This window comes from Aristolochia californica, unplaced genomic scaffold, assembly GCF_029961685.1.
Source record: "Aristolochia californica isolate CCGP_79_NKW_82.1479 unplaced genomic scaffold, dmAriCali1.0.hap1 SCAF_5, whole genome shotgun sequence".
Taxonomy (NCBI): Eukaryota; Viridiplantae; Streptophyta; class Magnoliopsida; order Piperales; family Aristolochiaceae; genus Aristolochia; species Aristolochia californica.
This window is the reverse complement of record NW_027182214.1, coordinates 1,493,460-1,734,106: the sequence shown is the minus strand read 5'-3', so window position 1 is coordinate 1,734,106 and position 240,647 is coordinate 1,493,460. Positions and strand designations below refer to the sequence as shown.

The window sequence follows — 240,647 nt, the reverse complement described above, 5'->3', positions numbered from 1 at the left end:
CAGACCAATCATTCCTTCCTTCAACAGCCTTGCCTTACATCATGAAAGTTTATGCCCTTCACTTTGCTTGAAATGTTAGTATCATTTTATTTATTTATTTATTTAAATATATAAATATATTTATATATCTATATCCCAGCGATTAGGTGAAATGAGAAGAGAGGGAAAAAACAGGGAACGAGAGGCAAGCGGAGATGTATCGCCTCCGCCATTGATCAAGATCGAATGGCCATAAACGTTGTTTCATATTTTCTACACGAATTTGAGTTTTGTACCCGATCATTCCTTTCTCTCTATATATACATAAAATAATACTATATAAACCGATATGGGATATATCTATATATCGTTCTTCTCAAAACCGGAAAAATACCTATAGTTCAAAAATCACGACCACCAATCGAATATCTTTCGAAGATAAAAATGCTTGAAAATTATAATATGGTTAGCAACTCCCATCTTCCACCAACTTTGTGAGGGTTTGGCCATTCCTCCTGTCGCAACCATTCTTCTTTAACTTCGTGATAAGAGAATAAGAACAGACGGGTCACTTTCTTGGCATTTTTTTAAATATTCGCCTATTTCCCATCCACTTCAACCTGATCTTGTTCCTTGACTCACTCCGCAATTGGTGGAATTTGTCAATAAATTATTAAGTCTTTTAAGCATTACAAAGTAAGTAATTCTCACTAAACAAAGCTATTACCTTAGTTATTCTTGAATATTCACCTTTTATTCATCAGCTAAGGGAAACTCGAAAACCCCCGAAAAACTCAATGATGGGTTAGGTACTTGGCTTTTCGCACTTAACAGACCGTTCTTTTGGGTTATATTGGCTAAGCGTTTGACACCATCGATTCCTTTAACCGAGTCTTTTTGTCTCTAAAAGTATGGATTAACTAAAGAGTGTTGCTCCATTTGTATCTACTAAATTTTATCGTCGCTTACTTTAATCATGAACTAGACAAGAACATCATTTTGTAGCGTAACAACCAGCGTTACCCGACAAATCAGGATTAAGGAATGTTATCATCCCTAGCTGCAGATTAATAAAATAAAAGCTGATTTACTACATATAAGAGCTTCTTTATTAAAAAAAAACAAGCAAGCAAACAGTGTTGGGACCATTGATATCTGTTCATGTCTCACTATTTATTAGTTTTATTGATCCAACACAACCTGAAGTTATCAAACCAGCTGCATGCTCTTCCCCCAAGCTTACGACAACACAGACAATTAAACAACTGATTGTGATATCTATCCACAGAAGCTCTATATTTTCACTCTGAAAATGCTTCTTCTTTTTCTTTTTTGATAAAACAAGGCATTTTCTCAAACACCCAGATGTCCATGGCAGGTTTCTGAAGATTTGAAGTACAGAAACTTCATGGGAAACCAGGTGTTTGATGGAGAAGCTCAGTGAGAGAATCACCGTCCAGCCATGGTGTGTAGAGCTCTTTCAGAACAAGTTGCCTATTTCTCTTTTCTTCTCTCTCTTTCTGGGTTAGAAAAAAGCCAAAAGCAGCTAAAAAATATGGAGACTGTCGCTTAGTAGTGGGAATCGCATCTCTTTCATTGCAATAGAGACTTGAGAGACATTTTCTCCCTCTTCTTTTTCTCTTTCTTTCTCTCCACGAATGTTTCAGAGCTGCTAACATTTTATGTGATTGACCCATGAAAAGCTCCCACCTCGGCCAGCAAGTAAGGCAAGAGCCAATTGGGTGATGCCATGTGGAAGCATCTTCCCATGTCTACTCCTCCTTTTGGGTATCTGACTTATCTAAAGAGATGATTGATGGGTTTTTTTAATATATTTCAATGGCAGACATTGAAGACATGAAGCATATAAATAAAGAAGAAACACTGGAAGACCATTGGACAGGTAAGTTATGGTTTTCTTAGTGTTTTAACAGTAGTTTCCACTTAGGGAGATAACAAAGGTGAGTTTTCATGGAGATGATTAAACCCTATGAATATTTTCTTGTTGTTGCTGTTGTTGTTGTTATAGTTGTTTTTTGATTTTCTAAGGATAAACTTTGATATGTTCTTAGACCTAGATTTTTTTTATTTTAATTTCAATACAGTCGGTGTATATCACATATCTAGAGTGAATGGGTTGAGGTCGATTTGAACTCTTGATTTCTTAGAAGTTCTTATGGGAGAGCTTCTCCAATTACAGGAAAAAAAATGTTAAGTTTATTACCTAATGTTTACGTAATATTTTGTTTTTTTCTAAGTAGCGGAAAAAATAAATTCATTAATTTTAAAATTTAATTGAAGTGGCTTGCATGTCTTAGTGGAAGACTTTAACTTCCAATAAGACTTCAGGCAGTAAAGACCAAGACCGAGTCTCTAATTGTGACATTGTTTAATTTGTGGTTCGCCCTTGCGCTCCTCTGAGCCTCAAGTTAATGAAAATTTAGTGCTCGAACACAACTTCATAGACCTTAATCGGGTCAACTTCTAAGGTTCAACATATTTTTTTTGTTTTTATTTGTTATTCTTCATGACTGATGATAACATTGATGAGATATTTTTATAGGAGATTGATTTTCTTATTCATTCCATTTGATGGTATTTGTAGTTGGCTCATCCTTATCGGATAGATTCTATTCATCGAATAAAATAATTTTCCAGTAGTTGGTGTATTACAAAGGGGTTTGATATTATTTACTCGTTTACTAATGTGATTGGGTGTTGTTTCCATTTTAGAGTGTTGTTATTGGATGATTTGCACTAATTAAAAAATCTTAACTAATGATGTATTCATTGTTGAGGAGCCAAGGAGCATCGAGATTTAGATATTTTCAGCTATATAAAATAATAATAATAACAACAACAATAACTATAAGGAATGAAAAGGTCCCTCCTCTTTATGTGCCCCTTCAAATTTCTTTAGAGTTGGGCATCTTCTCCTTGCTATTCACTTCCTTTCAAAATAAATAAATAAATAAAAACTTTACATTCGGAAGGAATACTTAAGGATTCAACATATCTCGTTAAATTTTTGTTTTCGTATCTTCTACTAGACTTAACTGAATAAATGGTTATCATAATATTATTGGTTAAACAACATTCATTTATCTAACTAATTCTAACGTAGGTGTTAGTACCAATCATGCAACTAATAACGAAAAGAATTTGACGACTTCCCATCGCTCAAATCACGACAAACTCAAATTACTCAAATCACATTATCAACAAATTCAAACTACCAGAATCACATGTTATAACAATGAAACAAATAAGAGCTTAACTCGCACATTCGAACTCACTCAAACACCAAAATATCAATAATAACTGTCAGAGTTAGGTGGTTCAGGTCCACCTGAGTTAGGTATTTGGCTTTTCGCACTTAACAGACCGGTTTGTTGAGGTCTATTGGTTAGGCATTTGACATGGTATTAGAACTGGGTACCACGTTCCGCGTTCGAATCCCGGTGGAAGCGGTAGGGAACAGGAACGGTGGGTGTCAGAGCTAGGTGGTTTCGGTTCACCTGGGTTAGGTTTTGTCCACCCCTGGTCCACCTGGGTTAGGTATTTGGCTTTCCGCACTTAACAGACTGGTCTGTTGAGTTATATTGGCTAAGCGTTTGACATGGTATTAGAGCTGGGCACCATGTTTTGCGTTCGAATCCCGGTGGAAGCTGTAGGGAACGAGAACGGTGGGTGTCAGAGCTAGGTGGTTCCGGTCCACCTGGGTTAGGTTCTGTCCACCCCTGGTCCACATGGGTTAGGTACTTGGTTTTCTGCACTTAACAGACCAGTTTGTTGAGTTCTATTAGCTAGGCGTTTGACATGGTATCAGAGTTGGGCACCACGTTCTGCGTTCGAATCCCGGTAGAAGCGGTAGAGAACGGGAACGGTGGGTGTCAGAGCTAGGTGGTTCCGATCCACCCAGGTTAGGTTCCGTCCACCCATGGTCACCTAGGTTAGGTACTTGGCTTTCCGCACTTAACAAACCGGTCTGTTGAGTTTTATTGGCTAAGCGCTAGGTCAAATACATCGAAAACAATTATTCTAGTAAAAAACTGTCACTCCTCCTAATGAAACATTTACTACTAATACTTATTCAAGAGCCTAATGACATGAAAATCAAAATAAGTGGAAATAACTCTAGCACAGAGAATCTTAACTCTAGACTCAAAATTGAACTTAGCCTCCATGAAACTCGAATCAAACTCTTTATCTCAAATTCAAGGACTAAACTGGGGGTGGGTAAAAGGAGACTAGGATGTGGCTCCACTCATCTGTTTTTTTATAAAACTAAGTGGTTCATTGAGGGCCAGGACCAGGTCGACCTGGTTAACTCACTTGTCGACAAAATGTGAACCATAAGTCTTCCCTTGCACCCATCTTTCATTTCATGTGAGAAAGAGTCAAAAAGGAGCTTTTTGGGTATTTCCTTTTTCACGGCTCTTTTGGCCGTCTTCTGGAAACGGCTCAGCACTAACCCGCTCGGGTTCCCTCCGCCACGAGTTTTTTCCTCTTCGGGTTATCAGGGAGGTTAGTTAGCGTCAGACGCATGTTAGATCCTCTAAATTTTCTTGCTACTAAGTTTGATGTATCACTTCATTTATTTTGTATTTCTCTTATACTTATCGATTTTAAAGGAAACTAAAGCTTGATGAATCGAGTAGTAATTGGACTTGTACAAATAGGATTAATCGATCTGTACTTGTCGAAATTCCAGGTGTTTCACTTCGGTACGACTATTGTTCATGTTTTTTAATTTTTTTAGCTTCGAGAACAATATCATTTTGGTTCGAGGTTTAAATTTATAATAAGAATTTTAAAGTCACTTTAGTCCTAAGTTTTGTATATAATAAGTCATAAATGTATAGGTTAAGCATTATGCTTAATTAATTCGATCTGTCGATCGGTGGCAAATATCTATCTTGTATTTATGGGCAAATATTTGAAAATAAGTAAATGTTTAAAAAATAAATATAATTTTATGAAAATTTATAAAAAATAATTCAAACCCCAACATAATTATAATAAATTCTCAAATATTTATGACAATAATGACCCAGGAAAAGATACTTTCTCCGACAAAATTATTGCCTTAAAATTGTCCACAATAATTCTAATTTTAAATTAATTATTATCGACAACAACAAATAATAATAATTTAATATCATAATTTCACCATCAAAATCCATCAATTGTGTTTTGGGTCCACATGGAATTAGTTCAACCAAACTGGGGGTGGCTCCTGATTTAGGAATCTCATACGTCTCTCACGGTAGCAACTCCCCCCCGTCTCCCTACAAAATTTCCCATAAAAGAAACCTTCTGCCCTTTCCGTCCATGACGTCATCCCACTCACTCTACACGTGCGATTTCCCCGTGTTTATCTTTCCAGCGAGCCTCGTCCACGATCCATATAAATATCCTGCCCGAGGCTCAGACCTGAGAAGCCAACCCAGTGAGCAGAGAGAGAGAGAGAGAGAGAGAGAGAGAGAGAGAAAAAAGCTCTCGTTCTCGGAATAAGAAGAAGAAGCGGTGGAAAGGCTTGAGAGGGGTTTTCAGGCGACTGTGATTATGACGAAGGTGTACCCGAACACCAGCGGATCGGCGGGTCCGAGGGTGGGGTGCGACGGGGAGAAGGAGGAGGTGCTGACGGTGTGGAGGAAGTCGCTTCTCTTCAACTGCAGCGGGTTCACGGTGTTTGACCAGAAGGGTAACCTGGTTTTCCGGGTGGATAACTACGCCGCCGGCAATAAGGGCGAGGTTTTCCTCATGGACGCCGCCGGCAAGTCGCTCCTCACCATCCGGCGAAAGGTAAATTTTCCCGGCGCTTGTCTGGCGATTACAGCGTTGAGGGTAATTTTGTCTTTTCGCCTGTTCGGCCGGAAATGCTTTTCCGACGTATCAGTACAGGAAAATCTATCGTTCGTTTTGTTTTTTAAAGACATATATACCCCTATTTATGTTATGAGGTAAATAGTTTCCAAGGCTATAAAGGTCTTTTTCTCTGTTTGGCCGGAAAGGCTATAATTCCTTCCTTTGTTTTTTAAAGACATAAATATCCCCCTTTATGTTAATTAGGTTAGTATTTTGCTAGGCTATTACCGTCTTTTTATCTTTTGTCCGGCAACCGGCAATCTGTTCCGATATTTTACTTTACAGTTCAGCTACTTTTTTAGCCGTTGATTTGGTGGGCCAACTTTGACGATCCAGATCTTGTTTACCTAACAAAGGAGATCGTTGATTAAGAAGAAATTAGCCATAATTTTAGTAATTATTAGTTAACTTTTTTAGTGACAATAGTGGGCCCGGGGTTGGTGGATAGTCGGCATAGTGGCATGTCTGTTATTTTTATCTATTTTGTGGTTTAATTGTACTGTACCTAGACAATAAATAAAGGCTTTCCACGACGCTCTCTGTTGCAGAAACTGAGCCTTGGGGATCACTGGCTGGTCTTCGCCGGCGAGGAATCCGTCAACCCGCTCTTCTCCGTCAAGAAGCCGGTGAACTTCCTCAACTCGAATACGCTGGCCCAGGTGACGCTTGGCGGCGGAAGCGGGAGAAGACGGTCCGGCAGCCGGAAGCTGGCATATGCAATTGAGGGATCGTACTCGCAGCGGTCGTGCATGGTGTACGACGACAAGCGGCAGCCCATGGCGGAGATTCGGAGGAAGGAAGCGATTGGAGGGATGACCTTCGGGCTCGACGTGTTCCGCCTGGTGGTGCAGCCGGGGCTCGACGCCGTCGTCGCCATGGCGCTTGTGATCCTCCTCGAGCAGATGTTTGGCTCCAAAAGGGCTTCCCCGTGAGGAAGATCAGCAGCAACCAGAAGAAAATTATCCTTTTTCCCCCTGGAAAAACGGCCTTTGCTGATCGGAAGAATTTAGAGGGAATTTCGACAAAAAGAAAAACTGAAAAAAAGTAAATCACTTCAATTTGTCTTTTTTTTTTTTAAGTTTTTTTTCCACTCTTTTTGCTGGTTTGAGCTTCCTGTGGCAATGGAGTTTTAGTGAATTGTCACAAAGGAAGAGAGGTCTCTCCATGAAGGGTTTCTCTGTTGGGATCTTTGTGTGGAGGGAACTTTTTGCTTTTTGTTTCTCTTCTATTTTCTCTTTTTGTCACAGACCGGAGTCTCTAGACAGATGTTAAGAGTGTATATATCCTCTTTTCAATGAGAAAGTATTTTTAGTACATCTCTCTCTCTCTCTCTCTCTCTCTCTCTGTCTATGAAGAATGAAATAAAAGAAAAAACTTCAGCAAGAAAAGACAGCCATGCTATTTTTGTGGTTTAGGAGATTTTTTCTTGTCTATGGTAGATTTGTAGTGATATCCATGGAAAATCCACTATTTCATGGTTGATATTTGGCACAAGAGAGTGGGAATTGATTGCTGGTTTGGTTTAACGAACTCAATATCAGTAGTGGGTTTGATGAACTTTGGACAAAAAGAAGTGTCCCTTTTAATAATATAATCCATGGCTAATAGTTATTTGATTAGTTTTTCATCCTCCTCCCTGCAGCCTTTAGCTTAATATTGTCATGTACAGTAAATTATCAATCATAGTTAGATAGTGAGATCTTGAATTTGATTAATAGGAAGCATGAGCTTCTATTTTAAGGTATCAAACTGACAATTTGGTGGAAGAAACAAAATATCATCTACTTGCAGCTACAATGTTCAGACTTATTGTAAAAGCTAGGAAGATTGAAAGAAAATGATTCATGAACTTGTGTGTAATGAAAGTTTTTAGGTATTCATTTCAAATTCAAATGGAAGCAAACAAAGAACTAATAGACTCTTAACCTACTCTATAAGACCCTTTTCTTGTTTTTTTCTTGGGTGCTGTAGTGGATTGAGAAGTACTCAATGTTATTGAATTGATAAAGAAATCTAGGAATATTATAGAAGAGTTCTTGTGGGTACAGAAGAAAGAGAGAGATGATGCTGGCGATGTGAAGAGGGCGAGTTGTTTTTGCAGAGGAAGTTCAATGGATTGAATCCATGAATGAGATAGCTAAGCTGAAGTGGAAACTGGAAATTTTTTAGTACTTTTCAAGTGAAGTTTGGTTCAAGTATTTTTCCGTTTCACGGCAATAAATGAATCTAGGTTCTGAATATGAAGCAGTTGAGATGCTTTAATGGTGGCAATCGATTTTTTTCATGTAAAAAGATGGATGTCTGAGGATGATAAGATACTCCTTCACTTCCCTGTGATTGCTTCTTATTTCGTATTCATCTGGGCATCTTGGGTTGGAACAATATTTGGGTTCTGAGATCAGGACTGCCCAGTTGAAGTGAGATTAACTAGTCTATTATTTATAAGAGTTCTATATGAATGAAAAACTCCGATTCAGTTTCTTTTAAAATATGACTTGGAAAATCTGAAAAAGTAAGGTTTCTTTGAGCTTTGATGAATGATTCGTTATGCCGCTGCTACTGTTGGCTCACTAAGGATGCATTCCACTCTGTAGAGAAGGAAAGCGTTTTCGGAATCTGATGGCGTGTTATGCAGTTCTTGTTTAAAGAAATGAGCTCGTCTAGAGTGGATCTGGCCTGTTCGCATGGTCTAGAATAAGTTTAAAAGAGATTCAGAATTTCTGAACCCCATCCGAGTATTGAAACGAACTCAGGGTCATCCATTCATGTTTGATATTTGATGAGGTATTTCTTCATTTCTGGAAAGGCATCTGGCTTGAGAATTTGATCTGGGCATCTTATGTTTGGATCAAAGTTTGGCTTCTGAGGTCAAGAAGCTATCCAGTGGCAGTGTTTCACTTCTGTAAAGGCTTCTAGCTTAAGAATTTGATCTGGGCATCTTATGTTTGGATCAAAGTTTGGCTGCTGAGGTGAAGAAGCTGCCCAGTGGCAGTGTTTCACTTCTGTAAAGGCTTCACGCTTAAGAATTTGATCTGGGCATCTTCTGTTTGGATCAAAGTTTGGCTTCTGAGGTGAAGAAGCTGCCCAGTGGCAGTGTTTCACTTCTGTAAAGGCTTCTCGCTTAAGAATTTGATCTGGGCATCTTCTGTTTGGATCAAAGTTTGGCTTCTGAGGTCAAGAAGCTGCCACTGCCCAGTGGCAGTATTTCACTTCTGTAAAGGCTTCTTGCTTAAGAATTTGATCTGGGATCTTCTGTTTGGATCAAAGTTTGGCTTCTGAGGTGAAGAAGCTGCCCAGTGGCAGTGTTTCACTTCTGTAAAGGATTCTCGCTTAAGAATTTGATCTGGGCATCTTCTGTTTGGATCAGAGTTTGGCTTCTGAGGTCAAGAAGCTACCCAGTTGCAGTGTCGAATGGCCCTTTTCTCTAGTGAAATGCGGTATTGGACGGAGGAGGCCAAGAACAAGCTCAAGAAAGATCTGAAAACTCGAGGAATGCCCAGTTTTTTCAAGCTCTAGGCCCATCTACTATAGAATCTCTTACATACATAGGCGTTCCATCTTTTATTGACCTCATGAAATTGGAATATCCCTTGCATGATTCGACTATGTTTTTGGTATCTGAGAGGGAATCTCATGAGGTATATTTGAAAGTAGAACATTTTTTTTTTAAATGTTCAATTATTTAAAAGTCAAATATTTTATTTTTATGAGTCATTTTTAGGTAATAAAAAATTATAAGCCTCATAAAATATTTTTAGGGCTTTAAGAGGAGGGTCTTTTATTAAAATTTATATGCATTTATGTGGAAATCGACTTTGTAAAACCATAAAAAATAGGGGTAATTTTACTCATAATACAATTTAATATTTTTCTAAATTTTATAAAATTCCAATTTTTTTAAAATAAACGACGGTAGATGTTATTCGATTTAAGCTCGATATATTCAAAATAAATAAATTTATTTATTTATTTTAAATAATTTGTTATTTTATACGTATATGAGACTTCTCTCTGTAAGACTCAATTGTAATATTTTTGGTTATAAAATCTTTTTTATTGTGACATATTGGGTTCAAATTGTGTTTGTAATTAATATTTTTTAAAAATCATCTGAGTTGCACTTAATAGTAATTTTAATATAAAACTTATTTATAAATTAAATTTATTGGAGATTAAATATATTTTTAATATAAAAATAATAATTTTATTTGTTTCTTGAATAGTAAGGGATGTCTCATATGGGTAAAATTCACTCTTTCTATAATTTATTTAGGCTTTTTCATCCTGAATGAGCCGACTTTAATTATTTATATTTATGCTAGTTCACTGAGTCATCCAATTTAAAATTGGACTCGGGCAAAAAAAAAAAATTATCCTAAATCTCCAGGTAAAAAAAAAAAAGTTTTTTAAACTCGATCGAGTTGACCTCGATACAACTTGGTCGATTCCGAGTCATGAGATTGAGTGGTGACACTTGTAGAAATAAAAATCAGTTTATTTATTTACTTTTTAATTTTTAATTTTTAATTTTTAATATGTTAAAATATTACTGCATTTTTATTTATTTAAAAGAGAATAATTTGTTCTTTGTAGTCCAATTTTAAGGGCATTCAAATTTGGATGTAGAAGATCCAAAAAAAAATAGGGCAGGATGCTAGCATGCGCGGGTAGGTGGTGATTAGGTACGGCTGATGGGCTCTGTGATGCGTGAACCTAGCGTGCTTTCTCTGATTTTATATATTAAAGCATGAACTCCGCCTTCTTCTGGTCTCTTCTCTTAGCTTTTTAAGTCCGGCCTCGGCCTTCGTTTTTGTGTGTAAGCTGTTGCACAGAGACAGGTTCTTCGGATTCGCGGAAACCCTTTTTGAAATCACATCGAGGTAGAAATTTAAAAAAAAAAACGATTGAACTGTATGAATATCATTTCCATTTCCTGTAACTTCAGTTTTAGGAATAGATCTGATCGTCGTTTTGTTTGATGGGGATGGGAGCTTTAGTGGTGCTCGTAGATCTGATAGGATTATTTTCATCATTTTTCTATTTATTTTTTATATTGGTATGATTAATTTGCTCGAGTTTTACTCTATATCTCAGTTGGACTTAGAAGTTGGTGTTTTTTTAGGCGTTTGGAGACTTTTATGCTTGTTTGTTATTTTTAAAGCCTGAGCAATGGGCTGCGGATTCGATCCGTTTCTAGACGTCTGATTTAGTTTATGGTTTTGGAAAGAGTTTGCTACTTAAGCGCTTCGTTTGTATCTCACTAATCTTTTCATAGTTTGAGCTTTTTCTTGATCTAGGAGATGGGTACCTCTGAGTTCTCGTGGAAACTTGCCGATCACCCGAAGCTTCCGAAGGGTAAAACTATTGCTGTTGTGGTTTTGGATGGATGGGGTGAGGCCAATCCTGACAAATACAACTGCATACATATTGCTGAAACGCCGGTTATGGATTCTCTTAAGAAGGTAAACACAGTACTTCATAAAAATTTGTGTAAGCTTATGTAACATAAAAAGAATATAAAGATCTTATATACCTGTGGGGAAGGTCTCTTTTTTCTCCAAAACAAGGCAACATATTGCATCCACCTGTCTGAGTACACCTAGCTGAATTACATTTTGAATTGAGTTGAGCACAATTATAATGCATATTTGGCTGTTCTCATATACCCGGACGACATTAGTCCCCTTCTTGCTGCTAATTGTGTTTGATACACTTTTTTACTTTTTATGAATGAAGGGTGCACCGGACAGATGGAGGTTGGTGAGGGCCCATGGTACTGCAGTTGGTCTTCCAACTGAAGATGATATGGGCAACAGTGAAGTTGGTCACAACGCGTTGGGGGCTGGCCGAATTTATGCTCAAGGGTAAAATACTGTCAAGTATTTCAAACACTTCCTTTTGGACATTCCAATAGACAAATTAACTAAGGGTATTGGTTTAGGATGTAGTATATGTGGTTTTCCTAAGATTATTGAGTAATCTGTCTCTAGACCAGGCACATGCATGGATTTGCATATGAAGGATCCAAATTTTAGATTAGGCTACACTAGGAATTCCACCCCTCTTGTTCCTGGTTTTTCAATTATCAGCTTTTCTAGAGATATATTTAAAGAATGGACATATGTCTATGTCTGAAAATTGTCTGTGATTTCGCGAAAAATTGTAAACAGAGAAGAGGCCCATGAAATTGCTCCATGGTTTACAAACTTATTCGGAAGTTGAATTTGTTCTCACTTTCACAATTTTTTCTTGTTTGTTCTTGATGTGTCAATCTGGTTTGCCCTTTAGAGAAACAGGAAAAACTCCAATTACCCTGTTTTCTTCTTGAGTTACTGGTTGTTATTGCTATCAATGCAGGGCTAAACTAGTGGATTATGCACTTGCATCGGGAAAAATCTACGAAGGAGAAGGGTTCAGTTACATCAAGGAATCTTTTGATACTAACACTTTGCATCTCATTGGGCTATTGAGTGATGGTGGAGTCCACTCACGACTTGATCAATTGCAGGTAATTCTCTCTGAGTTAAGAATTTTCTGTTGATTTAATGTTCATTATTTTTTCATATGACTTATGCAGTTACTATTTTCTTCTCTTACATTCAGTTGCTATTGAAAGGAGCGAGTGAGCATGGGGCCAAAAGGATCCGTCTACATATTCTAACTGATGGTCGTGATGTTTTGGATGGCTCCAGCGTGGGCTTTGTGGAGACAATTGAGAAGGACCTCGCAGATTTGAGAGCAAAAGGAATTGATGCTCAAATTGCATCTGGTGGGGGCCGCATGTATGTTACAATGGACCGTTATGAGGTAATGCATATATCTGTGGGCTTCAAGTTATTAGTGACTCTTGTTTAAATCTCCAAGGATTATATGTCTGGTGAAACTTCATTGTTTGACTCGGAAGCTTGAAGATGAATCTCGTTGGCCAAGTCAGATGAGAGATTTTCCTATCTTCGTACAGTTCTATTCAGAACCTTGCTGAAAATGTTCAGATGTGTCACTTGTTGATATATTTTTAATAAATGAGAAAGGGAATAATTTATAAAATTTTCTTCTTGAGACAGTCAAACATTTTATAGTATATTCCAAGGAGTGGCAACCCATTGTGGAGAAGGGAAAACGTGACTCAGGCTTTATCTGATATGAGACTGGCAGAGAGTTACCTAAAGCCCTGTTGACATTCTTTAACCTTTTTTAATTGTTTCAATCCCTAAATTCATTTCAAAGCTTTCATTGTTTTTACAATTAGTTTGAAATAATTATGGAAGATGAATTAAACCTTGCTCTTTTTAACAGAATGACTGGGAAGTTGTTAAACGTGGATGGGATGCCCAAGTCCTTGGTGAAGCTCCATACAAGTTCCGAAGTGCCGTGGAGGCTGTCAAAAAACTGAGGGAAGACCCTAAAAATAATGATCAGTACCTACCCCCATTTGTCATAGTTGATGAGGAAGGAAAGCCAGTAGGGCCTATTGTAGATGGAGATGCCGTAGTGACCTTGAACTTCCGGGCAGATCGTATGGTTATGATAGCAAAAGCTCTTGAATATGCAAATTTTGATAAATTTGATCGTGTCCGGGTACCGAAAATCCGTTATGCAGGCATGTTGCAGTATGATGGCGAGTTGATGCTTCCAAGCCACTATCTTGTTTCTCCACCTGAGATAGAGAGGACATCTGGTGAATATTTAGTTCATAATGGGGTCCGCACATTTGCATGCAGGTAAAGATATAGTAGATTACATATTACTTTATTCTACTAGCTTGATTTCTTTATGAAATCACCATTCAAATAAAAATTCTTAGTGAAATTGAAAGAGAAAACAAATCTTGATTGAATTGGTCAATGTTAATATCAGGCTTCTGTTGTTATTTAAGGATCCTTTTAAGCATGCGCTCAAGTGGGCTCCTCTGTTAATTCAATGTGAAACATTTTCTGTTCTATAGTGATAAGTGATAGGGGCAATGTTGTCTTACCATTTCTTGGTGTCTCTTTTGATTATTAGCCCAAGTAGCTTTTTAGACTTCCTGTAGTAACATCTTAAGTGATCTGATAAAAGTAAGGAGATTGACCAACCCCATATTGTGAACAGCAAGGTTGTCTTCTCTTGAAGCTTTATATTCTTGCTTCTCCCCTCTTCTTTGGTGCTCACACTTTACATTTGAAGAAATTTGGAGGATTTTTCTAATGAAATAGCTGATCAGACCATGTTGTTAATAGCATTAAAAGAGTGAAAGTCCCAAGTATTTTGAAGGTAACATGCTAGATAAGGCTTGAATGGATGTATGAAAGATAGTTTAACAGAGAACATCATTCTTTGAGACACCTTCTTTTGCACTGACTATCTCGAATACTATTGGCAGATCTAAGCGTGTGCTGTTGTTTGACTTCCAGGGAAGAATTATTGCTTATAATTTCATTAAAAAATGGTGAAGCCTTGTGCAATATGATTTTGTGTTTGCTGTTCATTTTCAGAAAAAAAAAAAATTGCTGTTCTCAGCTTTGTGCAGCTAATGATATATGAAATGTAATCTCAGTGTGGGAGTAAGAAACATGTTGCCACTAATTCATTCTGAGTTACATGTCTTAAATTTTAATTACAACCAAATTTTTTGTAGCTTAAGAATATCCCATTAAGATTCCAATTTGAAAGATATCTATTATTGTTTTCAAAATCATTCTTGTGTCTCGTAAGAGGCATTTATGTAATGTTGGGATGCTCAGTTACTGTCCTCAATGTTTCTCTTTTTGTTTTTTATATTTGGAGTTGAGGAGGAAAAAAGGATGACATCCAGCTTAATGGTTTCATTGATGACTAATGAAACTCAGATGTTATTTGGAGACTACCTCATTCCCTTTTGATTTTCAAGGATGACTGAAATGCCTGCTCCTAGTGGTTGATCATATATGTATTTTTAGTCAACATTTCAAAATATGGCAATTGACAAATAGTAGTAATTGTATGTCCAGAAAAAAAGCATTTATGTGGTTCTTGATCCCTATAAAATTATAAATTTCAGCTCCATGTGTTGGGATCTGACTAAACTCAGGTTAAATAGGTCAATGATTGAGACATCGGCATTCGTTAAACTTAGGGTAAATTGATGGTGTTTGCCTAATCTGTGAGCATGGCTATAGTCTGGTAACATAGTTGTGTGATGTTGTTAGTGAATTTGGTAGATTCTGTATCCAAGTCTGAGTGATATACTGTCATGGAGTTTCAACCTCTGAAATATTTGGGTCAAAGTCAATGGGATTTGGGAAATTGGATAAGAAGGATGTTGATCTAAAAAGTCTATTTTATGAAATTTTTATGTATGCTCTCACTTATATTACCTTTATTTATTTTTTAAACACTGACCTTTTTTCTTTTACCAGCGAGACTGTGAAATTTGGTCATGTCACCTTCTTTTGGAACGGAAACCGTTCTGGTTATTTTAACCCAGAGATGGAGGAATATGTTGAAATTCCAAGTGATTCTGGAATTACGTTTAATGTCCAACCAAAAATGAAAGCCTTGGAAATTGCTGAAAAGGCAAGGAATGCTATCCTTAGTGGCAAATTTCATCAGGTATGATGTCTCTCCTTGTTTTCATGATGACATTTTTTTTATTGTATTATAATATTGGTTTCATGATAAAAGCACACATTTGAGATTGGAACCCAAGGCTTCCGCTATAAAATCCTTCATTTGGCTATTGAGTTAGAGGCTGTTCAATTTGAATCAGTTGTTTCTAAAATGACTAGTGAATGTTATGAGTTTTTTTCTGACTAATAAGCATAGTATCATGGTCAGGCCCAGCGATGTGGGACTAGTCTCCCATACACAACTCACTCTCAGACAATTAGCCTGAGACATTGACACAAGTATAACTAGAGACAGGTGGATTTTACTTATCCACCAACAGAGATTAATAAGAGAAAATATTTAGATTTTAGAATTTAACTGTGGCCCTATGATTTCCTTCAGATTTTAGATTTTATGGGTGCAGTTGACTTCCTGCGTGTTTCTTCAGAACTGTCATTATGATTTTTTGGTCTTAATTTAATTATATTGCTACTTATTATGCACATGCATATGAATGATATTGAGTTGTTGTCTGTTCTTATACCTGTAGGTCCGTGTCAACTTGCCCAATAGTGACATGGTTGGACATACAGGTGATATAGAGGCAACAATTGTTGCTTGCAAGGCTGCTGATGAAGCTGTTAAGGTAGTATATTGTCATTTTTACACATCAAACCTAGTTTGTGAGTTCAAATACGATTGTAGGCTCCATTTATGATATGTTGTTAAAGTTCAAAAGAATATATGATGTGTTGCTTGGTAAAGCATGACCTGAGATAATATTTAGGCTAGAGTTGACAACTCTTTCCACCTTTTACACCCTGGATAACATGTATAGGTCCACCTCCCATTGATGTCCATGTCAAATTGCTACAAAGTGCATATAGCATCTCCTACATTTAATCTTGGACCTGTATTTGTCAGTCAGAAACTTGATTGCACGTGGATGACCTCAGGAAACTGCAAATACTTGGAGAAGTATCTTAACACTTTAGTGAAGAAAGGAAGTGTCTGTAATGTAGTTACAATCACATAGTGAGACTGACATGTTTTCTCCATGAAGTTCTTGGCTTTAGGAACAAGATGTTTTCTCTTTGTTCTCTTATCTGCCTCTAGAGATTAACAAGACTTGGTGTGATTTTTGTTGCAGATGATCCTTGATGCAATTGAGCAAGTTGGTGGGATCCATTTAGTGACTGCAGATCATGGAAATGCTGAAGACATGGTAAAAAGGAATAAGAAGGGTGATCCCTTGCTTGATAAGGAAGGGAAAATTCAAATTCTGACGTCCCACACTCTTCAGCCTGTAAGTGAACTAATCTGCTTTTATCAATGTTCTCCTTTCCTGGATCATTTTTACAAACTCCAAAAAAGAGCTTGGCTACTACGTTTTAAATCAAGTGCAACTACAATATGTAGTAAATGATGTCTTCTTCCATTTTGATCAGAGAATGTCTTCCAAATTAGATGTCTTGTCCCATATGTTGCAGAATGTCTTGCAAACTAAATGCCTAGTGCTTTATAAAAGAAAAGAAAATTAAAAGTGTTAAAACTTAGGATTCTATGATATACAATCAAAGTAGAAAAGGACGGAAGTTGTGAGGAGAAGAAGGATAGTGGTGAATTTGGAGAAGGAGAAAGAGGCTCGAGAATTAGGGTTATAGACTTGTCCTAATCCTTCCCTTTAAGCTTTATTTATAGATGTTAAAAGTACCGATATTACAAGTATACCCTTCACCCTATTAAGAGTGAAGAAGAGACAAAAATCATAAATTAAGTACATCAATGACACTCCAACTTATTCATATCTTCCAAAAAAAAGTAATGTTATTTTTTATTTTATTTGTTTATTTTGTTTAACAAAGACCTGAAAATCCTATTTTCCTGTGACAGGTTCCTATTGCCATTGGTGGACCTGGCTTGGCCCCTGGTGTAAAATTCCGCAAAGATATTCCCAGTGGTGGACTTGCAAATGTTGCTGCAACTGTGATTAACCTTCATGGTTTAGAGGCCCCAGCTGATTACGAACCGACCCTAATCGAAGTTGTGGATAACTGAATCTGATGTGAGTTGCAGGAGCAAGGTATAAGTCCTAATGTAATTCATACAAGGCTAGATTGAGTAGAACTTGACAAAGCTTTGTGAGCACAAGGCATAAATAATTTTTATGAGATCTGCCTGATGGCAGGCCATAGAAAAGATTTTGATGGAAAACTAGCAAACAAACACCATAATATCTGAGTGTATAACTTGAGCCCTGTGTTTTTTGTTTGGGCTAGACAACTGCGATTATTGGGATCTATTTTTATCATGTTCTAAGTTAAGTCTTGCTTCTCCTATCTCTCTTTTCCTTGATGGGGTAATTGCAAGGGATTCCATCAAAGATTTCTAACTTTTTATATTGAAGATTATGTGTGAGAAAATAAACCTTGAACCAGTGTTGTTAGAAACCCAATGAATCCAACAAAAAACTGGCAGACTTGTTTAGTGTTTCAACTACTGAAGTGATTAGGGTTTTTTTTAGAATTATCAGTTTTTTTTAGAACAAAAGTTTTAAAAAATTCACAATTGTATCTAGCAGAAATTTTAGAAGAAACTGTTCAAGTTCGGCTTATTTACTTAAATAAACCCGATCCCAATCTCGAATTTAATACGAGATTAGAATAAGTTGAACCAATCTAAGCCGGCACCAAATTGAGTGCAAAGCTATTTGCGAACTGGCTTGGTTTGATGCCACCCTTGGGACTATAGATGTGTGATGCCATGATGGTTTGCTAATCGATGACATGATCTGGTTAATTCATTATGTTTTTTAATATCTTTTTGTAGAGAGTTAGACCACCAATTTTTTAAAATTCTCCACAATTCTAAAATAAATCTAATTGATTAGAATGGCCAAGTCAATTAGATAAACCATGTAATGTAAGGTTTTTTTTTATAAATTTATTTAATAAAAAATTATTTTGATAAAATAAAAAAATGCAAGTAATTTTTTATTTCTTAAAATTTAATTTTTGTAAATAATTTCACCTGCTTATTTTTTTCCCCTTCTAAACCTATGTGCCTTATTTCATAAATAATAATATTATATTTTATATTATTATAATTATAATTATATTTTTACTTATATTATTAATAAAAAGGAAAAAGGAAGACCACTACCAATGGTTCCTTCTTGAAAATGTTAGGACATCTTGGTGACCTATAATTTTTTAATTTTTACTTAATAAATATAATTAATATAAATATTTTTTGTTAAGATTTATTAATAAATTAGTCATAGTTGTGAGTAAAACTTATTTATTATATAACATTTAAATAATAATTTTTTAAAAATTTAACTCCTAAAATTAGGTTAATTGCTTAAATATTCATGAAATATAATACAATTATTTATTATATAGCAAAAAAAACCCTTATAATATAATTAAAAATACATAAAAATAAAATAAAAAATCCGCTCATATAAATTATTATTTTTTAGTTCATATTATTTGTAATATGATGTTAAATTTTTATAGAGGGACCCAAGAAGAAGCTTGTGGAGATCTTTTTCTTCCATACAAAGGCATTCTCCATGAAATAACAAAGTGAAATGACAATAGTACCCTCCTTAGCCTATCTAAATAAAATAATTTTTTTTACTGTCCTATTTTTAAAAAAAATTATAATTATTTTTTTCTAATTTCTTCTATTATATTTGGGTGTCTTGAAGGTTGATAGTTTAAAATAATAAACAAAAATATATTTTTTTCTAATTTCTTCGATAATATCCATATTATTTGAAAAGGGCAGTTTCGTCACTGTGTTCTCGAAAGAGCCAGACTCTTCTGACTTACAGGTGCCTTTCCCCTGGAAGAGGATTTCGAGAGGAAGACAAGCACAGTCGCAGGGCGAAGAGAGAAGGGGTAGTGATGGAGAGTAGGAGGATTTCGAGAGGGATGATTCCTCTGTTGGGTCTTCACGTTGCTAACGAGTATTACCGCCGGGAGAGAAAGCCCCCTGTAACAGCAGGTCTGCTGCTTGCGAATACCCTCATCTATTTGAGGCCGGGTGTTCTTCATGATATACTACCGGCCCTCGACGAAGTGTGGTTTAACCCTCATCTCATTATCAAGGTTAGTAGCTTCTGTATCCTTTTGTGTTTTATGATATCTGTTAGCTCTCCTTTAATTGGTAATTCATTGGTGGAAGGGGTTCGGTTAAAAATAATTTCTTGTTGTGGTGTTAGGGTAATGGGTTCAGAAACGAGAGCTAGATTTTACATTTTTTGTAATTAATTTACATGCAAAGACTAATTTGAATAAGATAAAACTCTACATAGCTTCTGATAGAAGTGCGAAGTGAAGCTAGAAATGGAAAAATAGTTCTACGAAAGACGGAAAGCTCGTTTGGTAATTAGACAGATCGTCTTTGGGGAATTTAATGTAGAAACAAATGAAAAGGACCATGGGTTATAAAGAGTATCACTCTTTCCCGGGGCTGCAGTTTTCCTGCTTGGGAAATTGTTAGTTGCTTCATGAGTTTAACTTTGATTGGAATCAGTCTGGTGGTTGAGCGACTTTGCTGGAAGTAATGCTGTCAACGAGTGGAACTCCTGTGGCACAACAATTTGAAGGAAAACAATGAAATTTTAATTGGGCAGTAGTGGCAGAAACTTTATCAACGATGTGTTTGTCTTGATATGTTGTTAGATCATCTAAACAGGGGAGTTTGGGGTTTACAATTGAAAAAGGGGAAAAAAATTGTGGCTTACCAGCAAATGATCAAATAGTTATGAAAGCTTGAAAAGAAGATGGACAACATGGTTTTCTTGTTGGACAACAGGAGTTTGTATATTGTTACTGGATTTGAACTTTTAATGTTATGAGGAAGAAAAAAGGATAGGGTGAGGGCCATGACATCTTTTGGGAGTACCTTCGAAAAAAATGATATTATTTGGGCAACTAGAAAGAAGGGGATGCGAATTGATGGAAACTCATGTACTTGTCTACTTCTCCTGAAGGAGAACTTGTTGACTATTTTTTATGTGAAATGGCATTTCTGAAATGCACCTTAATTGAACGTGTTTTTTTCCCCACTTGACAGCTGGTCTCACCAAATTACTGTTGTCGATTATTTTGTTTAAAGATTTTTTGTCATTTGGTGATATGACCTTTTGTTTCTTCATTGTACTGTTTGATGCTGAATGGCTAGGATCAATTATGTGTAAGTGTCACTTATAAGGTTTTAATATAAATTTGAATATTGATGCTTGGGAATTTTTGTCATTTTCGCTTTAACAGTTGGTCTCTTGTGATGGAGAGGTTGTAGCATGACACTGAAATCAATTTTTTTGCAGTACATGCAGTTAATACAAAATTGTTTTGTACGCTTGTATAGAAATTCATTCTCAGTATCTTTGCTGATTTGACACAACAATTTCCACTCTGAACAGAATGGGGATCTTCGACGCTTCTTCTTGTCAGCTTTCTATCACATGGGTGAATCTCATCTAGTCTACAACATGATGTCTCTTTTGTGGAAAGGGATCCAACTGGAAATATCAATGGGGAGTCTTGAGTTTGCTACAATGGTCATAGAATTACTTGCCATGTCCCAAGGAATTACCCTCCTCCTTGCGAGAAGTCTATACATATTTTTTGATTATGGAAGGGCCTACTACAATGAATACTCGGTTGGATTCTCAGGTGTCCTTTTTGCTATGAAGGTGGTACTAAACTCTCATTCAAGCGATGATTATGCCTATGTCCATGGACTGATTGTACCAGCCCGTCATGCTGCTTGGGCTGAGCTAATCCTCATTCAGCTATTTGTGCCGGGTGTGTCGTTTCTTGGCCACCTCAGCGGGATACTTGCAGGAATTCTATATCTCCAGCTGAAGCGGTCCTACTTGGGTCAGGACCCGCTGACAACAATACTAAGACGCTTGGCTCGTGTTGTAAGATGGCCTTTTAGGTTTCTGGGAGACCTATTTTGGTCACGTAGGAGGAGAATTTCTGGCAGGGGAACTGTAGGTGGAAACCATTCTAGGAGAGATATGTCTGCCACATGGAGGTGCACTGCATGCACTTACGATAACACTTGGTGGTCGAATGATTGTGAAATGTGCAGGACAAGAAGGGAAGGAGAAGGCTTTCGATCGAACCGTCCATCGAGCTGGCAAGTCCCTTCCATGGAGGAAATGAGGAGGAGGAGGATTGAAAGGTTTGGTTGATAGCTTTGTGGGAAGTGGGTATGTAGGATTAGGTACCTTTGAGTGACACCATTAGAATTCAAGTTTGGTTTGTTTTTCATTCTGGAAATGATCGAAATTGTTTCTGAATTTCAAGTGGCATGCTGGAAGCCAGAAAGTGGCTTGTTGTAGAAGAGGAACTCAGTGGCTGTAGGTGTCATGTACAGTTGTTCAATACAATTCAAGCTCCTTGTCAGTGCAGTGCAAGTGCAAATATTTCTCTTTTGTTTACTTACAGGATTGATAAATAAATGAGCACCTTAACAATGGAGAGTTTGTTATTTTGAAGTCACTTTGGATTGAAATCCATTCTTATCTCTGTCATATTTCTCAATGCAATTGTTCTCTCTACTTGAAAAGCTTATAGTCTTCTACATTTCTGAGTCTTAGCCCCAGTTTGTAATGTTTTTACGTTTTCTTGTGAGAAGAAAATGCCCCAATGTTGCCTAGAACTAAAATTTTATCAAGAACCCCATATTTCTCCTAGAAAATCTCCTAATTGTTCCACAAGGCATTCAATCTGTTGCTTGATTGTGGTATAAAAAGTAAAAAATAGATTTCTTTTATTTTTTTATATATATTATTATAGATAGATTAACCTTAAGTTTGCACAAATGAAAGAGATAAAGAATAAATTCTTAAATCCCCTTGGCTGCAAGTTAATTCTATCTCACCCTTATAAATATCACTTAGACTACAGTTTATTAGAATTAAAAATTTTAATCATTTTAATATTGATATGAAAAATAAATTATACAGATAAAATTGTGTATATATATAATGAAAAATAAATTATCTCGTACCGATAAAATTGTATCTATATATTTAGCTGATCCAATACAAAAAACTATTTGGTGCGAAACATACAAAACGTTATTTCGACTGTTTGATTAGGGGCTATATCAGTCATCTGATTAGCAATTATCTCAACCATCTGATCATGCCTAGACAGCTAAGATAGCCGTTTTGTATATTTCGTACTAAATAGTTTTTCGTATTAGATGACTCGTATGTGTAATATATATATATATATATATATATTACGATAGTAAATAATAAAATATTTAAATATTTAGATATTATACATAAATTTTCATAGAAATAAGAATATTAAAATAGTAAATAATAACAAAAAATTATTATTAAATAACATTTAAATATTTAAATATTACCCATTTCCTTTTAAATAAATATTTTTTTAACTTAATTCATCCTCTCTATATACAGAGAATTTTTTTTATTACACTTACAAGTATTAAAATTTCGAAATTAAATAAATTAAATAATTGAATAGAAAATTTTAACGGTAAATATTTAAATTGGTACAGTAATGGCCGCCTCCTGCGAATCTGGACTCGACGAGAGAGATCGAAGATTCGTAGACAGAAACAAAGTCGGTAACTTGGTAGGCAAGTGCCGTGCCTCGTTCGATTGGGATTTAGGAGGGGAAGTCAGAAAACCATCTATAATCCCTCCCATAAAGCCTGTTCGCCGCGCTGTTCCTCCTCTCCTCTCCGTCGACAACAAGCCTTTTCCTCTTTCTGGGTGGGGATGTTTTTGGTGTTTAAGCTTGATTACGGGGAAGGCGAGAGGACGAGGTGAGCGTTCGGTTTGCAGGCTTGGAACCGGTCTGCAAAATTCTGCCCCTCTTTTTTGTTCATGCTAGCAGTGATTTCTGTTCGAAACAATCTCAAGCTAGGGCAGCTCAGCTGCGCGTGATTGGTACACCATCTTCACAATTTTAGACACCCAATTGACCTCCATGCTGGATCCTTTTGCATCCATGCTTGGATTCATGATGCCTTTTTTCTTTTTCTCTTTTCTGGGTGTGTTTTTGCTTTGCTAATTACCTCATCTCTGAATATAATTTTCTTTCCTTTTTTTGTGCTTTCTTGTGTAGATATCTCGATCTTCAAGAGTTCTAGACGAGGTCTATCTTTTGGGCGATTATATGGCTTCAGTCCTTGCTGCAGCAGCAAAGAGTGTCGGCCAACAGGCACGGCGTCAGGCTCTTACGTTAACGGATGAGGCGGCTGCTAGAATACGCCACCTCCTTCAGCTGCGGCAACGTCCGTATCTGAAGCTTGGAGTAAAAGCTCGTGGTTGCAACGGATTGTCCTACACCCTTAATTATGCGGGTACCTCTCTTTCTCTTCAATTATGCTGGTACTTCTCTTTCCCCTCAATTATGCTGGTACCTCTCTTTCCCCTCAATTATGCTGGTTCTTCTCTCTCTTTTCATGTCATAGTTGAGTTTTTGCCTCTCTTTACTGGTACTGGATTGCTTGTGGGATGAATATTGATTGAGAAACATTGGAATTGGGTTTCCCGTGCATTGGTTATTTTGGTCCGGGAATCTGGTTATGGTTTTCTGTGGGAGATGTATTGAAGTTTCTAACCCTCCTGTCTCGTGCTTTATTTTAAAAATTAGAATGACTATTTAGGATTGTAGTTTCTGAGGTTGGGGAGCGGGGATAGTGGCTATATTATGGCACTGGGGCTACATATAGTTCTAACTGGAAGATCGACAGATACAGAACAATGATTATATCTGCAGCAAAATATAGAGAAAATGGTGAAAGGCAAAAGCTCATAGAATCATCTTTGGCCGAGCCTTGTGCCAACTAATGTTGGAGTTGGCTACAGGGGCTATCCCCATCTATTGTACTTTATCATTTGCTAGTTCCATTGCTAGTGTGTTCTTTCAGTCCAGTTGTGCAAAATTATCAAGGACGATGGATACACATCAAGATCTGTTTATATTTTTATTGACATGTAGATATTGATAAAGCCATCAGTTCATACTTTTGTCTGCTGGTTTAGGACTCGGTCCAAGTCTCATAGATTTTAAGAATATCCCCTCTTTGTGTATCAGTGAGATTGCTGACTCCTTTGAGAACTTCAGAAGAAGCATTTGCAGGCCATATGTGGCAACTCATGACTCTTTATTGTAGACACTTACAGAGATACGAAGGGTCAGTTTCAGTATTTATTCTGCAGAGCCTCTAGAAAGGAGAGAAATGTAAGTTTTGGCATAGGATTCATGAAGACTCTTTTAGGCATGCATATCTTATAACGCCATAGGATTCAGGAAGAGTCTTTTTGAGGCCTGGCTCTGTAGGAATGTGCAAATGATATCACCAAGAGAAAACCTTACCCATTATATACTGCTTCAGGGTCACCAGATGCTTGTTATTTGATCAGTTAAGAATTTGAGAAAGTGACAGTCTGGGCTGGCTTTAGTGTTTCAGGCATCTGTTTTGGACTGTCCAAAATCCAAAAGGTTGCAGATGTTGCACGTTATGTAACGTCCATTACATGTTACACTCATCCCTGATGACAGCCAGTAGGTGCTGATGTAGTGAAGGGGATTGTGCATTCTGAAGTTTCGTAAGATGCGGGTCTGTAGAAAAGCAAACGATGTAAATGACAGGATGACAATCAGTTAAAGGATAGCAAGGACTAATCAATGTCAATATGAAGCCTATTGTTGCTATTCACTTTCAAATCATATTTCTTTAGTTATTGTGCATTAAGTATTTTGGTGGTAGCCTGCCTATAGATACGGTCTGGTAGCTAGATACTACTTCCTTATGGTTATTTTGAGGAAGGTGTATGTGTCTGTTATCAGTGTAACTCCCCAATCCTGACAACCCGTATGCTGTAGCTATTAATACTTAGCTGGGGAGGTTTTTTTATTTAGTATCTTTAATCTTAGTGGTATTAATTTCTATCTATAATTACTTTTCCCTACCCAAAGAAAACCGAACTTTTTTTTTCCTATGGGAGATGAAAGGACAATTTCTTCTGATGCTCTTGTTCAAAAGAAATCTTCTGATGCTAATAACTCTGCAGATGAAAAAGGGAAATTTGACGAGTTGGTTGAGGAGAAAGGTGTCAAGATACTGATTGATCCAAGGGCACTCATGCATGTTATAGGAACCAAGATGGACTTTGTGAATGACACACTCAGGTAGGCATCTCTTGTTCACAGATTTTTACCTTCTGCTCCCTTTCCTTGCTTGATTAACGCCAGTGATCTGTTAAAATCTTGTTTCCAAATTTTTTTAATACTCGTGTACTGCATTTCCTTTACAGGTCTGAGTTCATATTTATAAATCCAAACTCCAAAGGAGAATGTGGCTGTGGAGAATCCTTCATGACAACCGGTAGTGCAGCTTCTAAGTCCAGTGATCAGACTCCAGGAACTGGCACTAGTTAATCCAACTGCAGGACACAAAACGGGACTAGCGAGGTTTCCTGTCGGAGATTTATCCGATTCGTCCCAAATAGATCCGGACCTGAAGTATTCTGAAAATTGGACTAACTCACATAGGTCTCTGCTCCTGGGAAAAAAACTCTTGGCATTTTGACAATTTTGAAGTGTAGTTTCCAGGGTGCTCCCTGACTAACACTTCCTAATTCGATCAACCTACTGTCAGCTGTTGCGGTTGAATAAAATGCTACTGAGAAAAATGTGTACCAGACCTTGTATCTGGTGGGTCAGTGAGGGATTTTGTCAATCTTTTTTGTATGAAAATGTAGCTATTAATATTCTTTTATTGAGCTCATACACTTCTGGTCTTTCCTTCACAACTTATAACCAATCTGATAGTCCAATTAATGAGAATGTTCCACCACAGTTTTTGATTTTTTGTTTTTGAGAATGTTTAATTAGGTCTATGAGTCCATTTTGAATCTATGAACTCCCTTTTGTGGGGTGTGTATGATTGAATGGAAGTTTTCAAGTAAGACCTTGTTATGTGTTGTGTTTTTAGATATGGCTGGTGGGGTGTGTATTAGACCAGCAACAGAGAAGATACAACCAAAGCATTATGGACATGACACAATTGATCCAATACAAAAAGCCATTTGGTACAAAATGGTTATTTCAGCGGTTTGATCATGATTAGACAACTGATATACCATTTTGCACCAAATGGTTTTCTGCCCTAATGGATATGATGATATTATATTGTAACATATGACAAAATTCATTTTCTACATCAAATAACTTTATATTGTCATTAAGTATTAGGATCAATAAAAAAAAACTTTGGAAATCTTTTATTAAGAACAATTAGCCCCAATTGGGAAGAGTTTTAGTTAGGAAAGTGTATGGTTAGTAGTTAATTTTATTAGTAGTCAATTTATAAGAAGGTCATGAAGTGTCCATTTTTTATTAGTTTATATCTATGTTAATTATTTAGTTTAGTGTGTCACAATTCAATTGTAATTTGGAAGTACAGAGAAGTTGAATTGAGAAAAAATTGGCATGATTTCTATTACAAAATTGAGAAAAAAATTTCATGTTCTATTCTTGCTCGTAAGTGAAGAATTTGACCAGTTATCACTTGTCTCTCTCTTCATTTCAATTGCCTTTACCAATAACTTAGTCCTTGGCTCTGGTATCATGCCTTTAGATATCATCTCTGTGAAATAAAATATAGCCTTGTCCATCGACCCTTTGTTGTACAATCCATGAACCATAAGAGTATAAGACCGCTGATCAGTACCCAATCCAGTTTTCTCCATCTCATTCCAGATGGATTGAACACCTTCAAAATAACCCCACTGTATAAATAATTTCAGGATCAGATTGTAAGTGTCACTTGTGATCCTACAATTGGATTTTTCCATTCTCTTCAATAATAGAGGGACTTCATCTGGCTCCTCCAACGACTTCAAAAAATAATTATAAGTTCTAGCATTTGGATCACAGCCCTTCTGCTCCATTTCATCCAAAAGCTTGTAGGCTTCATCCATCCTCCTAATTTTGCATATGTGTTTAATAAGAGAATTATACGTAGCAGTATCCGGTTCACAACCCTTTTCATTCATCTCTCTGAAAATAACAAGAGCATCCGGTATCTTCTTCTTAAAGCACAAAGCATCGATAATACAGTTGCAGATAGCTACATCTGGAGGATGACCTTTCTCCCACATGGAATTAAACAGCTTCACTGCAGTTCCCAGTTTTCCTGCCTTAGTCAGAGAATTAATAAAAATTCCATAAGTGAATAAATCAGGCTTGCATCCAGAAGTTATTATATCATTCCAAAACCTTTTAGCTTCAAATATGCGTCCTGCTACGCACCAACCATTGAGGATTATATTTCTGCTTTTTACATCCGGAGGAAACTCATTTTTCTTTAGGTAAAAGAGAGACTCGGCCACTTCTACATGTTTGTATCTGCAAAGAGACCTCAGAAGTGTTTGAAAAGCCACATTATCAAGTTTCAGGCCAAAATCTTTCCTCTTGTAAAACATATCTATTGCTTCTTCTACCTTATGCCCACCTGCAAGTCTGTTCAGCAAAACCTCGAATGTTCTTTCAGTGACAAGCGTAGCTCGTTTTTCATAAGGAATGCTTTCAACAAGTTGCCTCATCAACTTGAACTGTTTCATCTTGCCTAGAATATCAAGCATTTGATTATAAGCATGGGAATCATGTGAGTAGCCTTGTTTGCTTTGAGCCCAGTTAAAAAAGAACAGAGACAATTTCCATTGAGAATGATGCCTTCGAAGAACCTCACAAACTAATTCTTTGCTCACCAAAATCTCTTGTTGAGCAAGAGCTGATTCTAGAACAGAATGGGATTCATGGGCCTTCATCAGGTTTTGAATCATGGTGGCATCTTTAATAGTCGAATTATTGGTTGAGACCAAATGACAAACACTTGAACTACTGTCGTCCAGTTCAGTATAAAGATTTCTTTCTGCGTGCAAATTTTGGTGGAATATAACATAAGACAGATAGCTTTTCTGTAATTTATCGTATCCTCTACCGATACCAGTGTTGTCATGTACATGTGTGATGTTGTTGCAGCATGAAAAGAAATTTGATGACAATACAGAAGGGAATAACTGCTTAAGCAAGTGATATCTGTTATGTATGCAGCAATATTGACCTGAAGAAATTATAACAAAGATTGAAGGTTACTGACTGGTCTGAGAAATATTAATCCGCATAAACATCTAAAATCTACCCGTGCTTTACCAATCAACCTGTGCACTTGACACATGAACTTCCAAAACAATGGATTTCCTCTCTATTGGAAAACATTCACTTAGTTCTTCATAATGAAAGAAACTTTTATAGTGGCAATCAAACAAAAAATAAACAAATTCAAAAACAGAAGCTAACAAGGCAGCTAGTAAGTGAAACAAAATCATCTACAAGTTGAAGACAACTGAGAAGGTTAACATAGGCAACTCACAGACTTACAGTAGAGAACAGCAGAGATTGATGAAAGAGGCTTTGGTCCACCAGAGAACATAATGCTCCGTCAATTTTCCTCTTCGAGGATTTAAAGACCACTTTTCCAGAAAATTTGCAATCTAAATTCATGACAAGAAAAAAAAAAAATACACGATTAGATATATAATCAACGCAAGCAAAACCCATCATTCCACTAAGAGTAAGCCGATAGACCAGGAACAGAGAAGATACCTATGTCAGCAACAAAGAAGATACAAGTGCTTCTATGGTGAAGACATGGTCAGAAATGAAGACTGAAATGATACATCATGGATATGGTGGTATTGTGGTGTTGTGTTTTAGCATACTAGCAGACAAGCCCGTCCAATGAAGGGGCGGTACAAATAATGAAATTGATGACTAAAAGTAGTGACCAAAAGAGCTTAGAGAAAGACAATAATTAGAAGTAATTTGGTATGGTCTTGTTAATGCTGGCTGCTCAGCTTAATTTAACAGTATGTCTGTAAATTTAAGTATGCCTATCAATGCTTGTTGCTTCATTTAAAATTCATCCATTGGAGGCTGACAAGCTTATTTGGTGGCCAGACAAAAAGGGCTCTTTCACGGTCTCATCAGCATATGGCTTTTTAAACAGCGGTAACTCGGCTTGGAGGGTGAATGAAATCAAATTTGTATGGCATTTATGTGCCCCTCCAAAGGTAAAGTTCTTCATGTGGAGTGCCTGTCAAGGTAAAATTCTCTCGGCAGCCGTATTGAGAAGAAGATGTCATCCCTCAGTGGATCCCATATGTCCACTCTGCAACTCTGAAAATGAAACTACTAGCCATATTCTTCTCCATTGTAGCTTTTCTTGGAAGGTGTGGATCAACATTCTTGGAAAGTTTGGTTTTCAGTTCTGCATGGCGGCTGATCTGCTTTCGTTCAGTAAATCTTTCATGGGTACCCCTATGCTGAGTCTTGAAAAGATGATGCTCTCTGCATGTGCTAGTTTTATCCTGTGGGGTCTTTGGAATGAGCGAAATAGAAAACGTTTTGATGCTAAAAGTGAATCTTTAGACCGAGTTGCGGACATAGTGGTTGGGCAAATATCAACTTGGCTATTAACCAAGAAAGCTTTCTCTCCTTATTTGGGTTCCTCCATTCATGAAAATTGGAGAAACTTGGCATTGATGCATATTGGGAAAAAGCCTCCGGTTATAAAAGAATGGTCTCCTCCTGATCCTGGTTTCCTAAAGTTAAATTTTGACGGTTTGTCTCTTGGCAAGCCTGGTATTTTTGGTTTCGGAGGAGTTATTTCAAATCATTCCGGTAATCAGCTTTTCACTTATGCCGGACTTCTTGGTATATCAGACTCTACGTCTGCTGAATTGCATGGTCTCCTCTCCGGTCTTCGTATCTTCAGAGATAAATGTAGGGGACCTCTCCACATTGAAGGTGACTCCAAAGTGGTGATAGGTTGGTGTGAGAACACATCTTCTCCTCCATGGAAGCATTGGGATACATTTAAAGAAATTTTAGATATTACCTCAATTATTCCTTGTATTTGGTCTCATATTCCGAGATCCGGAAATTCGGCGGCTGATGTGCTTGCCAGACAGGGAGCTACCCTACAATCACTGGTTGTAAGGGACGTGCTCCCTCAAATTTTGTAATTCTTTTTCGTTTTATTAATACATCTTCTTCTTCTTCTTCTTCTTAAAAAAAAAGTATGACTATCAATGACTAAATAATATGACTAAAATGATAAATTGCTCATCAGACGATTTGCACAGTACATCTGCTAAAAATTCTGATTAAAACTTAGTTATTTTCTTCCACTTTTTGTCCGCAACTGATTAGTCAAAAACTGATGCAGCACAAATTAAGTATGAAAGCCAAAAAATGTTGCCTGACAAACCCTTTAGAAAAGTTAAAAAAAATCATATAGGTACCAATATGCAGAATTTACTTGTAACTAATGTTACAAAAAGAAATAAAAAGATTGCATGTCATCTTTACTGACCAAAAAAGGATTGTATGTAATCTGTATTGCAAAAAATAGGAGTATGGAGAACCAAGCTGTGGTGAAAAATCAGTTCTTTTAAGGAAAATCAATGCAGATTATAGATGGGCAAAGTAGCGTATAATCTGAGCCACAAATCAAGCAAAAGCACTAATGACTACAAACTGTGCAAAATCAGAATCTTCTTCAACCTAACAAAAAAAAAAAGTGGACAAAAAAATCAGGAAATAACACTGAACCAAACTGAATGAAACTGAGTTGATCTATGTCTTTTTTGAAACAATAGGTATATATTATATGCATAAGAAATCTGAATGTCCCAGCAAAGATCAGCCCATGAAAATGATCTTGTAATTAATGAAGCAATCAACAGGTAAGAAAATCTTCTCCACTATCTTATGTAACGATACTACCCCTAAAGTGATATAAACAATTTTTTCAGTTAACACAAATGAAAACCAGTACTGAGGAAGTTGGGCAATATGAGAAGCATTAAGTTGAAAAATTCTACAGCCAAAGCAGGTGCAGAGCAAAAAATCCGCAGAGCATTCCAACTGTCTGAGAAGCAATAAGCTAAAATTGCATACCAAAAACCAACTGATGGGATGAAATTTTCTGTAAAACAACCCAGAGACATGGTTTTAATAGCATATTAGATGCCATGATTCATGACTGTATTGGATGAAAAATTAGAAGAATCTCTTAGTACTCCTGTTTTACAAATGGACAAACCTGTAGTAGAAAGAGCAATAGATGTCCATCCAATATAGTTATGATCAGTTGAGGATTTCTCTCCCTTGGTTTCTTCTCTCCTCTCTCCCAAGAGCTGAAATTCCTCTCTTCTCTCCTTCCCTTGAGATCTCTTGTGTTTATGTCTTGGCCCTAGAAATCAACACTAATTCAGTAAAAGATGCCTACAGGCATCTTTGTAAGCATAGTCAAAGATGCCTAGTCACTAATTCAGCAGGACCCACCTCACATTGAATAATGCTTATTATGGTTTTTTTTGCTATAACACACTATATTATGTTATACAATATGCCTCCCAAATGGCCTTAAAAACTTTTCAGACAACAGAAACAAAAATGGCAATATCGAGCAATATCGTCAAACAGCAGATAAGCAAGTGAGGAGAGTAATCACAAATACGCTCTTGTTCCTTGATTGATATTTAAATGTGGTAATTTTCTCCTTTGTCTCTTGGGATTCAATTCTTTACAGTACATTTACTGTCCTCTATAACAGGGAATTAAATTAGTACAGGAAAAAAATTCTATAACCAGTTGTATATTATGTGAAGGGTTGGAGGGGGTATCAAACACTTGTTTATCTTGTCAATTCCCACCATTCGTATGTATGTGATAGAGGAGTACTTACAAAATAAGCTTTTTCCAACACAGGAAAAAGAAATAAAAATTAGAAAGCTATAAACATCCCTCGAGATATTAGAAAAATAACAGAAAACACTTTTCTTGTTTTAACTTACTAATAAAAAGACATTATAAAAGCACGTAAGTGGAGCCAAAGTTATGAAATCACTCAAGGAGAAAAGCTTTCATTACTACAAGATATTACGTTTTCTGTTTCTTATACTCGAATCATAAGATATCCTTTCATCCCAATTTTTTTCTAAATTCCCCTTTTTTTTCCCGATACAGCTGCTTTCCTCTACCATTTCTACTGTCACTACTACTCGTTCATGAGAACTATTTCTTCCAAAGTATACACCAATAATTGATTCTACTTTGACTTAACATGAAATCCTATTTTAGAAAATACTCAACGGGACTCAGCCAGAGAAGCCCTTTACCAGAGACAGAAGAAGAAAACAAATGGAATAAAATTGAGCAATACCAGAAATATCTTCAAGCTAACTTTCACTCACCCACAGCCAATTTCACGCATTTCAGACAAAAAAAGAGAAACCCAGAGACAGAGAAAAAAAGAAAGTATGCCAGCATGAAATTGAATATTCATTTCAATGTCGAAAGAAGAGGAGAAAAAAAATAAATAGAAGAACCTGATAACTTTCAACTTGTCTCCACTATGCCTCTTCCATAACCTATTCAAGACGAGGACATCAGATCGCAGAAAAATAAGAAGAGGAAAACCAACAACAAAAGGTCGAAACAAGGAGCAGGCCCGAACGATTCTCAGAAGGTGGTGTTAAGATAGACATAAGCAAGGTGATGTTGCCGGAAGAATGAATAAGGTAAGACGCGCGCGAGAGGCTCCCTATGAGATCTCGTCCATGTTTAATCGTCCCAGAACCCTCAAAGTAATTTTAATAATTAATTTTATTTGCACCATTTATTTATTTTTAATTATTTGTAAATTTTAACTAATTTCTTAGATAATATAAATATTTTTAAAATTAGTAAATTTAATCTTTATTCATTTACTCAATTTATTAATGAATTTATTTAATTATTTAATTATTTTAATTAAATTACTTCTAGAGTTCATAATTATTTATCATTATTAATTTAATTAATATTTGTTTTTTTATTTTTATTTTTTTCACTTTATTGCTAATGTGCCTTCTTGATGACAATTCGGACCCTTATCTCCCGGTCTTAGAACCAAGTTGTCAAGGTTATTTTTGTAATTGTCGTAACGTCCACAAATTTAAATTTCCGGAGAGAGGCAAAGGCGGGCGTTCAAAATTTGAAATCAAGAAATCGTAACGGACATTGCCCTTCCTCCACCGTTTCCTTTCATCCTTCCCTTTAAAACAAAAAAATCAAAACAAAAGTCGGAAATTGGAGCCATTTTCCTCTCAGATTTAATTCTCTCCGTCTTCCCCATTTCCCCATTGGCCCCAACAATGGCATCCCTTACGCCGGGAATTCTCCTCAAGCTCCTCCAGTCTATGAACTCCGACACCAAGGTCGCAGGCGAGCACCGCTCCGTGCTCTTGCAGGTCATCAATATCGTGCCGGCCCTCGCCGGACCGAATCTTTGGCCCAACCATGGTTTCTTCATCCAGCTCTCCGACTCTTCCCACTCTACCTACGTTTCTCTCTCCGATGTTGACAATGACCTCATTCTAGCTAATCGCCTCCAACTCGGCCAGTTCGCCTACGTCGATCGCCTCTATTTTGACTCGCCGCCGGTCCCTAGAGTCTCTGGTCTCCGGCCCATTGCAGGTCGCCATCCTTTCGTCGGGACCCCCGAGCCTCTCGTTGCCAAGATATCTCCCTCTAAGCGCGGTTTCGTGATACAGCCTGTTCCTGACGGTGCTCATTTATTAGACGCCATTTCGGCTTACGTGCAGAAGAATAAACCAGAGGACGGGAAATCGGTGGCTAATGGTGGCCCGAGACCGGTTTTTGCTGCAAAAGAGAATGTGCAAGTCGAGGAAGAAAAGAAATTGCAGGGATCCACTGCGGAGAAGCAGAGGTTTACATCACCGGCAATGAAGGAAAGAAGGGCGTCGTCCACCGGGAAGAGAGGCGGGCCTGAAAATTCGCCGGCGAGGAAGGCGGTGGTGTCCAGGCCTTCGTCCCCAGTGCCTTCTAAATGTGAGGTTCCGAGCTTGGTGCAAGCAAGAGAAGAGAGTAACGGTGGCTGGAGGGCTTCAAGGGAGCCGGCCATTATTGTGCCTTCGAGGTATCGGAACCCGTCGCCGAGTGGGAGGAGACAGGCTTCACCAAATGGGAGAAGGATGTCCCTTTCGCCGGGTAGGAGGCTTTCGGGAGGTTTGAAGGTCTCGCCCGCTGTTACAGATTCAACAAATAAAAAGAAGATGGCAACGGTTGTTGCTGGGATTTCAAAAGTTTCTGACGCTTTGATAGGTTCTGCAAAATCTATGAGGAAGAGCTGGGATGAGCCCGCCATGACTGCAGCTTCTGTTGAGCCGAAACAGAAAGCCGCATTGAAGAACAAACCGGCGTTGCCAGCTATTTTGCGGACTCAGGTATCTGCAATTTGACTATAATTTTCAGGCACAACCTAGTTGATTCGTTTAACAATAGCTTCTATTGGTGAAAATGGTATCTGAAGAATCAAATGATATATATTGTCCGGTTATAATTCAAAATTCAAAACTTCTTATCCCAAGTTTCCGATTTTCTGTTTACCTCTTCCCTAAATTTCAACATTCGAGTTAAATGATCTATTTCTTTCTCAAATTTCAATTCTTTGAGCTATGCGATCCACCTTTAATTTCAGTAAATCTTTCTCTCTCGCTGGAAATTCCACCTTAAATCTTCACGACCTATTTTCAGTTCTTTCCTTTTGTCGATGTCATCTTATTCTGCGTTCTGATATTAATTCACAAAACATCTGATTCCTCTCATGGATTATAGGTTGCAATCTTTAGACGATTGAGTGACAAGAATGGCGGACAGCCAAATCAAGAAGAAGTCTCTGCAATAGAGACGCCAGAGACCAGTCCCAACGTTGAGAGTCTCCCTCGCCGAGAGAAGCCAAGCTCTGCAACACAGCCCAAAATCACCATTCATGATCGAAAATGGACAGATGGGAGTGTTTCTCTGGATGCTGTCTCCCCAAAACTTGCTAATCTAGGAAAGGTTAGAACCCAAATCATGCTTTTCCCCAAAGAAAAATACTCCAACAAATGCTTCTTTAAAATTTATCAAAATTGTCACCTGCCTCTAATTTTTCTGTTCCGCAGGATGCTATACAGAGGCGTATACTTGCATGTACAGCTGCATCTGAAGCCCTTGAAGAAGCCTTCGCAGCAGAATCAGTTGTGAGGGTCCTGAGGTGAATGCCGTAAATCTCTACCGTCAATAACCGAAACAAGCAGTTTGGGATTCTCATTTTTAATTTTCTGTTTACTTCAGCAAGTTCTCGGATCTCTGTTCCTCATCCAAGTCTGGAAATCCTCTCCCTACCATCGACCGCTTCCTTATCCTATATCAAGAAGCCGTGAAGTCTACTTCAGTAGCTGAATCCCTCATGGAGCGTCGCTGCTCTGATTATAATGTCCGGGAGCCCTCTGATCCGCTCTCAACTCAACGTGCAAAGTCCATCTCTCTCTGGGTTGAAGCTGCTCTAGCCACTGATCTCGAAGTCGTCTCGCTCCTCAGCAATCACCCAGATAACCCACCAAAAATCCAGAGTCCTGACAAGTCCAATGGTTCACCTCCAAAAACAAGCGTCTCGAAGAGGCACTCCCATGGCACACCTGCCCCCAAGAAGAACTCTGCAAGGCCTGCGTCCCCCCCACGATCATCATCATCTTCGGCTTCGGATTCTCTTATATGGGCTCGGGGGCTTGGAGTCAGAGAAACGGCAGAACTAGGCAGGAATCTGTGTCTAGAAATGCAGGTCTGGTTTCCGAAGTTTGTGGAGGAAGCTTTAGACGCTGGGTTCCAGGTGATTGGGGAGTATTCGATGGACAGCTGGGAATTATTCGATCAGGATAATAATACGCAGGTAGCAGTGGTTTTGTCACAGTTGAAAAGGGTAAATGAGTGGCTTGACAGGGTTGGATCCAAACCACAGGAGAAGACGGTGATCCAGATGATTGAAAGGCTGAAACGAAAGATTTATGGGTTTGTCATCCAGCACGTTGGAACTGCAATTGAGAGCTCTGCCTCCAGAGCATGACCACGGTTTTCTTCTTCTTTTCTTTTTTCCTGTTTTGTTCAAAATTTTGGTCATTTTCTTGATTCCATGCCTAAATGTATTTATGTAATTTTCTTTCAACAACTAAAAATCAAGTTTGTGATCTTGTTCAATATTGCCAAAGAGTTTGTTTTTGTTTTAAAAACCTACTAACAAGATCCCATATTTGATTTTTAGCTATTGAAGTCCTCTCATTGCTTGTAAAAACAAAATAGGATAATTTTCAGCATTAATGTTCATATCAAATTCTTGAAGGTACACTTTATACTTTGAAGAAATTGTAGGTTTCCTAAGATCTTCTTATTGGTACTTCTATATTTTCATGTTGAGAATGTTGAGTAACGTGATTTATAGGAATATCTTTATAATGAGATTGTTCTTCAACTATTGGTTGTTCTTGGGAAATCGAATTTTGATGATAATCTTGAATGACAACTAATTTATGTGAAGAGATTGTAGTTTATTATTTTAAATAGGTTGAGAACTCGTATACTCCTCAAAAACTAAGTTTCAAGGTTAGTTACTCCCACTTGTTGAACGAGATGGATAATAAACTCTGTATCCTTTAGACTTTTTTGCATAGCTAATGAAATGTCCATTAACTGTTCTAGAGTTTAACTTTGTCTCATGTGGGTTGTAAATCCAAATTTCTACAAGGTATTCCCAAATATGTATATGCCTCAAATTAGGTTTCCAATATTTCTAAAACTCAAACGGTGTTTAATGAACTGCCTTGGTTGGAACCCAATTGAGTACATTAACTGCAATTTTGGGAGTTTCACTCCACAATGTTTATTATTGCTCGGTTTTTTTTTTTTTCAGCAACACCATTTTGAGACGATGAGCCACAACACTTTATTCCTTAAGAAACCTTGGGAAATGACCAAACAATTATCCCCTTTCAATGTACCATAATATTCATAGTATCTATTCAACTTTACGATTTTGATTTGTTTGCTTAATTATTTCTCTATTTCTGGTTTATAAATTTTAAAAGTATCTATTGCTTCACTTTTAACATAAAATAGATAGAGATATATATATTGTGTATAGTCATTAATAAAAGTAATGTAATATTTTTTTATCATTGAACCATGTATTAGAAGGACATGAAATATCAGTGTGCATTATTTTTTAAACATAAAAAATCCTCTTGGTACATTTTTTGTATGTTAACTTTGTTTTCCTTTAAAGTAATCCACACACGTACTAAAATAAAAATAAAAAGTTATGAGCCTCAGGGACTTCATCATTAACCAATATTTTAATTCTATCAATGAAGATATGACATAATCTCCTATGGTACAATGTGAATGATTTTTTGTTTATTGCTTAATGCTAACAGTAATACAACACATAGTAGTAAGGTTGCAATCAAATGTATGGTTTTAAAAAATAAACAATCCTTCATATAAAATTTCATTCCTAACAAGAATATAGTATTTATACAATTGAAAGGAATTAAAAAAAAACTGAAATTGAATCCAAAAGGTGAAAGTTTAGAAATTGAGATAAGTTATTTTAGAAAAGGAACATAAAAGGTTATTTCAAGTTGTTAAACAAAACCAGTGTTGAGGATAAGTCTGTAGGTTCCAACCTTCTCCACATGTGAACCCATCTTGTTCAAGAAGCTCTGCAATGTGTTGGCAACATGAATTGTCATACTAGAATTAAACTACTAGATGTTATACGAAGCATGAGTTTTATTAGATTCAAAACACATGAAGAATATGAGATTACTTTTCTTTTAAAGTCAATGTTTGAATTTGGGACAAGTCTTCTTTATATGTTATTCTTTCTTACTAAAGTAGCATTTGACATTGCCCTTATAAACTTTATTAAGAGAGGTTTTTCACTTTCCTTTCTTAAAAGGTTTTTTGCCTCAAGTCGTCAAATGCGCATTTTCGATCCTCTCCTGATTCAGCTTCCATTCCTCTTGTACACACATGGAGAAAAATCCATTAATTGATTATGTCTTTTGTTGTGTGTTATAAGAGATCTTGAAGGTGTATTCAAAAGGAAGCAAGTTAATGATGAAGTGGACCAAAAATAACTTGGACATCTCAATTTCCTTCGATTTCAAATTTATGGCCATATCATGCATTTGTATGATGTACTCATGCACACCCTTGGTGCCAATAAATTTCACGGAACACATTTTGGTCATCAGGGTGTTCGCTAATGCCTTGTCGAAAATCTCAAACTAATCCTGAATAGCCTATAAATAAATAAATAAATATATATATATATATATATATATATATATATATATATATATATATATATATTGGCACAATCAGGAATGGATCCACGAATACTCTTCCTAATATGATAATAAACATCAAACTTAGACAATTGAATCGCTTCCAAAGATTAAATGATGTTTTCTCTATTTGGGTATTGGTTGTCGTGGGATTTGGAGGTTTATCTACTTGAAATGCTAAGTAAAAGTCCCTGGACCCCAATAACAGGAGAATTTTCTCTATTCAGAGGAATAATAGGTGAATCAAAATTAGGGATAGATAAAGCTTGAAGAACTGGAAAATAAACAATAAACCTATTAAATATTTTCAAAATTTGGGTATTGGATTCCATGGGATTTGGAGGTTTATCTGCTCGAAGTGCAAGTAAAGGTCCTTGGATCCCAATAACAAGAGAATTTTCTTCTCTACTCAACATAATTTTTTCCATACAGAGGAATAATAGAGGAATCAAAATTAGGGATAGACAAAGTTTAAAAAACTGCAAAATAAACAACAAACTTATTAAACATGTAATGAAACAAATTTTTGAATATTTACTTTTGTAAATAAATTCAAACAAATAAATCAGCGTGTCATTATAATTTTTCATGTGGGCTTAGATTATAATACACAAATGATTTATGTCACTTTATGATGAGACCCAAAAATTTGTTTGCAAAGGAATATTCTACGCATGTGGTCCACTAGAATTTTTTTAATATTTGTTTCCAATCTTGATTAATCACTTAATTATAACATTTACCCTATGCGGTTAAATTATTATATCTCAATGATTAATCACAATTTTTGAAGTTATTAATTTTATGTAACTAAACTTTTTTATAATTAAGAATTTTATGGCAATTACTCAATTATTCAACCCGTCCGTTCTGACTCAAAAATTAATTCTGGTTACCATTTGCTTTCAATTTTTTTTTCTGCGAGCTAGAGGTTGTCTTCAACCTCCGGTCACGCGCAGAGAGGGAGTACCTCGATGGAGGCCACCGTCGGTCCCTATCACATCTCAACGTCCGCCACTATCGTCGACATCGCTGGCGAAACCCGTGCCGGCTTACGTCGCTATATTTGCCTCAGAGTTATAGAACATGACGGACGAAGGGAGTCGTCCGTTGAGTGTTCATCGTCGGCCTCCGTCGAGTGCTCGTCGCTAGCCTCCGTCACAACCTCGACGTAGTCGGCGCATCCCACGCCACCCAGTGTGTACCCACTGCCGGTCGATGTGTGCAAACGCCGGTCCAACTTCCTACGTTGAATGAACAACTTCAGTGGGAGAACCAGATGTCGGGTGATGCCATTGCATCTTCTTTTTTGACACACGGTGCTGGGTGGCGAACCAACGGCCGACGCGTACAGAGAGCACAGTCAATGGTCTGGCGTGCAGACGAAGCGGTCAGGATTGCAGGAGAATGCAAAAATCGGCGCTCCCGACCTGGCTTTCTCTTCCGAGAGCCTTCCAAATGCTGACATTTGCATCGCCAACGAGCGCCATTGCGCCATTTATTTTTCTCTGGCGCAACTGCGTGATGGGTACGCATCTTAAGTGCAACCAGCAACGCCTCCTTCTGGAGAGGTCGTTTGGTGCGACAAGCCAGCCATACAGTGCCCAAGTTTTGTTTATTTTAATGGAAATGAAACCGTTAAAGGTATTAGTTCCGATACCAAATGATAAATCAAATGAATTTCTAAAAAGAAATTCATAATATGTAAACGAAATATTTTACCTCGAGTCATGGCGATCAATTTTCAAAAGAATAATGATGGTCACGTCTATTCAAAGACTCCTTAATGGAGATCAAATCCATAACCCTTAAACTCCTATTTTCCATCTAAAGAGGAGAGATTGTAACTGTCCGCTACAGTCTACATCCAAGGAAAACTACTTACTCAATAATGGGTCATATTTGAACGAGTCTATCAAGATTATGTTGAATTAATGGCTGACTCTGCTCATAAGATGGGAGAGAAACAAGAGAAACTAAGTACATAAGAAAAAAAAATAAAACATATTTTATTGGTAAACAGTTACACCATGAGAAGCATCTTTGTAAAAAAGAATTACTGGGTTCCCCTCATCTTCTTGCAAGTTGAGATTTCACATGTTAGAGAACAGAATATGAACTCTTGAAGGAGAAGAAGCTTTGGGGTTCTATAAATCTCAATAATTGTCAACAAAAATTCTAATCCTAAGGGTACTTGGTTTTATAACAATTCCAAACACACTTAGGGTCTATTTGGAACCCAATGGAAAAGAAAATAAAATAAAATAAAATAAAAATTTGACCATTATTATTCCCAAAAATAGTTAGTAAAACGGAGAATTTGATCATTATCTTATTTTCACTAACTATTTTTGAAAAAAATAATGGTCAAATTTTTATTTTTTTCTTTTCTTGTCTAGGGTTTCTAAACAAACCCTTACACGTGCCCCATTTTATTTTCCCAGATTAACATTTTCTTGTCACCATTGATTATCTTTCCCTATTGATAGATCACCCAACAATTCAAAGTTTTGCCTCTTCATGTTAATGAAATGCCTGGACTTTGATCATTCTTAAGCACTACAAAGAGCATTTGGAGCATCTTGAAACCAAATACTCAATTGTGCATAGCCTTCAATGTCAATTCAAACATTTGCACAATGCATGCACTTGTGTTTACATAAGCATTTGTATTATGATTTTTTAATTATGTTTCAAAGGTATGTAAAATTGTAAAGTGTGAGTTAGGTTTAGCCAAAGAAATAAAATAACTACCAAAATTTGACAAAACAAGATGTTGTTGACATTCACCTTGAGTTAGTCGTTACTCAAGAACCCTTGTTTGAGAAAATCCATTAAGACCCATAAAATTTAAAATATTTTTTCCAAGAAGGTTCACCCCATTGATTATAAAAGGTTCACCAAGAAGGTTAACCCCCCAAGTATTCTTTCTCCAAAAGAATCCACTTATATACAATAGAATTAATACATAAAAACACAATTCGAGCAACGGGGCATGTACAAAACACACTGTTGGAGTTCTATTGAATGATTTGCAAGTGCTAAGAGTTCACTCTGGTCAAACTTCGTAATGACTAAGAGTCATTTTTGGGTAACTAAATTCGACTCTACTCATTTTAGAGAGCAAAAAATTAAAGGAATAAGGAAGTCAACTCTATCCTTGTTCTATGGGTCTTGAGTTAATCTAATTCACTTAAATGGTTTTAACGTAGGTGCTTCGAGAATTTCCTCATTCACCTTAAGATTACATGTTTATTTAGTCTTGAAAATAAAACAAAAATACTTAGACAGAAATACATTTAACAATCCAAGTCTTGGAGGCTTTATTCAAGACATTTTTTTTGTTCTTGAAGTTGTTGTTTTGTTATCATCAAAATCATGAACTTCCCAAAGATATCGAAACCTTGAACCAACACTCAGAGACAAGTTGGACCCAAAAACTGTCTTGTCCTCGTAGTCAGGGATTGAGCCAATTAGTCGCAAGACCATGTCATAATTATTGTTTATCGACTCAAGTCAATGAGTTGGCTTCCAAAAAACTGAGTTGAGGCTGGAATTGTGGGTGAGGGCCAGAATGAGTCTACCTCCAACCTCCAAATCCAACTCATCCCCTCTCAAGTCCGGGTCGACCCGGCGAGTTACAAAACCGGTCTTTTAACTCTTAACGTGTTTGAAATTTCAAATAAGAAGACGGCACAGCTGTCGTCACATGACTCTCATTCTCCCTGCGGGTCCCTGTCGCCGCTCCTGCTCTTCCCTCGCTCCCGACATTTCGAAACTCTCAAATTCCGAACCAGAAGGAAACGCATCCCTCCAAAGTCCCCCCATTTCACATCTCTCAGTTTCTCTTCCTCGATCTTGTTAAGGTTTTACTGACAAAAATCTGGTCCTTTGTTCTTTCTTCTCTTACTTCTTTTTCTGCTTTTTGATCGGACGGTTGATCAATTCGATCATGGAGAAGTATGAGAAACTGGAGAAGGTGGGGGAAGGGACGTACGGGAAGGTGTACAAGGCCCAGGACAAGATCACCGGACAACTCGTGGCCCTTAAGAAAACTCGCCTTGAAATGGACGAGGAAGGTGTTCCCCCGACTGCTCTGAGGGAGGTTTCCCTCTTGCAGATGCTTTCACAGAGCGTCAATGTAGTCCGGTATGACATTTATCCTACCTACGAATTTCTTGACTCTACCTTTTTTCTTAGTCTTTTTCTTTTCTCGTTTCGTTTTGATCTTTTCTTTTTTCGTGGTTGCTGAGTTTGCAGATTGCTCTGCGTTGAACATATCGAAAAGAATGGGAAGCCCCTTCTGTACTTGGTTTTTGAGTATCTCGACACCGATCTGAAGAAATACATTGATTCACATCGCAAGGGTCCGAATCCGAGACCGCTTCCACCTGCTCTCATTCAGGTTAGGTTTGTTTTACTATCTCCCTTTCTAGAAAAGTTACAAATATATTGTGGTTTTGTTCGTATAATAGTTAAAGAGTTTTAGCCCACCTAACCATATTATTTATTTAAAATGTATCATACTCGAGGAAATGCGCTGGATTATTTGAATCATACTAGACGAAATGCGCTTGACTATTTGAGTCATACTCAGTTACGAATAGTTTTGGGTTCATAGAAAATTTTCTGCACGTCGTCCTAAAATCAATTCAATTAATTTCGTTCATTATTTATTTATTTATATTTTTAGGACTATATAAGTTTTTCCTGTTGAACCGTTTGATAAGTTTAAGAATGCCACCGATTTTGAATGCATTAGCCGAATTTACTGAAAAATTAATAGTGTTTGACCCTTTCACATGATCTTAGAAAGACTAAATTGTTGTGTGTTGCTCTTTGCAGAGCTTCTTGTATCAATTGTTAAAAGGAGTTGCCCATTGTCATAGTCATGGAGTATTGCACAGGTTACTCTTTTTCGTGGTTCATTCTTTCTTCCTGCAGGCCATATTGGTTTCACATTTTTGGGAAAAATTATGCAATTAATTGTGTAACACCTTATCACATCGACCTTAGTTCTAAATGCATTTAACAGAGATTTGAAGCCCCAAAATCTCTTGGTAGACAAAGAGAGAGGTATATTGAAGATTGCAGATCTTGGTCTTGGAAGAGCCTTCACCATCCCTCTGAAAAGTTATACCCATGAGGTCTGTAAGGCTAGCACCACTAAAGAAGCAAATTATTTCAATCAGCATGATGACACATTATGTTGACATTGTTCTCTTGGATGGTTACTGTTAACCTTTTTGTTATTGCAGATTGTTACTCTCTGGTACAGAGCTCCAGAGGTCTTACTTGGATCAACCCACTACTCAACTGGGGTGGACATGTGGTCAGTTGGATGCATATATGGTATCTTGAGCAGAACTGCAACCTCTTCTAATATTTTTTTAATTTGTGAGATCAATTTTGCAAGCATATGACATCTACTTTGCAACAGGAATTTAACTTAGTAGAGTATTCTACAGAAACCAGTTAGGTTGCACTCATCTTTAGAATTTGCTTCATCTTTTGCATGCATGGAATTTCATAGATGTGCAACACCAGTTTCCCTGTTTGATTCATTACTTTTACACAGCAGACGGATGGGATAGTTGAGGGAATCTTGTGCTACATGTATCTATGGATTGTGCTGATTAAAAAATGATAATAATAAACCACAGTAACATTTATCCATTAAAGAGTGAATTGACAATTCTGTGGTATTTCAAAACAATATCACAGAAGTGTAACTTGACAAGTCATTCTCGCATTCCTAGATATAGTTCTCAATAAACTAAATACATTGGTTTTGGATGTGTATAGTCTCTTGTATGCTCAGATCTCTAATAGTTAATGGATTTCTTGATCTTAGCTGAAATGGTACGAAGACAAGCCCTATTTCCTGGTGATTCAGAGCTGCAGCAACTGCTTCATATTTTCAGGTAATTGTTACACCACTTGAAGTTTTCCTTAAATCAATCTGTTTTTAGTTTTTCCATGTGTCTGTTCTGATGTATTTGGTCATAAAATAAGAAAAAAGCTTAGACAATTAAGACTTTATACTTCAATAGAGATCTTACTGAATGGAGTTGATTTACAATCTTGATGTATTGAATAGTTCTAATAATGGTTCTTGCCAGTCAAAATCCAAAGACTGGTCAAGTTGCAAGGAAATCAGTTCAATTGGGACTAGAAATCTATTAAATGGGGTTTACCAGTGTTTGTTTTCTGAGAACTGCACATGAAAACTACGCTCAGTCATTTCTGTTATAGCGAGCCAATGTTTTATATTATTGAAATGTTGGTGGGTCATGTGTAACTTACTATTTCTAGTTTCAATATTTTCTTCTTCTGATGGTTGCTAATTTAGCCTTTTTTCTTTGTTGTTTGGTAAATGCTGCTACTAAAGATTGTTAGGCACTCCAACTGAAGAGCAATGGCCTGGAGTGACTTCCTTGAGGGATTGGCATGAGTATCCACTGTGGAAGCCACAGAACTTATCACGTATTGTACTCTCATTAGAGCCTGAGGGGGTTGACCTCCTTTCGGTAACTGACTCTATTCTCTTCTCTTTCTGATGACAAACTTCATTGTTCTTGATCCAGTATGGCTCCAAATATGCTGATAGCTTCTTCTCTGTAGTAATTCAACTGTGTTTATGCTTGCATGCCCACAACTTGTGACTGGACCTTTTACTATGTTTAGTCTTTTCCTGTCAGTTTAACTGATCATTATTGACTAGAGTCTCTTCTGGTCCGCCTCTGTGTGTTGAGCAGAAGATGCTGCAGTATGACCCTGCAAACAGGATTTCAGCAAAGGAGGCACTAGAGCATCCTTACTTTGACAGCCTTGACAAGACTCAATTTTGAAGTACTTTAGATGTTCAGATGAAATTGCATGTTGGTATGTGGCCTTATTTCCTTGGGTAACTTCAGGTTGCCATTATTGCTTAACTACACCAAGAGTGACCTGGTGCTTGTTGTATGTGTTTGATATATATATTTTTTCTGTCTTGCCGTCTGATGGCCGATACTTTTCTAATGCTTGTTTGTACTTCACATTCTATTGTGAAGATTATGGATTGTTTGTAATTAATGCTTTAAACTCCAAACGGCTGCACCAGCATCCTATCGTATGGAAAGTTTAGTTTGATTCACTGAAATGCATTTCTTTTACCTGCAGGAAAGAAACTAAATTCCAACTTCTGAAATAAGGCATATGAAATGCATTTTTCTTACCTTTAACTGATAGTAACATTTTTAAGCAAGGGCTTTATTGATTAATGATAACTGTTCCAAATTTACTTTTACCAATAGTTACAAGAAGAAAAAAAAAAAAAAAAAACGATTTGTCTCTTCTCTTCAGGATGGATTGGCTCAACTGGTTCAAGTTACACCGTGGCTATTGGGTGTGTTATGTGTATGTAATCATCATCATTCGAGAAAAGCTTTTCTTTCCAGGATAATGTTCTTGTATATAAATGTTTAATTTTAATTCACATCTTTGTCACTCCTTCGTGAATGGTTCTTATGGTTGCCCTTTTGTTATTACTTGATAAGAATCTTTATTTGTAGGTTAACATTCAAGGTTAATACTTTGCTTCTTCTTTGAAGAATCCAGATGCCACAAACTTATAATCAATCACAAATATCCAATTGCAAGCAACTTCTCAGCAAACAACATGTTTGATCAACAAATTAACACATATGAAGAGTTAACAAAATATTAATAGATACAAATTTATTGGACACAAGAAGGCAGCTGAGTTCCTTTTTTTTTGTTTTTTGTTTTTTTTTCTCATTGGCTCTTGCCAGAGAAAGAAGATACAATTTTTGTCTCAAGCCAACCCATTAAGTAAATCGTGCTTCTCGTATTGTCCAACTCTCACACAGAATTGTAGCTTTCTGGCTACAGAAAATTCAAGTGAGAAACGCCTAATGAGAGTGTCTTTTTCACTTGGACTAACAATGGAGAAACCATCCCAGAAGGAATTTGTAAATTAGTTAGAACAGCAGGAGCTACAGAGATACTAATCGCAGTTACAAAAAGTCCAGCTGAAGTAAGAAATGACAGGAAAAAGGCATCAAACAAAGTTAATAGCAGCACTATGGTCATATGCAATATGAACAGCAATTGGTATTAACTGAGACTGTTTCTTCTCTGCCCTTTTGTGGCTAAATGGAATAAACTCGGGATCTGCATTCTAGCCTCTATCCAGATTCATTCAAAAGCTTCATCAAGCAGATGAGAGATAAGCAGGCCAAAATGACTCAATGGACATCATGGACAGGTACTTCCCAGCAGGAGGCTCAACTTCAACCAATATTGTGCAATTTCAGGACTGTCAGTGGCTGGCAGCCCCCTAATATTCTTCCATATGTTGCTGAATTATATTTAAGCCTCACTGGGGTGGATTAGATGGTCTTGTCAACCAAAACCCGGGGGTACATCAGGATCCTCATCACTACAATTCTCTCTTATTTCAGTACCATGGAACGCAGCGGGTCCAAAACCAGGTGGCTCATCATCACTAGTATGTGACATGTCTGTGGAGACCTGGTGATCATCCTTATACTCTTCACTGTGTTTAGTCACCTGTGCAGACTCCTTGTGTTGTCCCCAACTGCTATGTTCTTCATGATGGTTGCTTAGAGAAAAGCCAGGTGGTTCACTTGGCTCACCATCAGAACACTGATTCTTCTTGTGAGGAGAAACTGTAAGAGATCCATTACAGTCCTTCTCATCAGACTGTTGATTTTTGGGCAACAATAAGTCTTCATCTGGTTCCTTCCCCTTTGGGTTTGATAACTTGTTGTAAACAGATTCAACTGCCTCTGCAATTTCATTTTTCATGCCATCACTTGATCTAATAACAGCCCACAGCCCATCTGAAATCTGAGCCATCACATTTTCCCTGAAGTCATTCCAACCAAATCAAAACCCTGTTATTGGAATGCATAACTCTTTATAAAAAAAAAAAAGAAAAAAGGGAAAAAACAAGAAATGCACGCATGTATCTTGACAGGGAAGAACATTACTACACTTCTAGGAGTTTTGTTGTAGAGATATTGCAGGGCCAATTGAGTAGGTTCAACTTGGAAACTTCTCGTGGAATTATATCAAAATCCACATTTTCCTTCATAATATTCTTTTCAGAAATCTTACAAAATGTGGTTTTCATATAGTGACAATGAGAGACACATGCATGGGTACATGATGCAAGGACCCATTTTCTGAAAAGTCCAAATGGATAAAAAGCAGTCAAACCAGATTAACTCAGCCATCACATAGCTGAGAAGCTTGAGTGTAATCAATAATCATTTCTATTGATTTTGTCTGCACTAAATTACATTAATCAACTTAGGGCCATCTATTGGTTGCATCAGCCCATCTGTTCACATTCCATGGTAAATCGCCATCTGGTTGTCAGAAACACGGAATCATCCAGATGAAGAAGCTTTTGGAAAACATCTTCCTACATGAAGCCTATCCAAATGACTCCAGCTCTTTTCACATAGTGTTCATGAAGGCTAGACAGATCCATGATGATTACCTGGTTTTTAAAGCTTATCCTTTCCTTCTTCCATGTACAATGGAGTCTGAAATTCAAGGTTTATTTCAATTTCTTATAAGAATTAACATGTGTGCATAGGGTAGACAGCAAGATTCCAAAAACATACAGGCAAAATTCCCATTTTAGGAACAGTTCAAGTTACCCAATCTCTTGATAAATGGCATCAGATAGTTGTCTTGGTTTCATATTCTCAGCCCCTGGACGGTTAAATGCTGCTGACTGCTTCACTGTCAAAATAATGCTATTGCGCAATTCTTCCTACAAGAGAAGGTGAAAACCGAATCACATGAATTTGAAAAAGTAACTACCAGATAAAGCTAGAAAAAAAGAAAAAGAAAAAAAAGCTTAAGCTGGTCTCCCATAATGGATCTATGTCACCTTATAGATGCAGCATAAAAAACCTATAAACAGTAACAAAATTTCCATCTCTTGGCGATAGTTTATTCAAAAAGAAGCAGTGAAGAATTAACGAGAAGAATCAGAATTTTAGAAAAAAAAGAATTAAGAGAAGAACATGTTTAGAGTAGCTCAGGTTGAAGAAAACTGCGGTTTGCTTTTCTGCCAAAGTAATCAACATTTCTGCAAATTACTGGTGTAAACTTCTTCCAAGTAGCAGCATTTTCAAAAAATGCAGATTGAAGGGTCTTTAAGCCAGCCATAAAATTGAAACCCTACATTGATGCCATTATTACTTCTGTCCCTTAAAAAAGGAAGAGATTATATGTATGTGTATTGAGGTCCACAATTCATCAAAACAGTGAGCATTCACCATGTGTATCCTTTTCTGCCAGTTTCAGTGCTGGACAGTTTCAAATGCCTTCACTACCAAAATTATGAAGATCACAGGCAGAGCTTCTCTCCAGAATATTTCAGTTCTTTGGATATGCTCACATCATAAAAGTCCCTTTCATCGGAATGTTAAAAAGCAAATTCCCCACAAGCTGGGATGCTCCTTACCAGACCAAAAGCATAATAACACAGCATATCCTGTTATAAAAACAACAAAAGCTACCCACCTGAATTACTACCAAATCAAATTGACGTTATAACCACATGCTCAAATCAACGTTCTGGGAGCAGTTCTACTTCAAATAACAGAGAGAGAATTATTTGGTTGTTTTTTGCATTCTTGACTAGGAGCTAACACTGAAAAAGCTTCAGCAGTTTTTCTATAATTGAACAGCTACGATCCTGAGACAACCCAAAAAAATTTCTTTAAAATTTTTTTATATTACGAAGCAGATATTGAAGGAAAAGTATGAAGTGGGACTCCCTACTGGCCAGAAGCCACAAACTATTCCAGTTCAAAAAGAATCAATACCATCTTCCATCCTTTGCCCAATCTCTATTTTTCATCCTCGGACAATCCCTGTCGCATTAGTTCATTCGGAGGAGGTACTTCACAGAAACCCATGTCCACTTCCACCCAAAACTAGCAGATTCATATGAAAAGATAAACCACGCATGCTAAAGAGTCATCTTGCAAACTGTGCCTCATACCCAGAACAAAGAAAAACACTAAAAATCGGAAAAAAAAACTATCATTCGTTACTTCTGATTCTTCAGCAGCTTTAGAGGTGAATGCAAGCAGTCTTGGGCCTCAAAAATTTTTAGTCGCCTACGTAATTCAGGAATTTATCTATCTTACTAGTTGAATCAATAAAATAACCGTCCGGAAAATAGGATCACCGGAGCGCAAGAGGTTCGCATAAGGGTAGGCCAAAGGTAAGGGCGGACGAGCTCACAAACTATCTTTCACAGTGAGAGAAGAAACTCACATTTTCTTTGAGTTTGCGAATGATCTTCAGTCGAAGAGTGTCAAAATCGCCGTCGTCTTTGACCTTTCCGATCACCTCCTCCGCCGTGATCTCCCCGCCCTCGCTTGCCATTGTTGAGAATTTTTTCCTTCCTCGGAAATAAAAGGAAAAACAAAGCTTGGAGAAAGCCAAACTGCCACGTGTACAAGGCCGCAGGCAACCGGTTATTGCCGGTTTCCCCTCCCAAAATAATAAAAAACAAATTCGAAAAATTTCTTTCCCCTCTCTTTCTTGGCATTTGAAGTTGTTAAGATTTACTTTAAGATTTCTTTCCTTTAAAGAGAAATCATGTAAATATTTTGTAAATATTTTGTAAATACGGTCATAAGTCTTCCATGTATATTCTGTAAAACGGTTATTTAAGCCAATGATGTGAATGAAAAATCAAAATTGAATGTGAATTATTATTTTCGACTTGGTATCAGAGCAGGAGAATCATCTCCTTCTCCTTCTCGTCGCCGAAGAGCAGAGCGAAAGCTCTATTCCGTAATCTAAACTCTGTTTCGCCGCAAAACAGTGTTGTTCGGAAGCTCTGCAGGCCACCGCCGACGATCTTCCATCAGAAAGCTTCGTCGAGACGTTCCGCAGGCCGTCGACGACCGTATCTGAGCCACTGCTTGGCCTTCCATCAGAAAGCTTTGCCGACCAATAACTCATCGCGAAACAGAGCTGTTCGGATGTTTCGCAGGCCGTCGACGATCGTAGCCAAGCCACTGCTCGGACCTCAATAGACCTTCACCGACGACGGTCTTCTAGAAAATCGTCAGCCCAGCTGACGCCAGCGAAGGGGAAGAGACACTGTCGAGACGAAACTTCGTCGTCTCGACGAAGAAGAGGTATAGTAACAAAAAAAAAAAAATCTTTTTGAACTTAGGTCTGTATAATTATTGTTTGCCAAGTGGACAGACCATCAACCCAGCAAAAGAAAGCGAACCGGACCAGTCCAAATCAGTTTATGGACCGGACCAGACCAGACCGGATCGATATTATTTTTTTAGAAAGCGAACCGGACCATACCGAATCAGTATACAGACCAGACCAGACCGGACCGAATCACTCTACGGACCTTCTTTTTCATCACGTCGAAGGAATTAACACCGATTATTCATGTGCAATCTGAAAACTCTGGTTTTACAACCAGTGTCACTCTTACCGAAGTCAACTATGATGTATGGTCCCAGATCATGGAGATGCAAATTGCGGGACGAGAAAAGCTCGAATATATTATAGGAAAAACAACATTCCCACAAGAAACGAATGCCTCCTATGCGAAATGGTATGCTGAAAATCAAAAAGTCAAGGGGTGGTTGGTAACCTCTATGTCACCAGATATTATGAAGCGCTATATTCGACTGCGTACCGCACGCGAAATATGGAATGCTCTGGAAAAGGCTTTCTATGATGGGTCAGATGAATCACAATTATTTTCATTGAATCAGAGAGTTTTCTCCACCAAACAGACTGGTTGTCATTTATCAACGTATTATGGTGATCTGGTGAAAATCTTTCAAGAACTTGATCATCGTGACAGGACTATCATGAAAGATCCTGATAATGTTATCGCTTATAGGAAATCCGTTGAAAGATTGCATGTTCATATTTTCTTCAACGGATTGGATGCAGAATTCGAACAAGTCCGTGGCGAAATTCTCAGAAAAGACCCGATATTGAATCTTGAAGAAGCCTATGCTTATGTACAACATGACTCTGTCCGTAGAACCACTTTAAATAGTGAAGTTGACCGTGTTGAGACATCTGCAATGGTAGCATGTCGAGCTAAGCCTAAAACAGCTCGACCAACTAGTCCTAACAGTTATTAAAATCGAACATCAGAATCTCAGAATCGTAGCTATGAGGTTGGAACAACCAAACCAGGGCGCATTTGTACTCACTGTGGCGAGACTGGGCATACAAAGGAACAATGTTATGAACTTATTGGGTATCCAGAATGGTGGGATCCTACAAAAGCGCCTCGCAAACGGAACTTCAAATCAAATAATCATGCTTCCGTTGTAGTAGCAGAACCTTCCACCTCTCACACAACTGAGGATGCATCAGTCTTAATCACTACATCTAGTAAGGTTCTTAATACTTCCACTCCTAGTAGAAATAGTGAATGGATAATTGATTCTGGTGCTACTGATCATATGACCTTTGACAATCATCATGTTAAAAGTATGAAACCATCTGAACAGCATATCGTATCTACAACAAATGGTACTCCATCTCCCGTTATTGGAGAAGGTTCTATCACTCTCACTGAAAATCTGAGTCGTGATTCTGTATTAGTTGTTCCAACCTTCAATCATAATCCATTATCAGTTGTTCAAATAACTCATACTCGGCATTGTATTGTGGTTTTTTGGCCTAACCTTTGTGTTTTTAAGGACATTCGAACTCAGAAGACAATTGGGTATGGTACTAGAAGGGGGAAACTCTATTACCTTGATCTACAGCCAGAAATTTTTCATCAGTTAGCCCAAGTGTTCTCCATGAAGAATAAATCTGCAGATTTTGACATGTGGTTATGGCATAAACGGTTGGGTTATTCATCCTTTGATTATTTAAAGAAATTATTTCCTACACTTTTTGCAAAACTATCTATTTCAAATTTTAAGTGTGATGTATGTGAATTGGCGAAAAGTCATCGTGTTCCATACCAAATAAGCATGAATAGGAGCTCAACACCATTTATGATTATTCACTATGATGTGTGGGGTCCAGCAAAAATAGTCTCTCTTAGTGATAAACGGTGGTTTGTTTCTTTTATTGATGATCACACCCGTATGACTTGGATTTGTTTAATGAAGTCAAAAAGTGAAGTTGGTTCATTGTTCAAACAGTTTCACAGAATGATAGTCACTCAGTATCATTTTACAATACAAACTCTTCGAAGTGATAATGGTGGAGAATTTGTGAATCAAAGTTTCAAAGAATATCTAGATGATCATGGTATTACTCATCAAACTACTTGTCTGTACACCCCTCAGCAAAATGGGGTTGTAGAGCGAAAGAACCGCCACCTTCTTGAGGTTGTTCGTGCTTCCTTGTTTGAAGCTCATATGTTGGCCAGTTACTGGGGTGAAGCCATCACAACTGCAACTTACCTTATCAATCGAATACCCTCGAGTGAGTTACAATTTAAGACTCCCTTGAGTGTTCTTCATAAAACCATAAGTTCACCTGTTGTGCCGAATCTGCCACCTAAAGTTTTTGGGTGTGTAGCCTTTGTTCACCTCCATAAGTCATTGAGACAAAAATTGGAACCCCGAGCTCTCAAGTGTGTTTTTGTTGGTTATGCTCAACATCAGAAAGGTTATCGTTGTTATCATCCTCCCTCTCGCAAATTGTATGTCACTCTTGATGTGGTATTTCACAAAGAAAATATGTATTATTCTACTCCTGAGTCTTCAATACAGGGGGAGAACATGATTGAATTGAAGACCTTTTATCACCATTTGGATATCTTGGCTACTACAAGTGGTCAATATTCCGATTACAGCTGTGGACATCAAAATCATACAAATCAACATGATTCACAGGATGGAGAAAGACAAGACCAGATGGAAGTGATGCAACTAGAGTCTCAGCCGCCATCTTCCCCCCTTCATAATGTACCAATGGATCAATTGCCTTCTGAGTCCGAGTCCATGTCTGAACCTCAAGTAAGTTCCGAAACTCAACTAAGAGTGCTACCTCATCGAACCACAAGAGGAAAACCTAGAGTCAATTATGAACCTCTTCTCACCTCTAAACCTCAGTATCACATGCATAATTTTGTGTCTTATCATAGATTGTCAAAGGCAAATGAATTATTTGTGAATCAATTATCTGCTATATCTATTCCTAATAGTGTGCAGGAAGCCTTGAAAGATCCTAAGTGGAAAGAAGCTATGAATGAAGAAATGAGGTCCCTTCAAAAGAATTCAACATGGAAGTGGTTGACCTACCTGTAGGAAAGACACCAGTTAGATGCAGGTGGGTATTTACCATTAAATATAAAGCCGATGGCACCATTGAAAGGTTCAAAGCAAGGCTTGTCGCCAAAGGATATACTTAAACCTACGGGATCGATTATATGGAGACATTCGCACTAGTGGCCAAAATCAACACCGTTCGGATTCTACTATCTCTGGCTGTGAATCTTGATTGGCCCTTATATCAGTTTGATGTAAAAAATGCATTTTTGCACGGAGATCTCCAAGAAGAAGTATATATGGAATTACCTCTTGGATGCATTATGCAAAACAAAGGATGCAAACAAGTATGTAAAATGAGGAAATCCCTATATGGTTTGAAGCAGTCCCTGAGGGCGTGGTTTGGAAGGTTCACGAATTTTATGAAATCTATCAAATACAAGCAAAATAACTCAGATCATACTGTCTTCCTGAAATATAACAAGCTGGGAATGATCCAGAAGAAAAGAAATCATTGCAAAGTCGTCTGGCTAGAGAATTTGAAATGAAGGATCTTGGCTACTTAAAATATTTTCTTGGCATTGATGTGTCCAGATCCAACGAAGGAATTTTTCTATCTCAACGAAAATATGCTTTGGATTTATTGAAGGAAACTGGAATGACAGCATGTAGTCCAGTTAGTACTCCTATGGAAGAAAATCTGAAACTGAGAATACATTCAGATCAAGTTCCTACTAACAAGGAGCGTTATCAGAGACTAGTTGGGAGGTTAATGTATCTTACACATACCCGACCAGACTTAGCTTATGTACCAAGTGTGGTTAGTCAATTTATGCACTCTCCAAGTGAAGAACATATGAATGTCGTCAACTGTATCCTGCGCTACTTGAAATCATATCTAGGGAAAGGAATTTTATTTAAAAAGGGAGGTGACTTAAAAATTGAAGGTTATACCGATGCCGATTGGGCTGGGTCAATAAAAGATCGACGGTCTACATCTGGATACTTTACATTTGTAGGTGGAAATTTGGTCACTTGGAGAAGTAAGAAACAAGAGGTGGTGGCTAGATCTTCAGTTGAAGCCGAATATAGGGGAATGACTAAGGCAATATGTGAATTATTATGGATAAAAAATCTGATACAAGAACTACATATTGAGCAGACAAGTCCTATGAAATTATATTGTGACAATAAGGCCGCATGTGATATTGCCCACAACCCAGTCCAGCATGATAGAACTAAACATGTTGAAGTTGATAGACACTTTATTAAAGAAAAGTTAGAAGCAAGAATCATTGAAGTCCCTCATGTTCGATCTGAGGATCAGCTTGCCGATGTGCTAACCAAGGCAGTGTCTTACCGAGCTTTTAACAAATGTCTTGACAAGTTGGGCATAAGTGATATCTATGCACCAACTTGAGGGGGAGTGTTAAGATTTACTCTCAGATTTCTTTCCTTAAGGAGAAATCATGTAAATATTCTGTAAATCCGGTGATTGTGTAATCTCGTTAATCACTCATAAGTCTTCCATGTATATTCTGTAAAACGGCTATTTAAGCCGATGATGTGAATGAGAAATCAAGATTGAATGTGAATTATTATTTTCGACTAAAGTTCGATCGAATTTTACTCTCTCCTCTTTTCACCTCCAAAATTAACTGCGATAAAGGTGAGAGAATGTGTGAGAGTAAATTTACTTCGAGCTGTTATCAATTCAAACGAAAAGCTAAATTTTCGCAAATGAGATAAAGGTGCGTACTTTCTGAAATTTTGGCTTATGTTCAATGGTCTTGGTGATGCTGAATGTGAGAGACTACGAGTAGTATTTTATTTAATTTTTTGGTTTCTGTGTTGTTGTTGTTGTGGAATATTGGAATTTGTGTTTGAATCGACCGGGCCAGTCCTTATATAAGATCCGTGGGGTTGCTTTCCTAATAGGTTTGAGCCTTTTAGTGCAATAGTTTTAACATGGTATCAAAGCAGGTTGGTCCCGAGTTCGAGTCCCGCTCCCACCGAATTTTGTCCCGGGTTTTTCCAGGAGTTTGTCTCGGGTTTTTCCGGTGAATTTGTCCACGGGTTTTCCGTGTGGGGGAGTATGGGGTTGCTTTCCTAACAGGTTCGAGCCTTTTAGCGCAATGGTTTCAACATGGAATTCACGGTTTTAATTGTCGTGTACTGCTATTTTCTTCTTGAAGTATATTGAAGAATATCTGTATTTTAGCTTTGCGTGTAAATAGTTTTCCTGCACAGCATTTCAACTTTGCGTATAAGTATTCAAACAAACCATCTTCAGCTGGCTTTATCTAGAAAGCTTGCCACCATTCTTCATGATTGCGTATTGAATTGGGAATTTTTTATGTTATGCAACACACTACTATCAGAAACAAAACAAAAGAAAGATGATTCAACTTGTGAAATTCTTCAACAGTTCATAATACCCTGGTACTGGGATGATTGTTTCACTATGGCGTATTGGCAGGGATCCTTCAAATCTCAGGCTGGGATGATGGGCATCATTTGCATGTATTTAGCCATATCCCCCAGTCTCAGGCTGAACAATATTTTAAAACAGTAAAATGAGTATTGTGTATAAGATGGGCAGCTTCAAAATCCAAGACATATTGGATGATAAATGAGAATTATTGCCAGTACTCCTACTTTTTCCTTATCTCTGGCATATTACCTATGCTCGATCATGAGTCTTGTTCATGTGACAGACAAGTAGGTGCAACTTTTGGTTGGCTTCTTTATATCGACCTGATGGATCCTTTTCTATTGTAACCCATGTGTCTTCTTAGGTTATGATGGTCATGTTAGTGTTTTATGATTAATCATTGAATTGATTAGTTGTTTTCCATTTTTTCTTAGAGTAGATTTTAGTGGAAGTTCTTTTGATGGAATCATTAATAGAAGACAGAAGTCCTGTTGGTGCAAAAGAAGATTATACCACTATTAACTCGGTGAATGATGATACATTTGAGGATCAGCAACATGCTCCTTCAGTGCCTACAACAGGTATGGAGTGCGACTCTTATGAAGCTGCGGGTATATTCTACAACCCCTATGTGAAACGTGTCGGATTTGGAATCAGAATAAGACAGTCAAGATCAAGTAAGAAATATGGCAAGTCATTTTGTGCAATTCTCTTGTAACAAAGAAGGGTTTAAACAACCAAGTGAGAGGACAAATACTTCAGTACAACTGAGACCAGATACTAGGTGTGGTTGTTTGGCAACCATGAAACTGAAGCTCACTGGATCTGGCAAGCAGAGAGTCGTTGATGTTAACCTTGAGCATAACCATTTAGTTAGTCCAAGCTATTCATGATTCTATACATCACATAAGCAGATGGATGATGGAACCAAGAAAAAACTCAAGTCTCTTTCTGTCACCCGTTGAAGAGGCAGACAGTGATCATCTAACCTGTGAGGAAAAGATATGTGGATAGCAGTTTCTTTGAGAAGATTTAGAAGTCATACAAAGCTTTTTCCATATTATGTAATTGAGGATTTTGAGTTTTTTCTATATGATGGACTACTTCACATGAACTTGGACAATGAAGGTCATTGAAGAAATGTGTTTTGGACTGATGCCAGATTTAGGACAGATTATGAATATTTTGCAGATGTAATAATGTTTGAAAAATCGTGTATTACAAACAACTATAATTTTCAGTTTTCTACATTTGCTGGAGTGAATAATCATGGAAATCTGGTGTTATTAGGTTGTGGTTAAGTAGTGATTGCGACAAAAGGGACTTTTGTGTGGTTATTTAAGATAGGGTTGTTAGCAATGTTCAGTCGTTATCCAAATGCCATAGTTATTAATCCCTCTGAACCCATACAAGCAGCAGTTACTAAGGTTTTCCCGGATGCACACTATTGTCTCTGTTTTTGCCAGAAAATGAAAGGATTCCTGAGAAATTGGGATGGTTGTATGAATATAAAACCATAAAAGATGTGATGGAGAAAGTTGTTTATGATTCTCTGAAAGTTGATAAATTTGAGAGAGAGTGGAAGGAAATGATTGTAAAGGACAAGCTAAAAGATAAAGAATGGTTGGACACATTATTCTGTATAAGAGAAAGATGGGGGTTCCAGCTTTTGTGAGAAACACAATTTTGGCTGGACTGACTACTTCACAATGTAAAGAGAGTTTGCTTATTTGATGGTTATGTCCATCAAAATTTGTTTTAAGGAATTTTTGGAGAAATATGACCTCACCTGGCAGGCCAAATATGAGAAAGAAGCATTGGCTAATTTTTCCAACTTCAACTTACAACCTCTTTTGAAGATTCAAACTTGTTTTGATCAACAATTTTCCCATGTCTTTACGAATTATGGAGTTGCAGCTATTGTGAAAAACACAATTTTGGCTGGACTGACTACTTCACAATGTAAAGAGAGTTTGCTCATTGGATGGTTATGTCCATCAAAATCTGTTTTAAGGAATTTTTGGAGAAATATGACCTCACCTTGCCGGGCAAATATGAGAAAGAAGCATTGGCTGATTTTTCCAACTTCAACTCACAACCTGTTTTGAAGATTCAAACTTGTTTTGATCAATAACTTTCCAATATCTGTACGAATTACAGAGTTCCAGCCTTTGTGAAAAACACATTTTTGGCTGGATTGACTTCTTCACAATGTAAAGAGAGTTTGCTTATTTGATGGTTATGTCCATCAAAATATTTTTTAAGGAATTTTTGGAGAAATATGACCTCACCTTGCAGGCCAAATATGAGAAAGAAGCATCTGTTGATTTTTCCAACTTCAACTCACAACCTGTTTTGAAGATTCAAACTTGTTTTGATCAACAACTTTCCCACGTTTGTACGAATTACAGAGTTCCAGCTTTTGTGAAAAACACAATTTTGGCTAGACTGACTACTTCAGAATGTAAAGAGAGTTTGGAATTTTTGGAGAAATTTGACCTCCCCTTGCAGGCCAAATATGAGCAAGAAGCATTGGCTGATTTTTCCAACTTCTACTCACAACTTGTTTTGAAGATTCAAACTTGTTTTGATCAACAACTTTCCCATGTTTGTACGAATTATAGAGTTCCAACATTTGTGAAAAACACAATTTTGGCTGGATTGACTTCTTCACAATGTAAAGAGAGTTTGCTTATATGATGGTTATGTCCATCAAAATTTGTTTTAAGGATTTTTTGGAGAAATATGACCTCACTTTGCAGGCCTAATATGAGAAAGAAGCATTAGCTGATTTTCCAACTTCAACTAACAACCTGTTTTGAAGATTCAGACTTGTTTTGACCAACAAATTTCCCTTGTCTGTACGAATTACAGACTTAAATAAATTTCAAGATCAGGTTAGTGGTATGCTAAGTTGCTGCAACATCCTACAAACACAGGTTGATAGGTCAATTATCTCCTGTGTTGTCAAAGGGAGAATTTTTGGCTAAGATGGAAAGTTATTGGGACCAAAAGAGAATGAGGTTCTTTACAACACAAATAAAGAGGAAGTTACTTGCAACTGTGGTTTGTTTGAGTTTTATGGTTTTCTTGCATAGACATGCTTTATGCACTCTCAATTATCATGGAGTTAACGTAATTCCATCCTAGTACATTTGAGTCCCATTGGCGAAATGATTTTAAACGTGTGTTGACTTTAGACTATGATTCCACTACTCCCTTGCTTAGCTACCCAATACGATGTTATGATGTTCTTCATGGGACGTTTATTCAGTTGGTAGAGGCTGGAGCAGCTACAACATTGCTTTGGAAGTTCTTAATGAGGGTCTGAAAAAGATTCTGTGTGCAGATGATGGTATTGTTTTGGTTGAAAAAGAAACAAGTAAACAATGCGGTGATGATCCTAACCCGTGGAAAGGAGGTAGCTTAAATGGAGTTTATTATGTAAAAGGAACACTTCAGCAAGTAGTTGACTCTGCTAATCATACCATTGTCTGCTGAAGGATGAAATACTGCATTCAGGAATTGACAAATCCATTAACAAGAAGGTATTTTAACTATGACAAGTCTCTTCTATGGGCTCTAATGTTTGATGTTCTTATTTTTCTCAGCTTCAAATGTTTTGCAGCAGTAACTTCCTGCAATTGTGTCGAATGCTTGCAGCCCTTACTTGATGACTGGTGTAGCAGTTACTTCCATATTCCAAGACCCCAGGGTTATACACAACAGGGTATCCAAGAGCTGGTCAAGAGTTACTTAATTCATCCATACCTTATTTTTTGGATTTAATTCTCTTTGCTGTATAAGTTTTTTTAAAATAAAATATTTACTTTTGAGCAAAAATACTTGCTCTTTGCACTACTCAAAACAGTGAAAGTATTGCTCTTTTTTATTTTGTTTGGCATTCTTTACCAGAATACATACACCTCCCTTCATTAGCATGGTTACTAAACATTAACCAATTTTTGTCTATTATTGGACTTCCATTTCCAAAAGCTAGTCCATGATCATGGCCTGAGATTTTGTTTTGGTTTTGGAGGGTTTTCCTGTGGCTACTGTCTGTCTCTTTTGGAAGGAGAAATGATTTTCACAAGCAGATCCTCTCAAGTTCGTGTCATCTCATTGAGAGGTCACCTTGTTAGTGGCGGTAGGTCCAGCCCAATAGATCCTGATAAATCAATGCATATGTCATCTGAGATGCTCTTGTGTTTTTGCCCTTCATTAATGGTCCCCCTTTTTTCTGATTGTTGAGTCTTGCAGTTCTCTATTGATGCATTTGTGAAGGTGCAATGAAGGATTGCATCCTTGTTAACGTACATAATTCCTGATTTACAAAATACGGAAATTATAAAACCTTAGTTTGGGGGTGGGGGGCATTTGTAAGTTTTTTCTGTGACTTCAGAGTCTATAGTTGTAATAACAATAAGCTATACTCATAAACCACCTTATATGGACTCATAGGAAAATTGCGTTTGCTTTGCAGTGTTCCTGAGGAGGGTTTCGGTGTTGGAAGTCCAGATAGTGTTAATTTGTTGAGCTTAATTAACGCCTTACGCTGAGTCGGTATATAGATCGTAGTGAAATATTGCAGCGGCGGAAGACAGGACGTAGTCTTACCTTGAGGCAAACATGTATAAATCTTGTGTTTTTCGTGCTTGATTATTTCTTCTTATGCGATTTTTATTGTTCTCGTTAGTATTGAATTAGGGCGTCTAATTCCTAACAGATGGTACTTTATGTTATCTAGAATTTAGATTTTTGCTGTAATGTTGTTTACATATGTACTGTTGTATTTGATATTTTATTTAGAATTTCAATCAAATTTAGATTTTGCTTTATTTTAAAGATCACAAAATATTTGCAAATTTGGCTCTTATTTCCATATGTACTTTTGTATTTTATATAAACTTGTTATTTCTACTTTCTACCCAATTGAATTGTGAGAAGTCTTGTAAAGTTTTTTACGTATCTAAAATGAAAATCTTAGTGCAAACTATGTGACATAATGGTGTAAGAGTTAGTGTCTACCTGATATCAGACCGGAAAAATGGTAGTGTTTGAACTTAACGTAAAAGGAGAAAATGTTTAGTCATGTGCATACTGTACTTTACACATACTGCTACAGGTTCTGGTGAAGATAACTGCTATTTAAAGTGCACGCTTGTTTGTTCGATTTTGGAAGTTCTTTATTTTTAATGAAGTGAATGCATAATACAAAAGCAGGAAGCAGACAAGGCAGCCCAGACATGTGATTAGTAGGACTAATCACTTCCAATGGGGCCACAGTTTCCTCTGGGTGGGATTTTTTCTCTTTTCTACTTCTGTACTGTTATATTAACTACCATTTGTTGTAGGGAAGTAGATTCAATAACAGATGGTTTATCACATGATGCTTCAGCTCCTGCTCTTGGAGAAAATTTCTCTTCTATTTTGGAACAACGTTATACCAGATTTTGTGGCTAAAGATTACTCTGAAGATCTTACATCTTTTGACTCTATTAAATACCCTATTATCTCAGCCTAGTATTTCATGTACTTTGTTGTAGGTTGTTTACTTTTCATCAGATGAAAGCCATCTTTGTTGTGGAGAGAGAATTAAAAAAACGAAGTTTTGCTCTCCAAAACTCAATCGAGGCAGTCCCCATGTTTACAAAGGAGATAATTATAGGTAAATAAATATGTGGGTAATTTCTGATTTGACAATCTGCTTATCTTTTTTGTAATCCTGTGCTTCATGGCTCAGAATTTTCAGGCCAACTCAATTCTGCAAATTTTCTGAATGTCGTAGCAGGTGCTTGACTTTTTGATGGTGCATTGCTACATGGGCCCTCGTCACTACTAAACCACATGCGAATGGGAAGCTCATTTATTGAATTCAACAGTTTCTCAGCCTGTTCTTAATGGGCAGCTGAGACTCTTTTAAGTATTGTACTCCCCAGTTGGAAATGGAAGGCTATCCTTTTCAGACTTCCATTAATTGAATGCTCTAATCAATTTATGTACTGAGGTCCATTAAAAAACAGTAAGTAGTGTTAGTAGTTTTGTTACAGTCTGTATAAGTGTGATCAGAAATTTTTGCTCATTAATATACAAATAGCAAATTAGAATGTATGTTTAGAATCTAATGATTCTTTTAAGTCTTCTTTAAAATCTTTGGGTGTTTCCTATCAAAGCTAACCTACAAAAGTGCCTCATATGACTGTTCTCTTTGGAATCTAACTCTAATATATGTCTTGAGTGATTGGACTTCTGTGTTGCTTTTGAGTTACCCTGAAACCCAATGTGGGATGGCTGATGAAGATGAATACTTTATTGGGTTTTCCATTATAGAGTGATTTACTTTCTCTAAAAGCTTTATTTTGTGGAGTTAGTGTGAGAATCCTGTGAAAAAGAATGAGTTACTTTTTTGTTTTTCCTCTCCATCTCAGAAGTTATGAATGCTCATAACATATAATGAAACTGAAATCATATCATTTTCTAATATGATCTGCTTGTCTCAACAGAAAGAAAGAAAATGATTGAGCTTCATTTCCCTTTACAAGTACACTAACTCACTTTTTAACCAATTCTCTGCTGAAAATAATTATACAGGTACCTCTTTCCATGTTCTTTGGTAGAATATTAATCATGGAAATACAGAAGAAGGATCACAGAGGAAAGTACTTTCTTTTCTTCATTCCTCTTCTTTAGGTCATTCAGTTTCTTGCTTGGCTAACTAGTTCATCAATTATGGTTCAGATTAACCAAGTTCAGTTATTTCTTTGAATCCCTTTCATACAAATTAAACAGAGACCTATCATGCTGGGATGACAATTTTACCTAATTTTTTTTTTTTTTTTTGTTCAACTATTCATTTATAAATGCATAAGAATAAAATAGATTCACCCTTTTACCCATATACCCTTTAGACCATTATAAAATAAATAAATATGAATAAAATAAATATATCTGATTAACCATTTATTTTAAAATTATTTAATTAAAATACTTATAATATTTTTATGTTATTTTAGTTTTCTAGAAAATTTTAAAAATTTATATTATATTCTTTGTTATTTATCCATTTATTTACCTATTTATTTAATTAAATAAATGAAATAATCATTTTAAATAAAACAGGTAATTTAATAGGTTTTGGATAATCAAAACGAAAATGAATTAAATCTTACCCATCCCAATTTTTTAATATGAACCCAATTTATTTCTTACCTATTCACTATTATTCTGGTTCTTATTCAAACCAGACCAGTAAAATTATATCCGGTCCGGTTCCTACGTATTTGTTACTGTTACTCATGCCACCAGTCACTACAGCTCCGAACTCCTAACATCATCACCTTCGTGTCTCCTTTCTGCCCTCAGAAATTAAATGAAACTAAAGTAAAATTGAAGTGAAAATAAAAAATGGAAATTTCTCCCTCCTTGATCTTGCAGACTGCAATTCTGCTCTCCCCATTTCTTCTTCCTCTCAAAGTTTCAAACTCCGAATTGAAATTTATTTATTTTACAGAAACAGAGACTTTTGGCCTTGAAGTTGCTGTACCCGGATTCCTCCGACGAGGGGATGGCGGAGACCTCTTCGACGGGGGCGTTAGTGCCGTCGGTGAAGCCGGAACCCAAATGGGGTGCGGAGGCGGTGACTTTGTCGGTGACGCAGGCCGCTGGAGGGGAGGGGGCTACGGTAGCCGGGGAGGTGTGGGGGGTGGGAGTGGAGCCAGATAAGGATTTGTTGTGTCCCATCTGTATGCAGATTATCAAGGACGCATTCCTCACCGCCTGTGGTCATACTTTCTGTTACATGTGTATTGTTACCCATCTGAATAACAAGAGTGATTGCCCCTGTTGCGGGCAGTACCTCACTACTAATCAGCTTTACCCTAATTTTCTGCTTAATAAGGTGAGTCTGCTTCTACAGTTTGCCCTTTATTATTGCTTTCTGTTGGTTTACCAGTGTTTGTGTCTTTTACTTTCTCTGCCTTTGGGGATTTGGTGGTGCAATATTAATAGTTTAGTTTAATTGCTGATCTGTTTGGTTGGTTTTGTACTTTTTTGGGTTTTTGTAGTTTGTTTTTTGGAACTTTTCTGTCGTGGATGTTAAGCTCTGAGTAGCCGAAATGGATAGCATTGGGTCTCCTTTTCCTGCATGCTTATTTCAGCAGATTTTTTTTTCCAGCTACTTATCTGTACATGCACAATGTGTAGTACTACGCTTGTTATTTGGTAGCTTTTATCGTGGAGTTTTGAGGATTTTTGTTAAATAAAATGTCCCATAAGTCCTACTTAGGCTCTCTATGGCTTGAAATGGATCAACATATTTATTTTTAACTTGCACTCTTTTTAATTAACTTTATTCTGTTTTGTTACAGCTACTGAAGAAGCAATCCGCTCGTCAAATAGCAAAACATGCATCACCTACAGAGCATCTTCGTCTGGCATTACAACAGGTAAGTTATTGGTTCTAGCGTGCAACATTGTGTTGGTTTACACAGTATAATTCTTTTGTACTAACATACATTGATTTTAGAAGGATCTACCAAACATTGTGTAGGATCACTGTTTTCAGTTTTTTGAGGCATGGGTACTAGGTTTACTTATCTGATGTTTCGAGCATTCGTGGTACTTCTTCTTTGTTTGGGAGGATTTTGAAGTTCTTCAACAATCTACATCAGTAATTACCTGTGTTTGGTAGATAACAATTATTATGAAGTATTGGTTCTACTAAAATGATTTGATGACTGAACGTAGATTGAGACTTGACTTTCTAAAATCTGAATTAATATGTTCCTTTATCAGAATTCCTTCTTCTGGGTCAAATCATGTGAAACAGTGAGCGCTGCCAGTGTCTCAGCTGATTGCTGTTATCCCTTGGCGGGACTTAAAAGCTTATCTCTTGCTTTTAGAGGTTTAAATTTGATCAGACATACTCATCATAAGGTCTTATTATAGTTTAAGATTTGTTTTAATTTTTTTGAAATGGCATTCATAAATGGGAGAAAAGACAAAAAGTGCAAAAAAGGAACAACCCCAGACTGCTAGGCCTTCAATACAAGACAAAGGATGAAAAATAGAATATTGAAAGATGGTATTGCATTTTGCTTCTTGGATTGCACCCTCTAGCAAGAGTGTGTTTTGGAGCTCAAGGTGTATCTGTCCAATTATACTTTAGATTCATCTGTTTTTAGATATTTAACTTGAAAGTGGGAATATAGTGTTGCAATTTGCAACTACTAAAATATTTCACTGTTTGAAAATGCAAAATTTAGTGATTTAGTACAAATATTTTGGAGGACTCTTCTATGTGACACTCAATTGTGATTCTTAGACAGGGTTTTGAAGTTTCTGTGAAGGAGCTGGATAACATACTTTCTCTCCTTCAAGAGAAAAAGAGGAAAACGGAGCAAGAAGAGGCTGAGACCAATATGCAGATTCTTCTTGACTTCTTGCTCTGCTTGAAGAAACAAAAACTTGATGAACTAAATGAGGTTAGATTATGACAAGTCTTTTCTTAACTAGCCTAATAACTCCTAGTGAGTGCAATACAAGTCTGTGTATATTGTACTTGACGTAATGGCTTAGATGATTCAAGAACTTTCACTTGTCAATAGGTACAATCTGATCTCCGATATATTAAAGAAGATATAAACTCTGTGGAGAGGCACAGAATTGAGTTATACCATGCAAAGGAGAGATACTCAGTGAAACTTCGCATGCTAGCAGATGACCCCATGGCACCAAAAGTACGGTCTTCTTCACTTGATAAGCACAATACAGGCTTCATTGCTGGTACTCGGGCTGTACAAGGTGGCACCTGCTCAAACAGTTCCCAGGGAAAGAAAATAGACACAAAGGTCCAAGGAAATTCCCAGGGCTACCAAAGAAAAGATGGTCTTAGTGGTTCAGATCCACAGAATGCAATTTCTCAGTCAGGACTGGCTGTAGCAAGAAAAAGGAGAGTTCATGCACAGGTTAGCATTCTGACCAAGCTAGTTTTAATCTTCTGTTATCTATGCCTCTGAGAAATCACACGGCCTATGTAATGCACTATTAAAGACTGTATTTGATAAAAATATCCTCTGAATGCCGCTTCAGTAAAATTTGTTAGAGCCTTAATTGTTTGAATAAAAAATATATTCTGGTCTATCATGCTGAACCATCTTTCTGCTTCATCAAGAATCTCTGTGCCAGATCCTTTATAGCTGACTACACTTCTTTGATGCAAAGACAATTCATCTGTTGAATGGCTTCATCATCTGAAAAAGGATATATAAGTGCAACCATCTTTCTGCAAAGTGCATAGTGGCGTGGTTAGGGGCGTCAAACCTTGTTGGTTATGTATGACTGATTCTGCCCCATAAAGGGTGTGGAATCTGAGCTCATCAAAGTCACTGATGCACCTTGTCTAGTTTATTGGTAGCTTAACTTGGTGGGAGGCATAGTTGTGTACATTCTGCAGTTGTCTGAACAACTCGGTGGAGGGTTTTTGAATTCGAAGTCTTGGGACAAAAAGGGCTGGGTTCTTGTAAAAAAATAACAGGAGAGTGCAAGGGGTTCTCTACATTGTGTGCTTTAAGGGGAAAAAAAGAGCTCTTTCCTCTTTCTGTCTCTCCATTTTTCTATGGCCCTAAAACCATGGAACCAAGTTCATTTGGAATGGGAAGCATACTACATCAAGTACATCAGACTAACTTGTAAAAAGGAACTGTAACTTTCAAAGAGAAGTTAAAGAGTATGCAATTACAATTCTATCTTGGCACAAATATGATACATGGCAGCGAGTAGAAGCTTCCTTCTGACTTGTTGTTTATCCTTTTAGTTATCTTTTTTATTCAATTTTTTGCTCATTTCTTGTTTAGCAGTTTAATGATTTACAAGAGTATTACTTGCAAATGAGGCGTCAAGGAGCTTGCCAATCAAAAAATCAGGATGAAAGGGATGTTAATGGTTTAAGCCGGGAAGGATACCATGCAGGTCTTGAGGATTTTCAGTCTGTACTGACTACATTTACTCGATACAGGTTTTACATTCATCATAGCTTACTGACTCTTTGTTCTTATTGGTTCTGGCCAAAACCTTATATCTTGAAATGTGATAACTTCAGTTCTATATCTGCTCTACTTCTTTGCTAATTGCCCTTATCACTTGTCTCAGTCGCTTGCGTGTTATTGCTGAACTTAGACATGGGGATCTTTTCCACTCAGCCAATATTGTATCAAGGTGAGGACTGGGCAACGCATCTTTCCAATTTCCATCATATTTGGTGTTCATAATATTTGATGATATTAACTTTAAAAGAATATTATGTGATGCCTTTTTTTCTAATTTTTCTAATCAAATATTTTGTAGCTTTTTTTTTGGGATCTTGAGATTTTAAGTGGTATGGACAGCATTTCTCTGTGGGATAATATGTAGCAAAATGTCAAATAAGAGGGCTTAATTGCTAACACTCTTAATTGCCATGCCAATTTGGCTCTATTCTAGCCATGGATTATACTCTAGGACACTGCACTGTGTTACTTTACTCTAGAACTCGCTCGGTAATGGAGAAATGGCGGGTCTCCAAGAATAAGTCTTCTCCGTTTAGAGGTGTTATTGACAAAGCTACTCATCATATCTCTCTTGTGCTGGGTATTGTATTGAGTTCTTTGTATCTGGGGCGTTATATTCAATCAAGTTGAAGGCTGACTTCCTTGCTTGTTCTAACAAAGATGGTTTCTTTTAGCCATTGGAGTCTCTTTCTAAATTTTGATTTGCAGGTCAAATGAGAACCTTATGCCAGCTTGTTTCTAAATTCTTATTTGCAATAAGGGAATCATTGCCTTATGTTTTCAATTGAGGGCAGCAATCCACAAGTAATAAAACTGTATGCAGAAATTTTAACTGGTCTTTGAAAAGGTAGAAGCTTAACATTGTGAGGCTTTTTAAGGTTAAAAAAAAGTGTCTGACAGCTTTACTTATATGGGGATTGTTACAAGTCGATAAATGTATATGGGCACATAGAGAACAAAATGGGTAGATACTAACTGCTTTTAATGTTTGCATGTTCATGTCTCATGCAGCATAGAATTTGATCGTGATGACGAGTTATTTGCTACTGCTGGGGTTTCTAGGCGTATTAAAGTTTTTGAGTTCTCTACGGTAAAGTAGTGAGCGAACTGGTGAAATAAACAAGAAAAAGATTTTACTATCATTTACTAGGTGATTATTCTGACATTGTTTTATGTCAGGTGGTAAATGAACCTGCTGATGTCCACTTGCCAGTGGTGGAGATGCAGACACGATCCAAACTCAGTTGCTTGAGTTGGAATAAATCCATTAAGAACCATATAGCAAGTAGTGATTATGAAGGGATAGTTACCGTGTGGGATGTATCCACCAGGCAGGTAAATCCACTTCTTGCACAACATCTATTTCTATTATTCTAACCTTCTGATGCATTTAACTCTATTTTTTTTTTATTATCAGAGTGTCATGGAATATGATGAGCATGAGAAAAGAGCATGGAGTGTTGATTTTTCGCCTACTGATCCATCATTGCTGGTATCTGGTAGTGATGATTGTAAGGTATTTTTCATATTCCTAGTTATTTGACTGATAGGAAGTCAGTTCTGTGAGATCCTGTCCTAATGAAGCCCATTTTATGAATTTCTATCATGAAGTTTCATACTTCAAAGAAACTGGTGAGACAGCGGTCCTGAGTTGATGAAGTTCTTAAATGCATTTTTTTTCCTTTTGATGATTTCATAAATCAGAATACAAATGAAACATGTTTTGTTAGCATCTAAGTGAATGAAGGCTACCTACCATGTTCTTAAGCAAGTTGTAGACATGGAAAATCTATTGTCCAATTTTTTAAAAGCCAACCATGGCATTAACCTAGTTCCCTTGCTGGGTCAGGTTTTACTCGTTTAATCTGTGAGACAATCCTGTATCTCTTATCTTTTTTTGAAATGAGACAATCCTGTATCTCTTATCTTTTTTTGAAATGAGACAATCCTGTATCTCTTATCTCGTATGTGAATATGCTAGATGCTTCACCTACTTCTGTAACTTGCCTAGTAGCAGAGGTTTAAGGTATGAAATTGGAGAGTTCAATTATAAGCAAGTTGCAGCTTTGAAATTTAGAGGGTTCCCAATCTCAGAAGCCAAAAAAGAAAAGTAAAGGTAAAAATCAATCAACAATATATGTATAAGAAGTGCCAATTTTATTGAAAGGAGCAAAAAGCATTACACAGCAGGCTGGCTAGAGACCTGCACAAGAAGAACATTAAAGCGTGAGAAAAACAAACTTAAGAAATACAAGCAACAATATTGGTAGAAAACCATGCATAAATTCTCATAAAGAGGAAGATTAAAAAAATAATGACCATAAAATCAAGCCAGATTTTGGTGAATTTGAGCTGGTTTGCTTTGGGGTGTACAAGATTGTTATAGTTTTTCCCACCTTATTCGTGGTTGCTTACTTACCATGATCAATAACTAAGCTTTCAGTTTTCTGTGTGAGATACTAACTCCAAGAAAATGCAATTGGCTTCATTTGTCCCAATGTAATCTGACCCAGTGACTGTGCATGTTACAGGTCAAAATTTGGTGCACCAAACAAGAAGCCAGTGTATTAAACATTGATATGAAAGCTAATATTTGTTGCGTTAAGTATAATCCAGGTTCTAGTATTTATGTGGCGGTATGCTTCTAATCCTTCATTTGTATTCTTCAGCTGCATTTATTTGGCGGATCACTTAACTACTTGATACTTTTTCAGGTTGGTTCTGCTGATCATCACATTCATTATTATGACCTGAGAAATACAAGTGCTCCGGTCCATATCTTTAGTGGTCACAGGAAGGCAGTTTCATATGTAAAATTTCTCTCAAGTAATGAGCTTGCCTCTGCATCAACTGATAGTACATTGCGATTATGGGATGTGAAGGAACACTGTCCGGTAAGCACACCTTTCTGTGGATGAGATTACAGGAATGATACAATCCTCTTGAGATTCTTCACTCATAGAAAGGAATCCTGAACAATATATAATATCTTACTTGTTATGAAAATTCAGTCTTAAGTCATTTTTTTAAGAAAGAGAAAAAACGCTATTTTATAATGTCAAGTGGCAAAAAAATACATCACAAAGAGGAATCTCTAATATTGATTTCTAGGGTCAATACATAAATACAAAAGGTCTCAAGGGAAGGAGAAAAAAAGGAACTCTAGCTCTTGGGAGAGAGGAGATACGAAACCAAGGGAGAGAAAGAAGAAGAAAAGAGGGAGAGGTATAAGGACGAATTTGAGTCAAGAGGAAGAGACTTGAATGCTCTACCCCATGCCTTGAGGTTGTATTTATAGTTTTTTGAAAGTGTTTACAATGACTACAATGCCCTTAGGGCTACACACGTCAAAAGGAAAAAGACTTAAAGAGGATTTACATCAGCTTACATAATTATAATTGTATGTCATCTCTATGGAAGTTCTCCTTATTTACTAGTCATATCACCCTTATACACGTTGGTGTCTTTTAATATCTAACAATAAGAGTTTGAAGGGGGGACCTTTCTTTAGCAAAAGCATCAACTAAGCTATTAGCTGATCTAGGAACATGACTCCATTTACATACAGAAGATCAGAGATCTCGAATCTCATAAAAATAATGCTAAAGACACCAAGGAAGAAATTTTTATCCCTTCACGCCAGCAAATCACATTCCTAGAATCCCCTTCAATATGAAGCAACCCCTGACATTTATCTCAAAAGATTTAGAATCTGAAAAAATAATAGGACTTGAAAATGATGCTAAAATATCACCTAGTGAATTTCTGAAAATGCATCCAATACCTGAAGGTCCTGGGTTACCAATAGATGATCCATCACAATTTAGCTTTATGATGTAAGGAACCGGAGGAGACCAGTCAGCATGATTAGGAAGATTTGTAGAGTGAAGAGTAACTACTTGATCCCAGTTACTTCTCAACAAATCAACAGAAATGTCATTGACTTGCATTATTTAATATTGACTCTTTCTGTGGTGAGATATATGTTACCGAGAACAAAAGTTGGAAAGATGCAAACCCATGAGATTTTAGGTCATGCCACCCACTAATGTAGCAGTAGAGACAAAGTGATCTCCTATGAAAGTTCAAACTCACCTCGCACATCTTGTCATGGGCACTCAATTGGATCTTGTCATGGGCACTCAATTGGACCTGTGTTCCACTAAAGCGTACAAAAGGAGAGCCAAGATATCGTAATGAAATGAAATATTACAAAAAGATATTGAAATGAACACTTACGCTTAAATTGACCCATTCAATTGGAGAGTAGGCAGTTGTGAGCAGATTGCACAATGTCACCTTGTTTCAATCGATCTGTTTGGTTTGATTAATCCATGGTTCTTTTCATTTTCTTTCTTATTGCCTCTCAAATGTGAATTTTAGAGAAAATCTTGAGGCTTTATATAACCAATTTTTCATTTCAGAACTTGCTCTTGTTTCTCATTCCTCCCAAAATGACTAAGCTGTTTTCCCAACTAATATGTATAGATCTTTTCTAGGTCAAACCAATCTGGGACTATCCTCCCACATACAACAACTCTCACGGTTAAACATCTAGCCTGAGAGATGGAGCACATGTACAACTATGGACTGGTCCATTTGTTTTCTTTTCTTTTTAGAATAATGTGCCAATTTTTTTATCTACCAACACTCCCTCATGCATTCTGGTTTAAACTGACACTCTTGTTTAAGACATGAATAACATATTCACGGCAATAGAGAACAACATAGAGGAGCATAAAACACAAATGCTGACTTTGCATTGGTTTTCATAACATGTTAAAACTGAGCTGGTTTTTCCACAAATGATTAGCTGTAGTTTGGATGCCTCTTCCCAATCAATAAGCTTATGACCTTTCCAAGCCCACTCCAATGTGGCACCACTCTCCCACACACAAACTTGAGAACATGTTTTAACTATAGATTGGTGGATTTCTTTACCCATCAGTATTCTCCGATCTATGTTTGTTGAATGTTTTATTTGTATAGATGTTTTTTCTACTTCGACCTGTACGCTTTTTGTCCTTGAAAGATCGTTGTTCTTGAAAATTCGAGTTTGTATGTTGTACAAAATATTATTTCATTGTTTGTATTGTTTCTTTTGCTGATTCCAATTAAAATAGATCGTGTGACAGTTTTTCACCTTTGTAATCTTATCAGGTTCGAACATATAGAGGACACACAAATGAGAAGAATTTTGTGGGTCTAACAGTAAATAATGAGTATATTGCCTGTGGGAGTGAAACAAATGAAGTTTTTGTGTACCACAAGGTAAGCTATGTTTCAAGCCAAGGTTCTATATTATTGGGACTGCAATGGTAGGCTTTATTTCATGTCCTCCTCTCTTTTAGAACCTGCATTTTCAATACTTGGTGCATATTCATTTTGCAGGCTATCTCCAAACCTGCAGCTTGGCATAAATTTGGATGCTCTGATATGGATGATACAGATGATGATGCGGGTTCATACTTCATAAGTGCAGTGTGTTGGAAAAGAGATAGTCCAACAATATTAACTGCTAATAGTCAAGGAACCATCAAAGTTCTCGTACTTGCTGCTTGAGAAAGAAAACGGAAGGGAAACATAGAAGTAAAAATTATATGTTACGAATCCAAATAGATAACTTCACAGCAATTCTTGTTGTTTTGGTATTACTGTAAGAGTGTAAAGAGATGGGTAGTTCGGAAAGAATGAAACAAGGTCTGGCTTTATCAGTTATTTGTACATAACCAACCGTGCAATTTGTATAAAGGGAAAAGATCATTTTGACTGAGAGTTGCCCATCAATATCATGGAATTGGTTTGGTTCACAGGTTTCAGCACTTCAACAAGTTTGGAGGAAGAATCTTAGGAAATTTATTATGGAGCTCAAATTCTTTAGGGTTCTGTTTGGAACTTGAAGTCGCCATCGTAATGGCCTTACAACTTGACATCGTCACATTCTCTGTGGAGAACAATCGCAAGACAGTTTCGTTTTCGTATGAGGCCAGGAGAGATGGGTTGTGACGACTTTTGAGACAGAGTTTGGAAGAAAGTTCTTGCCTTCTGTCTTCTTTCGGGTTGCATCAGTTTCTGTGCTTCACGCCCCGGATAATTAATGGTTTAATATAATTGGATAATTAAACCAATTAAAGATTATAATTTATTATAAAATAATATACTAATTATGTGTGATTAGAATAAATTATTTAAAATAAATAAAAAATTAAAAATAACATAAACAAATATAATAAATAAAAACATAATTTTGTAATAACATAAGATATATTTTGACATTAAAACTTATTATTTTAATACAGTAATAAAAAAATACATAATAAATAAATAAATATATTAATTTATCAATAACATAATGTATATTTTTACGTATTATTAACTAATAAAATATTAACACAAAACGTAAATTTATTTGTTTAATTAATTATAATAATTGGATAATTAAACTAATTAATGATTACAAGTTGATTATAAATTAATATATTAATTACATGTGACTTGAATAAATTTTCAACACATGAAAAAAAGTATAAAATAAAAAAAGCGAATATAATTAACAAATAAAAAATTTATTTTGTTAATAACATACTATGAATTTTTTACATAATTAATAATATATTTTTATTAAAAATAATAAATAGTTTAAATAATTTTCAATAACATATATATATAATTAAAACTTAAAAAAAAAATGCTTCAAAATGAGCCGAGTTACTCCTAATAGTCCTCAATTTACAATATAAAAATAAACGTTTATGCCTTGGAATATAACAACTAGTTCGTGCGTTTAAAATCATCAAACTTACTAGTTTAGTACATACGAATGACAACATACATGTTCAAAAGTAATAAAGTACAACCATTAATAATCACTCCACATGCTAGTCGATATGGCATCTCGAAATTGTGCTGCTCGAGTGGATTCTAATGCACGGCTCCTCCGCATGGTTGTTGATAGGTTGCCTTCATCCCCAAGATCATCACTATCATCGCTATCTTCGTCCTCATTTGCACCTCCTAATCGGACCTCATCACCTCCTCCACCAAGCTCATCATCTGAATCATCATCTTCCAATTCAAACATATCATTGTAATCCTCTTTACATATATAATTGTGTAATATGCAACAAGCTATAACAATTTTCATCTGGATCTTATAAGAAAACGGAGGAGCGCCTTTCAACATTTGGAATCGAGCTTTTAAAGCACCAAAAGTTCGTTCAATAGTATTCCTCAAAGATGAATACCTTCGGTTGAATAACTCTTTATCATTTTTAGGAAGGTTGTCTTCAAATTCTTGTAGATGATAACGAGTTCCTCGATATGGAGCCAAAAATCCTGGCATATTTGCATAACCAGCATCGACTAGATAATATTTACCTATAGTACAAAAATTTTCCACCTAAGATAATTGAAGATAAAATAGAACAAAATTACTACATAAAAATATATTATTTACCTTCAGGTACAAATATTCTATTTCGGCGAGTCAATGCGTCCTTCAGTACACGGGAATCAGCAGCTGATCCCTCCCATCCAACAAGTATATAAGTGAATTGCATGTCAAATGTATATGCTGCCATCACATTTTGTGAAAGATAACCCTTTCTGTTCCAAAACCTTTGTTGTTCTTCAAGTGGGATGTTTGCTTTGATATGAGTTCCATCAATAGCCCCAATACAATCCTAATTATATCATTTCAATTAATACAAAGTAACTCTAAATATTAATCTAAAATTGTTCATTTGATGCTAAGAGATGTTACCTTAAAATACGGATAAAACATTGGATTGTTTAAAATCTTTGAGTGAGTCCGTTCTGAAGGCCGTTTGATGTAATCAGGCCGAAGTTTGATGATAACATTCAACACCTTATTGAAATACTTACTTATAGTCCAGTTTGATCTATCAAACATCTCTGCTGTGACACTATACGATTGTTATTGACCAACAGTTAGGAGAAAATATACAAGTTGTTCTTCCACTGAGATGGTCTTTGTGGGTGATAAAAATCCTTTACTATAAAGCATCTCTGCCATTTTTCTAAACACAATTTGATTCATCCTGTAAACTTTTTGAAATTTAACAGGTGATTTCACTAATGCCTTGTGCAAATAAATTCGACCACCAATCCCACGAGGACATAGTGCACGTCTATACCTATGGCTGAGATAATATCTTCTCATCATGTACGTAAGACATGCGAGTAATATTATTCTTACAATCATATTTTTGTCTTCCATCGAAACCTGCAAATACAATCACCACAACCACAATGACGATTACAAAAATAATTCTTGTTTCTTCCTAAATATCATAAACACAAAAGCATACCCTTATCTTCAATCATAACCTATTTTCAATCACACCTATATAAAACCATCTCCAATCACACACCCACAATATTCATCCACACGATAAGAACACAACAATCATGAAAACCCAAATCTTAACCATAATAATGTTCATAATTTATCAATGATATGTCTGATAAAGTCATAATTAAAAAAACATAATTAAACTTCAAAACAATTATCCCAAAATAGATAGTGCACTTAAAATTATTGACTACATTTCACTAGAACAATATTTAAGCCAACCAAGAGATTGAGAATTTTGTTGTCATCATCGAAAGTCCAAATGTCATATGATCGAGGAGTTTGTTGTCTTCTTCCAACCATTTATAATCTAAATTCGAGATGGTCTTTATGGAATTTTTTTTATCAGACAACCATTACCCGTCGTAGTCATTAGGGACACATAGAAACACAACCAACAAATAATAAAATACCATGTGGTGGATATTTATAACACCAAAATCTCCTCACCACATGGCAAGAGCATTCCATAACACTTCAAACATATTCAACAACATTCTAAAACATTTCAAAATTAATCGAACTAATTTCATTGCAGATGACTAGAACAATGCAAAAACAAACTTATCAAGTCCAAATTCATCGAACACCCTTGGTAGAGCCCCATATGACTTCACAGTCACTACAAACCGTACATCGTCATTGATGGGGGTCGGGTTTCGTTGGCTAATGGATGCCCGTGTAGGCGACTCAACTTTGTTTGAACTGGACTAAACCCCCTAAATCCTAAACCCTAACCAAGAACCCCAACAAATTAAAATAAGCCCCAAACCCTAACTCTAGACCTTAACACCTCTAAAAGCTGCAAACCCTAAACCCTAAACCTTAAAACTCCTAAAAGCCCCAAACCATAAACCCTATACCTTAAAACCCTAAAAGCCCCAAACCATAAACCCTAGACCTTAAAACCCCTAAAAGCCCCAAACACTAAACCCTAAACACTTAAAACGCTATCACCTAAAAACCTGAGAACCCTATTTTTAAAAAAAAACATAAACCTTAATTCCAGACCTAAAGACTAAACCCTAGACCTTAAAACCCTAAAAGTCCCAAATCCCAACTCTAATCCTGAAATTAAACCCTATCAAGATAAAATTGAACCCTAAATCTCATAAACCCTAAACCTAAATCCTACAATTATGCTACAATCAAGATAAATTATATACAAAAATTAAAATTAAATCAAATACAATACTAAATTAGTTGTAAAAAATTAGAGTTTAGGCATACCTTCTTAAATTTGGGAAAAACCACTACCCAATGAAGAAATATAAGTCCAATCGAAGACGATATCGAGGGGAGGGGGGCGGAGGAGCGAGAAGAGCGAGAACGAAGCGGAATAGGTTAAATCGAAGGATATCGAGGGGAGGGGGCCGGGGGAGGAGCGAGAAGAGCGAGAACGAACCGGAATAGGTTAAATCGAAGGATATCGAGGGGAGGGGGCGGGGGAGGAACGAGAAGAGCGAGAAAGAGAAGGGAGAGGGAGGCCGAGAGTGATAAGAGAGGGAGGCCGAGAGGGAAAAGAGAGAGGAAGACGAGAGAGGGAGAAGTAAGAGTGAGGCCGAGAGAGACACGGAGAGGAGATGCGTAGAAGAGAAGATGAAGATGGACCGATGACGAGAGAAAACTGAGAACGAAAACGAGAGATGACGAGAAAAAGCAGAGACAGCAAAGGGAGCAGAGAGAGCGACGACGAGAGAAAGAAGATGAGAATAGCTAACGACGATAATTTCTTTTTGGGGAGGGCGGGGGCAAGACGAGACGAAGAAGGAGACGAAGAAGATGAGAATAGTTAATGACGATAATTTTTTCTAAGCAACGCGCGTCGAGCGATGGTGTAATCTCACTTCAATGTAATTTTTTTTACACTAACGCCATTATTTGATGATGCGGGGGAATTCATTCCACTTCATTGTGGACTAACGGGGGCAATTCATTCCACTTCATTGTGGACTAACCCCCCCCCCCCCCCCCCCCCTTTAGGTTCGGCAAGTAAGATGATGAACTTTCGTTTGTGTGCAGGTTCTGTTAGCGGATCCGGAGCAGAGTATTCAGGTTAGATGAAACTATTCTTATGTCGTGTTACTAGCTCAATTCATTAGGTACCACACAAATACAAGGATTACAAAATGGAAAATCCATGACTTTGGAATGAATTAATATGGAACATTTTTTTTTAAATCTCTATGTGTATCAGAGGGATAAGAGCACCATGCGCTTAAAGCTGTTTTAGTTTTGAATTTTATTTTCTGACTGTGTTAATTTTCGGATTATGTTCAGTGAGCGTTGGACTTCCTGAGTTCAGAAGCTAAAATTGACTTCTTTGTATTTTCATATGAAAAAGGAATTAGCTGCGGTTCTCAATTTTGACCCAGTTATGATAGCTTTATTGAATCAGCATATCAATTTGTTTTAATAATCATTTGGCTACTTCAGTTCAGAAGGTAACTTTTTGTTTTGCTATAGAAAATGAAAAGAGTGACGGATCTGGATTTTTGACCCAGTTTATTTATTTATTTTTTAAGGAAATGTTTTTGGTGTAAGGAGAGGAGTTTGAATGTATAAGATCTTATGCCAATAAGCTATGATTGAGAGCACCTTTTTCAGCCAATTAACAGAAATTGGTTTCAGAATGTACAAATCTTTCAAATGTTACCCAGTTTTCAAAGTCCATTAAAGCCTCATCAAGCTGTTTCAATATGCAAGGGTTGGTGTATAGCATGGGACCTAACTGTGGCCATCCATGCATGACTCTGATAGCAGGTGCACTGTTTAAGCAGGTATCTGAAATTCTGAAGTTGAGATGTTCAGATTCAGATTTTATATGCCTATGTGCTATTCCTGCACTCTTTTGACCTTATCATGCACACATCCTTCTAATTGCATTCGTATTTAACAGTTTTTATATATCTGTTACTGTTTTTTTCCTTTTTCACTTGCTTTCCTTGTTCCTATTTTTTCAAGTGGAATCCAATGTTTATGCAACTATCTAGCCCATCTCCTGTAAAGCATCCAAACTAGTGATGTTCTATGATTTGTTTCAGATGTTTTACTTGTCGTCTTGTCCCACAAAAATGTCTGTTGACTCTTCACTTCAGTTCTAAACAGAGGGTTCACAGCAGGGTTGTTTATCGATAGGATTCTGGTATGAAGTGAAGTCTGTCCCTCTTATGCTGCTTGTTCAAGAGGGAGAACACTGGTTCCTTCAATCTCCTTTATTCAATTCTAGAGTCCCATTGAGAGAGCAGTAAGTAAAATGAGAGAGAGAGAGAGAGAGAGAGAGTGGTCAGAAGAGAAGTAAAGCAAGAGAGTTTCCAGAGGACAGAATTCCTCTTGACGCAACAGAGTTTTATTATAACCATTTGCAGCCCCTTACAGTTAAAAGCAACTAATATCACGAGTGTAGTACGATTTACTGAATCTTTTAGTCATGCAACTTTGTCAAAACTTGTAAGAAATATGTGTTTAGTTATGAAATTAAAGGTGAACTGGGAATATCATCCCAGTAGTATATACAATTCAGAAATTAAAGAAGATAACCTTGAAATATATGCTTGACAAGAGTGAAGCTGGGGGAATATCTACGCTTATAATGTGAGAACCAAGTATACTTTCTCGTTGCCAATGTGTTAATTTGTGCTTTTATTTTATCTCATCATATTGTACGAATTATAAGAGCTACTTCTGAGTAATTTTTATTATTTATTTATTGACAATTTCTTGTAGACACACTTGCAAGCTGACGTGTTCAGAGATGTCCTCTACACCCCTATAGGTTCATTGTCTGAAGTCGAGAGGATCCTAAACTTAGTCTAGTGTTCAGATCAAGATCCACTCAAGTTTGAGATTTGGTTGGTTCTTTGCAGTAGATACAGAGATTGTGGTAAGGCAGCTAGATAGTTACTACAAAATAGAGCACTAAACAATGGATACACTTATTGATAACTAACTTTTCTTCACTTCTATTCACACTTACTGATAATTTCTCCACTATTGATAACTTCTCTTCACTTCCTATTCACAAATTCTTCTAGACGTCCAATGCTTCTTGTAGTGGAGTTTGTGCTTTCCATTGGCTAGAAATTTTGTTAACTAGTGAAAGTAAGGGAGAATGACATTAGCTAAGACAATAGTTGTATCAAAGACTAGGGCAGCACAAGATATTATTAAAATTTAGAGTTGAAGACATAGACACGAAGTCTGGCTTCATATATCACTAAAGAAATGTTGCTTGGATACACCTCTTCTTCTTTAGTAATGTGTGAGCATGGCCTAAGTCCTCATTGGTAAGGAGCTATCTGAGTGGAAATAAAGAAAAGAAAAGCAAATACAATAAATAACCAACTTGTTGCAAAAGCTTCTTTATCCAAAAAACTCATTATTTTTTAGCTTCACTGAATAATAAAAATGTTCCCTCCTCTCCCATTTCTTGCATAATATTATTTTTTTTATGATACATTCTCTACACTGAATTTGAATAACAAGCATTCATATGAAAATTAGCTATCATAATAATCTGAAGTCAGATATAAGTTTTGTTCTTTATTCATTTTGTACTAAGGTTATTTAAATATTTTGATAGTTTAATACAAAATATCGAATAAGTTTCTTTATATAGAGATGATGTATTGCATGCCAACAGAATAAAAATTGATTAATGGTTTGTTTTTTATATGTTCATTTCATCAATGAGTATTTATGAAGTCATTAATAAACTCTCATCATTAATACTTAGTGGAATTAATTTATAAGGAAGAAGGTTGAATAAAAAGATTTTCTATTTAGTTGACTTTCTTGACAAAATTTACAGAAAAAATATCCTTGGTGGAATTCCTGCCAGCATTAGGAAGCTTAGCAAGATTAGACCATTGAACCAGAATCATCTGTCAGGTGTAATCCCATTTTTTATTGGTGACATTGCTGGTCTAAAGCTTCTATATCTGAATGAATATAGTCTAGAGGGGAGCATCGCATTGAGTCTTGGAAAGTGTGAGTTTTTGGAAGAGCATCTTTCCCATAATGCAGCTCTTACAGGTCCTGTATATACCTAAACATCCGTTCTTCCCTAACAAGGTTCCTAGACTTATCCCGTAATTCTTTGAATGGTCTACTACCTATAGAAGTTTGGAATTTGAGTTTATAATCTTGGAAAACTTGATCTCCATGATTCTTTAAGCAGTAGGAAGTTGGAAACTTGAATATGTAATCTTGGAAAACTGGATATCCCCAATATCCAAACGTGAGATCCCTAGCTAGCAGCTTGAGCAATTGTCTCAACTCAATGAAACCTTCCCCTTCATCACTGGGAACTCTTATAAGGGCCATCATCCATCTTGATCTTTCACACAATAACTTATGATATTGGAGACGTTTACTTTCTTGAGTTACTCTAATCTTTTAATTAACAATCCTGAAGGAATTGCACACCAGAGGTAGGGATCTTCAAGAAAATGCAACTGTACTTTCAATTATTGGGAAGTATAATTAACTTTGTGGGGGGATCAAGGAATTACAGCAAAGAGGAGACAATCATCTCCTCTCAAACAGCAAAGAGGAGACAATCATCTACGTAAAATACTAAGCATCAATGTTGTCATCATCTGTTTATTATTGATCTTTTTAATTGCTCTCTACTGTTACTGCAGGAAAACTTCCAGAGGAAATTCTTGCCACTCATCAACCTCTAAAGATAAGTTCTTAACTGTTGTTGGTTATTGGGAGCTCTTACCTGCAACTGATGGATTCTGCTCCACTAATTTAATTGGCAAGGGAGATTATGGTTCTGTTTATAAAGGATTAGTTGCTTGAAAATGATAGTATAACACATAGTATGCAATGCATTATAATATATATAACAAAAGATAATAAAGAGTGACAACCATCCATCTTCTTGCTTGACAAGCTATAACAATTTTACCTGATTACACATTTTTATTGTTCTATCCATTATTTATAAGTACATTGGAACAAAAACCTCATTTATAATATATGCATATATATATATATATATATGCATTTACTTTCATTCTATTAGTTGAATGGAAATGATAAGGATAAAGGTTATTTTCTATGCAATCACTTGAGTACTCTGGAAAACAGATGGAACCTGTTGTTGTTTTTAGTCCTTTCCAATATAATTTTACCCTCCCCCATTTGTTGTTGGTCGTCTAGAGCTACCATGCATGACATGGTCTGATTTAGTTTGCTCCCTTTTGTTTCAGTTTTTTGTATTCTTACAACCAATGAAAAGGTGGGTTTTGGCTAGAACACTTGAAAGGCACTCTTCAGCCACTTTCTAAGCCTAGGGAGATACAATGAAGATCATCTACTCATCTCAATCTCACATAAATTGAACCCCATGAATTCTATCCCATCAGGGGACACGACTCAAGCAAGATACCAAAAAAATAAAAATAAAAAGCTTTCTAAAGGGAACTGCTTGCAAATAATATCACCATTTAAAAGGAATAATACATTGCAAAGTGAAAAGCCTTAAAATTACTGTGTTTTCAATTCATCAAAAAGAGATCACGTAATGAGACTTATTTTCATCGTCTCCAATAGAAATCTGAACACCAGGGGTATTTTAGTAATTTTACTTTTATGGAGAGAATTTTAGTAATATTGACCAAAATTGGGATGATGACACCATTGAGAAATAAAATAGAGGAAGCAACCGATGGATATGAAACCTTTAAGCTTTTGTAACTCATGATTCTTGGGGTTTTGTAAGTCCTTAAAAGGGTTTAGGATTTAACTGCCATTTCATGTCTCCGTGATAATAGGCATACAAAAACTCTATAAAAGGTGGCAGAAACAGAAAAAAATGAGAGAAGAATTGTTGTTGTGGTTTTTTTTGCAAACAGGACCTGATGTAACGTATAGTTTCAATCCATCAAGCTTCTTCCTTTTTAAGGTCTTGACATCACAAAGAATTCAACATACACTTCTTCATCTTTCTGAAATGATTTTCAATGGGCATGTCAGGCACCTGATTAGGATAACCAGAAAATTTATGCAGTGAAGCATTAAAGTGGAGGGTCCATGGACACAGTGAGAGAGCCACTCTGCAAGCCCATGGGATAATCAAATCCAGACATGAAATCATCTCCAAAGATCACAGCACCAGCAGCCAATGCGCCGGCCCCAACACCAGTTGCAAAGCCAGGTCCGGCGGGCCGTCCGCCGGTGTTTGATGAAGGCAGATTCATGTAACTCTGTGGTAATGGACCAGTTGATGGAAGAAACGTAGGCACGAAACCTATGTGTGACGGTGGTGGAGGCGGTGGCGGAGTCCTTGGAGGTGGAGGAACCGTTGAATTTTGATAGCTTGAAGCCACTGGTGGTGGATAAGGACCTGAAAGGTGTGTTGCTGGGTAATTGTTGGTTTGGTTGATGTAGGCTGGGTATGGCTGAGATGGATAAGGCTGGATTGATCCACCTATGGGTAAGGGGAGACCAGTTCTGTAGTCTGGAAGCCTGATTCCACCTTCATCATCATTGCCTGCCAAAAAAAAGTTGGCCAATATGAGTTTCCCATTTTGTAGAAGTTATTTGTGAAAGTTAAAAATTAACAGGGAACAAGTACCTGAGAATGAAGAGACACCACCTCCGTCCTCAGATATCTGAACAGCAACATCTACAAATCCTCGAGGTTTGTCAGACTTCTTTTTTCTTAGTTGAAAGCTCCCAACTTCCTGGGTTTCTGCTCTGGGACCTTCTGAGTTCTGGCCGAACTTCCCAAAGAACTCTTTCAGTTGAATCACTGCTGTGCCATGCAGCTTCTCTCTCAGAAAAATGGGTTCCCTAGCATAAACTTCAACATTGAGGGACAAACCTTGCAACTTAGGGTCTGATTCCTCCAACAACACTGCAAACTTTGTTTTCCAAGTCGGGTTGGAGCTGCCTGACACATCGATCTTTGAACAGTACTTGTTCTCTAGATCAATCCATCCAACAACAAACCATTGGCGCTTCCACAGCGATGATGATCGAGGGAGTCCACGGGCAGAGATCAGACAGACTTCAATGCGAATTTTTCCCATTGTTGAAAGAATTTTCTTTTGAAAAGGATAAGAAAGGATGGAGGATGGAGAATTTTTTTACCTGTGTTAAGATTCTCCTTTTGATAAAGTGAGTGTAGGACAGCAGAGGAAGGGAGAAAAAATGAAGCTGCTTTGCATGATTGAGAGAAATACTTTACTTGTTGATAAGGACATTCTTTACCATATCATCACACTTTTCAAAGGTAAAATGCTGACTTTTTTAAAGTTAAATGCAACATTTTGCAAAGAAAAAAAAATCCAATTAGTTACTGGTACAAAAAAGAATGGAAGACAAATCAAGCATCTTTTGAATTAAAAACTGAAAGAATAACATCAGAGAATCAAGAAAAATTATTAAGGATCAGGTGGTCCCCTGTACAAAAAGTTTGCAGCAGTCTAGCAATGGTGCCTTAGAGACAAAATTACAGACCCAGAAGTTCCCAGTAGAAAGATTTACAACAGTGACAATGGTGCATCAGATAATTCAAACAACTCTGCCACCAAGATAATACACAAGAGGGAATTGTTCAGACAGGGTCACAACAAAGTTTCACGAGCCTTCCTAAGAAGCTCAAGAGACAAGGCAAGGACTGAGGTCAAGCAGTGCAGAAAATCTCATAGAAGAAACTGATCTTCGAATTTCCATACTCCAAATCATGTTCTACCTTTGAGTTGCAAGGGCATTCTTTTAATCTATCAATGTAGTGATTATTTTACCGATGAGCTCACCCCTGAGAAGGAAACCGCCCTATCGGCGGAGGGACTAGCAGCAGCTTCCGACCAGCATGTTTTACCAGATCTTGGTGGTCACTGTAGTTTAATGGGGTCCTAGTGTACATCATAGTGGTGGAACCCAGAACATCATTTCCAAATCCACAAGCTGTGAAAAACAACCTGCACAGAGTTTGGAGAACATGAAAATTGTGCAAAATCTGTTAAATCTATTCTGGAAAAGAACATGACAATACTTGCAGGGAGTAGCTATGCAGGGCAAGATGGATCAACCATGAAAGTGGCCATCATGGTCAGATAATGTTGATCCCATTTTAAGAATCACCATTTTTCTTTTAGAGCTTGATGCGTTTTCAAGTAATTTATCCTTTCATATACTGGTTCTTCCCAGAAAATCTTCTTAGGCCATTGATCAGAGCATGAAGCTCAAACTGGGTCTAGGTAAACTGACAATCAAGACAAGAAAATTACCTTTCTTGCTCAGAACAGATTGCTGAAATATCATAAACACCACCATTAGTAAGAACCCTGTCTAGCAGTAAAGCAGCATTAGTTCTCCAATGAAAGAGACGGAGCAAACAAGTGATCAGCACTGTTTGAAATAAAACATAGCCTACCTTATGATTCGATTAACAATCCTACGACCAATTCCGATTCTCTGCAGCTGCGGAATAACCTGAGAAGTGCTGAAGAGAAATTATATCAATTTTTCTAAAATTTACTCTGGCCAGGAAGACATAGTCTTTTGTATTTTTATCGCTTAAAACTCTATAATGTTCTTGAAATAAATTTCCGAGGCAGTCGAAGTGCTCTCCTTAATGAAATCGCTTGAAGAAGTCATTAAACCAGCAGAATCATCCTATCGGAGCTAGTATTATTTCCAGAGCTGCAACTGGAAGAAAACCAGTTCTGTGAATTCCTCCGATTTCCTCTACTCCAGCGAAAGAATTTCTAAAATTTCCCACAAATGAAAACCCGTAATTCAGAAGAACAGAATTTTTTTACCATAACATCATATATGGAAGCCGTCAATGCATTATCGGACACAGCCCTACCGAACCCGACGAGCTCCCCATTCGTCTCAGAAACGGGCATCGCGCTCTCGATGAGCCCACTCAATCCAAACTCCTCCAATCTCTTTCCACCATCTCCCTCGGAGAAATCCCTTTTGCAGAAGACAGAAACGACGACGGAGCTATTCGAAACAGCGATACGAAGCTTGTCAAGATTAACAGGCTCAACGCACCCATTTTCGTTCAAACGTGGGAACCTCTCGGGGGAGAGATTGACAGATTGGTAGAGTCTCTGCAGGTGGAGGAGACTGATATGAGAGGCGTTTGTAGAGATGAAAATGGGAGGTGGGTTCTGCTTCTTGCTGTACGATGATGGTGGGAAATTGAGAGAAAGGGTGGGAGAGAAGCCCATTGGAAGAGATAGAAGGCCAGAAGCAGAGGACTCCTGTGTCAGCAGCTGATCACCACAGTATTTTCACCTCGGAGCTCAGATTTCAGAGAATTCCCCTAAACCGTAATTTATGAAAACAAAAAGAGAAAAAGGCATTTATCATTTAAGAAATAGTGATTGACCATTATAAAAGGATAAAAAGACAAAAACCAGAAATTTAAAAAAACAACATGATTAACCGCCATAAAAACTAAAAAGCATAATATCTTAAGACTACAAAAGTTCAGCATTATTCGCAAAACCCAGAAACTGATGCTCCCAAAATCAGAGGGGACTGTGCAAAAAGATGTCTCTAGCACGAAATACCCATTATTTTAAGTTATTTGTGTATTATTATTATTTTCTAGCAGTCTATGATAGTTCTGACCCATCAAGCAGCTCTACAGTTGCAGAGCAAGGTCAGGCGGGGCCTTGTCGAGAAAGTTGAGGAACTCGCGCTCAGTTGGCTTCGGCTGCTGGCTGGTGGACGCTCCGCCACTGAAAGCAGTTTCTTCTCCCTCTCTCGACTCCGGCAGTTCACCGTGGGCAACGGACGCGTTCCGGTGAGCGGCGGACCTCAAGCAAGACTCCACTAAGGCGAGGTTGAAGAAGCCCATCGAGGATGGATGGTTCAGGACGTCGACCGATCCGGCTTGAGAAGAACCCATTTCCTGGTCCTGTAGTTGGGTGAGGAGGTCGACCGGACCGACTGGAGAAGAGCCCATTTGCTGGTTCTGTAGATGGGCTAGGAGTTCGACCGGATCTGCTGGTGATGAACCCATGTGGTGGTTCAGTAGAATCTGTTGATTCTGTTCATCTCTTCCAGGTCCAGATCCGGGTTTAGTATCGAGCTGCTCGGTGTGGGTCTCTGAGGAGCTCGGATCCATGAGGTGGACCCAATTTTGGGTTGGTCCGCTTAGAGAGAGATGCTGGCCTTGTAGTTGGTTCAGGTCAATCAAAGGCAAACCCTGATTCGGATCCGCCTGAAGGGAGCCATGGAGGTGGTGATGCCCTGTGAATTGATGATCTCCTTGGGCTTCGGAGAAGGATTGCACCTGCCACGCCGCAGCCGGATATGCCGAAGAACCCGGGAAATGGGTCATGATTGCCTGATCACCTTCAAACCCGGGGTTTCCTTGCATATCCCACGACCCGGAATGAACCCTGGAACTGCTCGGATCGATTTGATTGCAATTCGGCTGATGAAGATAACTCAGACCTACTTGAGCCAGCCCTTGGAGGTGGCTGAGATCCATCTGAGGAGGAACCTGGATGTTGTTCGTGGCTTGTTGACCTCCTCCAGACTCTATGAGAGCTTGCATTTCCCATGGTCCCAGCTGGTTCGCAGAGGAGCTCGAACCGATGTGAGACGACTCCTGTAACTGGTTGAGACCCATTTGACAACGCCTGTGAAGGTGTCTCAAACCCACTAGATGTGCTTCCTGGAGCTGGTTTGGTCCTGGCATAGCACCTGCACGGAAACTCGGTTGTTGAATCCAAGAACCAGCTTGGTTTTGGGTGGATTCTGAATAGAGCCCGGCCTCTGTTGGATCTACAACAGTCTCTACCTGTAAGCCATGCATGGGATGTAGAACTTGGATAGAAGTAGGGTCTTTGGTTTGCCACAGCCACGATTGAGAGATGGCATTGGAGCCAATTCCTGTAACTGGAGCAGAATATACAGTCTGAAAAGAAGCCGGTGCTAGGCCGCTTTGTTGCACCAGGAATGATGGCCCTGGATCAATGTGAGTAAGCTGAGCACTGGCCAGGTTGCTTTCTTGTGCCAGGAAAGATGGCCCCGGATCAATGGGTGGAACTCGAGCACTGGCCAGGAAAGATGGCCCCGGATCACTGGCCAAGTTGCTTTCTTGTGCCAGGAAGGTTGGCCCCGGATCTCTGGGTGGAACTCGAGTGCTGGCCATGACGAAACAACGGTCTCCCACTTTGGTCACCAGATTACCAGTCAAGGCAGAAGTGAATTCACCAGGAGCAAACTGGGCGGTGGAAACGTTGAGAGGACTGTTTGGTGGAGGTAAAGGATTGATGTTCATGCAGAGCCTCGTGCAATCATTAGCAGAGTTCACCTGGCCTCTTGATGGCAAGTTAGAATACAAAGTTTGAGCACACATTGACTGATGGCTGTGATTTTCTATTGCAGGTCTCTGAGGAGCTTCTGGAAATTTGTGAGGCACATTTGGAATAATGGATGTCTGCTGGTTTAGTGCCCCTTTTGCCTTCATTTGCCTCTCCTCTGCTTGACGTTGCTCGTAAATCTTGCTGGCTATTTCTTTCTGAGTTTGAAGCTGTTGCTCCTTCAACTCACATTCCTGTACTTTCCTTTCTGCAATTTCTTGTGCTTTTGGGCCCAAATCCTTTGCAAACTTCCTCAGACTTTCAATGTAGTTCACACCATTAACCTACAGAACCCAATGGATTAGTTAGAAACCTGTAACAATGACCAGCAGAATGAGAGAATATTGGCCAAATGAACATCAGAAAGACTGGCAAAGTTGGGCTTCACTAGGACAAGGAACATTTATATTGCAAAAAATGAGAGTTGAAGACAATCACATGGGTCCCTCTTAACTCTTCACTACAATCTAATGATGGACTGATAGTACCTGACAATTCCCTTGTTTCAGAAGATCAATTTATTTGTGAGTTTCAGCACAGCTAAACCATTCAGAAGAGAGGAATGGACTTACAGGTCCAAGCGTTGCTGGTTTGCAATTATATACTGTTGAAGCAGTTGCTTCGTCTTTGCTGAGAAAAGAGGCATATGGCCTACAAGCATTTTTTCGTTCTTCGGCAATCAAAGATTTCCTACCTCCTCTAGAACCTGAAAGACATATTTGAGTTAGGCCAAGATAGCACAAATAAAATTCTCTACAATTGACCCTCTTAAGATGAGGAAAACAGTCTAGACATCCAATATGCAAATGGCGTCTAAGGAAGCATTATTCAGGTTCTCTTAAAATTGAATTCGACAACACAATGTGGTATAGTAAAGTGAGTTGAGAATGCTCAAAATGAATTGACACAGTCTATGATTCTCTGAGTAATTAAAATTCAAAGTATATTTGTTCATACCCAAATGAATTTCAGGAGTTCTTGCATTGTCCTCAAAAGGATCTGAATCATTTGATAGATAAACTGGATGGAGCTTTTTCCTATGACCATCATGGCCACTTGGAACACATTGCTTTCCATTGGATGGTAAAGCTAAAATTGCACTCTCCTGAAACCTGAAGCTTCCACCTTCATTTCTAACCTTTACACCGCCAGTAACTGACCTCGACTTATTTTTCAACTTGAAAAGTTCTTCCAATTTGCAGCTCCCCGGATGACTCCTCAGAGACCTAAATATTTTTGTAGCTTGATCTCTCAGTTCACAAGCCTATCAAAATGAGCATTTATAATTGAGGATCAGTGAATGAAAAGCATAAACCAGATGATTTGTATAAGGGATAATTTCTGTGAAGAACTCACCTCCTGGTAGTAGATAGTACTGTTGTCATTGAATGTAATTGCATTTTCTGACATCAGAAAAACATCGCTCTGAAAAGAATATGCACATACAAAATAAATATTAACAAATAAAGATAAGTAATTCATTGCCATGAAGGATATAGAGGAAAAACAGGAGAGATGCTTCCGTTCGAAGAAACAGAGAAGCTCCCTTCCTTTTCCTGGGACAGGTAGACTTACACCTACTTTAACAAATAATTCCTAGATAGGTTTCAAGAGGTCAGATCTCTTTCAGTGTCATAAAAAATTTATCTAAATATTGACCCCTTTCATTGTTACAAGAGTAAGTAGTAGGACACCTCGAATTGCTCCAAAGTCTCATATTTCCCCTCATGAAGCTTTGTCCTCATGGTGGACAAATCCATTGGATGTTTAATAATATCATAGTAATGTTCAACCTGGTGAAACAAAAACATAGTTCAGACTTAATGGGTTATTTGTTAAGATAAACATAAATAAACAAAAACTGATAAAACTGATTTCTCCTCCAGAAACCTCCTCAGGATTGACAGGCTCTGCAAAAATCCTTTCTTTGTCATGCCTGTAAATCAGAACAGATACAAAATATGATACATCAATTGCATGTTCAAAGTAAGTCTAGGAGTAAATGCCGTTTAAACTTGAGATTCGCAACCGAGATGTTCTCCATGCTTTAAATGAAAGCAAAGACAACCAAGCATGAAGTAGACTTATTCTTAGTCCACATTAATTGACCAAGGGATGATAATAGTGAATTTACTTTTGTAGCATATCAAGGACCAACTCCAGTGCTTGTTTATCGGGCGGTGAAGGGAATGGAGAATTGAATTGGCTCCCTGTAGCAAAAGAAATAGAATTTTTATTGCAGTCTTGATTGAGATTTCTTCAAATAAACTACAGACAAAAAACTAAAGAAATTTCAAGGAGAGGAGAGGTTTATGAGCTAAACAGTTATATATCTCTTCTTGATGGAACAACAAAACACTAACCAAGAATAAAGAGGTCTTCATTTGTGTTGTCATTATCACCCTCCTGAAAACAAAACAAATCTATTGAAACATAGAGATAAGCTAACATTACACAGCTCCAAATGAGTAAAACTGAATCCTCAAATTAAAATCACACCAGTTAAAAAGCCAAAATGTAGAAGAAAGCTGTAGTTTGGTCTCTATTATATTTGTCAGAGATTATAAAGCAGAGGTAAGAAACCAAAAAGGACAAAATCCAGCAATTAATGAGCAACTCATAGATAAGTGGGATTTAAATGAGAATGAAGTAGCTAATGAAGGCAGTGTAGAGAAGGAATACTCTATACCATTTCTCAAAACCATCTGATTTCAATCTCCCTTTACAATCATCCCAAATACCCACTAAGAAACAAAGGTAACATGGAAGAAGAAAACGAATTTTGCTTGAAAAAGAAAAATAAGAACAATAATGGTATAGAGTATTCCTTCTCGAAATGAATAGATCTGTTCCAGAGGGCTCCTGTTTTCATCATATTCTTACCTCTGAGTGCCATTGTCTGATTCGTGACAAAGAACAGTCTCGAGCTACATTTCTTCGATACTTAAATGAATCTCAAGGAAATCCGAGATGAGTAAAGCTAATCGACAACCAGAAAACACTAGAAGACAAACCCAGAACAAATTTGGCGTTTGTTGTAAATGTGGATGTTTTATAGAGAGGCGTATTGTAACCGCCATTGCTTGGAAGCTCAAAGCTGAACGAAAAGAAAAGAAGCAGAAGGAAAACGAAAAGTTGGGGAAGTAAATAGGAAAGAGAAAAGGCACAGAGATGACAATCCAGCGAGCCTGTCTGAAGGGAAAAAAAACACGGATTATTTAATAATCATAAACAATCGGATTGCAACCGAAAATAGAACAACATAGAGTACAAAAATCATTATGCGACTCCGATATAGCAGATAATTTCACAAATTAAGGAAAAGAATAAAAACAAAATGCAACCGAACAGAGAAGAACGAGCAAAAAAAAAAAAAAAAAAAAACAAAAGCGATGAAGTCTAGGACGACAGATAAACAACCACTACCCAAACTGAAAGAGAAATAACGGATGGAGACAATGCCATTTTTGGATGAGCGTTTTGTGGAACATCCATTAGAAGACAAGGCAAAGCGAACAGGAAAATAAATGGAAAAAAGAATAGATTTGCATGAGACAGAACTTGAAGAAGAAGGGAAAAAAAAAACTGAGGGAAGAAGAAAAAGAAAACGATTGAACAGCCGAGACAAAGACCTGATCAGGAGATCAAATAAAAGGAATTCAACAACACAAGGGACCCACCTGTTCAAATCCAGTCCCAACTGAATTAACTACTACGTCTTCCACAGTCCTGCATTTCTGCTTCTTCCGTCCTCTCCTTCGTACTGGTTCGGTCGGTGGCTCCCGTGGGGTCTGCGCCTCCTTGGCTGCTAGTGCGGCTGCCTCTGCAGCAGCAGCAGCCTTGCTGATCTCTAAAGCCTCTAGCCTCGCGCTTCTCCTATGTCCTATTTCCCGCCAAAATGGCCTTGGCTTCCTCATTTATATATTTCTTTACCAAGTATTTGAAACGGAGAAGACGAAAATGTCGCCAAAATTCTATATTAGAAAAATCGAAGCCAGAATCTCAGGCACCCTTTTTCACTGTTTTTTCGATAAAATAGGATACATCCATTTCGAAACTTGCGCCAAAAAGAAAACCTGTTTTTGCAGTTCTTTTTAAAACTCTGTCCGAAGGACACTGTAGCAGACAGGAACCTGACGTTGGCTGTGGTTTGGAGTTGGGTCTGTACGGCGGGGGAGAAGCAGAGGAGCACGGAACGCAGCACAATATTAACGGTCACGTCAGGTGAGAATTTTTAGTGGGGTTTTACAGGCAATGAAATCGATTGAAGGTTTAATGGTGCTGATGTGACCGGGAACGTAAACGATGTTTGTCCTCGGAGTTGCAGAAACGATGAGAGACAAAAGGCAGATTTTTACATCGGTAAAAAATAACCAGAGAAATTACACAATAACATAAAAAAAAAAAAAACTAGAGAGAGTGGAGATCTGGGAGTTGAGAGTAAAATCAGGGTGAAAGCACTGGCAACAGTACTAAAATAGAGAAATGAAGGCACAGAGAATACATTTACTCCACTTTGAGCTGTAATTGTGGTGGAAGTAAGAAATGGCAGGATTTGGACATGGAAAAAAAAGGAATTGTATGAAGGAAGCAAGAAATGGCAGGGTTGCTGGAGGAGGGCAAAAAGAAGCTAATAGGAGATATTACTCCTAGCCATTGAAGCTTTCATGGTGGGAGTTCCTTACCAGCATGCCACCATTTATAGAGGTAAAATGGAGGATCTCTTTTGGAAGGGACTAGAGGCCCCCTCTTCTACCACCAAATCTACAACTCCTTCGTTCAATGGATGATTTGATGAGGGCCCTGAAAAGTCGTACAACTAAGATTAAATCTTCAGGATTTTGTATTGTCAAATGTAGGGTATCGCCTGAGTATCCGAGGTGAATTCGTGTATTATGGGGGTCTCTGTGGGTTCGCAGAGGTAAGAAGATAACTTCGAGAGTTAATGTACGCGTGAAAGGTTTATATTTTCTGATACGAATACGTGGAATATGAGCGTAAACAGATGTACGGTGAGGATTTTGAGAATCTACGTTATGAAACAATAAATTTTGGGCTTAGTTGATGGTGTGCGTTGTTTATAGCATGTCATCGACGTGTCAAAGTGATTTGTCATTTTGCCACATAATGGTCGATTCTCTGACAAGACTAAATTTTTTTTGAGAGCCAACGACAAACCAAATTAATTATGTTACAACGTTGTTGCAACACTCGTGCTAAAGCCAGTGGAGCGTCCAACCTTTTTAATTTTTTTTCTTACTAATGCCTTTTTCTCTTCAACATATTTGATTTGAGTGAGAATGAGGGGAATAGAAAGACTATGACAAAACTTTTACCTTATGAAATTCTTACATTTGACTTAAGTGTTCTTTCTTTGTGTTACTTTTCTCACTTCTTCTCTTGTAAACTCTGACCTCAATGTCTTTGGCTTTCCCCCATGTAATTTTCTATGCATTGAGAGATGTATTTGTAATATGGGACATATACAAATAGGGCTCAAATAGACAAATTTATGTTGGGTCCTCACTTTGATACCATGATTAGTGTAAGTCCAATTTATCCTAAAATGTAAGAGGTTTATTACTCAAGTTTATATACCAAATGATCCCCAAGAAATTTTTCATGAGGCTAATGACTCATGTAACACAATCGACTCTTCAAAACATGCAAAAGGTTTGGACTATATGGCATACTTGCATTTGTCAACATGAATTTGGCAAAAAAAAACCTAACATTGAAAGTAATGTAAAAAGTGGAGATCCTCAAATGAGATGAAGAATTTCAAATTGCAAAAGGGCTCTAGACAAGAGAGAGAGAGAGGGAGAGAATTAGAAGGAAAAGAGTGAAGAAGAGAGGAGAAGAGGTACTAGGCACTAATTTGAGAGGGAAAAGAGAGATTTCGAAAATGCTTCATTGATTTCTTCCTTCCGGCAGCACCCCTATTACATAACTCAAGGAGGGATTACAGGAAATTGAAAGGATTACATCAATCTAGTAAAGGTTCTAGGAATTGTAAGATTATATCAATTAAAGATAAATCTGATCTAGTGGGATCTTATCTTATTAAGAATAGGGTATATTTCCCCCCTTTTGCCCTAATGCCCCATGCCCCTTTTCTATCATATGGTCAACTAATTTTTAACATTATATACACATGAATTTGATGTCTTCCTAAACCCTAGATAAAAAAATTGTGTTAAATATTCGGAGATGTTATGTCTAGGGGTGGGCATTGAGTCGGGTTTTACGAATAACCCCAATCAAATCCAACCCAAAAACCATGGGTTCAGGTTGATGGTTTCAACCCGTGGGTCGAAAATGGGGCAAGGAAAAAATCCACCGATTTTGGGTTGCGGATGGGTTTTTCAAAACCTGACCACCACGAACCCGACCTGAATGTGACATGTGGACGAGATATTGAATGGGGCTAGGAGGGGTTAGGGATAAGTCAATTTTAAGTTAGGTTTATATGAATAAGGAGGGGACAAGGTTACATGGAAGGCCACCAAGTTAGGGTTGGATTTGACGATTTTTAAGTTTCAGGGTTAAGGATTGGGGTCAGGTTCGGGTTTGGGGAAACCCAACCCCGATCCAATACTTATCGGTTTTCGTGACGCCGACAGTGGCCCACACTGATCAATGCCTTAGATCAACGGCTGGTATTACCCGGTTTCGCACCCACGGAAAATCATTTCACACGCGCGAGCCCACTCGAGGGAAAGATGCAATAAAAACGCTTGACCGCTGATTCCGCGCTCGGCGATAACTTCCGCCCTTTTACCCTCACCTGTGATTCTCTAGTGCCAATTGACGTTTTGGGTTTCGCTTTTTTTCTTTTTTTAAGGATTCTGGAAAGATGAGTTTTGAGAACCCTATAAATGGTGTTAGCGTGCCCTGAATCCCCGTTTTCCCCTTTAAGCAATTTCAGTGGCGTTGTTGGTTAACTCTGCGAGGTGTGGCCCTTTTTGGAATTTGTTCTGAATCTTGTGGTTTGAATTCTGGGTATTTAGTTTGAAGCTATGGAGGTGATTTAGAGTGGGTAGCGGACTTGGCTGTCGGAATTCTTCATTGGCGCTCAGGGCGAGTAAGTGCTGATCTTTCTGCTTTTGGTTAGGAAAGTTTTTAAATTTACATTTTTCTTTGTCCATGATTGTGTTTCATAATTATCTGTGTGTTTGTTGTCATTTGTCTTTTTATCCCTACTCAGATTAAATTCTTGATTTTCATCTTATTCGCTGTCGTTGCTTCAATCAAGATCTTGAAGGAAGTCAATGAAGAAAGACTGGAAATTCTTTCTCCGTGGGTTTGTTGTCATTTTTCTTTTTATCCCTGTACTCAGATTAAATTCTTGATTTTCATCTTATTCGCTGTCGTTGCTTCAATCAAGATCTTGAAGGAAGTCAATGAAGAAAGACTGGAAATTCTTTCTCCGTGGGTTTGTTGTCATTTTTCTTTTTGTCCCTGTACTCAGATTAAATTCTTGATTTTCATCTTATTCGCTGTCGTTGCTTCAATCAAGATCTTGAAGGAAGTCAGTGAAGAAAGACTGGAAATTCTTTCTCCGTGGGTTTGTTGTCATTTTTCTTTTTATCCCTGTACTCAGATTAAATTCTTGATTTTCATCTTATTTGCTGTCGTTGCTTCAATCAAGATCTTGAAGGAAGTCAGTGAAGAAAGACTGGAAATTCTTTCTCCGTGGGTTTGTTGTCATTTTTCTTTTTATCCCTGTACTCAGATTAAATTCTTGATTTTCATCTTATTCGCTGTCGTTGCTTCAATCAAGATCTTGAAGGAAGTCAATGAAGAAAGACTGGAAATTCTTTCTCCGTGGGTTTGTTGTCATTTTTCTTTTTATCCCTGTACTCAGATTAAATTCTTGATTTTCATCCTTGAAAGAAGTCAGTGAAGAAAGACTGAAAATTCTTTCTCCGTGTTTGTTGTCATTTTTCTTTTTATCCCTGTACTCAGATTAAATTCTTAAATTTCATCTTATTCGCTGTTGTTGCTTCAATCAAGATCTTGAAGGAAGTCAGTGAAGAAAGATCTTGAAGGAATTGGTATAATATGCATAGAATTGTCAAACTGTTTTCACATATGTGTTACAAATGTAAGTGAATTATAGAAGTAAGTATCTCAATGACAAATCCTGTTGCCTGTCTTTGAAATGGTGAACAAAGATGTGTATGATCTACTTTTTTCTTTTCTGTACTTCTGATGGTATTTTTCACACACATAATACCGTACTTTTGTATTTTCAAAGCTTCAAATTGGAAGAGGACTTATTTATTTCTGTCATGCATCATTGTCTTTTTCCTCAGTGTGACTATCTAGTCAGACTCCAATTATTATTTCTTCATGGTATTTCTCAAAGTTCCATTACTTAGATATTTTTTGTGGCAGCTTCTTATGGATGCTCAACTACGAGTTGATCAGGAGTTCCTAGAGTCGCCAGATCTATTAGTTCCTGAATCCGACCAGCTAGAGGCAAACTGCATCCTATGCAGGAGAATGTTTTTGCCAGATGAAGAGATGAATGGGGTAAATGAACCCATGTGCATATGCAGTGAGTGTAAAGTTCTGTTCCTAGAAGATCTTTATTCAAATGCTAGGTATTCTCATCAGAGTAGGCCTGGCATAGGAAGAAGATCTAGGACTTCTAGGTATAGTAGGAGTACGGGATCTATTGAGGATCTCTTTTCACTGCAGTTCACACAGCTGATTAATCTGGTGAGGCATAACCAAGATACTCTATCCATCTCTGCCTCTGAGCACGAACCTCAGCCGGCAGATTCCACTTCTACAGTTTTGCCAATCTCAAGTGAACGTACAACTCCAAACAGATCTGGAAGGTGGCGGAGGGTTTTCTCTGATAATGATAGTGAAGGGTTTGGTGGAAACTTGGATTCTTCTCTCTTTAGTGAGACTGATTCTAACTTCAGCTATGGTGTTTATGGTGCTTTACCTGGTGATAGTGATGCAGTTTCATTCAGTGCATATGGTGGTGAAACAGATGCCTCAATTGATGGTCACAGTTTTACTGAACAAGAGTTGTTCTTACGTCCAGATGTTGAGGAAAGTAATATAGATACTGATACAGATATTGACCCTATGCATGCATCTCTTGGTCTAGATCAGTGGGATTCAGATGATCAAGATGAAGAAGATGGTGCATGGGAAGAAGATGCAGACTTGGAGAATGAAGCAGAGGCTGCTGGTTGGAACATCCATTCTGAAAGCTCTGAACAAACTAGAAGCAGAAGCCACAGAGACTGGCAGATAGAGGCAAGTTCACCTGGATATGGTAGTAGAATGCACTGGAGAATGGAGGAAAGTAACATTTTTACTGACTTGGAGGAGTCGATGATACCCACATTCTTGGGAAACTCAGGGGACTATCTTGATGCAAGAGGACTTGAAGAACTGCTTGAGCAGTTAGCAGAAGCTGACAACTCAAGAAGAGGGACTCCACCTGCCTCAACAGCATTTGTAGAGAGTCTGCCTCGTGTTATCATATCTTCTGAACACATTAAGCATGGAGGCCCGCTCTGTGCAGTTTGTAAGGATCCCTTGACCATGGATTCTGAAGCAAATCAACTTCCCTGTTTACATCTCTACCATCCTTCCTGTATCTTACCATGGTTGAGCACAAGGAATTCATGCCCTGTTTGCCGATATGAACTTCCAACTGATGATAAAGATTATGAAGAGAGGAAGTGTAATTTGGCTAATAGAACACCAATCCACGAGATTCAGCACCAGCGCCTAATTGAGGACCGCTCATCTGAGATCGTAGATGAGGTTGAGATTGATGGTCTAGAAAGAGCAATGCAGGAACCCTCACTTGAGGCAAGTGGAGTCAACAGTGGCCCCAGTAGTGTGGGTGGTACAAGAGGGGGCTGGCTTTTCTTGGCTGCTGCTCCTATTGTCAGTATTGTTGGGATTGTTCTTGTTATGTGGTTCAGGAACCCCCTGACTGGGAGGCGAGCCCGTTGTGGGATTAAACAACAGGATCAACCTTTGGTCCAGGGAACTGGTGGAACATCCTCGTTGAGGGTGAACAGGAACAGAAGGTGGTGGTCACTCTTCTGAAGGTAAGACTGACCCTTCACTCAATTTTCAATGTTTTTTATTTTCTTTTTTGCATTTTAAGTTTGAAGTGTTGTTTTCCTGCAATCAACGGAAACTGGTAACTTCCAACTGGATTTCAAAGAGGGCTAGATGAGTTCCTTTTTTTTTTCTTTCTATTCATGTGTGTGTAATGTGCATGCATTATCTGTGTATCCATTGGCTCTGTAATATAAATCCTGTAAGATTCTACATATTCTGCTTACCCACTGAGTTTTTTTGGCGACTCTTCTTATCTACTGAGTTTTTGGTAACTCTTCTAATCTACTGAGTTTTTGGTAACTCTGCTTATCTACTGAGTAGCGTTTTAAAACCCAGGTCACCCTTGGAACTGGGTTCAATAAGAGACCCTTTACGGTCTTAAATTCTTGAACCTGTGAAAAGCTTAGAAAGGTTTGGGGTGACCCTACCTCGGCCAACAATATTCAACTTCGGAATGGAATGGATTTTCATTCGTCTATCAAAGCTTACTGTCGTGGCTGCTGTATCGCTAAGGGTCTGTTTGAAACCCTATTAAAAAAAAAAAAAATTCTCATTTTCTTTTCTGGGGGTTCCAGACCCTAACAGTTAGTCACATTCGGCAGATCTCAAAATATATAAATCATCTCCCTCACTGTATGCAACTTTAATTAAATTTATTTATGAAATCGAGTATAACTCACTTTAATTGAGTATTTATTTCCCTTCAAGATCAAAATCCTGTATTTGACACATTCATATAATCAAGTCCTTTGGGTTACCCAAAATATTGCAAAAAGTGCTTTCAATTGTAGCTATTTTGACTCGAACCTGTTTTAAAAGTGTCAAGGTATTCTGAATTCTGCTCTGAAAAATCTCATAGTGAAACGTACAGAGTTGCCTCAACCAATCAATTCTGCAACGCTTATCGATTTCTTCCAAGTATCAAAATAAAACTGCTGCTGACATCCAATACGATTTCAATGGATGGAGCTTCTACAAGGCTAAAGACGGCATCTAAAAGGCTAAAGAAACTTACATTCTATATAGGTTAAAAAGGCAAGAAAAGACCATGCAATTTTCAGGTAATCGCAGTAAAAGAACATACAACATGCAGCCTGAGGCATTCAACTATACAGTTGCATCAACTACATCTGCGTTATTTTGCTGGCCCCAGAGCTGTGCATACCTTCCGGCTTTTGAAAGCAAATACTCGTGGGGTCCCTGTTCTATCACTTTTCCCTTCTCCAAAACAATAATCTGACAAGCCAAAGACAAGAAGGCATAGGAATACGTGATTAGAATTACAAAATAGTTTTTAATACTATCAACATTAAATGGGTGATTTGAGTACTATTAGAATACATGAATTAGAATCCTGGTTTGGTGAGGAGTCCTAATTATTACAAGGGACATCGAATCCCTTCATGTAGAATGATTATAAACAAACCTCTGTAGGATAGAGATGCAATCGACCTCTTTTCCTCGTCCTTCTACATCAGTTCTCTTGTTTTCTCTCTACTTTCCTTATCTCTTTTCTTCTATTAAATATTTTATGGTATTAGAACAGATTCTATAGCCCTACGCCATTAAATGAAGCTATTCCAGGTAAAGGCCGGTTCTGCTCCAACAACTTGTTTTGAAGAACCATACAGGCTTCTAGAGGTAAAAAGTTCTTTATCTTTCATGTATGTTTTGTATTTTACTAGGGAAGGTCAAAATCTTCTAGTGGGGGAAAATTATCAGCATAGGTCAGGGAAGATGGGTTGAACATGAAAATACCATGTTAAGGTTGGGTCCGATATCCATCCCGAGATAACTAGCCAAGTTAATAACCCTCTTTTGCAATAAATAACTCAAGATCGTTCTACTAATTGATGTATGTGGCACTATTCTTTAACCAAAAGGTTCACATAAGAGATATGTTTCAAAAGCCCAAGAATCAGCTTATCAAGTCCGTCTTTGATATGGGCTAGCATCAGGTAAGTACAGCAAGATTGACAGAAGCTTATGATGGTGTTCCTGCCGTGGGAAGGATCCAATTGCAAGAATTGACTGTCTGCCCAGATAAGTACCTAAGTTCCTGTTTTATTTCTAGTATGATGTCTTGGGTTCAAGCCTCACCAAGGGTTGAGGAGTGGTATGTGTGTGTAACCAACATACAAAAAAATTAGCGTCCTAACGAGTTTCTAGCCTTATTAGTCCTAAATGGGAAACTGTATTTGTAAATCTTTTGAATCCTACTCCAACTAGGATTCCTTCATGTACAGTGATTATAAGTTAACTAGTGTAGGGGGGTCGACATCTCTACTTCATCTTTCTCTCCTACCTTAGTTCTGTCATTTTTTCTCTACTGTCCTTATCTCGTCTCTTCTGCTCAATATATTTCTCACGTGAGGCTCTAGAATTAACAAATAATGAGAACATAACTCTTGAAAAACTGATATTTTCGCCAAAATGAAGATATGCAAAATAATTTCAAAGAAAGATAACATTATCAGAAATGCTTCTCTAATCTCATAAATAAAGCATGGGTGTTACCTCATCACATTGTGTTGCAGTTGTAAGCCGATGTGCAATGAAGATACAAGTTCGGTTGTTTGCTAGAGATTTCAATGCACTCAGAATCTCAGCTTCTGTACTACTGTCGAGAGCACTTGTAGCTTCATCACAGAGACTACAAAAGAACATTAAAGGGCTCAGAAATTTAAGAAAATATATTTTATTTTTTGTCAACAAAAATCAACCATCCAGCACCCAAGCGATGCTGTTTCACCTCAGAGTCTCAAATGAATTGCTTACTGGTTTTGAATCATTCAGGGTAAGTATGCATATTATGCAAAGGACCTACAGCTTGGGAAAAGAGAAACATTAATAAGTGCTCAAAAGTGCAAAAAGGTGGCACTAAGCCATTAGCCAGAACGAGCCAAGCTCGAGAAGGATCAAACTCGGCTTGATGACTTGCAAAACGGCTTGAGAAAATGGTTTTGTTAGATGTAAAAGGGTACTTTGATAATTAATTTGTACTTACGAGCCCGTCTCTCTCTCCTAGCAACTATTATAAATTACGAGGTAAGTCTTTATTTTCCAATTAAGTTATGTTTCACTTGGTTTATTGTCTGTAGCAGAGAGAGGAGCATTTCTGTCTTTTCCTTGTAGGTTATTGTTTTATCACATAAAGAGAGATTGGGATTCAACTTTTGATCCTTATTCCAGCCTACAGCAGCCTCCTTCTCTGCAGAGGCATTTCTCCATCCTCTCAATTTCCTCCTTTCGGGTTGTTTACTCAATTCAAATTGTTACTAGAGAAGAGCTTATCGTGTACAGCTCTCTGCCAATAAATGTTGAGGCCAGTACAACACATCTGTGAAGAACTATTAGCTATCTCATCGTTTTTCTTGCTTGCAGAACTCTCTTTTTTTTCCTGCTTGCAGAGAAGAGCTTACTGTTTTGTCGATTTCACTCTTTATTTGACATTTTTTTCCTTCCTCCGTTAACCTCCTCTTCTTCTTTCTCTCTCCTCTTTCCTCTTTCCTTTTCCCTTCTCCAGCCTCCATATACCTGCCTCTCTTTTCTTCCTCCCCTTCTTTTCATTTTTTCATTCTGCGTAGAGAGGTGGCCCCTTTTTCTGCATCCCAGTGCTGATAAAGGGGGAGGTTGCAGCTCCATCCCTCAGATTTGTAATTTTTTACTGCACATAAGCACCACTGAATGAGAAAAAGAGAAGGAAACCTTTTTTTTGCCATATCGAGACCTTCTCTTGCATATATTCTTTCTCTCTCTCTCTGAGATGGTTTTCTTACAGGAACAGGCACATTGGTGACTGGTGAGGTCAGACGACCTTCTTTGCCATTGTTCTCTCTTAAATTCATTTCAGGGTTCCATTCACTTGAATCCTTTTCAGTGTTTTTGTATGAAGTGCAGGAGTAGGGAATGGGGTGGGACGTTCACCTTCTTTCTGCCCATCCCCACTTCACGATCAAGCCAAGCTCAACCCACAGAATTTTTCCTCAAACCAAGCTCGAGCTCATGAATAGGCTCAAGTTCAAGATCAAGCTTGAGCTAGAGAGCTTGAGCCACCATAGTTTTGAGTGCAGCTTGTTGCCATCCATAGTTGTTAACCATGATAAGAAAGGAGAAACCTCGCAGCCAGATGCCCAAATGCCTTGGGTGCTAGGCAAGTTCAGTAACCCAATTACTGGTATACATACGGACAGTGCAAGTTAAAGGAGAATTGTTTCCATTTAAATCAAATTTGCATGACCCAATTAATGTAGGATGCCCATGCAGCAAATATATTGGAATATGGCCTGTCCATCATAGAGGATGACTCGGGTCTGGTGATCAGGTCCGGAACAAACCCATGTTTTCGCCTTACTTATGTAGTTGGGTTCTGTTATCAGTCTGAATTGATCTCTTGGAGATCTCACTAAAATTCAGGTAAAATCTTACTGGACCTCTTCTGTGCCAACCTCGACTATAGCTACATGCTATCCAAAGATCACCTAACTATCGTGGCAATAGAAAACATCTATTAAAATTATAAGAGCACACCTACCGGTGCATTAACCAAAATAATAACTATATGGAACTGCATGACATGCAATGTTTTCACAACAACAAAACTTGGAAATGAAAACAGTCAAGATCAAATGGCAGGAAAGCGAAAGTTTATTAGGAAACATACAGAATGGGTGGGTCTTTCAAAAATGCACGAGCAAGTGCAACACGCTGCTTTTCCCCACCGCTTAGCTGCAACATAGTAAAAGGACATCAAGCAAGCAGCTAACCTACAATCAGTAGCATGCCATTATGCTTTCCTATCATCAGTAGCATCACCTACATCATGTTTCCATCCATTGGTCTCATACTAGATATAACACACCCATGGATAACTTTGGTACTTGTATATCCAGTAGATACCACCACATTTTTCCTCCACTTGAATGTGATTTTTTGGGTGTTCAACACTTGTCAAAGATACCAATAAGGCAAATTTAAAGAGTAGCAAGTGCATAAAGGTAATGAGGTTTAAGAACTCAGTTCAGTTGAAATAAATAAATAAGACTTAACAAATTTCTAGTCACCACAATTGTAGATAAACATATTTGAAAATTATTTTACTTTCCACTGTTTTTTGTCTTCACAACTAACTAAAATTGCCAATTAGCTCATATTCCTTTTTTTTTTTTTTTGAAATAGTGATTCATTAATATGAACAAAGATACAACCAAAAGGAGAAAAAGGCCAGCCTTCTTAATGGGCTACATGTTTTTCGCGATCATTGCTCCAGGCCAATCCTCATCGAAGGAGACTCTAAGGTGGTGATCGGTTGGTGTGAGAATGCTTCTTCACCTCTGTGGCGCTATTGGGATGCCTTTTTTGAAATTTTGGATATTGTCAATCTTTTTGACTATTTTTGGTCTCTTATTCCGAGATTAGCAAATTCTGTGGCTGATGCTTTAGCCAAGCAAGGAGTCTCCTTGCAATCTCTTATTGTTAGGAGTTAGTTCCTCTTTCTTGCTCTCTTAATAAAATCACATTTCATAAAAAAAAAAAAAAAAAAAAAGGAGAGAAAGGCCTCAACCACCAAAGGAGATAGAATCATCAAATGAAATACAAGATTTGGAAACACCTGATTTAGCTAAACTATTTGCATCATGAGTAGCTGATGCTCAAATATGACTCCAAGAAACAGCAATTTAAACTCATAAAGTGATCTTCATTGGTTTCACTTAATTTGCTAGCTGGAAGAACTAGGCACACAATATGCATACAATATGTTGTTCTTGCTGATAGAACTTCTTAACCTTATTTTTAAAAAGAAAGACCTTTGCTAGTGGGAAACCATTGAATTTCATATAGGCATTTTAATCCAAAGTGAGAAAGTATCTGTGAAATTTTTTTTAATTTTTTTCCTACCTTTTTGCACATCCTTACTCTCTCTAAGTGTGGCTTTTCCATACTACTTCCAAAAAAAAAAAAAAAAAACTAGAGAGTGGGAGAGAATAAGCTTTTTCCCCCCCTTAAAAAGTGGATTTTCACATACAACTAACAGCACCATAATATCTCACCTTAAGTCCTCGCTCACCAACAATAGTTGAATACCTCTCTGGAAATTTCATGATAGTATCATGAATGGCAGCTCTGCGAGCAGCTTCATAAACCTGAGTATTGAAAAGGATCCAAATGAATGGTTAAAAAACAAACAAATACTATAGTAAATTGCAAAAAGAAGGAAGGGTTTGCAACCTCCTCTTCAGCAGCAGATAACCGGCCATAATGGATGTTGTGGAATATTGTATCATTGAAAAGTACCTGATAAAAAAAACTTTGGACATGAAGTTTCCATTACAAACAATTGGACACAGAAAATAGGCTAAAAAAAAGCTATCTTCTTATACTAAAGAAGAAAATCTCACAAAATTATCACTTAGTATATCTGTTGATCAAAAACTTACTGTATCTTGTGGTACAACACCAATAGATCTGCGAAGACTGTCAAGTGTTACATCACGAACATCTTGACCATCGATTCTTATCTGCCAGAACAACATTTATCACAGATCTAGTAGATGGAATGATCTTCAAAATTGACTAATGGTGATGCTTAAATTATAGAAACTGCAGATGACCAATTGCAGTAAATCACTGCATCTGATTATTTAAGACAATTTGACGTGGAGAGAAACATCAAGGAACTTCTATGATTTGCAGTTAAAGGATATTATCAAAGTATTGCTAATTCAATTCGAAGCAATGAGAAAACACCACATGGAAGACAGCTCAAATCTATTTCCAAAATAGATTACTTTCTGGAAGGAGATGGTCAGTTCATGTCATTCTGGATATACTCAGCATCAGTCTTAGTTTAGCGTTATCTTCAGATACCGTGCTTGCCAGTCTTTAAAGGAGAGAGAGAGAGAGAGAGAGAGAGAGCGGTCTGAAAAGAAAAAAACAAGAAACATGCTAATCTTGAAAAACAGATCACTCCCTTCCTAAAATGCCTACATAAGGATCTGAAATCATGTTGAGAACAATCAGGTGGATGAACACAGTTCTCACTAACACTATCCCTTATATCCAGGTCTACTAAAATAAGACAACAGACTTGAGACCAACACAAATGGGGTACAAACTAAACAGGGCAAAAAGTAAGCCCAATAAAATAGACATTTTGCTTCCATACCATGTTACAAATGGAACCAGGTTCATCCCAAATTGACTAGCTGAAATTAGGAGTTTCCTTTTTCCAACTAATAACCATTTGATTTTTCTTGACATTAGTCAATATGGGGATTATTCCCACAATGAGAAATAAAGCCAATTACAATTCAATCACCTTCTTTCGTGTATTATTTTTTAGTTTCTAAGCGAATATTTACTTCTCATTTCATATTTTCTTCTTTTACTACAGGTACTAGTACTTCTTTTACTTATTTCACTTCCTTGGTTAACTTATATGATAACTCCATTTTCACACGGCTTTTAAGACACTTGTTCTTATGAGTTAAACAATTTTATTTTATTTTTCTGAAATGGCGATTCATTAATATAAGCAAAGAAAGAACAAGTGCGAAGCTGGGTCCAAGGTCCATCCCAAGAGTAGGTACTCGTATGTGAGCCTCCACCCAAATAGTCCACATGTCAGAGCCCAGAAGGCCTACACGTGAGGGGGAGTGTTAAAGAATAGTCCCGCATGGATTAGTGAGAACAAATATGTTGAGTTTATTAGTTGGAAAAGAGGTTTCCTAAGATGGCTAGTCATTTTGGGATAGGCCTTGGACCCAACTTCACATGGTATCAGAGCAGGTACTCGTATGCGGGCCTCCACCCAAATTATCTACATGAAAGAGCCCAGAGGGCCTACACGTGAGGGGGGTGTTAAAGAATAGTCCCACATGGATTAGTGAGAACAAATATGTTGAGTTTATTAGTTGGGAAAGAGGTTTCCTAAGATGATTAGTCATTTTGGGATGGGTCTTGGACCCAACTTCACATGGTATCAGAGCAAGGTTGAGTAGATTTATCTACAAATGGGTGCTACAGATGGGCATAGATGGAAAACAATACTCTATTGCCATGATTGTAATGGACGTATAACTTTAACGATTATTTGTGAAAATGAATCATATCTCATCTTATACAGGGACAGAGGTCCTAATGGGTTGGAGTCCCAAACTCTCTGGTGAAAGTAGTTCCAGTAGTATGTATGAAGAACTGCCTAAAGAACTAGTGGGGATGGAGAGCGGCATTGAAGATGGAATTGGTTGTCTATGAAAACCAAAGCCCATCAGAAAAAATTCGATGGGGATGATCATGGAATGAGGTCGCTCCTCTGTCACCAAAGAGCCACATCTTTGAACCTCCGCAAGCGCACTCCTCTTTTTATCCATTTTGGATTTCATGTAAATAGCTTAAAAAAAGCAAGGCCTGCAATCACCAACAAAAATGAAAGTTCTGCAAGTCAATTTTTTCAATCCTTCAGTCAGGTCAAGTCTCTGATTAATAGCTTGAATAAAGCGCATGACATTTGAACGTTGCCTTTCATCCTACAACCTTTTGTATGCTTGAACAACATCTGACTCTGCATCATGCATCCCACAACATACATCCTTACTGAAATACCGTTGGAGCAGGCACTCCTTCACAATACCACACATGCCATAGTAGTTGAGCAAGTTCAGGAGCACCTTATTGTGAAACCATTCTGCCCACCAAGGTGCTTTGCAGAGAGGTGAAACAAGGACTAACCCACAAACACGATCCTTGTACTTTATTGAAAATAGTGCAAGGATGTAAGCCCCAGCTGAGACGCCCAAGCAAAGTACCTCCTTTAGTTCAAAGAAATCAAGAACTTCGGCAACTTGGTCCGAACTCGCAGACCAGGTTGCCGAAGTTCTAGATTTCTTTGGGCTAAAGGAGGTACTTTGCTTGGGCGTCTCAGCTGGGGCTTACATCCTTGCACTATTTGCAATAAAGTACAAGGATCGTGTTCGTGGGTCAGTCCTTGTTTCACCTCTCTGCAAAGCACCTTGGTGGGCAGAATGGTTTCGCAATAAAGTGCTGCTGAACTTGATCTACTACAATGGCATGTGTGGTATTGTGAAGGAGTGCCTACTCCAACGGCATTTCAGTAAGGATGTACGTTGAGGGATGCATAATGCAGAGTCAGATGTTGTTCAAGCATACAAAAGGTTGTTGGATGAAAGGCAAAGTTCAAATGTCATGCACTTTATTGAAGCTATTAATCAGAGACATGACCTGACTGAAGGATTGAAAAAATTGACTTGCAGAACTCTCATTTTTGTTGGTGATTGCAGTCCTTCCTTTTTTGAAGCTATTTACATGAACTCTAAAATGGATAAAAAGAGGAGTGCGCTTGTGGAGGTTCAAAGATGTGGCTCTTTGGTGATAGAGGAGCAACCTCATTCCATGATCATCCCCATCGATTTTTTTCTGATGGGCTTTGGTTTCCACAGAAAACCAATTCCATCTTCAATGCCCTCACGTGTAGGCCCTTTGGGCTCTTACATGTAGATAATTTGGGTGGAGACCATATACGAGTACCTGCTCTGATACCATGTGAAGTTGGCTAGTCATTTTGGGATGGGCCTTGGACCCAACTTCACAACAAGAATAGGGTGAAAGGAGAGCCCTCAAGCCCTGATGGAGAGAGAATTCCCAACTAAAAGACAAGATCTTGTTATGCCTGATTTTGCTAAACTATTACCAACAAAAATAAAAAATAAAACATGGTGTGCTAGTCTTGAAATATGATTCCAAGAAACATTAATATCAAAACACAAAAGCACTATCTAATCATAATAAAGCAGGAGTGGAATGTTCTGCATGCAATAACATTATTAAGAGTCTAATTAATTGTTTTAATTTAATTTAATTTAATTTAATTTATTTACTTTATTTTATTTCAGTTAAAGAATTAATAGGCCACAAGGGTATTTTTGTAATATTTTATCTTGAACCTTGTAAGGCACAACTCCATTTAAGGGGCAAGAGTAATGAGAAAAAACAAACATTGATTTAGGGTAAACAAGGGTTTTGAGTTCTCCTCAACGAGCTCAGGGGTGTAAGTTCTCCTCAAAGAACCTAGGGTTTTCAAACTTCCCTTTGGCTTGATTTTCAGCTTTCTCTTCTTCCTCGCTACGAATCCATGTTTTAGATCCGGGACCGTAACAACTGGTATCAGAGCGGGAACACAATGAGCGATTCTTTGTCCCAAGGAAAATGGATTGTCGTGCGCGATCTATTGGAAGAAATACGTGCAGGAGTTGTAGCATGGGAAGAAGCCTTGCGGGATGGAATGCATCTTGCTATTGCAGAAAAGAAGGTCATAGACCTAAAATCTCCGAGCACGAAAAATTCATAGAACGCAAGGCAGCAGACGCTATTTCGGACTGGAAGCAAGGCCAAGGGAATTGGTTGTTTGTGGAAACCAAAGCCCATCAGAAAAAAAAATCGATGGGGATGATCATGGAATGAGGTCGCTCCTCTGTCACCAAAGAGCCACATCTTTGAACCTCCACAAGCGCACTCCTCTTTTTATCCATTTTGGATTTCATGTAAATAGCTTAAAAAAAGCAAGGACTGCAATCACCAACAAAAATGAGAGTTCTGCAAGTCAATTTTTTCAATCCTTCAGTCAGGTCATGTCTCTGATTAATAGCTTCAATAAAGCGCATGACATTTGAACTTTGCCTTTCATCCAACAACCTTCTGTATGCTTGAACAACATCTGACTCTGCATTATGCATCCCACAATGTCCATCCTTACTGAAATACCGTTGGAGCAGGCACTCCTTCACAATACCACACATGCCATAGTAGTTGAGCAAGTTCAGGAGCACCTTATTGTGAAACCATTCTGCCCACCAAGGTGCTTTGCAAAGAGGTGAAACAAGGACTAACTCACGAACACGATCCTTGTACTTTATTGAAAATAGTGCAAGGATGTAAGCCCCAGCTGAGACGCCCAAGCAAAGTACCTCCTTTAGTTCAAAGAAATCTAGAACTTCGGTAACTTAGTCCGAAATAGCAACCTCATTCCATGATCTTCCCCATCGATTTTTTTTTTATGGGCTTTGGTTTCCACAGAAAACCAATTCCATCTTCAATGCCCTCACGTGTAGGCCCTCTGGGCTCTTACATGTAGATAATTTGGGTGGAAACCACATACGAGTACCTGCTCTGATACCATGTGAAGTTGGCTAGTCATTTTGGGATGGGCCTTGGACCCAACTTCACAACAAGAATAGGGGGAAAGGAGAGCCCTCAAGCCTTGACGGAGAGAGAATTCCCAACTAAAAGACAAGATCTTGTTATGCCTGATTTTGCTAAACTATTAGCAACAAAAATAAAAAATAAAACATGGTGTGCTACTCTTGAAATATGATTCCAAAAAACATTAATATCAAAACACAAAAGCACTATCTAATCATAATAAAGCAGGAGTGGAATGTTATGCACGCAATAACATTATTAAGAGTTTAATTAATTGCTTTTATTTAATTTACTTTATTTTATTTCAGTTAAAGAATTAATAGGCCACAAAGGCATTTTTGTAATATTTTATCTATAGGGGTATTTTTGTAATATTTTATATACAGAGGCATTTTTGTAATAATTTATCTATAGGGGTATTTTTGTAATATTTTATATACAGGGGTATTTTTGTAATATTTTATATACAGGCTCAACTCCATTTAAGGGGTAAGAGTAATGAGAAAAAACAAGCATTGATTTAGAGTAAACAAGGGTTTTGAGTTCTCCTCAATGAGCTCAGGGGTGTGAGTTCTCCTCAAAGAACCTAGGGTTTCAAGCTTCTCTTTGGCTTGATTTTCGTCTTTCTCTTCTTCCTCGCTACGAATCCATGTTTTAGATCCGGGACCTAACAACTGGTATCAGAGCAGGAACACAATGAGCGATTCTTCGTCCCAAGGAAAATGGATTGTCGTGCGCGATCTATTGGAAGAAATATGTGCAGGAGTTGTAGCATGGGAAGAAGCCTTGCGGGATGGAATGCATCTTGTTGTCGCAAAAAAGAAGGTCATAAGACCTAAAATCTCCGAGAACGAAAAATTCATAGAACACAAGGCAGCAGACGCTATTTCAAACTGGAAGCAAGGCCAAGGACCAAAAAATTTCACAATCTCCGAGCAGGCCAAGCCAGTGCAACAATCCCGAGCCCCTGGAAATCCAAAATCGGAGGCTTATACTGCCAACACCTCATCGGTAAGGGCAGATTTGCGTTCAACTTCAAAAAAACCCTTCTCACAGGACGCAAAACGTCTCCCAGAACAGAAGACACAAAAAATCCGAGAGCCCTCAGTCTCGGAAAATCTACAAATGGAGAAGCCCCAAAGGGGTGCTGTTCATCGTCGGAAAAAGGTACGGTTCTCCCTCTCAATCTCGCTCTCGGAAGCCCAACGGGGAACCACTTCAACACATTTTGAGTAAGTTTCTGAAACACCCTCAATTGGTATGTCTAAACGATTCTTCCATGGGGGTGAAGGGACTCCAAGGGGCTGAGCAGCAGTGACGCTACTTGAATTTTTTGCCTGGTGGTTTTCTGTTCCGTGAAGCAGAGAAACAGTCCATTTTTTACGTAATTCGGGTTGTAGTGTCTGAATTGAGAGATGGGAATTCGGGCAAGGAGCAGAGCAATGATTATTGATTGGTATAAAATCTTGAGGGTGCTCCACATTGGCTTTCTTGGGGATGAGGGCGATGAATGAAACCCCCCATGGCTTGATAAGTGATGCCATTTTGGTGAAAGTTGTGAATCATGACAGTGAGATCGTCCTTGATGATTGACCAACAATTTCTATAAAATTCACCATTGAAGCCATCAGGGCTAGGAGCTTGATCAAGGGACATCCCAAGGGCAGCACCTTCAATTTCTTTGGGGGAGAAGGGAAGCTCCAAAAGGTCAAGAACGCAGGAAGAGATCCTAGGGTGCTGGATATATTGAAGCTTGGGCCGATTGTTGGACTCCTTCGAGTATAAATCTGTGAAAAATCTTAAGAAAGCATCAGTAATGGAGGCTCTATCCGAGGTTACTTCATTATTTACATACAAACAAATAGCTCAGTTAGTCCACCTTCTAACTGAGGCATTGGCGTGAAAAAAGTAGGTAATTTCGTCACCTTCAGCCAGCTACTTGAAGCGAGTGCTCTATTTCCATTTTGATGTGTTTACTATGGGAAATAGATTAGAATTCAATAGGAGTGAGGGACCTCGGTTCTTCAACACTGTCGAAGTTGGCACGAAGAGATGCTTCTCAGCCCGACTAGCAGTGCGACGATCCTAGGACCAGAATTTGAGGTCGGACTTTAGGAACTCGAGCTTATGGGGGAAGGTCCAGCCAGGATTGCTCGTGACAGTGAGGTTGTTCCACCAGCCCATAAGGAGAGGTTCGAAATCTTTCTTTTTTTTAATGAAAAGTATGAACTTATTAAGGCAAAAGGATAAAAATATACAACCTATAAAGAGAGGCCCACCAACACATCAAGGGTTTGGAGGAATGTGCCATGTCTAGCTTGCGAGTCCGCAAGGTGATTGGCCAATCTAGGTACATGGACCCAAGTACAATCAAGGGAGGAGGAGATACTGCAAATATCTAAAAAGATGTCCCAGTGTCGCCAGGGGGGAGTCTTGGATTTGGTGCACCATTTAATGATCACTTTGGAGTCACCCTCAATGATAAGGGGACCAGAAAACTGGTCTCGGTAGATCATAAGGCCATGAAGCAACCTGACAAGGGGAGTCTGAGATACCCAAGGGGTCGACGAAGGAGAGTAGGAAGCTGCTGATGTCATCATGAATAACTCCACCAAACCCCACAGGTCCAGGTCACCCATAGGCGCTGCCATCAAAGTTCCACTTGAGGTAGCTGGGAGAAGGAGGTGACCAAACTACCATAGTGGGAGGACGAGAGGGCCCCGCCATTGCAGCAACGAGACGCCAGTTCCCTCGGAGATGAGAGTTACGAGGTGAAGGAATTCTTTCTTCATGAGGAGCTAAGTACAAACCTGTCCAGCAATGGACTCGGTGAGCTTAGAGATAGTGGAGGACTTGAGCTGGAATTTTCTTTTGTTCCTCTCCTGCGCAATTGGAGATTATTCTTGAGTAGCCAATGATTTTCAATATGAATGGCTTGGCACCCCATCGCCCAAATTTTGTGTGGTCAGATCTAGCTTGATTAAGAACATTCCCAATGGTGTTTTCGTAGAGCCTAAGCCAGTCACAATTTGCAAGGAATTGGTCAAGTTTGGATAGGATAGGCAGTTGTTGTCCGTTTGACCAGGTGAATGCTTTGCCACTGATCTCCTCGATTTTGCAACTGCCAATGAAGAACAATATGATTGGCATATTCCTGCACTTTTCTGTAGAACTTGCATAAACTATCAACCTCTGCCAGTCCATGCTTGGCTAATTCATCACAAGTTAGAATCCTCCCATCAGCTGCTACCCAGATGAATTATATAATATTATAACAATCTTAATAAGCCTTTGGTGAAAGAATAAAAGGAGTAAAGTTATAACAATCTTAATCTACAGCTTGATTAAGGAGCTCTATCAAGTCTATCTCAGGACTAAGTCAAATAAATTGATCTGGTGTCCTTCAACTGATGGCACCTTCACTCTTCCATCTTATTATGAAAAGTTGGTCATGGGTACTGCAGCATCTGCCAGGGCTCTTTCTGGACCTTCAAAGCTTAAATTCTTTATTTAGAGTGCATTCCATTGGAAGATCTTAACTAAAGGTAATCTGGTTCTGTGGGGATCTCTACTGCCCAGCACTTCTTGTCGACTATGGTTTAGTGGAACAGCATTGATCATATGCTCATACATTGTTTTTCTCTCGCAGCTTAGTTGGAGTTTTTTTTTCTCAATCTGTCTTAATTCCCCTTTTCTTTAGTGGTTTTATCTTGAGTAAACCCCTTTATCAGCTTTGGCCAACCCTCAGACGTCTAACCAACAATAAAAAGATGACAAGGTGGCTCACCTCTGATTCAAGGGTTCCTATCCGGATATCGAGTCTTGCCAGCTCAAGCACTCCCCCAAGGAGGACAATCCTTGGCAATAGTAAGAACCCTAGAATCATAATTCATCATTAGCCTTTTCCATTCATTAGCCCAGCCGCTCTTCCCCCTGCTACAGTCCGAGTAATACTAGGTTTATACCTTACACCCACTCGTCCCCTTCCATCCATGAGTTCCATCCCCCAATCCTCCAACACATCCCATGAGTCCTAGTCTAGTTGGGAGACTCACCCTCTCCTCTCTAAGTCCCACATCCCTCTAGGAATCCCTTAGCATCCCACCTTTTCATATCATCTTCCTCCCTCACTATCTCCCCATTATCTTCCCATCACCTATCTTCTCTACCAAGCCTCCTAAACCAAACCCAAACCCCTTAGGTCATCCTAACCCTCATCTTAGCCCTCCTTAGTCCATAAACACTTTCACACTTCCTTATAAACCCCCAAGACCTCCTCTCTGACCAGTTCCCTCTCTCAAGATCTCCTCCCACTCATCCAAGCTCCTATCTCTCACAGCTCTACCTGAATCCTCACTAGAAAATACTCTCCCACCATCTCCCTAGTACCCTAACCTACCATCCTAGCCACTAGAAACCACCCCCAACCTCTTCATACATCCCTTAGCCCAGCTGAAGCCCAAACCCTAATTCTCTCCACCGTAGCCCTAACCTTCCAAACCAAAACTCACTAAAAATCTCTTTTTCTCTTACATGCAACACATCCACTAGGTCCACTAGGTCCTAAACTAAGCCCTCTTACTTTTGCATGTAACTAGGATCATAACAAAAAACTTTTTTTTTTTTTCGAAGAAGATTGAGAAAGATATTATACAAGAAAAAAAAAAGTACAGGGGGCTCCTAAAGAAGTTCTTAAAATATACACAATTAATGAACAATTACGAATGAAAAGATCCCTACTCATGCATATGTTTTCCACAAAAGAAGTTGTTGATAAAAGATCTTATGTTAGTTGTATTTAACTATTTTTCAAGTTGTGTTGTGACTGAAATGACAGGAATTATAAATAGGGAGGTAACTGGTACTAGAGAATAGTATGATAGCACTTGAATTTCCTTTTTCACTTTCTCCTTTTTTTCATTTCTGTTTAATTTTTACACGATAACCTTGAATATGTAGGCATAGTTTGTCAACAAGGATATATGGTCACGATAAGGATCTAACTAACTTATCTACTAAGGGTCAGTGTAGACAAACCAATCATTATGACATAGTTAAAGAACAGGAGATTCTGCACACTGCAAACGGAGATCATTGGTCCATTATGAATGGGAAGAGACCCTGTGTCTTACAGTTCCAGATTGGCAGTCAAAAAATCTGTAGAGCAACCTCAGTATTGTTGACTTCCCTGCATAAATGATTCAATTAGATAGACTGAACAACCATATAACTCCAGAGAAGCACTAGAACATAACAAAATTGAAGCTTATTAACAATAAAGTTGTCAGTGAAACATGCTATTCATTTAATCTTCATGATTTAGTATGGTTGGTCACAAGTAGTATTTGTGAGAAAATCAACAATAAAACACTAGTATCTAAAGGAAACCAATCTACCAGATAAAAAGAAAAGAGATTAAATAAACAAAACATAAGTACAGATGTAGCTCAAAAAAGAAAACTTTCTCTGACATCTCACCGCTGCCACTAGTTCCAACAATAGCAACACTTCTTCCTGCTTGAATAACAAATGATACTCCATCAAGGATCTTTCTGTTTGTCAGATATCTGAAAGTTCAAGAATAGTTAAATAATCAACAAGAAGCAGAAAATTTTAGGAAGTTGAAAATTCTCAATAAAAGTTATTAAAAATTAGGTCCAAGTTCATCCCAAAACTACTAGTGAACTTAAGAAGTCATTCCCAACTAAAAACCATAAGATTTTTCTTAAAACTTTTCTACATGGATCCCACTAACACTCCCCTCACTATTGGATTGGATTTGTCTCAAGATCCTCATTCCACCCTATTTTTTATGGTAAAAAAACAAAAGAAACTAACCATGTACTTGAGAACAGATTGTCAAACTCATGAAAGGTTTCACGAACACTTGATCAAACAAAGAATGTTGGTCGGTCAAAGAATTGGCAAAGCAAAGCACTAAAGGACTGTTGATGACCAAGTCATGTTGATCAATCAAGGATTTGGCAAGACAAGGCACTAGAAGAAGGTTAATCGAACAAGTCAAGTTGATTGACCATGTTTTTAATCAAAAGGCTACTGTAAAGGTTGATCGAACAAGTCAAATTGATCGACCAAGTAGTCAATGATCAAAAGATCACTTGAAGAAGTTGATCAACGAAACCATATTGATCAAACAAGTATAGCAAATTCAGAAAGCTACTACAAGAAAGTTGATTGACTAAGTTGATCAAACAAGTTCTACAACAAAGAGAAGGAAGTTGATCAATCAAATAACCCTGAACATGTCAAAGAGATCTTCCAAGCTTCAGTCCCATTTTGTTAGGTCACTAAATCATGTAAGTGACCTACCACTATGATCAATATTTCAAGAAGAATCTTGTAAGTGACCTACCATTGTTATCAGCAGCTCAAGCAGAAAATTTGAAGTTTTTTATAGCATTGTTTTCGTTGGTTTTTTTCTAGAGGTAAAAGGTCCCTTTTGTGCTTAAACAGCTAGTCTTTAGAACGTTAGATTTTGTCTATTCATGTGAGTTTTCGCCATATTTGTGTCTGATGAAGCATGTCAAACTAGCCATGACTAATACCAAATCATCTTTGAAGATCAACTTGGGGATTAGAAGTTCAATCCATCATTGTTTTAGAAAGAGCTAAGTAATTCTAAGCTGTTATTTTCAAATCCTTGACTACCTTAGCTTAATTTGGTGCTAGAAGTATTGCTCCTTGATTTTATTGCTCCTAGATTTTTCAATTAATTAATACACTAGCAATGTCGTTTGACCTTCCATTTTCAACGTTGACATTTGATTGAGCTATGAATTTTCTCAGGTTGAGTACAAGTGAACCAAAATTTTGAAACCAATCATTGTACTTGTGAATTTGAAAGCTGAATTGGTGTCTTTGACTTCAATTTGATTAGAGGAGTTCAGAAAATCATCTTAAACTAGTACTTTCAAATCTCTTACCTCTTTGAGGATAGTTTTTTATTGAGCAAAAATTTTAAAATCTTCAATTAGGTTTGCAAATTGAACTTAAGACTTTAAAATCAATTGAATTTGCATACCTTGAGAGTTATTATAACTATTAAGGAATAGTCCCACATGGATTAATGAGTACAAAGATCTTGAGTTTATTAGCTGGGAAAGAGGTTTTCTAAGGTGACTCATCATTTTGGGATAGATCTTAGACCCAACTTCACATGGTATAAGAACAGGTACTCATATGTGGGCCTACACCTAAACTATCCACTTGTAGAGCCACAAAAGAGGGCCTACATGTGAGAGGGAGTATCAAAGAATAGTCCCGCGTAGATTAATGAGTACAAAGATCTTGAGTTTATTAGCTGGGAAAGAGGCTTCTTAAGGTGACTAGTCATTTTGCAAATCCAGATGCCATTCATCCCTCTGTCTTAACTCCAGAAATAATCTTACCCTCACCTTTCCCCTCCCCCCATTGAAACCCTCACAGACCCTCCTATAAATCGTCCCCATAACCCCCACACTCCACAAACTTCCCCCCGGATATTGGAATCCCCCCCTAGCTCACCCCCGAGAAATTCCCACCCTGAAAATTACCTCTTCGACATAGAGTCCGGAAGTAGTGAGCACGCTCCTCGTGCCCATAGGCAAAACAATTCTCCCCCTCCCGTTGTAACCTACCAACGCCGAGCTAGAGGTTAGCAGAGACAACTTCTATAGGGAGGACCCAGTGCCACCACTCAATACCCCTGCAACCCAGAGACGAGAGATTTCCTCACTCCAGAGCCAGGTGAACAAACTCAGGTGTTTGTGGCAGCTCTCCAGTCAGAACAGCATAAATACAACCCAGAAATCTGGGCCTAGATAGTGGAATTTGCCAAGGTGATGAGCACTGTCTTCACGAAGCCTCTCCTGGGAGATAACCACCCATCTAAGAAGTGAAAGAAGATGAATAATGATCAATGATTATTCTCTCCTAGAATGTCCGTGGAATTGGGTCCTTGTGTCGTCGCGCCTCCATTCGGGACCTCCTTGCCTCTACCAAAACAAATGTTGTTGTTCTCCTAGAAACCAAGGTGGCTTCTCTACCCCATTTTGGCATAATTAATTGGAAGTTTCTGGACACCCTCCTGGGGAAGATGGGATTCAGAGAAAAATGGCGCTTCTGGATCCAAAGCTACATCTCCTCTGCAAGCTACTCCGTCCTTCTGAACGGAACAATTTGTGAGTATTTTAAGGGAACCGGGGGAATCAAAAAAGGGAGACCCCCTCTCCCCCTTGCTCTTCAACGTGGTGGTAGAATATCTATCCTCCATGATCTACTCGGCCAAGAACATGGGATGGCTCCTCCCCACGACTGATTGCACAACCTTTGATATTCCAATTCTCCAGTTTACGGATGATACTATTTGTTTCGGGGTTGGTACTATGGATCAGATCAGAAAATTGTGTGTCGTGTTGGGATTATTTAAATTGGCTTCCAGTCAGAACATAAACTAGGGAAAAACCATTCTTGGCTATCACATTGATCCAGCTGGGCTTCGGGATATGGCAAACTACCTGGGATGCTCTATGGGAAATATGCCAGCTACATATCTTGGGCTCCTACTTTTTTATTATCGGACTTCAGTGTCACTATGGTCCCCCCTCATAGAGAAATTTGAAAAGAGGCTAGCCAATTGGAGGGGTAAACTCTTATCAATAGCGGGGCGTCTCATTCTCCCAAGTCTTGTCTAGCGGGGCTGCCAAATTATCTGTTATCATTCATGCACTGTCCAACCTCCGTTTGCTCAAAAATTGATGTCATTCGTCGATGATTTCTATGGAGAGGTTCAGAAGATACCTTCAGATACCATCTGGTTAGTTGGAAGGATATTTGCATGCCTCATAATAGGGGAGGATTGGGTATCCGGCCTACAAGATAAATAAACAAATGAACAAAGCTCTTATGCTCAAATGGATTTGGAATTTCAACAACAAGCATAACAGTTTATGGAGGAATATGGTGAAACCCTACCTTCGGTTTTCGGGTGCCTGGTGGAGAGAGGGTGGCGCTGCTCGCCTCCTATCCCCAATATGGAAATCAGTTTTCAAGTTCCTTCCAGTATTCAGAGATGCTACCTCGTTTCACACGGGCAATGGAAGGACCCTTCTCTTCTGGTCGGACTAATGGTGTGGCCCCCGGTCCCTCTCGGAGGACTTCCCGGGGCTGCATAGGGTGGCAAGCGACCTCTCTTGCTCTGTGGCTGATTCATGGAGTGATCACTCGTGGAGTCTCCCGTTATGTCGGGGATTAAATGATGAGGAATCGTTGGCTTTTTGCTCTCTCCTCACCAAACTCAGCAATACTATTATCCCGGAACACTCAGTTGATAAGCTGATTTGGAAACCCAGTAATAATGGCCGATTCACTGTCACTTCGGCTTACTCTCATATCAGAAAGCAAGACTACAATACTCATGAGCACAAGGCGAATCTAGCTTGGAAACTCTCAGCGCCAACCAAAATCTAATTTTTCGTGTGGTCAGCCATCAAAGAACAGATTCTTACTTCAAACCACCTTCATAGAAGAGGCTTCACTGCCCCCGATCTTTCTTTTCCCCTTTGCGGTGAGTGCGAAGAGACAGTCCAGCATGTCCTCTTACACTGTGGATTTTCGTGGCAAGTTTGGATGAAGATCTTTCAGAAAATTGGGCTCCAACTAGGGCTACATCAGGACCTCTTTGGCACCTTTGAGATGGTTCGAGGGATTCTCCTTCTTCGGTTGGGCAAGTTAATTCTTTCGGCCTGTCTTGCGCATGTTCCATGGTGCATTTGGCTCGAGAGGAATAATCGGAGATTCAACTCCAAAGCTAGCACCCCAGACAACACGACTTCTCATGCCGTTGGTCTCATCTTGAGTTGGCTTCATACAAAGAAGGATTTTGCTACTCTATCGGGGGTTTCCCTTAAGGAAAAGTGGAATTTGATCGCTCATATGTCTAGCCCCAGCAGAACTCCGAGTATGGCTATCTGGGATCCTCCCCCTTGCGACTGCATAAAGCTGAATTTTGATAGTAGTGCTATTGGATGTCCTGGACCAACAGGAGCAGGTGGTGTGTTTAGAGGTCATAATGGAGAACCTATTCTTTCTTATGTTGGTCCAGTGGGCATTGTCGATTCTAATAGTGCTGAAGTTAGTGCTCTGTTGTTCGACCTCCAAATATTCAGGGATCGTCTCCATGGCAAGTTAATCATTGCAGGCGACTCGAGAGACGGTTATTAGTTGGTATTCCAAAGACAACCTCCCCCTTTGGTGCCACTGGCCCATCACTGATAATATTGCTGACATTGTATCTTCTACACATTGTAATTGGAATCTCATTCCTAGATCAACCAACTCTTAGGCTGATAAATTGGCAAAATTTGGAACTTCCCAGCAATCTCTCATTGTTTGGGAAGGCTTCTTTCCTTTGTAATATGCTCTCTTGAGCGTTTACCTTAATAAAAATCAGGGTCATTTAAAAAATAAATAAATAAATAAATTGGGATAAGCCTTGGACCCAACTTCACAATAACAATAATAGTTAAAACAATAATGAATTAATAGTTAAAATACCAAGGAGGAATCGGTTAGTGATCGACTCCATTGCTGTTTTTTTTGGAGGGTTTGGACTTCCCTACTCAATCGCATTAGGCTTCAGAAGTGTGTCCCTCCGGACCTTATTACCATCAATCGGCTATCCCTAAATTGGGTAAGATGTTGCTTTCGGTGAGTGTTGCATTTATTCCTTGGTGCCTTTGGAAGGAGATAAATAATAGAAGATTGAACTGCAAATTTGGGACTATTGATGAGGTTACCTGCAGCATTATTAGGTAGATATCTTCTTGGCTCCACACAAGAAAGGAATTTGAATCTTTAATGGGCTCCGTGACAATTGGCACGTTGTGGCTTAGATTTCCACCCCATCCAAGACCCCTACACTTCATGAATGGCAACCACCTCAACCAGATCTACTTCAGCTCAATTTTGATGGAAGCTCTTCTGGAAACCCGAGAAAAACTGGTTTTGCATGAATTTTCAACGACTCAAAGGGCACTTCTCTCATCACTTACTCTGGTCCTTAGGGAATTGTAGAATCCACTTCAGCTGAACTCCACGCTATCCTGCATGGCCTCATCGTCTTCCTAGATTACCTTAGCAGCCCGCTTCTCATCAAGGGTGAACCCAAGGTGGTGATTGGTTGAGCTCTTCGCATTCAATTCTGTCTTGGCACCATTGGGATGTCTTTAACGAAATTATGGACATTATTCCTCAGATAGTTTGTACTCGATCTCACAATCCTAGATCTATGAATTCTTTTGCTGATTTGCTTGCTAAGCAGGGAGCCGCCCTCTAATCCCTTGTTGTAAAGGGAGTGCTCGCCTGATTTGTTTCTTGTTTTGTGTGCTTGCTGAAATACAATTTCACCTTTCTCTGAAAAAAAAAGAACTGAAAGAATTGTTTTGTAATAAAAATAATTATATAGGATAGTAATAAGTAGGACTCCGTAGGGAAATAAAAAATTCCACAGAAATCCAATCTACAAGATTCAAATGGCTTTCCAAGTTAAGCAGTTTTTTAAAAAAAAAGCCCTAAAGAACTGCTCTGATTCCATGTGCTCTCAGCAAGAGTATCTAGCCTTTGTGACAAAGAAATTTGATCTAACTCATATAAGTTGGAAACTAATGAGAAGAGAACTAAGGGGAAAAAGACCGTAGAAGCTGGGGAAATGATAGTTGGAAGAAGTCATCCACGACAAAGAGAAGACAAGGGAGAGAAAAGGGAAAAGAGAAAAACGAAGTGAAAGGAGGGTCAAGCATATCTCTAATATCAACACCCACTGCTAACTTGTTGTTTCCTCAGTGGTGTCAACACACAATACTCCTGTTTTACATTGTGAATTCTAGAAACATTAAGAAAAATAAAAACTAGTTAAACAAAAGAAACCAGTAGTGCTCTATAGTATAAAATACTTCTTGGGAGAAATGCGGGACTACATCAGTCCTTTAATACAGAACAAACAGTAACTCTGCTCAGACTTGTCATCTAACACAATGAACCAAAAGAAGTTTCGTCCAAGAACCACATTATCTGTTCCCTTTTCTCAAACACTTATCACCTAGAGAAATCTTAAATTTCACCCAAGCACAAAAATTTATGGTAAGAAATTTCCTATGTACAGCACAAAAGATCTTTATAGTGGGTTGCAAGTATTACATTCAAAGTCATACCAACAATATTAACATTCAAAGTCATACCAACATTCATCAGATTAAAGACTACAGCTAAAGAACACTAGAAATTAAAAAGCCATCCATTGTAACAGTTAAAAGAAAGTGCACTATCTACCCGAAATGTACATCCTCAAATTCAACGCTTCCTCCCTTCAGCTGTAAAGGCTTCAAGTCTGGCTCATCTCTAATTTTTGTTGTCTCCTGTAGAAGTCATCAGACAAAATAATCCAACTCAAAAAAAAAAAAAAAAAAAAAAACAGTAGACGAGTGAAATTTTCCGAGGAAATTATAAACGAAAAAAAGAGCTAGAAAAAGAAAAGCAGCTAAGTCAAAGTTCCGCATGCAGTTATAGATATAGAAGAATTGCAGTGACTAAGAAATTAGAGTATATGTAAGATCAAGCTGAAATTGGAGTTTAATGCAAAACAGTGAAAGAAAGAGGCACCAGCAGTCTACATATAAAGGAAAAGGACATTAGGACATTAACTCAACAACTTCCTTCTTATCTTTCGTTACTTAAGCAATAAATATGCTATGGATAAAATTTCCTTGTCATTGAGCCTATGCTAGACAGTAGAGTAAGTGATGAGACAAAATTACGCCGAAACTTAAAACACTAAACATTCTACCTCTCTTAGCATCTAAATTACAACCATGCTAATACTTCTATCTTACTTAACACTTCTTCTCAAACAGAAGCATACATGTCAAAGAACTCCAACTGGTTACTCTTTCTTATTCAACACCTTCGTAGACGCATCACCTAGTTGGTCAGCTGACAAAGTGGAAATTATTCCACTCATCACAGCAGTTCTAACGGAATGACAATCAATTTTCATGTACTTGGTTCTTGTTGAGTGGGAAAAGAGTCCCACATTGAGAAATGTTTAAAAAAAGTTAATTGAGTTATAAATTTGTGCAATAGATCTCCTAAGTGGCAAATCACTTCTTTTTTTTTTGAAATAGATAAGTGGCTAATCACTTAGGGATGAAATCGGGTTCAATCAACCAGTGGCATCAGTGGGAGATGTATTTGCGGGCCAAACCCAGTTTGAGCACTCTAGCTTTGTGTGTTGTTGGCTCCATAAGGTGGGAGTTTGTGTGTTGTGTGCTCCATTGAGATTTTTTTCCCACATCTCAAGTTCGTTATGTGTAAGCCTAGACATGAGAGAGGGTGTTGAGTGGGAAAAAGTCACGCATTAAGAAATGCTAAGAAAAATTAATGGATTATAAGGTTAAGCAATAGGCCTCATAAATGGCTAGTGATTTTAGGATGGAACCTAGCTCAATCCAACAGTTCTCTCATGGAAAAATGGATTGCTAGCACAACCCACCCAACCCTAATCTGTATCCCTTTCTTCCCCCAAAAGGGTTAAAAATTCAACATGTCCCCGCGTCACACCATCACATCCCAGCATGTCGCACCTCTCCTTCTTTTCTTCACCATCATCTTCTTCTTATTTCTTCTTCCATTTTTTTTAGAATAATGAGAATTTCATTGATGTAGGAAAAGAGTTACAAGAGAAACAAAATTGCAAAGGAGCAAAAAACCCACAATGTCAAACTGCAAGCGTGATACAACGAGTGAACATCAAACAAGGAAGTATCCCCTTCTTGAAGAAAAGCATCCAAGAAGACCCCATGACGAGCCAAAGAATCTGCAATTGAGTTAGCACAGTGTGTTATGTGATTCTAACATAATGGCAAGTTTTTTTTTTTTTTTTTTTGAGAAAAAGCGTGGATGTATTACTGAGAGAAAATATACAAACCTTACTAAACATAACCTTCCTCCATAACAAGATGTTGAAGAAAAACACCTAGTTTAGCCTGACTATCCGCTAAGTGATTAGCAGATAGTCAAATATAATTCCAAATGTTTTGTAATTGAGAAATTAAAGTACATATATCATCAAAAAGATCTCAGTGCCGCCAAGGAGGTTTGCATGTCTTCTCACACCAATTGATGACAACTTGAGAATTGCCTTCGACATATAAAGGACCTACCATCCTCTGATGAAACAGATTTAGGTCATTAAATAATCCAGAGAGCTCGGCTTTAGTTGAATCTAATACCCCAATTGGCCCGGAAAAAGACAGGAGAAGATTTCCTTTATCGTCATGAATAACCCCTCCATATCCAGTAGGCCCCGGACACCCCAACGCCCTTCCATATAATTCAGTTTGAAATATCCTACCGGGGGAAGAGACCAAGTTTCCATAATCGGAGGGCAGGGGTGGTGAGATATTTTCGCAACAAGATGCCAATTTTCTCGTATGTTAATTCCTTCGAGATTTTTAAATTCTTTTCTCATAAGAATCCAGGAAGTAACTTGCCCAACAATTTTGTTACTAAGAATATTTTCAGAAAGGGATTTTCTATTAAACCTCCAGTTATTCCGTTTTTGCCATAGGGCCCAAACGATGTGACCAACGCAGCAGGAGATTAATAGTTTTCCAAGCTTAGGGAGATGAGCCTTTGTAATCGTATGAATAGTAGATGTGAGATTTTGGGAGGAGCAGTATTGCAGACCAATTTTGCTGATGAGTTTAGTCCAAACAGAGTGAGCATAATTACAATGCAGAAATATATGGTCCGCAGTTTCAGTAAAGATCCGGCAAAACGGGCACAGGGAATCCAAAACATGCATTCCTTGGTGCATTAGCGAATTAGAGGTCAAAATTTTGTTTTGGCATGCTGTCCAGATAAAAAAAATTGCTCTTGGAGGCACATGTAAGGACCATGCAATAGCAGATGGGTGACAGGATTGAGCAGAGGGGGGAGAGAGAAGAGAGTTATAGGCAGTTGAAGTAGAAAACGTACCTTTGAGACATGGAGTCCATATCAAGGTGTCGAGAGCATTTCTAATACGAACCGAAGATAATCTCGTGATGAGATCGGCGGCTTCTAGGGTTTATGCTTCTGTCAACGCTCTTCGGAGGTTTAAATTCCACTCACAAGAATTCTGCCTGACCACTGAAATATTCGCCTCCTTGTTTCTGGCAAGAGAAAAAATTTGACCATAGCTAGAATTTAAACTAGCCGGGCCTACCCACCAGTTTGTCCAAAATCTTGTCCTACTGCCAGATCCAATGTAACACTTGACAACGTTTTTGAAAACAGGTAACAAACTTGCTATCTTTTTCCAGACAGGAGATAAACTGTTATACCTTCCTCCTATCCACCATCCAAAGAACTTGTCTGCTTTACCCGCCACTATATTTCGCTAAATCAAATGACTCAAGTGGGAGATTTGACTCAAGGTACCTTCTCCCAAAAAAATAGTATCATCAGCATACTGCAATAACGGAATATCTTGGCCGGTGTCATTTGAGATAGGATTAAGCCAACCAGTATTTTTAGCAAATCAGACCATAGAAGCATGATGTTCCCCCATGAGAGTGAAGAGAAATGGGGACAATGGGTCTCCTTGTCTAATTCTTCTTGTAGCTTTGAAATAGCCGCAGGGCATCCCATTTACTAGGACAAAAAATGACGCAGAAGAGATACAACTTCTCATCCAAAATTTCCACCGAGCCCCAAAACCCATTCTATCCAGAAGGTAATCAATTAGCTTCCAGTTTGCTCGGTCAAAGGCCTTTTCAAAATCAATTTTCAAGACGAATATGGGCCTATTTGATTTTTTGAAGGTGTCTAGGAGTTCATGGGCAATCATGGCAAAGTCTAAGATATTTCGATCCTGAACAAAGGCACTTTGGCAAGGGCTTATAATTTTGGAGAGGTGGATCCGAAGATGATTAGCAAGCAGACGGGCTACGATTTTATAGTAACTTGTCGTGAGACTGATTGGTCTAAAGTCTTGTGGAAGGTTGGCGGGAGATTTTTTTGGGATCAGAGCAATAAAGGAAGCACCTACAGCCTTATGGGTGATGCTGACTTGGTGGAAATTCTGGACAAACGCAAAAACATCTGATTTCACCATGAGGATGAAACCGCAGGCTTTCAGAATTAAATTGAGGATGCACCATGACCATACATTATATTTCCCAAGTGTTTAACCTAAACCACAAAACCTATGTACCATGAACTAAAACAACATACAAAACATAATTTTATATTTGTGACTTCATTCTCAGAGGTGCAAAACATATAAATTTCAAATGGCAATGAACATGTACAACCGCACAACCTTAAATATCAACTTCAAATAGAACAAATAAGTACAATGATAACAATTTGGAAAAATAACATATGAAAAATACATACAGGAAGTAAATGGAAAATACCTCAAGCAACTGAAACATTGAGTTCATGTCAATAAGACTCTGCCTTGTCTCCCGATACACGCTCCCAAGGAAATTGAGAGGCAAAGAGATTTGAAAGAGTAACCCATTAACCATAACCTAGTTAATTTCAAATTTCAAGTTTAGTGCCAAAAAGCAAACATGTTGATGCAACTTAATTACTGGTGTGATTTGAAAGCCACCACCGGGAACTTTTCAGTGTCAAAGAACAGTGCATGTCCAAGCTCAATTAAAACAAGATGACCAATTTTAATTGTATTTTATGTAATTTATACAACAGATAAGAGGAAAACAATAGAGGATAAAACATGAGGCAACAGAAAAAACTGATTCAACTTTAACAGTTGAGGGCCTTGCATTCCCTCTTGTATTTCCTTTTCTGTTGTTGCTTACTTGACGCAATCCAGAAACAAGAAAAGAATGTACTAAACAATGAGAGGTGCGATGTGTGAGTCGGCGACTCAGGGAGTCGTGACCCCCTCCCATGGTGGAAGATGATGGCCAATGAACTCCAGCGACCTCCCCAGACCTTTGGAAACCCTTCCAACGAGGGATTCCCACGGAAAGAAGGTTATCAGAAGTGAAGATTCTACATCTCCCTCCCCCCCTCCCTTTATCTCTTCTCGTAAACCTGCGATCATGCGTCGTCTCGAGAAGAAGGAAACCGGTGCTTGGATCCCTGACCCCTGCACTTCAGGCCGTGAGCCTCCGATGGGAAGATGTCTCTCCTCTGAGACGATGATGGCTGACAAAAGTTCCAGAGACAGAGATTGAGATGATACAGGATGAAAGACAGTTCGATCGAAGAAAAACAGGAAGGAACGAAACTCTGATTCTACAGAAACCTTCTTCAACTTCAGCAACTCCTCTCTGGCAATTGGGCGAAAGTGAGACAGATCAGAAATGTTGATCCTGATCACGGTTTGAAACGAGGGAAGAAGGGCCTTCGTCTCCATTCCGGCGACGAACTGCAATGTCTTCCTCAGCCAGTTCGACGCGGTTACAGTCACTGACAGTCGTCGAACCAGATCCAATGAGCTCCAGCTTAGTCAGATCTCCTTTAGCTTCACTATTTTCACTCACCAAGACCAATGGGAATGTAAAATCATCCAGAGCAGACGGGAGAAAATCATGTGACGCATTTACATTCCGGAATCGAAAGATTCCTTTGGCTGGTCGATCTTTCGAACAGCAATCAAGGAGTACACTCCTACGGCGTCAAGCTCTCGGGTCGGGAAAGGCATCATCTCCCCGACCCAACCTACCTCCAGCAAGATTCCCCCCCTACCACAAAAATTCTTGGCAATGACCTTCCCGGCTCTGGCCAGCACTGCGCCTCCTGGCCAATTTCTGCCAGAAATTACAAAAGCTGCCTCGGCTGTCTTGCCCGAGCTCTATAACTTTTGAGTTGCCGCGGGGGATGGAAATTTTGTTTTCCCCCGACGCATTGGTGCGAGGAAGGATGCTACGTGCAAATGATGCAACGGCAATAATGGCCGACCCAAATTGGAACTCTGCCTGACTTGCGAGTTGGTTCTGAGCTCGGCTCCGGCTGGAATATCTACCAAGAGCTTCCTATCTGGGACCAGTGGCATGGCTGATCTGCTTCGCCTAAATTGATGATAAAGCCAATGCTTTAAATGCCTTATCATGCTGCCAAGCGCCACTTGCAAGTTTTAATGACTGGGATCCATCAACTCCCCTCAACCAGTTTGGGCAGTGGATCTCGATCTGGGGCATCCCAATTGAGCTACGGTCAGAGGAGAATTTACAGATGATTGTAACCCGCTTTGGTAAGTTTCTTAACCAAGCTCCGGAATCGGCCTCGATGTCCCATATGGACATGGTGAGAATGTTCATCGTCCCAAAACAGCATTGGAAGGGATCTCATTATCTTAAGCTTTTGGTTGGAGATGAATGTTATTAGGCAAAGGTCATTTTTGATGACTCGTCTGCTTATGACGGTGCTAGAGGCTTGATTGGGGACCAAAATATTTTCCTACCACAACTAGTTCCACTAAATCCAGACTTACCAGACCATTGCCAGGCCAGCTCAAGCCGAGTTCGAGTTTAACCTACATTTAATACTCTAGATAAAATATATGTCAAATAAATTATATATAAAATTACGCATACATTTAAAAAAAAGAATGATAAGGGAGGTTCAAGATTGAATCTCGATAATGGATTAGAACGCACCAATATTAATGGATTTCAAACCGAACCATTAGCAGAGTGCTCGAATCCTGCAAGGCCTCAATTGTGATCCTTCAAGAGACGATGTATCCATGCATGACTAACTCCATTGCATGGGAATTGTGGTCTTGCCCTACCCTGGAGTGGCGTGTTATTGATGCGGTGGGCCATTATGGTAGTCTAATGGCTCTCTAGAATTCTTGCCTGCTCGACCTCACGAATCTTTGCCTTGGTCAATTTTCGATTGGGTTGAAATTCCGTGATTGCTGCCTTGCTTGCACTTGGGGGCTTGTCGGGGTTCATGGACCCACTAGATACCGACATCATAGATCTTTTTGGGAGGAGCTTCACAATCTTCTTCAACTATGGTCGCTACCTTGGCTCATTGCGGGTGATTTCAATGCGATCAGATTTCGCAACGAAAATCCCCTCTTGCCTCTTGTATAACTGCTTCTATGAGGAGTTGTGGACTTTATAGGGGGTGCAGAGCTGGTTGAGATCCATCTATCTGGAAAGACATTTACTTGGTCAAATGGGCAGAAACAAGCTATTCTCTCCAAGCTGGACAAATTTCTTGTGAGTAGCGATTGGCTCCAGTTCTATGAAAATGCTTCAGGCAGGGTTCTCAACCGGGTGGGATCTTATCACAAGCCGATTCTCCTTTCTACATCTTTTCGTAGATGGGGTCCTGCCCGCTTCTGCTTTGAGAACTCTTGGTTACTTGAGGCGGATTTTGATCACCTCCTTGTTGATTGGTGGTCCAAGTTTACCGATGGTTATTGTGCGGATTGGGACCTCCCTCAAAAACTTAAGCCTCTAAGCTGAAGTCCTCCCTTGGTGCCGAGAAAATTTCTATCACTTCCCAGATTGATGTCCTTGACCAAGCTGAAGAACAAAAGTACCTATCCAATACTGAATTCTCTTCTTGTGCTGCTCTTCAGGCTCGCCTTTTTACTCTTCTCCACTCGGAGAGAGTGAAATGGAAGTAACGTGCCCACTTCAGATGGCTAAAAGAGGGAGATGCCAATACAAATTTTTTTCATGTCGTCGCCTTGGCGAGGAGGACTAACTGAATTACCTCATTGTGTCTGAACAATGAGGTAACCTCGGACAGATCCTCCATTACTGATTCTCTGATCAAGTTTTATGCAGATCTTTATTCATAGGAGTGCTCTCATCGTCCTAAGCTCCAACACCTCAACTTTGCCAAAATCTCCAATGTCGTCACCTCCCTATTTGAGCTTCCTTTCTCTGAGTTGGAAATTGAGAAGGTTGTTCTTGATATGACCTATGATCGTGCGCCTGGTCCGGACGGGTTTAACGAAAATTTTTATCATAAAGCTTGACCCTGTATTAAGCAAGACATACATAATATGGTTCGAGGTTTTCACAACAATGGCATCACCTTTAGAAGTATGGGGGCTTCCTTTTTTTTTTAAATGATGCTGATTTTTATTAAGACAAAAGCTCAAAAGAAAAAATTACAAAGGAAGGAAGCCTTCCCAAACAATGAGAGATTGTTGGGAAGTTCCAAATTTTGCCAATTTATCGGCCAAATAGTTGGTTGATCTAGGAATGAGATTCCAATTACAATAGATAGATGATACAATGTCAGCAATACAATCTGTGATAGGTCAGTGGCACCAAAGGGGGGAGTTATCTTTGGAACACCAACTGATGATAGTCTTCGAGTCACCTTCAATGATTAACTTGCCATAGAGACATTCCTTGAAAATTTGGAGGCCGAATAGAAGAGCACTAACTTCACTAGTATTAGAATCAGCAATGGCCACCGGTCCAGCATAAGAAATAATAGAGTTTCCATTGTGACCTCTGAAAACACTGCTTGCTCCAGCCGGCCTAGGACAGCCAATAGCACTACCATCAAAATTGAGTTTAATGCAGTTGCAAGGGGGAGTATCCCAGATGGCCATAATCGGAGTCCTACAGGGGTCAGTCATATGAGCGGCAAATTCCTTGTATGAAGCCAGCTCGAGATGAAGCCAATGGCATATGAAGCCGTGTTGTCCGGGGTGCAAGCTTGGGAGTTAAATCTCCAGTTATTTTGCTCAAGCCCAATGCACCATGGAACATGCGCAAGATAGGCCGAAAGTATTAACTTGCCTAGCCAAGGAAGGAAAATCCCTCTAACCATCTCAAAGGTGCCGAAGAGGTACTAATGTAGCCCCATTGGGAGCCCAATCTTTTGAAAAATCTTCATCCAAACTGGCCAAGAAAACCCAGTGTAAGACAACATGTTGGAATGTCTCATCGCAGTCACCACAAAGGGGACAAGAAAGATCAGGGGCGGTGAAGCTTCTTCTATGAAGGTTGTCAAAAGTAAGGATTTGTTCTCTGATGGTCGACCACATGAAAATTTTGATTTTGCTTGGCACTAAGAGTTTCCAAACTAGATTTACCTTGTGCTCAAGTATACTGTAGTCTTCCTTTCTAATATGAGAGTAAGCAGAAGCAATAGTGAATCTACCATTAATGCTAGGCTTCCAAATCAACTGAATGCTTCCAGATAATAACACTATTGAGTCTGGTAAGGAGAGAGCAAAAAGCCGAAGCCTCCTCATCATTTAGTCCCCAGTGGAATGGGAAACTCCACGACTGATCCCTCCAAGAATCAGCCACTGAGCAAGAGAGGTCTACAACCACTCTATACAACCCCAGGAAGTCCTCCGATAGGGAGTAGGGGCCACACCATTCATCTGACCAGAAGAGTAGGGTCCTTCCATTGCTCGTGTGGAACAAGGTAGAATCTCTGAATACTGGGAGGAGCTTATAAATTGATTTCCATTTCGGAGATAGGAGGCGAGCGGCACCACCCTCTCTCCACCAGGCACCTGAAAACTGAAGGTAGAATTTGACCATATTCCTCCATAGATTGCTATGATTGATGTTTAAGTTCCAAATCCATTTGAGCATAAGAGCTTTGTTCATTTCTCTCGTAGACCAGATGCCTAATCCTCCCCTTTTATGAGGCATGCAAATATCCTTCCAACTAACCAAGGGGTATCTGAAGGTGTCTTCTGATCCTCTCCAGAGAAATCGCAAACGGATGGAGTCAATTTTGGAGCAAACGGAGGCCAGACAGTGCATAAATAATAGTAGATAATTTGGCAGCCCTGCCAGACAAGACTTGAGGAGAGTGAGATGCCCCGTTGTAGATAAGAGCTTACCCTTCCAAGTGGCTAGCCTCTTTTCAAATTTCTCAATGAGGAACCATAGTGACAACGAAGGTCGAGCATCAAAAAGTGGGAGCCCAAGATATGTAGCTGGTAGATTTCCCACAGAGCATCCCTAGTACTCCGCCATATCCCGAAGCCCAACTGGATCGATGTGGTAGCCAAGAAGAGTGGTTTTTCCCCAATTTATGTTCTGACCAGAAACCAATTCAAATAATCCCAAAACAGCACACAATTTTTTGATCTGATGTACCAACCCCGAAGCAAATAGTATCATTTGCAAACTAGAGGATCAGCATATCAAAGATTGTGCAATCTGTTGTGGGGAGGAGCTATCCCATGTTCTTGGCCGAGATTAAGGAGGATAGATATTTTGCTACCACATTGAAGAGCAAGGGGGAAAGGGGGTCTCCTTGTCAAATTCCCTTGGTTCCCTTAAAATACCCACAAACTATTCCGTTGAGAAAAACGGAGTACCTTGCAGAGGAGATGCAGCTTTGGATCCAGAAGCGGCATTTTTCCCCGAATCCCATCTTCCCCAAGAGGGTGTCCAGAAACTTCCAGTTAACTCTATCAAATGCTTTTTCGAAGTCAAGCTTGAGGATGAATCTAGGGAGCTTGAGAGCCTTGAAATGGTAGATAAGTTCACGACATGCCATGGCTGAATCAAGAATGTTCCTTCACTTAATAAAAGCACTTAGGCCATGGTGAATGGTAATAGGGAGAACTGCCCTAAGGCGCGCAATCACCTTATATACACTGGTGGTGAGACTGATCGGCCGGAAGTTAGATGGGAGCTTTGCCCCATCTTTTTTTGGGATGAGGACAATGAACGAGGCTCCAATGCTCCTATATCTGATGCCATGTTGATAAAAGGAGCAGACCATGCCGAAAATGTCATCTCTGATGAAGGGACAGCAACAGTGATAAAATCTCCCATTGAATCTGTCCAGGCCCAGAGTGCTATCCAGAGGAAGACTAAGGGCTGCAATTTCAATTTCCCGGCTGGAGAAGGGGAGATCAATGAGGCTTGCTGCAGCTAATGGAATAACCTGGAGGTGAACCCTTTGGAAGAATGGGCGGACTGGCTAGTGATCAGAGTATAAATCTGCAAAAAAAATCACCAGTGAGTTTGAAATAAGGATTTGGTCCAAGGTGGTTTCACCATTGACACTGAGCATGGTGATATGGTTGGCCCTTTTTCGTGCAAAGGCGACTGCATGGAAGAATTTTGTATTAGCATCCCCATCAGAGAACCATTTGAATCTTGCACGTTGCTTTCAGTGCACTAGCTCCCTGTGGGCGAAGGACTACAATTGCCCTTGAAGGGCATACCTCTAAGAGACTTCCAGAGAAGAGAGACCTCTAGACTCCTCCTCAGAATCAAGAGCGGCTATCTAAGCAAGGGCATTGGCTCTCTCGGCAGAGGAAGAGGCCCTCTTCTCGGAGGCCCAGGACCGCAGCAACGGGTTCAACATCTTGAGCTTGATTGAGAAGGTCCACCCGCTTGGGCCAGCAACGGTCATATTCTCCCAGAAGGATTGGATAGAGAGATCAAAAGAGGGGTCCGCCATCCAATTATTATTGAATCTGAAAGGGGGAGGGGGCAACTGCCAAAATGGGTATCAACCATAATTGGCCAATGATCAGAGACGACTAGATTGACCACTTTGCTAGAGACATTGTTGTACAACTGAAGCCAATCATTGTTGGCTAAGAAGCGGTCAAGCTTGGAGAGGACAATGGGTTGTCTGCCATTTGACCAAGTGTAAGTCTTCCCAGATAGGGTAATCTATTTAAGGTCCCAGCTGCCAATAAAACCAGCAAAAAGCCTCATGGAGGTTGTGATTCTCCGGGACGGCGGGGATTTCTCATCGCAGAAGCGAGTAACATTGAAGTCGCCCACACGCATAAGAGGACTAGGCCACATCTGACAAGTCCTAAAAAGGTCATCCCAAAAAAGGTGTTGCTCGTGGTGTCTGGTAGGGTCGTAGACACATACTAGGTACCAAATATTCCCCGAACCTTTGTCTCGCAGCTTGATGCCAAGGGAGTAAGGACCACAACAACGATCAAGCACCTCAATAGTATTGGTGTCCTACATCAGTAGGATGCCGCTAGCCGATCCCACTGCATCCACTGAAGCCCAGTCGGGCTCCTTGAGCAGCCACAACTCTCGTATATATCCCAAGGGGAAGAGAAGCCGCTTTGGTTTCTTGAAAAACAACAGCATTTGCCTTGGTAGATGCAAGGAGGTCCCGAATGGAGGTGCGACAACACAAGGACCCAATTCCACAACATTCCAGGAGAGAATAATCATTGGTCATTATTCTTCTTTTTTTATTTCTCATATGGGTGGTCGTCTCTTGAGAGAGGCTCCGTGAACACGGTGCCCATCACCTTGGCAAGTTCCACTATCTGGGACCAGGTTTTTGGGTCGTATTTATGTTGTTCTGACTGGAGAGCAGCCACAAACTTTTGAGCTCTTCCACCCGACTCTAGAAGGATGAAATCTCCCGTTTCAGGGTTGCAGGGGTATCGAGTGGTGGCACTGGTTCCCCCCTAGAGAAGTTGTCTCAACTGGCCTCTAGCTCGGCACTAGTAGGTGACAACGGGAGGAGGAGAAATGTTTTGCATGTGACCACGGGAAGCAAACTCACTAGTTCCGGACTCTGTGTCGGAGAGGTAATTTTCGGGGTAGGGGGTTATCTGGGGGGAAGCTTGAGGGGTGTGAGGGCTATGGGAACGATTTATAGGAGGGCATGTGGGGATCTCAATGGAAGGGGAAAGTAGGGTGAGGTTATTTTTGGGGTTAAGACGGGAGGGTGGACAGCAGCTGGAAGTTTGGAGTAGGTTCTGTTTGGGCCAAGGATATTTTTTGTGGGGGACTAGGGTGGGTGGGTGGGTGAGTGATGTGTCGGATAGGAGGGAAATCCGGGGAGTCAGCGAGAATAGATCTCGTGCCAACTATAAAGTTGCCTGAGGGGGATCGAATCTGCTGGAGGGGGGCAGAGTCTAGAGGTGCTACTCCCAGAGCATTGATTGATTGTGTGGTTTCCCAAGGCTTGGCTGTGATTTGAAGAACCACATCTCTAAAGTCATCCATCTCGGCAATGCTGATGCAGATCCAGTACCGTGCTTTGTCCACTATAATGAATCTGAAATATTGCCCTTCACAAGGGTGAAGAGGGTTGATGAGGATCCGGGCCTCATCAAGGCGGTGCCAGTGATCCGTGAGCAGGTCCAAAGCAATGATGGAGCCAAACTCAGAGATGATTCTCGAGAAAACCGTGTTTTGCCAGAGTTCAGCAGGAAGCCCGGTAACAGTAATTCATTGGCCGTACTGGCTGGAGGGTGCCGAGGGGAGCCACTCTGAGACCCCGGTAATGCCTGAGGTGGTGTGGGGCATGAGAGCAAGAGCCGCAGAAGACTCCTTCTGGGTTCCAAAATGAACAAGCCAAGTTTGGGGAACTAAGGTAGGAGACTCTAGGAGTGTAAGGGAGGTGAAGTTCGTCAATCAGCCAGTGAAGAATGCAGGATTTGAAGACACTGGGGGATGTTTGGACAAGAATGGAGCAAGTCAAAATTGTGCGCCCGTCATGGAGAAGGTTTGGTGGGATTTGGATGATTTCGAAGGTTTCTGTGGGAGCAGGGGAGACTAAGGTGTGGTTTAGGTGCAATTCAAGAAATTTTGAAGGGGAGGGAATGCTATTGGGAACAAAGGGGGGGGGGGGGGGGGGGGGGGGGGGGGGCGCGCTTCCGCTGTATCGAGTGTCGAGGAGAAGCATTGGAGAGCAACGGCTAGCTCATTCTAGCCAAAACCTGAGTTTGTGGCCTTGGGGATAAACAATCTGGCCAAAACGGAAGTTCCTCTTCTGTGGATGACCCGAGATTCCCGGCGACCACGGAAGGTAGTCACCGAGAAGAGGAAGATTGAATCTCGTGACCAGAGTGCACGGGATGTTACCGTTTCCATGGTCGCTCTCTAGAATTGAAGTCCGAAGTTGTGGATTGCTTCTACTGGAACGCAGATGACGGAGAGTTTTGATCCATCAGCTGAAGAGATGTGGATCACCGGACCAGTTTTCTGAACGACTCTCTCAATGGTAACTCTACATTTTCCGTAGCTGAAGTGGAAAAGGTTGTTTCGCTGCTTCCATCGGGAGACCGTCGTCTAGCAGGCTTCGTGGTCCTCCGTCAAAGCCTCTGAAGGCTCGCTGGAGCGGTGGTTGGACGAGTTCGACCGCCTGTTGGATTTTCTTCCTCGCCGTGGAGAGAAATCTCTTGCGTTTCTTCTCGTCGCCGCTTCGTCACATCTTCTACCGGTGTCGGAGATGGTTGTGGTGGCCCTGCCGGAGTGGCAGTGACCGTTAGGTGTGGTCCGGTCGCCGGCCGTGGGGACGATGTCCAACTGGGGGACTCTCTCGCGCATGTTGATGTTCAGCGCACGTTAGCGATTTTGAAATCGCACGGCACACGATATGAGAGCCTCACTCTAGAAAAAAAAAATAGAGGCTTCTTTTATTGACTTAGTTCCAAAGAAAGACAATATTGAGCCACCAGGTGATTTTCATCCCACAAGCCTCATCTCCAACTCTTACAAAATTATTGCTTGGCTCCTCGCCCGGCGATTGAAGTCCCTCATTCCCTTGGTCATCCACAATGGTCAAGGTGCTTTCCTAAGGGGGAGGAACATCCTTGACTCTTCCATGGCGGCTCACGAGCTCCTCGACCATTTCACCTGCTCTAGTTGCCCTCGGTTTGCCTTGAAGCTTGATCTTGAGAAGGCATTTGACAGGGTTAACTGGGATCTTTTAGATGACCTTCTGGGTCAAATGGGCTTCGGTGACCGTTGGAGGGGTTGGATTAGATCATGTGTCTCATCGGCCCCTTTCTCCCTCCTTCTCAATGGGATAGCTTGTGGCTTTTTTAAGGGCTTCAGAGGTATTCGGCAAGGAGATCCGTTTTCCCCTCTTCTATTCAATATTGTGGCTGAGCTTCTATTGGCCATGAATTATCGGGCTAGAGAGGTTCGTTGGCTTGGGCCGATTAGCAGTTGTGAGGCTTTTGGCATTCCCCTTCTTCAATATGCAGATGATACCTTACTATTCAGGGTCGGATTCTTGTACTATATTGTGAAGATCAAGGCTTTATTGGGGCTTTTTGAGATTGTATTGGGGCAGAAAGTAGATTGGCAGAAAACATCTCTGGTGGGGTTTAACATCAACACGAACGAACTCCGATCCATGGCGGATTTCTTGGGATGTTCTATATCTAAACTCCCCACCACATACCTTGGTCTCCCTCTCTTTACATCCCGCATCAGCAAGGACTTATGGAGCCCAATTATTGAGAGATTGGATCGCCGGTTGGCTACTTGGAGGGGTCGTTTTCTATCCAAAGTTGGAAGGCTTACTCTACTCAAATCTTGTTTTGCTGGGATCCCAAACTATTTCCTCTCGTTCATGAATTGCCCATCCACGATATGCAATCAGATGATGAGAAGATTCCTTTGGCGAGGCACCTCTACCGAGTTTAAGTACCATCTAGTGAGATGGTCAGATGTTTGCATTCCCAAATCTAGGGGAGGTCTGGGTATTAGGCTCTCCAAGGACATGAATATGGCCCTCCTCCTCAAGTGGATTTGGAAATTCAACACCGCTGGCAACAATCTATGGAGACCAATTGTGGCATCCAAGCTTAATTGGCATGAGTTCTGGTGGACCTCGGGAGGGAGGAGAGCTTCTCTATCTCCTATTTGGAGAACTATCTTTCCTCTCCTTCCGTTGTTCCACTTGGGCATCCGTTTTCACATTGGAAATGGTTGCTAGATCTGCTTGCTTCTGGGATGACTGGTGGGTTAGCTCTGAACATATAAAAAGCTCATTTGGCAGTATTTGGCGGGCCTCCACACAGTACGATATGTTAGTTGCGGATGCCTGGCGGCTGGATAGTTGGGATGTCCGATTACGAAGAGGATTGGATGACATGGATGCCCTGCTTGCTTCTCGGCTCCTGGAGGTGATTTCTGGCTCCAAGTCTCATGGCTCTCTGGAAGTCTCAATGATTTGGTGGCCGAAGGCGAGTGGTTCTTTCTCGGTCTCTTCCGCCTACACCTTCATCAAGGGTTGGTTGGACTTTAGTTACCCCAAGCATGAGGTTGAATTTATTTGGCGTCCCTCCGCTCCCCCGAAGATCAAATTCTTCCTTTGGAATGTCAGGCTCAACAGAATTCTCACTATTTGCACCTCTTGCCCCCTATGTGGCTTGGAGGAGGAAAACTCTCGGCACCTATTCGATTCCTGCCATTATTCTTGGTCTATTTGGATGAGCATCCTCAGCTTGTTCAATATCCAACTTTGCCTGCCAGAGGACATTCTTGCGATTGGGCGGTTGCTCCTTGGGATCCCCCTCCCTAAATTGAAAGATTGATCATCTGTGCCTGCGTTACTTTCATCCCTTGGGGCATCCGGATTGAGCGCAACAACAGGCGTTTTAGCGCCAAGCATCACCCTCGTGGCAAGGTTATCTCCTTTATTACAGGCCACATCTCTGCTTGGCTCCACTCCAAGAAGGAGTTCTCTGCTCTCTCTGGGCTCTCGCTCAAGGAAAATTAGAGCACCATTGCCCAGTTGGGAGTTCCGTCGAAGCCTCCCAAAAATGCAGAAATGGCGACCCCTTGATCCGGGCTACATCAAGATGAATTTTGATGGCAGCTCCCTCGGCGGGGGGGGGTGCGCTTCCGTGACTTGGTCGATACCCAGCTTTTGTCCTATTCCGGTCATATGGGCATAGCGGACTCCACTGTTGCTGAGCTTCAAGCCCTCCCTAGAGGCCACATCATCTTTCGTGAGCATTTCTCTGGGCCGCTTCACATTGAGGGAGACTCCACAATGATCATCGGATGGTTCTCTTCTCCCTTTCCCCCACCATGGAGTCTCTGGGAAGTTTACCGGTCCATTTTGAACATTCTCCCATTGATTACCTGTATTTGGTCCCACGTTCCCCGTTCTGCAAATTCTATTGTAGACGGTGTGCTAAGCAGGGGGCCTCCCTCCTTGCTCCTCTTGTAAGGAGGAGACCTGCCTAATCTTTTTGTTTATGTTTTAATGAAATCATCACTTTCTCAAAAAAAAAAAAAAAAAAATGTACTGAACAATTAGAAAAGGAAACAACTGTTAGAAAATGTGATATAGGGTATTTTTGTCTTTTCACATTCTGTAATAGCACCCCTGCTAGCTAGCTAGTTTTGTTTTACTCTCGAGTTGATATGAGTAAAAATATAGAAAGTTATCGTTTTAGAAAGTGATTAATGCAGCATTACTATAATGAGGGGTACTCTTTAAGTCTTTTTCATATAATTTATATAAATGACCTCCAACGAGATTGCCTCCTACGACAATTCCTTTTCCTCTCTTCTACCTTTTTTCTCTCTTTGTCTCTCCTACCTTCTTAATTATGCAGCTTTACACAGTATCAGAGCATTTATAATCCTTTGAAAGAGGGTCTTTCAAGCTGTGTTGGTTCTTCTTCAAGACATGGAACCTCTTCAAAAAGGGACCTCTGGACAAGGAGGATGATTGGTGGAGGACTTGAAAGAGAGGGCTTTATCATTTGGAAGATGTTCTGCGAGTGAAAACATCACCATACTAGTGGCCCTTGCATTTAGGACATCCTTTTCCAACTAAGATTCATCAAATAGTTTCATCCCTGCCTTGAGATATGTCCTTTCTATGTGAATCCTGTCAATGTGAGAAACTTGATGGAGCAACTTTCCCTGTGAACTTTGGGAAGAAGTGTAAATTAAAGAAGGCGATTTGCAGTTTAAAACAGAATCCAAGAGCATGGTTTCACACCACTATGATCATTAATTATTCGGCCTAAGGCAACCATCCTATATTGAAGTATTACTGGTGTATGTAGTTGACATAGTGTTGTTAGGAAGCAACGAAGGGCAGTAAAAAGGTAAAGGAAAATCTCAAAAGCTAGCTCCAAACAAAAAACTTAGGGCCTCTAAAATACTTTATTGGTATTGAAGTTGCCAAAAGTAAGGGAGGAGTGGTGTTATTTCAGAAAAAGTATGTTTTAGATAAGTTACAAAAGTAGGACCTACTAGGGGCAAAGTCGGTCAAGACCCATTAAAGTAAATCTGAATTTTCATGATGACGAGAATTCTATGCTTAGGAGCTGATCTCAGTACAGGAGGTTATTAGGCAAGCACTTAAGCCACAGTAACCAAAATAAACATATACTTTTTAGTGAGGATTGTGAGTCAATTTAGAAAAACTTGACCAAAAATTCACCTTGAGGCAACCTAGAGGCTTTTGAGATACTTGAAAGGAGCCACTAGAAAAGGGTTGTCGTACAAACCTCATGGACATTTGGAGGTTATCATACAATCAAGATACTTAGATGCAGACTGTGCAAAGCAGAGTTGGATCAAAGGTGTACTACTGGTTATTGGGGCTTTATAAGATTTGGTTAGTTGGAAGAGTAAAAGACAAAATACTGTGGCTTGGTCTAGAGCAGAGGCAAAATACCAGGCTAAAGCTCACACTATTAGTGAACTTCTGCGGGTGAAAACAACATTAAAGAAGTTCGACCTTGAAATTAAGAATCCGATGGTTTTGGTATATGACAACCAAGCTGCAATCTTTATTAATAAATAACCCTTACCCACCATCACATGGAAAGCAATAAAAAAATAGGAAAAATGAAAATTGATCCATATAGTGGAAAAGTTTAAGGTTACCAAATCCCCAACCGTCATGGTGCCACTAGTTATGCCTTGAGAACACAAAACCATTGCTATTGATAATGCTGTACTAAATATCACATTCTGCCCAAAATTTAAGAAAGCAAGGCTACTTTGTGTTTTCAATGCAGCATCTTCATACCCTGAAAAAAAACCAAGATCCACATAGATGAGCTAAAACATAGAACTGAGATGAATCAAATTAATCAGAAGAGACATTTTCATCTAATATGGATTTCAACTTAAATGTAATAGGAAATATTGGTTTTTTTTTATGAATGGTGCGTATATTGATAAGAAAAAAAAAGGAAGAAATACAAACCTAGGTCCAGGGGCCTGACTCCACAACAAAGTGTTGGAGAGAAATGCCCGCCTTGGCCTGGGAGTCTGCCAAGTGATTAGCAAAGCAAGGAATGTGATTCCATTTACAGTTTAAAGGGGAAAATAAATTACAAATTTCCTTGAACATATCCCAATGACGCCATGGGGGTTTGACGAGGGTTACACACCAATTGATGACCACTTTTGAATCGCCTTCAATATAAAGGGGACCAGATAGGTGGTTAGAGAAGATTTTGAGCCCGTGCAACAGTTCCGAGAGTTCTGCTGCGGTAGAGTCTGAGTTGCCAAGGGGGGCAGCATAAGAGAAGAGGAGGTCACCATTTTCATTGTGGATAACACCAGCGAACCCTACTGGATCCGAGCAGCCAAGAGAATTTCCATCAAATTTGAGCTTTGCGTGCCTGAGAGGAGGGAGGGCCCATGTAGCCATGGTTGAGGGGCAAGAGGGCAGAGATAGCACAACGATTGTCTGCCAGTTTCCCTTGAAGTTTGTATCACTGAAGTTTCTAAAATCTTTTTTATTTAGGAGCCAGACATAAACTTGGCTAGAGATTTGCTTAGTCAGAACCTCAAAAAGAGAGGTTTTGAATGTGAATTTCCTCCTATTACGTTCTTTCCAGAGAACCAGATTATATGACCAATATAGCATGATATAATCATTTTACCTGTCTTTGGTAGTTTGGAGCTGATGAGTGAGAGGACAGTGTCTGCTAAGTTTCCCGAGGCATAGTATTGGAAGCCAATTTTGTTTAGAAGGGATGTCTAGACCAAGTGGGCAAACTGACATGATAGGAGAATATGGGTTGTTGTTTCTAGAGCATTTTTACAGAAAGGGCATAGAGGGTCTAGGATAAGGGTGCCCCGACGGACTAAGGAATCAGAGGTTATGATTTTGTTCCTGCATGCAGACCAGATGAAGAATTTGGCACTTGGAGGGACAAGGAGGTCCCAGGCATAGGCAGCAGTGTGATTTGGGTGAGCTGTGGAGAGGTTGCTTAGGAATTTGTAGGCAAAGGATGTGGAGAAGGATCCTTTTGGACAGGGGGTTCAGATTAGAGTATCACCTGAGTTATTGGCTTTCTGACTGGGAGGTTGTGAAGGAGCTCGGAGGCAAGGAGAGCTTCAGGGTTAGTGAGACGTCTTCTAAGGTTTAAATTCCAGCACCCATTTTCTGACCAGATGTCAGAGACAAAGACCTCCGAGTTACCCAAGAGGCCAGAGATTTCTGGGAAGCTATTTTTGAGTGGGGATTGGCCAGCCCACCAATCATTCCAGAATTTTGTTGAGACTCCATTTCTAATGTAACATTTTGCTGCAATTTTGAATTTGGGAAGGAGCCTAACAATTTTTTTCCAGGCAGGTGAGAGTGAATAAACTCGCCCTTGCTCTGTCCACTAGCCAGAGTGGAGATTTGCTTTATCCGCAATGAAAGCTCTCCGAATCAAATGAGGTTGCATATTAAACTTCTAGATCCACTTAAAAAGAAGAGCAGAGTTTGTGGTGATGATATCCTGGATACCCAGGCCACCCAAAAATTTTGGCTTGCACACTTCCTCCCATTTAACCTGATGATATCTTTTTTCTCTGTTTGGGCCACCCTAGAGGAAACGTCTCTTTAGAACCTCAATTTTGTTTCTGACTAAAGCTTGGCAGTGGAACATAGATAAAAAATAGTTGGGAATTCCCTACAAACATAATTTGATTAGAACTAATGTGCTTGCTTTTGAAAGGTATTTTCCCCGCCAGGAGGCAAGCCGCCCTTCCAAGCGCTCAATGACGGGTGCCAAGAAGCCTTAGAAGGGAGACGGGGGGTCAGAGGGAGCTCCAGATAAGTTCTAACAAATGATTCAATGTTGCATCCAAAATAGCTTGCCATAGAACTGAGTAACCCAGGCTCAATATTGTAACTCGAGATAGATGATTTCCGCCAACTGATTTTTGCCCAGATGAGATTTCAAATAAGCTACGTAGGGCACTTAAATTGTGAATTTGGTTGAGGGAGTCATCACAGAAAAGAATTGTGTCATCCGCATATTGGAGGAGGCTAACATCAAGGGCAGGGCCCAGAGAAATAGGATTTAGCCATCCTGACATTTTAGCCAGACGGACCATGGCAGCTAACTTCTCACCAATGAGAGTGAATAGAAAGGGGGATAGAGGATCCCCCTGCTTGATGCCCCTAGAGCCTTTAAAATATCCACAAGGTTTTTTTTTTTTGAAATGTAAATATCCACAAGGTTTGCCATTTACCAAGACAGAGTAGGAGACATTAGAAATACAACTTCTCATCCAGAATCTCCAGCAAGTGGGAAAGTCCATCTTATCGAGGAGGTGGTCAACCAGATTCCAGTTGACCCTATCAAAGGCCTTCTCGAAGTCAAGCTTGATTACCACTCTTGGGTTGTTCGGTTTTTTGAAAGAGTGAAGGACTTCATGGGCAGCCATAGACGAGTCTAGGATGTTTCGACCAGCAATAAAACCACTTTGAAAAGGACTGATGATACTTGGGAGAACAGATTTGAAGCACTTGGCCAAAATAAGTGTTAGGATTTTGTAGGAGCTTGTGGTGAGACTTATGGGTCTATAATCTTTGGCCAAGTTAGAGCGGAATTTTTTCGGGACGAGAGCAATGAAGGAAGTGCCAATGGATTTGTAGGTGATTCCTACTTGTTGAAAGTTCTTGACAAAATCGTGCAATTCGCTTCTGATAATGTCCCAGGATTGACGGTAAAATTCTCCATTGAAACCATCCGGGCCAGGGGCCCTAGCCCTTAGCATTCCGAGAACCGCTTCATCAATTTCATCTGGGGAGAAAGGTCTTTCTAGCTGTGCAGCATCAGATACAGAGATCCGACAGAATTCAATCTGGTCCAGGATAGGGCGGTTGAAATTTTCCTTTGTATAAAGACATGAAAAAAACTTCACACACTCATTAGCAATAGAGACACCAGCCGTATATTCCTCACCATTGATGAGAAGGGAGGATATACGGTTAGTTCTCTTACGCCCGAAGGCAATAGCATGAAAAAACTTTGTGTTGCCATCCTCATCAGACAACCAACGGAATCTGGCACGTTGCTTCCTGTGAGTGGTTTCACTTGTGAGGATTTTTGAGAGATCAAAGTTCAGGTTATCTCTACAAATGATTTCAGGAGAAGAGAGAGACTTTTGCTCCTCCAAAAGATCCAACTCAGAGAGATGGAGACAGATGGATGTTTTTGTAGATGCAGCAACAGCAGTAAGGTTGCGAGCCCAAGGCCTAATGACTGATTTGAGAGCTCTGAATTTAAAGTGGAACGCCCACCCAGGATTTGGATGATGAGGGAGATTGTCCCACCATTTCTTCAAAATCGGTATAAAAGAGTCCACCAAGAGCCAGGAGTTTTCAAAACGGAACGAAGAAAAACCCCATTTTGGAGGATGAGTGTTTATAAGTATAGGCCAATGGTCAGAGCCAATTTTGTTGAGTACCTGACCGGCAGTATGGGGGAAGAGAAGCAGCCAATCATTATTAACCAAGAAACGATTTAATTTGGAGAGGAAGGGGAGATTTTGGCCGTTGGTCCAGGTAAATTTTTTCCCTGCTAGGGGAATTTCAATGAGCTCTAGACAACTAATCAGATCCGAAAAGGCTCGCATTGTGGAGGAGATTCTTTTTGCAGGAGGGCTTTTTTTGGAACAACGGAGGGTGGCATTGAAATCCCCAGCCAGAAGCCAGGGGACGCTCCATTGTTGAACTTTAAACAAAATTTCGTCCCAGAAGATGGATCGATCGCCATTTCCCGAAGGCCCATAGATCCCCACTAGGGCCCATTCAGACCCCAGAGATTTGTCCCAGAAGAAAATGCAGAGGGAGAAACAACCTAGATCAGTGGAAACAGCCTCAACCAAGTTTGGGTTCCAAATGACAAGAATGCCACCAGAGTGCCCAACCGCATCTATCACAGCCCACTAAGGTCCGAATTAAACCATAGACAGCATGCCACAGAGATATCAAAACATTGCAGCTTTGTTTCTGTAAATATAACTATATCAAGTTTACATTCAAAAAAGAGTTGCTCTGATAGAGTCTCGCTTAGAGGGAGAGTTGATTCCTCGAACTTTCCAAGATAGGACAATCATGGCCAAGAGATTTTGTGAATATCCTCCTTTGAGTAGCAAAAGAAGCCATTATAGTATTGGGAGAAGTCCCAACACAGCTCCAACATCTTCTCGAGCCGATGCGGGAAGATGTTGCCTGCCGAGTATTCTATAATCCATTTCTGCATATTTTCACATCGGTCTTGTCGGGTGAGATGGGGATAGTCCTTGAGATATGCAGAGTGTGGGGGGGGGACGGGGTGGAGGGGGGGTCCTGATTTGGTTTGCTGGGTTCTAGGGCGAGGCCTTGGGTTTTGTTGCGGAACTTTTTTCTAGAGCAAGTTTTGGTGATAATTGTGGGTGGCTTCCCTTTATTTTGGCCTACATCTGGAGTAGGTGATGGGGGAGAGGGTGTTGTTTTCATGTCGAGCGGAATTATTAACAGGGGTTTCTAGAAGTTTTTCGGAGTTGGGATCCATTGAGGCGAGAGGAGCAGGGAAGAGGACGATGGAGTAAGGGTTATGGTCTGGAGGAGATGGATTGTTCGAAGGGGGGGTATGCCATTTAAGAGGAGGTGAGGTTTCGGCGAGGAGATTTGAGGAGTCTCGAGGAATATTGCCAGCATTGAGTTGATCCGTATAGCTAGGGGTAGCATGGTCAGGGTACAAGGGGGTTCCCTAGGAAGGGAGAAAGGTAGCATTTGTTTGAGGGGACCTGCCAGGGTAGAAAATATTTGTACTGAGAGGAAGATTGTCCGGGTGGGGTAAGGAGTGGCAGCAGGGGGTTAGAAGATTCAGGGGGCTTGAGATGATGGCTCGGGTCTCCAGGGGGAGCTGACTGGAGAGATCGAGGGCAGGACGGGTCATGTCAGTGGCCAAAGAGGATTGACACAACTGCAGAGAGTGATGGGAAGTTGGGGTGTGGCGGAGTGGTGTTTGGCTGTTGGCACGGAGCTCACAGTGAGGCTGATTTGTCTCGGGGATGGTGTGGTCGATGAGAAAGGGGAGGGATGTGGACAGGGAAGGCTGTTGACATGGGATTTTTGTTTCCGATGAGGAGCGATGTGGAAGGTGAATGAGAGGGGAAGTCAGAAGGGCTCTTGGCTCCAGGTGCGAAAGATCAAAGATGGGTAGGGTCAGAGGGCCAGGGTTTCCAGGTGTCAAATGGAGGGAATTGAGGGGGGAGGTCAGAAGCGCATTTGGCTCCAGGTAAGAGAGATCTGAGGTTGGTTGGGTCAGAGAAGGGACAGGATTGGGTTGGTGCGGAAGGGATGGGAGGAGTGTACCAGGGGTTTCTGTCAGGATAATATTTCAGGAGTTGTGGAGAGGTAAAGAGGTGAGATGTTCAAAAAGCAAGAACAAAAAATGGGAAAATGGTAAAGTAGAAACAAACAGATTTATGTACAGTTTAATTTGCATTAGCACCAAAATAAAAAATTATGCACACACTGGATGCTAAATTATCCTCAAGTATCCTAAGGTACCTTCTTTCAATGTTATCTATCGTCAAATAAGAAAAAAATCATTCTTTTGCAACAGATTTCAAACATGATCCCTTTTACCTCCAATGCATAGAATTGTTTGCTATCACAATTTATGTTCATATAATGTGGAGACAGAGTCAACACTTATACAGATCAAAAGAGTAGTTCTAGTTTTTGTTTAGAAATCTAAGAATGATCATAATTATCTCCAATAACAACATAAATACATTGCATTTGCATAACTCACTCTTTAAGAATTCATCATATTTCTTTTCCTCAAAGGCCTCATTGTTGAAATATTTGACTGTCTGAAACATGAGATAATGTAACAAAATGTAAAAGAACACATCCAAAATATAAATTCCAATTTTCTGACATAAAACATTGGATAATTTTCACTTTTCTTTTTCTTGAAGACAAAAATTAACTAAGAAAAGAAAAACACATATACCTCATAATTAATAAGTGAATCAATTGCCCTTGAACTTGCATCATTATCAGCTTTGTTCATCGCCTGCCTAAACTTAGTCCGCCACTAAAACGACAAAGAAAAGGATAATATAGCATGAGTTTAATCCAAACAAAGGAAAATGCTTACAATGACATTGTGGAAAAGAGAAAGAAAGAAACCTTTAGGAACAGCAATGTAAACCAAAGGACTAATAATAAACTAACACCAAAGCCTTTAAAATCTAAGGGCATAAAACCAAAAATGCTTCTTGCCTGTGTCACAATCAAAGTGAAAGCAACATATGCAGCAACAGATAGAGATGTGATCCATGCAAAAGATGATCCAAATTTGTAAGCAAGGATACCTGACACCATTGATATCTGAAGGAAAGGAATAAAAACACAGATTGAGAAAGAATAAGAACACAGAATGAGAAACTTCCTTAATAAGGTATCAGAAAATATAATAAAGCACAATATTCCAAAAAAAAAAAAAAATTTGAGAACAATGAATTAAAATCAATGAACATCAAAAAGGAATGAGTCCCCCACAGAAAGATCATTAAACGAACTTCATGAAGCTCAAGAGAATCTACCATAAAAATTAGTACCCATGAACAGTATGAATCAACAAACTTACAAATGATGACAACATAAATGTGAAGGAACCGCCAAGGGGCCTTCTTCCAAGAGCAAACCAGAAAATGACAATAGACGAGACTCTCTAAACCACTACTGTGCAAGAATAATGCTGCTGAACACCCAAAGACCACAAAGGAGGGCACAGACCTCAGCGTCAATTAAATTACAACAGCCAAAAGAGGCAAAGTAAACCCTAATGACATAGCCCAAATGATCATGAATAATTACCTCCACAGCTACCATCAAAATTCACTTTAAACCATCCTTGAAGTGGAGGTTCCCATTGAACTGAGGGAGAACTTACGATATCCGATGAAGCAGCTATATATTTCTAATGCATTCCCACAGTAGAGCTGGTCATATTGATATTTTTTTTTTTTAAAAAAGATGCTGATTTTTATTAAGAGAAAGCTCAAACGAGCAAATTACAAGGGGGTAACCTTCCCAAACAATGAGAGATTGATGGGAGATTCCAAATTTTGCCAATTTATCAGCCAAATAATTGGTTGATCGAGGAACGAGGTTCCAATTACAATGAATAGATGACACAATATCAGCAATACAATCAATGATAGGCCAGTGGCGCCAAGGGGGGGAGCTATCTTTTGAGCACCAGCTGGTGACAGTCTTGGAATCTCCTTCAATAAACAGCTTGCCATGGAAATGCTCATTGAAAATTTGAAGGTCGAATAGAAGAGCACTCACCTCAGTAGTATTTGAATCAGCAATGCCCACCGGGCCTGCATAAGATAGAATAGGGTCTCCACTGTTGTCTCTGAAAACACCACCAACTCCGGCCGGCCCTAGACAACCTAAAGCACTGCCATCAAAATTGAGTTTGATGCAGTCGCAAGGGGGAAGATCCCAGGTGGCCATAATCAGGGTTCTGCACTAGCCCGCCATATGCGCGATCAAGCTCTAATTTTCCCAAAGAAAAACACCCGATAGAGAGGCAAATTCCTTCCTAGCATGTAACCAACTCGAGATAAGGCCCACTGCTAGAGAAGTCATGTTTTCCGTGGGTGCTAGCCTTGGAGTTGAATCTCCGGTTATTGCGCTCGAGTCATAGGCACCATGGGATATGCGCAAGGCATACCAAGAGAATTAGCTTGCCCAACCTAGGATGGTGGATCCACATAACCATCGCATAGGTTCCAAAGAGGTCCTGATGTAGCCCCATTTGGAGTCCAATCTTCTGGAAGATCTTCATCCAGACTTGCCAAGAGAAATCACAATGTAATAGAACATGCTAGACTCTCTCATCACTCGTATCACATTGTGGTCATATTGATACTTTAAAAGCCTACCATTTCAACAACTGCGTATAGTGGATTACTCTTTCAAAGCTCCAGCAATCAATCTACATATAACTAAAAGTTCCATTATTTGGCACTTCTCAAAATGCCAAACTAGCTGCTGCAACAGCAGATTCCTAGGTTGAAAACGTGATCATTCATCTATTCAATCATAAATAAACAGAAAAATGAGATTCAATTCAGTCTGTCAAAATATATATAATCCAGTATCAATTTTAAATCTCAGGACACAAGTAACCCAAGCATTAAAGTTGTAACATAGGAGAAATAGAAGACATAAAGAAAAGATTTAGAATAGAGAAAGGTAATAGTGAAGTATGAGAAAATTTTGGTTCTCAGCAAAGAGACAATCCTCTATGCAACGAAGCAGATGAATCTATTAACCATTGGGGATCTCTGACTCCACCTCTGCCCATTCTCTTAGAGTATTTGGACATCCCTGCTCAACCAGATTGGCCTACACTTATGCTCTCCAAATGATCTAATTGGGACTTGAAGAGTGCTCCTTGGGATCAGCATGTCAAGGCTTGGTAAAATCACTCTCAGCCTACTTATCCCACATTCCTTGGGGCATTTGGAAAGAGAGGAATAAAAGGTGATTCATTCTCAAGTTCGGATCAGCTGAAGAAGTGGCTAATTGCATCAGCGGCCATGTCTCGATGTGGATCCACAACCGTAATGAATTCGGCTTCATGAGGGACTCCTCCTTTCATCTCAAGTGGAATATTTTGGCCAGCATGTCCACATCCTCCCACCTTGGAATCCTGGACCCCTCCAAATGCTGGAACTCTTAAGTTTAATTTTGATGGGACTGCAATGGGCAACCCAGGTCCCGATGGATTTGGGGTGCAATCCGTGATTCCTCTGGCAACACTCTCATCACCCACTCAGGACCATTGGGGATCTCTGACTCCACCTCTGCCAAGTTGTTCGCCTCCCTCCAAGTGTTCATTGTCTTCCCAAACCAACTCAGTGGCCACTCTTCATTGAGGGTGATTCAAAAGTTGGCATCAGCTGGTGCTCTTGCCTTGTCAATCCCCCTTGGAGACATTGGCCTGTTTACCATGAAATTACAGACATTGTATCTCTCCTTGATTGTGAATGGCCCATATTCCTTGATCAGATAATGGTGTTGCTGATACGCTTGCTAAGCAAGGAACCTCCCTACAATCTCTTGTTGTTGGGGAGTGGTCCTCTAGCTTGGTTTTGTAATCTCTAGTCCTTTTTAATAAAATCTCATTTCACTAAAAAAAAAAAAGTCCAACCACCCTCATATCCTTGCTCCGCTACCAACTGGAAACCATATCTGCCCTTGTAAAGCCTTTGCGAGCCTTTTTTTTTATGAAAGTGCGTATATTGATAAACAAGAGGGGAATACAAACCTAGCTTTGGGGGCCTGACTCCACAACAAAGTGTTGGAGAGACACACCCGCCTTAGCCTGAGAGTCTGCTAAGTGATTAGCAGAGCGTGGAATGTGGTTCCAAATACAGTTTAAACCAGAAAGTAAATTACAAATTTCATTGAACATATCCCAATGACGCCACGGGGGGTGACCATAATTAGCACACCAATTGATGATTACTTTTGAATCGCCTTCAATAAAAAGGGGGCCAGAGAGGTGACTAGTGAAGACCTTGAGCCCGTGCAGAAAGCCAAAGAGTTCTGCAGTAATAAAATCTGAGTTGCCAAGGGGACCTGCATATGAGAAGAGGAGATCACCTTGGTTGTCTTAAAAGCTCCTTTTTCTATTATTCTCTAGGGCACAACTCTCTCCCTCGCACCCTTTCTCCCTCCCTCACACTCTCACCCATTGCTTCTCAACTAAGGCCTTTTTCTTGTTCATATGGTTCAAACACATCCTCTCTTTTAAGACTTACAAATGTAAAAGTTGAGATTTTTTGAGACACATGGCTCAGAAAACTTTTCGAGCCACAAATGGAATAGTTATGATTGTTTACATCTAGTATGATGTGTATACCATACATGAAAAGTTAAATAAAACATTGTGAAATCCACTGTTCGCATGCAACAATATGTTGTAGCAATAACAGAATGTTGTGGGGGCAACATGGAGGTTAAACAAGGTGTCACAATGGCACAAAAAGACAGAAATATAGTGTGCTGCCATGGCGACCTGTTGTGGCAACAATGTGCCATAGAAAACACCACATCATACATGAAACATGTGAAAATATATGTGTCACTATCTCTTTGTGCCTTAAAAGACTTTCTAAGACGTACATCTTAGAAAATCTGAAGGCCAAATATAATCAATGATAATTATTAGACAGTAAATCTTAAAACATCATGTGATATATAAATTTCATATGTCTTGCCTCTCCTTCGAGAGATGTATCTTCCTCTTCTTAAACAAATTTCATTCTCATTGTTTTAAAAAAAAAATCAAATATAAATATTATAAAACCCATACCTCTAAGATAGTTGGCACAACATTGAACACCATTGCAGATAAAATGAAATTTATTCCACGGCTACCACGATCAATGATACGACTCAATGCACCAGTTTGTCGACTGATCAAAAGAAGAGTAGGTGAGATTAGAAGTACCAGCATCAAACATCCATAAGGGAACAAATTTTCATCCACATAAAACAGCATATAAAAATTAAGAAGCCATTGCAAATAATTAGATAACAGCATATCATTCATATGCTATATAAAATTTGTAACACGACAACATTTTTTTTTTAGATAAGATGTGTAAGCTATATTAAAAAAAAAAAATTACAATACCTTGCTAAACATGGCCTCCTTCCACAACAAGGTGTTGGAGAGAGACGCTTAGTTTAGCCTGGGCATCCGCTAAATGATTAGCAGATCTAGGAATATAATTCCATTTACAATTTAAAGAAGAAATTAAATTACATATATCGTAATACATATCCCAATGCCGCCACGGAGGACGATCTTTATTTGCGCACCAATTGATAACAACTTTTGAGTCACCTTCAATACAGAGGGGCCCAGAAGCACGGCTTTTGAAAATCCAAAGTCCGTTTAATAATCCAGTTAATTCAGCTGTTGTAGAATCCGAATTTCCAATTGGCCCGGCATAAGAAAAAAGAAGAATCTCATTTTCATCATAAACAACTCCACCAAAACTAGCAGGGCCCGGACATTCGTACGCGCTACCATCAAAGTTTAACTTAAAATGGCCAATAGGGGGAGGGAACCAACTCACCATTAGAGGGGGCCTTGCTGGATAGGACATTTTAGCTACAATGTGCCAGTTTTCTCGAAAGTTTGACCCTCGATGATCACAAAATTCCTTTTGCAATAAAATCCACGAAGTAACTTGTCCAATAATTTTTTCAACCAATATTTCTCTAGAAATAAACTTCAGGTTGAATTTTCGATTATTCTTTTCTTTCCATAATGCCCAAATAAGATGTCCCACACAACAAGATATTAATATTTTTTCGAGTTCTAGTAGGCTGATATTGTGATTGAGAAGATGGTAGAAGGGAGATTATGAGAGGAACAGAATTGGAAACCGATTTTGTTTAAAAGGTTGGTCCACACAAAAAAGGCATACTCGCAATATAGGAGATGTGGATGATAGTCTCTGTAGAAGTTTGACAAAAGGGGCAAAGAGGATACGGGACATGGGCACCTCTTCGAATTAAGGTGTCCGACGCAAGGGCTTTGTTCCAACAAGCGGTCCAAATAAAAAAAATTGCACGTGGGGGAGTATGAAGAGTCCATGCAATGGCAGATGGATGATTGATTTGTGGGATGTTGGAAGAGCATAGGAAGCTATAAGCAGTGGAAGTAGAAAAATTACCTTTCGAGTTGGGCATCCAGATGAGAGTATCTGTCGAATTTTTTAGACTTACTGTAGATAGCATAGTAATGAGGTCAGAAGCCACCAAGGCCTCAGAGTCTAAGAGTGATCTTCGGAGATTTAGGTTCCACCCACTTGAATCAGTTCGCAAGTCAGAAATAGAAGCTTCAGTATTTCTTGCCAGATTTGAAATCAAGTTGTGGCAGTTGTTGAAGCTCTGAGTACCAATCCACCAGTCGGTCCAGAATCTTGTCACATAACCCGTGCCCAAGTAGCATTTTACAGCAGATTTAAAAGCAGGTAATAACTTTACAATTTTTTTCCATATTGGAGACAACTTATTACTTCGCCCACCCTCAGTCCACCAACCCAACAATTTATTCGCTTTTGCATAAACCAATTTTCTCCAAATTAATTCAGGATATAAGTTAAATTTCCAGATCCATTTAAGTAACAATGCAGAATTTGTAATGACAGTATCCCGGATCCCTAACCCACCAAGAAATTTTGATTTGCAAACCTCAGCCCATTTCACCAGAGGGTATTTCCTTTCACCATTTGGTCCACCCCAAAGGAAATTTCTTTTGAGTTGTTCAATTCTTTGGCAAACAGAGGCAGGACATCGATAAAGTGAAAGGAAATAAGAAGGAATTCCATGCAAACAAGACTTAATGAGAACACATTTTCCAGCCTTGGATAAGAATCTTCCTCTCCAAGTGGCCAGACGACCTCCAAATGCTCAATAACAGAATGCCAAGAGCTTTTAGAGGGTAATGAAGGAGATAAAGGTAATCCCTGATAGGTACATGGAGGCGAAACAATTTTACATCTCAAATATTGGCCCATGGAATTTAACACAAAAGGATCAATATTAAAACCAGTAATTGATGATTTTGACCAACTTTCTAACCGGAAGAGATTTCGAATAAATTTAATAGGGCTTTAATATGAGAAATTTCAGCTAGCGTACCTTCCCCAAAGAGAATAGTATCATCAGCATATTGCAGCAAAGAAATATCTTGAGATGGGTCATCAGAGATAGATTGCAGCCACCCAGAATTTTTGGCAAGACGGACCATTGAAGCAAGATGTTCAGCAATGAGAGTGAAGATAAACGGAGACAATGGGTCCCCTTGCCGAATACCTCTAGTTGGATTAAAATACCCACAAGGTTTACCATAGACTAACACAAAATATGAAACATTCGAAATGCAACTCCTAATCCAAAAATTCCAACGTGTGCCAAATCCCATCTTATGAAACAACTGATCAACAAGTTTCCAGTTTACACGATCAAAAGCTTTTTCAAAATCGAGTTTTAGGACAAACCTGGGCTTTTTTGAATTTTTGAAGGTATCCGACAATTCATGTGCAGCCATGGCAGAATCAAGGATATTTCGACCTCGTATAAAGGCACTTTGACAAGGTCTAATGATCTTGGGAAGGAGGACTCTCAAACGATTGGCCAAATTCGTCCAATGATTTTGTAGAAACTCGTGTTGAGACTAATTGAACGAAAATCTTGAGGTAATGCAGAGTTTGTCTTTTTAGGAATAAGGGCAATGAATGAAGCTCCCACAGCCTTGTGAGTGATCCCCATTTGATGAAAATTTTGGACAAAAGCAAAAAACATCATTTTTTATGACCTCCCAGAATTTTTTATAGAACTCACCATTAAAGCCGTCAGGACCAGGGGCTTTATCTTTAGGAAGGCCAAGAGTAGCAGCCTCGATTTCTTGAGTAATGAATGGTCGCTCCAAGAAATCCACATCCAAAGAGGAAATGTTGTTATACTTAAGTTGGTACAAAATAGGACGGTTGTAGCACTCCTCAAAGTAAAGGTCTGTGAAAAACTTCACTAAAATGTTAGCCATCCCAGGGTTATCCGTGATCACTTGGTCCCCCTGACAGAGGGAAGTGATGCGGTTAACCCTTCTTCTGGCCGAGGCTATAGCATGGAAAAATTTAGTATTTCCATCCCCCTCAACCAGCCAACGAAATCTAGCTCGTTGCTTCCAGTACATGGTTTCATTTTGTAAAATATTTGAGAGCTCAAGATTTAATTTATTTTTAAGAGACAAGTCAAGGGAAGAAAGAGACCTTTGTTCTTCGAGGAGATCCAACTCAGATAAATGCCGGCAGATCAATTTTTTTTGAGAAACAGCAACAGAGCTTTGACAAAGAGACCATTGGCGGATTATTGTCATCAAAGCTTTAAGTTTCAAAGGGAGTGTCCATCCTGGATTAGGGTGGTGATAAAGCTCGTGCCACCATCTGCCAAAACTGGAATTGAAACTGTCTAAAAGGTTCCAAGAATTCTCAAATCGAAATGGAGATCTATTCCATGTAGGAGGATGGGTGTTGATTTGGATCGGCCAATGATCAGACCCAATCTTATAGAGAACTTGACTAGAAGAGTTGGGAAAAATTTGGAGCCATTCAATATTGGCAAGAAAACGATCTAATTTAGAGAAAACAGGAGGGTTAAGGGAATTTGACCAAGTAATTTTTTTACCAGAGAGAGGAATTTCGGAAAGTTCCAGACTGCTGACGAGATCAGAGAAGGCTCGCATATTGGAGGTAGTCCGAATGGCAGGAGGGCTTTTTTGGGAACAATGGAGGATGGCATTGAAATCCCCTGCCAGGAGCCATGGCAGGTCCAAGAGTTGGGCAAGGAGGAGTTCTTCCCAAAAGGATGCACGAAGGCAGTAACGAGTTGGCCCATAAATGCCAGCCAAAGCCCAAGAAATCCCCAAAGAACGGTCTCGAAATTGAATTCCAATGGAAAAAAAAACAAGGTAAGAAATAACATCTTCAACAGATTTCGGGTTCCAGATAACAAGAATACCTTCAGAATGTCCAACAGCATCAACTTTTGCCCATTCAGGGTAGGGATCATACCATAATTCTTGGGCAACAAAATTATCAAAGGACTATAGTTTGGTTTCAAGCAAAATTACAATACTAGGCTTGGATACAAAAAGGATTGCCTTGACGATTGCCCGTTTGGAGCACGATCCAATTCCTCTTACGTTCCAGGAGAGAACAATCATTTCGAGACTGGAAGGGAGATATCCTCCTCTGGACTGAGGAGACTGTCGTGGTAAAATTTGAAGAATTCCCATGACAATTTGGTAATTTCCTCGAACTCATGCGGCGAAAAATCTTGCTTTTGCTCTTTGACGAATCGGATAAAGTCCATTTGGGCTTCAATCTGAGCTATTTGGGCGAAGTTGGCCAAATAATCAGTTTTTGGAGGGGGAGCAATGGACAGAGGAGAAATCGGAATGCAAGGCTTTCTCAGAGGACTTTTTTGTTGTTGTTTTTCTTTTTTCGTCTTTCTCTTTCTGGAGTAGGTGTGAGCTAACGGAGTGATGGGAGGTTTTTTCTTCAGACTTTTTTTGAGGAGGATTGGGACAGTTGAAAGGGGGAAGGAGTTTTTGTCTTTTGAGGTTGAGGGAGGGTTGAGGGCTTTGTCATTGGGGTTTAGAGAGGAGATGAGAGTTGTTCCTTCAAAACTAGAGGATTCCATTGGATGGCGAGACTTTGGTCTGATGGTTGCCAGAGGGGTAGGACAAAAAATGGGGGAAGGGAGGCTATTTATACAATGTTGCAAAGCCCTGTTTGGCGGGGTGAGCCAACCTTGCCATTCAATAAGGTTGGGAGAGGCTTTGGAATTTGGGCTCCATTGATTATCTGCTTCGTAGAATAATCCAGACACGGACCATTCATTTATTTTAATAGGAGAGAGAGAGAGCAGGGGGGTTACGATAGGACGCATTGAAAAGATGTTTTTGGTGAGGTGGAGTTTCAGTGTTTCGAGGTGGCAGAGGCGGCAAGTGATAGCTCCCATCCGTTGATAAGAATAGGGTGAGAGTGATGTGATGGTAGGGGAGAAGAAATGGAAATGTGGCTTTTCGGGGAATGCGTGTCAGGAAGTAGGGTAGGGGAGGTAAGGATTTGAACAGGACATGGGGGGCATGATTTACATGGGAATGGAAATTCTTTGGGACCAAGGAAGGTATCGTGGAAGTCGAGGAAGGAGGGGTGGGTTTCAAGGCATGTATCGGGGCTGGTGAGGCTAGCGGGGCCCGAGAAATGTCTCGGGATTGAGAGCACAGGGAGGGGTTCGAGGGAGAAGTGGCTTTTCTGGGGAGTGGGCATGGTCAGAACGACTGACATGCTGCGAAATGAAAGGGAGGGATGTGAAGACAGTTGGTAAAGGAGCGCTTTTAGAGAGTGGAGACATGTTTGGGTGGGTTTGTAGGTACGATGTCAGAGAAGTGGGAAGACAGGCTGGATTTTCAGGGGGGTGTATGCTGTCAGGTGGACTGACAGTCGGCGGGTGGAAAAAGACCAATGAGCTAAAAGGGGGTGATGTGGAGATGGGTGCGCTTTCTGAGGGAGGGGATATGTCAGGTGATCTGACCAAGGTGGGCGAAAGTACGGGGTTTGGTCTGACAACTGGGAAAAAGGTGGGAGAGATGATAGGAGTTGATTGGCCAGGCTGTTTGCCCGAGGCTGAGATTGAAGGGAGGATGGGCGTGTTGCACGAGGCGTGGGGAGAGGTGTGAGATGAATTGACTGATGACTGTGGCCAGGTGGGTGATGTGGAGGAAGGTTGATGGGCGATGTGTCCGAGGAGCTTCAAGATATTTGAATTTTTGAATTTTGAATTTTGGTTTGGGACAGCTGTCTCTAGTAGGTTCTTGAAGGACTCAGATTCGGTTTGGGGCCGAGTTAACTCAAAGTTTAGTTGAGCTAACCCGGACTGAGTTGGGCTTGGTTGGGAATCTTTCAAGTCAGGGGGCATGGCAGGGAGGATGATCAGGTTGTCAAACTCCAGTACGACCCAGGAAGAGGTGTTGTCGGAGATGAGGTTCACAAAATGAATACCACTTACCAGGGTTTTTGACCAGAGGAAGAGTCTCTTCCACAGAAGATTCGTAGGCTGTTCTTCTGCCCAGAGGAGCTCGCCGAAAATGCTCATGAGACATTCAACGGTGTGTCTGCAGCGTAACTCCGCAGGGATGACGCGGATAACCACCCAGTGGCCTGAAATGGTGGATGTGAGTTCAGTGGTCCAATCTTCCATTTTTAAGATCGGGGAGTCTACCTCGCCTTTCATTTTGTGGACTTTTTTCCGGTCTTCGGATGAGTTGAAGACGACGATCCATTTGTGGTCCTAAATATGGGTGGCGGCTAAGATCTCAATCTCTGGTTCTCTTTCGCGAATCCATTGTTTTAGTTGCTGGCCAGAGTTGTTGTTCATGTGGACAGAGATGATTGCCGCCTAAGACAGCCGACGCTCTCCATCAGTCATGGCTTGGCTTGGAAGTGTGAGGGAGTAGTAGTTTTCCTGTTTTGTAAGTTGAGGAGGGAGTATGGGTGGGAGGTTGGTGCTCAGTTGTGGCCCTTGTAAAGGGGGTGGAATTATCAATGGGGGATTTTGGGTATTTTCTGGGGTGTGGTCAGGTAGAGGGGGGAGAGTTGGTTTTTTTCAGGATTTGAAGCAAGGTATCTCGGAATTTTTTCCAGCCAAGTCCAGAGGCAGAGTTTTGCTGTAGGAAAAGCATACCCATGACCAGAGCTCTACGTCGCTGAGTGATGACACGTTCGATCTGTCCTCTGTGATATTGGGTATAGACTTGAAATTCTACGTCTCTCGTGAGAAGGGATCGCCCGAATCCTCTGCCAATTTTGTCGGCCTGAATCTTGTCGAAGATGCTCACAAAGGCCTCCGCTGCTCGGATTGGGATGGAGATAAAGGATATTTTCGTGCCAAACCTGGTGAGAATGCGAATGGCTTCGCCGAACCTTTCTCTTGTTCGCCTGAGTGAAATCGAACCGTTCCCATTGTTAAATTCGAACTCACGATCTTCATTTAGCCGTATTCTTCGTCGGGATGTTCTACTGATGACTGTTTGCCATCCTGGGTCTTCCATTTCTGCTGCGTGTTGAGCTTGTTTCTACTTCTGCCGCTGTTTCTCAACTTCCGAATGATCATTGCCGTGATCTTGGCTGCTTCTCTCTCGACGTGATGGACCAAGAGGGGGGTTTGCGGTCGGGAGAGTGCCCCGAGCTCCTCATGGGTGGTGGAGGCTCGGATTCCCTCGCTGGTCCCTCTCATCTAATCGCGGGGCCCTCTCTTCTGAATACGGGTCCCTCATCGTTTAACCTCTTGTCTGTTCCTTTTCCAACACGACAACATTAGACTGCCAAAGTTTTTTTTTTTTAATGTTGATAATTTTATTTCAAAGAAAATGAAAATACATCAAGGGAGACCTCCCCTAACAACAAGAGATTGAAGGGGGGGAGGCTAATTTAGCGCACAAATCAGCAGCCGAATTGGCTGATCTAACTACATGAGACCAAGTACAAGAAATGGTGGATACAATGTCCAAAATATCAAAAACAAATCTGCCAATGACACCATGGGGGAAAGATGAGGTGGAGCACCATCTGATGACAATCTTGGAGTCTCTCTCCACGATAAGGGGACCACTGAAACAGTTCTGAAAAATTCGCAAGCCTTGAAGGAGACCGAAGAGCTCAGTAGTGGTCGAATTAGCAATTCTGAGAGGGTCAAAGTAAGAGAGGATGGCAGTGCCCCCTGGATCAAATATCACCCCACCAAACCCAAGTTCCCAAAGGAGCTACCATCAAAGTTTAGCTTATAATATCCGGAGGGAGGAGACTCCCAAACAGCAACTCCACGGAGGGCAGTGGGGACAGACATCTGAGCGATAATCTTCCAATTGGTGCGGACCGGGGCACAAGAGAGGCAAGCAAACTCTTTCCAAGTGCGGATCCAGGTAAATATGAGCTCAGTGGCAATGAAGGAAACCTCAGTAGTAGAGCGGAAAGTACAATCAAACCGTCTTCTCCGGCTCTAGTGGTGAACAATGGTCCAGCCGATGGCCCCGCTGCCATCACATGTCACACGACCATTGTTCTTGCTCTTGGAATCATCAGAGAAGTGATATTGAGAGTGCCGAACAGCATCTGGAGGCCATCAAGTGTCACCTGCGGAAGTTGCAAGTCTTCGTTGTCGTCGAGGGGAGTGAAGAGGGAAAAGTTCTCTCCCCTTGGATCGTCGTCGAAGGTGGGGGTCCCGATTGGAAGGAATTTCCGATCGAGAACGACGAGTATCTTTCAGCTTCTATCTCCCCGAAAAATCATGACCAGATCTGGTTCAACTAGCAATTGGACTGCTCGTCGATTTGTTGCGAAGACTCGTCAGCCGTCGTCACGATGTTTCTTCGGCACATAGGGTTGCTGGTCCTCGAGTCCCGTCGTCTTCCAATAGAATCTCCCTCCTATTAGGAATTAGACACCCTAATTCCAAACTAACGAGAGCAATAATAATAAACACGGAAGAAGGGAAAAACAAGCACGAAAAAGCACAACAAAATTTATGCAGGTTCGCCTCAAGTGAGACTACGTCCTGTCTTCCACAGCTGCAGTAATCCACTATGAAGATGAAATACTTTACAAGAGAAATTGTACACTTACAGGTGTTTCTCTCTAACCTCTCGGGCTGCAACTCGAGATGTTCCTCGGATTAAGATAATCACACCCTAATAGCGGTGCCCCTCTATAATAAAGAGAAAATTAGGGCAACCGCGATACAAGAGTAAAATTCCCAAACTGCCCTTAATGAAATAACAGTTAATATATCGTGGACCGGGCGGGGGCTCCGCCCCCACACCCCCCGGGAGGGGGGCATGGCGGCCTGACCACGCAGGTCAATCCGCAACCAACTCAACGTAGGGTGTTAAGTAGGCTCCACAACTTAACACCTCCAATCTGGTCTCTTCCTTCTCTCACTCTTCTCTCTTCTCTCTCGTCGCGACATTCTTAGGCGCACGTTAGCGCCTTCGAGCTCTTGATGCAGGGTACAACGCTCTCAGCGCACGATACGATATCGTCCCTCGCCCTTCTCTTCCTTCTCAGCAAAGTTTTTTCTTTTGAATGATGAACTCTATTACCAACAAGACTTCTTTTTTTCAAAAGGGTAATTGTTTAATTAATAAACTAGGAAAAGGGAGAGAAAGCACTCCACTCCACAAAGGAAAAGAATCCCTAACAACAGTAACAGAACAAGAAAACCCAAACTTTGCTAGATTATCAGCAATATGATTTGCTGATCTTACAAAATGAACCCTGCTGATATCAAACCCTTCACAAATATGAATAATATCACCAAAATAATGCCTAAGTCGTCCAGAAGTTGCTGAAGAACCCTCACACCAGGAAATAATCAACTACAAGCACAGACCCAAAGGAAAATAATCAACTAAGTCGTCCAGAAGTTGCAGAAGAACCCTCACACCAGGAAATAATCAACTACAAGCACAGACCCAAAGGAAAATGAAGTACAATTTCAAAAACAAAAAATGAAAATGAAATTGCAAAGTAGTCAGATCATCAAAGAAGCTTGCACAAGTATCCACAGTTACATCATGGAAGAGTCCACACGAATATCCATTTTAGGTATCTGAATGGATGCTAGAAAAAGACTACTAAATATAAATTGCCCAAAGAAAATAATGTAGATGATCACAGGCAAGCAAGTGGAAAGGGATTCTCATTGAGTTAAAGAAATATTAAGAAAAGAAAAAATGGAACAGGGGCCAAAACCACACTCCAGTGATTAGCCAACAGAACTGTCATCAGGTAAAACAGTACAAATAGAAATGTAGTAATCAAGTAGATTCTTTATAAGAGTGTGAATTTATTAATAACTAGAACAAGAAGAAATACAAACTAGGGGGCCTCCTATCACAACAAGGGATTGAAGGCATGTACCACGTTTAGCCTAACTGTCGGCAAAGTGATTTGCAACACAGGTCAGATGGACCCAAGAACAATCAAGACTAGAAGTGATGCTACAGATATCAAGGTAAGTGTCCCAATGTCGCCAAGGGGGAGCCCTAGATTTGGTGCACTAATCAATTACAACTTTGGAATCGCCCTCCACAATATGAGGACCAAAGAATCAGTCCTTGAAGATGATGAGGCTGGTTAGCTCTGTCGAGGTGAAGTTGGAGACACCAAGGGGGGCGCAAAGACGACCAAAAGGGTGTTGTCAGCAGAGTGGATGCCACCCCCGAACCCAATAGGACCAGGGCCGCCCAAAGCACTTGGCATCGAAATAGATTCTCTTAATTGAAGCAATTCACTACATTAATGAATTTCATTTCATGAAAGAATAGTGAGTTAATAGTCAATGTTTTAGAAGATTTTTGTGCATTTTTTTTTTCTTTTTGAGAAAGAAGATTTATGTACATATGAAAAGAAGAGAAGAGCAATACCACATGTAAACCAATTATTCTTTTTCTAGTCTGACAAAATATCTCCAATGTAAACCCTTACTCTAGTTTCGGTTTAAGTAATTCTATATAGTTGTTACCCTCAATGATGTATCTTTTGGTTGCTTGCCTTCGAACCTTATAAAGCCTTTTTAAATATAAATATATATATATATATATTTGAACCCAAGAACCTCCCCTTCTAGATCCAGGTAAGTTGGCAAACTATCAAAAAAACAAAAAAAGACATTTTTTAAGTGCTTTGCCAAACATTCACAGAAGGTAGGTAGAAAGCAAGGGCAAAATCATGAAAGTGAACTTTCTAGTGAACTGAATGGCAGCTTGTATTTCTAAACATTACCTCAGATGATACTGAAGATCAAGGTCAAGCAAGTGGGAAAATACCTGAAGAAACAAATCACAGAGGTCAGACTTAGAATACAGTCAACTATCTTGTCATGAAAAAGGATTTTCAGTTGTAACACTGATTTCTGATCTAGTTTTGTGCCCTGTTCTACTAGACAGGGATTGTATTCTATTCCTCCCTATTAATATACTCCATACATTCTTTTTAGCAAGGTGAGAGAGAGAAAGAGAGAGAGAGGTGTACTAAAATACCACATCAAGTATCTCACTCACATAACACATTGCTAAAGACCTAAAATGATGACAATGTGAAATAAAGTAGACCGTTAACAAAGTGAATGTGCATAATACAAGATGTCTTTCAGCTCATTGGTCACATCGGAGGGTTTCCAAAAGTGAGGTCTTTGACGTCAAGTCTCATCAGAGGGTATGAGATAATGTGCATGTATAATCAAAATTCAAAAATGAAAAATAAACATAAAAAAGCACCAGATCGAAAACCCAATTTGTCCAGAGTGGACAACTGGCTATGTAAGAAGTTTGATTGTGCACAACTTATAACAGAGGTTTCCATCAATTGCCTGGGGTGTTTATAACCAAGAACAGCTTAATCTGCAAACATGAATTTGATGACTAGACTAAAAACTTCCCATTTTTTTTCAACAAAAAATGCAAGCATTTTAAATGTTCGAACTGCTTATCCACAGCCCTCACTCTTTTGTCTTTCACCTACCTTAGAAGACAAAGTAAAAAAGCTTCTCATCTACTCAACTACCTTACATAAAAGTACAATCCTAGAATTTCCACTTTCTTTGGTCATTTGGACAGCTGTTCTATATTTATAAAAGGCAGCTTGCCCCAGGCTTTAACAATTGTAGTCACCTCGTTGTTTTATTTGAAGAAAAAGAAATTTTAGTGTATATCCATTTTATGCCTTTGTGTTGCCTTCTACACCGACTTAACCAACGATACAAGACATTTTGACAGGATTCACATAATAGTAAAACAGGGTTCAAACAGACCTTGACCCCAAGTACTTCTACCTCTATTTTTTTCCTCCACTTTCTTCTTCTTCTTCTTTTTTTTTTTAAATGATGCTGAATTTTATTAAAAGAAAAACTCAAACGAGCAGATTACAAGGGGAGGAACCTTCTCAAACAATGAGAGATTGTTGGGATGTTCTGAATTTTGCCAATTTATCAGCCAAGGAATTGACTGATCTAAGAATGAGATTCCAAATACAATGAACTGAGGACACAATGTCAGCAATACGATCTGCGCCAAGGGAGGAGCTATCTTTTGAACACCAGTTGATGACAGTCTTTGAGTCTCCTTCAATAAGTAGCCCTCCATTGAGTTTGTCCCTGAAGATTTGGAGGCCGAATAGAAGAGAACTCACTCCAACCGTATTTGAGTCAACAATGCCCACCGGCCCAACATAAGAGAGAATAGAGTCTCCACTGCTATCTCTGAAAACACCACCTGCTCAAGTTGGCCCAGGATAGCCTAAAGCATTGCCATCAAAATTGAGTTTGAATCAATCGCTAGGGAGAGGATCCCAAGTGGCCATAGCCAAAGTCCTGCGAGGGCCTGCCATATGAGCGATCAAGCTCCAATTTTCAAGAATGAAAAACCCGATAAAGAGGCAAACTCCTTCCTAGTATGTAACTGGCTGGAGATAAGGCCCACTGCATGAGAGGCCATATTGTCTGGGGTGTTAGCCTTGGAATTGAATCTCTGGTTATTTTGCTCAAGCCATAAGCACCAAGGGACATGCGCAAGGCATGCCAAGAGAATTAACTTGCCCAGTCTAGGAAGACGGATCCCCATAACCATTTCACAGGTGTCAAAGAGGTCCTGATGCAACCCCATTTGGAGGCCAATCTTCTGAAAAATCTTCATCCAAACTTGCCAAGAAAACCCACAATGAAAGAGAACATGTTGAAATGTCTCGGCACACACACGACAAAGGGGAAAAGTACGATCAGGAGCGGTGAAGCCTCTTTTGTGGTGGTTGTCAAAGGTGAGGATCTGGTCCCAGATGGTTGTTCACACGAAAAGTTTGATTTTGCTAAGCACTGAGAGCTTCCATGCCAAGTTTGCCTTGTGCTCAGGCATATTGTAGTCTTGCTTTCTGATATGAGAGTAGCCGGAAGCAACTATGAATCAGCTATTTATACTGGGCTTCCACGTCAGTTAATCAACTACATGCTCACGGATAGTAATGTTGCTGAGTCTGGAGAGGAGAGCAAAAATTTGTACTTTCCTCATCATTTAGTCCCCAGCAAAACGGAAGACTCCACGAATGTTCCCTCCAAGAGTCAGCCACAGAGCAAGAGAGGTCTCTAGCCACCCTACAGAGCCCCGGGAAGTCCTCAGAGAGGGGGCGGGGGGCGCACCATTCATCCGATCAGAATAGGAGGGTGCTTCCATTGGCAAAAGAAGTTACATCTCTGAATACTGGGAGGAGCTTTTGAACTGATTTCCACATCAAGGATAAGAGGCGAGTGACGCCACCCTCTCTCCACCAAGCACCCGAAAATTGAAGGTAGAACTTGACCATATCTCTCCATAGGTTGTTATGCTTGACGTGAAAATTCCAAATCCATTTGAGCATAAGGGCTTTGTTCATTTCCTTCGTAGGTTGGATGCCTAATCCACCCCTATTGCAGGGCATGCAAATATCCTTCCAACTCACCAGATGATATTTGAAAGTGTCTTTTGATCCTCTCCAGAAAAAGCGCCAACGCATGGCGTCAATCTTGGAGCAAACTAAGGTCGGACAATGCATGAATGATAGCAGATAGTTTGGCAGCTCTACCAAACAAGACTTAAGGAGAGTGAGTCGCCCTGCTGTAGATAGAAGCTTACCCCTCTAAGTAGCTAGTCTCTTCTCAAATTTCTCAATAAGGGGGTCCAAAGCGACACCGAAAGCCGAGAGTTAAAAAGTAGTATCCCCAAATATGTAACTGGCAAATTTTCTAAGGTGCATCTCAGGTAGTCAGCCATGCCCCGAAGCACAGATGAATCTATGTGGTAGCCAAGGAGAGTGGTTTTCTTCCAGTTGATGTTCTGACCAGAAGCCAATTCAAATCCAAAACAGCATGCAACTTCCTAATTTGATCCATAGTACTAACCCCAAAACAAATGGTGTCATATGCAAACTGAAGGATCAGTATATCAAATGTGGCGCAGTCCGTCGTGGGGAGGAACCATCCCAAATTCTTGGCCGAATAGATTAAGGAGGAGAGATATTATGCCACCACGTTGAATAGCAGGGGGGATAAGGGGTCTCCCTGTCTGATTCCCCTGGATCCCTTAAAATACCCACAAACAGATCTATTGAGAAGAACGGAGTACCTCTCAAAGGAGATGCAGCTTTGGATCCAGAAGCGTCATTTTTCCCCAAATTCCATCTTCCCCAGGAGGGTGCCCAAAAGCTTCAAATTAACTTTGTCGAAGGCTTTCTCGAAATCAAGCTTGAGGATGGATCTAGGGAGTTTTAAAACCTTAAAATGGAGGCTGAGCTCGTGACACACCATGGCTGAACTAATATGTTAGAAATACAGCTTCTCATCCAGAATCTGCAACGGGTAGGAAAGCCCATCTCGCCTAGGATGTGGTCAACCAGCTTCCAGTTGACCCTGCCAAAAGCCTTTTCGAAATCAAGCTTAATTACCACTCGTGGATTGTTCGATTTTTTGAAAGAGTGAAGGATTTCATGCGCTGTCATAGACAATTCCAGGATGTTCCAGCCAGCAATAAAAGCACTTTGACAAGGACCGATAACACTGGGGAGAACAGACTTAAAGCACTTGGCCAGAATACGGGCTAGGATTTTGTAGGAGCTTGTGGTGAGATTAATGGGTCTATAATCTTGGGAAAGAGTAGAGATGGATTTTTTCAGGACAAGAGCAATAAAGGAGGCACCAATGGATTTGTAGGTTATACCTACTTAATGAAAGTTATTGACAAAATCGTGCACATCGCTTTTGATAATGTCCCAAGACTGACGGTAAAATTCTCCATTGAAGCCATCCAGGCCAGGGGCCCTATCCCTTGGCATTCTGAGGGCTGCTTCATCAATTTCAAATGGGGAGAAAGGTTTTTCCTACTGTGCAGCATCAGATGCAAAGATCCTATGGAATTCGATCTGGTCCAGGATAGGGCAGTTGAAATTCTCCACTATGTAAAGACCTGAAAAAACTTTCACAAACTCATTATCTTTAAGTGTTAGAGTTTGGGTGTAATTGGGACAAAGGTAGTTTAATTATAATTGGACTCTACTACCTTCCTCTATTATAAATAGAGGTTCATGAATTCTGATTATAATAAGTCAATGAAGTATTTCTCTTTTCCATAAATTCAACAAAAGGTATTCGGCCACGATGTTGAAGAGTAGGGCAGACAGTGGGTCTCAAGTCTTCAATCAACTTAACCTTCAAGTTCTACACTAATAAATCAAATAATTATAGAAAACCACAGAAGAAAGTAGCAAACCTTTCTAGAAACTGTTCTGATAGTACGTAAGGCAACCTTTGAGAAAACAGCATTCCGCAGCTCTGTGACAGAAAGTTCCAGGTAACTGAATTCAGTACACATAATAACTCAAACCCAGAGCAGAAGCACAATAACCAACAAATTAGAGCTATAATCCAATTATACTGAAGTAGGTGCAAATGGTAATATAGATAACAAATATTATTTTTAACCATCTCATCTTAAGATTACTGCCATTCAAAAAAGAAAAGACGAGACTAAAAAATTCGGGAAAAGATGAGGTTACTAAAACTAATATTTCTTGTGAATAGATGTGATACCATTGCAGGCTGATGCTCCAGCCCTTGCTATTCCATAACCAACTAAAACAGCTGCAGGACTCACAAACAGAGCCACTAAAGCAGAATTGGAAACAGATGCGGATGTAATTGTACTATTAGAACCAGTTGCGGTAGATAGCCAGTCTACAGCAAGTTTGAACAAGAAAGGCACCTGAACATTTAGAACCTGAAAAATGATGGAGAAGTAACATTGTAAATAATAATCGCTACATACCTTGATTGAGTACTAAATACTGCAAGCAGCAAAAAAGGTCCAATGGCTCACATATTTACTGTCCATGAATGGCTAAGCAAGACATACCAAGAACCTCGTGCTAGGACAAAGAAAGTCCAGATACCTTGTATTTTTAATAATTAATGTCAAATCAAGGGCCTCAATATTTTATGCAAAAACTTTGGTCAAAAACTTTTATATCCATTAATAGTACCGAAAATCAACTTACTATGCAACAACCTTTTGAGTGAGATGGTGTGAAAGATTTTGACAATAAAAGATTCTTTTAAAAAATTGACAAAGAAAGGTAATTTTCACAACCATCCAGATAATTGATAATTATTTCCTGATTTTTCACCTTCATAAATTGAGTTTGACACAGAAGATAGGGTTGCAGAGAAAAAAAGCCACCGGTTTGGATGTCACACAGAAACTGGGTAAAAAACCAGAAACTAATTCCAAATTGCTGGAATTGATTATAACTATATTTAAAAATTTATTAAAAAAAAAACTAAAGGAGCTGTCAAAGATGGTTCCGATGCCATCAAGGCAAACTTATATTGCAATGAAGTTGAAAGATTCTAAAGAACTGAAATTGTAGACATAATATGATAGAAGTTTCAGACTAAACATAAAAAACATCTTCCTGCTACTCATATTTGTACTCTTTTTATTGAGGGGAAACTTTTATGGAAGGCCATCAAACAGAAAATAACCTTGTAATATTTTGGAATGGATAGATTGAAGAGAGAAGAAGAAGAAGCAAAAGGAAAACTGCTGTTAGAGACGCAGAGTTGGCTAGAGGCAAAAGTCAACATCTAACCCTCTCTAATTATCACTTAGTCAGCTTAGTAAAAAGTGAAAAAAATGCCCCTATTCGTCTTACATGGCAGAAAACAGTAATAAAACAGCTATTCTAAGTAGAATTCAGTACCACCATAGACCTACTAAGATGAGGATGAATAAAACTATTACACAGTGAAATTACCAAAGTACCTCATGATACTAAAGCCGGCATTTCCTCATCCATAGCCCACTTTTGTTCTCGACAATTCAACACATTCTACACTAATCTAAGAATAGATGAGAATGAAAAAGACAAGGTGAAGGATGTGTATGTGGGAAAAAGATAATCAAAGGACAGATACCAAGAAATTGAATGTTGAGTGTATCACCAAATCCCTTTTCAAAGTGCACTTGGACAATCTCACTCATTTACATCAAAAGCCTAGGACTGAGAGGATATGGAGATGGTGATGGAAATGGAGAGGACTCTTGCTCTCAAACTTTTTCTTCCTACGGTCTTGCTTTTGGAATTGTATTTATTCTACATTGATATATCAGTAAGGGTTTCATAACTAGAACAATGAAATCTATGAGTGGTGGATCCACACAAGATTGGGCAATGGACATCATAATGTATTTCTGAAAGAAAAGCAAACTCAAACAATGAAGGAAAATATGGTGTATCCTCAAAGAAAGTAACATCTGGAGAAATATACAACTTTTTGGATTTAAGGTCATAATATTTGTACCCCTTCTACTGATGAAAGTATCCCGAAAAAACACAATTTACAAACCAAGGAAACAACTTAACTATAATAACTCCAAAGACATTTACAAAACAAACCGCACCAGAGAAACAGGGAGGTTTCAAAACATGCATAGGAATACATCCTCCCAAATAGATGACAGCATTCAGTTAATTAAGAAATACGCAATGAGAATAGCATCGCCCTTTAATGCTTTAAGAGTATCGTACATGTCACATCAAGTAAATGATGATTTTTCCTTTATGCAACCCCATTTTGTTGTAAGAGATTCACCGAAAACTAATTCCTCATAGACCTAGAAGTAGTGTTATAAAACCTGAACCATCCGATTGAATTAGGTTCAACTGAACCTGATTCCATGTTTAGATCGTATTAGAGGAAAACCTAGGGAAGAGCAAAATACAAAAAAAAAAAAAAAAAAAATGAACAAACAAACAAATAGAAAAGGAAAGGGGGGGGGGGGGGGGGGGCGCTGCAGGCAGGCAGGAATTTACCCCCCTCTAATTTTAGAGACATTTGCCTCGTCTCCTGCCCATAGAAAGTCATTGCCCAACTTCTTGCACATAAGTTCAAATATGTTTTACCTATCATCATTAATCAAGGACAAAGTGTCTTCATTAGGGGAAGGAATATTTTGGGCTTGCAATGGCAGCCCATGAACTGCTTGACCACTCCAAGCCATCCGGATCACTCTCAAGTTTGATCTTGAGAAGACGTTTGATAGAGTCAATTGGCAGCTAATCGATGATCTCCTCATGCGTATGGGCTTCGGTAATCGTTGGCAATCCTAGATTAGAAACTGTATCTCAACAGCTTCGTACTCCATATTACTCAATGGTGCATCTTTTGATTACTTTCATGGGTCTCGGGGTATCCGGTTGGGGACCCTGTCTTACCGTTCCTCGTCAACATGGTTGTTGAACACTTATCATCCATTGTCTTTTCTGCTAAGAGATCAGGGTGGCTTAGTCCTATATCCCGCCAGGCCAACCTCGACATTCCATTACTCTAGTTTGCAAACGACACCATTTACTTTGGGGAAGGCACATTTGATCAAATTAGAAAAATAGAAGCTCTCCTCGGCCTCTTTGAATTATCCTCGGGGCAGAAAGTAAACTAGCAAAAGACAATACAACGTCAATGTTCATGATCTCAACTCCATGGCCGTTTATTTGGGATGCTCTGTAGCCATCACGCCATGCTCATCCTTGGCACTTCCCTTGTCAGACAGCAGACCACACAAAAACATTTGGAGTCCAGTGATTGAGAGGCTCGAAAGACGACTAGCTACATGGTGGGGAAGACTACTATCAAAATTGCTGAATTTATGGAAAAAAAAAAAACTTCATTGACATGATGTAATCAGAGTATATGAACCCCTATTTATAATAAAGGAAAGTAACAGAGTTCAATTACAATTAAACTACCCTTGTCCTAATTACACCCAAACTCTAACACTTAAAGATAAGTCCTATCATAATTAAATAACTCAACATAAATAGAAGACTAACATAACTAAAACACCTTTAAACTGAAATTCTTCTGTGAGACCTGCTTCTATAATAATTTTGGCTCTATAAGACTTCTTATTGTGTAGGACTCATCATGCCATCATTGTATGGGCCTGGGGCCTTTTCCGTGGTCTATGGGCCTTGAACCCATCTTCGTAGCTCTTGGAGGTGTGAACCTTCCTTGGTCTTATGAACTTGGGGTCATCTTCCAACACACTTGGATATGTAGGTCCTCCTTGGTTGTGTGGGCTTGGGCCCATCTTCCAACACTCCCCTTCAAGCTGGGGATGAGAGAACATCATGAACTCCCAGCTTGTTACAAATGGTGTATAAGATTTTCTCGTATAAAATGGCAATCCTTCATATCTTCCAACACTCCCCCTCACACTAGTAGTCTCTTCCATGACGCCTAGCTGGCATAAGGTAAGTGAGAGTAAAATCACTCCAAGCCGCATGACATCGCTCCATACTCCAGTCATAACTCATGTTGGATATAGGGCACACTCCTATCTTCTGTAGGTAGTGGGTCTATACACAGTGCTCAAAAGCGTAATAAAACTCCTCCATCACTGTGTTCCAACCCGGGACACCGACTCTCAAGTGGTAGGAGTAATAAATGCCAATTAAGGGAAGTAACGAGTAATTACCCAAAAGATAATATTTTGGGGCCACCTTGGCTTTTGTCATCAATTAGAATAGCCAATGCTGATAAAAATCAGCAATTGAGAAATCCTTCTTCAATAATAATGTCTCATCTAAAGAGACACAATAGCTGCAGCTGAAATAGGCCTGGGCCCATATAACACGAACCAAAATAATAAAAATCCTTGTAAAAGGACCCATGAAATAATCTGATGCGAGTATTTGTACCAAATAATATGCTGACCAAGGAATATGTTGTGAATACCTCAAAATAATAATCCAGACGGAGAAATAGAATCGAGTTGAACCAAGTAAGATATTAGACCAATATAGCTGAGTCGCAGGAAAATACGTATAAACATTGTGACCTGGACCTGTATGACCGAGGCAGAAAATAAGTGGGATATTTTTCTAATTTTGTTCCTAGTTGCAAAAACTTCATCTTTTGTACTTCCCCTTTCTTGAGTAGTTTTGCCACATTAAAATTACCACAACATATAGAATAAAATATTTTTTTCTTGTACTTCTTCTTTTACTTCTCCCCCTCAAGTTGGGAGGTAATGGCAGTGATCCCAACTTGAACCAAATAACCTAGATGTAATAATAAGTTCCTCCATCACGGTGTCCCAACCCGGGCACCGACTCTCAAAGGGTAGAAATGGGTGATAAGTAGACAATGCCTGTCATTCACAAGACGACGATAAAAAACCCACGGGTACATATAAAATGTCTCAATGGACTTAAAACACTCATATATATATATATATATATATATATATATATATAAAGGTAAACTAACCGAAGAAACACACAAGAGGTTGGCCCAAGGGGGTATGTGAGAGTCAAAAAATGATGGTAAGAGAAAGGTAACCAAAAAAGGGGTAAGTGATATTTTCCTAATATAGTTGATCAATAACAACAACTCAAGAAAACCCACAATGTAAGAGAACATGTTGAACTGTCTCGTCACACACACCACAAAGGAGACAAGTATGATCAAGAGTGGTGAAGCCTCTTTTGTGGAGTTTGTCAGAGGTGAGGATCTAGTCCCTGATGGTCGTCCACACGAAAATTTTGATTTTGCTAGGCGCCAAGAGCTTCCATGCCAGGTTTGCCTTGTGCTCAAGCATGTTGTAGTCATGCTTTCTTATATGAGAGTACGCGGAAGTAACTGTGAATTGGCTATTTATACTAGGATTCCATGTCAGTTTATCAACTGCATGCTCAGCAAAAATTTGTAGTTTCCTCATCATTTTGTCCCCGACGAAACGGGAGACTCCACAAATGTTCCCTACAAGAGTCAACCACGGAGCAAGAGAGGTCTCTAGCCACCCTAGAGAGCCCCAAGAAGTCCTCAGAGAGGGGGTGGGGCGCACCATTCATCCGACCAGAATAGGAGGGTCCTTCCATTGCCAAAGGAAGTTGTATCTCTGAATACTAGGAGGAGCTTTTGAACTGATTTCCATATCGGAGATAAGAAGCGAGTGAAGTCACCCTCTTCACAAAGCACCCGAAAATTGAAGGTAGAACCTGACCATATCTCTCCATGGGCCGTTATGCTTGACGTTAAAGTTCCAAAACTATTTAAGCATAAGGCCTCTGTTCATTTCCTTCGTAGGTTGGATGCCTAATCCACCCCTATTACGGGACATGAAAATATCCTTCCAACTCATCAGATGATATTTGAAAATGTCTTTTGATCCTCTCCAGAGAAAGTCCCAACGCATGGCGTCAATATTGGAGCAAACTGAGGCCGGACAATGCATGATGATAGCAGCTAGTTTGGCAGCCCTACCAAACAAGACTTGAGGAGAGTGAGTTGCCCCGCTGTAGATAGACACTGACCCTCCAAGTAGCTAGTCTCTTCTCAAATTTCTCAATAAGGGAGGTACAAAGCGACGTCGAAGGCCGAGAGTCAAAAAGTGGGATCCCCTGATATGTTACTGGCAAATTTTCTAAGGCACATCCCAGGTAGTCAGCCATGCCCCGAAGCACAGATGAGTCTATGTGGTACCCAAGGAGGGTGGTTTTCTTCCAGTTGATGTTCTGACCAGAAGCCAATTCAAATAAGCCCAAAACAACAGGCAGTTTCCTGATTGATCCATAGTACTAACCCCAAAACAAATGGTGTCATCTGCAAACTGAAGGATCGGTATATCAAATGTTGCGCAGTCCGTCGTGGGGAGGAGTCATCCCAAATTCTTGGCCGAATAGATTTAAGGAGGAGAGATATTCTGCCACCACAATGAAAAGCAAGGGTGATAAGGGGCTCCCTCTGATTCCCCTGGATCCCTTAAAATACCCGCAAACAGTTTCGTTGAGAAGAACGGAGTAGCTCGCAGAGCAGATGCAGCTTTGGATCCAGAAGCACCATTTTTCCCCAAATCTCATCTTCTCCAGGAGGGTGTCTAGAAGCTTTCAATTAACTCTGTCAATGGTTTTCTCAAAATCAAGCTTGAGGATGAATCTAGCGAGCTTTAAAACCTTTAAATGGTGGATGAGCTTGTGACATGTCATGGACGAATTTAGTATGTTTCTTCCCTTGATAAAAGCACTCTGGCTATGATGAATGGCAATAGGGAGAACCGCCCTGAGGCGATTGGCAAGGAGGCACGCTATCACCTTATAGGTACTAGTGATGAGGCTGATCGGAATAACCACATTATAATCCAATCTACCCGTCATAGACCTACTAGAAAGAAGGAATACAACCATTATAGAGTCAAATTACCCTCATATTTTCTTACAAAACTAAAAGTATTTCTTTTTTTAAAAGGCCGAAAATTTCATTTTACAAAAGAAAAGGAATACAGATATAGGTTACAAATATTTACACTTTAAGTCCTTGAACTAGATAAGTCACAGAAATTAAACTTCAACACAAAGCAGCCATCCATTGGTACATCTAAAGGCCCTGCTTCTGCATGTTAACTCTAGTTTTTTTTTCTTTTTTCCTAATCATAGGCTTTCCCGACCTATGGATTAGGTCCCCCTCCCCCTTATTGACACCCTGAAACGTAACTTTGATGGAAGTGCCCTCAGTAATGTTGGCAAAGTTGGCTTTGGAGGAGCAATCAGAAACAGCAAAGGATCTATCCTAGCTACTTACTCTAGTCCCTTGGGTATAACCAACTCTACAACAGCTGAGATCCAATCGCTTCTCCATGGGCTTATCATATTCGACCACTTTCGAGCCAACTCCTGATTGAAGGCAACTCCAAATCTGTTATTGGCAAGTGCTCCAATAGTTCGGATCCTCCATGGCGTCATTGGAAAGTTTTTCATGAGATTGTAGACATTGTTTCTTTTATTATTTGTACTTGGATTCATGTTCCTCGGGCAGCTAATGCTTTAACTGATTCCCTTGCTAAGCAAGGAGCCTTCCTACAATCCCTCGTTGTTAGGGGAGAGGTTCCTTCTTAGGTATTGTTTGTGTGTTTGTTTGTTCTCAGCTTGCCTCCAAAAAATTATTAAAGTGTCTCTACCCTCCAATCCCTCATTGTAATGTTCCAATTTCGCCTTTAGGCCTTTCGATGAAATGCACTCTTTCTTAAAAAAAAAAAAAAAAAGAGTCAATTCAGGTGCCTAGAAGGAGCATGCTGCAAATGTAAGTTGAATTAATGGGTAAAAAAAAAAAATCAATTCCAAAAAAATTACCAGAGAGAAATGAACAGATAAGCTAAAAGTGGAGCAACTTGAATAGAAGTTCAGTAATACCTTGGCCCCCACAAGGAGACCCAAAGCCACAAAAATTCGCACACGAAATTCAAAGTTATCCTTCAACCATAAATATTTAGCAAGAGTTTTTAGGATTCGTGTGTCTGCGACATGCTCCTCTGCAGCTTGTTTCCTAGGTGCTTTGTTTTGGATAGGTTTTCCAGATCCAACATACTTTGAGCCTGAGATATCACCAGTAGATGTCGAGAATAATGCATGTCCCCTGTGAAACAAGCCCTGTTTACAAGATAGACATGATCAGTATACCAAGTAGAATTACATTTTATCAAAAGCCTGGGAAGCAGTCAATATAGAAACAAAGAAAAAATAACCAAGGACATATTTGCTTCCCTTTGTCATCTCTTAAGACTCATAGTTCATGAAGCACCGTTCACATAGTGTACTTATTGGTGCATTCCATCACCTTGTTATAGCCTATTCTTCCCTTATTAGTGCAGCATCTTGAGGCTAGTTTATAATTTTCATCTTTTCTTCTTCTTTTCCTCTTCATTGGAGACTTTTTATGCCTTTATCCCACAACATTCTCATCATTTTGAAGAAAATTGTAAAAAAAGATTTTGATGCTGCAGGCAGTACTCTTTGACATTACCACTTAGAGAATCTTAGCAGGTTCAACACAAAAAAAAAGTCAAAAAAAAGTAGTATAGCTGGAAAAAAAATAAAGCACTTTAACTTTTTTATCATTTTTTATAATGACAAGAAATTCATTGAAGAAAAGCAAATGTGAAAAGAGAAAGCAAGATAACTATTGCCTAAGCAGTACACACATCCTTAGCTGGTATCTATTGTTGTATGCTAGTAATTGCAATTTCACAATCCACAAAACATAGGGCCCCATAATGGACACCATTACTTCCTCGCAATTAGAAGCTCTGTTTGGATAGAAGCTGTTATCATACCAAAAGTATTAGTCACATCCATCACTGCTGCATAATCCCAAAATGCAGTCACTTGAACAGTCAATAAAGATGCCATAGAAAACTTTTGAATTTTCCCTCCCCCTCTCAACTTTTCATCACCTAGTAGAAAATTAGAAAGGTACAATAAGGACCCAATAAACAGAAATGGTAACTACTAATATTCACGTCAAGCTCCCACTCTTAATTATTAGGCTTTCTGAGGTCAAGCCAAGTCAACTACAAACATATGAGCCTTCATTGTGTAGGACTGCTCATTCCAAAGCAGTCGACCAACAGCTGATGCATCAAAGTGAAAGATATTAAAGTGAAGCTTATTTAGCTGAACAGATTTCCACACAAACATGAACTGTTGGTAATAAGGTAAATATAAACATATGCCACTCATATTGACTTAGATATAAGAATTATGCAGCTGATTCCATGCATTCAAATTCAATAACATATCAGGCATATGGTCAGTCTATACATGTCTCTAATTCATATATAACATAAACACATACATGCACAAACAAATTGTCTATACAACATGTCAGTCAAATGTGCACCAAGATCCTAAGTCAGACATGCAACAGGACACAAAAAAATGAAAACCATACTTTTAAGTAGCAAACATTGTTTGGGAAGGCTTCCCTCCTTTGTAATATGCTCTCTTGAGCTTTTGACTTAATAAAAATCAGCATCATGTCAAAAAAAAAAGTAGCAGACAGGTTATTAAGTGAGTCTTCATTCTTTTTGAAACTGTGAAAAATGAGACTGTATCAGGAAGAAAAGCAGATCCCACATGGGGTACAAAGCTCCCCAAAGAAAGGAAAGATACCTAACAAGTCAATGTGCTATTTTTTAAGTGTTCACCTAGTTTGGGACATAGGTTTGTATGTGCAAACATAATTGTGTTTATATTTGTTGTTGTTTCTTAATCAATTACTACAATTGCTATTACTAGAAGATGTCAAGTATCAAATCTTGATTCTTTTATAAACCCTAAGTGAGTTTTGTGAAGTGTGTAGCCCACAGGTGTCACACTATTTTTGCATCTGAAAGGTGTTTTTACGAGGTTTTTTGTGCGGTTTATCGGCTCATTGTTTTTTTTTTTAGTAAAAAGTTGTATATATTAAAAGAGAAAGAAAGAGTACAATACCTGGCTAAGAAGGACCTTCCTCTACAACAAGATGTTGGAGGGAAACGCCTAATTTAGCCTGAACATCTGCTAGGTGATTAGCAAATCTGGGAATGTATTTCCAATTACATTGCAATTGAGAAAATAAATTACTGATATCTTCAAACAGATCCCAGTGCCACCAAGGCGGTTTAGAAGACTTCTCACACCAGTTGTAACGACTTTTGAGTCTCCTTCAACAGAGAAAGGGCCCACCAACCGTTGTTTGAAAAGTTTTAAACCATCACAACCCAAAAAGCTCAGCAGTAGTTGAAGGGGGGTGGGGCATAGAATGGAGGTGGAGCGTATATTTAAAAGAGCTGGGGGGTCATTGGGGTAAAAGAGGTTGAAGTCCCAGGTGGGATTTGATTTGGACGTGAAGTCGGTGCAGCAGGTGCCGTTCTGAGTGATGGGTGACTGGATGGAGTTTGGTGAGGTATTATTGGGAAGTGTGAAAGACTTTCTGAGAGTCGAAAAGAAGGCTTCTAATGGAGGAGAGGAACTGGACGGGGATCGAGGAAGGATTGCAATTTGACAGGATTTGTCCAGAGGTGATGGGTGGAAGAGAGGGTTGATGAGTGGTACGGAGTTAGATGGGATGGGAATGATTTGATGTGGACAAAGTGGAGTTGACGGGTTTGATGGGCCTCAGGAAGTGTAGCTAGGGAAGGAAGTAGGGGAGGTGGATTTGGTAGAGGGTACAGATTTTCTGGAAGACGTGATAAGTATGGTTTGATTTGACGAGGTAGATGGGCCTTGGGAGGTGTAATTTGGGGAGGAGGCGTGGGAGGCTAATCTTGGGCAGTGTGGAGTGTCAGTCGTGCTGACAGGTGGGGACATAGAAGGTGACGGCGGTGGTGTGAATTTTAAGTTTCAAGTTGTGTCAGAGTGATTGACTGGAGGTATAGTTGTGGATGAGGGTAAAGGGGTGGCGACTGGGTTTCTAGAATCCCATCTGAGAGACCGGGGCACAAGGGACGAGGGCGGCGGGTTAGTTTTGGGGATTCGGGATTTGTCAGCCCCAATGACTGACAGGCTGATCGAGGGCAGCGAGGAAATGACTGATTTGGCATTAGATGGGTGGGGCTCCAAGATTTGTTTTTTTTTTTTGAAGTTTGAATTTGAGAAGGGACAACTATCCCTAAGGGGTTCGAAATCGGTACCCAGATCCAATTTCCCTCAGGGATAAGGCTCCGAGTCGGGTCAGTTCGCTTTTGTGTCGACTCGGCCTGAGTCTGGCACAGGGAAGAACCTTCCAAGTCGAAAAACCTGGCTGGAAGGACTTCCAGGCCTCCGAACTCCATGGTGATCCAAGTTGTGGTTTTCCAGAGATGATCTTAAGAAAATGGGTTCCACTTACCGGTGATTTTGGCCAGAGCGAGATTTTCTCCAGGTGGAGGTTCACCAGTTGGTTTTCAGCCCAGATAAGCTCTCCAAAGACGCTAGTGAGGCATTCCAAGGTATGTATGCACCGGATTTCTACTGGTATGCCTTTAATGGTCACCCATTGCCCTGAGAGGGGAGTTCGGAGGTTCCCACAAAGCCATGACCAGCATCTTGTGGAAACCTGCCATATGAGCCAGCAGACTCCAATTTCCACGAAGAGAAATACCCGACAGAGTGGCAAATTCCTTTCTGATATGCAACCAACTAGAGATCAAGCCCACAGCATAAGAAGTCGTGCTATTCGGGGTACTGGATTTGGAGTTGAATCTCTGGTTGTTGCACTCTAGCCATAGGCACCACGGGATGTGAGCAAGGCATGCCGAGAGGAGTAACTTGCCCAATCTAGGCAGGTGACTCACCATCACCAAAATACTCCCAAAACTACCACCATGTCCTTCTCCATTGCCACTTTGCCCATGCAGTTTGGACTAACCTCCTTAATAAAATCGGCCTCCAATATTGTACCTCCCAAAATTTGTCATCCACTATCCTCTCGGTAACTAGCACTAGACTCCCAAAACACGAAAAACTGCTTATATTTAGTTGTGTGGGCCATATCCTTTGGGCCTTATGGAAGCAAAGGAATAGCCAAAAATTTAAATTTATATCTTCCATAATTGAAGTTCTAGTAGATAAAATTGTTGGTCAAGTATCAACCTGGCTCATGAATCGGAAGGAATTTAGTTACCTCAGTGGCTCTAATCTCAGAGGGAACTGGCGTTTGGTAGCTGAGATGGCACATCCTTCTCGTCCTCCAACAATGGCAACCTAGGCTCTTCCACCGGCGGGACTATAAGTTGAACTTTGATGCTAGCGCCTTTGGCTGCCCTGGTCCTATTGGTTTCGAAGGAGTAGTGCATGACAAAAATTGTCATCTCCTTTACTCCTTCGCCGGCCCGTTGGGAGTCTCCGACTCCACCACTGCAGAACTCTCCGGATTACTCAATAGGCTTCAGGTCTTCCAGGGCCATCTTGTGGGGCCCCTCCTTATTGAATGTGACTCCAAAATTGTCATTGAGTGGTGCGCAAAGGCAAACAATCCTCCCCGGCAGCATTGGGACATTTACTTGAAATATGTAATATAACTTGTCTTTTGAACTGTACTTGGACCCACATCCCTAGGTTTGCCAATCACTTGGTAGATACTCAAGCTAAGTTGGGTGTTTCTCTCCAACACCTTGTTGTGGAGGAAGGCCCACTTAGTTAGGTTTGTATATTTCTCTCCCTCTCTTATAAAAGTTTTCACTTCCTTCATAAAAAAAAAAAAACATAACAACAAGACTCTACTTGCCAAGCATTGAAGTCCTCCAACTACTTGCAAACCAATCAAACTTTATCCAAAACTCAAAAGAAAGGAGAGGTGTTCCAAGTAAATACAAACATAAGATCATAAATTTTAGCCCAAGAATCTGAATTCTATCTTATCTGTTCAAGCCCATCAATGCTTATAATAAAATAACTTACTGTTGAAGAGCAAGTATGCAAGAGTCTTATATGACTCTCACAGTGAGACTTCTTTCTGTGAGAGTTATGTAAGATTCTTCCATAACTACTCTTCAACACTTACATTTATTATCAACTTATGTGAACCTCTAGAATTGCTCGGTCAGTGTTGCACAGTTAGGAGAAAAGTTTCAGACTACACGTCCCTTCGACATGACAAATAAATCTAGAACTATTACAAATGTGATTTGTAATTGCAGATGTAAACTAAAAATAGATTGCCTTACAGGAGAGAATGAATAGCAAGACATATAACCAACAGATTTTCTTGGTACACCAATGAATAATAGCATTGCAACTATTATATTCTCTTTTGGTTTTTATTTTGTTTTAACCTCATGTCCCCTATTTCTTCAATTGCTTATTAATACTTCTTAATTAAATTATTTTAAAAAAAATGCATCGACAAGAACAAATAAACATAGAAGCAGCACTGATGCTGTAACAGCAAAGCCATCGACTTTGATGAGATACAAGCAAATTTCTCAAAGGCCACAGTCATTTTATAAATCAAGAAAATAGCAGTTGAAAAAAGGGACCCAAAACTGAACAATTTGTAAAGGTCGGACATAGATAAACTCGTGGATTCATAGAATATGCACTTACTGAATCTTTATGAGGTCCATTTTGCAGCGGTGAAGTATCCGAAAGGAATCCGTTCAAATGTTTCAAGACAACACCATTTCTAGAGGGTCTGCTCAAGGAATCCAAATTTCCAACGAATAAAGAGGCTTTAGGAACAAAACTTTTCGCTCCTCCAGACAATCCAAAAGACGCATTCGAACAAAAATACCAACTGAACCGCCACGAGAACTCTGAACCATAAAAGTTGCTGTCAACTGCAGCAATTCCACCACGTCGGAAGATCTCGCAGGCCCTGAAGCAACTCGAGGCCCGAGACATACCTTATTCCCGGCACAGAGGACCGCCCCAAAACAAAAAATCAAAAAAAAAAAAAAAAACAAACAAACAAATGGGATGCGCTAAAAATGAAGATGCGACTGCTACTAAAAGTATTGTCTCTATCGACCCAGAAAATCCTTGGGAAACTGCAATTGGCTGAAGATGGAGATTTATAAAGCTCTTCGATGAGATGTCCCGCTTAAAACAAATTAGATTAAACTACGTAACTATCCTAGTTGTGACTGAAGAACATGAAGAATGCTTGGCAAAATGGAGGGGGGAAGAGCAGTTGAGAGGTAGAAGGGTATGTTTATAAAGGGTTGAAGTGGGCGCGAAGCCCTGCTACCAACGAGAAAAAGTCGCAAGTATTTTTGTCGTTAATCGAATCTGTGATACGAGATATTTGAGGCTCTATAGACCACCAACCGTGTTTTTAGGCAGGTTTTGGGCTGCCCTACAAAACTTGAAATAATTAAAGTATTACTCGTAGATACAAAATCGTCTATGTTTTATTCTCCCCTTTACTTAATTATTTGAATTAAATAAAATAAATTATCTCTTATTTTATATATTTTTTCTACTTCTCACTCTAAAATTGGGGATAAAGATGACATAAAAACCCATCTTTGACAAAAGAAATATGAGAAAAAATTCATTCTAAGTCGTATGAGGAAACTCTATATACCAATTAAAACGGTCATAGCGTAAAAAACACTTCTTTCAATTTAAAGGTAGAAAATGGCCTAATTTTAAGGATGACAAAAAAAAAATCAGAGTACTCACATTTTAAAAGTAGCTCAAACAAAAATCACCTGTTGGGTGAACAATAAAATACTTGACTCATGTTGGATGTTACGTGTACTCTTATACTTTGTAAGTAGTGGGTCTAAACAGTGCTCCGCAAGGATGAAAAATGATAAATTGAATTAGTTCTAGAAGAAAACAATGAAGATAGAAAACTACTTTTTTTTTAAGGTGAATTTGTCGAATTTGAAACTGAAAATTTGCTTAGCGTGCATGACATCAAAGCAAGTTAAACAGAGAGCAAATGCAACCTTGCACACCCTATTCCTTGCAAGGGAAGGGGTGTGTTGGACAAAACTTTGCTAGTATCTAGGGCATACATAATTATATTTAAATAAATGATATTTACAAATAAAATCCTCTGAGATGTTGTATTTACATATAAGTCATAAATTTTGATGATAGGTTTCTAAATAAAGTATTGTAATTTAAAATAATGTTAAAGTATAACCATAATATTAGTTTTGATTAATAAAATATATATACTAGTTATAATATCCTGATTATATTTTTTATAAATTTAAAATACTAAGAACGCGACACCTCACGAAGAGAGGGACCCTTCCCTTCTTCTTTTTAGAGAAATTTGACAACAAGTATCGATAGAGGCAAAGAGAGGAAGAACAATGGAAAAGGTCTCAAATATTATATCATGGTAGGGAGGAGCAGTGCTCCACTCCTTACTATCATGGAAAAGGGGGATTGCCAATATCAACCTTCCTCATTATCAGGAAAAGGATGACAAGTTCACCCTTCATTCCATTCCTTTGTGTTTGATTTGGAAGAAAAGGAGGGAAGTCTTATTTCAGTTTAGTTCCTTTTTATCTTTCATTCTTTATAGAATCTGGACTTGCAAACAAAATAAGAGAAGAGAGAAGAGAGAGAGAGAGAGTTCCCATTACTTGATTGGAAAAGCAGTTGGGGAACTATATGCTATTTATTTTTATTTTCTATTATTTGTTTGTAATAAATTTTTATGTACCATCAAAATTAAAAAAAAATTGATCATATTAAAATTGTGGCCAAACACAAAAATACAAAATCTATGTGACCATATTTGAAGTTATAACATCTAGAAGGCATTTTTTTAAAGCCTATAATAAATTACACTAATAAATATTAAATAATAATTCCATTAAAGTATTCACTAGAAATGTGATGGTTTTCTTTATAATATTACTGTGTTAAAAAAATATAGCCTTTAAGAGACCTTTAAAACATGGCATAAATGGCTTCATACATATAGCCCTATTTTTATTCTCCAATGTTTTATAAGATTTTAAAATTCTAGGTATTTTAGAATTTAAAATTAATTATTTTTAAAATAAAGCTTCGAATTTAAGGAGAAGTGTTGGTGCTACATATTCGAGTTGAAGTGAGACTTGTAAGCATGAGTGTCAACTACAATGATTTGCACTAGGTGTGTGCATAAAAATATTGTGTCAAGGACTATTCTTATTGTTTAGATTCTTGATATGTTTGGAACACATAAAAGTCGAGAGAAAAGAAAAGGAAGAAAAAATAGAAAAAAAAAGTATATTTTCTCTTATTTAGATGCCTGTGGAAAATGAGAGAAAAATGAGAGAAAAATAAAAGATAAATACAATTTATCTTATAAAAAAATCTAATAATTAAAAATTTCTCTCAAGTTTATATTTCTTTTATTTTTCTCTAAATTTTATAAGGAGAAATCTCTTTATTTTTTTCTCTCTCAATGAGAGAAACAAAACAAAGGCCCTGTTAGTGCATTCTATAAGTGAAATATATTTCACTTACACTAGGTAAAGTGCACAAAAACCCATTAGTGCACTCTGTAAGGTAAGAGGGAAAGTAAATTACAAATGTAATTCACTTTCCCCCGTTTTAGGCATAACCTGAGGGAAAGTGAATTCACTCGGGTTGAGCTTTGAATTCACTTTCCCTCAGTCAATTACATCGGCCTGTAGAAAGGAAGTTGTAGAAAAAAACATTTATGCAACCTCTCGCTGGTGACCTTCAGCAATTTTAGTCCCCCCTCTGCAACCTCTCCTCATCGCTCGCTGATCCTCTCTTCCTCTCGCCGTCCCCAACACCAATGACCTTCAACGACTTCTCTCCCCCCTCTGCAACCTCTTTGGCTCGATTAGAAATAAATTAAGGTAAACCTTTCTTCCTAGGAATCAAATGTTAGTCTTATTTTTGTTTTCTAATCGTTCGTCTGCCTCTCATTGCTTGCTATTTAAATTCCATGGTTTTTTTATTTGAGAATTTTTTCCCAAATACATTTCCTGGAAATCTTCCCTTTTTTTGTTTTCCATGCTTTTTCTTTTGCTGTTTCAACGTTTGAGGCTTTAGAGTGGAGTAATATTGGTTTCGTTTTGTTTTTGATTTTTTTGGGTGAAAAATAAAGTTATTGGAGTGGTATCCTTCGTAAATTCCGTTAATATCAAATATATGTTTGTATTAATGATTTTTTTATTAGGATTGTATTAGTGTCATCGATGGTACTCGTATTAAAGCACATGTCCCATTTAATCAACAAGCAAGATTCTGGAACATGAAGGGTTTCTTCTCACAAAACGTAATGGCAACATGTATATTTGACATGCAATTCACTTATATACTTGCTGGATGGGAGGGATCAGTAGTTGATTCACATGTATTGATATTAACCAGACGAGATAAACTTTTTGTTCCTGAAAGTAAATATCACTTATCTCGATAGTCTATTTAAATTTATTATTATTTTTATTAGTTTATGATAGATATATATTTTAACATAGTACACAATTATATTTGTTTAAATTCATTACCCAGTGTACATATAATAAAAATAAAATTAACAAAAATATAACTCAATCACATATTTAATATAAAAAACCTACAACTATAAATATAAAATACAACCAAAAAAATATTTAATGCCATTAAAACATAATAGTCAATAATTTTGCCACATCTTAATTGCTAATACATCTAAAAAATACGATGCTCTTACAGATTGTACTGCAGACTCCCTTTGAATACTTCTTTGAGTATCCACATCATCCTCAAAATCATCATCACTATCATTGTCTTCATTTTCACTTGCATTGTTATCTTCACAATGTTTTCCAACAAAATCATCACTTGAATCATGTTCTTCATCTTCAAATAAATCCATGTAATCCTCCATGCGTATATAATTATGCAATATACAACAAGTAATCACAACTTTTACCTAGACATTCAAATAACAAAGATGAACATATTTTAATATCTTAAAACGAACTTTTAGAGCTCCAAATGTATACTCAATAGTATTTTGTAAAGATTAGTGTCTTCGGTTAAATAATTCTCTTTCATTTTTAGGAGTATTATCTCCAAATTCTTATAAGTGATAACGAGTCCTTCAATATGAAGACAAAAACCCTAGAAGATTTGCATATCTAGCATACGTTAGTTTAAGAGTGAAAATTTAAACACTTGTAATATAATAATTGCATTAGGTTTTTTAATATTATAAAAGTAAGTATTTGTGTAAATATTTTACTTTATATATATTAAGTTAATAAATTAATATTATTTTGATATTAATAATAGATATTAAGTTAATAAATATTTTATAATATCCTTTTTATATAACTATTTTATATTTAAATATTAAAAAATTACAATTTTATTACAATTTGAACAGTATAAAAATAAGTATTTATTTAATCATTATATTTAATATATTCAATTTATTAACTAATTTTAATTTAATTTTTAAATTTTATTAATCCGTACACAACTAATTCACTTTCACTAACCCCCCCCCCCCCCCCCTCTCTCCTCGCCAATTTTCTTTATTTTCTCCTGTCGGCTCCGGACTGCTCTTTACCCGCTCTCCAGAGTCCTCTCACCCAAAACCCTATTTTCTCTCTCTTGTTCATGCACTATGGCTTTATAGCCTTCCTATCTATCGCTGTTTTCAAGCTTCTCTTTCATTTTTGCTCTTCCCGTTCGCAATATTGAACCCCTCCCTCCCTCGCTCTCCCCGAGGTTGCGGGTTGTTGTTCCTTCTTTTTCAGCTTCAAATGATTGATTTGGTTTGATGGCAAAAATTGGGAGCTTTGATGAGTGTTCTGGTGCTTATCCGCCAGATATCATCAGCTAAATGCCGCCTAAGCAGCTGCCTCTATACTATACGTTGTTTCTGTTCCAAGGTTGCGACAGACTGGAGAGTAGCGCCACTGAAGGTGGGTCTATTTGTATGTTGCAAGTTCTTCTTTGTGTGCCTTTTTCCTTCCTTTCTGGCATTTTAGTAATAATGTAATAAAGCACGATTTCCTTAGCTGATTAAGGGAAATTCGACCGAAGCCTTTGTTTATCATTCCTTAGACAACGGAGTGAGATGTTGTGGTTCGTGGGATTTGAGACTATTGTGTGTTCTACTTTTTCGTTTTAGTTGAACTGGCTTAAATATGGCTAGGTATTTCGTCAATGCTGGTAATGGTGGGGAACATCAGCTGCTTGCTTTTTGGCTGAAATGACATTTTTTTGTTGCTATTTGTTTAAATTTCTTTTTAACCATTTAAAGTGGATTCTCGTTTGCCTAATTTATTAATACCATTTACAGTGGATATCAACTAGGAGAACTAGGGAAGAAATGCTAAATTTTTGGGTCCACAACCTGTCAAATAGAACTATTGAGATATGATTCATACCAAGTTGGGTCCTATTATGTGTGATGCGCAAACTCTGTTTGGTAAGACATCAAGATACATTGTGTTGGGCCTTTGGCTCAATGGCCACGAGGGGTTCTAATGTGAGGTATTGGGTTTGTCTCCCTTGATAAAAAGGGATGTTGTGTGCATAATCAACATTCAAAAAGATATCAAGATATGCCCAAAAGCTTAGATTTGCCAATACTTGTCTCAAGAGAGCTGTAGATCTGTATAAGGAAACACATTACAAATATATTGGAGAAACACTAGAAATGCTAATTTGAAATATTTTTTTGAGGAAAACCTTAAAAACACATAGCCTAATTTTCCACAGGGGGGCATTAAAAATAATAGAAGATCAGGGAAGAATGTGAAGCTAATAAACTGGGAGGATGCATTATAGCTATAAACTAGAAAGAAATAAAAAAAATCTTACTATTTTGGGCTTGATCGGTTGACGTGGGTAGATTCCAGCAGGATTCTGGTGAGAATTAAAGGTTTTAAAGGAGAGGGACCCAACCAAATGAGAGCTTAATGCAAAAAAGATGTCTTCTGTGGCTGAAAGCAGTGGCTGCACAACTTTACAAAGCTTTTCTTTGTGATGTTTTTGTCTTTCCTCTGGGAATGATTGCTGTCGAATGACATGGTGTTTACAGTCATTTCACTAGTTCTTCTTCACAATGGATACCTGGCATCCTATTGTTATTTTTTTCCTCTTTATTGCTTTTTATGCAGTTCATAGAATTTCATTGCACTTGTATCCAGAAAAAAAGCCTTTCCATTGCCCAGTATATCCACAGCAGTGTCTGTTGCTTTTCAGGTCCAGTCATTATCCACAGAAGCTGCTGCAGATGAGCAGGAAGTGACCAGTGAGTACTTGAACAAAGTCCTAGTGGCATTGGAAGAGGACCCTGCCTTTGGTGAGGCAAAGTGTGACATTCACATCAAGAACCTTTGCAGGTCCGGCAATGTTTCTGCAGCTGCCATCTTGCTGAAGAGCCTCCGTAGCAAGCGAATGTTCCTGAGCTCAGAAGCGTACAAACTACTACTTACTTCTGCAGCAGAAACAAAAAATTTTGAAGTTGCTTCATGGGCCTTCAAAGATTTATTATTAACAACTGCATCACTTGATCTTAGCTGTTTTATTGATGTTGCAAAGGCATTTGAAGATTCTGAAGAGGATGAACTTCACCAATTTATCAAAGAAGTGGCAGAATCAACATTTCCTAGGAGTTCAACTGTACTCAACAAGATCATTCTTGGTTTTGCCAAAGCTGGACAAGCTGATAAAGCGTTGCAGATTTTTGAGGATATGAAGAATCTGAAATGCAAACCAGATGTGGTAACATATAATACAGTTTTAGCAGTCCTGGGCAAGATGAAACGAGTGAATCAAATGCTTCAGAAATTCGATTCCATGGTACTAGCTGGCCATGCTGCTGATGTGGTTACTTACAACACCTTAATCAACAGTCTTCAGAAAGTGGGCAGATTGGGTTTGTGCTTGAATTTGATGAGAGAAATGCTGGAGAAAGGGATTGAGCCAGATTTGAGGACTTACACAGCTTTGATTGAAGGGTTTGGGAGGTTGGGAAATGTTGAGGAAGCTCTGAAAGTTTTCACTGAGATGAAGAGAAGAAAAATTCGTCCTTCTATATATGTGTACCGTGGGTTGATTAGTAACTTAAAGAAAGTTGGCAAATTGGAGTTAGCGAAGAGTATGTTGGAGGAGATGAATTCTAATTTGACTAGACTTGTTGGTCCAGAAGATTTTAGACGGATGAACAGGTAAATGACTGCATGGTGGCTAGAAAAGGAACTGTAGTGTGCGTATTCACTGACTGTTTGATAATGTGAGGTCCCAAGTCCCAACTTTTGACAAGCGAGCTTCAACTGTTAAATTCGTCTGGTATATAATTCAAATCTCCTCCCTCTAAGCATCCATCATTATCCACCATTTCATTTTGAAATCTAGGAGACATACATCAAGATACCACTAGCATAGTTTGTGAATCATGTCTGGACTTGGAAGGTTTTTAGGAGAAACAAAGTGATTAAGAGAGACTTTTGGCATCTGTTGATGTGTTTGAATTGGCATTGCTAACATCTCCTATGTAGAGACCAAGACACAAGCAGGACTAGAGATACCATATCAAGGGTCATGGTACATGAGGATTTTGAAAATAAATTGTGGGAAAAATCTCTGCTGAAAGATGATAACTCACCTTTCAGTCGCTCAAAGAATGCACAATTTGTCTTTTAAGATGCTCAAGCCATTGTTCTTTAGCGTGAGTGAGGTAGCATTTCCAGAAAGTACTCTTTGGTTTGCGATCGGTCCAATAGACAACACTCTGGATCTTAGATATAGAATAAGGTCTGTAGTGACAAGTCTGGTTACCCTGTCAGCAATGCACCCTTTTTAACAACTTCAAGTTGGCATTGGAGAAACATTGAAGCTAGCTTACCTGAAGGCACCAGATGGGTGAGGGTAGGGTTTCCCTGGTTAATTAGTGACACTAATATTTAAAAACAAGGAAGCATTAACCTATTTGGATCAGGAGCCTAAGGATGCAAGAAGAAGAACCGAAGAACCCTCTCTTCTCTCCTACGTTTTTTTTTAATTTTGCTAAGAAATTATCCATTCCATCCTATCAACACTTTCGAGGATTTCTGCAGTTAGGTGAGCTATACTAAGCTTTACAGGATCAGGGAAAATTCTAACTCTTATATGCTTGGGAGATTTAGCTGAAGAAAAAGCTCTCGTCCTTACAAAAAAAAAATTTGAGTACTCAACATCTAACATGGATGTTGAAACTACAGAAAAAAGGAGTACCATGGAGACTCTTCAATTTATCTGTATTCAAGAACATCAAATATGCACAATACAAGGTGAATTAAATCTTTGGCAACCATTTAAATGTTTCCTGCTGTATGAGGCCAGTCTGTTACTTTTCTTCATGAATCGCCTTTAAGCAAAAGAATAGGACTTGAAGTAAAAATGATCTACAGGGCCAAGAGGTGATTGAAAGGATTGGCGTGGATTAGGTTCTGCCATATGTTTACCATTACCATTTTTTAGCACAAATTTATCCAAAGTCTCGAACCTCTTAAAAGCAGTAGGCTAATTTAGTCCAACTGGAGCTTATTACATTCGCCCATACAAAGCAGGACAGTATTACTAAGCGTCATGAGAGCATGGTTGTATGTAACTGTGAATGGAAATTTTCAGAAACCAGCCTGGCCCTGTTTTCTTTTTCCATTGATATAAACATGGACACCCTCCTCAGAGATACCACGAAGACTGCAAAGCAGGGAAGTGGTAGGGCGGGAGATATCATGTCAGGATCCTACGTTTGTAACTTCTTTTCTTAGACAGCAATCTCATTTTAACAAATATAGACATGAAAAATAGCTAGAAGACGAGGCTCTTGAGATATCTATCTGGAAAATTTCTTCTTCAGAAGAGGATGGCAAGGTAGAGAACAATCCATCCGGCCATAGAGAAGACAGCAAAGATGTGAACCCAAAACAAGACTGCTGCTGCTTCCTTTCCACAACCTCTCAAATTGGCAACAGCACCTGCAAAACCAAAGATGATCCTTATTATTTTAAACTGATCAACACTTTCAGACGAAGATTCTTCACTGCAAGAACTGAGTGGAACAACAGACAGAAAGTTCTTGGTTAAAAAAAGAAGAAAAAACAGAAAAATAAAGAACAGAAAAAGAGCTTTAGAAACATATCCTGCAGGAGAGACCTTTACTTCAGGGAAACACCACTAAAATGTTTACTATCAAGTCCCTGAAATTTTCCTACTAATACCCAAAATGGAGTTCCATGAAAATCATCTCCACCATGAGGTCATGTTTCAGAAAATATATGTCTAACAACCATGAAGCCATGATTGAGAGGTGCCAATCCCAGCATCTAATTGGACAACTTCTGGGGTCATTATTCTCAGTGACATTTGCTGCTTGAAGGCCATCACAGGGTGAGAGCTCCCAAAAGACATAACACCAAGTACATCATATACTGTATCAAACCCACAGACATATAAAGTATAACGAACTCCATGCATCACTAGAAACAAGATCAGGTAATACCAGAAAGTACAGATGTGGGCATTGTATGTTGAAGAAGAAGGACAAATTTGAACATCTTGTCACCAGCGGGAATGAAGCCCAGCCTATCAGCCAATGTTACAATCCCAAGCCCTGCAGGAGGCACCAAGACTAACCTCCCAAATATGATTGCAGCGGTAGTTCGAAATCCAAGCTTCTTACTTCCAGTACCAGGCCCTACATGATACCAATAACAAAAAGTAAGGAATTTATGTTTTGTAAATTACCAATGAAGTGCAACTTGTCACCACGTATGAGAAAACCATATAAAAGTTGAAAGGCTGTTCTTTTGTTTTTTGGTAAACCAAAAAAATAGTTTTCCATGCACCGACTTATTTAGTCTTAAAACCTGAAAACTAATAGCAAAATGCTATAATAACAACATAAAAAAGTAGATTGCAATCAAATATTATGGTAACTTCAGAAAAAAAGAATAAAAACAGTAAGCAATAAGAAACCTAAATAACTGGTAGAACATTCTTTATAATCAGTACTTAGGAGATGAAAAAAGTTTTACCAATTATGGCAAATTTCATATTCTGTTAGAAGTTTGTGGTGAAGCTAAAAGAGGGCAAAATTTTAGACATCATTCTCTCCAACATGAAACAGTGTCAAATATAGCAAAGATCATGCATTGGCATCTTGAAAAAATCTAGATATTTGAACGAAGAGAATCCAAGATGATATAGATACATACCATCAACAAGATTGCCACCCAAAGCAAGCAAAATACATGGAATCATGGCTTCGCTGAGATGAACATGCAATTGTTAGTAAGTCATCATGATTCTAATTGAAGTTAGACACAGAAACAGAAAAATTATCATTCATTGATAAATGAAGAAGAAGAATATGCACAGCTTCAAGAAAGTGAAAACAAAAAAATTGACACTTAAACCATTTTGCAGCACATGTTTATTTTAGTTGGGTTGGCTAAAAAATGACTAGCTAGCTGAAGCTGTGAAATAATCTTCCCCACTGGTAAGTTCATGTGACTATTCTCCCACAGCTTCGACTTGCTTATATTCTCCTTCATGTTAAGGCCTAAACAGACAATTTTGTGGAATAAATGAAGAACATACACACTGAGACACGGGGAGCACATACAGTGAAATGCACAAAAGCTACTGGACAAAAAACAAATGGGCTTGGATTCACTCTGACAGCATATTGTAGTTATGCCACATCCACCCAGATAGACAAGCAGAAACTAAGAAGTTTCCTCCAAACTAACGAGTGATGTGGACTATTTTTTCCCCAAGTAGAAATAAAAAATCAAGTAAAAGAATAAAAAAAAGGCATGAGATTAGATAATCCTCTTTCTCTAAATTTTCTTAATAATAATCAATGACAGATAAATCCTATTCATTAGATCATAATTACATCTAATCAGGTAGAGAGAACTTGAGCAATGAGAGCACAAAATTATTAAGGACTTTTCAGCAAAAAGAGATTATCCTATGCTATTATCGCTAAGAACAGTACGACATTAATGACACATTAGAAATACCAGGGTTGACTACTTGGAAAGAGGGCTCCTGAATCCAGCTAGTCCTTACATGATAGACTTGAATAGATCTTTAATATAGTATCAGAGCAGGTATAAGAGGCCGCCTGTACGATGAGCTTCCCTTAAAAAATATCCATATGGCGGACCCACAAAGAAGACCTATATGTGAGGGTAAGTATTAAGAATAGTCCCATATTGATCCAGGATTAGAAAAATCCAGTGCTTATTATTTGGGAAGAGGCTTCCTAACTTTGTCCAGTCATATTGGGATGGACTTTTTTTTTTTTTGTTTGAGAGGGGCGTGGCGCGATTCGAACTCGCGACCTTCCGCACCTAATGTAAACAGAATACCACTAGACCAAACGGCCTTAGGTATTTTTGGGATAGACTTAGACCACTCTTTAACATTTATTATTCTAACCTGATGCTAAACCATTTTGCCTTTCAAATCGTTATGGTCATTGTATTACTCTTTGAGAACAAATACTAGTTTGAGAAAGGGTCGACAGATATAATGGAACATAATGTGAATGTTGTCCTATCATTCCTAATTTCTTATGATGAAGTAATTAAAAACCTGAATCACTGAATTCATTCCTCTACCAAGTTAAAATGCCTTATCAAATTCATTCCTGAATTAATGATGGCATGAAATAAATATATATCAGCAAAATAGGGAGAAATTTCTAAGAAATGAACATTTTTTTCTAGTTAAATTTTGGTTGGATAGAGATAAATGACAGCTTGATATGAGTAGAACTAAGTTCCCAATTAAGTTTAAAGGTAAACAATTCATGCTATAATTGAAACAACCAAGTATGCATTTGTTGTAAATATTTGATCTAAAAAATAGTAAGTGCCAAACAAGCTCCAAAAGCAGCTCTTGTGCTTTGAACTAGTGAGAATAGCAAATGAAAACTGAAAGCAGAGATAACATTTGATACAGGACATACCCAAGAATTATGCAACTGTCAGTGAAAAAAAACAGCGGAGCATCATCTGTAAAGACCAAACGCTTCAAAAAGGGTATTGCACCAATAACCATCGCAAGGACCTGCAATCAGCAAACAGTACCATATTTATAGTGTTAAGTAGAAGTCGAGAGCATCCAGAATAGCAAGACCTTTAACAAGTTTAGAAAGATATAGGCCATACCTATACTTTATTTACCAAAATATTAAGCCTTTTTAATTTTTACTTTATAACAGAGGCAACAACACAGAGGCTGGGGATCTATTACATAAGCCAAAAAATTAGAAAGGTGACTTCAAAGAGATTTGATTTGTGATAATCGTCAGCTAGTGAGCTTAATTATCTTAGACCAACTCTGTAATATTATGAGGGAACTGGTGAAGTCATAAGCTTCATGAAAGTGCTCAAACCTCCACCGCGGTGGTCCTTTAAATGTAACATATCCGTGAAACTCACATCATACTGGTAAAATACATTTAGATGCTATGTAATGCGGCGTTGGCTTTCTACAAGGACCATAAAATTGCACCTATCAATACATATAGCTTGCCATTACTAAATATTACTGGAGAGTAATTTTTGGTATTCTCAAACTGTCGTATCACTAAAACAACAGTTGACTCACTGAAATCGAGATTGCCACTATCCTCTGTGGTCTTCAGTTCAACCATGATAATTTCTGAGGCCTGCTTGTGATTGAGAGTGATTCAGATGTGGTCAATATATTTTTTCCTTTTATTTTTTTTTTCTCCATGATTCTTTGTGTACGTTCATCCTCACACATACAATAAATATCTCACTTATTCAAATAATAAAAGAAATAACTTAGAAGCTCTTGGTCAAAAGTTATTTTAAAGATTTAATGTGAAAAAAGAATGAAAAGGATATTAAACCCATAGGAAGCACAATCATCAAGACATCTGACATGTTACTTAACATGGCTATTTTTTACTGTAACAGTAGGAACCTCAACGGACAACTAAGGTCATTTTAAGTGCGTAGCAGGCTATTCAACATGTCAGATATAGGATACCATATGTATCAGAATCAAAGTTGCAGAGATTAATGACACGGCTTGATCATGATTTCAGATTTCCAATGATGAGATGGGGCATCAGGAAATTAACTTCAGAAACATACAAAAATGCACTTTCAGTATATAAAACCAGTTCCATCAGATGCTCTAGTTATGGATGAGTGAACTTACAGAAGCAATGATTGGAGGTTGAATGATTTGCTTAAGCTTCAGCTTTTCATAAAGTAAACATAGAATAGCCATTATCTGCATTGTAATACATAAGAAATACGTGATGTTGATACTACAAAGATTGAATTAGTTGAATAGAACATGTAGGTAAATTAGCATGCTAAGGAACAATATAGGAAGCTAAAAGCTGAAGTAGTTTAACAGACTCAAGATAATACACAATTAAAGAGAAAACAGTTATCTACTCTCTCATAAACAAACTGTATATACAAAAAATACTAATAATCATCAGTCACTATGCCGCAGTTTTAAAAAAAAACCATTTTACATTCTATGTATTTTGCATGTGTAATGCACTATAGGTGTTGAAGGCAGAGCAAAAAAGATAGTCAACAAAGAAGTGATGAAAGCATCATATTTGTAAAGATCTCCTCGACCCCACTTATTGAAGGACAGAAAATGGTGCATAGACCTCTAAGTTCCTGAATATGGTCTAGTGAACTTTTTATTCACATGCCACACTTCTTTCATAGACTAGCATCTATAAACATGAGAAAATATCAGAAACCAGTATCCTGAGTTCAACATCTGACAGTGGCATAAAAACCCTCCCAAATTAGCCTTACACACATTAGCCACATCAGATAACTCCTAACATGCATAAAAAGGAAAACTTCTTCTGACCTTTCCTCTCTTTGAACTGTCCAAATCTTTTGTCTCAGGCTCTTGAGAAGAAAGCAAGGGTTGTTGCTCTGGCGGAGCATCCTTTGAAATGGCCTTCGTAGGAAGCTGTGGCTCTTCAGGGCTGTCAAAGGAACCTCCGGGTGGCGGCGCAAGCATCTGAAATACATATGTGTATAGAACTATTGCTCCAACCTGCAACATTTTCATCAATTTTTTAAAGAATTTTCTCTGTTAATTTTCTGTATAAACATTTGTAATTTTATTTCTTCCTTAAATTATAATTGGAAGCACATTCCTCGTTCTGCCAATCATTTGGCAGATATCCAGGCTAAGTTGGGTATTTCGTTCCAACCCTTTGTTGTGGAGGAAGGCCTACCTAGCTGGGTTTGTTTGTACTTTTCTTTCTCTTTTTAATAGTTCATGCATCCTATTTCAAAAAAATAAGAGAAAGAGGAGGCTCCATACAGGATGTATGTCATGCAATATTCTCAAGAGAAAATAGAAACTATAATCCCATAGGCCATAAATGTAAGCAGGAGTACATTGTTTTCAATTTTTTGAAAACGACATGATTATGTAAAGCAGATCTTTCTGTGTCAAAAACCTGAACTGTACAATATAGACAAAATTAGTACTAGCTGAAGATTTCTATATAATATGAGCCCTTATGTGTAGGACATCAGTTTAGTCATGCGTGATATTCTTCCACTGAAAGAGGAAATTGTGGGTTCACTCCAGAACAGGTCATTTGGGTGCCTCAGCTGGGAGTCAAAATTAATCTTGCCAGTATTCTTATTCAAATATGTGATGGAAAATGGTTAGATTTATTAAATTTATCTAAATCACTCTAAAGAATGCCTTCCTAAAGACAGTGAAATCCAAAAAAGTAAAAGCAATTAGAAAGAGCATGAGCAAAGGAATAAGAAACCGTTATACTTGTCAACACAAATAAGATATTTAAAGCCCACCCAAAACACATCTTATTTCTTCTGATCATAAGTCATACGATCTGAATCTTGCAATCTTGCATGTGACTAAAAAATTTCTGTCATTAGCTATCTGGGACAGAAAAGGAAAATATGAAACATGAAGAATGTCCAAAAACCTACCCATTGCCCAAATGAGATATAAGCATTTCCCATTTGATTGCACTGCTCTGAGTCACCAAAAGGATTAGACTTGTCCCGGCATAAAGCTGCAATCAGAACTAGCGGTATATTTCCAATATTACCTGCATTTGGACAGGCACAGACATAAGAAAGAAATCCTAGTCCAGTAGAATAAAAAGGTGGGATCAGGAATCTAGCAGATGGCCCCAAGCGTTTTCCACCCCATGACCCATCCATTTCTCAAAAGGGAAACAAGGAAGGTTTAAACTATGCAAAAATAATTTATGTAAAGATAAGGAATACTACAAGGCGAAAAAAAAGTAGCTCTCAGTTAGGCAGGTTAGTCACTAACCAATTCCAATATGAATTATGGTAAACTTGAAGTATGGATATGGAGGCCGAATAATGGTTGCGACAATTAAACCTATTATAGAGCCTGATATGGTGGCAAGAACAACATTGAAAGGAATAAACCACCTGCAGAGAGAAGATGTAATTAGTGATACCTTTGGAGGTTAATTTGGTAATGAAAACAGACAAAGTAGAGCAGCATCAGAGAAAAAAACCACAACATTTTTCATACTTCACTAAAGAGTTAGAGCACACACATTCGATGCTCTAAAACTACATTGCAGATGCATGATAGGAAGAACACTATACAATCAAACCATTTGTCTAAATAGCAAAGCAGTCTGTGAACTACAAAAAGATAACAATGTAAAATACAGACACAGTTCACCAAGATTATTCTGCTGTAACAATATTGCAAGAAAGTAGAATCATGGGTATATACTATTTATATCAGTGATGCCTATATTTTTATAGAATGAGTAAGCATTTTTAGTATTGCATTAATGGAATCTATTCTGGAAGTCTATTACCAATACGCTAAAGGCATTTTTTTTTACAGAATATGAGCACCCAGAGTTAGTGCAATTTCTGAGAAGAAATTAGAGGGAGACGAAAGACGATTATACTCTTTCCTGCAATCCTACATCCTTTCTCTTAGAACCAAAGTGAAATTTTGAAGGTACAGTAAATGGGCCGATTTTAACTGCTAATAGTTATGACTACAAATGGCTGTCTTAATGTAAAATATGTTTACTGGTTCTGGATTAACACTCATTAAGTTCATCCCATCATGACAATAAAAACTAAAATTTTTGACGAATGAACAGCATGCATACTTCAATTAATTTTACCCTGCACACTGAGAATGAAAAATACTACATACTTATGGCACAAACAAAGCGATGTAAGGATGATACTTATTTCAGAAAGCATCAAATGATCTATGACAGTTGACAGGAAGAAAGTTGGATGGCCCAAGTCTTACCACTGCATCATTTTCTCTAAGGTGACTGCACGCCCAAGTTCAGAGAATATCAAACACGGAAGAAGAAGAGAAAATACCAGCTGCAATATTGGAAATATGCGTTATATAGTATAGAAAATTGAAAAAGAAAAGAAACAAAGACAATGCAATAATCCAAGAGAATCTTATTTCCAGAGCAGAAATAACCTTGTAATTCAAACATGTTCATCATCCACAAATTTGGACAAAAAGGATTTGAGAGAAAGGAATTGTTTTACATATATACCTCAACAAATTGGAGTATATACGATTACCAACAAAGCTATACTTTCTTTCTTCTATGTAAAGTTACAATTTCTTTCTACAAATATACAAAAAATAATAAATGAAATTAAAGGTAAATGTTTTCCTTTATCTTTCCATTGAGTAAACAAAACAAAAAAAAAGTTAAAGCAGAAAAAAGAAAAAGCAAAAGCCTAAAAGAAAGAAAAAAAAATATAACTGGAAGAAACTTGATTTGGAAATCCAAACAATAAAATTTCATTCAGCTACAACTGTAGACAAGAAATGACTTCTTCTTTGAGAAGATGAAATGACTTTGACTTACCCCATTAAGAAGCTTCCTTCCACTTGCTTGAAGGATGTTTACGTACTTCGTAGCCATTAGAAAACCCATAAAACACATCGTGAAGACTTTTACGATTGGTAAAACCGCGAACATCATTGTCGCAAACACGGATGCCCTTTCGGTTTGAGTTGCTGACATAATGTTCTCCATGTTTACCTAAATTCCAAATTCCAGATGAGCGATAACCACTAACCATCCACGACGGCCTTCAGATTTAGAAGATCGACGTGAAAAGTTCTGCAACTGAAACTTGGATTCCGACGAATGCTGAGATGTGATAAAAGACGTTTTTTTTTCTCAGTTTACAAAATTTTATTTTCTCTGAAGTTACAAGTTCCAAAATTTGGAGCTGCGGATCTGAATTGCGCCAAACTCAGCTGCTTCCAATAAATCAAAGCCGCAATTTTGTCTGCTCCCAAACGTATCTAAAGCTGCCAATAATTCATTTGACAAACGTGTTAGACCTTGAAAAGGACGAGAACACAATGATATCAAACAAGGGGAAAGAGCAATCTCGGTGTAGTATATTCTGCGGACAACTCAAGTTCCCAACACACTCTCCAAAAGACGCAGAACCAGAAAACCTTTATCTGAAAACAGAAAGAAAATATGGGAATTCATCGAATTTGGCTGTAGAAACACCGCATTCAGCACAAAAAATATAAATAAATAAATAAAAGCCTCTACATTCAAAATCAAAGAAAAACCAGAAAACAAGAGAAACAATTCAATCTCCGAATTGAAAAAGAAGGCGCCAGATAAGACATACTCAGAGAATCGTTATTCATTGAATCTGGAAAAAGAAAATGGAAAAAGAAGGAAGATCGTAATCATCGAACCATTCGAAGCTGAAATTGAACCGTCGTGTAGAATAAAGCCACAATGATGTTAATAACAATAGTGATACAGCAATACCAAACTGTTACAGAATTTTATGAGCAAACTATTACAGAATTTTATGAGCAAACCATTACCGCATTAAATCAAAACAAAAGAAAAAAGAAAAAATGCAACAGCCTCCTCAAAATACAAAAATCAAAGCGCAACAAATGTAAAAAAAGCCGGAAAATAGATCAAAATAACGTCCCCGCAACTCGAGCCACGTACACGCGAAATCTTCTAAAAACAATAAGTAAATAAATAAATAAATAAAACCTCCAGAGTCCAGACGCAAGAACAATTTTCCTTCTCTGTCTCCAGAAATAGAAGCGGTGCAAATTTACTTAATACTTCAGACCAATTTCAAATCAAAAGCAACCTCGACAGAAACCCAGAAGAGAAAAGACATCAAACTTCAAAACTCATCACGGAAAACCCGAGACTTAGGGTGTTCAGTCTCTTACACGCGAAGTCTTCTGAATTCTTCTCCAATTCTTCCACAAGGTAAAAAACGCAAAAAACGAATACTAGTCCCTCTTTCTCTCTCTCTCTCTCTCTCTCTCTCTCGCCGCGTCACAAAAGGCAGAATATAAAGATCCCGTGAAGTCCAGAAGCATGATAAGCAACAACCGTTCAAAGTTCCGGAAGTCCAGTGACTTCTCGTTCTTCTACCGCCTCAAGGTCTGCCAATGGCAAAGAGTCTGTTCGTTACTTTTGTTTTATTCCCCTGCAAGTCAGGCGTTTCAAACTCCTTATTGCCCGAAAACCCCCCGGTGATTCCCCGGAATAACGAACGGTGCCACCCGCCGTAGCGGACTGGAGATTGTCCGTACCAACGGAAATCTTGCCCAGCTGGCTCTCAACCTTGCCCAGCTGCCTCTCCCGTGTCTTCTTCCTTGGGCCTCTGGCACGTTTTTTTTTTTTATCTTATTGCTGTCAAAGTCCCTACGTGGTCGGTGCTTGTTTTTTTCCTTGTTTTTTTTAGAATTTTATATTAAAATATAAAACTATTTTAATAAAAAAGTAAATTATTTTTTTTTTATTTTATTTTTTATTTAGTCAGAGCTCCTTCCAATGTTGGATATTTTATTAAAAAGACAGTCCTATACATGAGATTAAATTAGGGTCACTTAATCATAGAGGATGAAATTAGTAGAGTAGTCTATTCATTTGAATTTATAATCAATATTACTTTCATTAATAGAGGTTAGCCTTGATTCTATCTCATACTAAAATGCGGTCTAAAAATCATGAAAAAACTATAGTAGGTAGGTATACAGGAGGTATTTTAGGTATATGTCGGACCTTTGGAGCTGTCTGAGGCATTACATAACATGTAACATATAATAAAATTTCTATAGTTTTTTGAAAATTCATTTGTAATATTTAAAGCATTTAAATCAATTAAAAAAATTATAATGTTAGTCTAAAACCAAACTAAACACATTTGTAATGAGAACAAGAGGGGGAGAGTTGTGCTGTCAAGAGGTTGGCCAATACAACCTAAAAGACTAATCGTTTAAGTGCAGAAAGCTAAGCTACTCAAGAGAGGTGGACTGGAATCACCTCTGACATGTGCTACCCATAATTTGAATGTAACACTTGATTAATCGTAGGAGGCGTAACATAATATTACCTTCTAAATTCAGGATTTATTAAAGAAAATTTAAATTATTATTATTATATTTTAAAATATTTAATACAGATTATTTATTTTTAATTAAATGCTCAGTGGAGACTCACTTCATGAAGAAAAAAAAAAGGCACATGTATGTCCACATGTGAATGAGGGACATAGAGATCAGGATTGCTGACCTCTTTGGCAGTTGGCACATGTGCGAAGGAATCTCCTGTTTCCCGTTATGAGAATATACTATTTACGTTACAAACTCAAAACGGGTGAAAATAAACCCTCGTTGCACCGTTACGCCGTTACAACTCCTCCTACACGTTACCTTTGCAATAGAAAAAAATTAGCCATTTCATTGCCAAATGAAAACTTCTTTAGGGTTATTTTGGTCATTTAAAAATATAAATTTCAGCAATAATGGATTTTCCCATACAAAAATTTTTATCCGATTATTTTTTTTAAAAAAAATACATGAAAACAGATAAAAATTCTTATCTATTTGAGTAAAATTTAACTAATTTCTTATGTACTTATTATTAATAAAATTGAAATGGGTAATTTTTTTTTCCATACACGATTATCCGATTACTAATTATTAAAGGGTAATTTAGTAACTTTTTATTTTTAATGTAGGCATGAAACAATATATGGGATAACTTGTTTATACAAAATAGTTTATTTCGTTCCATTTATAAACCTTTTATGATCTAAAAAGGACAAGTTTCGCTAAACCACGCTAATGGGGTTATAGAATTCAATAAGAAATTGCGATAAACTTGTGACCATAGTGTGAAATATGTCACTATAGTATGAAACTTCGAAAACCTCTAATATAATGCAACACTTGTGACTATAACACGAAACCTATTACCTTTGTGTGAAATTTGAGACCTTAATATTAAACCTACTTCCTTGATGTGAATCTTGCTAGAGTGAAACATGTAACAATAGCAAATGGTTTTCACTCTCTCCTCATTTGAAAACTTGAAATGTGGTAGATAATATGTTGTTAATAATGCACAAATTACATCGGTAAATCATAATTTTTTTAAAATAATTGATGAATTGTTAAATTTCGTAGAATCGAGTAGAGTAGAATACTTCGTCTGGTATCGACCGCACTTTATTGGATTTTTGGGTACGTAAAATTGATATAACAAATGAAATAGCTGGTTATTGATATAATCTTGTAACTTAGGGAGGATAAGAAAACCACTAAGGGTCACTATCACTTATATTGAATGAGGAGTGTAAGGAAGTGGTGGTTGTTGATGAGGTCAACCTTGATCAAAGTAATGAAAATGATGTACTAATGTGGCATAAGTTTATGTGAGGGTCTAATCACATAATCACCAAAATCTATACCTTCATTTGCTTTTCTTGATGCCTTTTTAAGTAGTGATGTAAGTTCATATTTTTTCTTGAGTTTGATCCTCTCTAATTGCTTAAGGATGAAGGAAGAATTAGGTGAATGTCGATGAAGTTGCTAAAGAAGATATTTGTCCTTATTCTATCCTTTTAGACTTTCATTCAAAGGTGTGAAAACATCAAGTGTCTTGAGTTTGGGTGAAACCAATTTATACGGAGACAGAGACAAAGACTTGACTCAAGAGAGATGTACCTATCTTAACCAAGATGAATGTTGACTACGACAAATGTTGATTGCACTATCTCATTGATTTTTTTTTTTTTATCTTTTGAATTTTTTTACTATTTATAAGAATTTATTTACTTAATAACAATGGTTACAACCCACCATCTAGTTGAACTTTTTGTTTTTAGAAAAGCCATACTATTTGTAAGAATTTTATTCACTTAATTATTATAATAATATTATTATCTGTCATTTATTTCTTAGAATTTTGTAAATATAAAATTTTAAAATAAACATCAATGATGAATGCATGTAGGGGGTGGACAGAGGTCTTATAAAACCCCAATACTTGATCCCAAAACCTGACCCCGAAAAAGCCACAAACAATCCTTGTGACCTAGACCCAATCTCTATGCCTTCAACCCCATCCCAACCTCGTTTCAACCCATGACTAAATCTACCATTAACTTTAAAAATATTTTAAAAAAATTAATATATAATTATTATACTATATAAATAAATAATACTAAAACTCCCCTAAAAAGAAATAAAAAATCTAATAATCACTATTTTATTTATATATCTAGTCTTGAAAATGGTATAATAAGGTGTTTTCGCGCTTCCGCCTTTTGCTCATGCGGAAACTTCCGTGTTGTATAACAAAAAAATCATCAAGAACATGAACGATTGCATTTTTTTCGTATTTGTAACAAAAATTCTTCTTATTCTTCTTCTTCTTTATCATATGGAGTTACTCAAACTAACATATTCTAAGGTAGTAACTTGATATTTGCCTAAGAATTGGAGAGGGGCATTATCATATGCCTTATATTTCAAATGAAAGTTTGATATCCTAAATATTTTTATTTTTTGTAAAAGTGGTCAAACATCAATAATGCAATTTCAAATTTCAGACATTCTCATGGGGCCATGAATTAAAGGCTTGCATCAATCATCTCAACATGAATTTTTTAGGTTCAACTCTTGGTTCTAGAAACTTAGAACTAGTGCTCCAACATGAAGCAAATATTTGAGTGGAATAATACTTCCTAGAGCATAGAATAACTCAAAAAAATATGTCATAAATGGTTGGTAATTCATCAATCCTAGGGTTAACTATACTCACCTCTCCTACAAAGTACACACCTCTAAATAGGTAAGAATTAAAAAAAAATGTTACTTTGTTATCTATTTTTATCGCTCGAAATCTATTCTTTTACCCGTTTTATTTGTAATAGGTAAAAAGTATTCACTACCTACTTTATTCATAAATATATTGGTAATTGGTGTTTTCTCATGGATAAGATTTATTCGCATATGGTTCAACATTAACAAGACTATAGTACCATGTGATTTCATCCACATGCACCTGACACATAACTCGGTGATTATGAGTTAATGTATTAATAGACATAAAAAAAATTAATACATTACGTATATAGTAAAATTATGCACTTTGGGTTTGTTCAGAAAAGAAAAAGGAAAAGAAAAAAAAAAGAACTTTAATCGATATTAACTTCATCTTTAACATAAAAATCAGTTATTTTATTTTTTCCCTATCACTTTCATTGCATCTAAACAAGGGCAGTTAGGTGGGGCTACATGTCTAATAGGTGGCATCTCCTGTCACACCCTTAACAAAAGAAAAAGGGGTCATGCCTTTGTGACATAGAAGATAGGAGGAGTGGGGTACAAAAAAAGGTTGTGATGTGAATTCACACCTACCCTTCGTTTTTTTTTGCCCTTTTGCTTAAAAAATGTTCCTATCATGTGTCCTTATCTTAATAACTCCCCTATCATGCATCTAAACGGAACATAACCTAACTTTGAGTTTGATATTATATTATGTATCTTTCCATTTATATTAATGTTTCCAAACATAGGAGGTTGGACAACCATGCATGATAGAAGTGTAGTTAGCTTCTAAAATGATGATGTGCAAGGTAAAATGTAAATAAATAAATAACTTTTAAACTAGAACTGCAACCTTCCACATAGAATAATTTTTTAAAATTTTCCTTAAAAATATTATGAATCATGATTTCCACTATGGTTTCCTTGATATATAGAATGCATGCTTTTATAAACCTAATTATTTAAAATGGGGATAAAAAACTTGAAGTTTACATTTTGGGTAATTAATTAATTATAGATGTTTTCATTATAACTATATAATTAAAATCAAGTGGATGAATATGACCTTGTTGTTGGTATATTTTATAAAAAATATAAAAAAATATACAAATTTTATATAATTAATTTTAATAATTAATTTTTCTTTAGCTAAGTCAACTTCTATATAAAGAGATATTTTTTTTATTACACTTACATACGTAAGGGCTAAAAGTGGTTTTCCCTTTCTTTCTTGCGAAATACTATGTATTCATATTTATTTTATATATCATATCTTTTTTAATGGACGAGTAGTATAGTAAAATAGATAATTGGGTAAAATTGTCGCCGGTGGTGAAAGGGGAGGGGCGCCCGTGAATTTTACAAAAAACTATTTGGAAATGCTTTTGAAAAAAAACCCAACTTACATATTTCCCAAAAAAATTCTATGGGTGATATTAACTAATACTTTCTATTGACACATAATAGAGAATTTATGATTACATGAGATAAATTAACATTCCTAAATTTGATGCAAAATCGATAATATATCAAATTATTCGCGATAAAAAGTAAGGTCTGTACAATACGAGCATTACAAAACCGAACATGTTCTACAGGAAAACTCTCAACCCTACCCAGACACTATAATATCATATTAAAATATAAATATAAATTAATGCATGAATGTAATTAATTTTGTTCTATAATATTCTTTTCATATCTAAAATAAAAATCATTACAAATTAATAAATATATTAATAGTAACAAATATTTCAAAATAGCATAAGTATAAAATTTTAATTATTTTTATGTTCCACTCACTAACCTCTTCTTTTTATCCCCATCTCTTCCAATGCAATATAAATATATCCTTGTGTATGTAAGGAAGGGTAGAGTTGTTTTCCCTTTGCCATTGTTATGTGCCATGAAACAAAGCTCTTGAGACTTGAGGTCATTCTCAGTTCATGCAGATTTGAAGTTATTCTCAGCAGTTGCTTTTCTTTTATATTGAAGAGCTCTCGGCTTACGTTTCTTTGGGGAGAGGGAAGAGATAGATATTTAAACTTGTGGCCTTTCTTCTGCCATCTCGGCATCTATCACAGAGTACTGTCTCTTTTTCCAGTCTTCCTACGCAACAAATTATCCAGGACCACTCGCCACTTTTCTTTCGACTGAAGTCAGCTGAGAAAGAGAAAGATGGTGAAGAGATGTGAAGGTGTTGCAGTCACTAGACGCCAGTTTTATTATCTCGAGAATACGGAAAACTCTGTGGATTGATAATGCTTTGGTTCATAATTTTTTTAACATGAGAAGAAAAAAGAAAAAAACAACGTTGTTTTCTAGTATTTATACTGGTTTTATAGAATGAAAACTAATAAAAATGAATGAAAAATATTAACTTTGAAGACAGAAGCAAAAGAAGAAAAAAATCGATCAAAGGATTCACATTAGAGTTTGAAGTAGCTGAGCAGAAGCTCCAAAGTCTTGACAGTATTTATCTTCTCAATGCTGTTCTTCACTTCAGAGGTGAAGGGAAGAGTTGAGAGTCTCTGATATGAGATAATGTTTTCCATTTTAACGTAGTCTATTTTGTGATGATATTTCATTCACAAAGCCATTTTTAATCTTTCATAGTTATCGGGATTAAAGTTTTAAACACGTTTTTATGACACTTTCTGGATTACAACTAAATTTTTTAGTTTTTATTGCTTTCCCATTTGGATGTCTCAAGTTAGTCATGAGATTTATGACTATTTTGAATCATATTAAATAGATTTTATGACATTGCTTAGGTTTGAAAAATCTTTAAAATATTTTTCATACCCATTTATTTTTTATCTATTTAAAATACATAAAAATGTGTTGAGTCTTGATTGTGTGACTTAGTCAAAACTTACCCAAGTCATTGAGTTAGTTCGAAACAATATAGAACCAAATCAAATATAGCACATGCTTGGAGTTAAGGGTGCACCAAGTCAGACCGGCTTGCAAACTATTCGAGCTCGGCTTAGTTCAATTTTTAATTGAACTCTGCTCGAGCTCAAACTTGAAGTAAGACTCGTAAAGTTTAATAAGCCAAACTCCAAATTTTCCTATCTCGCCTTGTTAGCTTGAGAGTAGGGGTGGCTTCGAACCAAACCGATTTTTTTTGGAAATGTATATCATAGAAAAAACATTTCAAGTTTTTTTTAGAATATAAATTTTCAACTAGGACACTAAGGAGGCAATAGTAAATTTAAGGCCAGATTCAAAAATTACAAAATAAGCTAGACAACATTTGGAGTAAAAAAAATTAATATTGGTGCGTTTTAATCTATTATTGAAATTCAATCCTAAACCTCCCCTATCATTCTTTTTTTTTAAAAATGTATGCATAATTTTATATATAATTTATTTGACATATATTTTTAATAGAGTATTAAATGTAGGTTAAGCTCAAACTCAGCTAGAGCTCAATCTCAAACTCGGTTAAAATTATTAGGCTCGAGTTCGATTACAATTTTAGGTTCGAGGCAAAGGTCGGTCGAGCTCGAGTTTAAAATATTTAAATCAAGCTCGGCTTGAACAAGGTTTAAACTCAGTTGGATTCAATGCCACCCTTATGCCTAATTTTAAGTAGACCTCATTCCCAATTTTATGTAAAATGTATGCATAATTTTATATACAATTTATTTGACATGTATTTTTGGAAAAGTTTTAAATGTATGTTGGAGCACAAACTCAAGACTTGTATTTTTTGAAAAATTTTAAATGAATGTTGAAGCTCGAGCTCGGCTCGAACTCAGTTAAAATTATTAGGCTTGAGCTCGATAACAATTTTAGGCTAGAACATAGGCAGGTTCAGGCTCGGCTGGCTCGATGCCACCCCTACTTCTCTGATATGAGATGATTGGTCTTTCTTATGGCTGAAGAGCCACACCAACTTGTAGAGGGAAGGACTTAGCTCTTTGGGTAGTTCAAAAGCCAAAAAGATGGAAGATTTCTCAAAATTTATTTGTTTTTAAAAAGAAAAGAAAAAGGTTGTGTGACAAAGGAGTTAACAAGAAGGAGAATATTATATGATTTTACGTCATCTTCTTTGGGTTGATTCATGATATTATACTACTCTTGGACAATAAGGATTTAAGTTCCTTTGTGATTTGAAATTTTTAAGGATGGGAAAATGTTATTGGATAGTAGTTTTGGTCATGAATTCATTTGAAATGGGTAAGGGTTCTTTTATTAATCATTTCTCTACCATTTATTAGGAGTAGATGAGTAAATTATAACAATATATAAAAAAAAATAATTTGTCTTTGACATATAGTTCTTCAAATTAAATCATTCGCGATTACAAGAAAAGAGGTTCTTTCCTTACGTATAAAATTTACGTTCGGGTTTTTTGGGGTTCCCTGTGAAATTTGACCAAATGCTCACCCGCACTCTCCTAAGACATTATATCATATAGGTGTGATCTGGTAGTTCACTACCCAGTTCTTGAGGTCTTTTTCTAGTTAATTATGAACATGTGGAAAGTTGTAAGAAAAGTGCAAACTGAATTTGGTGCCTAAAGAAGACCTTTGCCATCACATTACAATCAACCTTAGGAGATAGTCACAATAGAAGACTTTTATCCTTTGGGGAATGTCACTTGATTGATGATACAACTTAGAGAATAATTCAATGTCGTTCTCAAATATGTTTTGTCCACTATGACTTTCTCCACAAGTGTTGGCTTTGGATTCCTACTTAATCATTTCTCCACAAGTGTTGCCTGAAATCCTTAAATGGGTAAGAAATTTTAATTGAATTGTTCGTGAAGGAACAAAGACACTTAGAAACATGTTTTATTGATATCATATAACGAAAATCCTCGAGGGACATGTGGTGCGTGATTTGATAAGATGTAGTGTTACCATCATAAGAAATTTACTTCCAGAAAAGATCGATTACTTTGTTAATTAACTTCTCATGGAGATCTATCAATTTTTTGTATGAACATCCGTGTAAAGTGCATTTGACAGCTATAGAAGGCGTACCATTATTGTGACATAATTGATGTCTTGCAAATAGTTCTTGATGTTAGTTATGTTATTTTATTGATGACATTTTCTGAACACTAGATGAATGTCTTTTTCAAATAATTGTTGTTCGTTATGCTCAACTTTCCCACACTATTTTATCCTAGTACAAGCTGAAAAAAAGGACAAATTGAAAATCTCTCTTCACTTAAAAATATTCAGCCAAAGGGGTAATAATAAATTATAAAACATTAATAATAATTATTTTATTTAATAACAATAAACTAAACTAATTTTACTTGTTTTACATAAAAAGGTAAAATGAATTTAAACCAGGGTGATCACAATTATGAAAATTCCAAGGGAATAAGAGTGCTTTTGCAACTTCCAAGAATAACCCAAAAAATTAAATTATTGGGTTCAACACTTACTACAATTATTGAGCCAAAATCATGAATCATTTAATCAATATTCTTAGCTAGTGGGAACAATGAGAATGACAACTCTTTGGTAGGCCTAGAACATGACAAGTTTGTAATTTATATGATAAAAGAAAGGAGTGATTCATCATGTTAAGCAAGAAAATAGATTTCTTAATCGATATAATCAAGACAGTATGTACACGTGTTATGTTGCTATGGTGACAAAAGAAAAAGAAAAAAACAAACAACTTGGTTTTGGTTTGGCATTGTCTACATTGAATAATCGTTTGTAGTCCAAATCAAATTGATGTCAAATGAGAGAAAATTGTGGAAAAGATAAAGCTTTTGTCTATTCTTGAGGGGGGGGACCTGAATTACATGATATGAGAAGGTGGTTGTTTCGTTTGTCCTCATTAGAAGAAAATGGACTTGAGATAAGAAAAGGAAGTCCGAAGCCTTAAAGAAAATGAAGTTACACAACTACATCCCAAACCAAGTATTATTTGAATTCAAATGCTGAACCCTAAAGATATCAAAAGCCAAAGAGCTTTCAAATGTTATTTTTTGTGTTTTTTACATCTTCTATTCTTAGGGTAAAATTGTTTTTTCTTAGGGTGAAATGGTGACATTGCATTTCAAGATTTTAAGAGAGAGAGAGAATTATTGAGTGAGGGGCCTTTCTTACCTTATCTTTAGACACATATGTTGTAATATATCATGGGTAATAAGACAAGAGAAAGAAAGATTGATTAATTGATTGATGTTTGCTTTACTAATCAAAGGAGTAAGCTACATAAGGTCATAATCTTTAACTAAACAAAATCTTCTAAGATTCATAGGTCAAAGTGCTTTTAGACTAAAGTGTGATGCTACCAAGAGAAGCTTTAACTAGTTATATTTTCTTACTTTTGATGGACTTTTGATGTTTATTTGTTTCTCAGAGTTCAATTTAGGTAAAAAATTACCAACCCTATTTTCATCAACCAAAACTTTTGTCACTTGAACCGTTATACATAGAAGGTGCATCGATAATGCCCAAAACCCGCCCAGTTGCCATTCCCATGCATCCGATATTATTTTGTAAGGGATACCCTATCTTTATTATGAACGAAGATGAAGTCTACGATAATATTGGGATTCATTCATACCGTGCTAAGTGATCGGCTAATGTTCAAAAGAGGCCGGAGGGGGATAGAAAATTCTAATCTTATATTTGACAATCTTTTCAATCCATTGCACAATTTTTTTATTTTTTTCATATTGGAGCTTAGCAATCATTGGCCTTGCATTCATGGTGGCATTAGTTTGTTGTTTTGGCACCATGCAAATGGTTTATCTTGATTTATTGAACATGGCACTTCTAAGTCAAATAATAGAACTTGAGATGTTTACATGTGATGGGTTTGTCCTTTGTGACATTAGTGGGAACCATGAGAATGATAGGCTTGGGTATCTTACTCAATCATTGGTGGGTGATAATTTATCCAAATCCAAATACCCGAATCAGATTCATCGGATAGTATCCGAGGCCAAGAACCAGAAATGAAAATTGAAAAAAAAACTCAGAAATGAAAATGAGAAACTCAGAAAAACAAACAAACGATCAAGTTCTAGATTCAGAAAAACAGCCAAATCTGGAGTTAAAGTCTAAAATAGAGCGAAGGTGGCGGCGGAGCCCAACACAGTAGCCATGCCGATCAGAGCGATACGATCTTCAGAGTCTCCGACATTCAACCGAACGACTCACCTGCTAACGCGAACCCTCTCGACCTTTCTGCTAACCTGAAAGAGTTGTGAGATTGAAAGGAGATCAACCTTTCTGGTAATTTAAAGAAGAAAAAAAACAGATTTGATGTTGTAGTCACCAATGAGAGAAGCTTCGTCAATCTGCCCCATGCTAAAGCATCCCTAGAGAGGAATCAGAAATGCAAGCTGAAGACACAATAAGCTCATGAGACGCAGGCTGAAGAAAAAGCTGAAGATAGACAAAGAAAAAAGAGAAGCATGTAGCAGCCAAATGGAGATGTCGAAAAGAACAGAAAAAAGAAGAAGGGCGAAACTGTTAGCCAGTGAGGGATGAATACTAATCGTCCAGTGACGAAAAAAAATAAAAATTAAACCTAACAAGAACAGAGTTGGGAGAGGAATGAAAAATATATTTTAGAAAAAATAAATATGTAATGGAAGCTGCTGTGGTCACAGGTGATCGATTTTCTTCAAATTTCCAACTCTTAAGGGCAAGCACACTTTTACCCTTTTTTTATCTTCTGATAAAGATAGACATCTGTTACAAAGAAGAGGCGGTAAAAGAGCACCAACCAACCAACCATCGGTTCGACGAATAAGAAGCTATCTCATATTTGGTTTGTAGGAATTGGGATAGCTCTTTTCCTTATTTCCTGGAAGATAAAAACAAAGTTGAACCATTTAAATTCATGGGGAAATTGTTTTCACCCCCTTTATGCCTGATTTAAATTCCTGAATTTTGGAGTTTTGCATGCATAAAACCCAGTTGCTGAAATGTCTGAACACTTCTCTAGATTACAAAAATATGTTGTTGATTTGCATGACTTCGTTGTTTGAAGTGTAAAATTGTTCAGATTGAAAATTGTTGTTTGAAGGTCTTGGGTTTTTATTTTATTTTATTTTAGTTTTGGTTTTGGGTTTCAATGTGATGAATTGTTTCCCCATCATTCATTCAGGCAGAAGAACAAAGAAGAGTACTTGTGTTGAAGAAATCTTACCTTGGGACACCCATGAATCGAACCACTCCATTCTGCCTGTTGGGGTAGTCATTGCAGGATAAAAACATTTGTGAGACTTGACTCTTTTCAAATCATTCAAAAGATGGAGCTCGTCACTGAATCACCAATTGAAGGCCCAGAGGAAAGGGATGCAGAAGAAAATGCCAGACCGACCTCCCCTTCAACTTCCATGAAAGAGATACATGAACTCCGAGCAAATTTTCCAGGAGCTGTTAGGAAAAAAGCTTATCAATTTGATGGAGATGGTAATTACTTCACAAAGGAGTGGGACCTCTCAGAAGGCTCAGGGAGAGAGTTCTGTTGGTACCATGTAGAACTTCCAAGGGGGAAGCAGAAACATGCATTAGCTGCACAATACCTGATTCATGTTCTCTGCCCTCCACTGAAGCTCCAAGATATTCTCACACTCATCAGCAATGGACCCTTCTGTGGCCACGTTGATGGAGCCCTCGTGTTCCGTGTAAACTCTACCGGTCCTGCTTCAAGCAAGTTCACCATCAGGCTAGCTGCAAGAATCACTGAGAGTTCTGTTATTACAGTGTCATTAGGTCGAGTCCCCAGGTTGGAATTTTCTCCAACAGGACAATCCCTCCTTTCAGAGATTCCTAGTGTTGAGAGCCCAAATTTTTTTTCTGAAAATAGAAAATCAGAATCTAGTGGAATGGTGATACGGGAGCATGTTCTTGAGTTTTTGTTGACAATGAATCACTCAGAGGAATGCGATAACCCTGTGCCACAAAATGTACCAAATCTAATCATTCACATCTTAGATACACACATGGATCAACTACAGGATATAGCAGTCAATCTTGAGATGGAACTGGACTCTGTTGAGCTTGCACTGGACAAAGGTAAGTTGTTAGTAATTGAAGCTGCCTTGAGAACTAACTCTTCTAAATATTTACTTTTTATGTTTCTGAATAGTTGAAGTGTTCCATCTATCTTTTGTTTTCCCCATTTGTTGCATCATCTTCGGACTTGGTGAGGTTCCATGATGGTAGCTGCATGATTCTAGAGGGAGATCTGATATTAACTTTTATCATTTATGACTATAGTCATGCTTTTGCAAAAACATGGTTCTCATACGGGTACTAAAATCCTTAAATCAGGATAAATTAGCTAAATCAGAGTTCAGTGCCCACTGGTTTTGCATGTGGATATATTTCTTGTGTTCTTCAAGGGAAGCCATGACTGTGAGATCTCTAAAGATGGCAACTAACGTTGTGATGAAAGGCAGATTCCTCTGACTCTGTTGACCAGTTTAAAGAGATACTGTTAAACACATGAGCTGGTCCTCCCAGTTTGTGCACATTGTTCATGATAGTAGTTATTATTTTTGTTCTAGAATTAGACCTCTTTGTTCTGCTTTTTAGGTGGGAGGGATTTCCATGGAATTGGTAGTGAAGGAATAGCCATTCTCCTTGTTAATAGCAATCACTTGAACCAATGAAGGATTTAAATTTTATGGAAAAACTTGAATTCTTCAACCATATATGATGTCATAAAACCCAATCCACCGATCCAGAAAGATGACCAAGTTTAGTGAACTCAGATCAACCAAGCTTGACTGCTAGTTAACCTGATGCTAATGTCAGCATATGTCATTTTTAAAAAAATAAAAAAATTGAAAAATATCAGGAGAAAGGGCAAGCACTCTCTCCACATCCTTCCTGTCACTGTTTGACCAGGAGGGCGGGTGGCTCCTCCCCCTCCCCTTTTTTTGCTAGAGGCGGAAGGAGCACTGCCGTTTCAGCTGTGCAGAACCTCCACATAGAAAAGGTAAGGGTGGAAAACCCTCACCAACATTGGAAGAGAGGGGAGAGGGTTCTGCACATCCTCCTTTTCTGGTCATATTCTGAACGGATCTGGCCAAGTCGGTTAGATAACTGACAAAACCTGGTTGAACATCTGGGATTTGATTGTAAAAGACAGAATTGAGGATGGTTCCGGTTGAACCCAGTTCAGTTGTCCTGCCCTGTCCGAGTACAATATGTTCTAATAAATATCCATTTCTAGATCATGGAAAAATACTTAATTGTATAAGAAATTGTCTATTGAATAAGCTTCTTACATGCAATAACTCTGAATAATTGTATAGATAATCTACAAAAATAGTTATCGTATAAGAAAGTCCCTGCACCTGCATTAGCTACTCATTTGCAACACCATAGAACTAGATATTAAACCCACATCCTAACCTATTAGTTTATTTCACTATTACTGAAGGTCTTGGCTTCCTTGATTTAGTTGGCAAGTTTCTTAACTGTAGGTGGTTCTGCCCTAAGGAAACAATTGCTTGATGACAGGAGATTCCCCAAAATGCACCTTGATTTGCAGCGTCTGTTGCAGGTATTCCAGATTCTAGTCCTACCACTTGATTGTACTCTCACCTTTGTCTTGTGTACTTGATTGATCTGCTTTTTAGGTAGTTTCTCATGGTGAACAAGTTTTCCCCCGTGTCAAAGAAAAATGTGCTACCAAAAGTTGGTTTGCCCCTGAAGACATTTCCTCTCTGGAGGAGTTGACAAGCCGCCTCAGGAGACTGAAAGAAAATTTAGGATTCATTGTCAATAGGGTCACAGCAATTCAGGCTGGTCTTGATAGTTGGCAGTCGGAACAAATTAACAAAAAACTTTACTACATTTCGTTTCTGTCAATCATCTTTCTTCCATTATCAATCATTACTGGAGGTAAGTTTTTTCTTGGCACTGCAACTCTTTCCAGCTTGATCTTTTTTTTTTTTTTTTTTTTGACAATATTTTCAGTTTGATCTGGATTTTTATGGTTGGTTTGATGGGTATTCAACAGTTTTTGGGATGAACGTGGGAGGGGTTCCATGGACTGATCAGACTAACCCCTTGTTGCAAGATGGATTTCAAAATGTTATGCTGATTTCGTTTGCCACTTTGCTGCTTCTTCTGTTATGCTTTGCTTTCCCATCTCTCTATGCAAGAATTGCTTCATGGAAAAGAAGGAGAGCCATGAGAAGGAGCATCTCTCTCAATAGAAAATCTTTCCTGAGAAGAACCCTTCTTAGAGATAGATTTCAAGGAGGTGGTGGGTATGTCCGGCTCTGAAAAGGTATCAAGCTGACCTTTTTAGGCTTTAGTTGACACCTATTATTGTTTTTTTTTTTTTCTCAACAAATTGTGGTTGTAGCATTGATATTATTATCCCTTTGTGAACCAATGAGACTATAAACAAGGAAATATAACCTCTTAAAGAAGTGGTTTCTGTAAGTGGTCCTGAGTCCTGAGTCGATGAACAATGCCACTTTTGGGTGCCTCATGACATTTCTGCAGATTCAGTTGGATGCAGATAGAGGCAAAAGCCATGAACAAAAATATGAGAAATGGTAAATATGGTCTTTTCAAGTAGTGTTTGGAGAAAAATCGGAAAAGTGTTTTGAGCTTGGTACCATCTCCAACCACACTCCAACATGGAGTCTTCAAACAGCTTGCTTGGTGCAATAGACTGTTGAAACTGACTTTACACTAACAGACAATTGCAGATTGACAGCTGCCTGAAAATGAAGGTAGTTGGTTTCTTAACTAAGTATTTCGTGCCATTCAAAAGAAAAGAAGAAGTATTCGTCTGGGCAATAATAGCAAAGGAGCATTTTCCTGTTGGCAAACATCCTGAGCGGAGTGGCAATAAATTCAGCCGCTTTTTGAGTCCATTACAATGATCTATGACAATGTCCATCTGATACCATGACAGCGGCTAGCCCATACACCCAAAAGACCGATCTGTTAGGTGCGGAAAGCTACTGCCTGCAAAAGTGGACGGAACCACTCTGACAATGACACCCTACCCACACCTGCACTCTAGACATTTTTAATATTTAGATTCTAATGGGAGGAACCCAATTCAAAGATAAAAGAGGATGAGACTTCAGAAGACTCCCTTCAGCTGAAAGGCCAGTCAATATTCAAAAATAAATGTCCAAAACCAGTTAAGAGTTAGAAGATGAACTCTATGCAAAAAGGCAGATTGATGCGATTCAAACTGTCAAGAACGATGCTGGGATGAGAGTGACCATCCTGGGCAAAGAAGTTTGCATTTGGCAGAAAGGAGGTCAAAGGGAGATAGGATACCTGAAAAAGTGGTTACCAGTCAAAATTTTCCTTCTAAAATGTTGTTAGAGGATCATTAAGCACTAGTAAATTCAGAGTAGAAGATATCAATGACCAGTATTAGCTCCTTTTTAATGATAAGGTATTGAAGGCCTGTATGCCCAAGCTCAAGAGGGCTTTGTGTCATTTCTGAATTCAGTTGGTAAATGGCAATGAAATACTAGTCTTCACTATTCACTACGAAGCAGATACAATATTACTAGCTGAAATTATGTGATTGTGTACGATATGCAGACCAAACTTGGAGAGAGGGGCTCCAGCCAAAGATTAAACCATTTCGTCTATGGATAAGTTTTCCTAACAAGGTCATTATGGGTGTAGACGAGGTTAACTTATTCATTCCAATGATCAAAGCTATCTGATCACCAGTTTCTTGCAAGTCAAATATGATCACTATGTATGTACTTCATAGAACTCTCTGTGCCAATAATAACTAGAATTATAAGAACCACTAGATTTGGCCTTATGTATATCCTACCACTAAGGCACACCATTAAATGTCCTGGAATAGTAGACAAGGCCTCCACCACCACTCTTTCTTCATAAACAAAACATATTTTAACAAAATTTGGTCAAAATTATCTTTAGTTCTTTTTCACATGACATGATCAAGCATATAACCATCAGTTCAAAGACTAATTCATTTTGGATACAAACAACAGAACATTTATAATCAATGTGCTCTATACTTTTCATCCATTGTCATTTAAGTCGGAACCTTGCCTGCACCATTCATATTCTGTACCTCTTCTTTCACTGTTATTAGGGTAGAACTCTATTTTTTCATTTAAAAACTATAGACCAAGAGTGGACTTGATAAACCAGCCGAAATAATGTTTAAAATCAAATTATAGATACATCATCTGCAATATCCAGTAAAGAGCTTTGCCAGAACAAGAGTAAAAGATCTGAACACCATTGGCAAACTGGACATAATAATCACCAGAAATAACAAAAGAAAGAAACTTAGAAGTCTACCCAAGCAATCTATGAAAGCCATAGAGAACCCATTTAACTCTAAGACTCAGAGCTATCCTTAAACAGAAGATTTGTGCTCTATCCACCAAAATGAAACATTTGCAAGATTACCTCGGCATCAGGCTGCCCAGCCTTAGGATGAAACCCCTCGCCAGCAATATTCCCATCCCAAAGCCTTTCTTGCAACCTCAACGCACCTCCTCATATAATTGATGTCATCTCCTTCTTCAGACAACTCACATCTGACACCTATGGAACTGCTATGGCTTCTCAGAAGAAAAGGAAATCCGCGCTCCCGATTCATGCAGTTACAAATCCCAGTTCCAAAAATGGGTTTTGAGACCCATACTGTGAAGTAGCATGTAACAGGAAACATATAAGCGGAGAGATTGGGATTAGAGAGAAGAATCATCCTCAAAGACTTGGAGAAAAATACCGATGCAGATGGTGAACTTCAAGGTCTGAGCGTATCGGTAGTTAAGAGATAACAAATATATGAGAGACTTCGCAATACATAAATCTCATCTAGTCAATCTCTTGAATGGAATTGGAAGAAAGTTGCTGAGCTTCAGTCTCACCCACATCATCTGCCAAGTTTCCTTCTCCGCGCGGCGCCCTCGTGAATTTAGAATTGGATCCGCTATATACATTGCAGGATCAAGCTAAGCAACTTCCGATTCTATTTACTTTTGAAATTGCAGTGATTCTTCTTCAATTTTATTTTCATTTGCGTAATTGGAAGCACATTGATTTGCTGCAGTAGGCTTGCGGCTTGATCATCTCACATGCAAAATTGCTGAATAAAGAAGAAAGAGAGAGAGAACAGCGATGGTGGTGGAATTTAGAGTATTGATGTACTTTAATCTTGAGTCTGGTTCGTCTTCCCTACCATGAAAATCGTAGCGGTGAAGGCGGAAACTGGTGATCTCTTTCCTCCATTTCTACCCCTTTTTTATAAATTTCGGACTGTGCACACATGTATTGTATCTCCTTCAAGCTTGAACTGCAAAATTATGACGTTACAAGGTTGGATTTGATCGAACGATTAAATTCATATTCACATGAACTATTCATTTTCAAAGAAAAACGAAATTGAAAGAATAGGAACACATCAATTGCTAGTTCTGACTGGAGCAAGAAAAGGAAATTAGATATATGGGTTCAAGGCTTGCTAATGATACTGTTTTGTGCCAACAGGAGAAACTCGCGTGGAAACCCCTCAGACAAATTGCAGGGCTGCCTTCTGAAAAAGAAGCTCAGAAGATCCTTTCTTGTTCATTCTTGGCCTTTTTGCATCTACCTTGGAGATGCAAATGACTTGTTTGCAAATCTGCCCATGTCTCAGTTCTGCTCAGAGTAAATAATGGATGAGAGAGAGAATTGATTCAGTTCTCGGTTGGTAAAAGAATACGAGTTACCAAGGTAGACCAGCTGATTATCAAACTCGTGAATTGAACACTTTATAATGGTACTAAGATATGTCAAGCCAACTGGACGACAAACTGTAAACCAGCTACAGAACCAAGTTCGTTCATTTTCATAGTTTTACCTCAGAATTGACTAATTTATCAAGTTTGAAAATTTAAATATCTTGAATAAGTGCTGTAATACTGAGACTGGGGCAGCTAATTGAACTAGATCCAATCTGGTCTCAGTCTCAAAAAAATTAGTTAAAACCCAATCCCCTCATCTCTGTTCAACGCCAGTAAGGATGAGGCACCACCATCAAACGGCAAAGGGTAAGGATTCCTCACCTATGGATGCAAAAATGAGGAACGAGAGGCCACAGAGTCCCTCCCTCCCTTCAACCGACAAAGGGAGCCCTTCGCGTCAAGTCTGATAATCTCCGCCCAAGTTAATAATCAAGGGAAATTTTTCCTCCCATTAAGATAAGAATGACATCGTTAGTTACGCTCAAATTACAAAAGCCCAAATTCATGGAAATTCAATCATTTTTTTTTGTGTTTTTGAAAGGGTACCTGACCTCGGCCAACTTTGATGGAGTTACTTTGCTTGATGGGGCTGCCTCCATCTTGGAGACCTGAAGCAAACTCCATTTGCTTCAACCAGGTAATAGAAGAAATAGTGGTAAGGAATGAAGAAATTGGATTATCTTTTCACTGTGGATGGTGGATATAATGGGCTGATTCCAACTATAAGTAACGGCAAATGGCATACACAACATAAATATACAAACATAAGGATGTCTTGACCTTTACAGACTAGATGAAATGCATATTTTCTGACGAGTAGGTTAGTACAACTTGTTAAAGCTTTTAACAAATAAAGCTAGATAAAAAGCTGCTGGATGACCTGCAACCAGCAAACACATTTCATCACACCTGGGAAAAGAGAGATAAAACATAAAAGAGAAGTTTAGTCGAACATAGATGATAAAACGGATGGTGTAACACATCTCTTAATTGTGTTGGTTTAATAAAGAGAAGCTGAATAAGAAACAAAAGATTTGAATGGAATGGGCTTAGATTGAAAAAGTACAAGTGCAGCAGCAAATGTGATTGGTTCAGTTACCTTTCACATGGTCATTGTTAACAAAATCATTTGCTTTTTGATGCAACAGTTCTCTGGACTGTAGAAACTCCATCCACAAATTTAGTCCGGAAGATGACATTAGCATTGTTAAACATACCCTCTTTCAGAGACACAACAATGAACTGCATACATGAGATTTGTCAGAAGCTTCGAAGGCTATTTTTGGAGTATTATTCTTCCTTGTTGTCATTGGAATTCAGAAAGGATTTTTTTTAAAAGGACATGCCACATTTAGGAACTTGGGAAATAACATGTAACAGCCTAAAAGATGTTCATTAAACAAATTTTCCTTTGGGTAAGAGATATCATGGTTAATTATATTGTTGACATTGGTCCAAATCTGAGTTTAATCTGATACAATGTGGCTAAACATGAGTCGGTTTTGGCTGATGAGAGACAACATACAACAAGTTGCTTTCCAGTGGTTGTATTACACAAAACAGTTGCTTCCATTGATCTTACGGAGCAGTTAGAGATTGACAGTTCTACTGAACTCATAGAGAACAGATTGACAAAAAAATAACCTCAACCAGCCAAAATGCCCAAAGGATTATTATAAGTAGAGCTTTTATCCACTATTACAGATTTTTTATAAAACAAACTATTAAAATAGCAGGCATTCAAAAACATTTACCAAAAACGCAAATTCAACACTCTCCATCTGGTCAATGCACCATGTCAGACACTCAAATGCAAGAATGGCAATGAATCAACATTTTTTTACTAAAAAAGAATTAGGCAGCAGCCTTTCTTAAGCTGCCTGATATTAAGGACAAAATTTTGTGACAATATGGTCTGCTCTTTTCCAATTTCTACTTAAATGGAGGAAATGAGGCACACAGAAAAAGCTACCACTAATAAAGTAATGACTGCTTCTAGGTTTAAGTAGTTAGAAAGGCAACATGAAACACAAAAGTAAGGGCCATTAGACAGCTGTCTCATGAGAAGCAGCATTCGTAAGACAGTAGCTGATTCAGCAGCAATTAAATAGAGTTGGCCAACAAACTGTTGCCACATTATCACTAATTTCAATTCTGGGAACCAGCAGTAGGCCACTACTGTTTTCCACTGTTTGAAAATGAGAAAAAAACAACAACTGTAGTGTGGGTAGTGAAAAGAAGGGGGGGGGGGGGGGGGGGGGCGCACGCCTTGTTTTCTGAAAAAAAGAAAAATGATCACCAACATACTGGCAGTAGTATGATTCATCCATGCATGTTGACCAGATGAGGAAACATTGAATTCTCATTTTCCAAAAATGTTTTGAGTGTTTGCCATTTTGGAAACAACTCTTTCCAAAAACTGTTAACAGAGAAAACAGCTCTTTTACTACTGTTATCCTTCATAGAGAACAAAGATGTATTATAGTTTACAAGCATCACTATAGCCTCACATTCAGGATAGCACAAACCTGTGAATGTGGAAAGTGAGCTTTTATCATCCTTCCAATGTTCTGTGTGTGGCTCAGATCAAGAGCAGCATCAACCTGGTAAGAATACAATGCACAATAGCCTTCACTAAACTCAATACTCCCATTTTGGGAATCCACAAAGGAAAGATAAATAGAATTGGAATAGCTACTCCAGGAATGTGGCATCAACAATCACACGACCCTAGAATCGATTAACCTGGCAGTTAGACGAGCAAATTAATTTGGTCATGACATGACTTTCTCGTAAAAACTACTGCAATTTTTAGGAAAAGATAATTTTTAGTTTCTCAAATATTAAGATACTTTGATAATGTCAAAGAACCATTCGTATATGTTTTAGACTACTAAAGAGCTTTAAGCTTCCAGCCAAAACTAGCTGGAGAATGTAACAGAGTCACGTTCTTATCAAAACTATAAATAAAAACTTAAAGCATTAAAAAATATAAAGCATCTTCTTGAGCAGTTTCTGGACTACCTACATACCAAAAATCTGTATGTAACACCCAAACATTCATGGTAATTACTGTCAAGTGTGCATTGACACTGTCCATTAATATTTTAATCAAAATATATATTAGGTGTGAAACCTGTAGCGACACCAATGGAAGTTGGAAAGTATCTTCATGACAAAAACAATGATGAGCTTAAGGACAAAACAATATGTCAAAGGTTAGTTGGGAAGTTGATTTATGCCACATTACTTGTCCTAATATATCATTTTTAGTAAATGTTATAAGTTAATTCATGAAATATCCACACAAAATTCATTTGGAGGTTACTCAGAGGATATTGAAATACTTAAAAAGGCCACATGGAAAAGGGTTGTTTTTTAAACCTCATAATCATTTAAAGATAGAAATTTTTTCAGATGCAAATTATGTTGGATCCAAGCTTGATAGGAAGTCCACACCTGGTTATTTGTGTTTGTAGGAGGAAACTTGATAAACTAGAAGAGCAAAAAGTAAAATATGGTAGCTTGTTCTAATACAGAAGCTAAGTATAGAGCTATAACTCATACTATCAACGAGTTGAAGTAGGTGGTCAAATTTGTTCTTCAAAAGTTAAATTTGTGTTATAGAACCTATGACTATGTATTGTGATAACCAGGCAGCAATTTTCATTGCAAACAATCCAATGTTTCATTAAAGAACTAAACATATAGAAATTGATTGTCATTTCATTCAAGATGCAATATTGAGAAAAGAAGTTACCCCCTATATTTGATCTAGTGATTAAGTCGGTGATATCTTTACTAAAGCATTGGGTAGACGTGAGTTTGGGATAGTTTGCAACAAGTTAGGGCTCTTAAACATAGCACCAGCTTGAGAGAGTGTTAAAATGTGATGTAAGGGTAATTTAATCATTTTAAAGTAATTGTGGACTTCAATGAGAATATTGTCATGTTTAGAATGTTCAGATGAGTTTATCATTAAGTTTTTACGTTATTTGGATGTGTAATTAGGAAGTTGTAAAGAGTTATGTTAAAGGGAGTATTTCCATAATTATCCTCAAACCACTTAGGTTAATAAGAAGTAAGCGAGGTCGTGTGTAGACCTCTCTTTTTAGTCTCTCTTTTTCTTTTTCTCTTTCTTTTCTTCTTCGTTCTTCATTATTCTCCTATTTTCTCTTTTCTTTCAAGATGCATATTTCCTATAATAGCCACTTACATGACATATTTCCACAAACAAACAATTAGATACAGTTGATCCTATTTGTTTTTCAAATAAATATTATTTGAATTTTTAGATAGAGGAGACTAACACCCCCTCTTCGCTCTGCACTAGAAAGAATGGGGAAGGGAGGGGGTCCCTTTCTCTTTGATTTCTACGATAGGTAGAGTTTGTATAGGGAAGCAAGCTATTTGCCCTCACGTCCTTGCTATGAGGAAACTAAGGGGGGAGGTTTGAAGAAATTGAGGATCCCACTTCTCCCCACTTTCTCTCTTAGCACCTGAAAAGAAAAGGGGGAAATAGGTGCCCTTTTTTTCTTTTATTTTCCTTTTTCTTTTTTATAGTAGTTAGCCCTTTTCTTCAATCACTTAAAAATCCTAATTTAAAATTTAGAAACATGGACAATAATATCACCAATTTTAACGGATTTTAACATATTCTAGGTAGCCATATCAAGAAATTAGCCACAAGAAATACAAGTAAATAGCTGTAAAAGACAAATTACCTCATCTAGTATATACAATGGTGCTGGTTTAAATAGAAGCAACGCCAGAATAAGGGATAAAGCAAGAAGGGATCTTTGTCCACCACTAAGTTCTGACAATGATTGTTTCCAAATGCTTCCAAATGCAACCCGAACCTCAAGACCGTCTAAAAAGGTGCAGCCCTCTGGTGGTTCAAGCTTAGCCATAGTACCAGGTAAGAGAGTGGAAAAGATAGATCCAAAATCCCTGTAGGCAATGAAGGTAAAACAAATGTCACATGTGTACCAAATAAAGATCATAGGCATGGAGCACGAGAGCTTACGTTTATTACATTAAAGTTAAAAAACAGTTGCTAGGGAGCAAAGAACAATCACAGAGAACATGCACCTACTTGTTTACTTTGACCCATGTGACATTCAGTGTCTCCTTTTTCTTTTCATCAAGCTCTTCAATCACTTTCTTGATTTTTGACTTGTCATTCTACAAATTACAAATGTAAGTTAGAGCAAGGTATCATGTAACAAATAAAGAACTGAGAGTTTCACAATCATAAACAGTAATCTACCTCAATTATGTTTTTCTTGGATATCAAGTCCTTGTATTCATCTTCTGCTTTCTCGAACATTGCCATGACTTTCTTGTTCACCCTTTTCTCAAGTCTTCATCACACAATATAGATGAAAATATTCATTTATGCCATTTCGGGGGAAAAAATCAAGAAGTAAAAGTTATCATTGCAGCAAGGACAACAAAATCAAACTAAGTACCCAGATTGCTCAGCTTGTAGCTTTTCCAATTCCTCCCTTGCGTTACGAGGGTCTCGAGAAGAAAAATCATAGTCAGTCCCACTTTTCCCAAATAACTGCTTCTCAGCTGCTACCCAGCTATGCTTCTCTAGTAGTTTTTCTACTTTTAAAGAACAGTCTTTCTGCTCCATCTCCATCCGTTTTATCTACAGAAGAGTGGTATAAGGGATTTGTCTTTATATTATGAATTTCCCTATTTTGTTGGTCAACGCAATCAATACCTCATTTTCCATTTTCTTCCTCTCCACATTAGCGTCACTCAATTTATGCTGAAGCTCTTCTTGCTTTTTGGCCATAGAACTAATCTGGGAATCACATTCCCTCATCTTTGTGCGACTGTGGTTGAGCTCTGATTGGGCCACATCTAATTCTTTCTTTATGGAACTCAGCTGAAACAGTAGAAAAAAAGCTAAAATGAAATGATTCCTTGAGAACATGAAATATTTGGCTAAAAGTATACTTCACTTACCTTTTCTATATGGCCATCCACCTCTGCTTTGAGATTATCAATCTGTGTTTTCAAAGAAGCCAACTGGTTCTCTAATGAATTGTGTTCTTGAACTACAGCATCTTTTTCCATAACTAGCCTCTCCCTTTCATTTTCATGTCCCTTGTGTGACAATAATCATGTCAAAAACATTTGGTAAAGTTCACGGTATTTAGGGGTAAATAGAACCAGAGACAGCCCCTGTCTTAATGGATGTTGTTAAAGTTGGATCAAGGTCCATCATCCAAATGACAAGCCAAAGTTAGGAAGAATCTATGTAAGTAAGAAATACAAGATCATTCTAATCCTGAATATATGTGGGGCTGTTCTAACACTCTCTCACACATGTAGGCCTTCTTTATGGCTCCTACATATGAACAACTTCAAGTAAAAGCCTATGAACAAGTACCCACATTGATACATGTTAAAATCAAGGCCAAGTCCATCCTCTAATGGCTGACCGAAGTCTGAAGACCCTTTTTCCAAGTAACAAGTATAAGATCTTTCTAATCCAAGATTTATGTTGCACGATTCCAACAAATGTCTTCAGCATGAATTGGGGGGAAAACACTGCCTGCCTAATATATGGCAAGAGAGCATGAATGACTTATGCAATCCAAAATGATAGCAGGAAACATGTTTTGATCCTGATCTAGAACAATGTCAAAGGAAGGCATAGCATGTTTGAATCACTAGAAAGATCAATCATCTAAGAAAGAACATGAAAGTTCAATAAGTTGTGCTGATAAGGATCATTTGTGGGATCAAGATTCAAAACAAGTTACCTTCAAATCCTTTGAGACTGACTGCATCTGAGATTTAGCTACTTTAATCTTTTTATCCAGATCTCTTAACCTGCTCTCTCGATTTTTACCATGATCATGGATTGATTTTTCAAGTGATGACACTGTAGAAACATACTTTGCATACAGTAGTTGTTTTTCTTTTGCTTCAGTCTTTGCTTCTTCTAGCTCCTCCTCAATCTTTTTAACTAATTCTGCCAGCTATAGGACATGAAGGATAACAACTTCAGGTAACTGATCAAGAACTACAAATATCTGCATAAGAGCAATAAAACACAAGAATGAAGGCTAAAATTGAAAATGAAATTTTAGCAGTGGTGAAACACCTTGTGATGTTCATGTTGTTCAGCTCGTTTTTGAAAGAGTGCAAGATCATATTCTTTCAGTTCCAACTGAGATTTAAGATGTGCAAATTTCTTTTGAAGAGGCAGAATTTGTGTAATCTGCAAAATTAACACAAATAAGAAACGGGTTCTTGCAAGATGATACAGGCAATGAAGTTCTTAAGAACAACAAAAAAATTTTTTTTTTTTCTGAGAACTGAATGTTAAGCTTAAGCCTCACTTACAATGGGGTTCGATTTTTTTAACATAGAACAAGAATTCAGATACAACAATATTATTGGATAAATCAATGTTGAAGAGCAAGTATGAAAAAGTCTTACATGACTCTCACAATAAGAAGTCTCACAGAGGCAGAATTATTATGGTGGAGTCTCACAAGAGGAGGAGTCTCAGTTAAAAGTGTTTTAGTTATATTAATCTTCTATTTAAATTCAGTTGTTTAATTGTGTTAGAACTTATCTTTAAGTGATAGACTTTGGGTATAACTAAGACAAGGATAGTTTAATTATAATTGGATTCTATTTGTTTCTTCTATTATAAATAAAAGCTCATTATACTCAAATTATAACAAGTTAGTAAAGTATTCTTTTTTCTAGAAATTCAACAAAATATCAAAGCGGGTTTTATGAGTTGACTCGATCAACCCATAGAGATAACGTGATCTTTTTCTGATTTATCATCTCTAGTAGTTTAGATTTGTAGTCAATCTTTTTTCTTTCTTTCTTGTCCCAGTACTTGGTGTCCGCACCTCTATATTGAACTTTTCATATTGCAAATTATATATTGACAAAAAGATCTTTAAATCTACTTTCCAACGTAAAAAAAAAATGGCAATCGGAGTTTTCTACAAAGAGAAATCGATATTTGAAGCATCAAAGGTTTGTATTTTATGGCAATAGAAAACTTCAACTTTTGAAGTATTTTATGGCATCAAGATTGAGACTTTATATGGAGAATTATATGTCATAAGAAAGATTTGTAAGTTTATTTTGTTACCTATCAAACCAATTCTAAATCTAAGCTTTCTAGAGAGAGATATCAATATTGGAAGACTCAATGCTCATGTTGGCCAAAGAAGAAAGCATATTCAGTTCAGCCAGATCATAAAGCCTGAAATCTATTAGATGTTTTCTCTCAAAAGACGTATATTTTCTGAACAAAAGTTATACTTGAATGAAAGGTATCGAAGTCTAGTTTTAGAAAGAGAAAATTTCATGTCAAATATCATATTAAAATTGATGAAACATCTAAAATACTTTCAAGACCATAATACAATAAAAAGAGGGAAAATGAATAAGCTTTGAGAGTATTAAATTATAAGGCAGAGAATTATAACTGACCTTGTTTTCAATATCTGATAACCTTGTCTGGTGAACATGAAGCTTTGATTCAGATTCTGTCAAATTATGTAGTTGCCTCAACAGTTCCCCACCATGTCTACATGCATTAATAATATGTCAGGAGACAGATTCTCACACACAAAAAAGGAACACCAAAAACGAAATTGTTGGGCACAGGTTGCCCTTACTCATGCTTCCTCCTTAAATAGACTAGTTATATAGTTAAATTGGAAAGTACTTTCCAAGTCCCAACTTATCTAGGAAACTAACTTTTACGAATCTTACTACTCGAGGGGCCTAAGTTACCGTGCACCACTAAAATACTAGAAATTCCAGCACCATAATATCAATTGAAGGACCTCTTTGCCCTTCACAATCCCAAAATTTCCCCACAAATCTTGAAAAAGTGTGAAATTTAAGAGTTTATAGAGAGAAACTGAGAGGGAGAAAAGAAGAGAGAGGAGTAGAAAACAAGAGTTCTCGAAAGGCTCTCAATGGGGGGTCGAGCTCTACCCCCAACCCTTTTATAATAAATCTGTTCAAATTATAGAACTTCCCCTATCACTTTAAAATCACTTAAACTCATATATTGTTAAGTTTTGGAGCTTAATTAACGCTACACACTAAGTTGGTCACAGATTGACCTTCGCGGTAAGGTCGCCATGGGGGTTGGAAGGGAGGCGGGAAGCCCCCTCCTAGGGGTGTGGGGGCGGAACCCCCATCCGATCTACAATTTATTGATTGTTGTTTCATTAAGGGTAGTTTGGGAATTTCACTCTTGTAATGCAGTTACCCTAGCTTTCTCTTTAAATTGGGGGACCCCGCTATTAGGGTTTTAATGATCTTAATCCGAAGAGCATCTCGAGTTGCAACTCGAGAGGTTAGAGAGAAACTCCTGTAAGTGTGTGATTTCTCTTATAAACTATTTCATCTTCATAGTGGATTACTGCAGCGACGGAAGACAAAACGTAGTCTCACCTTTAGGTGAACCTGTATAAATCTTGTTGTGTTTTTCCGTGCTTTTTTTTCCCTTCTTCCATGTTTATTATTATTACTCTTATTAGTTTGGAATTAGGGCGTCTAATTCCTAACTTATATCTCCATATATACTTGTTCAAATTACATGAAAATAGGACTAGAGACAAAACTAAACACATAGAAAAAGATAGCATTGCTGCTGGAAATTACAGTAAGTTCAAAGTGACAATGTTGTCCTTCTTTGGATTTTCTAACATCTCTCTTACACCCAAAAGACATAATTACCCATTAACTCCTTTGTACATAAAAGGACATAAATACCCTACTCTACATTGGTGCCTAACATAGTAGTTACAAAGTGAAGTCCACTAAAATAATATTTCATTTTCACTACTTGCCATGCAGAGATATAGTGTAATAATTCTTTACATAATGATATATTTGTAACATTTCTGTATATAGAGATATATTGGTAGCACTGCCTAGCTGTGAGAAGTCATATATTTTCTTGATTGCCAAGAAGACAAATGACTAGTGTTTTTTGAGTCCTAAAGCAATCTCGTCTGCCAAAGACAAGGATCCTTAGAGTTCCCAACCTAAGATGCAGTTGGGCCTTTGGCTCAATGGCCACATGGGAGGGTTTGAGTGTGAGGTCTTGGGTTCAAGGCTCGCTGGTGGAGGGGGTTTTCAACACTCAAAAAAAAAAAAAAAAAAACTAAGATGTATACCTGTCACTTGATAATATTTTCCACTAAAAAAAAGGAAAAAAAATCCTTTATGATTATTAAAGTGTCACATGTCCATCTGAAGTAATTGAGGAATAAGATTGAGTTATACTAGCATTAAATTGGAGAACTCCAAGTACTATTGGTAAACAATGTAAAATGATTTAAAGAAGTGAAAGACAGGGACATACTTGCGACTACCACCAGTAAGAAAACCACTTGGTTCAAAAATATCACCTTCAAGAGTTACACTAGGTGTAAAAACATCCCTATTGAATGCAACCTGCACCAGAGTTTACTATTCAGAATATGGAAGATGCAAAAATGGGTTCATACTAATCATCCACAAAAGAAATTGGATCCCCTAATACGGTTATCCAACAACACAATATAAAGCAGTAACAGATAAATATGCATTTAAGCATAAGAATACCTCCTTTGCAGCATCAATACTTCTACAAACAAAAGTTGACCCGAAGACATAAGCCATTGCATTCTGAAGTAAAGAAAATTTTCGATCAGATAAAATAGAGGATTCAAGTAGAAACATTATCCCTTGCACTCTATTAGTACAAACAGAAATCTTTGAGATTAGTGTTTAAAGATCTTAAATGCATTCATGAAACTAAGAGAGTTTCCCCCACATACAACTGATGCATAACATTAAAACATATTGACTGACTAGGTGCACAACCAGAGGACATATTTTCTGATCAACAACAGATACAACATGAAATTATTAGCCCCAAAAAGTAAGCAGAGGAAACCTCAGTTCGCTGGATAAGATATCCATCCATCCAATCAGAAGATATAGAACAGTTTGGTGATCATCCACAAGCAAAATGGTTATTCTAAACCAATTCATATATTTATAAAAAATAGAAACCAGAAAATACAAAATGGACAAAAAGGGATGCAGATGAAAGGATAAATGAGGGTTCCTAGTAAACTTTAGACAAGTCGTTAAGAATTTCCATGAACTACAAACATCAATTATGTCTGCTGAAGTTGGATCCTGGTTTTTTCCAATACTGTCAAGCCAAAGTTAAAAAGCCCCGTCTGAACTAATAAGTACAAGATCTCTCCAAGACCAAATCAATGAGGATTGTATACCCACCACTCACTTCAAGCTTTGAGCTGTGCATACATTTGGGCCTTGAAACCTATGCCCTTGACATGGTTTCAAAGCTCCAACAATTGTATTTTCAAGATAAATTGTAGCCATATGGATAGCAAGCACAAATGAAGTAATAGAAACATACAGAGGTTTGCTATTACGTACCTTTATTTCTTCATCATATCCTACTAAACATAGGGCTAATGCAGCATTCCCTTCACCAACCTGCAATTAAAGACAGATTTTTCATCTACTGATCAATCCTTGGGGAATCACTAACATGTCTCCTTTTAGTTATTCATCAGAAACAGATGATGGAAAAAAGAAAGAATAAGAACATAGGAAAAAAGACAAACAAACAAATAAAATACTTACAACAAACAAAATAATAGAAGGTTACAAACTGACCAGTCTAGATGCAGCTTCTTGAACTCTCTGTGGAACAGCATGAGACTGAATTTTGTTTAGTGGAATTATTGTAACCCTTCTCCGAAGATCACCATTTTGAAGCAATTGTTTCCCTGTATTTTCTGTGTCCACAACAACGTTAAACAGCTTGCCTCTAGCAGTAACCTGTGACAACAAAGAAAAGCTAGAATGTCTTTTAGACTATTTTTTTGTTTAATTCAAACTCCTGACATTAATTTCTTGGAAACAGAAAAAAAACAGTTGCATGGCAATCCAACCTCTAAGGCAGTCATTGCTGACTTATCCTTCACTTTGATAAGTCTTGCAACTACTCCTTTCACCTTTGACCTATCAAAATTCTTTACAGGATCACGATATGTGAACTGAACATTTGCCAGCTTTCCTGAAAGAATCCGTATTTCATCTTTCAATTTCTGTACGTGCTCCAACTCTTTTGCCCGATCCTGACAGGAGTTAGCAATAAGGTAACCACACATATTAATAGTACACAAAATTGAGCTCAAGAACCCTATTTCCCAATAGTTGAAGTACTAACCCTCTGTAAAGCTTCCAGCTGTCCATTTTCATACAGAACAGATTCAAGTGTGATTTTAATGTCTTCAACTTCTTTCTTTCTAACATTAAGCTCGTTCTCAACAGCAACAGCTTCTTCACGTTTTGCCACTAATTGACTTTTCTTCTCCTTGAGCTCTTTCTCAGAATGATTTATTTTGGCTCTAAATTGTTTCAATTCAGTTTCAACACTTCCAACCGCAGCTTTGGCATCTCGCAACTGATCTTCAAGGCATTTGTCTTGATCTTCACTGCTTTTCCCAGCCATTACACCCTACCAAGAACATTCCTTTCAGATACTAGATTCAATAGAGAAATGAAATGAATGGCTTTTTACTTTTTAGTTAATGTTTAAAGTATCCTGATGAAGGAAGTCCCAACAACTTGTCAGTTTTTGGAAACGATTTAGACCTTGAGCTATCTCTAACAGGAAAATTAAAAAATAGTCAAACTATTTTTTAGGCTGTTCAGAACAAATTTAATAGCCTTGGTCTAAACATGGTTCTCAGTATGCATGCAAACAAAGCAAATCCATCACTGGCTTACTCCCACACCTGATATTCTTTTTCATACTTTTCCAAGCTCTTAGAAAGATCTTCAGCTTTCTTTTTCAAATCAGCAGCTCCGTCTTCAGCTCTTTTAACAGCAGAGTCCCTCTCACTTATTGATTGGTTAATGTCTTCAATACTCCTAACAATCTGCCAAAAAGGTTCACAAATATATGAATGAACGCTGAAAAATTCAAATTACTGCCTAGTTCCAATCAAAACAGAGCTTCTTTCACCTTTTCGGCTGCCCTTTCTTCAGCACAAAGAGATTCCTTTTGGTTGTTTAATACAGAAGTTTGCTTCACAAGATCGTGGGAAAGAGCATCAACTTTTTCTGAAAGAATCTTCATCTCTCCACCCAGTTTAGCTTCTTTTTCAGCAGTTAAGGCAGATATTTTTGCTTCCATTTCCTGGATTTCTACCTGCAACCTTTGAATATTCTCATCTAGGTGCAAAATGTTGGCCTTTCTCTGCCCAACCTCATTAACTGCATTAACTTGTATCTTTTCTGCCTGAAAATATTCATACGCTATGCAGAACCTTCTAGAACGATCTAACTCTGCATTGCCATTGGCCCACTGCATGTACTGCACCTTTTCTTTTCTAAGCTTCTCCAAGGCAGGAAGTATTTCCTGGTCAAGAAGCTTATCAATCTCGTCAACCTTGCTCTGCTTCTTCTCAAGAGTCTTCAGAGCAGCTTCCTTCTTCGTTTCATACATTCGTGTCCCAGCTGCCTCTTCAAGCATGGACAAAATTTCAGGGGGTTTCATGTTCAGAACCTTAGTAATACGACCTTGCATTATGAGAAAATGGGGATTGTTCACATTAAGCTGCACGGAATGGAAAAGAGTCTGGACTCGAGAAGGCTGGGCAAGGTGACCATTAATGAGATACTTGTTCCTTCCACCAATCACAATCTGCAAGAGGAACAAATGCATCTTAGAACTATAAAATTTAAAAGTCGCTATGAAATCATGGACTCAAGCACTGCGAAGAAGAATGAAGGGTCACTTCGGATCACACGCCAAATGCCCAAACTAAATCTTCAGAACGAATTAGTTTACTGGTTACTTGGCTAGAACGGCTTGAATCGAGCCGAATATCAATGATTCATCAAAATCAGAAACTCACCTGTCTAGTAACTGTAATTTCTGGACAGTCTTCATAACCAAGAGGACTACGACTCCTGTCCGAGTTATCGAAGACAACAGAAACAGTTGCTTTCGTTACTCCCGCCTGGCCTTGCTTGTACACCAGCTCCTGAAGGTTCGAAGCCCGTACCTGCTGAAGATTCGTGATCCCCAGCACGAAGCAAATGGAGTCAAGAATGTTTGATTTTCCCGAACCGTTTAGCCCCGTGATGGCGTTGAAGAAGGGATCGAATCCGGACACCACCGTCCTGGTAGCGTAGGATTTGAAACCCTCCAAGCAAATCTCCTTGATGTGCATCTCCAATGATTTAAAAACAAACGTAAATCGAAAGTAGAGAATTCGATAGACTCTCCAGAGAAGGGATTGGAGGAGAAGTAGAGGGAGTTTCAGAGATTGAAACCCCGACAAAGGAGATCTAAACAAATGGAATCGAAAACGGGGGAATTGTGGAATAGAAGCACATCGGATGGGATTTCGAATGGAAGAAGAGGAGCTGGCGGGAAAGCCACCGGGCGCGAGTTCCAAAAATTGAGAAACGAAAAGTAGGCCACTGGGCCTCTCTGGGCTGCCTGGTATTTCCTCTATTGTAAATTAGTCTCAGCTCCCTGAAAAACTCTTAAATATCCATCCGTCCTTATTCTAAAATTGTTTTCTCTTTCACCCTTCTTTATTTTGACTATGCTAAAAAAACCCTTCAATATTTAGAATTGTTTATAAGCTTTTTCTAATGCATGATGGCATGAGTTTCACCTAGAATATCAATTTGACCCATCTACTTGATTTTTTTGTATTTATTAAATTGAATATAAACAAAAAAAAATCTAACTGAATTAGGCATGTGAATAACTTTACCCAATTTTTTGTTGATTTTTATTAAATAAAAAATGATATAAGGTTTATGTCGTACCCAATTAACCAATTAAGTATAAAAATTATTCAATAAAATTTATTTAAGTAATTATATATTTGAGATAAAATATGATTCAAGTATTTTTTTTAAGGATTTGTATAATATTCGTTTAGTGACTTTGTCATATATTAAAATGACATTATTCTTAGACTTATATTTGCATGGTAATATATTTTTATTTTTATATTATTTATGATTTTCTAAATTCTTAAGTTATTTTTATTTTGTTTATTATCTAATTACTCATTCTATTGTCTAATAAATAGGTAAATAATAGTATAAGAAATAGCTTATGAAATATATCAATAAATATTTATATTTAAATAAATGGGTATATAAAATAGTCTATTCTGGTTCATTTATATATATTTTTATAGCCCTAGTTCAATGGTGAGTTTGCCATTACCCAACAAATAGGGTATAGGGTTTTAGAAAGGAGGTTCCCCTCCAACATCCTCTCACCTACTTGGGGCAGGTAATTAGATCCTTCCTTGTGGACCATTGGGGAGGGGGGGAATATGTGGGACCATAGTATGTGATCACGTGAGACCTCCATTAGAAAATAAAAAATTTAGAAGTTTCTAATTTTGTTGATATGAAATTTCTAATTTCATTGGGGCAAAGATCTCTCAGCTTGATCATATGATTGTTAAATTTTAAAAATCCGTTGGCAGAGTGTCAACACTCAGACTGCATAGAGGTACTCGTTGTTAATGAATTTCTACAATTTGCTGGCAGAGGGGCCATTTTGAGGTGCAACCCCAGTCGGTGAATTTCTTAAATTCGTTAGGAGGGATGCACCCTCTACTGACGAATTTGAAATTTCACTAGCAAAGGGTGATCATTTCTAATATAATTTTTTCTATGCTTGCATTTTCTTTTTTTTCGATTATTATTATTGCTCTCGTTAGTTTAAAATTAGGGCGTCTAATTCCTAACACTCAATATATGACTCACCCAATGAGTGAAAACTGGACTATAGGGTCTTGATGCCCTCCTAAACAAATCTCTAAACTCTACTACGATCCTCTTGATCAAGCCTTGTGATCACCTCATCTGTGAAGAAACAAATGTAAACGATGAGGATGGAGATATTGTGGAAGGCGATGGTGTGAATATATTTATATATACAAACATAAATTACTATGGGAAAAATATAATTTAACGTATATGAGTGATAATAATTAGTTGACTTTCATACTATGTGTCTCTAGGACAAAATCCACCCCCTTCCCCCCCACCCCAAGGAACTCACTATCATGTATCTCATATGGTGGCTCCATCAAATCCATCTCTCGAGATGATACATGGCGTGAGATTGATGGTAGTCTAGGTGGATGATATCAGATGAACATGCATATGAAGTATATTTATAACAACAATAATGTTATTTTAGAAAAAATAACAACACAAACAATGTTTGAAATAAATAATTTTGTAGAAAGAAAAGTTATAGACCCAAGAAATAAATATTCAAATTCATTATTATCTAACAACATTTTATATCTACATTTCTTTCTTCCCCCTCTTTGTCAACCTCTTATTTTTCTTCTCCTGTATAGCTCAACAACATCTCGATTACGTACAAGTGATCCTTTGTTAGGCATAAGTCTCAAAAAATCTTGTTAGCACACTCTACATAGACAACGCGTCTTATTGTCTTACTCTACGACACATTTGGAGTACGTCATACCATTAAAAGTCTCATCCCCTTTCTTATATTCTTCGATTAAGCGTTTATTTTACAAACAATTTTCATCCAACTTTTATCCATTTTTCTGCATAACACAAAAAATATATAAACCTACAAATCAGCCATGAACAACACCCAACTATATGGAAGAATACTCTATTTCAAGGCACCATATTCTAGGTGGGAGAAGTCCAAGACAATAACACCTAGTACACATCCAATTTCATTGTTCACTTGAGTTTGTGACTCCACCTCACCCATTTAGGACTCACAATTGCTTACTATTGTATGATTATAATTTAAAACACTTGTCAAAATCTCAATAGCATCTCTCTACACCCCTCATATTATACCGACAAGATTAATTGATGTGCATTGTGTATGCATCACACTCCATTACTGGAGCACACTACGAACTAGTTAACAAAATATACAATATAACCCTGGAGGAATTTGTGGGAGATGCATTCGAATGCATCAACATCTATGTGAAACTATAATACCTAAAATAATAAACAAAAATTTTGACTCCCAAATTGTTGTGTAGGATAATTCAAGAGTTGTACAAGTATATTTAGTACTTGTGCAATTCTTTTGAAAATATCACAAACTTTACATAAAAGTCACATTTTAATTAAATAGTTTAAATAAATAGTTTAAATACAAAACGATATATACATAGGAATTTATTATACTATGAACAACAAAAGATATATATTATAAGTCCCCTACTTCATAAGCTAAAGTTTGACCAAACATCTTACATGTTATACATAATTTTATGAATTATCATTTCATATTAAGCTCAAAGGTTTACATGTTACTACCCCTAAAATTAGTTTCAAGTTACACTTTGTCTTAGTTTTATATTGAAAAAATTAAAATTCATATTAAGCTCGTATTCTGTATGCATTATATTTATCTTCTTTCTCTACATTTAACTATGTTCTCATATTTACATTATTTTTATAGTTACACCCGATCAAACTTATGGACCTAAGACTCTTTTCTCGACTAACCAACCTAGTGACACAGTGACTCATCCTACAACACAAAATATGAATATTAAAATCCATGTGACGGTCCCATCGTATTCCCCTCCTTCATGATGAGTATTTTCTCTTCGCCGCATGAAAATTAGTCCATAGCACTTCGATTATCAATATATAGCAAAAAATGACTATCTTTATCATATCAATATATATAAAAATATCGACAATCTACCTATTCAAAAAATCCCCCCCTTCCTCACGCCTCCCCCTCAATATATAACAAATAAATGACCATCTTTATCATCTTTATATATATATAACAATGCACCCCACTTCCTCCCCTCTCTCCCCCTCCCTCCCACTTCAATTATCTTTATCATCTCAATATATACAAAAATTGATAATTTGCAAATTCAAACCCCGCCCCCCCCTCAATGCACACGCATGCTTCCTCCTCTCTTCCCCGTGTTTGTGGCTCTCTCCTCGCCTCCCCTATGCACTGCACTCTCCTCTCCCCTCCTGCACGCGCAAATCACTGTAAAATAAATCTTACCTGGCGGTGACAGTGAACTCTAGACTGGATTCCTCCAACAGTAATGAGAAGGAGAGGGAAGAAGGATGGAGGAGAAGAAAAAGTGAGAGAGGAAGAAAAGCAAAGGGGTTAAAACCTACCTTAGGTACACAACTCGAGGTAAGGAGAGGGGAGAAAAAAGTAGAGGGAAAAGAAAAAGAGAAAGAAAGAAGAAGAAGAGGGGAGGAAAAAAGAAAAAATAAAAAGAAGGAGAGAAAGGAAAAGAAGAAAAGGAAAAAAATAGGAGAAAAGAAAATTAGGAGGAGAAAAAAAATAAAAAAATATTTTAAATTGTAAAAATACATAAAATATTTGTGAGAGGGAAAATAAAATGAAAAAAAAGGGAAGAAAAAAGAGGAAGAGGGGAGGAAAAAAATAAAAATAAAAAGAAGGGGAGAAAGGAAAAGAAGGAAAAAACATGAAGAATATTAGTAGGAGAAGAAAAAATAAAAACATATTTTAAAATATTTAAAATTTTAAAACACATAAAATATTTACTCCTAGTGAATTTTCCAAATTTACTGGGAGAAGGGACCGTTTCCTAGTGAAGATAAATCCCCAAGAAAAATGAAGAGAAAAAAGGAAAAGAAGAAAAACACAAAAAAAAGAAAAAGGAAAAAAGAAAAGAAATGTTAAAAATATATTCAAAAATTAAAATTATGAAAAATATGTACTATCAATGAATTTGGAAAATTTGAAGGGTGAAGGGACTACGTCCTAGTGAACTTTCAAATTTTGTTGGGACAAGTCCCCACGAAAAAAGGAGAGAAAAAAGGATAAAAAGGAGAAGGAGCCAAAAGAAAGAAGAAATGAAGGAGGAGAAGAAAAAATAGAAAAAGGAAAAGAAGGGACAAAAGGAAAAAAAAACAGGACAACAACGAAAAACGAGAAAAAGGAATAAAGGAATAAAAGACAACAACTAAAAATGAAAAAAAGGAGAAGAAGGAAGAAAAGTACAAAATAAAAATATGCGGAGAAGAAAAAAAATCACAACAAATATTTAATATTTTAAACATTACGAAAAAAATAACTCCCAACGAATTTATGAAATTTCCTGAGAGAAAGGACTATCTTCCAACTAATTTTCTAATTTCATTGAGAAAGGTTGTTTTACTTTTAATTTCATTATTTTATTTATTTTTTGTATTAATATATTTATTTATGGGCCAAAATCGCTAGTAATTGTTGGTTAGCTATATGATGGTGAATTCATTCCTAGGCCTTGTACACACCGCTTGTCACAATGTGGGAGCCGGGCATGCTTGAAGTTGTTACCTTAACCACAAGGAGGGGGATGCTGAAGGCAGTGCTTGTGACTGGAGTGGGAAAGATCACTTCCCTCTAGTTAGAAAATTTCAAGGCTTCGCTTTTTGCAGTGAATATTCCAAATTTGTTGGGAGAAGATTTTCCTAGGAGCGGGAAAATTCCCTAGGAAGATCTCTCCCAATAAGTTTTAAAATTTGTTGGCGGAAGTTGATCTCTGTTAGCACATTTTATGCCCTTTAATTCGATAGGAGGAATTTAGTCTTAAAATTCATAGGGAGAGGTCATTCAATATGCTTAATTGGAACCTAAGTACTGTTAAAGAATAGTCCCACATAGATTAATGAGTATAAAATTTTGGATTATTAGTTGGGAAAAAAAACTTCCTAACTTGACTTGTCATTTTGGGATGAGTTTTGGACCGAACTTCACATAGTATCAAAACAAGTGTTCATACTTAGGTCTCCACCTAAATTGTCCACATGTAGAGTCACAAAAGAGGGCTTACATGTAACTGTAGGGGTGGCATCGAACCGAGTGGGTTCGTGAATAGCTCAAGCTCGGCTTGGTTTGATTCGAATAAATTCAATCTCTGAACGAATTCGAGATCGGGTTTTCGACTTGTTTAAGTAAATGAACCAAACCTGATCGAAGCTCGGTTCGGTTTGTGAGCTTGTTTACTTAAACCCAGGGTCAGGAGTCGGAGTTGGGACCGGACGCGAAACCTTTCCTTCTCCTGAATTTTCAATGGACGCAAACCAGCGTTTCTAGCTTCCCGGCACGGCCGATCCTTGGTTGAGATAGGCGGTGCTTTGGTTGAGCACCAGTTGTGATGTTGACGGTCATAGATTTCCCTGCACGTAATCCATCGTGCATCACGACCGGAGAGATGGTGAGCGATGGGGATGAACAGAAGGGATACGGGTTCAAATTTTGTGGAGAAAATTTCTGTTTGCTGTTATTTGGAAGCAGAGGTTTGGACTTGGACTTATTCGGATTCTTAAAAAACCTAGAAACACCTTTTTGGGTGAGTAGCCGTTGGAGTTCATTGAGGCCTCCCAGCGGTGGAGCCTCCATCTTGTGTTCTTAGCTCCGCGACATATTAGAACATAGCCAATGCCGATGCTGGGTGTGCCGGCGTCCATTACGACAATGGCCATTGTCGAGGTGGTGAGGGAGGTTGGCGCAGGGTGCTGCTCTCTACGCATGGCTGGAGGTTGAAGACGACCTCTTGGGTTCAGATTGAGTTTGATGCAACTCGCCTGTTCCAAACGGCAGGGTTAACCTTGTTCTTTATTTGATTACTTAAGAGTCTCGAAAGCAAGTATCAAGCAAAAGAGTTTGATTCAAATTTGTTTTTAAAGTTTCAAACTCTAGCTATGGGTACAGATACGAGTAAAGGTGGTGGACTTGGAAAATAACATGCCGATCGCAGAATTATGAAACACCAAGACAACTCGCACAGCCTGTGCATGAGTCATCTCAGCCAGTAATCAGCTATTTGCTAGGATTGTAGTAAGAGAGAATTGTGTAGACAGTCTGCACAATGGTGAGAGCTATAATGAGAGTTGCGGCAATCAAGGAGAGCACCTTCCACGGGTTGCTGAAGTATGTGCTCTTGAGGTTCAAGCGCCACTCCCGCATACGTCTCTTCCATTTCTTTTTGCTCTTTGTACAGTAAACATGCAGGTTCTTCATCACATGAAGAAGATCACCGTCCGATTGGAAGTCAATTGCGTTCCACAATGACCCGAACAACTTTTTGATCTCCTGATAGTCACCGAGTGCTCTGATGGTGAGCAACTGGTCCGAGTGGAGCATTTTGACGTCCTCCGTCGTTTTGAGCAGACTAGCCATGAAAACGATGTAATTAGTTATATCAAGTGTTATGCTGACATGGAGGCACTCGAAAGCTAAGAGATTCAACCAGATAACCTCTGATAATCCATCTAACACAAACTCTGGGAGGTGAAGGACGTTCTTCTCTAGCTTGATGTCACTGAGGAAATTTCGTTCACTTTTCACAAAAACAATTCCTGCCTGTGCGCATATGGATAGGCTTGGAGTCCTTAGCTCGGATATCTCAGAATCAATTAATACTGGCAAATTCTTGTTACTTCCAATGACTCTGCTCCTGAGAAAGTCTACTATATGCAGCTTGGAGACTGCTGGATTGTCTTTGGTGCAGATGTCATCCCCAACAAATGACAGAAGTTCGTTCAAGTATTCATCCTTTTTGTGAGAGTGACAAAAGGGTCACAAACAGATCTCAAGATGAAAAATATGATCTCGTGAATCCTGCTAAAACATCTTAGTTTGCTATACAAAGAATCACTTTGAGAACTAATTTTCAGCTATAGTTAAAGTTGAAAATTTCCAGAAAGTCTTACCGGATCAGTGCGCTTCTCTTCTTCAACAGCTAACAATTTCTCCAATACCAAGAAGGGAAGCTGGTTTTCCAACATTAAGGTATCCTGTACCAAAATCTTGACGACTGTGGATAGCCCTCGATTACTGAAGATGGGATCACTTGGGCCGTAATCGATGTTCTCTCCTCCAGAGTTAAATACTCCCAGAATCTCCAGCACAAAGCAGCCATCAAGAATCATTAGCTCCAAGAATTTATCCTCATCCATCCATTCTTCATCTAACTTCTCATATGATTCCATCAGCTGATGCACACAGCCCTTCATCGACACCTTGAAGTCATTTATTGTTTTCTTTGATCTCTTTAGGAACTGGCTAAGTGCTCTGTACTTGTGCTCTTCCATGGCGTTCAAGTGTGGATCACCATGGTGATACGGGCCAACTGAGACAAGCTGTGGTTTGTAAAACTTCTCTTTTTCCGGGATAAAATAAGAAGGCACTCTGTATATTGAGCATTTGTCCCATCTGTTTGTTTCCTCACTGGTGTCCAGCAATCTTTGCAGTCGATCGGCGTCGATGAAGACGGACTTGGAGTTCTGCGTCAGCATCGTCGGAGCAATATGATGGGCATCTTCTGGTGTCATGTTGGCTTCCATGATAGAAGAGATCTCTCAGAATCGGTGATGTTTAAGACCCAAAACACATTTGACTGTGTTTTAAATTAGCTCTACGCGTCAAGACACAAAAAAAATTAACTTCTCATCTATATTAGGGTTCCCCTCGTTGTGGAGGAAGGCCTATCTCGCTAAGTATTAGATATATATATATACTATATATCAAGATGATGGCTAATGTTCTTTGATATATTTTGTGTTTCAATATTGGATCTAATAACGAGTACAGCTAAATTAGTAGCATATTGTGACCTTAAAATTTGATACATATTACTCGATACACTATGCCCCGTGCTTTCGATATTACCACATTAAAGTAATTGGTGACTAGAATATAATCAAAATTTGGCCAAGTAATATTTGCATCTAATATATATCGAATATACGAAAATCTAACTCACTCGTTCGGTATTGAATTTATTCTTTTATAAAATTATGGAATCTACTCCTAATTTTACTTATTTTTATCTAATTCTTAGAGAGTTTTCCCATATTACAAACTTCCATACCAATTCGATCATTCCGAAATGGATCGGTCTTGACTCTAAAGGGTGGAATCACACTTTAATATGAATTCTAAATTTATTCTCAACATGTCATGGAGATTCATTGAACTCACTTAGGGTAGGTACTTAAAAATTTTAAACTACCTAAAATTATTATTATTTTATTATTCGAAAAAGCAAGCAACTGTATTTTGGCTCACTTGAACATAATTCTATAATAATATTTCACGTTTTTGTTTGGATTTTCTAAGCTTAATACCTAATCCACATTTATCTAGACTAATTTTTAAAATTTTAAGACAATATTCTATT

The 240,647-nt window shown here is 38.4% G+C and overlaps 20 protein-coding genes, 1 long non-coding RNA gene and 3 pseudogenes across 30 annotated transcripts; 13 read left to right on the top strand and 11 right to left on the bottom strand.

Annotated features, from left to right (window-relative positions):
• Positions 1–5,434: 5,434 nt before the first annotated feature.
• LOC137965829 (protein LURP-one-related 8-like) lies at positions 5,435–7,164 on the top strand. Its single transcript, XM_068812191.1, has 2 exons — positions 5,435–5,787; positions 6,399–7,164. The coding sequence occupies exons 1-2, from the start codon at positions 5,548–5,550 to the stop codon at positions 6,780–6,782; spliced, it is 624 nt and encodes a 207-aa protein (XP_068668292.1). The 5' UTR covers positions 5,435–5,547; the 3' UTR covers positions 6,783–7,164.
• A 3,449-nt stretch (positions 7,165–10,613) lies between these two features.
• LOC137965668 (2,3-bisphosphoglycerate-independent phosphoglycerate mutase) lies at positions 10,614–17,756 on the top strand. 2 transcript variants are annotated; one of them, XM_068811977.1, is made up of 10 exons: positions 10,614–10,730; positions 11,148–11,312; positions 11,587–11,714; positions 12,208–12,358; positions 12,454–12,657; positions 13,147–13,571; positions 15,228–15,420; positions 15,968–16,063; positions 16,568–16,723; positions 17,311–17,756. In XM_068811977.1, the coding sequence occupies exons 2-10, from the start codon at positions 11,151–11,153 to the stop codon at positions 17,473–17,475; spliced, it is 1,680 nt and encodes a 559-aa protein (XP_068668078.1). In that variant the 5' UTR covers positions 10,614–10,730; positions 11,148–11,150; the 3' UTR covers positions 17,476–17,756. The 2 variants fall into 2 exon arrangements, with proteins under 2 accessions (XP_068668078.1, XP_068668077.1); XM_068811976.1 differs by having other exon boundaries at positions 11,126–11,312.
• Positions 17,757–19,250: 1,494 nt separating this feature from the next.
• LOC137966153 (rhomboid-like protein 14, mitochondrial) lies at positions 19,251–21,992 on the top strand. The gene is made up of 2 exons (XM_068812684.1): positions 19,251–19,535; positions 20,855–21,992. Exons 1-2 carry the CDS (start codon positions 19,332–19,334, stop codon positions 21,632–21,634), a joined length of 984 nt encoding a protein of 327 aa, XP_068668785.1. The 5' UTR covers positions 19,251–19,331; the 3' UTR covers positions 21,635–21,992.
• Positions 21,993–23,010: 1,018 nt separating this feature from the next.
• Positions 23,011–26,348, top strand: LOC137966151 (iron-sulfur assembly protein IscA-like 1, mitochondrial). 2 transcript variants are annotated; one of them, XM_068812681.1, is made up of 4 exons: positions 23,011–23,250; positions 23,553–23,790; positions 25,508–25,625; positions 25,751–26,348. In XM_068812681.1, exons 2-4 carry the CDS (start codon positions 23,604–23,606, stop codon positions 25,872–25,874), a joined length of 429 nt encoding a protein of 142 aa, XP_068668782.1. In that variant the 5' UTR covers positions 23,011–23,250; positions 23,553–23,603; the 3' UTR covers positions 25,875–26,348. The 2 variants fall into 2 exon arrangements, with proteins under 2 accessions (XP_068668782.1, XP_068668780.1); XM_068812679.1 differs by having other exon boundaries at positions 23,011–23,374.
• A 528-nt stretch (positions 26,349–26,876) lies between these two features.
• On the bottom strand, positions 26,877–33,005 carry LOC137966214 (putative pentatricopeptide repeat-containing protein At3g15200). 3 transcript variants are annotated; one of them, XM_068812769.1, is made up of 4 exons: positions 32,897–33,005; positions 31,609–31,758; positions 28,881–28,993; positions 26,877–28,563 (listed from the first exon to the last, which is right to left on the bottom strand). In XM_068812769.1, exons 3-4 carry the CDS (start codon positions 28,930–28,932, stop codon positions 26,960–26,962), a joined length of 1,656 nt encoding a protein of 551 aa, XP_068668870.1. In that variant the 5' UTR covers positions 28,933–28,993; positions 31,609–31,758; positions 32,897–33,005; the 3' UTR covers positions 26,877–26,959. The 3 variants fall into 3 exon arrangements, with proteins under 3 accessions (XP_068668870.1, XP_068668871.1, XP_068668872.1); XM_068812770.1 differs by lacking the exon at positions 31,609–31,758; XM_068812771.1 differs by lacking the exons at positions 31,609–31,758; positions 32,897–33,005 and having other exon boundaries at positions 28,881–29,561.
• Positions 33,006–33,684: 679 nt separating this feature from the next.
• On the top strand, positions 33,685–36,589 carry LOC137966221 (uncharacterized). Its single transcript, XM_068812782.1, has 4 exons — positions 33,685–34,795; positions 35,187–35,411; positions 35,516–35,607; positions 35,688–36,589. Exons 1-4 carry the CDS (start codon positions 33,704–33,706, stop codon positions 36,454–36,456), a joined length of 2,178 nt encoding a protein of 725 aa, XP_068668883.1. The 5' UTR covers positions 33,685–33,703; the 3' UTR covers positions 36,457–36,589.
• A 5,894-nt stretch (positions 36,590–42,483) lies between these two features.
• Positions 42,484–45,874, top strand: LOC137965680 (cyclin-dependent kinase B1-1). The gene is made up of 8 exons (XM_068811992.1): positions 42,484–42,886; positions 42,998–43,142; positions 43,583–43,644; positions 43,773–43,884; positions 43,996–44,089; positions 44,592–44,661; positions 45,129–45,267; positions 45,496–45,874. Exons 1-8 carry the CDS (start codon positions 42,690–42,692, stop codon positions 45,586–45,588), a joined length of 912 nt encoding a protein of 303 aa, XP_068668093.1. The 5' UTR covers positions 42,484–42,689; the 3' UTR covers positions 45,589–45,874.
• Positions 45,875–46,443: 569 nt separating this feature from the next.
• Positions 46,444–50,182, bottom strand: LOC137966320 (uncharacterized). The gene is made up of 3 exons (XM_068812902.1): positions 50,072–50,182; positions 48,436–48,551; positions 46,444–47,633 (listed from the first exon to the last, which is right to left on the bottom strand). The coding sequence occupies exons 1-3, from the start codon at positions 50,180–50,182 to the stop codon at positions 47,147–47,149; spliced, it is 714 nt and encodes a 237-aa protein (XP_068669003.1). The 3' UTR covers positions 46,444–47,146.
• A 1,112-nt stretch (positions 50,183–51,294) lies between these two features.
• On the top strand, positions 51,295–51,930 carry LOC137966318 (uncharacterized). The gene has a single exon (XM_068812899.1). It carries the CDS (start codon positions 51,295–51,297, stop codon positions 51,928–51,930), a length of 636 nt encoding a protein of 211 aa, XP_068669000.1.
• Positions 51,931–63,905: 11,975 nt separating this feature from the next.
• LOC137965707 (E3 ubiquitin-protein ligase COP1) lies at positions 63,906–73,252 on the top strand. Of its 2 annotated transcripts, none has more exons than XM_068812026.1 (13): positions 63,906–64,358; positions 64,828–64,905; positions 65,788–65,943; positions 66,067–66,426; positions 67,318–67,475; positions 67,610–67,675; positions 68,518–68,596; positions 68,686–68,841; positions 68,924–69,022; positions 70,038–70,142; positions 70,221–70,400; positions 72,667–72,777; positions 72,898–73,252. In XM_068812026.1, the coding sequence occupies exons 1-13, from the start codon at positions 64,026–64,028 to the stop codon at positions 73,066–73,068; spliced, it is 2,052 nt and encodes a 683-aa protein (XP_068668127.1). In that variant the 5' UTR covers positions 63,906–64,025; the 3' UTR covers positions 73,069–73,252. The 2 variants fall into 2 exon arrangements, with proteins under 2 accessions (XP_068668127.1, XP_068668126.1); XM_068812025.1 differs by having other exon boundaries at positions 67,315–67,475.
• Positions 73,253–77,198: 3,946 nt separating this feature from the next.
• On the top strand, positions 77,199–82,638 carry LOC137965691 (uncharacterized). Of its 2 annotated transcripts, XR_011116151.1 has the most exons (4): positions 77,199–77,733; positions 77,903–77,935; positions 79,607–79,763; positions 81,526–82,638. It is a non-coding gene; the product is annotated as an uncharacterized lncRNA (long non-coding RNA). The 2 variants fall into 2 exon arrangements; XR_011116150.1 differs by having other exon boundaries at positions 77,903–79,763.
• A 16-nt stretch (positions 82,639–82,654) lies between these two features.
• Positions 82,655–84,133, bottom strand: LOC137965690 (uncharacterized). Its single transcript, XM_068812003.1, has 2 exons — positions 83,469–84,133; positions 82,655–83,384 (listed from the first exon to the last, which is right to left on the bottom strand). The coding sequence occupies exons 1-2, from the start codon at positions 83,923–83,925 to the stop codon at positions 82,909–82,911; spliced, it is 933 nt and encodes a 310-aa protein (XP_068668104.1). The 5' UTR covers positions 83,926–84,133; the 3' UTR covers positions 82,655–82,908.
• A 103-nt stretch (positions 84,134–84,236) lies between these two features.
• On the bottom strand, positions 84,237–86,277 carry LOC137966574 (GCN5-related N-acetyltransferase 3, chloroplastic-like). The gene is made up of 4 exons (XM_068813242.1): positions 85,663–86,277; positions 85,275–85,333; positions 85,129–85,185; positions 84,237–84,819 (listed from the first exon to the last, which is right to left on the bottom strand). Exons 1-4 carry the CDS (start codon positions 86,080–86,082, stop codon positions 84,651–84,653), a joined length of 705 nt encoding a protein of 234 aa, XP_068669343.1. The 5' UTR covers positions 86,083–86,277; the 3' UTR covers positions 84,237–84,650.
• A 2,743-nt stretch (positions 86,278–89,020) lies between these two features.
• LOC137966316 (uncharacterized) lies at positions 89,021–92,150 on the bottom strand. The gene is made up of 8 exons (XM_068812898.1): positions 91,914–92,150; positions 90,597–90,639; positions 90,368–90,443; positions 90,124–90,169; positions 89,928–90,026; positions 89,590–89,658; positions 89,191–89,497; positions 89,021–89,070 (listed from the first exon to the last, which is right to left on the bottom strand). Exons 1-8 carry the CDS (start codon positions 92,148–92,150, stop codon positions 89,021–89,023), a joined length of 927 nt encoding a protein of 308 aa, XP_068668999.1.
• A 2,870-nt stretch (positions 92,151–95,020) lies between these two features.
• Positions 95,021–98,620, top strand: LOC137966195 (uncharacterized). Its single transcript, XM_068812744.1, has 2 exons — positions 95,021–95,317; positions 96,634–98,620. Exon 2 carries the CDS (start codon positions 96,640–96,642, stop codon positions 98,320–98,322), a length of 1,683 nt encoding a protein of 560 aa, XP_068668845.1. The 5' UTR covers positions 95,021–95,317; positions 96,634–96,639; the 3' UTR covers positions 98,323–98,620.
• A 505-nt stretch (positions 98,621–99,125) lies between these two features.
• LOC137966091 (ABC transporter B family member 25, mitochondrial) lies at positions 99,126–180,679 on the bottom strand. Its single transcript, XM_068812572.1, has 20 exons — positions 180,108–180,679; positions 174,456–174,692; positions 166,798–166,984; positions 166,478–166,539; positions 161,973–162,016; positions 150,923–151,025; positions 146,806–146,913; positions 146,534–146,617; positions 146,330–146,390; positions 140,175–140,320; positions 126,015–126,131; positions 121,885–121,970; positions 115,036–115,124; positions 114,690–114,745; positions 104,778–104,858; positions 104,569–104,634; positions 104,391–104,483; positions 103,004–103,068; positions 100,858–100,993; positions 99,126–99,576 (listed from the first exon to the last, which is right to left on the bottom strand). The coding sequence occupies exons 1-20, from the start codon at positions 180,402–180,404 to the stop codon at positions 99,448–99,450; spliced, it is 2,247 nt and encodes a 748-aa protein (XP_068668673.1). The 5' UTR covers positions 180,405–180,679; the 3' UTR covers positions 99,126–99,447.
• LOC137966176 (protein NDL1-like) lies at positions 106,458–107,186 on the bottom strand (annotated as a pseudogene).
• On the top strand, positions 107,194–107,856 carry LOC137966234 (protein NDL1-like; annotated as a pseudogene).
• LOC137965590 (protein NDL1-like) lies at positions 108,523–109,534 on the bottom strand (annotated as a pseudogene).
• A 4,360-nt stretch (positions 180,680–185,039) lies between the features above and the next one.
• LOC137965869 (pentatricopeptide repeat-containing protein At1g11900-like) lies at positions 185,040–188,147 on the top strand. Its single transcript, XM_068812242.1, has 2 exons — positions 185,040–185,407; positions 186,696–188,147. Exons 1-2 carry the CDS (start codon positions 185,285–185,287, stop codon positions 187,665–187,667), a joined length of 1,095 nt encoding a protein of 364 aa, XP_068668343.1. The 5' UTR covers positions 185,040–185,284; the 3' UTR covers positions 187,668–188,147.
• A 632-nt stretch (positions 188,148–188,779) lies between these two features.
• Positions 188,780–199,048, bottom strand: LOC137965868 (protein PIN-LIKES 6-like). 2 transcript variants are annotated; one of them, XM_068812240.1, is made up of 11 exons: positions 198,765–199,048; positions 197,401–197,852; positions 196,815–196,894; positions 195,831–195,955; positions 195,479–195,600; positions 194,370–194,561; positions 193,686–193,760; positions 192,460–192,560; positions 190,694–190,746; positions 189,979–190,173; positions 188,780–189,454 (listed from the first exon to the last, which is right to left on the bottom strand). In XM_068812240.1, exons 2-11 carry the CDS (start codon positions 197,569–197,571, stop codon positions 189,333–189,335), a joined length of 1,236 nt encoding a protein of 411 aa, XP_068668341.1. In that variant the 5' UTR covers positions 197,572–197,852; positions 198,765–199,048; the 3' UTR covers positions 188,780–189,332. The 2 variants fall into 2 exon arrangements, with proteins under 2 accessions (XP_068668341.1, XP_068668342.1); XM_068812241.1 differs by lacking the exon at positions 198,765–199,048 and adding an exon at positions 198,577–198,696.
• An 11,861-nt stretch (positions 199,049–210,909) lies between these two features.
• Positions 210,910–214,026, top strand: LOC137966314 (uncharacterized). The gene is made up of 4 exons (XM_068812897.1): positions 210,910–211,678; positions 213,097–213,176; positions 213,253–213,517; positions 213,636–214,026. The coding sequence occupies exons 1-4, from the start codon at positions 210,910–210,912 to the stop codon at positions 213,902–213,904; spliced, it is 1,383 nt and encodes a 460-aa protein (XP_068668998.1). The 3' UTR covers positions 213,905–214,026.
• A 4,090-nt stretch (positions 214,027–218,116) lies between these two features.
• Positions 218,117–231,794, bottom strand: LOC137966715 (structural maintenance of chromosomes protein 2-1-like). Of its 2 annotated transcripts, none has more exons than XM_068813406.1 (21): positions 231,339–231,794; positions 230,444–231,124; positions 230,214–230,357; positions 229,643–229,933; positions 229,365–229,550; positions 229,087–229,251; positions 228,844–228,903; positions 227,995–228,057; positions 227,753–227,844; positions 225,859–225,955; positions 224,501–224,617; positions 224,157–224,375; positions 223,354–223,494; positions 223,106–223,273; positions 222,846–223,030; positions 222,644–222,737; positions 222,470–222,558; positions 222,099–222,324; positions 219,903–219,977; positions 218,474–218,616; positions 218,117–218,254 (listed from the first exon to the last, which is right to left on the bottom strand). In XM_068813406.1, exons 1-20 carry the CDS (start codon positions 231,654–231,656, stop codon positions 218,500–218,502), a joined length of 3,528 nt encoding a protein of 1,175 aa, XP_068669507.1. In that variant the 5' UTR covers positions 231,657–231,794; the 3' UTR covers positions 218,117–218,254; positions 218,474–218,499. The 2 variants fall into 2 exon arrangements, with proteins under 2 accessions (XP_068669507.1, XP_068669506.1); XM_068813405.1 differs by having other exon boundaries at positions 218,117–218,283; positions 231,339–231,793.
• Positions 231,795–238,091: 6,297 nt separating this feature from the next.
• Positions 238,092–239,929, bottom strand: LOC137966448 (UPF0481 protein At3g47200-like). 2 transcript variants are annotated; one of them, XM_068813061.1, is made up of 3 exons: positions 239,179–239,929; positions 238,724–239,020; positions 238,467–238,637 (listed from the first exon to the last, which is right to left on the bottom strand). In XM_068813061.1, exons 1-3 carry the CDS (start codon positions 239,809–239,811, stop codon positions 238,566–238,568), a joined length of 1,002 nt encoding a protein of 333 aa, XP_068669162.1. In that variant the 5' UTR covers positions 239,812–239,929; the 3' UTR covers positions 238,467–238,565. The 2 variants fall into 2 exon arrangements, with proteins under 2 accessions (XP_068669161.1, XP_068669162.1); XM_068813060.1 differs by having other exon boundaries at positions 238,092–239,020.
• Positions 239,930–240,647: the final 718 nt, after the last annotated feature.

Excerpts from the sequence above, each read along its gene's own strand:
- LOC137965668 (XM_068811977.1), top strand. The coding sequence starts at position 11,151 with ATGGGTACCTCTGAGTTCTCGTGGAAACTTGCCGATCACCCGAAGCTT. Across the intron at positions 12,359-12,453 it reads CACGACTTGATCAATTGCAG|TTGCTATTGAAAGGAGCGAG; the intron begins GTAATTCTCTCT and ends TCTTACATTCAG. Across the intron at positions 15,421-15,967 it reads TTAGTGGCAAATTTCATCAG|GTCCGTGTCAACTTGCCCAA; the intron begins GTATGATGTCTC and ends TTATACCTGTAG.
- LOC137966153 (XM_068812684.1), top strand. The coding sequence starts at position 19,332 with ATGGAGAGTAGGAGGATTTCGAGAGGGATGATTCCTCTGTTGGGTCTT. Across the intron at positions 19,536-20,854 it reads ACCCTCATCTCATTATCAAG|AATGGGGATCTTCGACGCTT; the intron begins GTTAGTAGCTTC and ends CACTCTGAACAG.
- LOC137965829 (XM_068812191.1), top strand. The coding sequence starts at position 5,548 with ATGACGAAGGTGTACCCGAACACCAGCGGATCGGCGGGTCCGAGGGTG. Across the intron at positions 5,788-6,398 it reads TCCTCACCATCCGGCGAAAG|AAACTGAGCCTTGGGGATCA; the intron begins GTAAATTTTCCC and ends TCTCTGTTGCAG.
- LOC137965868 (XM_068812240.1), bottom strand. The coding sequence starts at position 197,571 with ATGGAGAACATTATGTCAGCAACTCAAACCGAAAGGGCATCCGTGTTT. Across the intron at positions 195,601-195,830 it reads CATAATTCATATTGGAATTG|GTAATATTGGAAATATACCG; the intron begins GTTAGTGACTAA and ends GTCCAAATGCAG. Across the intron at positions 193,761-194,369 it reads ACAGTTCAAAGAGAGGAAAG|ATAATGGCTATTCTATGTTT; the intron begins GTCAGAAGAAGT and ends ATTACAATGCAG.
- LOC137966320 (XM_068812902.1), bottom strand. The coding sequence starts at position 50,182 with ATGGCAAGCGAGGGCGGGGAGATCACGGCGGAGGAGGTGATCGGAAAG. Across the intron at positions 48,552-50,071 it reads TTCGCAAACTCAAAGAAAAT|GAAGAATTGCGCAATAGCAT; the intron begins GTGAGTTTCTTC and ends CTTCTCTTGTAG. Across the intron at positions 47,634-48,435 it reads GCCATTTATCAAGAGATTGG|GGAAAATGTGATGGCTCAGA; the intron begins GTAACTTGAACT and ends GAATGACTTCAG.
- LOC137966314 (XM_068812897.1), top strand. The coding sequence starts at position 210,910 with ATGGAGCTCGTCACTGAATCACCAATTGAAGGCCCAGAGGAAAGGGAT. Across the intron at positions 211,679-213,096 it reads TGAGCTTGCACTGGACAAAG|GTGGTTCTGCCCTAAGGAAA; the intron begins GTAAGTTGTTAG and ends TCTTAACTGTAG. Across the intron at positions 213,518-213,635 it reads ATTATCAATCATTACTGGAG|TTTTTGGGATGAACGTGGGA; the intron begins GTAAGTTTTTTC and ends GGTATTCAACAG.
- LOC137965680 (XM_068811992.1), top strand. The coding sequence starts at position 42,690 with ATGGAGAAGTATGAGAAACTGGAGAAGGTGGGGGAAGGGACGTACGGG. Across the intron at positions 42,887-42,997 it reads CAGAGCGTCAATGTAGTCCG|ATTGCTCTGCGTTGAACATA; the intron begins GTATGACATTTA and ends CTGAGTTTGCAG. Across the intron at positions 44,662-45,128 it reads CAACTGCTTCATATTTTCAG|ATTGTTAGGCACTCCAACTG; the intron begins GTAATTGTTACA and ends CTGCTACTAAAG.
- LOC137966316 (XM_068812898.1), bottom strand. The coding sequence starts at position 92,150 with ATGAGGAAGCCAAGGCCATTTTGGCGGGAAATAGGACATAGGAGAAGC. Across the intron at positions 89,498-89,589 it reads GTACTATCTACTACCAGGAG|GCTTGTGAACTGAGAGATCA; the intron begins GTGAGTTCTTCA and ends TCATTTTGATAG. Across the intron at positions 89,071-89,190 it reads AACTCCTGAAATTCATTTGG|AGAACCTGAATAATGCTTCC; the intron begins GTATGAACAAAT and ends TTCAATTTTAAG.
- LOC137966214 (XM_068812769.1), bottom strand. The coding sequence starts at position 28,932 with ATGTTCTCTGGTGGACCAAAGCCTCTTTCATCAATCTCTGCTGTTCTC. Across the intron at positions 28,564-28,880 it reads AATCTCTGCTGTTCTCTACT|GTCAATATTGCTGCATACAT; the intron begins GTAAGTCTGTGA and ends TAATTTCTTCAG.
- LOC137965869 (XM_068812242.1), top strand. The coding sequence starts at position 185,285 with ATGAGTGTTCTGGTGCTTATCCGCCAGATATCATCAGCTAAATGCCGC. Across the intron at positions 185,408-186,695 it reads GGAGAGTAGCGCCACTGAAG|GTCCAGTCATTATCCACAGA; the intron begins GTGGGTCTATTT and ends GTTGCTTTTCAG.
- LOC137966574 (XM_068813242.1), bottom strand. The coding sequence starts at position 86,082 with ATGGGCTTCTCTCCCACCCTTTCTCTCAATTTCCCACCATCATCGTAC. Across the intron at positions 85,334-85,662 it reads CTTCCATATATGATGTTATG|GTTATTCCGCAGCTGCAGAG; the intron begins GTAAAAAAATTC and ends AGCACTTCTCAG. Across the intron at positions 85,186-85,274 it reads ATTGTTAATCGAATCATAAG|GGTTCTTACTAATGGTGGTG; the intron begins GTAGGCTATGTT and ends ACTGCTAGACAG.
- LOC137966448 (XM_068813060.1), bottom strand. The coding sequence starts at position 239,811 with ATGGAAGCCAACATGACACCAGAAGATGCCCATCATATTGCTCCGACG. Across the intron at positions 239,021-239,178 it reads AAGAGAAGCGCACTGATCCG|GATGAATACTTGAACGAACT; the intron begins GTAAGACTTTCT and ends TCTCACAAAAAG.
- LOC137966318 (XM_068812899.1), top strand. The coding sequence starts at position 51,295 with ATGGAGATGCAAATTGCGGGACGAGAAAAGCTCGAATATATTATAGGA.
- LOC137965707 (XM_068812025.1), top strand. The coding sequence starts at position 64,026 with ATGGCGGAGACCTCTTCGACGGGGGCGTTAGTGCCGTCGGTGAAGCCG. Across the intron at positions 66,427-67,314 it reads AAAGGAGAGTTCATGCACAG|CAGTTTAATGATTTACAAGA; the intron begins GTTAGCATTCTG and ends TTTCTTGTTTAG. Across the intron at positions 67,676-68,517 it reads TCAGCCAATATTGTATCAAG|CATAGAATTTGATCGTGATG; the intron begins GTGAGGACTGGG and ends TGTCTCATGCAG.
- LOC137966195 (XM_068812744.1), top strand. The coding sequence starts at position 96,640 with ATGGATGCTCAACTACGAGTTGATCAGGAGTTCCTAGAGTCGCCAGAT.
- LOC137965690 (XM_068812003.1), bottom strand. The coding sequence starts at position 83,925 with ATGGGAAAAATTCGCATTGAAGTCTGTCTGATCTCTGCCCGTGGACTC. Across the intron at positions 83,385-83,468 it reads TGGTGTCTCTTCATTCTCAG|GCAATGATGATGAAGGTGGA; the intron begins GTACTTGTTCCC and ends TTTTTTTGGCAG.
- LOC137966715 (XM_068813406.1), bottom strand. The coding sequence starts at position 231,656 with ATGCACATCAAGGAGATTTGCTTGGAGGGTTTCAAATCCTACGCTACC. Across the intron at positions 230,358-230,443 it reads AAGAAAGGGCAGCCGAAAAG|ATTGTTAGGAGTATTGAAGA; the intron begins GTGAAAGAAGCT and ends CCTTTTTGGCAG. Across the intron at positions 228,058-228,843 it reads GATATGATGAAGAAATAAAG|AATGCAATGGCTTATGTCTT; the intron begins GTACGTAATAGC and ends TCTTTACTTCAG.
- LOC137966221 (XM_068812782.1), top strand. The coding sequence starts at position 33,704 with ATGGCATCCCTTACGCCGGGAATTCTCCTCAAGCTCCTCCAGTCTATG. Across the intron at positions 34,796-35,186 it reads CAGCTATTTTGCGGACTCAG|GTTGCAATCTTTAGACGATT; the intron begins GTATCTGCAATT and ends CATGGATTATAG. Across the intron at positions 35,608-35,687 it reads TCAGTTGTGAGGGTCCTGAG|CAAGTTCTCGGATCTCTGTT; the intron begins GTGAATGCCGTA and ends TGTTTACTTCAG.
- LOC137966151 (XM_068812681.1), top strand. The coding sequence starts at position 23,604 with ATGGCTTCAGTCCTTGCTGCAGCAGCAAAGAGTGTCGGCCAACAGGCA. Across the intron at positions 23,791-25,507 it reads CTACACCCTTAATTATGCGG|ATGAAAAAGGGAAATTTGAC; the intron begins GTACCTCTCTTT and ends ATAACTCTGCAG. Across the intron at positions 25,626-25,750 it reads TTTGTGAATGACACACTCAG|GTCTGAGTTCATATTTATAA; the intron begins GTAGGCATCTCT and ends TTTCCTTTACAG.
- LOC137966091 (XM_068812572.1), bottom strand. The coding sequence starts at position 180,404 with ATGTCTCGGGCCTCGAGTTGCTTCAGGGCCTGCGAGATCTTCCGACGT. Across the intron at positions 166,540-166,797 it reads TGGAGCATCAGCCTGCAATG|AGCTGCGGAATGCTGTTTTC; the intron begins GTATCACATCTA and ends TTTCTGTCACAG. Across the intron at positions 114,746-115,035 it reads TGTTGGAACTAGTGGCAGCG|GGAAGTCAACAATACTGAGG; the intron begins GTGAGATGTCAG and ends TCATTTATGCAG.